This window comes from Epinephelus lanceolatus, chromosome 11 (genome assembly GCF_041903045.1).
Source record: "Epinephelus lanceolatus isolate andai-2023 chromosome 11, ASM4190304v1, whole genome shotgun sequence".
In the NCBI taxonomy this organism is placed as follows: domain Eukaryota; kingdom Metazoa; phylum Chordata; class Actinopteri; order Perciformes; family Serranidae; genus Epinephelus; species Epinephelus lanceolatus.
Window position 1 is genome coordinate 23,515,345 of NC_135744.1, and position 250,027 is coordinate 23,765,371.

The 250,027-nt window shown below is 42.0% G+C and overlaps 6 protein-coding genes across 11 annotated transcripts in view; 2 read left to right on the forward strand and 4 right to left on the reverse strand.

The window, feature by feature from the left end:
- The window catches only part of ca4a (carbonic anhydrase IV a), a 10,882-nt gene extending 10,292 nt beyond the window's left edge, over positions 1–590 (reverse strand). The window contains exon 1 of the mRNA XM_033611452.2: positions 248–590. Coding sequence (XP_033467343.1) covers positions 248–314 — 67 coding nt within the window. The 5' untranslated portion in view covers positions 315–590. The remainder of the gene's footprint in view (positions 1–247) is intronic.
- Positions 591–10,496: 9,906 nt separating this feature from the next.
- mtmr4 (myotubularin related protein 4) lies at positions 10,497–78,246 on the reverse strand. 5 transcript variants are annotated; one of them, XM_078172378.1, is made up of 20 exons: positions 78,169–78,246; positions 68,491–68,591; positions 42,893–42,982; positions 35,086–35,202; positions 33,539–33,568; positions 31,707–31,789; positions 28,974–29,140; positions 28,031–28,127; positions 25,215–25,328; positions 24,905–25,104; positions 23,436–23,564; positions 21,251–21,362; positions 19,245–19,440; positions 18,740–18,925; positions 17,990–18,160; positions 17,323–17,477; positions 15,639–17,112; positions 15,367–15,477; positions 15,118–15,206; positions 10,497–12,269 (listed from the first exon to the last, which is right to left on the reverse strand). In XM_078172378.1, the coding sequence occupies exons 2-20, from the start codon at positions 68,491–68,493 to the stop codon at positions 12,092–12,094; spliced, it is 3,702 nt and encodes a 1,233-aa protein (XP_078028504.1). In that variant the 5' UTR covers positions 68,494–68,591; positions 78,169–78,246; the 3' UTR covers positions 10,497–12,091. The 5 variants fall into 5 exon arrangements, with proteins under 5 accessions (XP_078028504.1, XP_078028502.1, XP_078028505.1 ...); XM_078172376.1 differs by lacking the exon at positions 78,169–78,246 and adding an exon at positions 69,587–69,725; XM_078172379.1 differs by lacking the exons at positions 33,539–33,568; positions 78,169–78,246 and adding an exon at positions 69,587–69,725.
- A 5,959-nt stretch (positions 78,247–84,205) lies between these two features.
- Positions 84,206–98,842, forward strand: hpda (4-hydroxyphenylpyruvate dioxygenase a). Its single transcript, XM_033610026.2, has 14 exons — positions 84,206–84,329; positions 84,485–84,511; positions 86,333–86,395; positions 88,832–88,936; positions 89,024–89,066; positions 89,168–89,250; positions 92,193–92,282; positions 92,367–92,473; positions 92,581–92,658; positions 92,920–93,082; positions 97,348–97,419; positions 97,543–97,665; positions 97,761–97,877; positions 98,538–98,842. The coding sequence occupies exons 1-14, from the start codon at positions 84,327–84,329 to the stop codon at positions 98,649–98,651; spliced, it is 1,188 nt and encodes a 395-aa protein (XP_033465917.1). The 5' UTR covers positions 84,206–84,326; the 3' UTR covers positions 98,652–98,842.
- A 4,910-nt stretch (positions 98,843–103,752) lies between these two features.
- rnf43 (ring finger protein 43) lies at positions 103,753–218,572 on the reverse strand. Its single transcript, XM_033636541.2, has 9 exons — positions 217,101–218,572; positions 146,224–146,337; positions 112,536–112,610; positions 112,275–112,409; positions 111,425–111,526; positions 111,139–111,309; positions 110,948–111,050; positions 109,176–110,687; positions 103,753–108,621 (listed from the first exon to the last, which is right to left on the reverse strand). The coding sequence occupies exons 1-9, from the start codon at positions 217,320–217,322 to the stop codon at positions 108,596–108,598; spliced, it is 2,460 nt and encodes an 819-aa protein (XP_033492432.1). The 5' UTR covers positions 217,323–218,572; the 3' UTR covers positions 103,753–108,595.
- A 323-nt stretch (positions 218,573–218,895) lies between these two features.
- hsf5 (heat shock transcription factor family member 5) lies at positions 218,896–226,601 on the reverse strand. Of its 2 annotated transcripts, XM_033610456.2 has the most exons (7): positions 226,486–226,601; positions 225,484–225,972; positions 223,160–223,474; positions 222,860–222,951; positions 222,147–222,521; positions 219,778–219,885; positions 218,921–219,644 (listed from the first exon to the last, which is right to left on the reverse strand). In XM_033610456.2, the coding sequence occupies exons 2-6, from the start codon at positions 225,962–225,964 to the stop codon at positions 219,778–219,780; spliced, it is 1,371 nt and encodes a 456-aa protein (XP_033466347.1). In that variant the 5' UTR covers positions 225,965–225,972; positions 226,486–226,601; the 3' UTR covers positions 218,921–219,644. The 2 variants fall into 2 exon arrangements, with proteins under 2 accessions (XP_033466338.1, XP_033466347.1); XM_033610447.2 differs by lacking the exon at positions 226,486–226,601 and having other exon boundaries at positions 218,896–219,644; positions 225,484–226,222.
- A 2,832-nt stretch (positions 226,602–229,433) lies between these two features.
- On the forward strand, positions 229,434–232,882 carry supt4h1 (SPT4 homolog, DSIF elongation factor subunit). Its single transcript, XM_033638841.2, has 5 exons — positions 229,434–229,610; positions 229,969–230,075; positions 230,169–230,224; positions 232,257–232,310; positions 232,577–232,882. The coding sequence occupies exons 1-5, from the start codon at positions 229,542–229,544 to the stop codon at positions 232,642–232,644; spliced, it is 354 nt and encodes a 117-aa protein (XP_033494732.1). The 5' UTR covers positions 229,434–229,541; the 3' UTR covers positions 232,645–232,882.
- Positions 232,883–250,027: the final 17,145 nt, after the last annotated feature.

Sequence of the window (250,027 nt, forward strand, 5' to 3'; positions counted from 1 at the left end):
TAATGTTCAGTGTTTCTATCAATTAAATTGCTTACATTAAGTCAGATATTTATAATCTAAGATGCTCTGGTGTAAAATAACCTCACATTTTGATCAGATATATACAAAAATACACTTTAAAAGACTGAAATTCAGCAGAATAAAAAAAAAACCTACGATTCACTCAATTAACCAACCCCCTGGCAGTATCTGTATACATATAAGCAGTACAGTGTCAAGATAAATCTAAATCATAATTTCCACTCACCTCCGGCTCCTGTGCAGATTGTCCAGGATGATGCCAGGAGAGCGAACAGGATGAGCTGCTGCTGCATGTTGGAGCTGAGTCGAGCGACAGAAGGCAACACAATGACTTGTTTTCCAATGTGATCGCATTCTTGCAGGGGGTCTTATACTTATCTATCACCATACCCCGACAGGAAAGAAAGAGTGGCCCCTCCCCCTTCGGGCATCGCCTCTAATAAAGAGGTAGTGATAAGAGGGGGGCCCCCGTCAATGGGCTCCCGGTGCGCAGGAGCCAGATCCAATGCAATCATTGCTGGTAGAGACACTTCCGGCCGGTTTGATTGGGAATCAGAGGGAGTTAATCATCAATGTGGGGCGGCTCTCAGAGGAGTCACTGTGGAGAGAGAGAAGAATATTCTTGTTATTATTCAGCTCTCATGTTCCTTTGCACTAAAGGTTAGAGAGCTCATTGGATTTCACACAGTCAGCACCACATATGCTCTGTATCAGCAGCTTACTGTATTGAAACTATATCATTCACACTATGAAAAATACTCCATTACATTTAAAATTCAAAATACTACTCAGTAAATATACAAGTATTAGCACCAAAATACCAAAAATAAAAGCACTCATGATGCAGAATGGCCCCTGTCTGTGATATATTATTATTTTATTGCATCATTATTATTGATTTTGAAATTTTTGAGGTACGTTACTCGAGTATTTACTTTGAGTATCTACATCTCACTTTTTACAGCACTACATTTATTTGAACTTTAGTTACTTCACAGGTTCTGATTATTTATTCAAAATATAATCAGTTAATAATGTTTTTTTAATGTGATATTACAGATTAAACTACCCAAAAGTATATAAAGTGATTAATATGAGCTCCAGCTTTACCAGCTGCAACACTAAGGAGATGACAGGATTAATTAAGGATTAAGAGTTTGAATGCAGGACGTCTACTTATAACAACATTTTTTACACTAAAGAGATGGGACCAAGTCGTTGCTTTGCAAGTCCCAAGTCATAAACTTTGAGTATTGAGTCCTAAACAAGTCACAATGTGATCTTCAATAAATGCAACGGCATTTTAAGAACAGAGTAATAATATATTAAATTTACAAAAATCTTTGCTTTTTAAAATCTGTTTATTTGTTAAAACAAGTTTGTTTGAAGTTGTTGCATCTTTGTCTGTAATTTTTGGCCCACATGTTTTACATATTGCAATTTTCATTTATTAAATTATATATTTGACCACTGCATAGTTTACTAAATGATCTTTGGTATAATTTTTTCAAACTGGCGCTCAGTAATGTAACTTTAGTTCCTCATGGTTCTCTCCTGACACTCAAGTACCATGCTTAAGTACGAATTGGAGCTACTTGTACTTTACTTGAGTATTTCCATTTTCTCTTTTTGATCGAATAAGTAAATTTTAGTGCAAAAATGACTAAATGAATAAATAAAGGTTCCACCATCTCAAATGTTAAGATTTTCTTCTTCTAATAATTTAAATATTTTTTAATTTTTTTTTAAGGTTTTCTTTTTCTTTAGATTTTTCTGCAGAGTTATTTTAAATACTAGATTTTTCTGATTATACATTTACCTAAAGAACATTGTCAATGCAGGACTTTAACTTGTAGCAGAGTATTTTTACCATGTGATGTATTTTTACTTAAGTAAAAGGATCTGAACACTTCCTCCACCACTGCTGATATGTATTGGTGAGTCAGGCTAATTATAACTAGTTTGTAATAATGCATCATATTTTATAAAATGGTCATATATTTTCATCCAAAAAGTAACGAAAGATGTCAGATAAATGTAGCTGAGTAAACTGTACAATTTCTACTGCTGAAATGTTACGGAGTAGAAGTGTTAAGTAGAAGTACTCACGTACAAGCACCCCAAATTATACTGAAGTACAGTGCTTCAGTAAAAGTACTTTCTACCTCTTAAAAGATCAATGCTAGAATTTAAATTAAAGTTCTGTGGTTTTAAACGTGATTGTAACGACTGTGAGGATTAAAGAGTTAAACACTGAGTGATACACACACACACACACAGAGGGACACACACTCACCTGAGATATGCACATCTAAAAGATGATATCAGGTGAACTCTTTAAAAAGGTTTATTTTCTGGCTCAGTTCACCCCGTCAGGAAAACTTGTCCAGTCAGTGCAACGCTGTGCAAAAAAACCTTGACATCTCTCGTCAACTTTTCCACAGAAAAGTTAAAGCTGTCACCTTTATTTTCTTTCACTGAGTGGAAACCTAGAATACCCTCACAATGAATTATTGATCATGCTGAGTGAGGACAGTGAGGGACACCGGCACAAGTTCCCCCCCCAAAAAATAACAGGAATTAGCTGGCGTTGCTTTTCTTCAAGACTTTTGCCAGCAATGGGAATGGACGGATGTGTGTGTGTGTGTGTGTGTGTGTGTGTGTGTGTGTTTTACTTTGATGTCCTCATTCTGCCCTTTATTAACTTCACTTTCAACACTTGTTCACAGGAAAGGAAACGACTGCTGATTCATACGAGGAAGAACTTTATAGAGAAAAGTGATAAATCAATCATCCACACTTGTGTGAAATTACACAAAGATCTCTTGATGATGATTTGCTGAAAGTAGTGCTGGAATGTAACTAAATACATATACTCAAGTACTTTACTCAGGTACAAATCTGAGATACATGTACTTGTGTATTTCCATTTCATGCAGCTTCTCTCAACTCCACTACAAAGAACTAAATATAGTACATTTTACACTGACGGGGAAGATTTCACTGCACAATACATACTTTTCAAACTTTAAGTATATCTTGTGCTTTTAAATACTTTTACTTCAGTAAGGTTTTGAATGCAGGACTCTTACTAGTGGAGTATTTTCACAGTGTGGTATTAGTACTTATACTTCAGTGAAGGAGCTGAGGACTTCTTCCACCACTGTCTGAGAGTGCTGGGTTTTGTTGCAACACCACAACCTTGTGTTACTCCTGATAGAAAAGCTCCATCTGGTGGACAGTTGGAAGCAAAACATTGTCATTAATGTGTTTTTACAGTGCTGGAGGGAGTTTTAAAACTATTTCTGTGCCACTTTTCACATAAAAAACATTTAACTATTCATGGATTCTTTAACAAGGGAGACAGGGAAACTTTTTCTGTATTTCAAAGTAGAGCGTTTTTTAAATATCTTCTGATGTCTAGTGTAAAAACAGTAAACAGTGTAAAAATATCACTAGTAAAAAGTATAAGAAGTAAAGATACTTATGATGCAGAATGTCCACTGTTATTGTAATATAACTGTGTCACAGTATTATTGTTACCAGTGCATTTCCAATGAATGAAAACAGCAGTTTAAAGTGGAAATCAGTTTGACTTTATTGATCCCTGAGAGGAAGTTGTGATTTATTACAGATGCTCTGATGTAAAAAATAGATAATTATAATTATTAAGAGTAAGAGTATGAAATAGAAGGATGAAAATATAAAGCAATTAAATTAGATAAGATAAAATAAAATAAGATACAACAAATTAAAATAAAATAAAATCAGATAAGATAAAATAAAATAAATTAAAAAGATACGATAAAAAGATAGAAATGAAAATGTACATTAAACTTACAAAAAATTAGTATATGCATTATGCTGTGTTTAACACTAGTACTTAAGATATAAAAATATTAAAGAACAAAGTATATATAGTCATTGTGCTGAGGCTGTAAGTGTGAAATTTCACCACAGTATACATCAAAATAATAAACATGAATCATCATGCAGTAAATGTTGATAGCACAATGTAATGGCTGTAGAATAACGACCCCATCAGCGTTTAGATTGGTTTGTTATAGGCTGCGCTTTGATGATACAATACTAGTCTGCCACCAGGTACGATCTCTTGGGAAAATGAAGGCTCCATTTACAACACAAAGGAAGTGCGTCAACTACTGTGCAACCAAAACAGGAAGAGGACAGTAGAGCTGAGTAGCATTCAATAAATTACAATACCAGTACCTTTGAAGTGATACTGATACCAACAGAGTACTTCATCTGATACATGTGAAGTTGATGGAGTGGTGTGTAGTACTTTCCAATGTCTAGATGGCACCTTCACACGCTGAACTGACAACTCACATGTGGCATTAAATGGAAGAAAGCTTGATAATCAAGTGGTTGGGAAACTGAGGGCTTAATTTACAACACAAAGGAAGTGCGTCAACTGCTGTGCAACCTGGTCGCCATCAGTAGCTCCCCAGTAGCTGAAGAGTATCAATAGCCTTGTGTCCTTTCTACTTTCAAGCACGTTTTAAACATGCATATTGGAGGTGCTTTCAGTCGCTGGTTTGAAGCAAATAAATTTGGCTCTGCAAAGCATAGTTTTGGCAGAAGTTGGTGGTGTAGGCTACACTTTACACATGGCTGTAACCTGCCAGTAAACAGAGAAGAAGATGTAGAGGTTGCGAACTTGACACAAATTAAGTTGCCTTGGCTGTCGAACCATCTACGAGAGAAAAACGGAGAGAGGATTCATTCATTCATTTTCTGTCACTGCTTATCCTGTTAGGGGTTGTGGGGAGAGTGGAGCCTATCCCAGCTGACATCGAGCGAGATTCTAATGCATAGATAGACATGGACAGAGGAAGCAGATGATCAGTCATGCGAGTTAAATGTTTGCTACATTGGGATTGGACGGTGAAGGTGTTTCCATATCCTATTAGCGCATCAACTCTTTGTCACCAAAGGCAAAAAATGTCACCTCAAGTGAGCATAAAAACTTTTTTCTTGCAATTGAGTTTTGCTGTTTCCATACAGCTTTTTGACTGCAATACTTCTATCTTGTGGATAAAAACATTTCTGGAAACATGTCTAATGTAAATTCTTTGCGGTTATGACCCCCAGTTGTGTAAATGGTGGACGGGGGAACAACTGAAGTAACTGTGGAAAACAAAACGCAGTGTACGCTGTGTTGTTGATAGTTAAAGCTCTGACAAAAAGCAATACGGTTTTCTTTACGCAAACAATAACACCACTTGGAAATGCTTAGGGGGGAATGTGAAAAAGTTCTTTGCTTCCACATTTATGTTGTATCTGGTTTACTCCAGGTACTCCAGCTTCCTCCCACAGTCCAAAGACACGCAGGTTAATCACTGACTTTAAATTGCCTGTAGGTGTGAACGACTGTTTTTGATACTCTTTGGTAACTGGGGATGGTTACTGATGGCTACTCGGGAAAACAAAAGCGCTGTCCTCTAGAGCTGGGTATCAGTACTCACTACCTAAGGTATCAACTGAAATAACTCAGGTAACATCGTCACCAGTCAGACAATACCTGCATTTGATCCTTTTGTGTCCAGATCTGGAAAAAACAGACTATTTGTATGGTTTTGCTCACAGCCAATCACCACAAGCTTTCTTTGATTTAATGCCACAGCTGATTGCCCCACTACTGCAGCAGCGACAGCCCATTTAGTCCTGAATGAGGTACAGTCGAGCGTATTGCAGCGTATTTGATGGAGTCAGCGTGCTGAAATGTTAGAAAGTACAACATGCCACTCCGTTCACATTATGGGTATTGAATGATGTACTCTCTTGAGATTGTATCACTTTAGTGGAACTTGTATTATAATTTCATAAAACAATATCCAGTTGGACTACTTCCTGTTTACTTCCTGTTTTGGTTCACAATGGTTGACGCGCTTCCTTTGTGCTGTAAATGGAGCCTTCAATTTCCTGTTTCCACCATTTATTTCTTCTTTAATTACACTGCTTAAATAATTAAGGGAACACTTAATGGTCACAGTATAACACCAAGTCAGTTAAACTTTAGGGATATCAATCTGTCCATTTAGGAAGTACAAGTGATTGTGAATCAGTTTCAGCTGCTTTTGGTGCAAATCAAAGCGACAACAGGTGCAATGGAGAGACAAAAACAAGACAACCCCCAAAAAGGGAATGGTTTCACATGTGGTGGCCACAGACAGTTGCTCTCTCCTTATCCTGCCTGACTGATTCTTCTCTAGTTTTGTCTTCTGCTAGTGTCTTTGTCTCTACTGGTAGCTCGAGGTGGTACCTGCAGCCCACAGTCTCAAAAGCAGGGAGGAGATAACAAGAGACCAGCTGTTACATGAGGAGAGCTGGAAAGGGCCGTAGAAGGGCATCAACCCAGCAGGCGGACCAGTATCTTCTCCTTTGTGTGGAGGAACAGGAGGAGCACTGCCAGAGCCCTACAACATGACCTCCAGCAGGCTGCTGGTGTGCATGTTTCTGACCACACCATCAGAAACAGGCTCAATGAGGGTGGCATGAGGGCCCAGTATCCTCTCCTGGAACCTGTGCTCACAGCCCAGCACCGTGCAGCTCGATTGGCATTCGCCACAGAACACCAGAATTGGCAGGGCCGCCACTGGTGCCCTGTTCTTTCACAGATGAGAGCAGGTTCACACTGAGCACATCTGACAGGCGTGAAAGAGTCTGGAGGTGCCGTGGTGAATGTTATGCTGCCTGTAACATCATCCAGCATGACCGGTTTGGTGGTGGATCAGTGATGGTCTGAGGAGGCACTTCCTTGAAGGGTCACACAGACCTCCATGTCAGAACCAACAGTACCCTGACTGCTGTTAGGTACCAGGAATAAATGAGTGATTGTCAGACCCTTATGCTGGTGCAGTGGACCCTGGGTTCCTCCTGGTGCATGACAATGTCCAGCCTCATGTGGCCAGAGTGTGTCAACAGTTCCTGGATAACGTAGGCATTGATACCACTGACTGGCCCTCTCGTTCCCCTGACCTAAATCCAACTGAGCACCTATGGGACATTATGTACTGGTGCATACGACACCACCGAGCACCACCACAGACTGTCCAGCAGCTCACTGATGACCTGATCCAGGTCTGGGAGGAGATCCCCCAGGACGGATAGTGATGCCCAGGCGTTGTCGGGAGGTCATACAGGCAGGCGGGGGCCGTACACACTACTGAGTCACATTATGAGTTGGATCAGCCTGTGATTTCAATTTTTTACTCTGATTTTCGGTGTGATTTTGAATCCAGCCCTCAGTGGGTTGATGATTTTGATTTCCACTGACCGTTGTTACGTCATTTTATTCATACAACATACATCAGCAAAGATCTTCAACTTAAATAATGGGTTCATCAACATCTGATGTGTGATCTAAGTGTTCCCTGAAGTGTTTTGAGCAGTGTATTTCCACTATTTCCATTTTAACTGATACAGCAAACTGTATTCTACCAGAGTGAAAGAAACGTGAAACCGTATAAAACGTCACAGTATAATAGCGATCTGATGTGGGTGTAAACACTCCCATTGCCCCCCATGACTCTAAAGGATAAGCGCTTACAGATAATGGATGGATAGACACGTTCTGTTAGATCATTTAATTTACTCCAAATCAGTGTTTTATATGCTCATTAAAATCTTATTTTAAAAACCTATAATGAATGGGAGAAGAAGAAGAGTGACAGCATAAAATAGCATACAAAGGAAATACAACAGTAAAGGACAAGTGCCTCAGAATTTGATTCAGTAAAGTGTTTGGTGCTTTCCATGTCTAATTTTAGAAACCTCAGCAAACTGATTTACAGACATTCAGTTTTGGACAGCATTGATTTGGCTTCATATGAAGTGCTGAATTTCAGTGTTAATTTGAGTGCGTTTACATGCTTATCAAATTAATAGACTCTTTTTAATTTTTCACACAGTTTCACCTTTCTGTCTCTCTGGTTATGAACAGGTTGTTCCACCAGTTTAGTTTGATCCATGTCATCTCTGTTTGTTGTCTCAATCTGTTGTGAATCATTACCAGACATTTACAGTGTGTTCCAGCCTCTTCGCCATGTATTAGTTGATTTCATCACATGTGTGTCTACGATTGATTCATTCTGTAGCCCTTCTCCATACACAAGTGCTGGCCTGACCTGACGTGACGCATCAGATCAGTGCAGCAGGGATTTACAGCTACCTCATGGATGTATAAAGAGAACTGGATACAGGGACAGAGCAGGGCTTTGTAGCTAATTTGACAAAGTGGCCAAACTTTTAGGTCTGTCATGTGACACCACTGGACCTGAAGACTTTTTCCCATAGACGTTCATTGTGAAAGAGATTTGTAAGCAAGCTCATCGATTTTTGAGACACATCAACTCCAAGTGCAAACACTAAAATAGCCCTTATTTAAATCATTCTGTCCAAAAAGGTGTAAAATTTAGGAGGTTAGGAGGTGGGGTTAAAGGATGTGGAAGATCCAGGTAATTTTATACCTGGAGATCAAACTGTTTAGACTTCATGCGTCACCAAGCAACTTTCATAGGAATGAGTATGGCCCTGCCTCCAACGCTGTATCCAGTTCTCTCTATACATCAGTGGTAGGGATGTCAGTGGTTAACCGTTAATCAGTTAGTCATAAGAATATTTTTGACAGGTAATGAGCTTCGGTCTATAAATTAATTTTGCTACTCTTCAGGTTACTTCACTGCACACCACCTGGATCTGCTGGGACCTAGCTAGCGGCCCACCCATACAGTGATGACCACCAGTGTTGCTGCAGAAACAACATGCCCACTCTGCGGTCTCCAAGGTGAGCAAGCGGCTTAGTTTTGAACCTTAACTCCCCTCTAGCATCGTGAACTAAGTTACGCTGTTACTGCTAGCACTGTTAGCGCCATTAGCAGTGTCAGCACAGCTATTGGTGCTACCATAGTTAACAATGCTACAGGGGTTTTGGGGCTCAACTCCATAGATGGTCCATTTCGCTGTGACTTGACGTGTTTACACTGCTAATGGAAATGCAAATCAACATGATATGGTTTGACTCAACCCAGCCAAAAGTGCCAAATGGAAAAATGCGATGCGTTAGCCTCATGATCATCTGATCCAAAACCATATATCTAATAGACCCAAGCCCTTCAGAACAGTGCCAGGCTTTGAAGCCAGTTTGACATAGTGGCAAAATGTGGAATTACAACTTCCAGGTCCATCACATGATGCCATTAGGCCTAAAAATACTTTTTCCTATTGACTTACATTGTGGAAGAGATGTCTGTAAATTGGTAGATACATTTTTTGAGCATCACAACACCCACGAAATGACTCGTTCCAATATCAGATTTTGATCCATTCGGTCAGACAATATTTCTCAAGTCTAGAAGAGCTGAACGATTAACTCATTTTCTTCTCCATTTAAGTTAGCAGAGTGCTAAACTGGAACTTAGCCATTCAATCCACAAAGTCTCTAGTGCGCCTGCTCTAAAGGGCCCAACGGTGCAGGATATCCAGGTAATTTCATACCGCGGCTATTGAGCAACTGTCATAAAAAATATTCAGACGGTCTACTCATATTTTTTTAAACATATATATATTTACAGCGATCAGCCAAAACATTTAAACCACTGACAGGTGAAGTAAATAACTTTGATTATTTTGTTCCAATGCATTGTTCTGCTGGGAAACCTTTGGTTCTGGCATTCATGTGGATACCACCTGACATGCTCCACCCACTCAAACACCATTGCAGACCAAGTACCTCCCCCCCCGCCCCCCCCATGGCAACAGTACTCCCCAATGGCAGTGGCCCCCCAGCAGGATAATGCACCATACCACACTACAAAAACTGTTTACAAATGGCCTGTGGAGCGTGACAAAAAGCTCAAGGTGTCGACTTGGCTTCTAAATTCCCCAGGTCCCAATCTGCTCAAGGATTCTTGATATCCCAGATGTACCCCTAATCCAAGGTGGGGCCTCCTTGGATCGAACTTGGCTCTGACCTGTCGAGGCATGGACACAGGATCTCTGGGAGTGTCCTGTGGTGTCTGGCACCAGTGCATTGGCGGCAGATCCATTTAGTCCAGTGGGTTGTGAAGTGGAGTCACGGCATGTGCCACAGATGCTCATTTAGATTGGGATCTTGGGAATTTGGAGGCCATGTTGACACTTTGAGGTCTTTGTCGCATTCCTTGGGTCATTCCTGAGAGATGTTTGCAGTGTGGCATGGCATGGTGGGGGTACTTGGTCTGCAACAGTGCTTGAGTGGGTGGAACATGTCAGATGGTATTCACATGAATGCCAGAACCAAAGGTCTCCCAGCAGAACAATGCACTGGAACAAAATAATATTCACTTCACCTGTCAGTGGTTTTAATGTTTTGGCTGATCGGTGTAAATATATATGTATAAAAAATATGAGTAGACCTTCTGAATATTTTTTTCCCTGAGCAACATGCAAATAAGGAACCTTGATAACAGATCCATGATATAATCTTTTATTTTAACCCATGGGATTTAACTTTTACAGTGCATTTCTTTACAACAATTATTCATTAAGTGACAGGTTTTAGCCACCACTACGGATCAGATAACTATGTATGTTACATGTCTGAGTTCCTCTCAAAGATTTTGACTTCATGAACACCGTGTGAAAAAATCCCAAATATTAGACCACGGATAACCACACAGGTTAACTAATTCAGTGACATCCGATCATCCGTTGAAACGGTTAGCCTCGTTATTGAACCGAGCCATCTGTTAATCTTTAGTTGTCTCAATGTTATTAAGCAGCTAACTATCTGTACCAGTTAAACATACAGAGAGGTGGCCAATTAGAAACCTGCTGCCATCCAGAAGAAAGAAAAAGGCTTTAAAAATAGACAAAAACAAAATATGGCACTATTGTCTCAAGGAACAACCAGTAGACACAAACATAGATTTTTTTTTTAAGGGGGGCTGTGGCCAAACTCCCCTGAACAGAACGAGAAACTCCAAGCACTTTGTTCAGTCTTTACTGCCTGTTAACAATCCGAGGAGGACGCATCAGTCAGATGGACATTCATTCTCAAATATCTCAGCAGAAAAACCTTGCCTCTGCGACGTCACTAAATACCCACAGTACCTTCAAATGACATTGTCTCGCATCAGAAGTAGACATTACAGAAAACTGTTGTCTCCACACGTTACTGTGTTCTCTTCCTCTTGACACATCGAGCACACATTCCACAAAACAAACAGCATGGCATCGATCCGTCCACACACACGTCCCCCAGAACGTATAATGTTGCAACATGGCTATACTGGAGAAAAGCATTGATAAAGACAGAACCACATTGACTGTGCATATACATAATTTTTGAAAACACATTGCAGCAATGAACACATATATACGACCCACCGAATGCACGTGAACATAAACTCGATCCAGTTATCCATTACATATTACATTCAGGCTCCAAGAAAAAAAGATGCAATGACAAAGTAAACAGCAGATTTCTCCCTTTTGCTCAAGTTTGGTCTCAAATTCCCTCATATACACAACAGCTAGTAGTGCACAAAATAAGAATACAAAATTAGACTTTTAAATACTGTAGCAGCAATTCTTTTCTTTTAAAGTTGAAAGCCTCCAGTAGTACAGGCAAAGGCTTTGGAGTCCCCGACACATGGAAGGGTGAGCGATTGTCCTCTGAAGTGCGAGACAGTGTCTGTAAGGAGGGTGCAGGTGTTTGGTACTAAAGGTGGGTGGACAGGTTGGAGAAGTGACTCGGACAGGGCACTGCGTGGAGGCAGCCGGACGCTGCAGTGCTCCAGGCTGAAAATGTCTTTGAACAGAAGGGGGTTTGTTCTGCAGGAAAACCTCCCCTGCTGACACACCTCCATCTCAGACGTTCCTCTTCTCCGCCTCTCAGACAGTCTCACAGTGCATCTCCACTCTGAAACCGAGCCTCCCAAAGAGTAACAATTCCTCCTCATCTTCCCAAAACCGCAGCAGGTTGGGGTCACAACGGGGCGCTCGGCTCATCAGTCCAAAACGAGCAGGACAGAGCCGAGGCGGGCCATGCTACACGACGCTTCTCTCAGCTGGAGGCTGTGGCGATGGCCTTCTTGAGCTGCTGGCTGCGGATCTCGCGGGTGCGGGACTCCAGGAGCAGGTCGTGGCAGGTGTTGCAGACCAACACTGGGTCATACAGCTGCTGGTCTGGGATGGGCAGCTTCAGATGACAACAGTCTTTACAGAACACGTTGCCACAGTTCCTGAAGATGGAGACCACACAGAGAGTTAGGAGGGAGCACACAGCAAAGGCTTCGCTCAGACTGCAGAGTGATCAGATTTGTTTCTCAAATCAGATCTTTGCAAGTGATCAGATCGTGTGTGTTCAGACAACACTGACCTATCTGTGTGGGTCGCTGTGGTAATGTGTGTCGGCAACTACGTTCCTAAGCTGTTGATGAAGCTTTTCAGCTCGGAAGCATGAGAAATGGAGGTCCATCATTTCGTCCTCCAAACAAGTCGCGGTGCAGAACTCCTCCATCGCACCAACTGAACTCCTCCATAGAGCTCTGCTAGTAGCAGCATGGATTCTGTTCAGCACTTCCGTCACTTTGGATTTGATGCTGTCATGTCGTGTTGCGAGTGTGGCAAAAGAGACTTTTGAAATACGATTTGAGCGTCCAGAGTGTCTGGACTGACGTGCATCTGAAGAAATCCGATTACCGTCACATTTTAAACCAAATCCAACTGTGGTTTGGATCCAATTTGCAAAAATCACATCTGATGTGGTTTTTGCGGTCCAGACTTTCTACAGGTATCAGAAACTTTAATTTAATTCTTTTAAATTTTTCTTTGAAGGTTAAGTATTCCTTTAACTTCCATGACTTTATAGGATGAACATGTTTAAATAGTGACATATGCAGAATGTATCTGATAGTCAGCTACTTCTACTGCAGCAAACAATTTGTCCATCCTCTGTATTTTCAGAGTAGTGCTCTGTTCGTTATAAATTTCTCTCAGTTTGGGACGACTGTCTCAGTGGAGCATATAAATAATTCTCTGGCTAACTGAGAGCCTTTCATTCTGAAACCATGGGCTGAAACTAAAGCTTGGTTTATTGCTTTGAAAATACAAAGCAAAGTCTGTGTTTGAATCGCAGGCTGCTGCTTTGGCAGAACTGTGCTGCAGCGACATAGTGCCAGGAGATATGTGTATATAAAAAACTCCAAAAAAGCTCTGCTGAACAAATGTTTATTATATCTGATGCTTTGAATGAGTGAATACACAAATCAGGAGGCTGTTAAACCTGATCCTAAAGCAGCTACTGTTAGAGACAAGGCCTAGAAGTTAAGTGAAGGAATAGTTTGATGAAGGAATAGTTTGATGAAAGTTAAAACTGACTCTCATGTCTGTACATTAAATATGAAGCTAGAGGCAGCAGCCATTAGTTTAGCTTAGCACAAAGACTGGAAGCATGGAGAAACAGCTGACTTCCAGCACCTCTGAAGCTGACTGCACCCCAGTTAACCCAGTACACACCTCCCTCGTAACAACATGATGTTTTTACAGTGCAACCAGCTCACCAGGCCGGCCACATCATCCTGTTTCCACTCTTTCTAGCTTTCTAAAGTCAAGCTAACCTGCTGTTGGCTGTAGCTTCATATTTATGTACAGACATGAGAGTGATATCAGTGTTTTTATTTGACTCTCAAGAAAGCAAAAAGCGAGAGATCTTCGTAATGAACGAGAACAACTTTAGCTGATCGGTCAATGAAGAGAATTTTTTTTATAGACAATTCTGATGATTGACAGGATTCATTAGAAACCGTGCCGATTACAGATTCTTGAATGTTTCTTGCTTTTCTGTATTTAAGTCATTAAATGAATAGGTTTCTGAAATTTCACTTCATACTGAGATAGTGGTAACTGGGGGCTGGGTAACTGGACAAATATAGCTATAGCTATCAGTTATCTGCGATTGATTGAGTTGTTTTTCTGGGTGATTCTTGTCATTTTATTTTGGTAATTTTGATGGTCTGCCTCAGAACAATGATTGAGAGCTGCTGCTGCTCAGACACAGTGGTAAAAATCAGTGTGTAGCTGAGCAGGTTTTCACATCTAACTCTGGTTTGGTTGAAATAAACCCTTAATTCACAGAGTTGGTGATTATTGGAACACTAGAACCACGAACCAAGATATGAGTGGACGAGTTTTATTTTGTTTCTGTTGAGTTTAAATGAAGTGTGTTTGACGATAAGTTACAGTTCACAGTACACACTAACAAGAATCAAGCTGATTTTGTGCCAGATTCCCCTCTTCTGACAATCATCAGCAAAGCACTGCTTTGTTTGATGTTGTCGATGTATGTTAAGTGTGATTTTTACATTCCCCATCTGCCCAGAAGTCTGTTCTGCTCGAACTGATTTCAAATCGCAAGTATTAAACATGTTCAGTATTAGATACGATCCACTGTCCTATTGTGAAGGGCTCAGGCTTTAACACGTACAGTACATGTTCACGCCGTCTCCACAACTTAATCCATGTTTTTAAATGTTTTCTTAGTAATTTTTCTGTCAAACGTAGTGCAAAAACTAAGGGCTACATCCTCCTGCTTGTCATCCGCCATGTATGTTTTCTCTAAAGTCATGTTTGATCACGAGAGATTTGCGAGATTTGAGAGTCAGGACTTTGGTTGTTCGTGAATGGAATCTGTTAGTGTGCGGTGTGACGTTAAGGCCAAATCGTTGCTCTCCATGAACTATAGGAACAAGACTTTTAAATTTATCTTTACATGTTGTGATGTGTAGGGTCTGTTTTCAACATTTTCAACATCGGCTAAGATTTGAAAAATCTTTTAGTGGGGGCTGTTCTCAAGCTAGCTCAGTAAAAGAGCGATACCACGACACAATCTAAATTTCATTAAGTATTTATTGATAAATAGAAAAACTTTTTTTTGACGGTTATTGATAGTGAAAGTGTCTGTTCAATGGGCTTTTATATACAGTATACGTTTATACTTAACACCCATGATTTTTTCTCTTCTACCTTTACATGTGACTAAATGTGATATTTTTGTGTTCTTGTATTTATTTAGGTAAGAAGGACACCCACCTGCAGTGGTGACGTCTCTTGGCTATCCAGAACTCACAGTCACAGTTGAAACAATGGGAGGCCATGTGGTCGGGCACCCACCTCGTGACCTACACACACACACACACACACACACACACACACACACAGACATCTCTATCAGAACAGTGTGCTGTTATCAGAGGTGCTCCTCGTCACACAGGTGAGGGGGAGGAAGGAAGGTGATGAAGCGGAGTTATTTTAGACAATGAAGCAGTGAAAGATGCTGACCTCTGTGTCCTTGGGCTCCACTCGGTCCCAGCTACCCTCAGACAGACGGTCCTCGCTGTGGGTTGACAGAGAGTCCTCCTCATTACTGTTGTCTGACTCCCGCAGACACGTCTGAAAACAGAGAGAAAAGGGCAAGATCAGAAAACAGATGGGACTGACAGAGGAGAGAACACTTCCTGGGGATTATTAAAAGTAAACATTTACGAACACTGCTGACAGAAATAAGCTTCTAGCACTGGGCATTAACGTCATCACTGGTAAAAGCTACTCACGATGTCATCCTCGTAGTCGATGTCTGGCTCCGAGGGAGGGGTGCCATACTGTTTACTCTCCAGCCTCATCTGCAGCTGTCGCACCTGCTGCCTCAGCACCTCCACCTCCTGCTTGTAGCCCGCCTCGATCTGCCGCAGTCTCTGCTGCACGGCGTCCATGGGCACCGGCAGCCCGTCGTCATCCAGGTAAGCTGGGGCCTGGGGTGGGGGAGGGGAGCTGGAAGCGGAGGGCGAGGAGTATGACACTGGCAGGAGCTGATGGCCAGCCAGGGAGTAGCTGTTGAGGGTGGCGGCAGCAGCAGGCCCACACATACCAGCATAGCCTGAACTCCTGGCAGCAGACAGCCACCCAGCCTGCACAGGGCTGCTGGGACAACATAGAGCCTCTCTGCGGCAGCACTGGGACCCATTGGCGATGGCAAAGCCCTGGGAGCGGAGCAGCTTACTGGCAAGTCGACGACTCTGGTAAGTGTTGTGCTGCAAGGCCCGGCTGACGCCAGAGTGGCTGCCACTGCTGCAGGCAGACTGCACCAGACCCTGGACGCTCTCCCAGTGGGCGCCGAGCAGGGACAGGTCTGCGATCTGGCTCTGGGAGATCAGATGGCGAGCTGCTACCTGGGTGCAGTCTGCAGGAGCTGCTGCAGCTGTGAACACATGCTCTCTTCCTTTCACTATGTCTGTACTCATGTCCTCTCTCTCCTTCTGGGGTTGGGGTGACTCAGGCTCATCATTCAAATTATTCTGGGTCAGATGCTGGGTCACAGTGGGAGGCAGGGCGGGGGGAAGCTCTCCCTCATCTGTGAGAGTCTCTGTGGAGTCCTCCATGGGAAGGAGTGGTGTGAGCTGCTTCAGAGCCAGCAGCTCTGCAGATGCTGGGAGGCCATTTGTCTGGCTGTCACTGTGGCCGTTCAGCAGCAAGGTGGGTGTGGCAGCTGCAGGCTGAGTGCCGTTGCAGGGGAGAGGTAAGCACGGCTCTGATTTATGAGTGGGTGACGTGGTGCTCTCAGCAGTCCTACAGGGGCTCTCAGCCTCCAGCGGAGGTGGAGGTGGAGGGAGTGGAGGGTTAGTGATCTGAGGCAGAGCCTGTTGAAGGACAGGAGTGGGGAAGGGAGTGTGAGTGAGTGTGACGTCCTTACTGAGAGGGACAGGGGGAAGGGGCAGAGAGGGTAGGGGCTGTGTGGTGAGACAGGGCTCCTCCTCTGTGTCTTCACAGCTCTCTGAAACTGGGACACCCTCTGGGGTCTTGGCAGGACTCTGGTGTAGAGGTTCCCCCTCACTGCTGTCCAGTCCAGTGTCGGGCGTGACCTCATCAGAGACGTCTGCAGAGGTTTCCTCCGTGCTTGGCGAGGGCTCCAGGGCAGAGCGATCCTCCTGGCAGTGCTTATTGAGATTTGGGTCGCTGGATGTACGTGTCAAGGGCACCCCGTTCTCAAAAGCTGACAGCAGGTTGTCCATGGAGCGAGTCTTGGGAAGTCTGGAAATCAGAAATACATAAAAAGGTTTATTTTTTCCCCACAGGTGCCGAAATGGCAATGATGCAATTCTCTGTTTGGGACTCTAGAGGGCAGTGTTGCTCTCTAACATAAGGGAATTTTGAATCAATGTCTATCTCTGTACATGGACAGCTACAAACATTAAGCACAGATACTGAGTAGCTGATCAGATTTGCATCAAACAAACACACCTGTCCAGGGAACGGGAGGTGAGTTCGTCTCCGGTGACATTCGGGGGGAGGTAGAGCTCCATAGAGTCGTCCACAGCGGTGCAGGGGGAGGAGGTGGGCAGGTACACAGCCGTCCACAGCTGTAATGCTCGTGTGTGGCAGACTGGCTGCAGCACCTGGCAGACAAACAAGACACGAGGATCCCAGACGATCAATATACAGTAATGGTGGTGCCTGTCGGTGCTGTTCTACCACTGCTGTGGAGGGTTTACTATGACCTTTTTCATACTTGTCTTAGAGGTCAAACACAGACTATCAGGGTTTAATCTTCAAGTTAGAGTCATGCTTTAAATCTCTGATAGAAAAAACAGTTTGGGGATGCAAGTTAAAGTTAAGTCATATTAATGATTGATAAAGCAGCTTACTTAGAGTCTGGGAGGTTGAGTCTAAGAGAAATAAAACTAGCAATCTGCTGAGTCACTGTTCTTTTAAAGGGACAGCTCATCCCAAAATTAAAAATACATATTATACATATACAAGTCAGTCTTCTCAATGACTAAAAGGCTCGGTGGCTAAAAGTAGGAGGCAACCCCCCGTTATTTCTGTATTTAACTTGTGGCGGTTAATAACAGTATAATAGTAATAGCATTATAACAATGTAAGTTACAGTGTCAAAAGAGGTGGGTACCATATCATGACTGGGGATGTAGAGGAAGTTCTGGAAGTTCTTGTTTCCATTGCGAAGCAGGGACCACACAGAGCAGGTGCGCTTGTAGATGTTCCTCGTCTCCCTCTCGCGAGCGTTGTTGCACAGGAAGGTGCCATAAAGACACGAGTACGTATGCTGCACCAGCTTGACCTGGACACACGAGGGAGATGGAAGATGAAGTCAGGCAATGATTCAGATTCTTTATGGTTTGATAGTGCTCTGCTAATTCGGTGTAACAGCTCAATGATGTCAAACACCACCTGACAACAAGATTAGTTGTGGTTGTAAAATGACAGTGTATATCAGGTCAATTATAAATGAAAGTTTTGAAAGAATATGGGGTGCAGTAGGATCATCTTGCTCGGAGCAAAATCTCAAAAAATGATGAGATGGATGAAATGCACGGCAGCATGTACAAAGAAACATTTTTTCTGTCTTTCAACACTTACAGACAGTATCCCATCAATATTTCTCTGAAATACTGCACAAACAACCCAGGGGACTGATTTCATAATTAAAGGTTAATGTGAATGATAATTTTTGCATTTTGTTACGCAGAGCTTTGATATTATAATGAGGGAATAAAGTCAGTAAATTCGAGGGGGGGTAATTTCTAAATCTCGTAAGATCCCCTGGTAATATTAGTCCCAGGTGAATATAGTGACAAAAAACGTATATAATATTATTAAAAGAACAGAGAGAAGTAAAGAGTGCTGTACGACCACCCACCAGGAAGGCCTCGTTGAACTCAAACAGGCAGGGGAACTGTTTGAGCAGCTGGTGAACACAGTCCAGCCACTGCAGGAAGACGGGACACTGCTCGCTCACATCGTCAGCGTTCTCCTGGTGGCCGCAGCGGTCCCCAAACTTATGACCGTAGTCCAGCCACTCAGTCTCTACAAGCACCTGGAAACCCTGTGGACCACAAGGTAGTCAGTTATGGAAGTGCTAATATGACAGTGCAGCAAAAACTGATTCAGCATTACAGTCTGATAACATTGTCACCATTGACAGTAGAATAATTCAGCAGAGCAAGAGATATCGTCTACTTTATTCCACTAGTTATTCTTCCTTGTAAAAACTTGGCACCTATGTACCCACAATGCAACTCAACTGCTGACAATTCAGTTTCCTGTAAACAGACTTTAATGTGTGAAATTATTTCAGTTATAACAAGTGTATCTAAAATCCAACTGTATGCAACATTCTGTGGTCCAACTGTGCAGACTCTCACCTCTAGTGTCCTGTAGTAGGGGTCCAGCAGGACCTTGGAGAGGGCTACAATCTGGGGGGTGCGGTCCCACCCGTCCGAACAGTGCACCAGGACAGGACGGCCCTCCCTCTCCACCGCCGAACACACCAGAGTGGCTGCCTTCAGCATGACGGACAAGTGCTGCAGCCAACGGGTGCTCTCAAGTGCCGAAAGCCAGCTGGAAAAACCAGAGGTGACTGATCAGATACGGATAAATCAACACAGAGCCTGTCCCGACTGATGATGTGGTCTGGAGCCTAGATTTGGGGTGCTTCTCAAAGTCAAGGAAGGATCCTTGGTATTTCCAAGTTGGGTACTACAAAGGCTTGGCAAGACTCCTGCCAAGCATTTGAAGGTCACATAATGGAACAGTCTAAAGTGGGTTCGGGTGTGCGTCACTGACACTGTCCCGTCTTAACTTCCAGTTTTTGAAACAGCAAAAGAAATGTGCTTTACACATTCATGGTGATAACACATTTACAAGGACACTGAAGATACTTGCATTCAAATGCATTTTGCACTGTCATCTCTTCGCTCTTGTCCTGTGCCATTTTTTAAAGACAAGCACAGTCAAGAACTGGCGATGCATTAGTGCCCTCGCCTTACGAAAGTCAGAATAAACTTTAAATTAGGCCTTGTATATCAAGTTCAAGTGAAGATACAGTGACAGGATTTCATGCCTTTTTTCCCAGGAGATTAGATTACAAAATAGTCTGTTCACAGGGCTCTCAAAAAAGCTTTTTGGCAACTACAACTTATTCAGACATACGACCACATAACACCAATTCTAAAATACCTACACTGGCTACCAGTCACTCTGAGAATTTACTTCAAAGTCTTGCTGCTCGTCTACAAATCACTTTGTGGCTCTGGGCCCACATACATCTCTGATATGTTTGTGCAATATGAAACTCCCAAGAACCCTAAGGACCTCTGGGGCAGGCCTACTGCTTGTTAGAGTTAGAACAAAATACGATGAAGCAGCATTTTGTTATTGTGCAACGCAGACCTTAAACAACCTCCCTGAGACATTACACAAACCTGACTCTGACCACTTTAAGGTCAGACCTAAAAGCTTTCCTGTTTTACACTGCATACTCTACCTTTTAATTTATTTCACTTGACTTAAAGTGCTCAAACTTCTTTCTAAAATGTTGTACCTCTTGTATCACTGGCTTGTACTTTGTAAATGAATCCTTTACATTTGTTGTATCTTTATTACTCTGTAAAGCACGTTGAATTGCCCTAGTGTATGAAATGTGCTGTGCAAATAAAGTTGTCTTGGCATTTCTTGCCTCAAATTTGATCATAACCAGATTTTGGTAAAAGTGACTGAAAGTTCACTTGCATCTTCTTTAGAAATCGCCGGACAGGAATGATGCATCGTGTGCATAGGATTGAAAATCCTTGAAAATTCTCTGAACAAATTATCCTAGACATTGACATAATCCTTCGGCGGGATTTCAATGACACAGCATGCAGCCATTTCAGGATCCCTCCTTGACTTTGCGAAGCACCCGTTGCAACATCAACAACCTCTGGTCACTCTGGGTTATCTTAGGTTGACGGGGTTGAGAGGAGGAAGCCTCTGACCTATACCTATGGAGGCCTCCCTGTGTCAGTACACACCTCCATCAGAGTAACAACAAGCGTCAAAAATAACACGGTGTGATGTCATAGCTGGGTTAACCTATGCACTGTACATACAATCGCACATGTAATACATATACACAGATGTAAACACACTCGTAAAGCATACACAGCTGGTAAAAACACACAGAACAAACGGAAACACACGTCTCTGCTGTCGCTGTGTACAGACAGATAGCTGGCCGGCCCAGCACGAACAGGAGTGGACTGTGACAGCGTTCCCATCTCTGTGTGGTGTTGCTTACTGTGGCCATTAAAACAGGGGGGAGGGAAAGGGAGAGGGCGGCACTGATGAAGGCAGAGCTGCACGGAGAGAAAGGTCAAACAGATCGACTTACTTTCCCGGATCGGGAATCTGACTGCAGACGGTCCTCAGGGCCTGAAAGCTGTTCCGGATGGCGTGGATGTTAGCCATTCCCATGAACATCACCTCACAGTTAGGGTAGTACTCTGAAAACAAACAGACATAAACAACACTGATCAAGGTCATCAGACATAAACAACACCTAGCCCGTGTGATACAGTAGCATCATATGTTCAGATGTTGGTGTTTGCTTTTATTATCTCAGACAAACAGAACATTCATGGTTTTGAGCAGTGAGACCATCACTGGTGGCATGTATCATTTGCTTACTGAATATCATATGTCAAAGTGGACACTGACATTAGATTTGACCTCTGCAGAGTGAGGCCCCCGAGACTGCACGCAGAGCAGCACCTTCTTAAATACATGTGTGGAAAAGCAGAACTGACCCACTTAATACTAGAGATGCAACGACTGCAATTTACTTGGCTGTTTCCGATTTCAGATTTTGGCCGATTCTGGTTTCCAATTTTTTTAAAAGTCTGACCTGCCAATTCTGATTTTCCTTCTCTCTAAGACAGCATACACAAACATTTTTGTAACTTTTCTTCAATGGGAAATTCAACTGTATGTTCATAATAAAACACTGACTATTGAATAACTTTTACAGTTCCTCACAAACTGCCCCAGGTGTTCATCAAATCAGCGAATCATTCAATGCTCATAATCTTGCAGCTTTGGACTCTTAAAAGCAGAGATGGGAGGAGGAATTTGGAGAGCAGATATTGGAGGAGGTGTGGCATAAAGCTATTCAAAATATTTATTCATCCTCTATTTGTCTGAGACACACTGTTTAAGATTGTACACTGACTCCACTGGTCCAGAGCAGTGATACTGATCCAGTCTTCAGCCACTTTATGTCACATGTTCTGGTCATGTCCCAAACTATTTCATTTCTGGGATTTAGTATTTAAAAATTTTTCAACAATGTTTGGACGGCTGGTGGCCCCATCTATGTCCATGGCAATATTTGGAGTAACTCGCTCCAGTAACTTGGAGTGCTCACTTCTGGCCTGAAGGCTCATCCTGTGTAATTGGACAGACTATTCACCTCCAACATACGGACATTGGATTAAGGATGTTATGTATCATTTACAGTTGGAGAATATCTGTTGTTTTATTTAAGGATCCACGTGGCAACCATTTTTAACTTTTGTGGCAAATATGGTAGCTGAAAAATTGTAATGAAACACACTATACTCCCCTTCTTATGTCACACAGGTTAACTGATTTGTCGTTGTTTCCCCCTTTTATTTTTCCTTTCTTTCTTCTGTATTGGATTTTACTTGGACTGGTCTGTTTGTTCCTGTGCTGATGGGTGGATGGGGTGGTCTTTTTGTCCTTACTGGCTCTGTGTTTGTTTATTAATACTCTGTATATCTTTATTTAAGTGCCAATAAAAATACTTTGTTTTAAAAAAAACAAAAAACTGCAGCAGGTTCTAGGACCTTATCTCACTCTTGTCTTTGTTCAGCCATAGTAACCATTAACTCACAACTCTAAGAGAGACCGGGAATAAAACAGTACGCCGTTTCACACACAAGGGAGTTGAAGAGCAAGTTTGGTGTGTGTAGCTTTGCCTACCCTCTTTGGTGGACCCGCCACTACTGGGTGATGGAAAACACATCGCTTACTGTGCAATGCTTGTTTTTTTTTCCCCTGGAACACCCAGTTCATAATACAGCAAATATAAGGGCTTTCATCACCATTGTGTTACCTTGTTCTAATACCTCGTTAACATATTTACATTTTATGCACATATTATATTAGACTGTTCTGAATACTCTGTTTCTAGCTGTTTATTTCTAGTTTGGCTACAACCTGACAGATTTCTTTACACTTCTATATGTAGCTACATGCTAACATCAGGGAAACATGAAATCCTTCCAAATTTTTCATATGGAAGACCCACAAACACTGAACAATCAGAGCAGACTGGGCTTTTTCGGGAGGGGGGCTTGAAAAGACAGATGCTAAAATGGAGCGTCTCAGACAGAAGGTGAATACAGGTGTTCCAGCACAGACAGTGTGAGGAAAATAAAGTGTTTATGTTACAGCCTGTCGACGTGTTCTGGTAGGCACTTAAAATACATGTATGAATCTCAAAATGAAAACATTAGGTCCCCTTTAAGACTTCTCAAATGTTTGGTCGCACTAACCTTCACACTCACAGCCTCCGCCCTTGGCTCGGTTGGCCACTGCAGCGGTGTATGAGCGAGCATCCAGAATCAGCAGCTTCTGTGGCACGGTGTTGTCATTGCAGCCAGAGCCGCCCGTCAGAGAGGAGTCTGGAGAGACAGGCAAGAGGACAGAGAGATGATATTTTACTGTTGTGAGTGGACAGTGCTATGTGAATCAAAATGGCGCAGAGAGGAAGAGAGAGAAAGTGTGAAAGCAGAAGGAGGCAATCAGAGAAGCGCCACAGACATGATAAACAGAAACTGACTCGATTTGTAACCTACTGAGAATCAATATCTCCTCCTGATGACACTGCCACAGTGTTGCTACGAGTAACGGTCACAAGTCAAGAGACCTGCTTTCAACCGTGTGGAGACAGACGAGTAATTACTGATGAAATAGTACATAATCTGGGCACAAAGTAAGGCGCAAGTGGCAAAGGGGCTGTATTTAGTCCCTTAATCAATCATAGGTGTGTTGTGGGCATAACAAGAATTAAATTGATCATTAGGTCATCTCCTATTTAATTTAAAAGCACCTGACACACCGCTTTTTACATGGCGGATTCGGCAAATTAGAGAAGCAAGCGGTTTTCTGCTGAGAGAAATGTAGCAGCAGTGGAGCAGTAATGTCTCTGCGGCAGATATCATGGGACTTTTAGGCAGCAGAACTAAAACCTGTAGTTATAAACTTGACAGAGGAAACAGAGCTAAAAGCTTAGCTTCTGATATAATGAAGTTACACTGCTCTTCATGAGTAAATATGCTCAGAGTCGCTTTTAATGGGGAGTCACACAGCAGCTCTTTAGCTCTGCTCTCTGCTACATTCACATTTTACATAATGTAAAATAGCAATAAGCCAACAATTCTACTGACAACACCTCACTTTAAGACCTACACATCCTTGGGTGCACAGATTGGCACAAGGACATTTGCTACTTTCACAATGTGGTGCTGGCCGTGAAAATGAAAATGTCTGAAACTAACAATTACCACCCAGCATCGTGTGTAAGATAGGGCTCAGAGTTGTTTTTCTCCGTAAGTTACACTGGCAGGTATCCCACTTAAAGATTTATATAACTAAGCCTGATTAAAATGCATATTAGATACTGCATGCACTTGATTTTAATTTTTGGAGCATGTAACCAGTCAGAAAGAGGCGCATAAATGTAATTTATTGCTAGGGTGTTAATTAATTTTAAATTGTTGACAGTGTATTTGCTGATGAAGCTCAATGTATGCAGGCATAATTGAAAATAGTGTATCACTTGGCACTTATGTTAATCATCATTATTTGTTGGTTGTCCACTTTGGAAGTAAGAAAATTAATGAGACATATAAATAATGGAAATTCATGTCAAATTATCAGCCTGAATTCAAATGTATTCTCGAGAGCTACATTGCTCCAACAGTGTACGCAAAACGTAAATCAATAAAAAGGAATGCTTTACCAAAATCACTGTCGGAGGAGTCGGGAGCTTCCCCGCGTTGTCGGCAGGCTGGTGCTCCACAGGTACCCTTGGCTCCCGAGTCCATCTGACAAGCCTTAGCGATGGACGTCACCAAGTACTCATCGTCCGTGTTTCTCCAGCCCCACCAGCTAATCTCCGGCTGGCTGCAACGGGAGATCACCGCCCCGTTCTTCTGGTGCCTGGAATTCAAGGTCACAGAGTCAGTAATCCCAAGTGCAGATCTTAGTATCAGAAAGGAAATCCTGTTGTGCATGTTGGTGAAACGTGTGATAGTGTGTATGTGATCCACCTGTAGACCACCACGGGGATCCTCTTCCAGGACCTGAAGGAAGCCACACTCTCCAGCTCCTTGTCTGTGATCCAGATTGGAACCAGAAGCTTCTGTGGGTAGCTGGAGCAAAGCCTGTGGACAGGAAGGACAAAACACATTACTTTTATAGAGGAAGGTTAAATGCAGTTTATATTGCTGGAAACATTAGACGGCCATTAAGGTTTATTCCAGGGAAACGGAAGTCCTTGGAATACACATTCAAATTACTTCCCATTTCCCAAGAAATACAATAACGGGAAGACGGGAAAAACTAGTGACATTCTGGCCATAAACTAAATAGATGGATATGTACAAAATGCATATCACTACAGAATACACAAAATCTTTACATCTTCCCATGTGGATGCAAATCTTGGAGCTGGCAGGGATGCAAAACTCAACAGCACAATGGTAACTTCCTTTTGGCCTACCAAATTGAGGGCTCTGCCATCTAAGTTCTGCTGGCCCTACACCAAACAAAGTTTTAGTCCTTTGAAAGTCTTTTCTAAGTCTTCCAGTGTATGGTAGGCATCAGGCTAATACAACCCGATGTCTGCCTCCAGCTTTGTGTGGAAAGTCTTCAGATGATTCAACAGTGACGAACAGAAAATAGAATCCATCTCAGCTTAATAGAATGACTTTGAATACACCAAATAACTTGGTTTAACAAATTGCATATGTACTGACAATAAAACACTGTCAGTTACTTCCATGTTCTCAGCAGCCAGCTAACTGATAAAATAAATGGTGTTCTTTTGCCTTAACAATTATTAATACCACCAAATAATACAAAAATGAAGTCAGGTTAGGAACCCATACATTTAAACATGTTTCTCTGTGTTGCATTTAGTGTTGCTAGAAGTATGGCCGATGCGTTCTAACTGTAGCTGAAGATATGCCTTAAAAAGAAAGAGCCAATTTCCCAGGATTTCTGGGATAGCGCGTTCCTGCTCCCAGGACAGAAAATGTCTAATTTTGAGAGGGGGGGGAAACCCATTTACATTTCATTAAGGCTTGAGTGACAGGATGTATGTGGATAGTGTCTTCAGCTTCTCAGTCAGAGCCACTACTTGCTAATCCACTGTGCCAGCCTCTCAGCCTACCTCTCTAGCTCCAAATAAAGACAGCGACAACCAAAAGGCTGAACTTGAGGCTTCAAAACTGGAGTCCACAAACCAGTGGATGACGTCATGGTAGCTACATCCATTATGTTTACAGTCTATATGTGTTCCCAGCCAGTGCACTCGGACTGACTTAACACAGAGTCTATCAGTGAAAAAAAAATACAAGACCCAAACAAAATAATACTCTGAGCTGCAGCAACATTCTTAGACAACACAAATGTTCTGGTTTTCAGGGTCACACTACTTCATCAAGAACGCTCAGCTCTGAGAGAGAACAAATAACACAGTGCTACAGCCCGACTCCATCTGCTCTCCTCCTCTCTCATGATACTTCCCTCAATGTCTGTTCACCTGCTGACTGTCTGAGGAGTGAAGGGGAGATGGAGACAGTGTGCCTGTGTGTGTGTGTGTGTGTGAGCGAAATACTGTGCTGAGTCATGGGCCTCAGCAGGCTGCGGCGCGTTTAATTAGCCAGTTGTCCTGTGTGTCTTTCTCCCTCAGCAGGATGTGCTCTCTTGGGCCCTCCGAGCAGACTGACCTTTTTTTTTTTTTTGGAGTATTTATTTGTCCAGACAGCAAAGGAGACAAAAGAGTCGGACACACAGGTACACACACACACACACACACGGTATACCGCATTATTTCTGCTTGAGTGAGTGCTACAGTGTTGTTTATTTGTCCATGTGTTAAAGGTTAACTTCAGTATTTTACAACCCAGACCCTATTTTCCCATGTTTTCGTGTCCAAGGGACTAATTGGTTTTTGAAATTGGTCCAATATTGAGTAAATCGCTGGCCAAACAGCCCACAATGCAAACACTCGGGGCATGTTGCAATGTCAATGTACTTCCACTAAAAGTGCTTGTTTTTGCCACTGGCAGGCTTAGATTGTTATTTTAAGTGTCTGACAACATTATGGAAAGGATCCCTACAGAGATAGACCTTTTTGTTAATGAATAAGATAAGTTTTATTTAACCAGAGACAGCCCCAAAAATGCCAGTTCCTTTTTGCAGTGGATTACTTTGAATAAAACTTAACATGTAATAATTCTTAGGTAGGTTATGGCAGGTTTTATTCCTATGATTTCTAAATGGATTTACTGGTGTTTTTTTTGTGATGGACATCCGAGACTATGATTCCCCTTAAAGTGCAAGTCACACTGAATCTAAAACTGATTACATAAGGACCATATGTGTAATGTCTGTGTATTCAGTGTACTCTTGCAGTTTAATCCAGCCTGACAACTATTCCCCCCAAATGCAACCGTCATTTAAGACAAATTCAAAACTCCCATTTCCTGGCAGAGTTCTTATTTAAGATTATTTTCTTGGCCTTTTTAATGAGAGGACAGCCAGGGGCGTAAAGGGGGAAAGAGAGGGGACGACATGCAGGAAAGGGCTGTGGGCTGGAGTCGAACCTGTAGCCACTGCAGCAAGGACATTGCCTCTGTATATGGGGTGCCTGCGCCACCCACTGATCGACACTGTGGTTAGGGTGTCCCTACTCCGGCCTGATTCAAGCCCTACTGTCTGTCACAGCTCTCACAAAAGTTGTTCTAACTTCGTCACTCACTATTCACTCTCTTATCGACCATCATGACTAGTACAGTAGTACAGCTATCTGCAGAGACAGAGGTGTCATGCTATTTATGGTAATTTATCTCCGACATACTTGAAGTTGCAGTTTATGTCCGACACTCTCCAGACGTTCTGTGTGTCAAAGCTCATCCTCTTCACCTCCATCTCCATTCTCTGACGCACGTGATCACCTGCACACACACAGAGCACACAGGGAGGAAATTAGTATTAACATTTTAACAAAATATGAAAGCTGTTGTGTAAAGGGGACCTTTATGCTTATTTTCAGGTTCATACTTGCATTTTGGAAATCTACTAATAATATGATTACATGCTTTAATGTTCAAAAAACTTTATTTTCCTCATACTGTGTGCTGGAACACCTGTATTCACCCTCTCTCTGTATCAGTAAGCCCCCTAGTCTGCTCTGATTGGTCAGTGTTTCCAGGTCTTCCTTATTTTGTATCCGCAAACTTTCTGTTGCTGCCATTACACAGAACAGCCAGTTCAACATCTGCCTGGTTAGCACAAGTTACCACAGCAGCCGTAGCTAACATCCGACACCGCTGCTGTTAAACACTCCCAACAAACTCACACCAACATCACAAAGGCTCGACTGCTGTTAAATCCCTTACATTAGCCTTGGGATGCTAAAAGTTAGCACTGTCACTGTGTGTGTGCGGGGCAGGCGGACTCTAAACGTCCCTGGGGCAGATCTCACACTCCTGCAGCAGTCGTCTCATGATAAACAAAAAGAGAGCAGGCCGAGGAGGTGCTTAGCAAAGCAACATGCTATATGCAGGTCCACAATAAAATAACTTAAACAATGTCCAAACTTAATGATTAACAGTTATTGATCGATTACTGAGTGTCAGCTATTGGTCACAAAAAATTAGCATCCCTAAAACAGAGTAACCAGAACGTTATGAAGTCTGAAGTTTAATTTTGTCAATGTTTACTTCATTATTTGAAACTTAAGTCGAGAGTAATATGACATCCGAAATTGTAACAGTACTGATTTTTGTGTGTGCGCGGACCTGGGCGACAGAGATGAACGTGCTGGTCTTCATCATCAGCGCTGCCTCCCAGACACCAGGCATGATAGGCCAGGGCGAACAGGTCCTCCAGTCGGGACGGGTGAGCGATGGCCCGGTTCAGACGCTTGACCCACTCCTGGCATTGCTTGAACGTTGCAAAGTGGCATCTGTGGAGAACCCAACGCGAAGATTAGAAAGATGAGCGAGATCCAACAACAAAACATCACGTTACAGCTTCATGCACTGGGGACTGGAAGGAAGACACAACAAGGAAAACTCATTCTTCAGATGCTCTGTGATTCTCCAGCCTTGAAGCAGGAGTAATAATGTAGCTGCTTAATGATGAGGAACCGAGACGCCGCTGGCACATCTGCTGCTGAGAATCTGAAGGCTCCGCTGGTTCTGAACTTTACAGATGTCCATGAACACATGAGGGTATCTGTCTGCTGTGAAATTAAAGCAGGCCTCAGTCTTTTTTTACTTGAAACTGTTTCTAAGCAAGTGTCCGCATGCTAAGTGCTAATTCACCAGCTGTTTGATCTTATTAACAATGAAGCAATCACAAATTAAATGAAATCACCAGGTACAACAGTTCTGAATGCGACAGAGCAGCACACTCTGATCACTTTAAAATACAATACAACAATAAATGTGCTCATAATTTAATTAGCTTTTCAGAACAATTTACAAAACAGCAACTGATTCATAATCTAGAATCTTTCACTTTGAGATATTCTGCAAAAATGCCTGCTACTAAAAAACAACTTAACATGTTTGACACTAAAAAAACATCATTATGTAGATTCTGTTGCATTTGTTGTTCTATTGTTCATATGCTGCAAGTTTGTGGACCAATATCCAAAACTGGCTGAGGCCACTCAACATTTATTTCAAAGGGTGGCTCTATTATTCATTATTTATTTTTTTGAGGTTTTCATATCCTTTTCATATCCTCTAAAAACATTTTCAGCGTTACCCGACATAGGTGTCAGCATGATGTCATTGCTACACATAAACCCACATACTGCTGTGGATGCCATGTTTGTTCAGTACTGAAAATCACACATGATTGAGTTGGCGGTAGATCAACAACTCCTGTGTACTATGAGGTAAAATTACTCTTTCTGTCAAAGGAGTCTGGTGGCTTTGAAGAGAGCAATATACCTATTTCAGTTCCCTGTTGGAAAGGGCTGTCTGAAGACAAGGTAAAGTGGTAAAATAATTTAAATATGGACACTCAAAGTGATATTGATTTGTTTTTTTAAGGGGGGCTTTTCTTAGCCGGCTGAAATAGATTTTGTTGGAGCGCCCATCCACAGCCACCAGACTCCTCTGACAGAAACAGTTGTTTTACCTTGCAGACCATAAGAAGTTGCTGTTCAAATGCTGCCTTGATTGGTTAGTTTGTTTGTGTTATTGTGGCAATCACAGCAGTACACTGCTTAGCTTCTGTGGCGGTACTCCGGCCTGCTTCTCCGAATTGGGGGGCGTGCCAATCACCATCTACTGTAGGTAATACACTGATTATGAATCTCAAGGTGTCTTCACTTGGTTAAATAAAGGTGTAATAATGATAAAACAGCGCCGTCTTCTACCTCCAAGCTCAAATCTTTCAAGCTAACACTGTCCTCACTCTCCATGCTTACACCATCAGCAAATGGTGTTTGGGGCGGGGGTGAGGTAGGGGGGCATCAGTGCTGTACCCAGCATCACTACTTTTGGCAAACGGCTGAGAAGGAGTTAACACAGAGCAGAGCGCATGTGAGAGCCACTTAGGCACAAAGTAATATTTGATAAAGTGTTTCTGTTGTCCAGTATATGCAATATGTTCTGCCTATATTTAAGTTCATGCAACAGTTAAACAACAGTATATGGACAGGTTATGTGTATTTTAAGATATATAAGTTAAAGGTTTGCAATTTTTGTGTTCTGATGCTAAATGCAGTAAAGTATACTGTTTTGTTGCTTTACAACAGTTAATTGGGCTTTAGGGCAACTTGCCGCACGTGCGCAGTGAGGACAACCATGCAGCTAGGATGTAGAGGAATCTGCATAAGCGTGAATTGAAATAAGTTTTTGACCATGTATAACATGCATAACGTGTGTAGTAGCGTGTGCAGTAAGCAGGTGACAACGTGTACAGTTTGGGACTGCTTTATACTGGTACTGGACCAGGTTTTTTTTGTGCGTCTTCAAATAAAGCGACATCAACATTTTCCCTGCCTCCTGTGGACTACTTGTGAGTAACACTGGGTTTCTCAAGAAGAGTGGATTACTTAATTGAACACGGGTCAGAACTAAAACAACTTACTGCAGATTAAGTGGCCTACAGTAGCAACTTGGACCTTAGTAAAAAAGGCCACTACAGCGCACATGGACCGGCCCTTAAACTGTGAGGACACAAGACATGATCTCCAACATCAGTGATGTCAGTAATTCAGTAGGAGAGGAAAGGATGGAGGAGCTAGAATGGCACTAGAATTAAATGAATATCATTTTATTACTGCTGTAAGAGTTGCAACCTTTTACACCTGGGAATACTGATTAGCAGTTGAGTGTGGTCGTGTGTGTAGAGTGTATAAATTGTCTCCTCACAGCCAGCCAAACTATTATATTATTCAACACGTACCAGACCACTGCACTGTATATACTCTTGTTAATAACTGCATCAATCTGCCTGTAGGGTTAATATGACGGGTTTAGTGTGTGAGTGAGCTGCCCTGATTACTGTACCTGACAACTTTGGAGTCTTTGCAGATGATGTGCAGCTGGAACATATCTCTGCTCTCCACACTCTCTATGAGCCTCAGAGGCACCTGTAGGGGGAGACAGAGCGCATGTGTGATCAGTCTGATGGCCCGCTGTCAAAGCAGGCGGCACATCTGCAAAGAGGTTACCACCCTCTGGTCTAGTACATACTGATCCCAGGCTAGATACACACAGTACAGCTTTTAACCCACTGCAGAGGAGAAGAAGGCCTGTGCGGTATTTTAACTTTGTCTGTTAACATCTGTTATGATACCAAACAGCAGCTACAAACATGGCTCTTTCCACAGAATTGTCCCCTCTGCTTTCTAAGCTTTCAAGTTATCCTGTTGACTAAGGTGTTAACGATGCTGCTGCTAAGATTTACAAAATCACCCACACAACTTCACCTCTGGTCAAACATTTGTGCAACAGCACTTTGTGCACCCTGTATGAATAAGAAAATATGATTTCATTTCACTACCTCTTCTCTACTGATGGTAACAGCACATGTGGTTTAATACTACAGGTCACAAAGTTCGGTTGTCATTTTAATAACAAAGTCAGGCAATGATTGGCATTTTTCCATCATTCTGAGAACAACTGTGATCTGATTTTACGCTGCATGCAGCATGAGTCTGCAGACAGCAGTGAAAGAAGTTGGTTACCTCACTAAGTTGGAGGTGTGCAGCCTGCCGCCTGCAGCTCTTAGAGCGCACCATGGCTGCTCCGTCTTATTGCAGCAGTAGTTTGGCTTTTATAAGCAGTAACTTAAAGGCAAAGTTCACTATTTTCCAAACTGGACCCTATTTTACCAGGTTTTTGAGATTTGTTCAGTATTGAGCGAGAGGGCTGCAGACAGCATCAGCAAAACAGACTGCAATGAAACCACTGAGGGCATGTCCACACCGTCGATTGACATCCACTAAAAGTGCTTGTTTTTGCCACTGATAGGTTCAGACTGTTATTCTAAGTGTCCGACAATTTATGGAAAGGATCCCTACAGAGATAGACCTTTTTGTGTAATTACAATAAGCCCCGAAAGAGACATCGAAACCAAACCAAACCAAACCAAACCAGGGTTGGTGATAACTGGAGCAGTAAAAAGATGAACGAAGATGATTGTTTAAGTTTTATTTTGTTTCTGTGGACTGTAAAGTTTTACAATAATAAAATTACTGTTTATTTAAATGGAGTCTGGTTGGTTTGATGATAGTGATCATCGGACTGTTCCTTGTTAAACAAAAAGGATCTTACTATTGAACAAAAAGATTTATCTCTGTAGGGATCATTTCCATACAGTGGTCAGGCACTCAGAATAACAATCTGAGTCCATCAGTGGCAAAAATCACAATCACTTTTAGTGGACATACATTGACAACGCAAACATTGACCCATTTTCCATCACTGTCACGGGACAATGACAACATGGGAAAATTGGGTTCAGGCTGTAAAATAGCAAACTTAACTTTTAATACAGCATCATTTTTGCAAATGTCGCCCTAGACATCTAGTTTATCATACTGCAAATATATAACTATTCCGACATTTTAATCAATGGGCCATAGGCTTAATCACCATTAACAGTGACTAAACAGACATGTATTTAAATTATAATCTTTGAGATTATTACTTTAAGTCTGGAGGTCAGCCAACACTGCACCACAATTATTTTGCCCCAGACAATCCCATTAAATCAAGTGTTACCACTAAGTTGAATGTTTGTCTTCAGTGCACTGTAATCGTTTAACATGAAGAGGAGATGGATGACTTAAGCTGTCTAGACTGTGGCAGAGGGTGGTGTTTTATCATATACTCACAGATATCTCATTGTCCACACCTGGGTAGGTCTAAAACACAGTGACACCATGGAGCGCACACACAGAGAGAGACAGGGAGAGAGGGAGGGAGGGAAGACACAAGACAGGAGGAAATGGAAAAACTATTAAACCAAAATAATTCAAGAGACAAAAGGAAATGAAGAGTTAAAAAAGGAAAGAAAACATCAAAGAGGTTGAAAGATGAAAGATAACTGAGTGGATCACAGAGTGCGCTACTTGCAGGATCACATGACCATGCCAAATGGAAATCATGGAGAGAAAGACAAACATGGACAGGAGCAAAGGACAAGAAAACAGCTTAGAAGTAGGGGATGAGTTGTGAAGGGGGGTGTGGGGGGGAAGGTTGCTTGTTGGCATTCATACAGAGTTCATCTGTGCTGCTGAGGTCAAGGCAGGACTCTGGCAAGTGGTTCGATAGCGACTCTCACCTGGTGAACTCTGCTTTCATCTGACTGTCCTCTGCCAAAGTAAGTCAAGGTGAAGCAGCACCCTAAACATCCTCTGCACTCACCTCGTCCTGCTTTTTCAAATCACAGTCATCTTCCAGAATTCTTCTGGAAAAGATGACTGAGATTTGGAAAGGAGGAGGAAATTCGCTGCCAGTGAATGCAAACAATTGGCCCGTTTGTGTTTGAGCAAGGTTTGACGTCAACAGGAGCGAGCTGGTGGACATCAGTGCCAGTGGGGGCTGGGCCTCCGGAGCCTAGATGTCACATTAAACCTCCGCTGCCTGGAGATCAGAGGGACCGCCACTCCTGTGGTAACAACCCTGGTACACACAACTTCACGCCAGCTACGCTGGGATATGACGAGCATTGCTTTACGGGTACCCCATGTTTAACACTTGTAGGTTTATTTGCCTGATTAGCACAATTACGTGCTAATAAAATTTATATGGGGAAAGGGGGAAAAGCCTATGTGCGTCCAAACTACACATTATAGTCTCCTCTCTCCTGTTATTTGCTTCTGGGATGACATTGTTGCAGCAGTAGAGATCACAAAGATACTTTGGACTCAAGTGGTTCTGCATAGGCATGTCACGATACCAGTAATTTAGGAGATGACACCAAAACCAGTGAAATTCCATGATTCTCGCTACCCAGTTTAATAACACAGTAAAAAACAAAAGCAAAAGTTTCTATTTCCTTAAACCAATCACAATCGTCTTGGGCGGCGTTAAGCCCAGGGTCTAGCGATGGTGCTCTTGCAAAATAATGTTGGGAAGAAACTTGTTTTGGTGGAAAATTTGCACGCATGGAGTCAAGATTTGGCATTAAAATGGCTAAGTCCCTACAAAAGAAAACGGCACACTAAACACTAAAAGACGTCTAAGCATGTGGGTTGGTAGCTCGAAGGTTGATGTTGTTTCATGCACAGCACTAAAACAAAGATAGATAGCGGAACGGGAGGAGAATTCCATCTAAAATAGATGGCAGACTCATACACATAGTCTACATCCTGTGAGTCAGACTTGGGACTATTTTTGTGGTTCTTTTGTGTGTTTATTGTGTGTGACATGAACTCACGTTGATGACAGAGTCCTTGAACTTGATGTGGAGCCTGTAGTTAGAAATGGCAATGATGGCTTCATCTGCGCAGCCAAGATATTCCACCCCTTCCCCCTGAAGAACTGCGAATGGCACCTGTAGAGACACAAAACAACCAGATTGTTGAAGTTTAAGCAGCAAAGACATGACACCACCACATGTTTACAGTCAGACTTTATTATATCTACTGGGAGTAAAATCACAGCATCCAAATTTCAGTTTTTAAAGCTGTACTTTTAGTGCTCTCAAAGCCTAGGAGTCTACAGTCATGCTAGCTGCTCAGTGAGGACGTATTTAGCTAACACTAATGCTAATAAATTGATGTTTAGCAGGTATAATACAAGTTAAAGGAATACCACCCAAAATATCATTTGTATATCATTTACTCAACCTGTGTTATGTTGACTTCATGAAGAAAACACTGTCCTTTATACACGGTGGTTCCATGGTAAACGAAGAATCCAAAAATGGAGAAAATTCTGGATGAATTGAAGTCATAGGGGACCATGTTTACCAACAGTAAAACTATAGCATCTGTTTACAAACTCTCACACATTTAATGCAATATAATCCAAGTCTCATTTATCCAGTCCTATGCCTAGTAATTCCCAAACAGACATCCCTTTCTGACAGGAAACTAAATTGAAAATGGAAGATGGAACATCTATCCTCTCTTCAAAACCAGACTCCATTAACAAAAACACCAATTTTACCTTGCTGAACATGGGAGCTGCTGGCGTACCGCTTCCTCGATCAGTTAGTTTGTGTGTGTTATTGTGCGAGTTTGGTGAATCCAAACTAACCCGTTAAACCCCAAAGTCACACAATAATACAAACAAACTACCTGATCAAGGCAGTGGTAGATAAGCAGCTCCCATGTTCAGCAAGGTAAAATTACTGTTTCTGTCAATGGAGTCTGGCTTTGAAGTGAGCATACATAAGTTTCACTTTCACTATCACCTGAGTATTTAAAGCAAGGTTTTAGCAAAACTGCATGTGTTTGGAAGTACTGAGTATACGAATTAATAAATGAGACGAGTTTGAAAACACTGACCCCGATGACTTCAATTTATCAAGAATATCTGTTTTTGGATTCTTCGTTCACAATGGAGGAGAAGTTTCAGCATAACATGGGGTGAGTAACTGATAAACAAGTGGTAGGTGACACTTTGTAGGTGAAGTATTCTTAGCATGCTACCATTTTCTAATTAGCAATGCATTAGCATAATTGTGCTAATTTAAGACTACATTTTATTCAGGCAAAGATCTTGCAGATCTACTCTGTATAAAGACAAAATAGTTTAAATCATGAATTTTATATTATTTCTATCCTTCAAGTTTATTTTATTTGGTTGACCTCTAACATACCATTGTTTTATTAGGGTCCGGGCAGCTAAGCTGCCAGGACACTATTGTAATACTAGGTTTGGGGCGGCAGTAGCCAGACCATAGGGACTTGGGTTGGGAACCGGAGGGTCGCCTGCTCGAGTCCCCGTCCGGACCAAACATGGAGTGTGGACTGGTGGCTGGAGAGGTGCCAGTTCACCTCCTGGGCACTGCCGAAGTCCCCTTGAGCAAGGCACCGAACCCCCCAACCGCTCGGGGCACCTGACCAAGGGTGTTGTAGAATAACCTTTAGATTCCTAAAAGGGAAGTACTGAATTTTTTTGAACAACCACCAGCCAGAGTTCGTGCTGCTCACTAGAAGCTGACTGTGGACAGAGTGACATTACAGATATGACAAAAAGGGGGACACAGTGTGCATGTGTAGCTGTCCAATTAGCACATAGTAGTTTCACAGAAGGACCTTTGTGAGCACAGAGGGCTTGTCGGTGAGCCTGAATGAGCAGGCAGACAAAAGGGCAAGACTGGGAGGGAGACTGTCTGCACCAGCCCTGATGGTACAGTGACAGACCCCAAACTGTCCATTAACGTTCTTACTTCTACCCATTTTATCACAGCCAGGCCAAGCCTGGGCTCTGGCCAGCATGTAGCTACATGTAGCAGTGTATGTAATATAAACACATAGGGATGTCAACAATTAGTTGTTACTTTGTAAGGCATTTTAATCTATAGGTTAATTTTGTTACTCTTCAGTTAACTACACTACATACTACCTAGGTCGGGTGGCGAGCTAGCTTGCGGTATGGCTCGCTGTCCCGACTCAGAGTGGCGGGACAGTGGTGCTGTGAAAATATGGCGGCTGCACTCCAGGCTTCCCTCAGGTCATCCTGGTGATTAAGTGGCATAATTATTAGCCACAAAACCCCTTAAGCATTGTTAACTATGTTATCACTTTTAGCTCTGTTAGCTCCATTAACAGTGTCAGTATGGCTAGTGGTGCTAACTTAGTTGACAATGCTAAATGGGTACAAAATGAAGCAGCTTACTCACCAGAGCTACCTGGGGGGAGACCAGAGGGTGGCCACCATTTTTCCGCAGCAAAGCCATCTTGCTACCATGGGTCAGGACATTACAGCAGTAACTGCCATAAGAGTGACACTGTATGCTAGCTCCTATCTGACCAAGGTGGTGCGCAGTGCAGAGCTGCAGCTAGGTAACCAGTGGAGACCGGAGGGTGGGCACCATGTTTCTGCGTGCTAATGTGGCTATTCAGCTGTCTCTCAGCAAAGCCAAACAGAAAATAAAATAAAAGGCAAAACATTTGCATCACAAAACATTAAAATTTCACCACCTCTAAACTGATAGCACTTTTAAATGCAGCGCTAAAGCTCACTGACTCAATGGAGTGCTGGATTAAAGGGAAAGCACCACCTGGATTTCACGTCATTTTTTACTGGTTAATGGGTGTCGGGCCGTGAAAAGCAAAATTTACCACAACTGACATCTCTAGTTAAGTGCCTGGAGCAGAAGACCGTATGAAGAAAACCGTCACAAGCTGATGTCAGCTTGCCTCAAAGGTAGGAAAAAACCTTGGAAACAGAGTTTTCATTTACCTCATGATTTGAAAATTTGGCCCAGTTAATATGAGCATCCGACATTGTAACAGAAAATGTGGAAAAGCATCACAGGTTCCCTTTGAATCATTTTCAATCACCTTTTAGAAAACATTCCATCTGGCTGATGTAAAACAGTTACTGCTGGGATGGATCATTCTCTCCCATCTGACAAATTAAGGATTGTCTTACGTCCATTCATGACTCATTTCCATAAACCTCTTCACACAAGTTTCTTAGTCATCGCTTCTGTGTGACGATCAGCTGCATGTACCGATGTTGGTTCTGACTGCTTCAACATAATCATGGTCATTGGGGACCACAAATTGTGACCCAGGTCTCGATGTTTAGTTGTTGGTAGTGAGGACAACAGTGTTGCTTGGAGACAGCATTACCTCATCCTGCATTAGCATGCATTGCTGAGTCACGCAGGGGAGGACCCACTGGTGCATGTAAAAAGAGGACATGTAGCAGTGCAGATGGAGGATTATGGTAAGATGTCAGAAAATCTGGCTTACTTGAAATAACATTAGCCAGCAAGGTTAAAAGCACAGCCTTAGTTAGTGCTGGATGTGAAGGACAGAACCATAAACACAAGTCAACATCAACTCAGTCTGCTTATGTTTCAACACTCATGACAAAAAAGAAACAATATGTATGATAAACCTAAAATAAAACAACTGGTTTTGTCCTTTTAAAAGACTGACTGTCGATTGGCAAAGGATCAGCGCTGTCTCTGCATCAGATTGTTGATTACTGTTGGTCCACGGAGCTTACGTCCAAAAAACAAACAACAACAAAAAAATCAAACCCCTGACATTAATCACTGCACCTGCTGTTGCTTATCTCTAACTGAAAATATGTGCATGAGCCAGGACAGAAAGCATGATGAGGGAAAGAGCACAGCTTAACCTGGGAAATGGAGCACGTAGTACTCTGCACGCAGACACCAACTGAGCCAAATATAGGCAGCACGTCCCCCGACACTCTGCACTGGGACTTCTAAAAAATGGAATATCTAAAATCCGACATTAAAATTTTTCATGCATTTAGAAATGCTTAACTCTGTAGCACAACTGACTTTAAAGTGACAGGCGCAAAAACACAGCTGGCAGCCAAACAAAGCTGAACTCTCTAAAGTTGTTTACTGTGACAGAAAAATGCTACAGATACAGTTTTACTATACACAAAGGAGAGAAAAGAGAATCTAAAGCAGTTTTGCATTCCTCATGAGTCAGGGGATGCAGCAAATTTGCATTAAATATTGCCTCAACAGCAGCAGAAAGGGCTGAAATGAGAACGTGCAGCTACAGGGCTGCTCCGCTGTGGAAGAGACCGAACATGCCCTGCTGAGAGTGTCATAGTTAACATGCTGTACGGGCCAGGAGCTGCATTAAACAAGCTGTGCTCCAAAAGTAGGTGCATGAGTCACCAGCAGCCAGCAAGTGCAGCAGAAGATACTGTGTCACGTTTCCTCTACGAGCCTTCAGCTGCAGAAATATTGAGGAGAGAGAGGGAGAGGGAGAGAGCTGAAAGACCCGTGAATAACACTCTCTGACTTGTGAGTCGTGACTTCCGGTTTAAGCAGCCTGCCTGTGAGAACATGCACGTGTGCATACACAACTGCAAGCATGCAGCACGGCTTGCACACACACAGGAGGAAAGGCAGCAGGGTATTGAATATAGTGGGGTAGGGAATGCCTATAATTTGCCTGCGGGAGGGCTGTGGTTAGAGAGGTTACATCAGCTGTCAGAGAAACTCTCATGGGATCGCCTGCATAGAGAAGAAAAAAACATCAAAGCTATCACAATGAGGAACTGCATGTGTGAACGCGGGGGGGGGGGGCAAAGTGTAAGAGTGTAGAAACAGAAAACGGGAACAGTATTTATTACGGAAACATCTATTATTTCTGGCTCCTTGCAGGCTTCTCGCATTGCTTAGCAGGAATTAAAAAATGATAATGACGTTAATAATCAAAAAACAACACCTTTGAAAAGGTTGATACTCCCTCCCTGCAGTCCACTTGCAACCCAAGTGGGAACAATCCTCAGTTAAAACCATAAAAACAAAAACCACAGGTAGTAACCCGAGGCTTAGCAAACTTCTCCACCTTCACTTTGCCCAGCTCTCTAGACACATGATGCTCGGCTCCATTGAGCACCAGACAGCCAGAGAGCACAAACTCAACACCATGGAAGGCACAGCACAAGTTATCCATCACAATTTTGCTACTGGCACCCTCACCGTGGAATAGACTTACAAATCCCTCTCACTTCAGTGACCTGAATGTTTTTTAGCTGCCCGTCTCTGTCCTCTGCAGTGACTTTACTCTTCTGGGGAGCAGTAGAGGACACAGCAGTATAATAGAGACAGACCAGTTGAAGACAAATCTTAAGGGGGATTTATACTTGTGCGGAAGGCCCTATGCCGTAGCTTTTGCACGTGGCCTATGCTATTGTGAGCATTTATACTTGTGCAGTTACACCTCCAAAACACTAGTCAGTGGTGGGATTTCTGTGAAGTGCTGTAAAGTTTAATTGATTGAAAACACACCCAAAACACATTAAACATGTCTAAATAGAGACAATTCCAAACACAAATAAACAAATCAGCTTCACTGTTACTCACTGCACTCACAGACAAAGCACTTGTCTTTATCTAGACACATTTTCCCCACCAATACAACATGCTAATATTTTAAGTACAAGCCTATGGCATTTTTCCTTGTATAAATTAGCCTAGCAGCTAGCGGACTCCTCTCTACTCATATGAAGCCAGGGACAACAGCAACATTTAACAAAGTTAACGTTAAACATTTCGGCTCTATTACAACTCACAAGAGTCAAAGACAAAACAACTGTCTTATACTAAACACGTTTTCCAAACAAATATAACATGCTAACGTTATTAGCACAACCTTATGGCACTTATTGTATAAATTAGCCTAGCGACTAGCAGAGGTTTCCTCTGCTCATATGAAGCCAGGATAAATCACACACAAGACCTAAAATGCTATTTTGTGGAGGCTTTATTTTCTTCACAATTTATTGTTTCTTATCTGTGAAATTAAAGTAAATAAAAGCTTCATTTCCACTTAAGGAAATGGTTTCAGCTTACAAAAATAGACAGGAGGTCTGCGTTGCCATGTGTATCTACATGTCTGGGGAGGTGCACCTCAGGCTATGGCGTAGGGTGGGGCGTTGATTTGACGCAGACGTATAAATTCCACCTTAGTTGAACGTAAATGTTTTATTCAACATGAGGGTTATTTTTGAGGTACCTAACATGAAATAATGACATTTATTTTCATAAAACAAAAACTGGAAAAAAAAAACTAGTTTCCAATTGACACTGAGCCAATAATAGTGTTGTATGAACTGTAATGGTTATGGTCAGTTAATGCAATTTGAATGAAGGACATGAGATTTATTGGTATTACAGTCACATTATGCAAGAATCGGTATTTTTGTGATCTGGCGCTCCTGCAGTTTCAGAGTGGTACACTATGTAGAAACAAATTGTGCCAACAGGTTGTGTATTATTTATAAAAGATTGTGACGTAGGCTGTAACTATATCAGCGTCATCCCTGTCTCACAGCGCCTCACAGCTATACACATGCATTTGTTGACAAGCTGAAGGATTTGAGAGAAGCCAAAGAGCCATGTTGACTGACAGGTAGAGAACCAAACGAGGCGTGACATCTAACACAACAGCGTCTGCTTCTAGTGTGACATAAAACATGCTTCTGCAGCACTTCATAAACAATAACAATGGCATTAACGCGGCAATGGCGATCATTTACCATCTCTGTTACATGGCGGTCGATCTCTCCCTCTGATAAGAGGGTAAGGAGCTTCTGAATCTCATTGTTTTCCCAATTTGTGGACATTTCCAGCCACTGTTCTTCTTTGAGTTAGCCACTAATGGGTAACAGCTACTTTTTAAATCTCCTGCAGCAGGCTGCATGCATAACATGTCATCAAAACATCATACCCATCCTGCCAGCTGTTGTATTAATACAGACTCCATATCGGTACCGTTACTACCTCCCATGACTACTTTAAGGCAAGATCACACTGTCCTCCCATTACGCAATCATACTTTGTATAAAGCATGGTGAGGTGGCATTACAGCACAATATTACCACCTTGAACAGGCAGTGTAAAAGGGGTTTCTGGTTACGACCACCACTACTACTACAGGAAGGCGTGAATCACAGCTACTTCAGTCCTTTTATACTGTAGACACAAAAACTTGTCAAGATTTTTAACTTCAAATCTTTCCTTCTGTTCTTGTTAAAGCCTTGTATAAATATATTCCTAATCTCGACACAGAGGAGTAATTCAAAATGTCTTTTCTAAATAAATACTGGAGAAAATTTGTGTCTTTTATTAGTATGACTCCTTATCTATAGTGAGCGTGAGCAGCGCCTGCATTCACATGCAAATACTTTGTTATCCTCCAAGTTGCCTAATTAACTTTTTCCCGTGTTGATAAAGGACAGCAAAGTAATGACAAAAAGAACTGCTCTTCTAGACCAGAGTCATCATCTCTCCTCCAGTGTCTGGCCTCAAGCCTGCTGAGTTGTGACTCCTGCAGTAATATCTTGGCAATCACACTCTCACACAGTGGCGACCCAAGCTTCATCAGGGTGTTTCGGAGGAACACTCTGGTGACACGCCAGGAGCCGGGGCTGAAGATGAGATCATAATCTAAAAAGTGCCACACTTCAGCAGCTCCTGGTGGTCTACTACACAGACAGCTGTCAGCTGGCTGTCAGAGCAGACGGGACTGTGTTCTGGAGCGGTAGACAACTGTTCAGCTCACCTGAAGGCTTTCATCCTCCTTCACCAGCTCCTTCTGGGGGAACAGGTCCTTGGCCTTGATATACTCCAGACTGGGAGGCCCCTCTTCACCCTGTGAGACACAAACACAATGCAGGGGTGGTCAGACAAATACTTCTGTCATCATTCAGGTCAACCCAGCAGGGTGGGACACCACATAGAGATACATATCTTAAAAAAGGAACACAGAACCCCCCCGGCCCAATGCAGTTTAATAATAGCACTGTCAAACTACAAGAAAGAACACTGGAAGACCTACTGCAAAAAACTCTCTAACGTTACGCCCAAATTTAATGTGAAACTTAGGTTTTTTTAACCTAGAGCCTATTTTCCCATGTGTCTCTATGTTTATATGACTAACGGAGGCATCTATTTTTGAAATTGTCCACTATTGAGCGAGAGCACTGCAGGCACAAAACAGGCTGCACTGGAACCACTCGAAGCATGTTCGCACCATCAATGTGCGTCCACTAAAAGTGCTTATTTTTGTCACTGACAGGCTCAGATTGCTATTTTAAGTGACTGATGAAATTATGTAAAGGATCCCAACAGAGAAATAATATAAGAAGTGCTGTTCTGGAGTCTTGTGAAGGTCGATCAGGCAAAAGGTGAATAGTTTTCTTTTTCTCTAGGGATCCTTTCCTTAACTTTGTCAGACACATAATAACAATCCGAGCCTGTCAGTGGCAAAGACAAGCACTCCTAGTGAACACTTGCCCCGAAGGATGAGGTTCAATCAATGTATTTGTCACATGAAATCATATCAGTACAACTTCAGTGAAATGTAATTTGTCAGTTCCTTCAATTTGTACATTTAAAACAGTGTAATAATAATAAATGTATGTTTATGGGGGGGCTTTGGGCGGTATCCTCATTTAGGATCCTTATGGCCTGAGGGTAGAAGCTCTTCCTGAGCCTATCAGTGCTGGCCTGGTGTAACTGGAACCTTCCTCATAACCTCAGTAGGGAGAAAAGGCAGTTATCCAGGTGGTTTGGATCTTTAATGATTCTCCTGGCCTTATTTTCGCAACACCTCATGTAAACATCATTTAGGTAGGGTAGCGCAGCCCGTTTCACAGCTGCTGGCTGCAGCGCTCTTGCCAAATTTGAAAAACTGTTGTCTAAATTCGTCACTTAGAAACAAAAAAATGTGAAAATAGGGTCCAGGTTGAAAAAAACTGAAGATACCCCTTAATATTCTCAGTGTTCTTGTATTCAACATTTGTCAGGGCGGATAGCCTTTGATGTTAGATCCATGCCAGGTGAAATTTCACAATGCAAACCAGCTCACAGTCATGAGTCACGTAGGAGATTAAATATTGACTACGGGAGCTACAAAACTGCTTCTGAATGGGGCCACATGACTTTTTTTAAGGTCAGTGAGGAAAGCTATTTTAAAATGCTTACCACTCGATTCTAAAAACATCTTCCTGATTGATTGATTTATAATAATGCTGAAGGATGAATGCACCTTTTATACATTTATATTGTGTTTGCTCTGGCACTGTGCAGGCAGTTACTGCATGTGCAAATGACAGACAGGACTGGATCTTGTGACAGTCGTGTGCAAACAAACATAGTTGAACTTTGTGAGGTATTTCACACACTTGACTAGTTTTTCATGAGTCATACACTTATTACAGAGTTTATACAGTGTTTTGCTCAGGGAACTTTTGATACCAAGTAATCAAATGTGTCTATGACTGTGTAAAAGACCATGTAAACTAATTCAGTGTTGCATCACTGAGGCTGCTGCTTATAAAGGACACATCCTGGTGTTGTCTTATCAAGTGCACACCTGTTATAGTCGGCTAAAATTAGACTGCAACACCTCAAGAAGCAGAAGAGATGAGAACAAGAGGGGAACAATGAGAGCAGTCAACCCTGTCTTTGCAGCTCAGAGTGCCAGTGCCCCGTTCAGACTGTCAGGTCATACTTCAATCATTTGAGAGAAAGGGGTAAAAAATAACCAAAATTATGAAACTGAAAAAAATATGAAAATCCCCTGTAAAGGTTATGCCCTCTAAAATTCTCACTTAATGACTAAATATACACATGAAGTGCATTTAAATGTATGTTAGGGTGGAAATCTCCAGGCACCTTATGATTCAGTTCCCATTTCGAGGGCTAAAGATAAAAAAGTGCATCTCAATGCATCAAAATGTTTGATTTCAATACATGATTCATATAAACAAATGAATTTACGTCCATTATCTTTTATTAATACAATATAAGAAACAAAAAGAAGATATGTGTACACTAGAACGTTACATTTGCCAACATGTTTCCAACATAGTCACTTGTTCAATTGCAAACATGCAGGTCAAAAATTGTAGATGAAGACGCAACAACTTCAAACTTTGTTCGACATCAGAAGTCGCACAAAGTACAGTAAGTCAAAGCTAATATTAACGTATAGCAAGCCAGTGTGGGTGCTATGTATGAGGTATTTGTGGTACTGGTTAATAGTGCTATATGCTATGAAAGTGCAATGTCAGCACTGCAGTTTTTAAGAATAAGTTATTCTTTATTTGGATCCCCAGTTAAACAAATAAGTAAAAAATTTAAAAAGCAATCATGGCTTTTTAAAATGTAATATATTATTACTCTGTTGTGGCATATCATTTGGGGCAGACTTGTTTATGACACAAAACTCAAAGTTTAAGACTTGGGACTTGTGTGCAAGGACTTCAGACTCCCCACCTCTGCTAGTATCCTGATTTTGAGCCTTATCCTGGATCATATTTGTGATGTGATGTTTACATGTATATAGGACTCTAACATTATCCAGGTTTATACTGTCTGCTATGATGTGCATCCAGCTGCTCTGTCATTTCTGCAGCGACTCAGTTACCTCAGTGTTTGTGGGTGATCCCAGTCTGGTTTCTGGCTGCCTGAACACTGCTGCCTTTACTACTCTGCTGGACTTGGCTTCTCCTTCTGAGTACAACCTTATGTTGATGCTATTCCTTAATGAAAACAGCAATGGAGTCCTGGAGGGGGGACCAGAGGGAGGCAGAATGTACCGTAGTAGTACTGGCTCAGGTTGGTCTCTTGCTGTATAATATCACAGGAAAAATGCCATACATTACAGCAGGAAAGCGCTCGATGTCCCCCCATCCAGACCTCCTGCCATGTTTACAATCATTTCATCTGTAATCCAAAGGTTCAAGTCAGTGATTAAATCACATGATAAGCATACCACCCATCAGGCCTTCTGGTAACAGATGGAGTTAGAGCTCCTACAGTGACAACCCCACCTCTACAAGTCACCAACTTGTCACCATCTGATTTCAGAATGCAAAGAGACATTGAGAATGAGCCTCTGTGATATGACAGCTATGTTGACAGAGGACAAACAGTCTATAGGCTGCCTACAGATTGAGTCTATAGACAATCTATAGGCTCGGCATTAAGGAAATATTTTATTGCTGACGTGACGTACACACCTTTGAATGTGCTTTTCAAAAAAGTGTCAGGAACTAGCCTTCTGATAAAAATGTGTTGAAAATGTACCAATTTCAAATCATACAATATTGACAAACAAATGGGTTCAGATCACTTAGAAACATTCTTATTGCAATCAAGTCAAATAATTCAATCTGTTTAAACCCAACTAAAGAAGTCAAGAAAGAATGTAAGCTGAGCTGAAATGATTCATCGATATGGGAAAATATGACTAACTATAATCAATTACTTGTTTCAGCCAGTTCAAGCACAAAATTGATTTTTAATTTGTGAGGATCTGATGCTTTTTAAAAATGTAATATCTTTGGATTTTGGAATGTTGGTCCAACAAAACAAGGAATCTGAAGATGCCACCTTGGGCTCTGGAAAATTATAAAAGACATTTCAGTCAGGACCACTTTAGTCAAAGAAAACTTTATTTCCATTTGCAGTATGGCTCTGTTTTGGGGCCTCTCTGCTTTTCCTTGGGCCTACGCAGAAAGCTTCTTCCAAGCGCCTACATGGAAAGCCTAAGGTGGAGAAAGCACACCTCTACGCCCTTCCATGCACTTATGTGGAAAGCCTTAAGGCAGAGAGAGCAAACCTCCCTGCCCTTCCATGCGCCTACATGCAAAGCCTAAGGCAGGAAGAGCAGCAGCAAAGACCCCCTGGGAACAGAACAGAGCAGCATCAATAATAAACAGAAATGACACTGATGAGTCAGACACAGCATGAAAAAGAGGAGCTGGGGTGGAGGCAGGCAAATGGCTTGCAGAGGAAGCAGCAACAGAAGGCAGGCCAGAGCAGTGGTACCCTGTACAGTATGAGATTTGGCAGTTGGTTGTATAGAAAGGAATCATGTGATCTATCAGCTGACTCCCTTCCATCAATCAGCTGCTCCATCAGTTGATTGGGCTGTTTGAGATCAGCTGATGTAGCTGGGATGTGAGCTGAGCTTGACATCGTGTCATGCCTGAACTAACGCTATGCTCAATTTTTAAGTTCTCTGACATTTTAAAGGCAAAACCAATAATCAACATAATCAATCAAAAATAATGTGTAGTTCCAGCCCTAAATCTCATGCTGCATTTCTACTGAATGGTTCACCTCGACTTGACTCAACTCGCTTTTGGTACCAGGTCCTTTTTTTCCTAATTCGTTTACACTGTAGATAGTACCCATTCTGTGTAGGTGGGATTCTCAGCTGATCAGACATACCACAACATCATCTTCAATGCGACACTTGCTGAATCCTTTTGTTGGCAACCAAGAACAGAGAAACATCTGCACTTTGTTAATTGTACCGTTAATTGTATTTGTATTGTTATTGTTTTGCTAGCTGCCATTTTTTTAAAAAAAAAAGTCTGGGTCAAGTGAATAAAACTGTCGTTACTATTGATGGTAGCCTGGCTATTTAAAAAGGCAGGTTTGTATGGGATATATCATGTCAAACAAGTGACAGTTCTCTCTGACTAATCAGTGGTCTGCAGTGTTGCAGCTCCACCTTCCTGTATTGGCTCAGCTTGCTTGTAACCTTAACAAAGGTGGTGCCAAAAAAGTACCAGGTACTCTCCACAACTTTTGCTAATGGAAAATCAAAAAGGAGTGAGTCGAGTTTAGTAGAGCCGTGCCGTTCTATGCAGTGGAAATGTGCCGTAAATCCAGCTTGGACACAAAGTGCAGGTCTCAGGTGGAGAATCCTTTGCTACAGGTGAGTCTGTATTGAAGGCTTACTATGGGTGTGGGGAGTCTCTGTGAAGGAGAGATTAAAGGGATAGCTTCTAATTGTACACCATAAATTGTAATAAATGGCGGCGCTGATGGCAGCCATAGAGGTGGCTGTCAAGGCTGTGCCAACTGAGAAAAAGATGCTCCAGTGTTAAGTGCTGTCTGAGTATGACACAGTATTACTGTGGGCTCCATTTCCTGCAAATGATGTCTTTATGTTCATGCTAATGCTGTGATTCCATCACCATGTGAGAGACACTCAAGGTAAAGAGGAGTAAGGATAGACCGATACATCGGCCGGCCGATATATCGGGCCGATATTTGAGTTTTTTACTTGTATCGGCATCGGCCGATACGCGCGTGGGTTTGCGGATTTATTTTTCCCTGGCACTTTTTTTCATTTGAAAGTATGTGGTTAAGTTGAACAAAGCTGTTGAATCCTACTGTGTACAGTAGTTGTTGTTTTATTTATGCTTCAGCTTAAATATTTGTTTATTTTATAAAGACATTACTGGAAGATTTAAGAGCACTGAACTCTTTTTTTTTATTTGAATGTATAATAATAATAATATTCTACCTGTTCTACCTCAACTTTCCATCTTTTTTTAGTATTTTTTACTGTTCAATAAATGTTTCTTATTTTAAACTTGAGACCTGTAATATTTGTTATCATTGTGTCATTTTTTTGATGTAAATTGAGGGAGCAAAAGCAGTATCGGCCCCAAATATCGGCTCAAGAAAATTGACAGTCCATAATCGGTCATCGGCTAAGGGTGATGGAAAAAAATCGGTATCGGCATCAGCCCTAAAAAATCCATACCGGTCTATCCCTAAAGAGGAGGTGGACATTTCTTTCTAGCTTAATGCTTCATTAACACAATATTACCAAAATGAGAAGAAAACTTCCCATCATCCCTACTTGGGAGTACTCACAGAATAGCAGACAGCTCTGCCTCGATTTGTTGAAACGAAAAGCATTTTTTTTCCTAAAACCTTCAAATTTTAAAAATTCTTTGCAATGGGAGCACCACGCATTTACAAACTGCTACAAACACCAGCAATGTGATGAGGGCCTGAGCGTCTATTCAGCGCTGAGTGCTGAATAGTTGGCATTTTCTTCTGGTCACTGACAGCTGAAAAATGTTTAACTTTTGGTAAAACACTGTGCTCATCACTGTTACTTTTTACCCTGCTGTCCAATCACAGTGGGACAAATAGCTTACCACAAGGTCCAACTATCACATCTTACATGTACAAGAGCTGAACAACAACAGCAATGGAGGAGAAATATGTTAATATACTGTAGGCTTTGTATTAATATATGTTTCCCCGCCCACAAAATCTCATGAACCCACATAGACTGTCTGGTCTATAGTTTAAAAAGGAGTGTATAGGTGAGTACATGGGATTTATTGTTTTGTTTTTGTTGTTTACTGTAGTATCAAACTGGTTATCTAGAATCATGGAATGTCACCGGTATTGGTATCGACTACTAAATTTCCAGTATCGTGAAAATTGCATGTTAACCTCAAACTGTGGTGTCTCTCTGAGAAAAAACATACTCCAGTCGACACTCAGAGCCTCACTTTCAGACTGATAAACTTGTCAGAACTCATCCAAATCCCTTTGCTATGCAACCCCACTAATCTCTTGACCTTTGAACTGAGTCAGCCTTCGGCATCAGACTGATGAGGCAGCTGTGCATCATCAATTTTACTTATTTTCACCTGAGAATAGCTGAACCATGGCAGTGGCCATCAGTCAGAGGTATCCTTCGAGGGTCATGTCATTACAGGTTGGTCTCACACACTGTTGCTGGGCAGTCTGAACCACCAGCTTGCCATCCAGGCACAGACTGCTCTGCTTTTTTTTAAACATCCAGTGTGTATACTGGCATCAATGGAATGTAATATGATAAGTATGTTATCTTTAGTGTATAATCACTTGAAAATAAGAAGTGCTGCATTTTTGTTACCTTAGAATGAGCTGTTTATATCTAGACTGGGAGCCAGTCTTCGTCTATGGAGATTGCCATGTTTCACTGTCATGTTTCTACAGTAGCCCGGAATGGACAAACCAAAAACTGGCTCCAAATAGGGCCATTCGGGTTTTTGCGTCAGCCACTGTAGTTAGCAGACCCTCCTCAAAGAGAGCATCAGAAAACACTGATTTCTTTTCTTTTTTGAGAAACTGCTTTCTTCAGTGTCTTTACCACTTTAAATCACTGCTTCCATTTGTTTTGCAAAGGCAAGGGGACCGTTGCGGATAATTTGGCTCCCCGTAAAAACACTTAAATGTCTGGATTAGAAATAAGGTGAGCACATGTTTTAATTGGTTTTAATCACTGTGTCTGTTTGTTTTGGAGAGGAAGAGACCTCTGCTGATAATTTGGCTCCCGGTAAAAACCTCCTGAACAATGAACTCTGAAGGAAATCTAACCAGGAGAAGTTTCAGCTAGTTGCAATCTGCAATCCTCACCCCTAAATCTTACACACCGTTCCTTTAAGGAAATAAAATTTACAGTGGCATGCCGGACAGCCAACACAAATTACTGGGGAAGCTATTTCCACAGAACTTTTACCGCATTAGGAAATTCAATGCAAATTAGTTAAGAGGAACATGCATTCAATCTTTACACACACCCTACGTCAATAATCTATCCACTCCCTTGGATGCAATATGTCTTGTGCTGCACTACCTGGTAGATACTTGGCACCATTTACTTAATTCTCTCATGGAGCAGCCCTGACATCGCACTCCTCTGAGAGGCCTGCGAGAACACAGTGTACTTTAAAAGGCAAAAAAATCTGCTGACATAAAGTTTAGATGTGGTATTGCTCCATAAATCCATGGCTATATAAACAGACCGGCTTATACTGATGTATTGGTGCTAAACACACCGTATAAACATTAGAATGAAGGAACTACACTTCAGATTGTTTGCCTGACAAGTTATTATGGCAGTTAAAAGAACAGAAAGTGTCAAGGTGAGTAAAATATAGACTGAGCTGCATTAGAGCACAGACACCAGTGTAGCAGTGTTTGGAGGAATACTTGAAGCAACCCTGCAGATAACCTTGGAATCTCAGCTTCATAAGTCCCTTCACGTGGCAGACAGAGCTTCAAACTCTGTCATTACATTTACATACAAACACAAAAAGTGAGGCACGTCTATTTTCTCATTTTTGGTCCATCGCATTGTGACCACGACCAGACAATCAGCTTAGGGAAGATTAAAAGCAAAAGAGAGAGAGGCTCTCACTTCCATCTGACTCGCAAAGATGGAGAACAGCTTGTCCTGTGCCCGACACGTTTTTGCTTCGTCACTGCTGTGAGCCTGCGCACCCTCCCCCACCTTTGTCCACCCAGCAATCAAAAAGCTGGAGCTGACAGGCATGCGCGCATACACACATACGCCTCCATGCATTTCTCAAATATTAATGTCAGAGTGTACAACACATGTAATGTCTCGATGACATGTATTGCCATAACAGTGATAGTATCAGCAAGCAGCTGGCTAGACAGCCCTGATGTAGCAGGTTAACAGTGTGTACGTGGAGGTAAGAGCGTGCAGGCCTAATTTCTTATGCACTAAAATAAGGTTTTAATCATCTGGGGAGAGTATGACTAAAAAACTGCCTTCCAGAGATTTCTGCAAGTGAATGAATGAAAAAGTAGAATAGGTAGAGAAAAATACACAGGCACACTCTTCATGAATAAGTGTCTGGTTGCCATGGATACAACAACCTCTTTTTAGAGTCCCCTTCTCTCTAAAGCTTTTGGAAACAATTTGCTGTCTTCACTCACCAGATTATTTATTTAATCTGACCAGAGCTTTGTCCTAGAGATGTGCAGATTAGAGATCCACTACATGATGCAGAGGTGACCTCCCGGAGATGTGCAAAACATGTGTCTGCTTTGAAGTGTCCAGTTACTTGCTGTTTTGGACGTATCAAATGAGGCAAAACACAGTTTGGCACAGTGTCTGAAATGTGAAGAATGTCACGTAGTAAGAAAAGGATGAGGGAGGGTGAAAACAGAGACAGTAATGATGGGGCAGAATGAAAAGCAGCAAATATGTAATGAAAAACAATCAAGTTGTGTTAGGCAGTGCAGTCTCAGTAATGGGTCAAGGTCAAAGATGGCAGAGTGTGACAAATCTTTTCAAATGCACTTCCTTTCTCCCTGTCCTCTCTCTCTCAGACTATGTTAATATTTCATAGACCACCATGTTCTAAATGATCACTCCCATTTTAGTCTTGGGCTGTACTCGAGGAGCTGAGGAATCTAGGCGAGGGGCGCGTTTTTGACAAGTATTCAAAATTCATCAAAACCTACAGTCTGTAGCATACAGAGACGTGAACAGATATCTCTTTATAGGCATGTTTAAGATATCGATTCCTCTTAAAGGAATGTTTCACCTGCCAAATGATCATTTGTATATGAATTATTCACCCAGTGTTACTTTGAATTCATGAAGAAAAACTTTGTTTTTCTCGCATGCCTCCACAGTGAACGCAGAATCCAAAAACAGCCAACAGCCAAACTATATCAAAACAATTGTTTACAAACTGTTGGTGCAGGATAATTCAAGCCTCATTTATCCAGGTGTATGCTCTGAACCTCCCAAACAGGCAACTCTTTCTGACGGGGAAATTAACTGAAGGTGGAACTTAATATATGTTCTCTTCAAAGCCAGACTCCACTGACAAAAATAGTAATTTCACCTCACAGAACATGGGAGTTGCTGGTCTACCACTGCCTCGATTAGTTGGGTTGTTTGTGTTATTGTGTGACTTTGGTGAACCCTTTAAAACACCAAAGTCACACAATAACACAAACTAACTAATCAAGGCAAAGTTAAATTGCTGTTTTAATCAGTGGACTTTGGCTTTGAAGAGAGCATAGATAAGCTTCACTTTCAGTTCAGTTTCCCATCATAAGGACTGTCTGTTTGGGAAGTACTGAGCATACAACTGGATAAATGAGACTTTGATTATACTGCACGAGTTGTGGGGGAATTTGTTTTCAAACAGATGTTTTAAATAGCTTAGCTGTTGTTAAACGTGGGTGCCTATGACACAGATTAATCAAGAATTTTCTCCGTTTTGGATTGTTCATTTACCGAAGGCATGCAAGAAAAACAATGTCTTTTCACATATTTTATGTGTCACAGGATGAGTAACTGATATACAAATGATCATTTGAAGGGTGAAGTATTCCTTTTAAGCAAACACACCTCAGGGAACATTTAGCAAATGTAATGATGGGTGAAAATGTAGGCCTTCTCAAAACAGTAGCTTGAGCAACAAAACTCACAAACAAGCAAGGCAATTGTTTCACACAGAAAACAGCTTAAACTGGAGTATGATTCAAAGGCAACATATCTTCAAACAAGAAAATCTTGATCTGTGTGCAGGTACGTACAGACAAAGATTTTGGAGCACAAAAAATGCCAGCTATCCTTTTGTTTAAATGCCAAAATACAACGTGTTCTGTCTAATAGTGTTGCATTTTGTCCTCTATCAGGACGCTGTGGTCATGAGATCTCCCTCAGTGTCATAACATACTAACTGTGTCACTTCCTGTGAAGTTTTCAGGGCGTTACTGCCTTGATGTCAGGCAGACCCCCATCACATGTACCGAAGAGGGTGCAAGAAGTTATATAGCCTAAAGCATATCCCAAAAGCTTTTGGCTGTACTTACACTCTTTATTCATTTAGCTAGTGGGTGTAATAGAATCCGAGTCATGGAAAAATCTTAACCAATTCAATTAGGCTTTTTATAGTTCCATTTGGTGCAGACAACATATCACAGAGGGAGATAAACATGATATATTGGAGATAAAAGGAACAGTAACTGAAGATGTCTTTTCCAATCACAACAATAGCCACAATGATGGGAACGTAGCACAACACTGCATCCTTCTACCACAGAAGAAGACTGACAGCGCTGTGATCCACAGAAATAACAGAGGGTACTAAATTATAGAGACACTGACGCAGAAGAGGAACTGCCGACTCAGCTGCACCACAGACATATTAAAAGCGAGATCATAAATAGTGTAAAGCCTGACCATGTATGGTCTCTAAGGACCAGAAGAGGAACTAGCAGCTGTGCTCTTACTGATCTACCTGATAAGTTCTTTCTCTGGAAGAAACAGTGATGGAAATTAAAGTAGGGGTAGGGTTTTCCCAATATCAACGTCAATTGTGGTTGAAAATGCTGTGATGTTAGCATTACACTGTGCACTGCTAAAATGCTTTATTGTTGGTCTGTTGGTTGGTCGGTCCACCTTTTGGGTCCAGACTAAAATATCTCCACAACTACTGAATAGATAACGATGATTATTCTAGACTTTAGTTGCCAGATGATGAATCGTAAAGACTTTGGTGATCACTTGACTTTTCCTCCAGTGTCACACAGAGAATTAGATTAATAATACTGAGTGAAATGTCTCAAGAACTAGTGGATAGATTGCTGTAATACTTGGTATTACCATTTATGTTCTTCTCAGGATGAACTGTAATGACTTTGGTGATCCCTTAACTTTACATCTAGCTCATTCATCAGGCTAAAATCTTGTCAAATACTTTGGTTTAAGACCAAATACCTGCTAAACTAATAACATTCCCATCAGCCTCAGCTTTTTGTTTAGTGCTAATTAGAAAATATTAGCAGGGTTTCCCTCATATTTATTTATTTCTGGCAGCCCACCACAATTGAAACATCTGCTGCCATGTTTTGGTTTCCTATTTTTGAAGGCGGACTGTTCATTAGGTGCACTGTTGGAATATACATACCCTCCAGTTATTCATTGTACCAACCCTCGCAGTGCAGAGCATAGTCTGGGCAAAGGTGGAGCAGCAGAACGTCAGGCACAGTGAAACTGAAACTAAACAGTTCATTGTTTATGTTTAACTCACAAATAGCTTCTCCTCTTATCACTCAATCAGATCTGATCAGCTCTGATCGGATTCAAAACTCCACAAACTGCAGCTGAGGTAAAAAAGAACTCAATAAGAGTTTCGACTGTGCTACGCTCATGGACCCTCAAATTTGTTTTGAGAGGGGATACAGACTGATACACAAGGACACACCGCACACCAACATGCTAAACTAGATGGTGAACATGGTGAACATTATACCTGCTAAACATCAGCATGTTAGCATTGCCATTGTAGGGATGTTAGCATGCTGATGTTAGCATTCACCACAAAGCACCGCTGTGCTCGGGTACAGACTCTTAAGGCCTTTACACACCAGGGGCGTGATGAGTAAACGACATGAAAGTTCAAAATACTCACCTGCTGATATTCCACATCCAAACTATTCCTATTAGCGATATGAATTTGTAAGAGTTGCAACACTTGTTCAATAAAGGTTTTTGATGCAAATAGATTTGTCAGCTGTGATGCTAACTAATATTGCCAGGATGTTATTGACCCACAGCAGCACCTGTCTGGGGTTAGCTTTTGCATTGTCTACATTGCTGTTAGCTATTTTATTAAGTTTCCTCTTCGTGAACTGCTCTGAATGAATTTAAGTTTCCTCTGGTAAAGACTTACAAAATGTATATGTCTAGGGCTTTTATTGTGAAAGGTAAGAATGGAAAGAGTGGATCTGGTATGCCCTGCCTTGGTCAAGATTGAAAGGTGAAACAAGTTTGCGTTTTCGGTGCAGACTACAGAGCCTCTATGTTGTTTATTAATCTTCAAAAGTAAACATGCAACGTAATTAGTTAATGCTTTTATTTATGGTGCTAAACCTCAGAAAAATCAACCTTGTTCCAAAGAAAAATTATGCCTCTTTTTCGCAGCATAATATTTACATTTTGCGCAAAAGTACTCATACTCAAAAATTTCATTGATGTGCAAATTCATTGCACGAAAAAACTTTAAAAGTCCAAAATAATATTCAGAGCATCAATAATATGGGAAAGCTGGTAGGTGAATGTGAAAGAATTAGTATTTACTTGAAAAAAGAGGCTTGGCCAAAGTTAATAAATAGCCTATTAATCAGGCAATTAAAAAGCTCAGACAGTGGACTGTGGACATCACTCATAGGTCGGAAGCTAACTTGTGCATCATCAGCTAATTTAGGCTCAGGGACAGGAGGCAAAGGCCACTCTGTTGTTCCTAAACCGCCAACCTTTTGACGTCTCTGTCTCAAGATGTAAACTTAGAGAAACACCTGTTCTACATCAGTCATCGGCCCCTGTACATCCCAGTACCACAAAATCCTCAATGCAGGTTCTCCACTGCAGTGAACATACTTCACCGCTCTAAGGCAGCATTGAGGAGCGCACAGTGTGCTCCTCACAGCAGAACGTGCATCTTACACATCTTACTCCTCTCCTCTCTGCCAATCAACACACCGGCAGCTCAAGGCCTTCAATACAACAGAGCTGAGTGATGAGAGTAATAAAGTAGCTTTTCATTGTCACACGCATGAGAAGACCCAGAGGTAATTCAATTATTTGTATGTGGAGTGTGGAGAGAGTGTGGGCTTCTCACTAATAACTGCAGCGCTCACGTGTGTCGACCAACACGCCCACCCCCCCATCCCCCACAGATTGTCCAGCAGGCACACACATGCAGGCGAGTTAGCTAAGGCAGGGTTTTAATACACACCCATCACAAACAAAACACCCAAATAAAAGCCTGTGGACTTACAAAGCAGTTGAGCATGGAGCAGGACACCCTTCCTGCGAGGCTCATGTCGAGGTGAGGCAGGGCTGTGCCTGGATGACACGCAGCCTACAGAGCAGCAGCACAACCAGAGCACGAGGAGCCGGCATAACCATTCTTCTCCCAGCCGGAGCCCGTCCACCCCTCGTCCGCTCCAAACCCCTCTGCCTGCCGCCCCTCTCCCCCCCCCCCCCACACCTTTTCCCCCTTCTCAAGAGGTGCTGTGGTCTGACACGCCGGTCCCGACTCTCATTTAGGAACCCACCCCACCCCCCCCACCGCTCCCAGAGTGGGGAGAGAGAGCACGCTGGTGTTTGAACACAGCCCCTGTTGCACTGCTGAGAGAGGGAGGATAGTCCATAAACACAAAGAAGAGCGGCGGTCCACACGATCAGCTGAGTCACAACTGAGGAGAACACAAAAGTGATAAAATCACTGCAGATGTGCAATCTCAAATGTAGCAAACGGATAGGGGGGAAACTGCTAGAAGAGAGAGCAGGAGAGAAAGGAAGACAGAGGGAACTGCCTGATGCTAAGCTCCACCCTCTGCATGCGCATCTACCTCTCTCTCTCACATTCACGTGCCCACATTTCTCCCCTTGTCTCCCTCTCATCTTTTACTCCTCCCCCACTCCCTCCTTGTTCACCCTTCACCGATATCTCCTCATTAATTCGCTTCTCCCTCAGCAACAAGGCGGTAAAGCTCAGAGGATGCCGCCGGCAACCAGAAGATGCTCCGACTGCCATGCATGCACCATATGATCAGCCGCAGTATTCTGTATGCTGGCAGCTGTGTGCACACAAAATACTACTTGAAGCAAACTCATACACACAGATGGAGCGCGAAGAGACACCCCATCCAGTGGTACGACACTATCCCATCACAAAACCGTTGCATTGGCAGCGACTGATGTAGTGCAGGAGGCAAGGACAGAGGAGGGAGGGTGTGTGTATGCGGAGATCTCCAGTGACACAGCATTCTACAGACACAAATTCTCCCTCACCTGTCTCTCAGTGTCTTTTTGGCACTGTCCTACACAAGTGCGGTGCATCTTTGCAGTAACGTAGCTGCAGCACATTCCTGTACTAATAAGAGAAGGTCAGTGGATGTACATAGTGTACACATACAGTCTCCAGCATACTACAGGGGGGACACGCAGCCCTTCCCCCTCTTACCCGAGCCTCCTCCCTGGCAGAGTCGTGACAGCCACTTGTCTTCAACTGTATGACCCCACATTATGTAACATGTATAGCGTAGTATAGCCTGGATGCACAACGCAGCACTATTGAAATAGGATTTATATTACTGAGGAGGTGCTGTAATGTCATTTTGACATGGTAGAGCCTCATTTCAACAGGATGAATTTCCACCGGCGGTGTGGTTATTGTAATGATTTATTGTGGTAATGTATAATCCATGTAAAGAAACTATTCAACCCAAGTATATGTTTCCACTTCACCCCAGAATCAGGTTTTAGGGGTCTTACAATTCAATTCTCACTCGAAAAGACACGGAATCTGCTGCCGTTCATACGTCTCCATTAGCCCTTTTCCATGCACACGTGCTGGCTTGGTTTGACTTTGTGCGTCAGCCAAGCGCTGCAGGGATCTCCATCTCTATACAACAGGGGTACCTGCTTGAAGGTGTGTCTTGAACCGATGACGCGCTTGTGACCCAACAAAACGTTCTTCTGTTTTCCTGTCTGCCCCATCGGTGTAACCCCATGTCTAGACTGCCAGCATATTTTCACTCGCCCAAACAGATAGCCTAGGCTCTTGTTTTTTAGAGGTGATTTGAGATGAGCTTTCCTGCTCTCTCTTATTGTTAGTGTTTACCACAGTCCTTCTGCTATTCTCTGCTACTTACCAAGACAGAAAAGTCATCGCTGTCATGTTATAGCCTGTTTCTATTTATCCTTTAATACAACATTTAAACTTTATACCCTCAATGTCAAATATTTTATTGTGTTATTGAAAATGGTATAGAAAAATGATAGTTCTTAAAGTATTCTAGTTTGAAATTCCAGTATTGTGACAAACCTCTGGCCTGACCCTAGAGATGGTCCATCTCAGGCAAAACTCGCACGTTTAAACTGATAGTGGAAACACAAATCAACGCAGCATAGTTTGACTTGGCGCAACTAAAAGTGCCAAAGAAAAAGTCTTGCAAGTAACCACTCAAAGCACTTTACAACACAAACCAGCATTCACCCTTTCACACACACACATTTAGTCACTGGTGGCAGAGGCTACCGTGCAAAGTGCCACCTGCTCATCAGAAGTGATAACCAGACACAGATGGCACAGCCATCAGGAGCATTCGGGGTTCAGTATCTTGCCCAAGGACACCTCAACAACTAAACTGCAGGGGATCGAACCACGACTGCTCTACCTCCTGAGCCACAGTCGCCCAGTGAAGACAGAAATTAAAGTCCATTGGCGAGTATTGTACATGGAAGCTGACTCTATCTGTAAGTGCTTCAGTTTCTGATTTGAATATTATTTGGCTGTTTGGTTTTCTCATTTGAGACACACTCATTTTTCCCCAAGATACACTGCAAAACATTCTTTGCTCATCTTCAATTCTGCGTCAATTTTAGATATCATGGGTCCAGCTGCAAGCAGAACATCCAGTGGGAAAATTAGCTTATTCTATAACATCTATCAACATGTTGGACTCAGAAGAATTACGTTATATTAGGTTATTATATTCTATTTAGCACATCCAAATTAAATTTAAAAACAATACCCATTGCATGACAGCTTGGTGAGACGCCTGCCAAGCTGCAGACCACTGTTCAAGACAGAACCACATTTTTAATTTCTTTTTAAGTGAGTCATCGCTGTTTCCATGGCTTTTTATGCACCAAACATGGGTGTTTCTTTAGGGACCAGTGACTGTGCTTCAAGCAGCTTTTTAGGCATGAAAAGCAGTTGTTTTTTCAGAGACATCATTGGCATTTCTAGCAGGGATTGTGTCTCCCAAACTGCATATTTTAGAGCAAAAAGTCAACCACAGCACTAAAGTTTCAACGAATCTGCTACATAATAACAAGCAAATGTGATATATCCTTGGTTTGGAGAAATGTACAATGCCAACCCTTTTCTGGCGATTCGGTTGCATCATTTCTTACTGCCTAGTCAAATCATCTTTAAATCTATCATACTTTAGTATGGCAATATATTAGAAGGGAGAGCCTCATTGCTGCAGGAGGCATGACGCATTGTACTTGTGTGCAGTATGACTTCAATCTCATCAGGTAAATGGATTCTGAACTATTAAACGCACTTCCACAAATCAAGCAGAACCTTGCCAAGAATCACTTTCATGTCACGTGGAAAACCTGTGACCCGTTACATTTATTATGCTCAAGCGGAATGGAGAAGTGAAATAAAGTATTATGCATTGCACTTAAGCTCGAACGCGCCAGCTTTACGAGAAAGAAAAATGCACTCTGTAGAAGCCATGCCAGCTCCTCTGTCTTGTGATGTGTGACAGAGAAATCGCTCAGCAACTAACTTAGTGTGATGTGTTTATTTCTTTGGCAAAATCCCAGTGATTGAGACTTCATATCCTGGACAAGTGCAGCCTCATCAGGCTTGGAAGTGAGAGAGGCTCTCTCTTGATGAGATTACCGAGACTATAAAACAAGATTCTTGAAGTCTTTATTCAGACTGTTAGTATAAACTCAGCAGGCATGTCATTCAACTATGCTAAGATGAAAGAGTGTTGTTGTTTTATGTTTTTAACACTAAATCTTTGAAAGTGTACAGCTTTCAAATCATTTCCCAGTGTATCCACATTCATCCAGGAAAAAAAAGCTGGATAGATGGACACTTTAGTCATGACAAGTGGGCCCACAGTCCGAACACTGGGCTTCAAATACCCCCCTCTCTCTGTCCGCCCAGCTCCACCCAAGCTGCCTGCAAAAGTGAGCGCCAGATTTGGCCTCTTGTGTCTCAGGTTTTATTTTAGGAAAGGAGGGCAGCGAGTCACGAACACAGAGTGTCAGCCCACATGTTGACACACTGCTATTGAAGTAGGATATGAATAATACATGAGGCATTAGGCGTCTATATGGAGCTATTCAAACTCCAGAAAATATTTGCACATTTGTGTTTTAGGTGTCTTTAAATGCAGTTATTTTTTGGACTTTAACAAAGCCATATAAGCAATAACCTGTAACTATTCAGCAAACTGCAGTCTACAACACGTGTTTTCAAACCAATTCCAGTCTTTTTGTGGGTAAAATGATTGCAATTTTCTGTGTTGTGTCCTCTATGTAAGAAGTGTTTTGTTGCAGTTAGCTGTGACAACTCTGGCCTTTTATCCTAAAGCAGGATTAAGCTTAAAGGGATAGTTCGGATTTTTCAAATTGGAGTTGAATGAGTAGATGGCGGTCGGCACGCCACCAGTTTGGAGAAGCATGCAGAAGCGTCGACACAGGGCCTAAGCAATGTACTGCTGTGGACATGGGCAGCAATGAAACATATTTTATCTACCTTAACAAAAAAAAAAAAAAATCAATATCAGATTAAGTGTAAGTGTGCTTTATTGAGAGTGTTTTCACCGCTTTACCTTGCCATCAGACACCCTGTTCCAATGGGAAATCTGTGAAAGGCTTAGTTCCCCATCTATGCTCTCATCAAAGCCAGACTCCGTTGAGAAAAACAGTAATTTTGGCTCGCTGAACAGAGGAGCTGCTGGTCTACTCCTGCCTCAATCATTTAGCTAGTGTGATCATGTGACTTTGGTGAATCTGAACTAACTCTTTTCACTGCCAAAGTCACACAAAAACACACAAGAAATAACTGATTGAGGGTGCAGTAGACCAGAAGCTCCTGTGTAAAACAATGTTAAAATCACTGTTTTTCTCAATGGAGTCTGGCTTTAAAGAGAGCTACATCACAGTTTTATTTCCCCGTTGGAAATCATTGTCTGACAGCAAGGTGAAGCGATGAAAATATTCCAAATAAAGCATATGCTGAAAGTGATATTGATTATTTTTAGGTGACTAAAATCAGTTTTGCTGCTCCCCCCTCCACAGCTATACATTACCTAGTTTCTATGACGCACTCCAGCCTGCTGCTTCAAACTGGGGTTGTGTCGACTGACATCCACTGCAGGTAATTCATTGACTATAGATAAGTACTTCATACAACTCCACTTCAAAATATCCAAACTATCCCTTCAATATGATGCATTACAAGCAAACACAGGGTGTCCAATATGCAGACCACAAGTGTCACCACCCAAAACTGTGTATCAGAACACTCCTAACATACAGTTCTGGGTAACAGGCTGTATTAAAAAAAAACACATTCAGCACTGAACAAAACATTAAAGTTACTACGATTTGAATTGAATGAAAAGAAAGAAAAGGAAACCAAACACTGACAGCCAGACGTCAGGAACCAGAGCAGGGTCAAACGGTGCTAGAAGCCAAAGTCCCTCAAGGAGCACGGCAGTCAAATCATTAACAACAACAACCTGGAATGAACCCTCTGACTCCAACTACAACCCTCGCTGCAAGCTACTGGTGTCCAGTCAGTGCGTTTAAAAACAAGCACACACACAGGTGATGTAATCCTTATGTAAGCAGGTAACATCATATGGGGCAGTGACACAGGAACACCCATCTTTGCATGGTGTTCCCCACAACCCCACCAAGGTAGCATTACAATGCATCCTGGGTACTGAGGACAGGGTAAAACAACCCCATTGTCCTCGTTTCCATGCTTGCATTATCCGGCGAACAATACCGCAGCGTGAGTGGACAACAGTATGAACTCAATACTTCCCGTTTTGTTTCAGTGAAAAAGCCGGAGGCTGGGAAGCAATTAAACGCGGCTTCACAAGAAGGATTAAAGGGCTCATATTACCTGTGGAACAAACTGCTGGAACAAATGTCTCACATCCCACCTGAGAAAACAACCCTTAGATCAACAACAACTGAGGACAGACGGAAATATCATTAGCTGTGGCCACACAGCAACTTACAAATGACCTACTATTATAGTTTTACACCATACTCCTAAAAATAACAACTGCTTATTCATGTTGTACAAATATTACGAATGTCTGTGTATCTGCCCATCATAGAGTAACTTAAAGGAACACTTCACCCCCAAATCACCATTTGTATATCAATAACTCACCCTGTGTTAAGACTCCACATTGAACGAAGAATCCAAAAATGGAGAAAAGTAATGCAGAATTTAAGTCAAGTCAAAGAGGACCTGATTTAACATCAGCAAAACTATATCAAAACATCTGTTGACAAACTCACACACAACTTGTGCAGCATAATCCAAGTCTCATTTATCTAGTCGCATGCTCAGCACTTCCCAAAAAGGCAGCCCTTTCTGATAGGGAGATGAGAAACTGAAAATAAAACTTACCTATGCTCTCTTCAAAGCCAGACTCCACTGACAAAAATGGCAATTTTACCTTGCTGGATACGGGAGCTGCTGGTCTACCACTTCCTCGATCAGCTAGTTTATTTGAGTTATTGTGTTTCTTTGGAGTTTTAAAGGGTTAGTTTGGATTCATCAAAGTCAAACAAAAACAAACACTAACTAACTGATCGAGGCAGCAGTAGACCAGCACCTCCCATGTTCAGTGAGGTAAAATTACTGTTTTTGTCAATGGAGTCTGGCTTTGAAAGGAGCATAGAAATTTCAGCTTCAATTCTGTTTCCCATCTGATAGCACTGTCTGTTTGGGAGATATACAACTGAATAAATGAGACTTAGATTATACTGCACGAGTTGTGGGAGTTTGTAAACTGATGTTTTGGTATAGTTTTGCTGTTGTAAAACATGGTCCCCTATGACTGCAGTACATGAAGAACTTTTTCAGTTTTTGGACGCTTCATTCATCGTGGAGACGTGGGAAAAACAAAGTTTGCTTCACAAAGTCAACGTAAAGTGGGATGAATAACTGATATACAAATGGTTCTTTCGGGGGTGAAATATTCTTCTAACTTCAAATATGGGTTTTGCTGATCTCCAGTGATTGAACTGTTGCAGTGATGTAGAAGAGTACTCTAAGATGTCTTAAAACGTGGGTCTAGGACAGCACCTTAGATATATGTTGGTCTCGAGACTCTGTGAGCTCCAATCTCATGTCAGTTTCTTCCGTTAGTTACCTCTTCAGTACTTAGGCAGTTGTGCTGTCATCATCACGCAGCAACAAGTGCCATCTCTTCACAGTGATGACCATGGGCAGCATGACATCGACAAGTCTCAGCTCCTGGATGGAGTTTGAGGTTTGGTAAGACTCATTGGTTTGGTCAACTATTAGGAGTAGCCCCAGGTCAATGAAAAGATGCCTTTCAGAATTGTATGAAACTGAACTTTAACACAGGACTAGCCCAGGACTAACAGGGGTCTGCATCCTCATTTTACGCGCCTTGGTGGGCACATTATTTGTTCATCAGCCCCGCCATCAATTAAGCCCAGAGCTCGACTGTGTGTCCCATAAAAAGGCTGAGAGCTGGGCAGCTGGCCACGGTGGCATTCTGTGGACCCAGTTGACCAGAACCTCGGGACACACATCCTCCTGTTACACTTCCTATTTCTGTCCCATAAAAGCTGCGCCCATTAGTTTCAAGAGGACTTTGTCACTCATGTGGTCACTGCTTACCCTCTCTTAAAGCACTGTCCATCCCGGCTGAGGGACAATTACTCTGCATTCACTGAGAAACAGCAAAGTGACAGGTCCTAATGTGCAATTAAAAAGTATAATGGTGCTATTAATTCTAAAAAAGTATATTATAACATACATTATTTACCATATTCTATGCTAAAATTGCTGATGAGACATATAATATCCACAGTACAATGATTAGACCTATATGTTCATGCAATTATTTTAAAGGGACAGTTCACTCCCAAATTAAAATATACATGTTTTTCCTCTGACCTATGGTGTTATTTATAAATCTAGATTGTTTTGGTGTGAGTTGTTGGAGATATTGGCCGTAGGGATGTCTGCCTTCTCTCCAATATAATGGAACTAGACGGCACTCGGCTCGTGGTGCTCAAAGAGTCAAAAAAATACATTTGAGAAACTCAACAGCAATGTCTCTTTCCAGAAATAATGATCCAGTTACTTGAGAAAATCCACAGACCTTGTTGTGAGCAGTTTGATCCAGGAACTATTTTCTTTCTACCGAACTACACCCACCAATTGTATCACTGCACAGAAGGAAGAGTGCATCTACTGCTAGCTCACCTAGCACCACTGAGCTAGTTCAAGCCGCATTTCCACCACACACTCTTGATATAGTACCCTCAGAACAGTACGTAACCCATGACACATACCTAAGCCATAGATCTGTTTTGAGTTTCCATCACACAGTACTCTTTTACGTAGTTGCAGACTTGCAGTTGATACCAGACACCAATAATGCAGAGAAATGTCTGCACCTTGCTGGTCATCTACAGAATAGGGTTGTGTGAGATTTTCAGAGCATAAAAGAACAGGTTGGAGTGTTCAGAGCAGAGACAGGGTGTGTTGATTGATTCGTGACATCAACTCATGAATTGAATAAAATGAAGAACATATTCAACCCTTAAAGTTGCAAGTAGCTGCTGTCGGTACACTTTAAGGGGCACAGTCAATTAAGTTATTTTTTTTAAGTCTGTAGCTGTTGACTGTTGACTGCTAAAGATGGAAAGGCAGCAAAACATCCTTTCATGTTATGGTTATTGTTGACTAATGTGTGTAAAGTTACCACTATATGAACAGTAGTTACAGACCACTGTAGGGTGTTGATTCTCTATTGACCAATAAACAGACTACAGTGTTTCTAGCTCCACCTTTGGTATCGGATTAGTGAGCTAGGTACTGTACCTCAACTGAGGTATGGAAAAATGGAACAGAATTAAACGGTTCTACTAGTAGGTACTGGTCTGTGGATTATCTTGAGTAACCTGGTCACGATCTCTGTAAAGAGACATTGCTGTTGAGTTTTTCAAATGTATATTTCTGGTGTTTTGAGCACCACAAGTCGAGTGCCATCTAGTTTCACTATACAGGAGAGAAGGCAGACATCTCCGTGGCTGATAATTCCAACACTTGGCAACTTACACCAAAACAATCTAGATTAATGACCAGCGCCACAGGTAAGTTGAGAAATATTTGTTTTGGGGTGACTGTCCCTTTAAGCTCTGAGAAATGGAGTGCTTCAGTCAAATAAACTGGAAACACTGGTTAAGTCATCGCAGCACATACACTTCATAATTAGCTAAAAATAAAGTGCACAGCTTGCATTGCTCTTCTAAAATGTAAGTAGAGTTGTGACCTATAAATAGTCTTGCATCGTGCACGTCCTATTTGCTACGCTAGCTTTAGTGTAATTACAACCTTACGGACCCCGACTTCAGCATGATTAGACAAACAACTGCTTGTCTCATGTAGAGAAAAACCTGAGACTCAGCATTCCAAAAGAAACACTCTGAATCAGACACAAGTGCATGAAACAACTTGAAGCAGCACAATTACTCCTCCATCTACCTGCAGCAATTACTTTCATGACAATGTTACATAATACAAAAAACATTTAGTCTTAGTTTTGCGTCAGAGCTGAACAGACAGCAGCATCCACTAGAGGGCGAGATCCAAATTTAGTACTTACTCTAACAGAGGGATACCTTGGTCATCTTGAGGTGGACAGCTTCGCCACTCAACCACAGCCCAAACATTTTATTTCACATTTTGGCGATTAAGCCAAGGTTCACATTCAGTACAAATGTCACTGAATATGCATGTTGCAGTTCAGTGCGGTGCTTTAGGACATGCACATTCAATACTTTGAAATGTCACATATGAGCTTCTCCGTGCGATCTTAAGGTCAAAAGGTTGTGGATGTGCTCCAAAACAGAGAACTAAACATGAGACACGTGGCAGGCAGTTACATCAAAGACTGGTAACATCTGCAACACTTTAACTGATGCAGGGGCACGTTCCTGAATGAAACAAACAATGCAATAAAGTCGTAACCCTGCTGAGGAAACTGCTACTGCGGAGAAGAGGGATGCTGCCTGAGGACAGTCTACTTTCATTTACTCAAATTGCTGTTCCAAAAATCCTTGTTGAGTGCTGACTATGGCTGAATTGTTATTATTTATTTGCATACTTGTTGATTCATCTGTGCAGGGACCATGAAGAACCAGCAGGAGTCAGAGTAAGGCCCCGATCAGAGAGAGTGCCTTCAAGCAGCCTGGGTAGGCTTTTTAAAAATTATTTATTTTTTGGCTTTTTGACCTGTATTTGACAGGACAGGTAGTATGAAAGGGGGGGAGAGAGGAGGACATGCAGCAAAGGGCTGCACTCGTACTCGACCCTGGACCTCTGCTAAGGACTCTGCCTATATGGGGTGCAGGCTCTACCAGGTGAGCTACCAGGGCATCCCGTGCAATTGTTCTCAAAAAAAGCATCTTGATCGCTGCTTTTGTCTTGCTAAGCACCTCACTTTTTTGCCAGAGCGCTTTGAACATCTAGAGCTTAAAAAAACTTCCACTCAGAGTGAAATGAAGTGCCCAGTGTTATTGCCCTTTTCCCTCCATTGTCCAATCAGATGAAATGAGAAGCGGGCCTTCTTTAGTGGCAATGACAACACATGGTAGCATAACTAACGTTAGCCCCCTTTCTCTGAGGACCTAGGCAAGCTGCAAGACACACTAAACAAATTATAGCCTTTTTTTGGCTTTTAGCCTTCATTTTGACAGGATTGGGTTGGATTTGAAACCCGCTGCCATTACGGCAAAGATGTAGCCTTAGTGCATGGGGCGCCCACTCTATCAGGTAAGCTACAGGGCGGCCCATCCTCAACTACTTTCTAACATTTTACCATCTGTAGTTAGGCCCGACAGTTGACAGCAGATTGTCAAACTCGTCCAAAAATACGCCTTCAACCGACCATCATCCAGGCAAAGCTCCTGGACAGCTCCTGGACCAGCTGGTGGTACTCCCTGTGATTTCTCCTCTGACTGAGAGTCTCATGTACACACACAGATCTCCATTCTCCAAGTTCCCTCCACCTGTCTATTTTTAAACAGATTTTAAGGTACAGATCTGTGAGTTTAGTTCACAGCAAAATCGCGGTTAAGACAAAGATGGGTGCACAAAATGCGCTCTGTCTGATTGGGGTCTAAGGCAGCTACGATAATATGATCCCTCACAGGCTCCCCACTCCAAAACGTTGCCTTGAGGAGCCTTACCCGATGTCTGTGATGCTACATTTGTCCTTTTTTTAAAGCAATGCTAATCAGTATTTGTCTATTATATCATGATCTCATAAACACTTTTTTTTATTGCACATACATTTTATAAACAAGAGCAGACTACCTTACTTCATTACTGAAGTCGAAGTTTCTGATTTCTGATGGGCCAATATTATAAAGTATCATATATGGTAACTGCTGTGTGACAACAAAAAATTGCGCAATCATTTGTACAGCCCTAAGGCACATCTGGCAAGTTTATAAAGTGGCAAAAGTTTGAGCTGCGCATTTTGTCATTAAACATGTTGCGCCACATTGTGCTCTATTCAGGCCTGAAGGTGTTAGGTGCCATTTCCTGTGTCAAGGAGAAAAAGTCTTGCTATTTTACCTTCAGAAAGCATGTTGGGAGTTAAGAGCAGCACTCGTTTAAGAGTAGGTCAGGACTCTACAGCAGATATAAACAGTATACAGTGTGATTGGCTCACCATGCTGTCAGCCAGTGCTGTAGACAGTCGGTCTGGGCACTCCTCTTCAGATCCCTCCCTCTCCTCCTGTCTACTGGGCTCTGCCGTGCCAGTGATGGTTCCTGCCAACATAAAACACACTACCTTCAGACACTGGGTGTGTGTGGGCGGTTGCGGAGTGTGTGTGATTGCGTAAACGGCTGAATTCCAAAAACCAAAGCTTCCTTGGTTTAAAGTACAACAAGCAGAATGAAAGCTAAAATCAAAACATCTTATTTTTGAAAAGCCTGGATTTACTTTACATTTTTATCATTCACCACAAAATCCACCACAAAATCCCCACAATGCAACACCTCTCGCAAGACTGTGTTGCACAAAGAGCAATGGTTAACTTGGGACAAGGAGTACTCTCTATAAATCAGATCAAATGAATGCAAACACACTGCTGCAGACAGGCGTGCAAGCACACGTGAGAAGTCTGGAAACCTTGGAGCAGATTGACCCGACCTGACCTGTGGGAGAGACTCTGATTTACAGGAAATGCAAACTCAACATTCCTCATCAGATTGTGAGCAGCCAAACAGATAACTGGAGGTGTGGATGGCAAATTAGGACAAACTTCACAACTCTACCACACACACCTAACACACAGCAAGGTGCTCCAGAAGGGGCACACTGAGGTGGACCTCTGAAACTGAAATTAACTCTAACACTGGATATCTGAACCATGGCTGCACACAATAAAGCAAGACAATGAAGTGAAACATTGTGCAAACACTTAAATGACTGTCATGAAAAGTAACACTCTGATATTGCACTGCCTGCTCTTCCTGTGTATATACAAGCAGAGTCAGGAAGCTCGGTTTAATAAGAGAGTAACACACACAGGCAGCAAGACAAAACAGGCACATAGTGTTCACTTCCTTCTGTTTAGACTTAAACACAGTGGACACAAGGACACAACTTTAAACTGGATCAAAGTTCTTGCTGTTCGGTGCTCACTTCCCTACACTTCTTTTTTTTCCAGACACACCCCCTTTTGCACACAGCCCCACAAAAAGAAAAAATTACTACTCTCAACTCACAAAACACTGTTCCCAAAGTTGACTTCTCTTACCTGTACAAAGTGCTGAATCTGTTCACCACAAACTTTCCCTTGAAACTACTTTGAAAGGTTGAGTTAAAGCTCAATACCCAACAGAGTAGCAGTAGTCTTCGTCTCCCAAACACACACTGGTTGTAATCCAGTGCATGACATACCTTCCTCCCTCCCTCCCTCGCTCTGTCTCTATTGCTTACTCTCTTTCCCTCCCACTCTCTTAGTGCCAGGCTTCTCAAAGTGAAAGAAGCCGTACTACAGAGGACGGACTGTCCACATTTCACTCGACTCCACTTGTGACTCATTGTATCAAAAGTGATGGCTTTCATCGCTAATTGGACGTGAATGCTGAAACCACCACACGTAGGCAACCCGTCATAATTGCTTTCAATAAAGCACAATACCACACTCTGAGCAACATGAGTCACCTACTGACTCAACAAAAAGTATAGTGTCAGATAATTCAACTACAGAAAAAGAACTGACAAAGTAAATGTAACGAGGTGCAAGTTAACAAACACACTAATTAAGCAGAGAAACGATCAAGTAAAGGACGTCGAGAGATCAAACTAATAAAGCTGCGTTAACTGATGATTTGGCCACTTGGTGGCAGAAGAACTTCAGCGCAACCTGCTATATCATTGTCTTATATTGTGATGGCTAACATGTTCACTTGCAATTGACTGTGGTTGTGTTTCTTGCCATCCGATGAATGTAGGTCCAATATTGACTTTACTCGTTTGCCGGATTTGGACTCAACCAACCCCTGAGAAACCGATCTGGGGCCATACTCACAAAGCTTGCTACTACTAAGAGTTGCTCCTAGTGACAAAATTCTACGAACATTCTTAAAATTGAGACGCTGTCTTAGAATTTCACCTTAAAGTTAAAGGCGCTGTATGTAAGAATGTGGCCAAAACGGTTACTGCACTCAAATTCAAAATACTGCCGCGAGTCGTGTCCGACCCCCTCCCCTACAGATTCGAGGTTGCTGGACAGCAGCACGCTGGAGACTGATTTGTTTGCCCACGGGCGGCTGCCGTGGCAGGGCCGCGTCGCCGCGTCCTTGATCTTCGGTTTTCCAGCGGACCATTCGAGCAAGTCCAGCTTCTCTGCTGCAAACGCTGCTGCCGGGATACAGCTGAGGAGGAGCCGGCTGCCAATGCTATGTACCGGGACACTGCTAATACTGCTTGCCGTGCTGCTGTAGCTCAGTCGTAACTGGAACTGATGCTGAGACTCTACTGACTGTGTGACTGGTAGACAGCGGTGGGTGGCGCAACAGGCCAAAACACAAATTCAAAACATAAACATGATTTGCGGACTGTAAAAATGTTTTTTAAATGCAAATATTCTGGCTGTACTATTGTTGTCGGTGAGATCAGTATGTTATATGAACATTATTCCTTAGTCTCTGTGACATATTAGGATGATTTTACGACTATTTGCTTTAGATTTCTTACATATAGCTCCTTTAAGACTAGGTCCCTGTAAAGACATAGTTATTCACCAAGTAGCTTTGGTAGCTCTAACTGCCTCTCTGTGCACCGTGCTCACGTGTGCGCACTTGCGCGTGAGACCAGCGAAAGCACGTGAACACACACGAACGTGGTGCCCATGTCTCATGGTGTCGTGCAAGCACGCACACGTGAATGTGGTGCACAGAGAGGCAGTTAGAGCTACAGGCTACAATGAGGCTAAAAACAGAGTTCAAATGACGTTTTTCCAAACAACTTTTTATGTCGGGGCTTCAGGACACTTGGATCACTACGGACGAGCAGTATGGAGATATTTTGTGGTTTCAATTATGTGTTTTTGGACGTTTGAATCTGGGGCGCCGTAAGCCTCCATTAGGTGGAGTTGTGCTGCTACCCCCTCTCCCCTTGGATCTCTGCAAGTGTTGCGAGGACTCTAAAACTTCACCTGAGCCTCCCTCGGGATATGGGTGAGTAGATAATGGCTGAATTTTCATTTTTGGGTGCACTACCCCTTTAAAAGAGCTCCTAAGGTGAAAAACTGTTTGGAGCAGAGAGGAGAACTTTTAAGAGGTTAAAGAGTTTCTTAAGCGGAGGAGAAAATGGTGGAAACACAAAGAGGTAAGAGAAGTATTCTTCAAACGCTGGATGACAGTGAGTTAATGAAATGCTATGTATTCGATTGTGCAAGGATAATATTTGTGGTCGATCTCATTAGGGATACGCACACATTTCCCACCCAACGCAATAATGCTAAAACGCCAGAAATAAAATGATCACAACACTAAGATATTTTTTAAAAACTGGAAAAATGCAACAGTGCAGCAGTGATGACTTTGGTCTGTCTCAACCTTCTATCAGCAGAGTGATCACAGTAACAATGACAGCACGTTCACAGTCAGCAGTTCATTTTATTTCCACTGGGTGTCCACATCTTGCAGGCTCACAAAAGGGTGTGGCTGTGGCAACCAATCACACCTGTTAAGTAAGTACATCATACCTAGCCTCACATAAAGTGAAGAGCCTGGTTTCCATTCACTCTGAATTTTGTCTCGATTCTGGTTCCGGTCTAGAGAGTGGATCCGGAATTCACCAAATTCACCAAAGTAAAAGTGTTCACCAAAGTAAAACTTTAAATTCTGGTGCACCATCGATTTACAATAAAAGAAAAAGCTTAACTTAATGGCTTGGGGCTTTTCTTGTAAATTATATTCTTTAAATTAAAAAGTTTCACCGCATTTTTATTAGCTTGGTGCTTTTATTTTGACGGAAAGGCGCATCCATCGAATTCCGGATCCTGTCTCTCTCGCCCTGGTTCCGGTTCCTTACCAAAACGGCCACTAAACAGCCCCAGACTACATCATACCTAGCAACAGGGTCAACCACACCTCCTCGCTAAGGTAAAAGTTTCTGTCCCTTCCTTACTCGGAGTTGCACTGAGAACATTCCTAAATCACTCCTAGGCTAGGACTCCTTACTAAAAATGTTTAGGCTAAGTTAGGCGCTCTGTGAATATGGCTCCTGGATCTTAAGCTAAGATGTTCACATGCTAGTTGCTCACTTTGTATGCAGGTTGGTTCTGGGCAGGTAGTGTAAAACAGGTGCCTGATGCTATCTGAACCAGGGCTGTAGCAATCAAGTCTGGTTTGGTCTGGCGTCCAGTCTCAAGACCCCTTTTTCGGGTGTCTTGCACTTGTTTTGGTCTCATGCCTTGTTGGACTCTGAATTGTCTTGGTCTCAGGTTGCTCTGTTTGCAGTCTCTCAACCAACACTGCTGTGTTTTACACAAGCACAGCATGCTAGCTTGGCTAATAGCAAATACAAATGCATATTGCAGCAACGGGCTGAAGCACTGTACTGCAGCCTCTATGTATAAGTCTAGGGTTTAACTGTTTAGCTTAGTTTTAGGGATGCACCGAATATTCGGTAACTGAATATATTCGGCCAAATATTGCAAAAAAAACACACATTCGATATTCGGTGGAATAACTGAAAAGCAAGGCCGAATAATAGCGGTGTGTTTTGATAACGCAATCAAACAGTGTGCGGTGACGGACGGAGTAAAATGTCGTCAGTGTGCCGATGTTTTACTCCGTCCATCACTGCACTCGCATTTGCGACTAAAAATAGTTTTGTGCGAGCAAAATAAATCATTCAGCTGTGTGAGTACAGATTTCAACCAGCAGCAGAAATGAAAGGCGAATCTCGCCGGTTGTGGGTTGAACGGGAGTCACAGACACAGACAGGAATGTATTCCTGTCAAATTCGGCGGCCATAGTACTTCGCGGCGCAAGATAAGGCTTACCAGCGACGGAGAGGTCCGGCTCCAATAATGTCCTCTTCTTGGCGTCATGACTGCCCAAAAGTACCTGGACAGCCGAGCCGTGGCAGTGCACAGGTATGTGGTGTGTCAGAGGAGAAACGAGCCGTTCACATTTCTCTCTCTGTGGCAGGTAACGGTCCACAAACCTCTTTACTTCTTTACTTATGGAGGGACTGCTCTTTACTTGTCAGAGGAGGAGGGTGGCTGGTTGATTTTTATTTTATTTATTTATTTTATTTTGACCCCCCCTATGTTAATCACTTATTGATGCTGTTTTTGAAGTATGAATAAGTCAACAAGTAATTTATTCCACTGAACTATCATTGATGTATTATAGAAAAGTGATTTATCTTTTTATAAATGACAAAAGGCACATCTGCCTCATTTTCGCTGTGGTATCGTGATACTACTCAGAACCATGATATTTTCACTGGTATCGTACCGTGGGTCCCAATTTTGGTACCATGACAACACTAATCTGGAGGGGGTTCATCTGCAAAAACTAATGAAAAACTAAACAACGGTATTCGGTATTCCGCCAAGTGTTTAATTTTATTCGGCTTCGGCCACAAATATTCATTTCGGTGCATCCCTACTTAGTTTGCCATGTATTATGAAATTTGTCTAATTCTTGTTAACTCAACTACCTTTGGACTTGGTCTTGAGTTGCACTCCAGACCTGAGGGGTGTGCCACAAAGTCATATTAGTGGGTTAGTGAGGTAAACTGAGTCTAAAACCAGAGTTTTCAATCCTACAAAGTTGGCTGTCTTAACCTTGCTCGATCGCCATGGCAAATCATGCTGCGGATCTAACCTGGTCGGGGCCTCACCGCTCCTTCAAGTAATGTCACGATAGTGAACATTTAGCATATGAGCGATACAATGTGAAATGTACCTTATTTTACTTGTTAAGCAGTAACGTTACATGCAACCTAACAAAGCCATGCAATTACAGTAGTGCATACTATGTATCACGTTGCTTTTTTTTTTCTTTTCTTTTTAAACACCAGAACCTACAGTACACCAGTGCAGCAGAAAATCTGAGTAAGAATACTGATTTATTTTCTTTGCAAGATTGTCGTTGCTTTCAGTGAACTACTGAATGTGTCTATAGTGTTCTCTGGATCATCTGCCCACACTGGCTCTAAAATAAGCTTTGAATAAAACCACAGAAAGCATACATCACTAGTTCACTAGTATTAATTAAGATGACATTTACTTGCATACGACATGTGGTAAAAAAACACCATAACATTACCTTACAATGGATTATGCTTTTATATTTGGTCCTGATTTGGTGAAGTCCGTTTTATACTGCTGGTATATTTCAACTAATAGAACACCAATTAGAAAACCTATTAGCCTATTGGTACTTATCACAGTTACAGCTGCCACAGTTTTTTGATCTTCAGGTGGTGTTGCTCTTCCGTCCTCTTGTATGCTCTCCCCATGTGCTACAACAGCTACTACAGCATTTTGTTTTGATACGTTGGCATAATGTTTTATTTTCCCGGTTTTAACAATAGCCAGATTGGAAGAACTTCCTGTGATTGGTCCATTTTACACTAGAAACAACCTGACCCATGGCTCAGTTTGACTTGGACTGAGACCACCCCTTTTTGTCTGACCAAAGTTTGGCTGTTTGGTCCAGGGGAGGTTTCACATCTGTAATTTTGGTTTGGCTTAAACTGAAAAGTCCGAAAGTCCAGACCAAACAAGTTACGCATGACAAGGCCCTTAAAGCTGAGCAGCTCTAGAGAGGTATCAACGCGCAGCGCTGCATGTTAGCCATGCAATTAGTGCTTTTGAATAATATTCATCTGTATTTTTACAATATGTGCAAACTTTTATTTCTCAAATAACTCCCCTGGAACTGTTAATCACTGTGGTTATCAAGGTGTGTGAGCAAAATTGCTATTTTCTCCATCATGGCACATTTGGTGGATGAACTCATGGAAGAGGGTACATTGTCTAATATATAATCCAAAATTCTTTCATCTTGTTTAGTCTCTCTCCCCAGAAACAAAACAGTAATGAGACAGACACACACACACACACACACACACACAGTCTGTCAGTCTGTTTTGCCAAAGTTTTAGGGACTTTTTATCAGCTGAAAAAAACAGGTTGTAATTCAAAACACTAATCACATTGTGCTATGACTTCTCCCTTATCAATCTAACACCAGTTATAGGAATTTCCTGTGAAAATAAATAACACACTGGAGGCTGCAGCCTGGGCGGTGACACTATTACTTTTTTTTTTTTTTTTAAAACACAATTAAATGTCTTGTCAAGGAAACAACGCTCAGATTCCAAACACACAGTAGACAGGAGGGTGTGTACCTCTATATAAAAGGTGAAGTGTTACTATTAATTCCAGGTGCCACACCTTCCTCAGCATTAGGCATACTTATGCATGTCAAATCCTGCCTTCAGATACGCTGCCAGTGCTGCTGCTGCTGTGCACTGTACATATCACTCATTCATTAAACTAACAATACATACCTGACCATTTTAATTACAGCTGCTCAGAGTGCCTTCAATTCATATCAGCTATAGAACTGAGTATTGCGTGAAACATTTCTATGCTATTATTGATACCTGGGTTTCTGTAGCATTATGATAATTGTTTTGATAAATCACTTTGAGGCGTATAAAATTGTTACTGTGCAAAAACATTTCTCCTTTTTACATTTAACAAAACCACCACAATCATCTCAAAAGTTACGCTTTTCTTAAGACAAACTTCAGAATACTTTGTCTAAATAAAATACAGTTTAAATTTGACTTTTTTTTAATACAATGAAGAAATAAGCAAAAAGAATGGGAATCTGTGGAAGCATCCAGTGTCAGCTTGGGTTACTCTGAATATTCAACACTATGGACACAGCTATGGGCTTTGACATAAAGATAAAGTTTAGGCATCTGAGGAAAGGGGTGATGGAAGCTTGTTCGGGTGTAGGTGATGATTGCCTGTGAAGCCTTTGGTATTTTTCAACGGGGGCTGTATTTTCAAATGTTGCTGTATCTGAGTGATTAATGGGAACACATTTTTTTCAAATTGGTTCAGTGCTGAGTGAGAGCACTGCAGCTGGCAGCTACTAAACAGGCTGCAACGTAACATTAATGGGCAATTGTGCACCGTCAATGTACGTCCACTAAAAGTGGTTGTTTTTGCCACTGACAGGCTCAGATTATTATTCTGACAACATTATGGAAAAGATCCCTACTGAGATAGACCTCTATGTTAAAGAGTAAGATCCTTTTGTTTAATCAGAAGCCCTGAAATCGCCATCGCCAAACCCACCAGACTCTACCTTGATAATCAGTAATTTTATCATCATAAAACACACTAATTTCAAAGTCAACAGAAACAAAATTAAACTCACAAAAAACATCTTGGTTCATCTTTCCACTGTTTCAGCAATCACTAACTCTCTCAGTCTGGTAATTATGGCGATAGTGGTTTCGGGGTTAATCAAAAAGTTTTTACTCTTTAACGAAAAAGGTCTGTTACAGTAGGGATCCTGTCCATAATGTTGCCGGACACTTATTATAACACTTGAGCCTGTCAGTGACAAAAACAAACACATTTAGCTGATCATCCCTCCAGCGTGTTCTGGGTCTGCCCCAGGGCTTCCTACCAGTGGGACATGCCTGGGAAGTCTCTATCAGGAGACGCCAAAGGGGCATTCTGATCAGACACCTGAACCGCCTCAACTGACCCCTTTCGACGCGAAAGAACATCGGAGTAGAGCCGCTTGGGGCCTTGGCAACACCTTGGGCTTCCCAAAGAGTGGCTGGAAAGCGTTGCTGGGGAAAGGGAGGTCTTGAGTGCTTTGATTAGCCTGCTATCCCCACGACCCGTCCCCGGATAAGCGGATGAAAATGGATGGATTGATGGATCGATGGATACACTGATCGTGCCCAAGTGGTTACACTGCAACCAGCTGCACCACTCTCGCTCAATACTGGACCAATTTCAAGTAGCTCCAATTAGTTAGGTAGGGCGTATACATGGGAAAATAAGGTCCAGGCTGAAAAATACTGCCCGCTGCATGACTCCTTTAAGCTTTTCATCCTGTTTGGCTGTTCATGTTTTGCTTACTCTTGTTCTTATTTTATATGTTGTGTTTTTTTTAATGGTCAACTGAACACCAGGCTGAGAGACAACTGTTGTAACCTAGCCTTTTAGCTAACTCTGGTACATTGACACTGATGTTGATCAACGTGCATTGTCCCTGAGGTTAGGATGACATTTCCAGCACCAGTTTCTCTTCCTCATAAGTATAAAATACATTCCTAGTTCAGTGGGGGAATTCTCTGGTTCTTTCCACTTAAAAACCAGTCCATCAAACTGGAATTTCCCAGCCTTGCCGGTGAGACTGTTAGCCTCACTAGAGCAGTGAATAACAGGTGCTGTTTGCCTCGTGAACACAACAGGTGTGAACATATGATAACAGGGATGAAGTTACCACACATGTAAGGTGAAAGTGAAAGCAGACGACAGCCTCACTACATGCTGGCACTGAACCCGGAGGCGACTAGTTGACAAACCGAAAGTGTGCGTGTGAGTGTACGTGTGTGTGTGCGGTGTTTGCAAACGTTAGCATCATGCTAGCTGCCGGATAGCAACATTACTACAGGCTCGCCTGTCAAAGTCCCTCATTTGCCAACAGAAAACGACACAGCGGCTCAAGGTTCACACGTAAAACACAAGTCTGACAGCGTGAGAACATGTCACACACGATACATTATTCAGAAGTTACTTCGTTTTAAAATATAAATCGAGTTACTCACTCAGAAAGAATCAGCTGACACAACGGTGACTCAGTAGACTACTAGACTTCCGCATTCTTGCGTGATGACAACAGCGCCGGCCAATAGTGAGGAAGAAAACTGAACATTCTCGACCAATAACTTACGGAACTCGTACCAGCCAATTAGGATGGACAACAGTCAAACAAGTGAATAGCACACACCCACAGCAGAGCCAATCAGATGCCACGTAGCTCCTAAAGCGCACCAATAGAAAATCACAGCGCGGCACGCTGGATACACACATACACAGTGCAGTACGTGCGTTCAGTCACTGCCCGGCAGCGCTTGTGACATATTCTGAACAATAAATAAATACACAATAGAGTCCAAAAGTCTGAGACCACACTGAAAATCTGTGATATTTTCACGTAAACCTGAAAACAAGCAGAACATTTGAGGATCAGGAAACTTTTAAGAGGTTATGACATGTAAAATGAAGAAGAAATGTTTAAGATCCTGCATCAAATTTGTGGCACTGAGAGCTCAACTGCTTTGTACAAAAGGTCAGATTTCCCTTACCTGTGTCCAGTGGCATAGTGGTAGTTCATGAGGTGGGTGTGCTACTAGGTGGATGGGTAGGTTACCAAGTATTCTCTCCTATATCATCCTGAGACTTGAACTTTTGTTTGGTATCAATTTTTAATTTGTCCCTTTGGAATCGGTAGGATCTGATAAGTCTAAAAAACGAAATATTGTCAATGACAATAAAGTCCCAGTATCCTCAAATGAAACAGTCCCAATGTCCTCAGACAAGATGATAAAGTCCCAATGTCTTCAAAAGAGTACTTACTAATCAAACTACAAACACTAATAATCATAAATAAACAAGTTTCTGCCATAAAATGTGATCAGGTTTTGGCTACAGGCTGAGTTGGTAGAGATGGCTGCCATCTTGTTTTTACCTGGATTAGTGTATTGTGCTCTTACTACCACTAGATGGCACAAAAAGGTGTCCACGAACGAGGACAACAGGAGTGAAGTTTAAGGTCAAGTAAACCCAAAATGCGATGTTCTTATTTGAGGAGGACACAAGGTCTCAGGAGGATATATTCCAATTACGTTTTGGTTGATTGGAGGGTATACTGTAAAAGGCCAGAAGAGGTGGGTATACCCAGTGGTGTAGTGGAGGGTAGACGCTGGTATACCCACTCCTTTTTCTGGCTGTCTACAGTATACCCACCTATCAGCCCAAAAGTCATTGGATTATGTAGGAGAGTATATCCACTTCCTCCTGGGTAACCTACCCATCTGCCTCATAGTACATCCACCTCATCAACTACTACTACACCCCTGGGTGTAACCGGTATACCTGCGTATACTCTCCACTATACCATTGGTCGTATCCCTTCCATTGAAGCATGTGTTCAGATGAGCTCATCTGAGGTTCATTCAAGTAACTTAACTCACAGCCAGAGTTCACCTGGTCTAAATACGGCTGTGCCTCAAGTTTCCAGTAAATCATGAGTAGCATTGTGATAGTAAAAAACGTGGCATCAGAACTAAGCGAAAGTGGCAGAAGTCAAATTGTTAGTCTCAGCAAAGAGGGGTTCTCTCAGTGTCAAATTATCGCTAGACTAAATGTTTCTTACGGGGGCAGTAAATGGAAACGCTTTGCAAGAGCTACTTGACTGGTTGTGGCTCAGGAGGCAGAGAGGGTAATGGTGTGATTCCCAGGCTGCAAGTTGCCTGATCTCAGCCTCACTGAACATTTATGGGGGCACTTGAAGACTGAGGAACATTCTGTGACATCGCAAGAAGCCCTTTGAAACATTGTCAAATCTTGCTGGGATAACATGGGTCATGGGGTTGTGCCCAACTTTGTGGAGTCCATGCCAGCTCAAGAGCATGCTGTCATAAAAGCATAAGGGGAACAAATACAAGGTATTCTGAAATTAATATTCACTTTTCAAAGACTTGTCTTTTTGCTCAAATTGACAGCCTGATATCATCATTTATTATGAGAAACAACTGCAAAATAGAAGCATCTTGGTCGGTGGTCTCAGACTTTTGAACCTTACTGGACATAAAAAATGTTGGGGGTCACGGGGGGGGGCTGGAGTCTATCCCAGCTGACATTGGGCGAGAGGCAGGGTACACCCTGGACAGGTCACCAGACTATCACAGGGCTGACAAATAGAGACACACAACCATTCACACTCACATTCACACCTACGGACAATTTAGAGTCACCAGTTAACCTGCATGTCTTTGGACTGTGGGAGGAAGCTGGAGTACCTGGAGAAAACCAAGGAGACACAAGGAGAACATGCAAACTCCACACAGAAGGGCTCCCCACCAGGAACCCTCTCGCTGTGAGGTGACAGTGCTAACCACTACACCACAGTGCCACCCACATGCATATTAATATGTATTAATATATATTAATATGCACATAAGGTGTGAATGCACCAGACTGAAACAAGTGTGAAAGCAGTGGTAATACTCCCTTGTATAGATAGGTGGTGGGCATTTCTGGCTATTTTCTGACATTTGACACACAATTAATCAATGAATACAAAAAAATGATTTATGGATGAATCTTAAATGAAAACAAAAGTAACTTGCAGAGACAGTCTGACCACTTCTGGTTCAGAATTTTCATTTGAAGCACATAACTTAAAAGTGACAGAACTTCTGCAAACTTATCCCAGCCAACATTTGTATGTGGGGCCCATGTGGGTACTAAATGGGCTGGAAAATGGGCCCTATATGGGATTGTCCATGAGCTCCATATTGACCCCATGCCAATTGCTCACATTGGTGGATTTACCTAAGTGGACTCCATATGGGTTATGCGAGGGCTACCTGTGTAGCAACTGTGTATGGGCCTAAAATGGGCACCTTATCTGGGGATCACTTAGGTAAACCCACCTTGTGGGCGATTGGCATGGGGCCATTATGGAACCCATTAACAATCCCATATAAGGCCTATATTTCAGCCCATTTACTACCCACATGGGCCCCACATACCACTGCTGGCTGGGATGGAACAAGTAACCACATGAGCCTTATCTTATGGCGCTCCCTGACTTAGACATTAGTATGTGGGTATACATACATCTGTTTACAGCACTGTAGCTGGGGACAGACACTATTTTTGTTCATCTACCTTGTCTATAACTGCCTGGACCTGACCTGACCTCACACGCTCTCCGATACCAGTCAGCAGGCACACAACACCTCACTCCTGTGTTTGTTACAATCTGCTGACGTTTTTCCCTTCACACGTTGACTGATTGATATTATCTGATGATTAAAAACACATACAACACTGCAAAACAACAAAACAACACATCAACAATTGCAGACAATAGAGTCAACATAGCAGGTGGCAGGTTGTTCTTGTTTTGTTGGTCATAAAAAGTTAAAAATTAAAATTGAATATCCTACATGGTGCTTTATCACCATTTCTTTAAGGTCACTGTAAATGTGCTCTGTGAAGCTACCACGTGTAAAGTTGCTACAACTGTCTCTTAGTAGTGAAATCAAGTACTTTGGTACCATGTTTTTGATATCAAAATATCAAATATATCCACAGTAGGGACAAATGGGAGAAAGAAAGCAAAATACAATTACCAAAAGAGGACTGGTTTAACATGCAACATACAGCAAACAACCACCAGCTTCAGATGTGGAAAGAATTTTGTTGGAAGAACATACTCTAATTTTTCATCACTCCTAAGACAAAAAGTAAATCTACATCGGTACAACAGGCATGCAGACAAAGTACCCCCCATCATGGCAACAGTACTCCCCAATGGCAGTGGCCCCCCAGCAGAAAAATGCACCATGCCACACTACAAAAACTGTTTACAAATGGCCTGTGGAGCGTGACAAAAAGCTCAGGTACAACCCAGGTCCCAGTCTGCTCAAGGATTCTTGTGATGTGCCGGTACCCCAGATGTACCCCTAATCCAAGGTGGGGCCTCCTTGGATGGGACTTGGCTCTGACCCGTCGAGGCATAGACACAGGATCTCTGGGAGTGTTTCCCGGCAGAACAATGCATTGGAACAAAATAATCAGTTATTCACGTCACCTGTCAGACACTATCTAAATCTCTTGATGGTCATGGAAAACATGTGTTTCAGGTGACTGCTAGGATGCGTACTGGGATGCCCTCAGTGACACTCCAGTTCTGTTTTGTTTTTGTTTGTTTATTCGGTGAAAATGTACTCTAATAAAGCAATAACATTCAAGTTAAAAAAAAAAAAAATCTTTTATGATCTCTTAATTACAGGCTGTTTTTTGTCATTACTTCAATGTGAGAGCCCTAATAACACAAGGAATTATTAACATTAATTTATATGTTGGAAAGTTCTGGATTTACTTAGTGATCTCACAGCACATGAACCCTTGTCTGATTGTTTCATTAAGGCAGCATTACTCCCTCTGGTGGTGGAAATCAGCAAAGCAGAGGAGGGTTTCAGAGGAACTGTTGTGGACAAGATTATCTATCAATACCACAACCAACCTAGGCTGTACCTGTGGAGTCAACACTTGGGGGACCAAATGTGTTTGGGGTCCACTGCCACCCAGTTTGAAAAATAATTTCCCATTACATAAGTTATCACAAGGAAGTACACAGTATACAGTATATTATAGAAATAAGCAATAAAAGCTTGTTCTGTCACACATAAACTACACATGCAGTTCAACATAAATGACTGACATTTCATGTGAGCTGTTTGATAAATATAAATATAACATAATAAAGAAATTACTATCTATTATTATTGTAACCTATTCTTGTCCTACTTCCAACATAGTTATGTGTGTACATTAAAAAATTGAAAATGGCTATGCTCTCCGTTCTCAGAACATGTTCTTACTGCTCCTTATATGTGGAATCTTCTGCAGAAGAACTTAAAGTTGCACTTTGGTTCCTCTCGGACATTTCAAAGCACCATTGCAGGATTTGTCTACACAATCTTCTATATGCCAATGTGTAGTTGCTGTTTTTTGCGTTTTTATGGTTAATTTCTAGCATATATTAACATACTTTTTGGCTTTTCCTTGTAGTAACCTTTTGTGTTTTATATTGCTTGTTTTAGAGCTGTACATTTTTATTCAGTACTTTTGTCCTGTGTTGTCTGTCTGTCACTTATGTTGCTGCCTGCCTTTTAATCTCAAGAGGTTTTTCTGGTTGAATAAAAGTTAAATAAATAAACAAAAAATTAATGTTGGTTGAAAATGCCTGTGAACCATTGTTGGTCACTAGGTGAATGTATGACTAATTAACTACAAGGAACTTCATTGTGACAGCTCAGCTCAGTCTCTCAGAAATGCTTGTAATGGACACAAAGTCTTGAGAGCCTTGAAGCCTTGGGTTCGGCATTCGGGGTTCGCAATCTTGGTTTCTTGGAGCCAGACAGTATTTGGGTGAGAGGCCGGATCTGACTTAGAAGCTGAGGACCCTATTGGCACACAACCTGTCACTCAAAGCGGCCTGCCGTTATTTAAACTTAACTTTAAGCCTTAATAAAATGTAAACAGGTGAGTTATAAAAAATGTTAACCCCCTGTACCATTGTCATGACCAGCTGTAGAGACCAAAACTGTTTTCTGTAGCTGGGATTGACTCGCTTCTGGAGCCAGCCTCAAGTGGCCGTTCCAAGAACTGCAGCTTTTGGCACTTCGGTGTTGGCTTCAGTTTTCAGCCCAGGACGTTGCTGTTTGATCAGCACTCGCAAAACGACCTGTTTTTACGACAAATTCTCGTTTACACTTCATGCATACTTTTTGGCAAATTTATTTATATTTATTATAAATATATGGAGGGCATTTTAAACATATTTGAATACTGGGGAGGGGGGTGGGGGATGTATATAATATAAATACTGCCTTGACCTTGAGACCACTGCTGTATGTTTTATATAGTTATGTGCTCCCAGTTCAGGTATTCACATCTGTTAATATGTCTGTGTCTCCGTGATGACTGATTAGACTCAGGAGGATGGCCAGACTTCTGCTGTTGAACCTTTTAGGTAAAGTGCAGCAGGAAGTGAGGAGGTGGACCGGTGGGTGTAGGTCCTAAAGGACCAATCACAGCTGGTCATCCGGCCAGTACTTATCTGCACCCTGACACCCTGATTTTGATCTTCCTTTCCTCTGAACTGTGAAACATCGACAATCACAGCATGGTAAGGGAGTCCGTTATGATGAGCAGGTGCAGGTATTTTTTCACAGCTGAGTCACTGAGGAGATAATTTTTATCTTCAGAGAACAACTGACTGTAGGTCAGTCTGAGCACTTGTGGATGAAGTTATAATGATCTCTATCTTTTCTTTCTTTTTAGACGAGCTACACAGATAAAGGAGAGAAGGTAAGATTAAAACTGCCTCTGAAGAGTCTGAGATGTTTGATGTGCTGTATTTGTCTGCAGAAGACCTGAATCAGAACCAAGCGGCTGAATGTTGGTGGAAAAAATGAATAATACTTTGGCTAATATGAAATATTTTTATAAGTGTTGAAACTAATCGTATAGTTATGGTTTTATGTTTCTCACCTGTAGGAGTCTTTAAACTGTTGGATATTTTAATTTTTTTACTATGAACCAATGTAATTAGGGTCCAGGCAGCTAAGCTGCCAGGACACTATTGTAATCTTAGTTCTTCTTCTTCTTCTTCTTCTTCTTCTTCTTCTTCTTCTTCTTCTTCTTCCGAGGAAATCATACTTCCCATGGGTGAAAACTCACCAAACTTTGCACAAAGGTCCAGTCTCATGCCAGATATCCTCAGCTGTAAACTCAAGCCAATAGTCCTGATGGTGGCGCTACAGCAAGCGTCTAAAGTTCAAAACTTTGAAAATTCATAACAAATCAACCATACGTGCTACAACTTTCATCAAACTGTAGCCCCAATACTGAAGAAACTTTTGTACATTTAAACCTATTAAAAATTATGAAGTTCATCACTCTGTTTTTTTCAAAAACTGTAAAACTTCTTAAACCTATCTCCTCCCACAATTTTTGCTCAATTGACACCAAACTTGCTACAGAGCATCTTCAGACTGTCCTACAAAAACTATGTTTCTCAGATTTTTGTTTTATCAAAAATTGAGCCTACAGTGCATCAAAATGTGTGACTGTAAACGGTACTGTAAACATATACATGCAAATTCTTGCTAAATAAATCTTCAATGTTCATGAAAAAAATGACAAAATTCTAGAGTCATGGTAGATGATGTGTGGCAAATTTCAGAATTTTATCTCAAAAACTGAATTTTTGACAGCATTTTGAATTTTGCTCTAATGTGAACAATTGGAATCAATGTTAAAATGGCAATGGCAATTTTAAACATCAGTTTTTCACTTATGGAGCAAATCAATCATTGTTACAAACAAATTACCAACATCTCCATGCTGTCTAGATGCAATATGTGTATTTTCATATTTTTGTCTTAATAACTGAATTTTTTACAGTGGTTTCAAATCTGCCTTTCCATGCACGGATGGCTGCTTTCCTACACAACAGTGAAAGGCTTACTCAATTTGTGAAGCCACTGTTGAGTTGCTACTTGCCAATTAGCTCAGAGTGGTAGATGACCGTCTTAGGTTCCAGAGGTTGTGGATTCAAGCTTCACCTAGTGCAGAATCCACATTGTAATGTAAACATCTTCTTGTGCTCCAGCTTATTGCTTAAAATTGCCTGAGTGTGACTGTTCACTGTGCAGCATCTACGAGCCTTTTTTCTGCTAGAAAATCTGCCTTCTCATGCTTGAAAATAAACCAAACTTTGCACAAAGATCCAGTGTCAATACTTCAGTGTGAAACCATCTGAGGCTTCTCACTTTGCACATAGCTCAACTAGTTAAACATCAGTTTTTCACTTATGAAGCAAATCAATCATTGTTAAAATAAATTCCATGCATGGACGGCTGCTAAACCTGCACGTCTGGCTTAGTCAATTTGTGAAGCTACACATAAATTGTCACTGACTAATTAGCTCAGTGAGATAAAAATTGATTCTTAGTCTCAGAGGTTGTGAGTTCAAGCCTCAACTGATGCAAAAGGCAGACTGTGTTGCTAAATTCCTAAATGTCTTCCAATTCTTCTGCTCGTTGGTCAGAATTGCCTAAAAATGCCCGGACCCGACCCATCGCTGCGCAGCAGCTATAATTCTTTTATTGTACTTCTGTCTTTTAGCATGCGAAGGGACGGTTCATCAATTTCCATCATCTCACCTTCTGGGTTGGCAATGCCAAACAGGTCAGTGTCCGAACGCTAACAAAACAAGTCACCTTTTCTTTCATCTGTCATTTTAATGATTTAAGCACCAGTCGAATCACTTCTAATTTTTCTCTACATACTTTTCCAGACGTATTGGTTTTGAACATTCGTTGTCTTCATCGTTGTTCATCATTCTGGGCAAAAATAAGTATCTGTGTTTCAGTTTGTAAAGAAACATCTGCAGGTTTAGGTTTAAATGTCGCCATTACATCGGAACTATACGTTTGTTCTTCACACAGACTTAAAATGAGTTGCAGCTTTCCCTAGGCCATACCATTCATTCAAAAACTCACAAAATTCACAGGTTGGACAGTTATATGTCAGAGAAACAGGTAAACATAGGCTACATAGGTTGATACCAGGGAACAATTAGTAAATAAAATGTCAAATCACGCCTAATTCTTCTCTAATAATTTATGTTTGGACCAAGATTTTTCCAGACAAATTAGGTTTGAACATTTATTGTCTTCAGTGTGCTTCATAATACCTATTTCTGGGCAAATACAAGTATCTGTGTTTCAGATTTTCGAGAAACATCTGCAGGTTTAGGTTTAAATGTCGCCATTACATCATAACTGTACATTTGTTCTTCCCATAGAGTTAAAATAACTGTGAGTTGCTTCATCTGTGGCCTCCAAAACTTCCAGCCTCTATCCATTTTGTTCAGTTCAATTTAGTCAACTTTACTGGTTCCCAAAAAGGCAACTTATTCATTCAAAAACTCACAAAACTCACAGGTGAGGCAGTTTTATGTCTGAGGCTACACTGGTTGATATCAGGGAACAATGAGTTAATAAAGTGAACTATTTATTATACTTCATATAAATAAGTAAGTTTAAAAAGTGGGGAAAAAATGACTGTTGATGCACATATACATATAAATATAATATCAATGTATAAGTGGACTTATCTTGTCCATAACAATTCAAAAACTAGACATTAATTTCTGAATAACAGATACAGTCGATCAATTTGTAAGTTGAAGGACATAAAATTAATTAGTTTTGATAATCTACTGAATATTTCAGTCATTTATCAAAGTGAAAATGAAGGGAGGATAAAAATGGGGGGATTTTCTTGTCATATATGAAAATAGATTTCATATCTTTGGGGTTTGGACAAAAAAGCTATGTGAATACTTTGGCTCTAGTAAAATATAAGTAGCTTTTTTTTTCAATTATCACACATATTGTAGACAAAACGATTTATTGATTAGTAGAGACAATGCTCAGCAGATACATTGATAATTTCTAAACCATAAGTGTTGGAGAATGCAGATCATTTACTTTAATAAAAGTGCTAATGCCACTGTGTACACGTCTTATCTATATTTGTATATTTTGCCAGATATCTAATACTCCATTGTTTTATTTTATTTAACCCATATTTAACCAGGTAAGCCCCGCTGAAATCAACAATCTCTTTTACAAGGGAGACCTTTGTAACAAAAAGTTACAGCCAAACACACAATAAAAAACACAGACAATACAAAGTAACATGTAAGAATATTAGAACATCAATGCACAATGACAAGACCCAACCGACTCATTCATTCATGTACTTATGAGAGCTTTAAAGCCAGGTAGAGAGACCTGCTCATGCAGTTTCAAATCTTTTTCAAGGTTATTGTGAGTAGGAGGAACAGAGCGCATAAAGGCTTTCTTTCCCAGCTCAGTCTGTGCACTAGGAACAGACAGCAAAACTAAGTCTTGAGATTTCAAAACCTTACTTAAGTAAAAGTGTGTAATCGACAAATGTACTTAAAGTACTTAAAGTAAAAGACAGTAAAAGGTTGTGCTCATTTGAACTCCTTTATACATTGTGGGGTAGTTTAATCTACAGCGATGCATCACATTCTATAAGATCATTATATGTTTGTAGCGTGGCTGTCCTGTGAGAACAATGTGTCTCTAAAAGGTTTTCATAGTGTCTGAAATACAGCCCTGTTTTCAGCTTTGTGGCGATGCATTTCCCAGCTGATCTAAGAGGGTTTTTAAAGAATTTATTTAGTTTTAGGTGCAGGAGAATTTTCTCAACACATAGGAAAACGTCAGCCTTCAGTGTATCACAAACATTCACCATCAACCAAAGCTGTCAGATGAATGTAGTGCAGTGAAAAGTACAATATATCCTCTGAGATGTGGTGGAGGAAAGTTGCATAAGTACAAATACCTCAAAACTGTACTTAAGTAAATGTACTCTGTAGAAAACACCATAAATCTGACTTGTATAAAAACCAAACCTGTTATACAGACTTACTCAGTTCATTCGATCACTGGGGGTTCAGACTACACACAGCCAGGATTGAGAAATCCACCATTTTTTGGCAGACATGAACTCTTTCAACTGTCAGTCACTCTGTCAAAGTCCATCATGAATTGCCTCCGCACTAACAACAGTGTGATCACTCTACAGGCAGCCGCGTACTACTGTGATAAGATGGGCTTCGAGCCTTTGGCCTATAAGGGTTTGGAGACCGGCAGCCGAGAGGTGGTGTCTCATGTCATCAGACAGGATAAGGTATGCACACAGACATCCTGTGCTGATTGAACACTCACTACAGTACATCCATGATCAATGAACCCACCTCTCCCCTCTACCTCACAGATAATATTCGCCTTTGAATCTGCACTAAATCCTGGAAATGAAGGCGAGTGTTCGCATCACTCTATGAGACAGTATGAAAGATTGAATGCTGTGAACATGACATAAAGTATGTCCGTACTTCAACGTGGTTTTATCTTCCCTCAGAGATGGGAGAGCACATGATAAAGCATGGAGACGGAGTCAAAGACATTGCCTTTCATGTGGAGGACTGTGACTTCATAATCAAGGTAACAGTGCACACTGATGTGCTGCTGATGGATTTAGTCACAGTTTTGGATTGGATTGGCCACGCCCTGCGCCAGGAACATGGACTGAAATTTAATTGCAAGAGGCAGAAATGAAAGAGTTTCATATTAACTGAGCAGTGATCAGTTACAGACAGTTACTCTTATTCATGTAATGTTAGTAAATCTGTAAGTAGACTTGCACATAAAAAAACAAAACCTTGGTATTTAGAACTTACACCGGATTCATGAACGTTGTGGAAAACTCAGATTTGATTGTAGATGTGTTACATTTCTAATCTTTTGACATGTTTAACTTACGTGTTTCGAAGGCATCTGAGTATTTTGAACATAACAGAGCAAAATATGAATTAAAATAGTAATTTCTAATAATGACAAGCAGAATTTATGTGTATTCCTCAGTTAGCAGGTGTAGATTTTGTTAATACCTACGAAAAGATCGGAGCTACGTACATTTTGATGAACGCCAAAATACACGGAAATTTCCTTGTGCCAGCAGTTAACACACAAATTCGTTCTTCTCACGTTTCATGAATGAGACCCTGTACTATTTTTTTGTTTTGGAAAGTGTACTATTATACAAAGCTATATATTTATATACAGTGGTGGATGATGGAAGAAATGCCACAGTATAGAAATACTCTGTTACAAATAAAAGTCCTGCATTCAAAATGTAACTTAAAGGGATACTTTGCTGATTTTCAATGTGGGTAGTCTGTGTAAATGAACCATGTTAAACTTCCCTCCATCTTACCAGTGTCTGGATGCTCATTTGCCAGTGAAAATCTGTCGCACTACAGACTGTAACTCCTCATTTTTGTATGCCCATCACTACGACCACAAAGAGCATATAAGCGGATCGAGAGAGAACCGTCTGAGAACCAAACTAAGACAAAATGGCAAAACTAGGCAGCACTGATCAAATATGAATCAAAATTTCAAATTTTCAGAAACATATTTCAGTGCACTGTTTGGCTGTAATACAAGAGTTTGTGAATAGGAAGTGGCCGCCATGTTGTTTTCTGTACTGTGGAAATGCAGGCTACATATACTGAGATTAAAAGGTAAAACAAAGCAGTTGAAATTATATTATATAGCGATGTCTCCACAGGTATTTAACCAAGAAAAATAAGCCCTTATGAAGAAAAATAAGTCCTTATGACAGTTTCCATCACATAACTAATTCAGTTCAGCTGAACACACACTCGTCCAACAGAGATTTAAGCCTAAATATCGAGATTATGATTAACTGGAGACAAAACTTTCTTCTCTACTACACATAGATCATAAACTCATTAATATAAAAACAACTCTGTTAAGAAACATGAACGTTATAGTGCTTTTATCCAGACAAAACACAGCTCCCTCGCATTGTTTACTTGCAGTCTAGGTCTCTCCAATATGGCAGCCATGGTGATATACTATATCTGCATTGGGCTGACACAGTCAATTTGGCGTAAACGTATATATGCCTATAATAATGTCACCAACCAATGTTTATTGGTCTAGTGTGACACAGTGCATTCTGGTAATTGTAGGTTCTCTACTTCTTGAGCAAAGAGCAAATGCCATAGTCCCTTTTCTCTGTTTTCTCTGGTCATGTCGCACCACTTTCAAAAGTATTTACATTTTTCCACTGCATAAACAGCCCAGTTTTATTAAAGAAAAAGAAGACCATCTTTCCAGCAGAGAAACATTTTGTTAGGTAAAAGTGCGAAAGATTCAGCATCAAAATATATTTAAAATACAAGAAGTAACAATACTCATTATGCAGGATAGCCCATTCAAGAATACTCTATATTACTGGACTATGGGCTTTTTTTGATAGTACAGTTGTAGCTTGAAGGCGGGATGGCATGCAGCAGAGGGCTGCAGGTCGAAATCAAGTCTGTGACCGCTGCGGGAGGGACGTAGCCTTTGTACTTGGGGCACCTGCTCTACCAGGTGAGCTACTCGGCGCCCCTGGACTATGATTATCAATGCATTAATGTCACTTTGATGTTGCAGCTGGTAAGAATTTTACTTCATGTACTGCTAAGTTGCTTGTGACCATCTTATCGATACCTACAGTAATGCATCACAATGTTTTTGTTCATTATATTTTGCATTATTAATCTGAAGTAACATAAGTTTTCAAGTAAATGTAGTAGAGTGAAATGTACAATATTCTGTGGTGCAGTAGATGAGCCAAGTCAAGTCAAAAGTCAAGTCAAAAATTACTGAATACAAATTATTATTAGCATTATTCTTAAAAAGGGGATATAATAATAATAATAATAATAATACTAATTCATAAAACAAATAAAAATACATTTAAAAATGGAACTAAAAGCTTACAAAGAGACTTCCAGAGAGTACCATAATGACTAAAAGCACCATGAGCTGATTGAGACTTGATTTTAGGTACAATGAGTAGACCTGAGTAACATTAAAGTCAAGTACAAGTACCTCAGAATTGTATTTAGGTTTAGTACTGGAGTAAATGTACTGTCGTTATTTTCCACCACTGATGATACAGAGAATGTACAAAATTTAAAGAAATCAGCCCAACCTGATTTGTGTTATCACCCTGCACCTACTCCGATTGGGTCAAACGTGTGTGGCTAACTCAGTGTGTGTTGAAATAGGGACAAACATGCTGGTGGTGTGACAGTGCAGTTTTGATGTTTTGTGGCTCATTTGAACTCTCTACTTCAGTCAAGGTCAGACTGCAGGTCTGGATGAACCGTTACAAAGATACAGAATAATCACCACTGACTCTCACAGAGATCAACAGTGGCATTAAAAAGCACTGTATCACAGCATGTTTAAGAGGATGTTCTGTCTTTAGCCACTTGAGGGCTTCCAGGAGCCGTCTTCAGACGAATAAACTGATGTTAGACTCCTGTGTTTCCAAACTGATCCCAACACCTCTCCACTGACAGACAGCTAAAGAGCGAGGAGCTGTCATCGTCAAGGAGCCCTGGGTGGAGCAGGACAGCCACGGGAAGGTCAAGTATGCTGTGATTCAAACGGTACGTAAAGAGTGATACACATTTGAAAACCTCATGTGGATACACACATGAAAGTGGAATAATAAGGTTGTGTTTTGTCCTCAGTATGGAGATACAACACACACACTCATCGAGTACCTCAGTCCCTACAAAGGCCTTTTCCTGCCGGGCTACAAACAGCCTTTGTTTAAGGATCCTCTGTTAGCCAAACTGTGAGTCTGTGTCCTTTCCTCATGCTACAGAATTCAACAAAATTTATGCAACATTTTTTCTTGCATCACATTCATGGAAAAGTACCCATGCAATGTTTTCTTTACAGTCCACCAGGAGGTTTGAGCTTCATCGATCACATTGTGGGAAACCAGCCAGATGACCAAATGCTGCCAGTTACAGACTGGTAAGAATCCTGTTTGAGCGCACGTACACACCAACACTGAGGGTACAGCAGACACACGGGGCAAAAGGACAAGCAAATACTCTGCAAACGCCCACCTCTGTCTCAGTGTGAAATGTTAGTGCAGATAATCAAAAGCTGGCTCCAGTCCAGTGCGACATTACTGGTTTTGTTTCAATGAAAAAGGAATATTCAAACAATTCCAAATAAGGCATGGCTTGTCCATCTCGTCACATTTCTTCTGTTTGTGTTCTCCAATTCCAGGTATCAGAAGTGTTTGCTGTTCCATCGGTTCTGGTCGATAGACGACAAGCAGATCCACACGCAGTACAGTTCACTGAGGTCCATAGTGGTGACCAACTATGAAGAGACCATCAAGATGCCGATCAATGAGCCTGCAGCAGGGAAGAAGATTTCACAAATCCAGGTGTGATTTTATCAAATGCTTTGATAGGCTACTACAGCTCTCTCTGTCTCTTTTTTTTTGGGACTTTATGTTCATCATAGTGTGTCATTCAAAAAGATGAGAGGAACAGCACTCCAAGTTTATCAAATTTTATTTTGCCACACAGACGTTTCGGGTCTGGCCCTTCTTCAGTGTGCTCTGGCAAACAATACAACAGCACGGCACAGGTGCGCTTAATTATAAATCAACCCGACTGACGCAGCTTGTAAATCACAGCAGTGGGAATCAATTGGTGACTAAGTCACGTGACCATGCAAAAGAAAAGAATTAACAACAAAGAAATTAACCACAAAAATAAACCTAATGAGGATTACACACGATTCATAAAAAAAATGCAAATGATATTTCCTCATTTAAACCCATAGGGATAAGTGGGTCCCCAGCAGTTTGAGGAACAGATGTGCAAGTTGTAAAGTAAGTAAATAAGTAAAATGGCCAAACGTGGAAGTACAAGATCCGGGTCTGTCATGTGATTCTATGGGGCCAAAAAAACATTTTTTCCCATACACTTACATGGTGACAGAGTCCCCTGTAAATCAATGGTTAAAGAGTGCCTCAGTTTCACTAGCAGGATTTGATCTATGAGGTCTGATAACATTTGGAAAATCTAGAAGAAGTGCACAATTGAATCATTGGACAGGTAAAATCAAGCAATCGGATTGGTTGTTAGCCCTCATATAATAACCATATAATGGCAATGGCAATTGATTCCTTCACACAACTGACCCTTCGCTAAGTCCTGCCCCCCAGACGCTGCTTGGCCAATCATAACGTAGCATCGGGCCGGCTCAGACCAGGGTCTGACTGACTCCAATGCAGTCATTTCAGATTTCCTTCATTTTCAGGCTGCTTTTGTGGATTTGGAGCTAAATGTTGTGCCTGGGGCACGTCGTGTATTAATGATACTCGTTACCTGGAGAGGTTGGAAAAAGATATATGTTTCTTCCCTGTTCCAAAACCAAAATCAGACCCTGAAAAGTGTAGGGTTAGCTAGCTAGCTACTGAAGATATAGTGAAACAAAGACCGACCCTGCTGTACAGGAACCAGTGAAGGGAAGCAGGGAAACTTTGCTGATATTGAACCAGCTGTGTGTCATCGCAGTGTATGCAGATGAACTTTGTTTGACTTCCCCCGGAGATCCCTGCCTGTCTGGGGGTGGAGGTCCGGGTGCTGGCAGCACACCTTGCCGTTCATCAGCACACACTGCGATGCCACACAGCTGGTTCAATATCAGCAAAGTTTCCCTTTATATTCATTGTCTTGTGTGGCGATCAGCAGTGATGTGGTGGTTCACTTTTACACTGTGATCTGTAGCCTATAGTTCGGCTTTAGCTTCTAACTATCTTTGTCTTTTTAAGCTGTTGTTGCTGCTGAGTCAGTTTGACATCCTGGATATATCCTTCAAACACAGACTGTAGACCCCTCTGTCTGCTTCTCTCTGGAATCACTCTTTCAATTTCAATTTTTCAATTTTATTTATAAAGCCCAATATCACAAATCACAATTTGCCTCACAGGGCTTTACAGCATACGACATCCCTCTGTCCTTAAGACCCTCACAGCGGATAAGGAAAAACTCCCCCAAAAAAAACCCCTTTAACAGGGGAAAAAAAAAACGGTAGAAACCTCAGGAAGAGCAACTGAGGAGGGATCCCTCTTCCAGGACGGACAGACGTGCAATAGATGTCGTACAGAACAGATCAGCATAATAAATTAACAGTAATCCATATGACACAATGAGACAGAGAGAGAGAGAGAGAGAGAGAGAGAGAGAGAGAGAGAGAGAGATGCAGGTAATGACAGTAGCTTACAACAACATTAATGAAAGTAATAATATTATAGTTATAGTTCTGGCTACTGTGGTACAATATGTTGAAAGTATGTATTAATATCAGACAGCATACTTGTGTGACAATAGTCATATGTGTATAATAACAGTAGAAGTATGACTAATGACTAATGATGGCAGCAGCAGCAGGAGGCATCTGGCAGGACCACGGCAGCAGCACAACCACACACGTCACACTGTCCAGGCACCGCTGCGGTATGAGTTATTCTGAGAGACAGTGGAGCACAAAGGCTCCGGAGAAGAAGCCGAGTTAGTGACATCCAGAATGGCCGAGTTAGCAAGATGCAGTAATAGGATGAGAGTGAGAGAGAGAGAGAGAGAGAGAGAGAGAGAGAGAGAGAGAGAGAGAGAGAGAGAGAGAGAGAGGGAGAGAGAGGGAGCCCGGTGTATTATAGGGGGTCCTCCGGCAGACTAGGCCTAAGTCAGCCTAACTAGGGGCTGGTACAGGGCAAGCCTGAGCCAGCCCTAACTATAAGCTTTATCAAAGAGGAAAGTCTTAAGTCTAGTCTTAAATGTGGAGACGGGGTCTGCCTCCCGGACCGTAACAGGAAGATGATTCCACAGGAGAGGAGCCTGATAGCTGAAGGCTCTGGCTCCTGATCTGCTTTTGGAGACTTTAGGGACCACGAGTAACCCTGCGTTCTCAGAGCGCAGTGTTCTGGTGGGATAATATGGCACTATGAGCTCTCTAAGATATGACGGAGCTTGACCATTTAGAGCTTTATAAGTTAACAGTAGGATTTTAAATTCAATTCTGGATTTTACAGGGAGCCAGTGCAGAGAAGCTAAAACAGGAGAAATATGATCTCGTTTCTTAGTTCCTGTTAGTACACGAGCTGCTGCATTCTGAATTAGCTGGAGAGTTTTTAAGGACTTACTAGAGCTACCTGATAATAGAGAGTTACAGTAATCCAGCCTTGAGGTAACAAAAGCGTGGACCAATTTTTCTGCATCTTTTCGGGTCAGGATAGGCCTAATTTTCGCAATATTACGCAGATGAAAAAATGCAGTCCGTGAGGTTTGCTTTAAATGAGAATTAAAAGACAAATCTTGATCAAATATTACTCCGAGGTTTCTTACGGTAGTGCTAGAGGCCAGAGCAATGCCATCTGGAGAAACTATGTCATCAGATAAAGAGTCTCTGAGTTGTTTGGGGCCAAGAACAATAACTTCAGTTTTGTCTGAATTTAACATCAGGAAATTGGTGCTCATCCAATTTTTTATGTCTTTAAGGCAGTTATGGAGTTTAGTTAATTGATTACTTTCTTCTGGCTTCATCGATAAATACAACTGTGTATCATCCGCATAACAATGGAAATTTATAGAGTGATTTCTAATGATGTTACCTAAAGGAAGCATATATAGAGTAAATAGGATTGGTCCGAGCACAGAACCTTGCGGAACTCCAAAACAAACTTTGGTACGTAAGGATGATTCATTACGAACGTCAACAAATTGAAAACGATCAGATAAATAAGATTTAAACCAGCTTAGTGCTGAACCTTTTAGGCCAATTAAGTGATCCAGTCTCTGCAGTAGAATTTGATGGTCAATTGTGTCAAACGCCGCACTAAGATCTAATAAAACAAGAACAGAGACGAGTCCTTTGTCTGAAGCAATCAGAAGGTCATTTGTAATTTTAACTAGAGCTGTCTCAGTGCTATGATGCACTCTAAATCCTGACTGGAATTCCTCAAATAAATTATTATCCTGGAGAAAATCACACAGCTGGTCTGCGACTACTTTCTCAAGGATCTTTGACATAAAGGGAAGATTAGATATTGGTCTATAGTTGGCTAACACCTCTGGATCCAGGGTGGGCTTTTTTAGTAGAGGTTTAATTACAGCTACCTTAAAAGACTGTGGTACATAGCCTGTTAATAGGGATATATTGATCATATCTAATATATGAGTGTTAACTAAAGGAAAGACCTCCTTAAGTAGCCTAGTTGGGATGGGGTCTAAGAGACACGTTGATGATTGATGATCTTTCATTTTCCCAAAAATATGATAATATTTCTTCAGGGAGTGCAGTTAGTTACAGTGTGGACTCTGACGGCTTAGCGGACCATCACAAAGGGGTGGGGCTTAGCGTATCAATTCCGTATCACTCCACATATACTCATAATCACAGAAACTGGTTAACAAACTAACCTGGTAGCTGACAAACTCCTACAATATGGATACATTTAAGGTCGACTCCAACCACTGTGGTGGCCTGAGCTAACTATGGAGGAGTGAATTGAGGAGTGCATTTTTCTGGAGGAAAATCTGCTGAACCTAAAATAGGATATGCAAAGATATGTAAATTTGAGGTCAGTCCCAGTTAACAGCCTGGCCTCAGTGCATTTCATCTCCTGAATCTCCCTCTTCACAGGAATATGTGGACTACAACGGGGGACCAGGTGTTCAGCATATCGCCCTCAACACGTCAAACATCATCCAATCCGTGAGTCTCCTGCATTTGATTAGAACCCATTAAAATTTCATGATAATCCACAGACTCCAGCCTCCTCAAATCTGCAAGTAAAGGCAAGTTTGAGATCCTGCTTTTTTTTTGGTCTTAAATCAGGTTGTGAACCTGCGTGCCCGGGGGATGGAGTTCCTCGCAGCACCTGACATGTACTACAAAAACCTGCGGAGGAATCTCAAAACCGCCAAGATCAAGGTGAAGGAGGACCTCGACCGTTTACAGGTGAGGAAACGTATCATTTCAGCAAGCCTGAAATTATTTACAGCCTCTTTACTTCTGTTATAAAATATAAACTATCTGGGTGTTTTTATTTTCAGGAGCTGAAAATCTTAGTGGATTTTGATGACAAGGGCTACCTCCTTCAGATCTTCACCAAACCAGTGCAGGACAGACCGACCCTTTTCTTGGAGATCATTCAGCGGCATAACCACTCTGTAAGTGCCACAGACCTGCCGATATATCTGAGGGTCATGTTTTAGCCTTTATGTCTTTATGAGACAGGATCTACAGGCCTGTGGTCCTGTTTCTTACCCTCACTTTCTTTAAGACGCCAAGATGGAGCCGGCTGAACACCTGTTTGCAGCTCCCACCCAGTGCGAGCAGTATAACAGCAGCCCACTTGTAAAAGCTCAGTAAATCTATCACAGATACAGATTAAAAGGCTCACTGCTTCACAGCGAGGGGGATCTTTGGATTGGGTTGCACCCTGTGGCACTTCATTTCGAACACCTAGCACCCATTCTGCTTGTCAGGACAGGCACGTCTTGTCACTTTCCAGCGTTTCACTACAGATGTGGATACAATGCATGAAAGTGAGAAATCTGAACCGCACCAACGAATCTCTCACAGCAACCACCAACACTTGATCTTTTGATTATCTATGAAAATATTTACATGATTAATCTGCGAGCCCCCGGTGAGCATAGCTCCCTGTCAGAGCGGAGAACCCTGCGAGGATATTTATCTGCCTGTGATCCAACATCAAAGTGTTTAACACCCTGAACGGTGTCTGAGAGAAGCCATAACAAATGACACAGAAGACGGCAGATCTTTTGGGGTAATTAGCCATCTGTGTGTGCTTGTTCTCTCTCCAGGGCTTTGGGGCAGGAAACTTCAAGTCTCTCTTTGAGGCCATTGAGAAGGACCAAGATGCCAGGGGCAACCTCACAGCGCTGACACCCGAAGGGGAGGCCAAAGCCTTCTACTGATCCTCCCACTGCTGCTGCCAAACCACACTTAGACTGTTATATATGGCTGTACATCTCAGAGGCAATCAACAACACAGTATATCAAACACATGTACATAGTGTTGAATATCTTCATGTGACACCAGATATGCTTTAAGTTGTCAGTAGACTGCATGCGCTATGACTAAATAAAGAACTCATGTTCATGTGGATTGGCGTGTGTTCAGGTGCACATTTTAATAGAATAGCTTGGGAAATATGATTATTTGAGTTCTTGCTGAGAGTTACGTGAGAAAATCAATACAGGCTTGTACATATGAAGGGATCATTCCTTTGTACCCTGGTTCCTAGTGTAGGTTTGTGTTGACATTGGAGCATGTGTGTCTTTTTATATAAACTAACATTGTAAGAGATTGGTAAGGGGATTCTCTCAGTTCAAATAGCAAAAAAATAAAGTGAGACTGACGTTTCAATTGCAGTTTGAAGGGTAAAAGTCCATTCAGTCACTATGGAGAGATCAATGTCTATGATCAAGAAAACTGCTTTGCCCACAAGTTTAAGGGCAGAGATTTTAAACACAGTTTTTATATCAGTATTAGCATATATAAGAGGGTTTTTAACTGCGGGAAAACAATTTTGTAAAATTTAGTGGCAGTCTGTCTTCGCATTGTGCCAGAAAGGGGTCAAAAATTAGCATGTCCACCAGATGTCGAATTTCAATCTCCGATCTAAACTGGTCAGAGCTGATGCAGATAAATACGAATAAATCAATGAATATATTTTTTTATAATTGTGTCATGCATACAGTTATGCCCAGCCTGCATGGGCTTACAAGCCACCATAAAATCAAAATAAGTCAGGATCAGTGTCCAGTGTACATATTTTCAGACAACAATAACCCTTTGGGGTCAAGGGTATAATTGACCATTTTTGACTTTTGATTTTACCTTTAAATTTCACCTTAGAAACTGTTTACCTTGCCTTATTTGGTGTCATTGTTTTCAGCACAACCTCACCTGTGTGACTTTACAGTTATTTTTTCATTTTGACAGACTGTATTAACACATTGGACCTAAAATCACACAAAAAACACCACCAGTAGGAAAGGGGGTGTCATGTTTTGGTTTTTTTTTTTGCTTGCAGTTTCCTTTGAATAGCCTGTTTCTACCGTTTTTTCCTGCACCAAACCTGACGATAATATTCAGGAAAAAGCACGGTGTACATTACTTATCATAAGTCTGCTTTTACTTGGCCTATCAACACAATTTAAAACTGGTATATAGTTTGAAGTTTGCATGTCATGTCATTATGTGATTTGGACAAACAGGCACATCCTGGGACTCCAGAGGGTTAAAAGAATAGAAAATTGTGCAAAGCAACAAAAGCCTCCTCTATAATCAGATCGTTGTTGTGTGAGATCCAGTTCATGGATCACTCACAAAGGCATTTATTGTGTAGCACTGGGAAAAAAAATATCCATAAAAAGTACTAATTAAACACACTTTAAAGCCTTTCCTTCCAGGCTTTTCCGACAAAATTGGCAATCTTTAACACAGTAAATTTGAACAGCTATTCTTGCTTTTGATCATCTGAGCATCAGAAAATGTCAGGGTTTGGACGACTCTGAGATTTCATGGAACATGAACCCTCTTATGTCATCATCGTTTATAATGCTTACACTTGCTTGTAAAAGTGAATGGGAAACACATACCTTCAGCAGAGTCACTTGTCCTGGGAAATGATGCCGACTGTAACCTTTCCCACTAAACTCAAAAGCCAGATGTTGGTGGGTGTAATTAGGTTTTTTGTCCAGTGGAAAAGGGGCTAAAGAATATAACAATATATACCTTTGAAAGGTCTCCTTAGTGAGTCATATCGAAAGCATATTGAGCTGGGAAACATAACTACGCTCCCAAATGAAGCTAGCACACCAGCACAGCAGACAGTTAGCTTAGTTTAGCACAGATACTGGAAGCAGAGTGGAATAGCTAGCTTGGCTCTGCCCAAAGGTAACAAATTTGTATATTACCATTTACTACAACAACCCCTGACAACTGACTGCACCAGTCTAAGAAATAATTTGAGACATAATGTGTTAAGTTGTGAGTTTCAGATGTGCTGGTAGACGGACTGTGTTCCCTTGGCCCGAGCTAAGCTAGCTGTTTCCCCATGTGCTACACTAAGCTAAAGATGTGCTGGCTGTGGCTTCATATTTACAATTTAAGAGTGGTATCAATCATCTGATCTAACTTCAGGCAAGAAAATGAATCAATGTATTTCCAAAACTGTCCAACTATTCTTTCACCGTGACATAATTTTAGCTAACTAACCTTCTACACGTAAGCAAAACTTTCATAACTTGATCGAATGTTTTACATTTTTGTGGTCGGACCAAGTTTCGTTGTCATGTAGTCTAACACGGTGGAATTTTAACAGATTAGCATCATGAAACACGGCACAAACGACATGAGTGAAAGTTTATGCTCACCTTTCTTTACTCCTTTCAGTTCCCTCCAAAAATGATGTCACTTCCTGAAAATTCTCAGTGGAATTGTAGTCTTTTTATGGGAAGGTGAGAAAGTACCAAATAACAGGGTGGAAAATGACTTAAGGGACACACAGTAGATTCTGAAAATAGTAAAATAACTATATATTTCGAGTATAAACATAATAGCCTATATAACCGGATAGAGTTCAACATGGCCTATAAAGTAACTATAGAATATTTTGAATATTTTATAATTTCATGGCTTATAGTTTTCATAGAATTTGATTACTTTGCACTGTGGACATGGTAAAATTGAGTACATCCATCAAAAAAGTGTCTTATTGTGCATCATTCTGTGTTCTGTGTTCATGTGATAAAGAAGACCTTTATTTATAATTAAAGCTTTTTTTCCCCTAATATTTAACATGTTTTAAAGAATATATGAGGCTGTAATTCATGGAGATAGAAATTTTGCCGCATAAAAGTCATGGCCGTGTCACGAAAGCTGCAATTCACTCACAAATGAGAGAAATCATAAACATCATAAACACACAGCATATTTTTCCTTCGTTCCATAGGACTTCCTCAAAGAGTTATATTGTGATTTATGCTCTAAGTACTCTAAAGGTATCTAATTCTAACCCTTAGGGACAGACTATAGACCAATTTTTATCTTTTTTTGGGGGGCAGGCAATCTTAGGGGCAGATAGCAGGTCAAACTTATGTGCCACATAGAAATGTACATCATCTAAAAGCTGGGAACCTAAAGATTAATATGAGATGCAGCTCAGTATTGTTTTGTTTTGGCGCCCATCAACCGTTGAAAATTTAGAGTGGCTTAGAACATTATGATGGAAGTATACGATGGCTGCTCCCATGCTCAATTATGTATCGATTGGTTGATACTATTTGTGACACAAATTTGGTGCAGAATTTAAGCATTTTTGACCACTTGAAAATGGATAAAAATGGGCAAAAATCCCTTAAAATTCCACATTAAAACACCAGGACCTTGAGGAACATCATTAAAAAATCCAAGGTGTGATATGGTATCAAAAACAATTGGATGCAGCGTACTTCTGTTCTAGAAACTGCTAAAAAACCCTTATTGTCAATATACTTACGAAAGCCACCCACGGTCTCTAGTTTGTGGCTGTAAAGTTTCATGGGGCTGTAATTACCCCAGACGTCATTAATACGTAATTGATACAGTGATGTATGTTTCAGTTGCGTTGTTTAGCTTCGTTCTCGACAAGCTAGCATGACATGATTGGTACCAATGGATCCCTTAGGTTGGGGGATCTAGAGGTGAGGATTGCATGATTACATGATGACTGAAACCAGCTGAAACGTCTCCCAGTTAGAGAAAACACAAACGTTTGTAATGTTTCACACTGACTGATAACTTGAGATCAAGACATTCAAGAGGTTTTCACTGGGAGTTAAATTATACGCAGAGGTCTCTTCCTCTTCAGAGCAAACAGACATGGTGATCTGACTGTGTGGTGTGCAGACAACAACCTGTCTCTTAACATCAAGAAGACAAAGGAGCTAATTACAGACTTCAGACGACATCAAGAAGAGCTGCGGCCAGTGACAATAGGGGGAGAGGAGGTGGAGGTGGCTCTGTTTTCAGCACTTACATTTTATACTTTTTAGGCTACTATACACTGTTTCTTTTAATGTGTGTGCATGCATGCGTGAAAGAATACACTTCTTAATCAGGGATGACAAATTTTGCTGTATGCTACATGCAATTAAAGAACAATGCTGTGTCTCAAATCACATACTTCCGTCAGTACACTTGCATGTAGTATACATAAACACGGCCGTTGGGCACTCAGTGGAAATGACGACCGCAAATTAGCTAGTTAGCAAACTAGCATTAGCATTTGCGTTATTGTTCGCGGTACCAAACCATTACAGACTGCTAAATTAACCCAATAAACATACTGATGGCTTATATCTGACAACAGTATAGAGGCGCTTAGTGCAAAAAACACATGTATTTGTACAATGCAGCGACGTTCACAGTCGCACAGTCCTCGGCCGCCATTTCCAGTTTGAAAAGTGGTCCCTCCCCTTCGGCTACGTAGCCAAGATGGCGACCATTGAAGGCGAGAAGTGTCCATATTCCACACTCAACTTCTTGACTGTTTTGAGTGCACCATCCCAGTACTCATAGTGCACTGCATTTTTCCAAACTTCTCAGTGTGAATGCACTTATGCACTCAAAATAATAAGTGTAAGTACAGAAGTACGCGATTTGAGACACAGCAAAAGGGTTTTTCAATGCTCTTGGCCCAAAGGGGCTGCCAACTATGGTGACTGACGCGAAAACGCAAATAGTCCTTTCTAGAGCCAGTGTTTGCTTTGTCTGTTCTGGGCTACTGTAGAAACACGGCAGTGAACATGGCGATGTCCTTGATGAGGACCCACTCATTGTGTAGACATAAACGGCTCATTCTAAGGTAACAAAAAACAAAAAAACAGTGATTCTTATTTTCAGGTGATTACACCCTAAAGTAAACATACTTACTATATTTTATTTTGTTTCCCCATTTGTCCCCCTAAATCACACAAAAAAACAACATGAACTGGACTCTCCTGCAGAAAGAAAGTATTCGGCACAGGTTTTATTTCAAAATAATTTATTTGCATATAATTGGAATGAAGGCAGGTTGATACATCTGTGATGGCACTGGTCAGTTTCCATATAGAAACATTCAGTCTATACAGAAACCACTCTTTCAAACCTGGACAAAATGGATAAATATATTAGTAAATAAATATATTAGTGACATGTCACTATATTGAAATGTTCTATTATATATAAAATACAACACTATTTCATTTCTGTTTTTTTTTTTTTCGGTTTTGTTTTTTTGTTCTCTTTTTGTACACAAAATATCCAAAATATACTGACATATCCCTTGAAGTTCTGGAGGGATTTTTTTTTTTTTACTCATAGAAAAGGCAGTTTCAGCTCATTATTCTTGCAAAAACAAAACAAACACATAAACAACACAAAGAGAAAGATCTTGAACAGGATGTAATCACATCAGATATTCTGCAGCATCGCTAAATGCTATTTTTCATGTGCTGATGGTTTTGGGTTTTTGTTTTTTTTTCAATTAATACTATGGATTTTTTGTTGTTTTTTTTTTAAATATAAAATCTGCTCAAGCCAAAGTGCTGCCTGTAATTCAGTCATTTCCACCTCAGTCTCTGAGACTGTTTGGGGCACGAACAGACGAGGAAACCCTGACACTTTAGCTGATGGACGCCGCGGTGACACATTCAAAGTGAGGTATTGGCACAAAGGAAGGGACTGCGGCTGAACATTTCTGCATGATTGTCCAAAAAATATTGACTCCAAAATTTTTTCCACTTCAATTCTCTCTGTTCTCTCTCTTGTTATTGAAAGCGCATTTCATTCTGAGATTTGAGAAAAGATTTGAAGCAGGAAAAAGGGCACAACACATCTTATGTTATAAGTCCACTGTGTTCAAGATTTTTACCTCTTTGGTTCGACAGGTAAGAGCTTAGTGTGTTGGGACATTCCTGATTTAGGATGATGAACAGTTTGAATGAATAAGGCACATATGAGGCTTTAGTAAGTGCTACTGGTTACATTGCAATACCCACAAGCTCTTTGTCTGCTGTTAAACTGTATCTGAAGTCTGTCCTTTCACATTTTCACTGAGCCTTTAAGGGAAAGTCAACGCTCTAACAGAATTCCTGTACCTCCAATCTCTGATTATTTAGACAAGTATGGAAATAAGAGAGCCATCTTTGACTTTTATCTACACAGTCTGAAGAGTTCAGAGTTTTGCTGGGATATAGAGACATTTTCTGTCCATCAGTCTGCCAGAGTGGCTACTTGGGAGGAGAGGAAATAAAAAATCTTGATTCTGTTGTTTGTAGTTTTGGGAGTTGGTTATAATTTTTTACTTTTATCTGAATTAAAAAATGTTTTTGATCCCCCCCTTACCTATTTTCCTCTTACCTGTAGTGCTATTTATCAATCTAGGTTGTTGTGGTGTGAGTTGCCCAGTGTTGGAGGTATTGGTCTGCCTTCTCTCCAATATAATCAAACTACATGGCGCTCAGCTTGTGAAAAATACATTTGAAATACTCAACAGCAATGTCTCTTTCCAGAAATCATGACCTGGTTACTCAAGATAATCCACAGACCTTGTTGTGAAATGTTTTGTGGAGGAAGTAATTTCTTTCTACACCTGCTAGGTGTATGGACACGCAGAAGAAAGCATGCATCTACTGCTAGCTCACCTAGCACCACCAAGCTAGCTAATGTCACAGACCTCAAAAATAGGGAGGATTTTGAAAGAGGAATTTTTTTGTTTCATAAACTTTGCTTCATGCGTTCTGGTGACTTTTAAAGAATAAAAACAAGTTTAAAAAAGTAGACTGCATCAGAATTTTTATGTTGAATACATTAAATTTTGTTTAGTTTTTGGATTATTACCCCCGTACTCCAGCAGAGTACCTGGAGGAGGGAGGGAGGGAGGGTGGCCAGGCTGTAGGCTTGGCCCATGCAAGGGTCCTCATCCGGCTATCCTCCATGGCCCACACACCCCTGAGTCTCTACAAGACAGCTGGGTACCCCCAACCCCCAAGGCACTCCTCAAATCCAGATGGAGCGTCCTGTCGTTTTACGCACGCTTCGGCACAGAGACGACGTCTTCACCAGCAGCTGTGCCCTACTCATGCTGGGCTGGAGGGTTGGAACAGGATGGAGAAAGAGAGGGAAGCACCAACAGGTAGGAAACAGTCTACTTTTAAAGTCATTGGGTTTATACATGTTGTGCAGTGCCAGAATTGTGACCCCAGGAGAAAAGTGGGAGAGGGCGATGAAAAATAAGTATCCCAGGTAAAACAGAAGGTTTGGCAAGTATGACCGAGGACGATCCCTTTAATGTGTTTAAACATCTGGTGCTGTCACCAGCATGAGCCTCTCGACCATGAGGAGATGCACGCTATCTGTTCCGTAGAAAGAAAGTAGTTCCTACATGAAACTGCTCACAACAAGGTCTGTGGATTATCTTGAGTAACAAGGTCATGATTTCTGGAAAGAGACAGTGCTGTTTTTTTTTTTTTTTTTTTTTTTGTGCTTTGAGCACCACAAGCTGAGTGCCATCTCTTTGGCCGGTGTCTCCAACACTCAGCAACTCACACCCAAACAATCTAGACTGATAAACAGCACTACAGGTAAGAAGAAACATATGTATTTTTGATTTTGGGTTGAACTGTCCCTTTACGGTGGATCCTTTCTTTAAAGCAGGGATTGACAGTGCTCATTTACCACGACAAAGGATCATTTACCAACTCAGGTAGCATTACTGTAACTAAGGTAAATGAATTCTTCCCATTTTTCCAGTGTTTGATTGTTCCTGAGACATTTCTCAGGCTCCGCCCATTACAGTTTGAAATCATGGGAACAGCACACCGAGCTTTCATTGAACTGGTGCTACGGCAACAGACTGAGCTGATGCTTGGGACTGTAAGGTCTACCTAGCATGGCTTTACTCCAGTTATATAATTAAATAGTCACTATCTCTTTTCTATGGCTGCAATGTAGAATATTCCTCTAGAGCTTTAGTCGCTGGAAGCCAACAGGAAGGTATATCCTTTTTAGGGGATAATACAAAATTGTGATGAACTAAGCTTTAAAAGGAATACCTCACCCCTCAAATAACTGTTTGTATATCAATTACTCACCAGGTGTCACATTCAAATTTGTGAAGGTAACAGCAACAGCAAAACTTCAAAACATCCGCTCTCTTCAAAGCCAGACTCCATTGATGACAACAGTGATTTTACCTTGCTGAATACAGCAGCTGCTGGTCTACCACTGCCTCCATCAGTTATTTAGTTTGTGTTTTAAGGGGTTAGATTTGATTCACCACAGTCACACAATAACACAAACTAACTGATCGAGGCAGTGGTAGACCAGTAGCTCATGTTTTCAGCGAGGTAAAATTACTGTTTTTTTCAATGGAGTCTGGATTGAAGAGAGCATAGATAAGTTTTAGTTTCAGTTCAGTTTCCCATCTGAAAGGGGCTGCCTGTTTGGGAAGTGCTGATTGTACGACTCCATAAATGAGACTTGGATTATACCGCACAAGTTGTGTGAGAGTTTGTACACAAATGTTTTGATATAGTTTTGCTGTTATTAAACGTGGACCCCATGACTTCAATTCATCGAGAATTTCCTCAGTTTTTGGATTCTTTGTTCACCGTGGAGGAATGCGAGAAAAACAACGCTTTCCTCACGAATATAACGTAATACGGCGTGAGTAATTGATATACAAATGGTCATCTGTGGAGTGAGGTATTCTTTAAAAGGAGCAGAGCATATGGTGTCATCCCTCTGATGAGGCTGTTCACTATGCACTGATTAGGGGGTTTAACAGCATTGAGGTCAAATACATGAAGTAACCACTGGCAAGAGAAATGACAAGAACAAGTCAATAGCTTGTATGACGACAACATAATTCAGTCAAACTGGTTCATTTTGAAAAGTTAAAAAAAAAATAAAATTACAGACTACCAAAAAAAAAAAAAAAAAAACAAGAAAAGAAAATGATCCAAAATACAAACATGTTGAAAACAGCTGCCATTATTGAAATAGTGAAAACAAGGCCCATGCAAGGCTCAGCAACCTCAGTGAATGCTCGTTGTTTGAGGGGCTGAGCATCAACCTTTCTCTCCGTTTGGACAGGTCAGACTGCCAAGAGGAAAATGTTTGAGTTGTTGAGTTTATGGGAGCTACATGGTTGTGACCAAAAAAAACAAAACAAAACAAAAAAAAACAAAACAAAACAAAAAAAAAATCACTACAGCAGTACCTTTAAAGACCCCCTGTGTGAGGCATGTTAAGAAATCTGAGCTGAGGTAGGCTGGAGAGAAAAGCTTCTCTGAGCTGAGACTGGACTCAGCCAAGGAAGGCCAAGATCATGCAGAGTAAAGTACCTCCAAGATAAATCAAGTTATTCTGCAACAGAGTGAGCGACGCAAAGACAGAGTCTCACTTCATGAGGGCTCAACACCCTAAGCAAGGATCATTCGTTAGTTGTCACTAAGGAGCATGGGAACTTGTGATATCATGTCGGTGATGAATATTCTTCCTATAACTGACGAGGAAAACACAGAAAAACACTTTCCCCCCTTTGTGGCGTATGAGTCGTTTCCCCAGCAACTCCCAAACATTTAAATCATTCATCATAAATTCAATAAAAAGTTTAGCTTTATATAATCAAGGTAAATTCAATCACACTCAGCTGAGAGAGCATATCAGCGTGTGAGCTGTAACTCGTGGGGGAAGCTGGGGAATCGTCTGCACGAAAGGCATTGCTGGTGGAATTATGCGGAAGACATGAGAGCGATAGCCAATGAGAGGCTTGTCCATTCTGGCTCCTGTGTAGCAGCGTGATAATGGGGATGCAACAAGTTCTCACACACCAGACTCCTCTTCTGATCCTGCGGACACAAAAACAGCTCAAGTTACCTTCAAAGTACGATAAGGAAAAAATGTGAGTAATTGATATGTTGGTGAAGGATCTCAGTTATCCAGGTCATGGTCATCCTAAGTGCTACATCGTTAGCAACTAGACTTGCTTGAGTTTCTTGAAGATGTTTCGCCTCTCACCCAAGATGCTTCTTCAGTTCTGTTCTTCTGTTCCTCTTCAGAACTGAAGAAGCGTCTTGGGTGAGAGGCGAAACGTCTTTAAGAAACCACAATATAGCACTTAGGTGAGTAATGTCCAAAGAAAGCAATTGTAGCAATTGTAGAAAATGTAGCTAAACCATTGGCTTGTTTCCTTTACAGATCATCTGACTGCTTGTTTCTTGCCCAGTCTGACTTTGCTGTAGTGATGTCGCCGTGTTCCAACAGCTTACCAGTATTTTGGTGAGTAATCATTATCACAACTAATAGAAATGATGCCCAAAACTATGAAAATAATAACCCAAAGTTGTACTTTAAGGCCAATGACCTGGCCATGTTATTAAAGGTAAACAAAGGAGGCACCCACCCTGATTGTGATGTAATGTTTGGCAGTACAAACAAATGTCTGTGTTGCGGTCAGCAGCAGGGCCGTGGTGGAACCTGCAGGGTGGCCTGTCCATAGATGTCCCCGGCCCCAAGAGCTGAGGCTCTGAGCGGGCCTGCTGCACCCGCTTTTGCCACACAACGTGGGCCCCGGCATAGCAAGGCCAGTCCTCCATACCTCCAGAGTCCAGAATGAGGGGCACGGGGAGCAAGGCAGGGTGCAGCTCAGGAGGAGAGCAGCAGAAGCCCGGGCCCTGACCATAGTGGATGTGGATGCTTCGGTCATCCTGCAGATCTAAGCTCTGATGGAAGCGAACAGCGGGGCCATCAAGCACACAGCCACCCACTCGCCCAAGAGTAGTAGGAGGATGTGCGTGTCCCTGGTGGCAGCAGTGGGATTGAAGCTGTAAAGGGATTGGGGATACCAGGACAGGAGGTCCTGTAGGGCTGTTGGGGTCGTGGTCCTGACACTCTGCCCCCGGACTGGGCCGATCTGTGGGGTCTGGCTTTGTGCACTGGCAGAGGGTGTGCTTCGGAGGGCAGGCAGGTGAGTCTTTGTCCAGGACGAGAGCAGCAGGTGCAGCTGCAGCAGCAGCAGTGGCTCCCTGCTCCTCGTCTGAGCCTCTGCTCGGGCCCTGGCTGTGCTCCCCCTCCTCATAGTGGTGGTGTCTGTGGCGGTGGTAGTGGATGTGGCTGAACACAGTCTGCGGCTGCTCTTCAGCACAGCCTGCTTTATTTACCACAGAATCCAAAGACCTGGGCCGGGCCTGGGCGCCTGCCTCTAAGCTGTTCCTGCGAGGGGCACGCCCAGGACCTGGCCCATAACAACCAAACGGATCGTAGTCACTGCTCAGAGAGCTACGGAAGGTGGACCAGCTGCCATAAACCCCCTGCAAGGACACATCAGTACAGTTGAGAACTGAGTCGCTGGAGGAGCCATGACATGGCCCTGAGCTGGAGTCGCTCGCTGGCCCGTCTGCCAAGTATCCGCTGCGCTCTGTGTGGTAGCTGCCACCCGAGCAGCTGCCATCGTCTTGCCGGCTATGAGCCGGCGCTCCACGGTTCTGTGGTGTGGCAGAGGCAGTGTGGTGCAGTCTTGAGCTGGATGCACTGCGCTGGGCCGGACAGGACGAGCGATAGTTGTGGCAGGACCGACGAGGTGTGTAGTGGTGCGTGGAAGTCCTGCAGTTACCTCCAATCCTGTGGGGCCTCCCAGGACCCTCTGCAGGAAGATGGTATCCACAACCGGACGTAAGGGGCCTGCTGGTGAGGAAACGTAGAGTTTGGGCGTCCATGGGAGAAGAGCCAGTGTAGTGGCCCAGAGAGGGATAGGGTCCTGAGGGTCCACGAGGATAATGGGGCCTCATAGAGAAGGGGATGGCATGCTGGGGGAAGGGGTGGTTGCGTGGGCTGCTGTAAGGCTGAGGGTGCAGGAAACTCTGGCTTTGCTCCGGACTCTGCTGGAGTCTGTTCCTCTGAGGCTGCCGCTCTGTCCCTGTGGGCCACAACAGCAGTCAGAACACACACGACATTGCAGGGTAACAGTAACGTCTATCACAGCAGATTCAAGAAGGGGTTAAAAAATCGATGTGAATTTAAATTCAAGATCTAAAATTTCAAATTGACGAAAAGTCCTCTATTGACAGCATTGCAGATATCAGTCAAAGCATGGAAAAGAGAGTCTAAACTAAACTTCATATCCATTTTAAGATTCCTTCTTTACCAAAACTCAACTGGAAATATGCCTTTACTCACCCATGATGTTGTGCATGCAGAGGGGACAGGTGCGATGTTGTAGTAGCCAGGGGTCAACGCAGTCTTTGTGGAACTCATGAGCACAGGAGATGATCCTCAGATGCTGGTATAAAAGTGAGACAGAGGTAGATTTGAGACGAGGACAGTTACATCTACAGATACACTGTGTTCCTCACTCTTTCTCCTCTTACTTGTCCGTCCTGGAAATCCTCCAGGCAGATAGCACAGACGGGGCTCGAGTTGGAGCTACTCGCTGACCCCCAGGCTGCACGGTGGCGCTGAGAGCCCGAGCAGCCTTGGGAGCTGTAGGTTTTGGTCTCCAATCGACTGATGGCCCGCATGGTCTGCTGATGGACAGAGTCCTGCATGCACAAGAAGCGAGGGTTAGAAAAACCTTTGAAAGATCTCCAGCTGAGCTGTGGATCCAAAAAGAAGACAATGCACTGACACCCATGTCGCTGTAAGGTTAACACTCACCCAGGTCCTGTTGGACTTGCACTTGTAGCGGAAAGCGAAGATTAGGACGATGGTTAGAATAACTAAGACAATGGTGAGCAGGATACCCACATCATAATGTGGCTGAAAAGGGAACAGAAGATGGAAAGAGAGCAAAATAATGTTTGTATTAAATCAGAGACCACTCCAAGATATCTTAAGGGGTGACTTCAGTAATTTTCATCATAGACCCTTTTTTCTCCCATGTTTATGTGTGTGTAAGAAACAAATGGAAACAACCACTTTTGAAAATGGTCCAGTATTTGGTGAGATTGCTGCAGTTGGTAGCCGTTCACGCTGTCAGTGTACGGCCACACTCAGATCGTAGTGTGATTTAAGTGTCTGACAACATTAAAGAGAGGATCCCTACAGAAATAGACCTTTTTGTTTCACCAGAAAAAGCCCCAAAATCTTCATCGCCAAACCCACCAGACTCCATTCAAATAAACATTAATTTTATCATCGTAAAACACAATTCATTCAAAGTTGACAAAACGTACATAAAACTCACAAAAATCTTATCCATTCATCTTTCAATTGTTTCAACAATCACCAGCTCTGGCTTGGCTAAAATAAACCCTTAATTCACTCAGTTAGATGTGACAATATGCTGACTCTATACATGCTAAAATTACAGTTTATTTAAATGGAGTCTGGTGGGTTTGGTGATAGCAATTTTGGGGCTGTTTTTAGTAAAACAAAAAGATCTAATGCTTTAACGAAAAGCTCTATCTCTGTAGGGATCCTTTCCGTAATGTTGTGAGACACACTTTCACACAACCTCTAGCCAATGATAGGAAAGTCACAGGTGTGTGTATGTTTCAGTGCTTACCCATTTAGGCTGCTCCACCATGATCTCAATGCGAACTTTGGCCTCCTCGTTCTTGTTGACCAAACCCATCAACTCCTCAGCATCCTCCGCCTCCACCAGCACGACCGGTCGGGGAAGGGAGTCTGTTTCTCTCAGCTGTGTGTGTTTTGCACACGGGGTGGTAATCACAGAATTATGAGTGTGACATTTCTGTGTGCTTTTCTGTCTTTCATATTTTATGAATAAATATAGCTGTAAATGTAGCTGTGTCTGCACTCTCACCTCAGCAGCAGCATTGGCATCATCACTGACATCAAAGATAACAGCCTGTGCTCCTTTGTCCAACGCCATGCGAGCCTGCAGGAGACGACACAGGAGGGACAACAGTTAGAAATAAAATATACAGACAGCAAGGACAGTTTTTATGATATTCTTATACTGCGTGTGATCTCAGTAAAGGACAAAACGGCGTTCAGCAACAGAGAACATCACTCGTGGTTATAGAAAACCATACTTCTTCATTTAGTGTCTCAACCCATCACTAGGTGGCAGTGACGCACTGAGCCTCAGACCAAAGTACACCTCCCCACCTCCTCCTGTCACTTCTCCACCTGACTTCTGAAGCCACACACTGCCTAAAAAGTGTGTTAGAAGGAAGCTGAAGGCTGCAGCACTGGTAATCTAAACCTTTATCTTACGTTGGAGGATGTAACCAGTGAAACAGCGGAGGATTGTTTAATTAAGTGAAAAGAGAAGGTGAAACACTGAATGAAGGGAGACGGGTGTTGCATCAGCTCAACATGCAAATAAGGACGTTTTGTATTCAAACCAGGCTCTGAGAGTGTGCTGCGTTCAATCACTGTCATTTTACAGTGAAGTGTAAAGCTGAAAGAATACTTTAGAGACAAGTAGTCATGTGGTAAGTTGCTGATGTAACATTATAAACAATAGGTAGCCACAAGTGACAGCAAATGTTGAAACATAGTGAAACTATAAAACAAGTAGAGAAGCGTCATGTAGTCATTGGCTCGGTGGTTAGTGTACTAACTCAATAATAGCTCAGAAACTTCTCATAGTTCTACGAACCATCCTTTTTGTTCTGTCCACACTGTAAGAACTAGGAACCATTGTAGTCCTTAGAACTCCATTTTGAGGGACTTTCTTAGTTCGTACTTCGGAGTGGGTCCTCTCCCAGCACAAGAGGAACCGTAAGTGATGTAAGTGTGCCTTCATTGATCAAATACACGAGCCAAAGCTGCACCAGCAGCCGCAATATTTGAAAAACAGTTAGCCGTGTAAACAATAGACAACACGAAACACAAACAACGGCTCATAACGAAATGAAGTCGTATTTATGTGATGGTGGAAATGCAATTTTGACTTGTCAAAACAAAAGTGATGTTGATATACCAACCCAGCAGTGCGTCACTTCAGTGTTCCTATTGGGGATGCCAATTCAAACTGAAAAAAGCACTTGAGTGTACGTAGTTCTCGGAAGAGCTTTCTGGTAAGCAGTTCCTCTCAGGGAGTCCCCAGAACTGTTCGGCCTGAAAATGCCTACTGTCAGTGACGTAAGTCCTTTTGTGACGGCAGGAACCTTTTGAGGAACTCATCGCATTTTGACAGCATGGACCAGAGTCTGAATTAAGCTCTGGGGACATTATTATATCCCCCGAAAAGTCATTGATTGTAAGGTAATTCTTTGGGATTGGGGCTTGCAGCACTGAAAATTCCTTATTGGTTTAGTGCTCACAGCAAAGATTCACGAGACAGCATCAACCAACATTTTACAAAGTCTACTGCTGTAAACCAGTTTTTTGTTCTGTTTGCTTCCACGTTAACACATAAGCATGGAGTTACAGATGGACAGACGAAAAAGTTCAGGCCTTATTGAGCATACTGAGGACAAAGTTCAGTGGGAACTGGAAATGGTGAGCTGGACCCAAAATGATGAAGGGTATGCAAAAATCTCCTGCAAGGAAATGGGAAACAGTACTGGGAGAAGCTTCAAAAGCTAAAACAGAATTACAAGGACCACAATAAGTGTGACAGTGATGAAGTGAAGTGTGAATAGTGATATCTAGACTTTGCTGACATTAGCTACCATAAGCTACGAGTGTATTGAAATGATCGACTGTGAATTTTATGCCCGTAAGTTTAATATTCGTTAGTAATTAAAGTGTCACTAAAGTAAAAAATGCTGTGGAGACACCACAGACATACAAGAGCTCTTACTTGTTGAGTGGGACAGCCAGTTATGTCTATGTCTGACATGCAAAGACCTCAGTGCTTGATCAGATTCCATCAGAGAAACATCATGCCATCATCTTTAAGACTATGTGCTTCGGTTTGTGTCTGTGACCTGACCTGACCTGACCTGACCTGATCTTGTCTTGTGTTTCTCTGAATGTTAATTTTGTTATCAGAGCGCCCTAAGAAAAAAAGAAATGCTTAATCGAGCATCACCACAAGACGGCGAGAAAACAAACAGTGTAGCAGCCATCAATATCTCATCACATGCTCTCAAGCGTCTGGCATCTGCCAACGCCTAATGAGGAGGAGACAGAAGTTTAAACACCTAATCACCTGGGTCAAACACAACACTAAACAGTGATTTCTTAGTGATTTGCATGCAGGGAACCATCAGGAATGTGTTTTTGGCGTGGAAATATACGACCAAGCCAAATGAGCTCTACAAGATGATTTTTAAGTAATCCAAAGTATTTAGAATATAAACTACATTTCCAGGGCGTGTATTCAGTAATCTGTAGTGGAATATGTTTTATAAGTAACCCTCCCAGCGCTGCAGATAAAAGCACCGCGTGCACTAATTGCCCATGTGTGAGCGTGCATACAGCATGTGCGTATGTTTTCCAACATAATGTGGCGTGCAGTTCAGAGTTAACAACATTGTCCCACAGAACCGCCGGTGGCCATAGTATTGACGGTCAGAGAGAGGTCAAATAAAAAAATTTACATATCCCCTTTGATCTGGCTTCCAGCTCTGTGTGCAGCAGCCTGTTTCATCAGAGCAGTAATTGTAGTACGTGCATGGGCCTAAATGGGGTGCGGTCACATAAGAGGAAAAAAACTAGATCTCTGACATGTGGGAATTTGCTTTACCTGGGGTTCAAAAGTTCCTGACTGAGCCCACACGTCCTCTGATCGTGGTAATAAACGCAGGGAAGCCAAACACACACAGTCGCCTACACTTTAAGAAGATATATCATAATGTATTCATTGAATGACTGCTGCTGTGGTGTTCTTATATGCCAGTATTAGCAGTGTGTTCGACTAGACTGAGCCACAAACCAAGAAGAAGCCTGAGAGATGTCATTATGATTATTAGCAGATATATTTATCCTTTAATGGTGCCGTGAAAAGATCTGACGCTAACAAGACGAGTTAAAAAGACTGCCAGCGCGAGGGTTTCAACATCTCCAGATTCTGTTATGGTCGGAACTGAAACAGACATGGCTGTGGTGAGGTAAACACCCATCCTTGTGAGGTGACACATGGGATTCATCACTATTTGGCACTTGAGTAAACATTAACAATTGCAGCACTGGAGCTGACTGCGGTTTAAAGAGGTAAACAGACGACGTCATCACTGAAAAACTAACAAACAATGCACAGACCACAACAGTCTGCTTTTAACACTGGTTGGGTTTTTGTCTCGGGGGGGGGGGGGGGGGGGGGTGTTTTTGTGAAACAGAGCCGGCGAGGAGGTGCAGCAGGTAGTGGCGGCTGTCACAAACATAAACACACCTGAGGGCACGGAGCCAGAGAGGGACACTGTGAGGTCACACAGGTACACCAGCAGGTATGCATTCAACACAGACAGCCTGTTGCTACGAGTGGAAAAAATAATTATTCACGTAAGTACTGCAATTTTTTTAACTGATTCTTTGAATGTAGGAATTGATTTATTTTAAATTCAACTGCTTTATTTTAGCCTACGTGGAGCTGTAAAGGAGTTACTGCTTTTATTGTTGTCATCTATGATCCAAGTTCCACGGAGGTACGACCTACACCACCACATTTTAAATCCACTATTTTCTTTTTCCTGAACTACACCTGCCAATCGTATCACCACGCAGAAGGAAACGTGCATCCTCATGGTGAACTGTCCCTTTAAAGTCACTGTGTGTAGATTTTAAACATTTCCAACTTTGGCGACCCCAGTTTATCAAAAGAAATCCTTCAGCTTTGTCTCAAGTCTGTACAATATCAATTTTATACATATAATATAATAATTGTTACAGAATATTGTTGAGACATTAACACAGTCTATTATTTTGTACAAAAAGGAAATAAATGCCACTGATGTCGATCAAACTGAATCTGGAGTGCCTTTGAAATTTAAATTTAGCAAAAAGGATGCAAAAATCTTTTCCAAAGCATTCAGTTGTGTTTTTTGATTTGTTATCCAAGACTTCTGAAGGTGTGTCACCCCCAATCGTAGTCTCTGACTTCTGTAAGCAGCTTCTCCTTTATCTATCACACTGAGGGACAACAATGTACATCAACAGCAAAAAAGGTATAGGAAAAAAAGTATACTAACTTACAACCCTAATTCCAAAAAAGTCAGGATGCTGGTAAACGTGTCATCGGCATAAAGTTTAGAATGAGTGTATTTACAGGTCGAAAAGATTTCCAACTTCAACTTGATTTGTACTTCATTTTGTGACTTTTCTGGTCCAGTTATGTTGAGTTTATTTATATGTCAACCGGTCACCCCCAGCTGGGTCCCACAGTCCAAAGACATGCAGGTTAATTGGTGACTCTAAATTGTCCGTAGGTGTGAATGTGAGCGTGAATGGTTGTCTGTCTCTATGTGTCAGCCCTGTGATAGTCTGGCCCAGGGTGTACCCTGCCTCTCGCCCAATGTCAGCTGGGATAGACTCCAGCCCCCCCACGACCCTCAAGAGGGTAAGCGGTTACGAAATAGATGGAGGTATAGATTCAGCCCTTCTCAAAATACTCAAAACCTAAGTACAGGAGTGCTACCAAGTAAGCAGACCTGATGAGACTTTTTTGTCTAACTGCTCACAATCAGTCCCATCACCACCACAAAGGAGGACATGGACGACACCACACAGTCTACACCGACATTATATGAAAGCTGCTATAATCTCATAAAAATTCAAAGGGCAGTGTCTTTAAATTGTAACACCTCCTGATGCTGACAGGAGCAAATGATTTACACAAACAAACCAATCCAGAATGTGTGTTCCACCTTACTACGAGCAGCACTTGGCTCACGGCAGCATTAACCACAGCTCATCTTGCATAAACACCAGATCGAGCCAGCGAGCTGCCCTCTCCAGCATTGGGTGGCCCGCTCGGGGCCAGCCAGCACTGTTTGTTTACATCCCTGGCGAAGTGCGGTCTGTGAGCCAGGCCTGGCATCACAGTGTGTTCTCAGCAGGGCAGAAACAAACTACGCTGCTGCTCTGATGTCTTTATTTCACATAAGGGACGTGCCAAGGTTTTTCCGTCGCCTGACAAGATCGCTTTGCCTGTTAACGTCTCAGTGTTTGTCATGGGTTTAATGTGGTGCGGATGGCACAGCAGCACCAATTCAGTCCAGCGGCTGATTCTCCTTCATCTGCAGCCATGTTCCGACGTAACGGAGAGGAAAAGGAGAGGGCAATAATGAGAATATTACACACAGACACACGTTCAGTCTTGCCATGGAGAAACATCTGCTATATTAGTTGAACATCTATGATTACAGAACTCCATTTAGAGTCCAAGTGTGACCCAGTAGCTTCATAACCTTTGACTTCTGACAGCAGATTTGATTTAAATCTGAGCATTAAAGGGGCAGTGAATAAGATCTTTGAAGTCACTTATCTGCAGCTTTGAGTGCACAGAAACAACAGTCGTCTATTCTCATATTGAGACTTCTTAACCAGAGATAATCTGCTAATGAAGTGAGATAATCTGACTTGTTCCAGATGTTGCCAGCATTTCCATTGTTTTAGGAATTTTCTAGGGAATTCGTTTCAGCTTTAAACAGACATAACAAGGCAAAGAGAGAACTAGCAACAAGGAGAGAAACCATGAACAAAGTTAACTTCTCTCAGTTTTACCCAAAAAACAAGGAAATGTTTTACTCTTTCATAATGTTTTTATTTTTGAAGGAAAATGTTATTTCTCGCATGCTTTCATGCTTGCTGGCATGGTGAATGAAGAATCCAAAAACAGAGACTTATGTAAAGTCATAGGGGTCCACGTTTAACAACAGCAAAACTGTATCAAAATATCTGTTTACAAACTCCCACACAACTCGTGCAGTATAATCCAAGTTTCATTTATCCAGTTGGATGCTCGATACTTCTAAAACAGACAGCCCTTTCTGTCGGGGAACTGAAAGTGAAACTTCAAAGCCAGACTCCATTGACCAAAACAGTAATTTTACCTTGCTGAACACAGGAGCTGCTGGTCTACCGCTGCCTGGATCAGCTAGTTTGTGTCTTCGTGTGACTTTGGTGTTTTAAAGCAGTGGTTCCCAACCTTTGTCGTTTTGGTACCCCTGACTAGGTCACATATTTTTTGGATATTTCATATTATATTCAAAGCATAACAGAACAACTGAAACTTTTTTGCACTTTTATGGTTCACTTATAGCATATATTAACATACTTTTTAGCTTTTCTTTGTAGCAATCTCATTTTGTGTTTCATATTGCTTATTTTAGAGCTGTGTATTTTTTATTTTGTGTTTATGTTCCATGTTTGTCTGTAACTGATGTTGCTGCCTGTCTTGGCCAGGAAACCCTTGAAAAAGCAAGAGGTTTTTTCTGGTTCACTAAAGGTCAAATAAAACTAAATAAAGGTTGGGAACCAGCATTTTAAGGGGTGAGATTGGATTTACCAAAGTCACAGAAGAAGACAAACAAACTTACTGATTGAGGCTATGTTAAATCAGCAGCTCCAGTGTTCAGCGAGGTAAAATTACAGTTTCTATCGATGGAGTCCGTTTTTGGATTCTCCTTTCACTGCGGAGACATGCAAAAAAAAAAAAAAAAAAAAAAAAAAAAAAGTTTTCTTCATGAACTCAATGTGACACGAGTTGAGTAATTGATATACAAATGGTCATTTGGAAGGTGAAGTAATCCTTTAACTAAATCACCATGTTAAGTCAGACATTTTTTATCAGCGCAACCAGCAAGTAAGACATTTCAGTCTCAACCTAAACTAATTAGTGAGCACGGTTGTCCTTACAGTGAAAATCTTTATTACCGTTAATTACACACCACCACACACTCTGCCATAAACCTGTTGATGTTGCACTTCCTCAGTCTCCCCTCCCGCCTCCTTGAAAACATGCCACTAGACTCTATTTAACTTCTCTTTTCCCAGCGTGAGGATCCACATCATTCAGTGCACGAGTAAATTATACCATGGAATAATATGTGTGGGAATGAGGAGTGAGAGTGAACGAGGTACAGAAAAAAAAAAAAAAAAGAAGAGAAGGATGGAGTGAGGCGAGCAGGCTGTGGTGCTGCTGCATTAAAGTGTCTAATGACAGAGTGCAGAGCTCCGGGCCTACAGGTCTGAGGCCGACTCTCTGCTCTGTCATTTCTCCTGACTGGCCCGGCACACTGGAACCATTACTGAGGCACTGGGACACGCCGCATGGCTAAATGAGGAGCAGACGGGGGCGAGGGCTGGTGGTGATAATAGGAGGGGGTTTAAGTGGCACTGAAAACAGGTGCAGTCTGAGCTGGTGTTATGGACATTGTGTTTAAAGGGGGCTTATTATGCTCATTTTCAGGTTCATACTTGTATTCTGGGTTTCCACTACAACATGTTTACATTCTTAAGTCATCAAAAAACTCTTTATTTTCTTCATACTGTCTGCCCTGGAACACCTGTGTTCACCCCCAGTCTACAACACTCCTGTCTCTTTGAGCCCCCCTCCCAAAAGAGCCTGGAGTGGTCAGCATTTCCAGGTCTTCTTTATATTGGTGTCTCTGTACATCTATTGCAGCCGACTGTAACGAGGTATAGCGGCACTTTCTACTGTTCAAAATCAACAATAAAAGCTTCTGAACACAACCTGACATAATTTAGTAGGAATATGATCCGAAACCAGTGAGAAATTACCAACACCTGCAACCAAGATTACATCTCCCCTTGACGTTAGCATGTAGCTACATGTAGCAGTGTATGTAATGTAAACTTGCAGTAGAATGCTTTGAGCAGATGACCAAAGAAATCCGTCATGAGCTGGAAACAGTATTCAGAACGATATAAAGTTTTTACTCACAGGGATTACTTTTACATCAACACATTCTCACTCCAACCTCGTCACATATTGGTGTTTGGGCATGGACTTTCCACGTCCAGATACAACGTGCAAGGTACCCTGGGTGCGTTCGTTGTTCTGGGACGCCATGTCAAGTTCTGCCTGTTACATGCATTGTTTTCTTTCAAAATACATTTTCATTTTCACAGGAAATTCACAGTTTACATACAGTCTCTTTCAAAATAAAACCACTACGTCGATACAACATCGCGAATTGACAATTTCTTCCTCCAACAACTAACGCATGTGGGTGGGTTTAGGAAAAAAAGAACAGGGTTTGGCTTTATAATCTTACAGGGTGCAAACGCTGCTCTCTCACGTTGTTGGACCAATACACCACCTCTCCCGCCCGCCCTATTCGGACTTTCGCTGCCTTAACTTTCGTTCTTGTCGTGCTATGTTTCCCCCTGACGCCCCTGAGTGCTGTTAAACTATCATGGCGACTGGCTGCGCATCATGCCGACATTAAAGGACGGCTTTTTTCCTCAGTGCCTGACACCGCAAATCACTGCCCAAGCACTGGATTCCGACAACTTTGAAGTAAGACTGGGTTGTTTACATAACTCATTATTTGAAACTCTGACAAAACACGACACAAAACATACAGGAATCTGAGGCTAAAAGAATCATGTCAAATAACAGCCCTTGTTATTCTCATAGTGTGAAAACTGAATCTGAAGTACTTTTGATCAAAGATTTGAAGTTAAGTCTGCCTTGCAGCTCATTCCAATCTTATAGGGCGTGAAAGCAAAAGGCAGATTGGCTCAGCTCTGTTCAGGTTGGTTGGACCATGAGGAGAATTTTCTGTGATGATGTAGTGTAATAGATACTGGATTAATGTGACATTCATGGTCACAGACCGGACACGGTCCTGCAGACTCCTTTGGCAAGGGCTTGAATGTAATGGACGTTCATATATAAAATCCCAAACTCCAGCTTTAAACATCATTACACCTGATCTGTCCAAAGGCCACAGTAGATCCAAACCTAACCCTAATATATGTGTCAAAATTTGGAAAATAATGACAAATAATTATCACTTATACACTTAAAGTAATGTTGAAATAAATGATATAAAAAATAACCAGAACTACATGGCTTTGCTTTAAATATTGTTTAGCCAACTTTGAAGCTGTATATTTAAGTCTAACTGAGTGTGAATAATGGCTGTATGTGTGAGTGTGTGTTGCTGTGATTGCCGGGTGTTCGCCACCGGCTCAGCGGCAGTTGAGTTGTTCGGAGGAGGGAAGGGTGTGGCCCTGCTGGGTATCCATTACTCACAGGGGCACTTTGATGTGGGGCCGCTGGAGGGGGGGCGAGTAATGTATGAAGAGGAGGAGGAGGAGGAGGAGGGGGGGCGGTGGGGGTGGGGGGGCCAAGCGGGCATGTCAGGGCAGGTGAGCAGATTCTACGCTCTCAGGAAAAGTATTGAGCCTGAGGGGGTGGGCCTGAATCACACACACACACACACACACACACACACACACACACACTCCTCCTCCTACTTATAACTTCCATTCATCCTGGAACACACACACACACACTGAAACACTAAATCCAGAACCTGGGCTTGGCCATCCTTCTCGTGCAGAGAGACACTGGAAAAAGTTATGAACCTGATCTGCCTGTCTGGAGGTAGCAGAGGTCATTTAGAGAACTCACTCCCTCTCTCTTTCTCTCCGCACTTCCCTTGTCCCTCGCCGCCCCCCTCTCGTTAGCACGCCCTGGCTACACCGTGCATGACACACATTTGAAATGCAAAGCACAGGGTGACAGAGAGAAAGACCAAAGTCATCTGATACACTATCGCTCGCTAAACACATCCTCGAAACATCAAAGAGGCGAGCGCCTGCAGCCGGCGGGCCACATCAGTCTCATCTGCCAGTGACAGATGATGATGGAGCCCTGACTTCATCGCACACACGCCACCATGTGACCTCCAATTTCACTTTTTTCACTTTTTCACTCATGTCAAGAAGACTGGAATCACTGCCTCGTGGCTGTGCGCCTCCACCGACCAGTCAGGTTGCAGTTACAGTTTACAACCCCGTCTGTCTGGACTGATATGTAGTAGGGGTGTAATGATCCATTGATCTGGATTGATATATCAATTTAATGATCGGCGATCCACTGTCATTGATGCAAAGTGAAAACATGAAAATGAAAATAAAAAGATTTCTCTCAGAAAGCCCTGAGAGACTTTATTTGTGTCAGTGGAGTCAGTTTAAAATGAACTTATTATTTATGTGTTGTTTTTGTCTTCAATGTCCAAAAGAAAAAAAGAAAGGGGTGGCAGCGTCTTCTGTAACAGACTGTATTAAATGGGCATTTAATATCACCTAATATCGATCACAGACCCCTGAATCATACTGAATTGAAACCGTACTATGTTTTAAAAATGAGTATTTTGATTAGCATTAAGAGAATTCTCAACTCCGTCAGATCATACCTGACGTCTATCATGTATGCTAAAAAAAGGCTGGTCCATTACAAGGTTTAATAGTCAAGACTTTAATCTTTTAAATATCTCTCCTGAGCCTAATTTAAGAGTCACAATCAAAAGTTTCCACTGAGGGAAATGGTTTCCACTTTGGAAAAATAAACAGGAGGTCTGCATTGCTGCAACATGTAGTTACATTTCTGGGGAGGTGCACATCAGGCTACGCCATAGGTACGCATCTACACAGTCTACGCTGTAGATACAGCATTGATTCCATGTATGAATCCCGCTTATCGTTTTTTTTTTATCTAACTAGAGCCATTAAACGGTTAGCTTAGCTTAGCATGAAGACTGAAAACAGGGGGAATCAGGTAGCTGTGGAGAGGTAAAAGAAAAAACATGTTGACCAGCACCTCTACAGCTACACTGTACAATCTATTTGAACAACTAAAGCTATGTAAGCACATGACACACTTCTTAAATTAATCACAGTTGTAACTATCCCGATATACTTTCATCAAAGCAGCACTTGACTGTAATAAGTATAATTAAATAAACCACCTGGGTTGCATGGCAGGAAAGAGATGTAAAGAGTCAGATCTGTCGGGGAACACAAACATGCCAAACCCTCCTCTGACGCTTTCTTCTCACTTCTCCAAACATTTTTTAAAAACCTCAGCTGTGAAAGTCACCACATGAGAAGCTGTCCGATCCTACAGAGGAGCCACTATCTCTTTATTGTTTGTATTGCACTCAATCAAGAGATTCAGGTGGGAATAATCCTCCCTTGAGTGGGAAAAGGCGGCCTTTTTGTAGGCTCTGTATCGGTATGTTGATACATTCCTACAGCAGGGATGAGAGTATAACTGGACGAGGGAGAGAAAGCGTCCTGCATAATTTCTCTCCGTTTGTGGCCGAGGCATGGCAGAGGATTTTTTCTCTCACCACCGACGGGCGGCAACACAGAGACTCGGGGGAAGCCAATTAGAGGGCCTTTCCCGGCCTTTTAAGAGGCAGATAATGTTCTTGTTTTCATAAAGCATCCTGTTATTTAATCAGGCCTGTAAGTGAGAGCCTGACAACCCTCCTACAGTGGAGAGCAGCCTCCCTCCTCTCCTCCCCTCCCATCATTCCTGCCCTGAGCCCTCCATCTCATTCAACAGCTCTTGTAAGCCTCCAGGAATTCATTCTTGGAACAGGCCATGCAGTAAGCCGTGTCTTTCTGCAGAGCAAACACACACACACACATGCACACAGCCAGCACAGCGACAAATGCACGCGCACACACACACACACACACACACACACACACACATACACGCTGTCTGTAAATGAGACATAAATAAAATTAAAATGTCAAAAATACTCTGCTTTACAGTCTGACTGACTGTAGATCAATGCAAATCACATCTCAGCTAAGTCTATTTGATTATGAAAATAAGACATACCACATCTTTAACACTTATTGTAGAGATTTACAGGCAGTGGAAAAATGATTTTATACCTGCAGGTTCACACCTCAATGCTTCTACATCCCCAGTTAATATTAAAGGGATACAGATTTAGCTTTTGATTTCTTAGTTCAAACGATTCCTGCAACAACAGGAGAGCATGTCTTTCATTTATAGGCAGTGGTGAAAGAGTTATTCAGAGCCTTTAAGTAAAATTAACTTTACCACACTAGTTTATTTGAGGTCGCTGGTTTGAGTATTTCACCAGTTTTATATAGCGTTGGCTGGGGCTGTCCCTTGAAAGTGGGAGATTCAAACTGTCAGTCAGACACCATTCAGTCGACTGGGATCGCAGCGCTCTTGACTTTCACACTAGTCTTTGGTCCAGGCTGCAGCAGACAGGACAAATGCTCCATTTTCACTGCATAGTTCTACTCATTTCGTTTTTTTTTTTTTGATTTTCATTCGTAAAAGTTGTGGATAGTGCCCAGAACTTTTTTGGTACCGCCTCAGTTGAGGTTCAGAGCGAGCTGAGTTGATAGAAGGTGGAGTTAAAACACTGCAGACTACTGATCTGTCAGAGAGAATCGCCACTTGCATGACATAGGACATCCTGCACAAATATGCAGATTTAAAAAACAAAAAAAGGGCCTCCAAAACACCACTGTACAGCTGACAAAATGCAGACGTTCCTCTGTTTGGCTGCTGATGAAAGGATTTAGCAAGTGTTGCTTTGAAGGTGTTGAATCAGCTGAAAATCCTGTCTATACCGAGGGGGTTCGAGGGGGAAAACCAAACAGAGATATGCGGTATAAAAGTCTGAGGCCATACTAGCATCTCTGTGAAGATTAACTACTGCGGTGCTTTTAAATGATACATTCAAAGTTTGACCAGATGATGCCACAAGAAGAAAGTTCGGGAATCAAGTGAAGTGATTACAATTCATCCTTAAGGTAGTGATGTCACAAGAACTGATACTTTAGTACCAAGTTGACGTGACGGTACTCATTTTTCTCCAGTATTGTAGGGAACGGGGATGCACTTGTTCCAGACCTGATGGGGAAGCATATACACCTACAAGTATTGTAGTCTGCCCTTAAATGCCAAAAGAAGAAGAAGAACGTCTAGCAGCACGGAAGAACAACAACAACATGTGTAAGACAGGGACAACTCGACTTTCATAAAAAGAAAAGCATTTTTTTGCTGAGGTCAGTGTAGTTTGTTAATTCTATGCACTTAGAGCATCGCATATTTACACTCTGCTACAAATGCCAGCAGAGTGACGAGGCGCTGAGTGCCTCACATTCGGTGTTTTTTTTTTTCTGGTCAGTGATACGCCGCAAATACGGAACCAGTTCTGTTCTGGTTCCTGCACCTAATTTGAGCCATTCAGAGTATTTCAACCCAAAATAAATTGGTTAAGAACTGCTGGAACCAAAAAATAGCCGGTTTTCCTTGACCTGAAGTGCGAACTGTGATGACATCAGTGGGCATATCATATTCTACAGGTTGGAAAGCGAGGAAGAGGTAGCAGTGGAGAAGTCAAGTGAGAAATGGTTAAAGAGTGTGCAGTGGTCTCATTTATTGTTGGTTCGTGCTTGTTTTCTGGATAAAAATAAATATCTGTAGTAACAGAATTAAAATTCCCAGGTAATCGATGCAATCTGCGATTCTACTAGTCTAGTTTACTTCGGTTGTGCATTGTTTAACGCCCTCTGTTGATGACACATTTGTGAATAAAATAGTTCCACTCAAATCCAGTGGAAACACGGGCTGGTTCATGAGATAGTTATCAAGGTTCCAGGAATCATGAACGAGACCAGTTTAAGAACCAGGGGTGATCAGGTGGAGAAGGGGTACTAGAGCTGAAAAATGTTTAACTTTGGGTAAAACACTGCACTTGTCACTGTCACTTTTTACCCAGCTGTCCAATTGCAGTGGAGGAGGGGTGGCACAAATGGGGTAGGATGAGTGTCTGCACCAAATTTCATGGCCATCCATTTAATAGTTGCTGAAATATTTCAGTCTGGACCAAACAGCCTGATAGCTACAGTGCTAGCATGGTTAAAAATGTGTTCCTGCTGGCTTTACAACAGACAGGTTAAATATTGTAGGCCTACTGGACTCATTAGGTCATAGGCATACTCATATTCAGGACATTAGGATTTAATGTCAGATATTTACTCACCACCTTAAAGAGGTAATTGGGTAAGTCAGTCTGACTTTAATGATTTTATCTGGACTCTGAAACATTTTCCCACAAAATGTGGGTCAATCAAAAAAAAAAAAAAAAAAAATCAAAGAGCTTGATAGCTGTGAGGCATCTACCCCATGCAAATCAGAGTCTAAATAGTCTCATTGTATCCCAGTGAATTACATACTGCAGAGCCTCACTGTTTGCCCAGTGAATCTGTTTTGTCAAACCCCTGTTAAAAGCCAAAGCCGGGTGGTGGGGGGCCACTTGGCACTAAGCTACCTGAGTCAGAGTTAAACAGGTTCATACTGCAGAGGAGAAATGAGAACTCCCTCCCTTCGCCTGCAGTGTCGGACTCACAGGACCTGTTTGCTCTAAACTCTGGGAGATGCTCAGTGCTCGCTTGCTTGCCTGGGGAAGTAGTTATAGGTAACACAAACCTGTCTACTTTCCACTTCACTTTCAGCTGCAGCGTGCCCTTGCCCAAGCCTAAGGCGAGCCAGACAAAAAAAAAAAGAGGAGAAAGTAAAAGAGGCAAGACAGAAAGAAAGGGAAGGAGAAAGTGAGACAGCGGAGGGACACAGGGAGATGTCTTTTTTTTTTATGGGAATGTTTCACTTAATCTCATAAAGGCAGCGTGAAAACCTCCATCTGTTTGCTGAGCAGTTCAAAAGAGACTCCACATGCCTCCGCTTGCTGCTATATAAAAACAACATTCTAATGCAGATCTTAAAGAGGGCCAGCGGCTCAGCCTGCACAATGAGAACTGGGATGTGCCAGACGCAGCAATGGAGGATGGGAGGGTGGAGGTAGGCAAACAGAGGGGGGGGGGGGGGGGGTGTGAGCAGCAGAGAGAGGACCGGCTGGCGACAACAACAAGAAAGGAGAAAGACGTGAAGGAGTCAAATCAAAGCAACAAATTTTTCCTGTCAACAGTCCTGTTTGTGACCTGGTAAACCTGACCTTGAAGCACTGGTGTGGGTCGCCCTCTGGCCTCGCCTGCCACTCCTCTGAGTCAACCCATTCACCTCTCTGACTCTCTCCTGCTCTCTGTTCCCTTCTCCTCTCCCTCTTCATGTTTCACCACGGGGCTTACCAGTCGCCTTTGTCATTAATAGAGGAATGTCCTGGCTGAGAACGACATCTCGTGTTTTATCGTGGCTCTTGAACGGAGATTCAAGGGCAGCACCTTCACATTCAGGCCCCCATTTTTCATGCAGACAAAACGGGGCTTCCTCTTTCTCAATTAAACCCACAGTAAACAGAGAAAGTCTTGGCATTGTACGTTACTGCAAACAAAGTATACGTTACATTTGCACATGGATATGTAGCAAATACCACACCTTAAGGCTTGAAACTTAAAGCTGTAACAAAAAAAGTAAAGTTTTATGTGTGGTTAGGTTTAGGCACAGAAACCACTGTTAAGGTTAGGAAAAGATCATGTTTTGTCTTAAAATGCCCGGTTGTGGTGGCAAAATACCTACTGGAAAAGCAGCAATATCTCGGTAAAAAACAACCACTTTCTCTTGTACTATTCCCGCTGGAAAATCAGCAACAGGTTGCTAAAACATCAGCCACATCTGGGGCTAAAAAGCTGCTGAAAACACAGCAATAGCCCCTTTTACACTGCCAGATTTTCGGCGAATGTTGGGCCGTTTTGCCGGCAAGCTGCGAGTGTTTAGACACACAGAACTGGATTGGCGAGTTGATCTGAGGTGCCCAATTTTCCGCCTCGTAGGGTAGTCATATTGGTGGAACCTTTTTAGACCGAAGCGGCCTTCCACAACGGGAGGGGCTGTTGATGACTTGTGGGAGGAGCTGTTGATGACGCCGCATGTGTGACCCACTGGCGGTGGATGAACAGGAAACAGCTGATAGCAGGAATGAGCAGCTAGTAGCAAGAGGGAAATGCAAACCTGACAGACACTGTAAAGATGAGCAACTGGGGAGACAAGGAATTGTGCGCCCTCCTTGTCCTCGCAAACAAAGAGGCCATTAACCATCAGATGACGGGGACGGTGACGAACGGGCAGACTTACGAGAGAATCGCCGAAGGACTGACCAGCCGCAGCTTCCCTCCAACGTCACTGTTTACGTCACACGCTGAGCTACATGTTTTGTTACTTGCCCACGCCCCCCATTGCTCTGAAAAAGGCGCATTCTGTATAAACAAAATTAGGTAGGTGGCATTTTTTCGCACTCCCATATTTTGTTTTTATACTGCCAATGCTGAAAAAAAGACGGATTGGGCTTGCCACTATCTAAAAAGGAGATAGCGGCTTGCTGCTATCTAAAAAGGGCTAATGATTACTGTTTGTATGTACACCTACGAAAAAGTAATGCACCAGAATTTGTATATAACCCACACAATCATGAGCCAGCAATTTGTGTATAACAAATGTAATTGGGAATCAGGTGACCAGTGCATTGACGGGAGTACAAAAGGAAGTAGTATAAAAAGTAAAAGTCCTGTGTAACAAGGCAGGTTGAGGTGTTGGATGGGCCAAACAATAACAGGACTTTTACCCAGGAGACCGGTGATCATGTCCCATGTGAAACCAAGTGAACTTTGAGTTATCTTGAGGTACTACATCACCATGTTCTTTTTTTCCCCTAAACCTAACCTACATAACTTTGTGTTAAGTGGTAACATGATGCCACCATTTGTGAGGAACTAATTTGTTTGGTTTCTTACAAACTGTATGAACTGTGCAAATGTATCGTATTGGTGGTTTGTCAAAACCTACGAAACCAACATTTTCGTCTGGTGACTGGGCTGAAGCACAAGACTCTCCTTGCCAAAATGCCCCAGCTTAGCTACAAATGTAAGATCACAGATGATTTCTTTGGTCCGTGAGACTGCAGTGTGATGCCTCTATAGTCAGGTTTTCCTCTGTACACCTCCAGGCCTCCTCTTCTCATAGCCGGGGCAAGACCAGGCCCGATCCCATCTGCAAAGCTATTTTGACAAGCCACCCCCCTAAAAAACTCCAGGGTTCAAACTCCTGGAAGATCAAAGGACTAATACTGCAGTAATAATAAGTTACTGCCCTATGAACGCCTCATTCATCGGGGAGAGGCAGTGATACAGTACAGTTGTAACTGGAGGGCCATTAAGCACTCATCATATGATCCTATTTGCCATCCATGTGTGGAAAAACATCTTCAGCTCTGCAGGCAGGGTAAGAACATAGAATGAACTCCGAGCAGTAATGCCAAAAATCTGAGCTGCAACGGAAGTGCGCAAACATCCCACTCTATGTGACGACATCTCCAGATCTGTCCCAACTCTTTGTGATTCCCTCCCCACCTCATCAAGGCTGCAGCCACACACACACACCATCACCCCCCCCCCACACCCAGCTGAAGGTGTCTCCCAACCGGTTGGGATGGAGGCATTTTAATAACAGCCATTTGGCACAGAATGGTATCATCTGGGCTCTGTCTGTCTTTATGAGCATGACACGGCGTTCTATTTTTAGGCTGGCATTTTTTTCTGTGATCGTCTGCACCGACGACAGCCTGATGAAACGCTGACCCCGACGCGCTCCCTTTGAAGTGACAAGTGAGAGATGTGCCGCCCTAATATGAACACCTTGAGACGCAAACACTTTGCGTTATCCGGGAGCAGCCCTGCAAGAGTGTGGCGTGCTCGCCCTCAGGGAGCAGATAAGCAGCCTAGTGTGCATAGACGCTAACATAGTACATGTGCAGTGTTTTATGCATGTTTATATGTGTGTGTATGCACAATTATAAAAACGCAGCTGCTTGTGAAAGAAAATTATCTGTCTTTCTCTTGCAGGAAATACATTATCTAGCTGCAGCCTGCAAATCATTATTGCCTTTAAACAAGTGTTTCCCACAGCTGAGACGATCCTAACCCTAACCCCATGTTTCCTGTGTAAATTAGCTCATTTCAAGGGTCATCCAAGGGCCAGATTTTTTTATTTTTTTATTTACATGTAACAAATAAAATTGAAATATTAGAAATAAAGTCAAACTTTCAGTTTTAGTGTCAGGGTCGTAATGTTGAGAATAAAGTCAAAATTGAAATTTGGTCAATCAAATTTTGTCTTGTGATACAAAACCTTCTCTCTGCATTGCACGCAGGTGTAACCATGGATACCTGTGCATTTGTCCATTATTATCTACACCTGAACAAAAATGTAAACACTTTTGTTTTTGATCTCATTTTTCACAGGTTTAAGTTTAAGATCTCAGACTTTTTTATGCACTCAAAAAGGGAAGCGCTCACTTACAGGGTTTTCTTAACAAATTTGCGACCACAATTAGAGAGAAATTTACCTACTGAGTGCATATAAAGTCTCAGAACTTTAAATTAAACCGGTGAAATTAATACAATGTACATGTATGTTAAACTGATGATTAAAGATTAGTTGATTCCACTAAATTCCTGGTTGATGCTTTACTAGTTTTCTTTGTTTTAAAATGTTAATTCAAACTGCTTCAGGAACAACGAGGCTCTCTCAGCTATTAACAAAAAAGAAATTCTACTCTGGACAAAATACTAGCCGGAACTTTTTTAAGAGGGACATGTTTTGCGATCCACACATATACACATGCAGGTGATATTCCAACAGCGTCTATTTTGGAGAGGCACTTCCCACCGAGCGGCACTGTAGACATCTCACTGTTTGTGTATAAAAGTTTTGCGGTGATGCTCAAATCACAGTTCTCCCAGCATGCCTACAGTAACTACGCAGAGCCAGAACACAGCCCGTGTGTCGTCGCAGCGAGGGGAGAGAAAAAGGAAAATCAGAAAAGTGAGAAAGGGGGAGCAACAAGCTGCTAATCTGCAGCCGCTGGGAAGAGAGAGCCAGCATCTGAAAACACCACCTCTCAGAGCAAACAACACATCTTCCAGACTTTATGTACGTGTTGGGAGGAGGACAGTTTGCTGTGCCATCAGCTCAATGTTTAGCTTAGCAACGCTGGCGAGAAACGCCACAGAGGACAAGACATGTGGATGAGAGCTGCAGCCACAGCTGGGGTGTGTTACGCTGAAAATATCCCGACAGATGCCGCAGGAGGAATGCACGCACCTTTAGGCCAGAGAATTTTCCACTTATTTAAGGTGACAGGATGAGTGGAGAGAGTGCAGCAGGGAGAGCAGACCCTCTACAAATTACTCACGCCTCGTTGGGTGGAGTGATGACAGCACTGCACTGAGCTGAACGACAATAATGCTGCAGGTCAAGGTGACATCTGTTAAGATGTGACCTGCAGGCCTGTCTAACCTCTGAGTCTCACTGTAAACTTGAGGACCTGCAGTTCAAATGCTCCTGGTCACCAGTAGGTGGGACTGTGTGTGATTGATTATTAATAACTAATAGATATGCTGGCTCGCCTACAGCTGTGATTTGCAACAGCCTCGGGCCAGTAGGTGTTGTTCTGTAACTGCAGGTCAACTGTCAGTGGTAAAATATGGCATGTGATGGATGGATGTGTGTCAATAACCTCCCACTGGCATTAGGCTGATTTAACCTTTAATTCCTCCTCCACATATCTTTGTGTTAGACTCACCTTGTTGCACCAAAGGTCAAAAATATCTCACCAAGCAGCCCAACCCTCTTTTCCTACCCCTCCCCTGAGATTTCTGTAACCACACAGCTCAGTCGGAGGAAGAAAATATTGGCATTTGCATGTTGGGCACAGAAGGTAGAGCAGGTCGTCCACTACTCCGAATATCAGCAGTTCGATCCTCGGCTCCACCACTCTGCATGTCAAAGCATCCTCAAGCAAGATGCTGAACCCCAACTTGCTCCCAATGGCTGTTCCATTGGTGTGAGAGAGTGCTTAAAACTGAGTAGCAGGTCGCATCTTGTATGGTAGCCTCGGCCACCAGTGTATGACTGTGTGTGAATGGGTTAATGTGACTGTGACAGGTGAATTGAGTGGTCAGAAGACTCGAAAGGTGCTATACAAGTGCAGGTCGATTTACCATTGTACATTTCTGCACCCTGAACATGCTACATTTCTGCAATTTATACAAACTATAACGTTTCTAAAGTGACGTGGTATATGAGTTGACTTTGTCATCGGGAGGTGGAGGGGATGGTGGATGGCACATCAACTAGGCGAGAAGCCCACCAAGCTGCAGACCACTGTTTGAGACCAGCAAATGACAAAACTGTGGCTTTTTAGCCACCAAATGTGGGTGTTTTTCAGGGTCGCTGCATTTCCTGGTGTGATTGTGCCATGAAAGCACTTGTTTTTTACCAGGATATTGCTGCATTTCCTGCCAAGGTGTCATGAAAAGCAGCAGTTTTTTTTTAACGAGACATAACTGTGTTTCCTGTTAGTAAATGAAACGAAAAAAGAGGTTGTATTTTACAGACACATTGCTGAGTTTCCGGCAGTATCAAAAAGAAAGCATGTAACGAAAAGCAGTTGTATTTCCCAAGACGTTGCTGTTTTTCTTTTAGCAAGGCATAGATGGCTTGTACAGTGATGACTGTGCCACCAAAACTGGATTTTAAGCTCACACATAATCTTTTTCTAACCATAACCAAGTGACTTTGTACCGAAGTTTCAAAGTATCCACTACATAATAATGTACAAATGTAATGCATCCATATTTGAGCCACCCCGTTCTTTTCTATTCCACCCACTCACCTGAACAGACAAATTCAACTATATGCTTGTTTTACAAAAATCACCAAAACCACTGTTCCAAAAGCCACACATGACTGCGAAATGCAAAACACCCCACTTGTTTTTGAAGTGTTGACAAAAAGAGGAATGCGCTCTCTCATTGAGGAGGGAAACCTGAAGTATTTTTCTCATTGTTGAGCCACTCACAAAGCCAAGCCCTCCCTGAAAGGTCTCCCTCAGCGATAAATACTTGTTCCTACGCTTGCTAATCCCCCTCGATTGCACAGAGCTTGTGTTAAAAGTACACCGCCGTACAGTACCGCCCCGCCCCCTGTCCACAGATTCCATCGTGTCTGTGAATTCGCGCCACAGCCAGCTGGTGACCTCAGGTTTCCCTCTGATAACTAGGCACTCAGGTGGTAAAGAGAGACACCGACGACACAGAACAGTATGAATACAGCAACTATCTGTGCCTAATGAGCAGAAAATCTTCCTGAACTTGTGTACAAGCCCTCCCAGACAAGCCGAGGTCAACAAGCAGCAGCCCGAGGTTCATTTTAGCGGCTGAATGACATTCCTGTTGCTCAGGGCTCTTCCCTGTCCAAAATACTCTTTGTCTGAGTCCCATGGAAATGTGCTCTCCTGTTTGTGTGACGACAGCAGAGGACTTATCACCTGTTTTTCTGTCGTTGGACTTCTGACGCAGCAGATGCTTCATGAACATCCATGACAACCGACAGCTCATTTTCACTCTCAGACTTTGTTCCAGGTTGAGATGACCCTGTTGGCCAACACTTTGGATTACAATATTTCACTCTGTCTGAGGACAACTCAGCAGTTCACCTGAACATTTTTTGATGAATTCTAAGCAGTTGTGCAAAAACCAAAATGTTTCTGAGCTGGAAAAGTCTGAGTGAAAATAGCTTTACCCTCTAAAATGTAGTGGTTCACCACTATAGAGGTGGAAAGTGACCAAATATATTTTTGATTTCATTTATGATCCAACAACTCCTTCCTCACCCTGTAACACATGCATTCATTTTTACAGACCTTTTTAAGACCTGCTAGTGGCTCTAGATCAGTGGTTACCAACTGGTGGGTCGCAGTCCAAAAGAGGGCCGCAGGTCTATTCTGAATGGACCACAATGACTCACGAATGTGTCAAGTTTGTGAAAAAATACTATTTATTTTTAAGTACAGTGAATTTCTGGCACAGAGCTTTTATTTTGAAGTGCCATTACTTGACAGAGATGGCAAAGTAGCGCAAGGACATGGCCAAACACAAGGATTCACTTCCCACCCTGCCCCAGTTAACCACAGTGTGCCGCAAGGCTCCGTCCTTGGTCCCCTCCTTTTCACCATCTACATGCTCCCCCTTGGTTCAATCATCCGCCCCCATGGCCTACAATTCCACTGTTATGCCGAGGACGACACTTTCAAGTCTGCGCTGACAAGCTGACAAGACACTTCACACAGGCCTTTGGCAGCTAGTCTGTTTATCTTGCTCTGTTTTGTTTTTTTTTTTTTTATATTTTTCTGTAAAGCGTCCTTGGGTCTCTTTAAAGGTGCTATATAAATGAAAGCTATTATTATTATCATTATTATTATTATTATTATTAAGTATGATGCTGAATATATTAAACTGTGTGGACCTTAAACCAATGGCTTAGGGGAAATCTGGACCCCGCAGATGGACCAGTTGGAAATGACTGCTCTAGATCATAGTTACTCAATGTGTAGTCTCTATATACAGACTCTACATTCAGTGAATGAACCCCGGAGATCTTGCCTCCGGAAGAAGAGTGGAAGAGCCCTGGTTTCCGGTTGTAGGCTGTTTGTAGTCCACGTGATATTGACCAATCACGTTTGAGCCGGCTGTAGTTGTTGCCAGGTTAAACGGTCTGTGCGGTGAACTAACGAGGCAGAACATAACTGCCGTCACTGCAAACTCTGAATCCATCGCAATGGTTCAGCATATTTACTTATATATAAACAGAAGTCGGAAACGGAAATTTGCCTCCTCTGCCCAAATTAAACCGGAATGCCAAAAAATCGGGGGTCTGTCCCCAAAGGCTGTATCGCCGTCTGCCGGAAGTCAGACGCCAAATACAGCCGATGAGTTCCGAGACTGCTCAATGTGTGACCCAAGGGCCAGTGGTGGCCCTTGATTTTTTTTTTTTTTTTTTTTTAAGAGATTTAGATTTAACTATTTTTAGGCATTTTCATCTTTATTTGACAGACATCAGAGTAGACCACAAAAGTGACCTCATTCTGGTGCCTCTGGAAACCATGAACAAAAATTCATGGACTGACAAGCCAACAGACAAACACTGCCGCTCTGCACATAGAACCATATAAGCTGGCACTGAAAGACAGGACTTAAGTGTCTACAAACATCCCGATAGTGAAATAAAAGAGGATAAAACCTGACTAACGGCAAATATTACACCTGTTGTTTCAAACTAAATCTCACTGAAATTACCCCAAAACACAGATCACGTTATCTTTAGTATTTGGCAGGAAGTTTTTATTTGTGTCAGGTCTTTCATCACAGAATCAGAAGCTACAATGTGACATCTGCATGTGCTACTGCATGTGTTCTATAAAACACTATGTAGATTTAACAGAGACTTTTATTTTGATGTACAAGTTAAAACTTGAGGAGTTACAGCTTCGTTGAACAGCGCCAAAAGAGAGTTTGAGCACCATCTCCAGTTAAGACATCAGCTTTGTAAGTTAAAGAAACACTTTATTATGATAGCCTATATAGCCTACATATAGTTTATAGAGTATTTGTAACTTTTCAACAGCTTATTAATGGAGATTTAACAACACAATTGCTTAATTGTCAGACTTGATAGTTCAACTGTCTGAAGGCGGACAACCTACATGAACTGTTACCAAATTTGTCTAATTCACTTGGTTCTTGTGGTGACTATAGGCCATTATTTATCACAATTTATATTTATAGAATATTGCAAAATGTTTAAAATTGCAATAATATGTTATAGTGACTTTAGTATCATAATAACATCGTTCCGTTGGACCTCCTAAATATAGACTAATTATACACACCAGGTTTAGTCTGGTATTTGTTGGTCATTTACTGCGTGCGTGCACACATGTACAAACTAAAACACAGCACTATTAACCTGCACCAACTCCCAACACCACAGGAAGAGAGGAGGCTGCAGCTGATGTTAACACTGTATGCTGGAGGGGGTTTATGATTCTGCACGGCCTCACAAAGGTGCCCATTGTTCAGCTTTATTAAAACCCTATGAGTGTGGCTTCCCTTTTAATATCTGCATCATCATGAAAGGAACAACAGACAGACGACGCTGGACTGGGAAAACACCTCCACTGTCACAATGTCATCTATTTTCAAAATAAAAGTCTGAATAAATAAGGGAGGCTAATCAGGCTACAAGTTACATCACTGGTACCATCAGAGTCGTAATGAGCGCACTGACTGAGAAGAAGATTGTCATTAGGCTGCTGGACTCTAAGCTAAGTACTTCCTACTGAGTTATCTTCACATTGATAAGCCAAGGCAGCGGCTAACTTTAGCAACAGAGGAAATGGGAGGGAAAAGACTGTGTCGTCAGGGTCAAACAGGCACAAACAGTAGATAGTTGCTGTTTCTTAACAGAGGAGGAGTGACATGTACATTGCCAAAGGGAACAAGTATCCAAAAAGAAACAAGAGTCACTGAACAGTTAAAAGCAGTAGAAATATTTAGAGCAACCACGCTGCTGCCAGACAGAGAGGCGAAAGACAGAGCGTTTTAGCAGCTAGAGGCGGCTTTTTGTAAGTTTTAAATGAGAGTAAAGCTTTTTGCTCGCGGTCCATGTTGAGAGGGGGGCCTTCTGTGGTGGTCACAACAACAAGTTTACTGTGGGTAAACAATGCAGGAGAAACTGGTGGTAGCAGTTGCTGAATACCCAGAGCTATACGGCCTGACGATAGACAGCAGGTTGTCAAACTGCCCCTGAGTCATCTTTAAATATGCCTGGAAACAGCCATCATGGAGGAGAAGCTCCTGGACCAACTGGTGGTACTCCCTGTGATCCACCCTCTTTTTTAGGGTCTCATGTACCCACACAGATCTACGTTTCCCTGTGAGCAACAAACTACTTGCTGACAGCCTCTCACCCTCAACCAGAGCTACAGCAGGTACCCTCTGCCTCAACATTTTACTAACAAGCTACTACATACTGTCACAGTCATTCATCTTCTCTGTCAGCCTATGATCTCACTGCTCTGCATTTTAAATATGGTTCCTTTTCTGCTTGCAGTCCTTTCATGCTGCAGCTGTGCATGCCCTCCACCTCCCCGTCACCGCCTACTCTTCCCTGATGCAGCCTCATTTTGCCTCATCAGTCATCAACCAAAGTCATCAGCCACCACCACCACCACCACCTCCACCAGTGTCTAGACCAGGGGTGTCAAACAATGGGCCTGAGGGCCAGAACCGGCCTGCCAAAGGGTCCAATCCGGCCCACTAGATGACTTTGCACACCTAATACTGAAGCATTTGTGACGGCTAAGAGATGCAGCTTTCAGGAGCAAGTTAATTGAGTAGCCTACTTCATCTGTTAATCTGTATGCTTATATTCCGCATTAAACTTCATCTTTATTTTATTCTTCTGTCTCTCCTGATTGAACAACAGACATTCAGGTTGAAGCCTCAAATGTTCTCCGACCCTAAAATGCCTCTAAGCTTATTAGCCTGTTAACAAGTAGGTTACTCTGGTGTGAAATAGTGTTGCCAATGAAAAAGAATGAACCCCGGTTGGCTAGTTAGTTCCTTTGTCAGGCAACAGAAACAAATGACAACTGTTTGAGAATTGAAATAAACAAATATGTTAGTAAGATGTGCTACTGTATGAACTTTATATTTCATAAATAATTACGAGAGGGGTGCCTTTTTTGTCACATGAGCACCTGCCCTTCAAAATATCTTTGCACAGCCCTGCATCACTTTCACAGCTTTTGAGTTCAATATGAACTGATCACAGCAGCGTGAACCTGACAAGGCAGAGAAGGAATATGGCACTCAGGATAACACAAAGAAAGGGCTCATACCTTTTGCTCAGAGGACTGAAAAACTGATTCTGAAATGTCCCCATAAGGGTTTCCAAAGTTTTTATGCAGCGATTTAAAGTTTCTTTCATACTGGAAATAGCAAGAATGCTATGATGTGTGTGTTTTCTACTTCAAAAGGTTAAACAGAATAATCGAAGGTGCGTGCAGTGGTTTCAGATGTGCACAGTCCTTGCCGGTCTATTAGCAAAGAGTCCAGCTTTGACTAACAGAGAGTCATAGTTTATCCCTTTGAAGAAGACCGTGCAACTGTCTGGCACTGACAAGCAAATAATGAATTTTCTTGGGAGCGAAATCAAAGCGAAACCCAGAAGTCTGCTAACACTGATGCATTTCATACTCGCCAAAATGTCCATTGTGTACCTGCTGCTTTTTGCATTTACTCTGAAAAGCTGAAATATCCCCCTTTTTCCAGATGTTCCCCTGTGTTCCTCCTGCTCCACTCGTCTCTGATGAACTGGAGACGTTGGACTCAGATACTGCAGGAAAAGAAGCCAAAGGCAGCTGCCATTACATTTCCAGGACCTCTGTCTTTTCTAAAAAACAGCAGGCAGGAATAGCCTGAGGTCAGTGTCACCCCCTACAGACAATCAGACACAAGGAGACAAAAACGTTGTCATGAGGGTCGTGATTTATTCCTCCCTCAACGGGCTTCCCTTGTTTTCTAACACTTCCTGTCACTGGGACTGCTCTTCCTGGCCTCCAAGTTCAGGCCACACTTGAAGTCGAGCCTGATGTTGCCTCACACAGAATGATCCCTGTCACATCCACACTACAGCTGCAACAGTTATTCTGTTAATCGATTAGTTCCCACCTCTTTAAGTAATTAAAAGAAAAAAAGTTACAATTCTCTGAACGTAAATGGAACATTTTTGGGTTGTGGTCAAAACAAGACATCTGAGGACGTCATCTTGGGCTTTGGGAAACACTGATTAACATTTAGTCGCCATTAATGGCATTTTAAAGACCAAAACACTAATTGATTAATCCAGAAAATAAATAACTGTTAGTCGCAGCTCACAGTGAGGCACACAGCTTTTTAATTTAACACTGGTACCAGATCAGTACTTGGTATCAACTGATACACACAGGGCCAGTTTCTGGTGTTGGGACAGAAAAAGGAACATTGGTGCAGCTCCAAATTATACTAAGATTACCTTTAATTAAATATAATCAAAAATTGACAATCACAGACTGTAATAACATTACAAATACTTGACATGCATGTTTGGATCTCCAACTCTGCCTCCTTACAAAGAGGTCACCTTTCTACAAGAGAAATTTGGGTAGGCACACTTGAAGTAATGTGATCCAATAACACACACACACACACACACACACACACACACACACACGAGTAAAAGAAAACAGGATTACTGCACAATCAGGCCAGAAGCCTTTTCATCTAAGAGGAGCAGAATCAATAAGCGAGGCTTTCTATGAGAGTCAACAAGTTCAGACACAGGCCAAAGACTCGATCACAGTATGAGCTGTTTTCATTAAACCACGGATTCTTACACAGACCTGCAGTGGGAGAAAGTCAGCGCTCTAAATAAAAAAAAAAAAAAAACCCACAGATTACAGCATTTATTCAGAGCACCGTGAGCCCCGTGTGGAGTTGTAGATGAGCCCTCCTGGCACCGCCGCCATGCCTTTTCTCGTCGAGTCATGTGTTGCTATGTGACTTAGCTTGAGAACCTTTCCAGGGCTTTAGTGTAAACAGAAAAGCCGGGCTGGCTAGTGGAAAGCAGACAGATCACTTCTAGCACAACATGCTGGCAGAGAGCGAACGTGGCCTCTGCTTGTGTTGTGTAATGATGCAAAACCACTGCAGCAGTGGAGGGTTTTGATTCATAGAGGGAGAGGAAGGGAGCTGCGTCTGACACACACAGAGCGGCAGGAAATAACTGCACAAAGAGCATGTCTGGATATTTTGTGGATACTTCTGATTTTTCTTATTAACTCTTTTTTAAGGTGACTTTATGAAAAGGTGTGAGAGCAACCCAGCACCATCACTCTCATGTCCCGTAAGAAAATATAAAACAGAGAAAAATATAAATATAATGAGAGAAATCAAGAAGTCTTTTGTCTACAGAATTATAATAATATCCTCCTAAAATCTACAGCATTACATGATTATTTAAGTTGCTGAGGCAGCAGGACATTGCTCATTTCATACACATAAGTGAATATGTATGAGAGGTGTCCAGTAGTGCAGACTGTACCAGGAGAGGGCGATGCTTAAATGCACAACTTTTTATTGAGGATGTCTGCAGAAACAGTTTGACATTTTCCTTTTTATTTGACGATTAGATGTTTACAGAGATGTCATAATCTGTTATCTGTTCAACCAACAACATTATCTGTCTCTGTATTCGGATAGAGGACTGGAAGTGGTTTATACATGAAGTCAGGGCATAATTTGGCAAATGTTGTATTTTCTAACCTAATACTCATTGGCGATGAAACTGTTTTGCCTTCAGAGCATCAAATTGATTAAATAATGACATATAAATAATCATGAAATATATTTATACATCCTCACACTGTACTTTTCATCTCTGTCGCTATTATTTTTTTTTATTTTTGTACTAAACTAAGTTTGATGAACTGTCAATATGACTATGAAATGAATCCTGAAATAAATAAACGAGGAAATAAATATAGAAATTAGTGTAAATATTAATATACATTAAAGGGATAGTGCACCCAAAAATGAAAATTCAGCCATTATCTACTCACCCATATGCTGATGGAGGCCCTGGTGAAGTTTTAGAGTCCTCACATCCCTTGCGGAGATCGGCGGGGGGAGCGGCTAGCACACCTAATGGCAGACGGCGCCCCAGACTAACGTCCGGGAACACAAAATTGAATCCACAAAGTATCTCCATACTGCTCATCTGTAGTGATCCAAGTGTGCTGCAGCCCCGACATAAAAAGTTGTTTCGAAAAACGTCATATGAACTCTGTTTTTAGCCTCACTGTAGCCTGTAGCTCTGACTGCTTCTCTGTGCTCCGCGCTCACGTGTGCGCGTTCAGGGTGATCGGTGATGCACGGTCTCTGAAGAGCAGCAGTCTCATCAGTACTGATGTCCAGATTCTCAAGTGCAGGCATCGCCAATTCCCAGTCTGAGCAGCAAAGACTTTCCTCATCCGTTGGCATTGCTTTGCATTTGAAACAACTACACCACCAGGTTTCCAGTGCTCGACTCCGGTATTCTGTGGCTGGCTGAGGGTTAGGCTCATGAGCTGCGGTGGCTGCTTCGTCCAGTAGCCTGAGTTCCGTCCGTATACTCGGGCTCAAACAAATACGGCTCAACAAAGAAATGCTGTTCCTCCTCAATTTCAAAGTCTTCAGACATGTTGGGCTGTCCTTTGCTGAAAGACCGTAGTGCAAATTATCTTTTAGCTACTGTGGTTACGTTGTCTCTCCCTGCGGTGCACGTGTCACTTGATGTAAACACGGGTGAGCAAAGCTCATGCTTTCCCTGGTCTCGCGCAGGCGCGCACACGTGAACGTGGAGCACAGAGAAGCAGTTAGAGCTACAGGCTACAGTGAGGTTAAAAACAGAGTTCATATGACGTTTTTCGAAACAACTTTTTATGACGCGGCTGCAGCACACTTGGATCACTACGGATGAGCAGTATGGAGATACTTTGTGGATTCAATTTTGTGTTCTTGGACGTTAGTCTGGGGCGCCGTCTGCCATTAGGTGTGCTAGCCGCTGCCCACACCGATCTCCGCAAGGGATGTGAGGACTCTAAAACTTCACCAGGGCCTCCCTCGGCATATGGGTGAGTAGATAATGGTTGAATTTTCATTTTTGGGTGCACTATTCCTTTAATTGCCAGGTCCCCCTCATTACAAAGAACGTTGATTTCAATGGGACTTACCTGGTTAAATATAGATTAAAAAAAATAATTAACAAATGACTCAAAATGGTTCAATAAATAGGTCTTTGTTTTAGTTTTTAACAGGACTTTAATTTCATCGGTTTAAAGTGTAGAATTTAAAGGGCTATACTGGCAGAAATTTAATTTACTATAGTAAGTATGTTTTCTTTAGTTTATCATCACCTGAAAATAAGAATCGTTGTGTTTTCGTTACCTAGAATGAATGAGCTGTTTCGTCTACATATGGAGCAGGGCCTCATATATGCTGTTTGGTTATTCAGAGCACCACACTCTCGGAGCACAGAGCATACATTGGGCACAGATGGAGCAGCAGAATGCCAGGCGCAGTGAAACTTAATTGATTAATTCATGCAGAAATGCAACACTCTACTTCCTAGAACAACAGTGCTTTCATTTTAGTGTTTTCTATCTTTTCCCAAACTACTCTAGATGAAAGTGGCTGCGTTCCTGTGGAAACTACACACCCCACTGTCCAGTGCTGAGTCTGAAGTTTGCTTTCACTCGCCTCTATAGCAGCTGCTCCTCCAACCCAACCAACTGATCAGATCAGCTCTGATCGATCCAGCCTCAATCTGACTGATCAATTCTCCACCCTGCTATTTAAAGTCAGTAAAGCACTGCTGAGAAGCAGAGCTACCATCGTCAGCTACCACCACACATAGATGCTATTCCTGTGGGAAACGGTGATGTTGTTTTAACAGAAACCCAGATGAGACAAACCAAACACTGGCTCTGATAGGACCACCTGTGTTTTCACTTCGACCACCATTTATCTCCTACATGCTTGGCACATGGGGGAAGTTTCAGTTCTGCAACCACACCGATATACGCCACTAAATCCTACACATCAGATCAGTGATACTCCACATACAGCCGTGGGCCAAACAAAAATCTGGCCTGTGATAGGGTGTCAGGAGGCTCCCAATTATTTTCTAATTCACACTGGCATTTTTTTGTACTTTGACTGTAAATAAGCTTCTAGAGTGCATTAAAAAGCATAAAAATAGAGCTTGATTATCAAAAAAATGCCAGTGGAGGAGCCCCTGGACAACCCAACAGAGATCCAGGCTATGCCCCCAATGTCCTAAAATCCTCCTAACGCTCCTGAGTACACCAGGAAACCAGGAAATTAACACATACTGCTGAAAACAACAGGTTCAAAGCTTCATTTTCATGTATAACTTGCTGGGGTTTGAAAGAATCCTTCCACCACACCAGGCTTTTGTCTCGCTACTCCAGCACCTGATGCCGCCTCCTCCTCCTCCTCCTCCTCCTCCTCCTCCTTCTAATACACCCTCAGCCTGCTCTGCCCTGACTCAGGGATGGTCAGAATATCAAAATCACTTTTTCATAATGAAACTTCTAGTTCGTGAAATCAGAGTCCTATGTTGCAAACAGGTTATTTTTATCTTGTGGTCATCCACATTGACAGAAATCAATTTAATGATGCACAAACGTCATTCTTTCCCTGAATGCTAACAAGCAACTTCAGGTAGAATAAATATCTGTTTCCATCACAGTATTTGTGCTTAGATTTGGCTACATCCCTGTTGAAGATGTCCTGCTGTAGCACAGACATCCCAAAAGATAAACTTTAACTTTCCAAGCTGCTCAGAGATACTATATAAAACAAGGAGCATTAGAGAGACGACACAGATCGTTGTGAATCAGCAGAGGAATCTCCCTCTGAGGATAGGAACCTCTGAAAAACCAAAATAAAAACAAAGGACAACAATGAAACTTTATCCTTCAAGGTTTTGAGCTTCACTTTGTTTGGTTTACAGTCTATTCTGAGTGTGCGCGGTGCAACACGAACCCTCTGTGGCCGTCGGAGTATCTATAGATCAGCGGGGCGGGTTACAGTCAGACTAAACTGTAAACAAGTCCCATCCAGAGACCACGGCTGACCCGGCACCGCACATCCCAAACCATCTGATTCATCCTCCTCAAAAGGCCGAGCTCCTCAACAGCTGCACAATGAATCCCCAATAAATCCACCACGACCAAAAGCTTTGAATCTGGCCGAGGAAGCGAGGATGCAGGTGGCTGGAGTGGAGTTTATTGCAACACATACTTTCCAGACGACCAAAACAACAAGAAAGACCCCCCTTCCCCTCCCTCCTTCACTTCTCCTGATTTCAAAGGCGATCTGCGGGGAGGGAGAAAGCACTCGGAAGCAACAGTCTTTTGTTGAAGGATACTTCTGCATGAGGGGGAGACCGTGTTTTGTTTATGGGACAACATAGTGATGCCATTACGGCTTTAATCAAAACTGTTTTCTGGAGTCAGCCTTGAGTGACACCCCTCTTCCCCCCTTATGGCCGGCTTGGTTTGGTTCCCACTGAAGGAGCAACAGGAGGAGGAAGAAAGGAGCAGGGAAGTGTGGGAATGTCTCTACATCGTCGCCACGGCGGGCAGCTCCTAAACATGGCTTTAAATTAGGGGAAAAGAAAACACAGGCTAAAAAAAGGCAGTCGCCTAACTATACTCCTGCCTGCTAATTTGTCACCACTTGAAAAACGAGGAAAAAATAGCAACAGTTTTAAATCACACTACTTTAAAGTTAGGATATGCCAGCCAGTGTGTATGGTAGAATACTTAAACACAAGGGAGATTTAGGTCAACTCTGTTGCAGTCGCACATACATCTAAACCAGTGTGGGTGGAATCTATGGAGCTCTGGCTGCGTTCATATTAGAGGGAAGCAGAAATGGAGAATGCCGAGTGTCTGGTTCTGGCTGGCCGGCCGGCCGGCTGGCTGGGATCGGACCAGTGACAGCTGGGGCTTGAAAGCCTTACATCCAAAGCCAGGGCTCACTGCCACTTGCTACATAGCAGCGCTGAGCTAAGCCCACCCCCTCCTGTCCAAGCCCTCACTCTGAAAGATCACCGTCCTGAACAAAACATTAAGCTCCTGCCAAATAATTCCCTCTAAAACCATCTTCTCTTTAATGTCTGAATCCAAGAGCGGAAGGGGTACTGGAGAGGAGACAAGATGGCAAGATGGTTTATCTGTCTGCTGCCGTGTCTGAGAGGGGAAGGGGTCACAGAGAGGGGAGTTTCTCAGAGCGTTCAATGACGAAAATGCACGAGGCATTTTCTGTGGCATGTATGTGTGTGTGTGCAGCTCAATCGCCTAAAGAAAATGTTGGCATTTTACGTTCTGCAAAGCATGAACAAGTTACTTTTACACGTTTCATACATATATCAACGTTTCTGAAGTGACGTAGTATATGAGCTGACTTTGTCAGACGAGACGCCTGCCCAAGCTGCAGGCCACTTTTCAAGACCAACAACTCAACAAAACTGGTTGTGATTTAGCGTGTCATGTTTTCAGCAGCTTTTAGGGCACAAAATGTGGTTGCTCCGTAGCTCTTGTTTTCAAGCAGGGATAGTGCCAAAAAAAAGGTTGTTTTTTACAGAGACACTGTTGCGTTTTTGGCCGGAATAGTGGCACATGAAGTGGTTGTTTTGTACCAAGACATTGCAGCGTTTCTTGTCGGTATAGAGGCAAAAAAAGTGGTTGTTTTTATTGCATTTCGTGTTGGAGTAGTGCCTTGAACAGCAGTTGATTTTTTACCAAGACATCACAGTGTTTCCTGCTGTGATAGAGCTACTAGTAACTGTTGTTTTTTACCGAGACATTGCTGTGTTTCCTGGCGGTATAGTGGCATGAAAAGCGGTTGTTTTTGATGGGTCATCGATGAGATATGACTGCCACCAAAAGTGGGTATTTTAAGTCCGGACATGATCTTTTTCTGACCATAACCAAGAGGTTTTTGTGCCCAAACCTAACCACACATTAATCACAGCACTGTTGAGACAGTTTTAAAAGTATATCCTACATAATAGTGTAGAAATGTATCTGTGGTTAACAGAAACGTACAATGCAACATTTCCTCCAGCAGTCGGGTTTGTGTGTGATCTGTACCTTATCGAGCAGCGGCAGACAGCGGGGTACCCTGTGCTCCAGTTTGACAATAGTGATGAAGTCACTCTCTTGTCGTTCATCCTCACTCGTGTTGCACAGAGACAGAGGGTGATACTGCAAAACAAAAGAGAGAAAGAGGTTATGATCTCATACCAGAAGAGGAAAATAAAATTTTTAAACAATGCAGATGTCTCTATTGGGATCATTTGTTCAGTTCAAAGGGAGTGCATTTTTTTCAGTGCTCACTGCACTGGAGTTTTGGGTGTGCAGCTGTCATGAGAAGTGCAAGAAGAATGAATGCCCAGGTACGCAAACAGCAACAGAGTCTTTCCACCTAATCACACCGATGTATCTCTTTGTTCTTTCTCTTCTTTTCTGCATTATTACCAAAGCATGACATTAAAGGGATAGTTTGGACTTTTTAAGTGGGGTTGTATGTACACATTGAGTGTATTACCTACAGTAGATGGCAGTCAGTATGATCCCAGTTTGGAGACAGACAGAAGTACTGACACAGCAGCTAAGTAGTGTACTGCTGTGGATGGCCAGCAGCAAAACCTATTTTAGCCACCTGAAATGTTCATATCAGTTTAAGTGGATACTATTTTTATAATATCTTGACCTTGCTGTCAGACAGTGATTTCCGATGAGGAACTGAAGCTCTTGTATGCTCTCTTCAAGCCAAATTCCATTGAAAAAAATAGTAATTTTACCTTGCAGAACACGGGAGCTGCTGGTCTACTGCGACCTCAGTCAGTTAGTTTGTTTGCGTTATTGTGTGACTATGGTGATTTTAAGGATTAATTCGGGCTCACCAAAGTCACAAAATAACACAAAGCAACCAACCAAGTGAGGCAGTGGTAGTCCAGCAACTCCCGTGTTCTGCATGGTAAAATTACCGTTTTTGTCAATGGAGTCTGGCTTTGAAGAAAGGACTGTCTGACAGCAAGGTAAAGCTGCGAGAATATTCTAAATATAGTGTAGACTTGATCTGATATTGATTTTTTTCGGTGGCTAAAATACATTGCTACATTTTTGTACATTGTTTGGCTTCCTTGGCAGTACTCCTACTTGGTTCTCCAAACTGAGGGCGTGCAAACTGCCATCTACAGTACATAATACACCATCTATGGAAAAGTACCTCATACAACCCTACTTCAGAAAATCCAAACTTTTCCTTTAATTCTTAGTTTTATGACTAAAGTTAAAAAAGGAAAATAAGAGGCAGATAAAACTGACCCATGTCCAGTTCAATGCTGTGTATATACTGCAGTATATCCCACATATTCATCCATTCATACCAAAAACACGCAGCTACAGCATGTGACCCAAAGGATGTCAAAGACTGGACTAAAACCAACAGTGAAAAATAAATTATCTAGACAGTTGTACTTGTCAGAAGCTTTTATGTGTTAAATGAAGGCGTTTCCTTTCTAAATTGTTCACAGTTGATATCAAGAGGAAAAACTTTGGCACCCAACAAAATCAATTACATGGATGGATGTAAGGATGTTCACTCCCACTCAAAGCCTTGAGCACTGAAAGACCGAGAGATAGTCTTTGGTAGGAACATTTGATCCCCTCTGAAAGGGAGGAAATTCGTAGCTGCTGAAAGGCTGCATTTAAGAGCTCAAGGGATCGCAGCGGTGTTTGCAAGTCACAGACATGCTGTCACGGGTATGAGAGATCGCACGGCAGTCCAAAGGGGAGCAAACCGCTCCTAAAACACCCTAGCGCAGCGCTCATTTCCTCACATGACATCAACGAGTGCACCAGTGCTCCTTGATCAGATACAGCTCACAGATCACCCTGCAGTGCCCAGTCCCTGCGCTCACCCACACCCCAGCAGAGCGGCCCCACCCTGCCCTGCCCTGTACAGGCCCTGTCCCGACCTGATTCAGCCCTGGTGGGCCTCTTCATGTGGCTGTGGGCTGAGGTCATGGGGCTCCCCCTCATCTCACCCAGCGGAAATCCCTAAATTAAAAAGACCCAAGGGTGACATCAACAGCTGGCACCCCGGTCCAGGGGAATTGACGTAATGTACAGGGCTGGTGCATGTCTGTCACAAGGAGAGACGGAGAGAGAAAGAGAGGAGAGAGAGGAGAAAGAAAACAGACTTTGGGGACCAGGGTGGGGCACGGAGATAGAAGAAGGTAGGAGGAAACACCTTGTGTATAGTGACTGGACAGTGCCATGGATTTACATGCTGTACCACAAATAATTAAGATGGTATCAACTATGCGTGTTAGCATAAGTAACAACAACACTAATGATGCAACCAGCCAGACAAATACCATGCAAGCAATGCATTATTGACGGGGCATTATCGGGGGTTGTCTGCAGCTACTGGGGGACATGAAAAGGTCATTGAATGTCTCATCTTATAAATCCTGATTCCAGTAAAAGAAACATATCCACACATCTGTGTTTAGGAGAAAAATAAAAGTGTGAATTGAATCACAAATTGTTATTATTGTGATCTTCAGTAAATTCAGTGTCACACAAAAATCACTGAGTCAGCTGGAGTCAGTTGTAACACCTTAAAATAATGCGCATGATCACAGACTGTAAAAGTAATGGATGTAGCCTAAGTGACGTCACCCATTGGATTGTGGACTCGAGTTCGGCATCTTGGCCGTCGCCATCTTGGTTGTTGGAACCAGATGTGACCAGACTTGGTCATAGGGCTGGTGCTGTGGAGGAGCGAGGGGTGGAACTGACTGAGAAGCTGGGGACACCATCGACAAACTGTCACTCAAAGTGGCCCCGCCATTAATTATGCATAACTTTAAGCCTTAATAACATTTAAACAGGTGAGTTATATAAAAATTCACCCTTGCACGTTTGTCATGAAAGGAGGAAATTAGCTATAGAGACCAAAAGCGTTTTTGTATCAGGCTGTAAACATGTTTATTTCCGCTGTTAAGTTGGGCATTTTAACATGGGGGTCTATGGGGATTGACTCACTTCTGGAGCCAGCCTCAAGTGGCCATTAGAGGAACTGCAGTTTTGGGCACTTCTGTGTTGGCTTCATTTTTCACCCCTGGAGGTTGCTGCTTGGTTCTGATTGAGAGTGTAAGTATGAATGCAAACTTGACAAACCTAACCTTAACACTGCCAATTCAATGTATGAAAAAAGAAGTGCTACAAACAGGGCTGTAACGGAATTACAATTTTTATTTTGAATCAGATTTAGCTGTTACAAACATCCGAATACTCGTTCCTTTCTTTTGCATGAACTGCATCTACAACAGGGTGTGTTCGTTAATCCAACCTGACACTACACTAAAACGAGAGCACTGTTACTGCAAGAAACAGAGCGTTTTGTTTCTAAATGAATTAGCAAACAGTTAAATCAACCACACATTCAATTTGCTACTCCATCCCCCGAGACAGAGTGCCCACTATACGCTCTGCTGCTCCAAATATGGTGTTCTGAATATCTGAACAGTAAGCTCCAGTGCTAAGAATTTAAACTCTAAGTGAGTATTTCCAAACGCACTCCCGTCATCTCTTTTAGGGACCATGTACTGAGTCAGCTTCTTAAATTCTGCACCTTCAATACTCCGTCTCTGGAGCTACTGTCCGCTCTTCTCCTGAAGTAGTCTCCAAGTGGCAGGGAGTGAGGTGGAGGGACTGTGGGGTGGGCTTGTTAGCTAGCCAATCTCATTTAGCTTGAGGCAGTTGTGATCTGATAGACGGAGAAAGCGAGAGCAGGGCAAAGAGGGGCTGGGCGAATCAACGCGCTGCATGCAGCTCTACAATTAAATAATGTTTTACCCATTTTAAATAGAGAAAAACATGTCAATATGGAGCGGTTAATGCTGATATTGTGGTGGGCTGCAGAACATGAATCAGTGTATGGGAAACACTGTAATGTAACGCACACTGACTGACAAAAACAAACAAACAAAAAAAACAATGACAGCTTGACTTGAAGAATTTCAAGTAGAATAAGGAGACACTGACGGATGATTTTAGTTTCTGGTGACAGCCTTGGTTACTTAACATACACTTTTAAAACTACTGAAATGCATTTAAACCATGAAAGACCATGTCAGTGAACTCATCTGATATGGATGTGAGGGTACATCAGAGCCACTGATTTAGAGTATTCAAGACAAGGTACAAGTACTCAAAGTCACATAAACATCCAAGAAACTAATCCACAACACCTTTCTCTAGTTAGAGTCGAGGGTGAAATGGGAAATTAACAATGCTGATTGAAGATTCTGCCTTGCATGATGTCTTCAGACCTTCACATGTTGCCTGAATGGAAGCTCCTGTTCAGGAAGCCAGGCAGCCCGACAGCAGGAACCTCTGGCCTGGCCTGCACGCTGCGCTGCCAGCTGCCTCTACCAGTCCACATTTACTACGCCCAAATTAAAGGCTTAAAGTTGAACTTGGCCCTTAACAAAGAAAAAGGAAGAAATAAAAAAAAAAAAATCCTTTAATGACACTACTTCACTGATGCCATGACCTCTTGCTATAGGTTTGTGGGAAATGTTGAAAAAGGAGCTACATCCAGGAAGAGGAATGCTTGTTTTGAATCTTTAGGCTAAGTTGGTCATGTCTGAATACTGTTGTGATGTTAAACATGTCGATGCACGGGTCTGTGCAATCATACCGAATAACACAGATAATAATCCCAAAGCTGAGCCAAACAGGCTCAGAAGGAGCGGCTGCTTTTCGTTTCCTCTGGCTCTCTGAGGCTCTGAGGACAACCACCTCCACGGTCACAGCGTCTATGTTTTGCATCGTTGACAAGACTGAGCATTATCTTCTATTTTAGAGATGCCCACACCACTTACAATCAGATGGCTGTGAACACTCTCCATGTGCCACCATTGGTGCCATCTACCACTTAGAAACACACTGCCACTGGACTATAAATGGCAACCAGGACGGACTGAAACGTCTTCATTTGTTTTTTTGTATGGCCCTGAGAAACAGGGGCCTGGGAAACCAAATCACTGCGTCTCCATTTCACAGGGACTAGAAACCACAGTGCACGCAAACAGTTCCCCACAGACTGTTAACAATGCTCACTCCTCCGTTCCTCCTCCTCCTCATCTGTCTAGATCTGTTGCAAAACTGACGGGGACATGTCCCTCGGTTCCTTTGTAGCCACGATTAAAGGCATTCCTTTCCAGCTCAATCAAAGACTACCCCAAAAATATTCTGAGGCAAGAATCTAACAGCCTCAAAAACAAATACACGGACAGAAAAAAAGGGGAGAATAAATAGTAGCTGTGGTGAGAAGTCAATAATATTTTTTTCCCCTCACTTAGCCCTGCGGATCTTCTTTTTTCATCTGCCAATAATCAGCAAGAGAGCTTTCTAGTTCATCTGCTGCCAGCAGGGAACCAGGCCCAGGCAGTTATGTCAGTGTGTGTTAGAGGGGAGCAAAAAGAGCTCGCACCTCTCATCGAGCTCAACAAATCAATTACCAGCTGCTCAGGTCATAGTGGGCTTCACAAGAACTACTGGATGAAACGCTGTGTGCAAAATGATCAAATGAATGAATGAAGCAGATTGGTTGAGTAGGAGATGATAGAAATCCATCAGTGTGATTATGTTATAGAAATCAAGACGAGGAGTGAGGAAGAGAAAAGGCTTCATCGATAGAGAGGTCTGCCCCGAGGCCTGAAGAGCCTGCCAGGTTTGAGCATATCAGGGAAGAATTCAATCAACTCTGCCACATGCAAACACACACTCACGCACACACACACCTAAAAGCACATACTACAATATCTACTGCTTTTTGACTGATCCACATTCTCAGCTGCGTTTACATGGACCCTAATGTTCCAGTAATAATCAGAATAAAGAAGCCTCATGTGACCACCTTAATCAGAACAGACTGGTCCGATCAGAGGGAATTTCCAATTGGGATGAGAGGGCTAATGTATACTGCCAATAATCTGTTCAATTGGAAAACATTAGCAACTAATAACCATGTAAAAACTTCATATGAAGTCATAATTCCTGTCAACCTCTTAACAGACGTCTCTTATAATGGTGGTCTTAGGGGAAAAAAAAATGGGCATTTTTTTTCATTGCAAGTGGCCACTGGGGAAAATTTGGTAGCAAGGCCGAGCTGCGATCCTGGAGGCCTAGACTGGAATAAATATATTCTTTCAGCACATGTTTGCCCCACATAGGGGTAAAATTAGGTGACATAACTGGTGCATAGCCTGCATATGTCACATTTCGGGAACATTGGTTAATTGTAACGTTTACCAACAGTTTGCATATGAGGTGTTTAGGGGATGTCAGTAACTTGTAGGTGCAGGAAATAACCTGGGTTAGATTTTAAAGGGACACTTGATTATTGCTCACTCACGGGCTGCTGACTGAACTATAAATTGTACTTTCTAGTATTCATATGCACACCAACGTGGACACAGAGAGTACAGAGAGAGACCCCCTCACACATGCAGACCAAACTCAGATCAAATGGTAAAACTAGGCAGTGTTGATCAATATAAACCAAGGTTCTGTTACTGCGTTGCCTATTTCTCATATTTTAGAGCATATTTTAGAGATATTTTGCCACCATTTGTTTTCAAATGAGCAGCCCACATTATGTCACCCACCAGCATGAGCGTTCATTGGTGCGGCACTGTGCATTTGGGTGGTTGTAGGTTTTCTACCTCTGGAGCAAAAGTGAATACCGCAGCTCTCTTCCTCTGTTTCCTCTGGTCATGTGGCACCAATTTCCAAAGTATTTGTGTCTCACTACTGCATAGACGGCCCAGTTTTATGAAAAGACCAGCGTTCCAGCAGTGAATGCTTCTTTAAGTTTCATACTACTAAATTGTATTAACATGCAGAACCACCTCTTTTCCTCCTACCTATACTCTACGGATTGAATGTATTGAATTTTCTTAATAAAATTGGATAAAGGAAGATAATCGCACATCCAACTGTCTCAGATGCAGGTGTGCTGGAAAGTTTCACTTGAGTCTTGAAAAAAGATCCCACACAGTGCTCTCTCTGCTAATGTTTCGGTCCCTCTGGACCTTCGTCGAGAGTATTTTAGCATTGCAAATACTCTCGACAAAGGTCCAGAGAGAACATTAGTGAAGTTGAGGAAAAGCAGTGTGAGGGATCTGCTTTTCAAGACTTAATAAAATTATTGCTTTGGAACTTTGAATAAGTCCAAAAAGTTATGTTCTGACTTAATTCTGTGGGGTACGTAAACAAACATCTCATTGGATCACTTTATTTGGCGTCCATGAAAACAGTTTCAGAATGATTTCAGTCAGGTTAAAGAATTATTGTCCATGCAACCACAACTGTGACTCAGCCTCCCACGTCTGGGCTCTATATCTAATGAAATCTCTTCGTCTCTCTTGGAACTCCCAACATTAAACACACACCTGCTCTGCGCACACACACACTCAAATACAGGATCATGTCTTCCATGCGGGCTGTTAAAGTGAGACAGGAGTCAGAGACAGTGTGCTGCAGCGGGCCTACTGTGGCAGTGAGCTAAAATTGAGACCAGGCCTCAGATTTTGGTGCCAAAGTTAACAGAATGACATTCAGCATTTTATTTGAATAATAACTGTCCCATGTTATTAGACTCCTTTCTTTTGTGATGTAACAGTTAATTTCTGTTTTGACTGAAGTGATCTGGCCTCACTGACAGCACAACATAAATTAATGATTCTATATCTGTCTCTGAGGGTGTAAATCAAAGCCTTCTCTTATTCAACTTGGCAGAGGATTCTGTAACGAGGGTGAATGTTTGTTTTAAGCGCAGGAAAAGTGGTTGCCAAAAGTAGCAACGAAACCGCATGTAATAGTTGAAAGAGATCTGAATCTGGTTGCCTGGGTAACTGGGCAAAACTCACTGTGTGTCCCCGCTAAGATTTGGCCCGGGGTGAGTGTTTGTTAAAGGGAGAGGGAGCCTGAGGTGACAGGACGGGCTGAGACACTGACCCCTTTCCTGCCACCTCACTGAAAATCACAGTGTGGGAGTTTGTGTAAGAGCATGAGTTGATGAATGAGAGCACAGCTATGTATTGTTGCTAGAGGCACCTGAGCATGTGCTTGCATGTGAACATATGTGTGCATGAGCGTGTGTCTACTGATCCACTGGTGCAAAAAGTCCCTCTGTGGTCCTGCAGGGGAGTGATTCACTCGGCGCTGGGTGCAGGAGTGTGTGTCTCAAGTCCCACACACACCAAACTGACATCAAAGAACTAGCGGCAATGAAGGCCAACTGTTGTCGCCTCACGTGGCCTGTGTCTCATTCAAAAAGTTATAGTGTGCACAGTGCAAAGACTACAGCCAACGGCCAACTAGCACAAATAACTCTCCATACCAGCAGGTGGCGGTAGACTGTATTCATCATTCAGAAAGGGAAACCAGAAGCCCGACAGCATGAATTCAAGATGCTAGTTAGCCAGTTAGCACATTAACAACACAACCCGATGTAGCATATTACTGTGTGTTAGCGAACAGTGACACAAACACTTACAAATCTCAGCTCAATGGCTGAAAATATTATCTTACCTACTATAACAAGTCTGATTTGATCTCACAGCCTCTTGATTTTGTTTGTTTACTTTCCTCACTTCCATTTCTTTCCTTAAGTGATTTCTCTTACCGCCGTCTCCAAGGCTGATTAAAAATGCTGAATCACCACAAAAACTAGGGCGACAGACGCTGACCGACAGCCGACCATTTGCCTTGTGTGTCAGGGCCAGTGTTAGGCGGTAAACGAGTAGTGTTACTTATCAGTAATAAACTTTCGGTGATAATATTACAGTTATCCAAAAAGAAATAACTCGTTACATCCTTACTTTTGTTGTCACATCACATCAGTCACATGCCTGGATTCAGTTTTGTAACCGGCAAACTGCACACGCATCGTCACAAAGCAGCAAGCTACTTTGGAAGCACTTATCATACATTGAGTAGATGGAAATATTCCCATTTGTTATGATAGCTTCACTGGTAGTTTAATGAATTCCTTGTGGGTGTGGCTTAGGCAGGCGGTAGGAGTAAGGGTCAGCACTGACATCACACTTGGTGGTTGGTGGTATTGGCTCATTAGCCGCTAATTAGCTGCACCTGGAGGGGGCCTTTGAGCTGAACAGGCACGCCATGAGGGAGACGCCGGAGACAAGACATTCTGAAGACAAGAGAGACTGAGATAGCCTTTGACCACCACCACGGACTATCCATGTAAATACACATTTACTCTGAACAACCACGAAGAGGAGCGAGCTGGCCGACTGATCTGATGGAACAGCGGAGTCGTCTGGTTCAAGTGAGCTGGTCAGCCACACACACCCCCCAGAAAGGAAAGGTCACACTCACCAAGGGAAGTCCAGGCACATTTCTCATGTCTAATGCAACACGTAAGGAGACGCAGTAAGTTACGGGCTTGCTGGCCTTAGTTGATGAGTTTCATGAGCCAGGTTTAGCATAGCAGCGTAGCACCATTACTTTGATCTTGTAGATAATCAGGTAATAGTGTAGACTGTTTAAACTGCAGAAAAACACTACCTCAAACCTCCTGTAACACCAAATACAACCAACAGTACAACAACGTAAAGCTTCAGGAAATATACCCCACAGTTGAGCCCTCAGCAGCCAGCGGCACGGATGGCTGCAGCCCTACCTTGACTAAACAACCAAAACTGGATTTTAATTGTGGACAGCTGCAGGCTACAAGTGGCAAAAAAGTTGAATGAAATTAGCCTGACTCAGTGGATGTAGACTGTGGCTATAAACCTGTCATAGGGGTGCTGATTTTGGCGAGCATTAACCCTTCCTTCTGCTATCTGTATGTTACTGTTTCCAAATTCTCTTTTCTATGGGAAAACAACAACAACCACCAAATTAACAACTTACATATTGAAAATGTCAAGTTTTGACAAAGATTTGGGTCGTTCAATGAAGCATGCCTGCAGTGGTCTTTTGGTGAGTTGTTGTTACGCTCTACAACAAATAAAACAACTTGTGAATGCACCTCGGAAAAGCCCATATTCCATCTCTCAGGACTCTCGTGCCACTAGTGTTGATCCAATTTCTGACACGTCCAGTCAGAGTTAATCTGCCGCATCCTTTTACTCTGGCAGTGACAGTGACACTGACTTCACAAATGTGCCGATCCGTTCCACTTCACAGAAGCTCCTGTGATATTGTCACAATAATGTTCTGCTGGAGTCACATACAGCCAGCAAATTACCTGTGGTTTTCATGGGTCCAGTGAGCTCCTCCAGAGTTAAAGTACAGTCATGCTTCACCGCTAGAGCACCAATTATCAAATCATGTTTGTCTTAATATCACTAAAAGTTGAATCACACAGTGACATGCGTCTGTTAATGTTTTTTGTGGCACGCTCACCTCCCCACGTCCAAATGTTCCACCAAAACAAGATCACCCCCGACACTATTTTGCAAGGGCCCCATTGCTGCATCCTGGGCTTAGTGCCGCCCAAGATGACTGCGATTGGTTTAAAGAAACAAAAACAAGTCAGAGCATTTTCGGCCCTCTTATAGCAAAAAGATAATCAATGATTCCACACTTTTCTCTAGCACTGAAGAAAGGTCTGGCTACACAAGACTTCTCCCTGATTGACTCCCCATCCTTCAGACAGATCCTTGGGAAATACTAGTCACAGGCAACAGAAGACCCCCAGGCTATCCAGCCTTAGCTGTGCTTACCGGAGATTACCCTGAAAGTCACACAGAGAGGCACACGAATTCTGAGTTTCGGGAGAAAGGACACAATTACCAATTTTGTGGGGTGTGAGTGAAAAGTAATATAACAAGTAATGTAACACATTATCGTTGGCAGGGAGAAGTAAGCAGTATTAATATCACTTTTGGAAAGAGTGACAAGTAATGAGTAATAAATTACATTTTTTTGAGTAAGGAGCCAAACACTGGTCAGGACCCTGAGTCTCAGCAGTTACTTCAGGGGGGCGCTGAAAGGTGAGGCACTGAGCCTTTTCTCAAATATCATATCCGTCCTTGGACCAATAATCACGCAGCGCTGGCTTAAACACACACACTGTGGTCCAGGTCTCGGTGCCATAGATGACACAGATACACACTCCTCATACCACACTCCTCAATCAAACAGCCTTGTATCTCATGACCTTACAGTAAGTAGATTCACATGAAAGGCTGATATGAGAGTGACCCGGTGCCAGGCGAGTGGAATGGAGGGTCTTTCTCTGTCACAGCATCTGGAAAAGTGGCTCCGAGGCCCTCGCCTCTCCTCTCTTTGCAAATGCAAACGAACAGGACGCATTACTGCTTTTGGTCCTGTCAAAACAAAAGGCGTGTCATCTTTCCCCTGCTTTATTGACAGTGTCAGCCCCATATCCAGTAACGGTTACCACAGAGAATGACTCGGGGAAACGTGATCCCATAATGAGGCCCAAATAATTACCACCAGCCCCAAATTTGCCCGGGCGCTTTCTTTAAGTAGGAGTGCTTCCCCCCAACTCCAGGCCCGTCAGACTGTCTCTCTGTTCTATAAAAGGGATTAGACAACAGAGAAGAAAGAAGCTGGAGAGGGAAAAGGAGAGAGGAGTCTTAAAGAAAGGAAGCTGAGGAGTGAGCCTGAATCTTGTCCTTAAACAAAGTTGCTGAGTACTTCTACTGGTGGAGCGCCAGATGAGGGGATAAATGTTTGGTTTTCCTGATGCTGCAACATACCTAAAAAGATTGTGTTATGATACACTGACACTCACGCTTACATAAATCCATCATCCTCAGTAGCTGCTTCCCTCCTCTGGAGTAGATGTGGAGGGGTTTCATCATAGCATGCACCTGTGCTTCGATCAGTGCAGCAGAAGATTTTCATTTAGAAAATAGTCAGTGAAAATACTTTTAGAGCTCCGTGGGGGAGTTATAATGTCCTACATGAAGAATATAGCCTTAAAGTTATTTCAACCCAAGCTGCAGAGATAGTTAAACAGGACCTGGTTTCAAAGTCAAAGAATGAATGGACAGTCAAAGGGTTATTCTACTTTTGAGTCGCCCTGACGTCACCTTGTGAAAGATTTCTTTATATGGTCATCTTCTCCAGGCCTGCTACTTAAAGTGTTTACATTACATACACTGCTACATGTAGCTACATGCTAACGTCAGCAAAACATGTAATCCTGGCTGCTGGATCTCCTGTGTTTCTCCCCGATTTCAGATCATCTTAGATTTTGGTTTAGACGCTTTTATTGCTTCCATTTTTTTGCCAGTGGGTACTCACGATCACCTGCAGCCCAAAAAGCATTTCCCCTATGGACCACTATTGTAAAAGAAAGTCTCCTGCACAATGGTGGCAATCCTAGACTCTGGGGTGCCCCGGGCAACGACGCCCATCGAGGCCCATCAAGGTCATTCAGTAGTCAGAAAGGGGCCCTACTTAGGGGTTTTTGGGACAGTGAAGGTGCATCCATCTGCCCGCTGGACTACCTAGGGGTTCTAGAACCTTCAGCCGTTCTGCCCCCCACCTCTGGAACCCTCTCCCCCATGACATTCGCAATATTGACTCCCTTTCCACTTTAAAATCCCGTCTGAAAACACACATTTTCAAGCTGATATATTCAGTCTGATTTAATGGTGACACACATATGGTAACCTGCGCAGATGATAACTTTATGATGATGATTTCATACCCAATATTTCTAATTATGTTTTTTGTCTTGTCCTTATATGAACTTTTATTGTGTTCTACGGAATTTGATTTTATGATCTATGGATACATAACTACTTCTTTTGTGTTTTTTTAAAACTGTGTCTTTCAAGGTGTCCTGAAGTGCTTTGAATGACGCCTATAAATCTTTTGTCTTCCTAGCTGCTAAAGTAAATCATAGCAGAATGACCCTCTATCTCTCTGTGTCTGGTGACAAGCTACTTAGAGACACTCAACAGGCAGTGTGTTGGTCGCACTGGTATCACCATGGAAACCACTTAAAGATGGAGCCCTGTGTCCTCTACACACTTCCTGTGAAGGTTCTGTGGTGCTACAGAAACACACACCGAAACATACACACCACCCACAATAACGGGGGACACTCCATCAGCCTCAGGCCAGCGCTCCGCTATACATTTCAAAGCTCTGAGTTAAACATAAACACAGCACTTCCCTGTCATAACAAGTCAGTGGCTCTGTAACCCAGCAGTTTGTTAGTATTGCAGTGATCCTTCTTCCCTGTAGACACATCCACACATCCTCCAGGCTTCCTCCAGCCCGTCTCTGGCCTGCAGGACCACTCTCTAACTCTCTCAGGTTCCACGACATCAGTCACAGAGAAAACCCACACTTGTCAACGTGTCAGTCACTTACGACTGGGAAATTAAGGTCAGCTTTGTGGAAGCAGATTAGCCCGAAGAATGAGGAAGGGTGTTCACAGATGGGAACTCCAAATTATAGGAGGAGGAGAGACACAAAGAAACAGACAAAGGGAAACATGAGGAGGACGAGTTGTCTGTTAAAAGCTAAAACGAATCCTAATTACTGCAATTGATGAGCTTCTAATTGATTTTTTTACTGAGCAATTACACTCGAGTGTTTTCAGGGTCGATTGTTAGATTGCATCCATGTCAGAGTTCACATTTTATAGACTATAAATGAGCTTTACATTAGTAATTCAATGCTTAATTAACTCAGCAGAGTTGGCATTAGCCAAAGGTTGTCCATCCACCTACTGTGTGTGACAGCAAGCTAACATTTGCTCATTAGAAGTATAGGTGAGGCTGATGGGAAGGTCATTGGCTTTGCAGGTATTGGATCAGAAACTCAAGTATTGGACAAATTAAAGTCAATTTATCCTGAGAAATCCGTCTCAAATTCCATGCCGTTTCCACTGATCAGTACGGTACAGTTCAGTTCGGTACGTATTTTTTCCATTTCCACTGTGAAAAGTTGTGGATGGTACCAGTTCAACACGGCAGCCTGTTGATTGGTCAATAGAGGACGGTCACTCTGCTCAGGGCTGAGTTGTGGCTGGTTTTGAGGCTCACGTAACCACTGTTCATACTGTGGAGAGTTTCATTAGTAAACTGTAACTATAAAAATAAAGGATGTTTTGCTGCCTCTCGCCCATTGCTTTAGTTTTTATATGACATACACTTTAGTAATGATCTGCAAATGTTTATATATATTAATTTTGACCGGGTTATGCGAAAGGCATATATCCCAATCCTTTCTTTGGTCGTGGAGCGTTGTTCCTGTGGGCTTCGGCAACACTAAACCCTCGAGCTTGTCTGAGAAGGACTAAATGCACAAACCTGCTATTTTCAAATATCCCATGGAGAGAGACTCTCACTGCAGCCTGTTCTATTTTGTTCTGAAAATGTCAGCGTGGAGTCTCGTTCTGTGGACAATAAACGAGGTGCAGACTTCCCTCTGTGTCACCGGTAATGAGAAAATACAGTGAGAGCTGGATGGAGCAGTGAGTGACAACAACCCTGCCCACATTTAAGGGTAACTTTGCAGTGGAAATGCTAGGGTCTAGGTACCATGTCTGAAGGGTTACTTTTGGTTCCAAAGGTACCATACTGAAAGTGTTTGGTGGAAACGGGGCTTGTCATGTTAGCAAACTGACTCTACGAACATTTGACACTGATTGCATGATTAGAAATGTTAACTCAAGGCTTTATATAAAATTTTAAATATACAACAGATGGCACGTTGCACACTGTTATGAGGCAAAGATGCATTAAACTAAGTTCAAACTGTCTCAGAGAGGGGACTGTTTTAACATAAAGCTACTGCATAAAACAGAAAAAGTCACGCTGTGCAGACAGTGGAGACGAGGACACCAGAGGAGGGCCGCCGTGTGTTTCTCTTTAACGAGAGACAGGTGCCCTTTTTTACGCATCTGCACATAAAATAAAAAACAGTAAGCTGCTGGGGGTGTTTTAACATCCCTCTTTCATTTGGAAATGCAATCCCATGTTCTCCCCTGAACCCACCCACCACTGTTTCTCTTACACTGTTCTTAAAGAGAGGTCAGACTTTATTATGGCGTATGGGAGGGAGCCATTTTTCTCTCTTCCTCTTGCTGTTCTTCAAGTTAAACCTCATACAGCTTCAAACCCTAAACGCAGCTTGTGGGCTGAAAATGAGGGCCACTGTACGGCCTCACGTGAGCTTTGCTTTGTTATATTTTCTGCTGACAATGCTTATCCATCAAAACAAGTTAAATATATACTGTTATTTTAAAATTCAAAGAGCTGCTTTAAAGTGATTTATTTGTCGGCATCGTTTAAATGCTGTCTCCTGATTTTGAAATATATGTTTCTGTGTAATGCAGTTTCTTTTTTCTACCAACTGGCAGCAGGTGTGAATCACCTGTTGGCTGCTGAAAACAATTAAAACGTGTATTAACTTTAAGCTGTTGCAGAGAGATGTAAAGTTATTTGGGGGTTAGGGCTTAAACTGTAAATCATTTTCCTGAAACACCCTCCGAGGCGTCCCCATCCTCCCATCTGCTCCAAACAAACGACAGACAAAAATGACTTAACCCACTGACTTCCTCTCCCCTCGCAGTTGATTCCTTTAACATCTGTCCTCGAGTATGTACACTTATCATACACTGCAAAACCTTTCCATACCAACAAATCATGTGAGTTACACGTTCAGCACTAAATTTTATTTTCCTAGAAAGAGGAAATCAAAACAACTGAGAAAATAACTTCTTACAAAGGTCTCTCCAGTGCATCTTTTTCAGATTAAATCTCCATAAAAGCAGCACTCTTTCAGATGAGTATTTTTACTGTGCAGTTGTCATTACCTACTACCCTGTCATGGAAGATCTCTAATTTAATCCAGGGGAGGATCCCGTGGAAAGAGAAAAAAAGAAAAAGAGACATATTTCTCCACAGATGTCACCGTCTGCCACCATCCCTCCACTCCACCCCGCAGGGAATCCCATAATCACCTGTGGCCGATGCCGGAGAAACGCCGTCATAAAGGCAAAGAGCGAGTAAACACAACAACTAAATAAAGGGCTTTTCTGTTATTTTTACTCTCCTGCAAATGTTTATGTGACCATATTGCCTGGGCACATGCTGCATCCTTAGCAACCCTGCAGTAAATAGTCACAAAAACATCAGCAGAGAGCGTCTCTGATGTGGCCGCCGACTGCTTGCAGCACACCTTGTAATTGGCAGCATAATTATTTTCTTTTTCACTGCTATATTTCACTTTGGCTCTGAGGCAGGCGTTGAAGCGGCCTGATTTATGGTCAGGGAATGTGCTGAGAGCTTTTCAAGACAAACTAGCGCAGATGTTTCTGTCCGATGGCGGTGGGACGCGGACTGACATTTGTGTGTCTGGATATCCACCTGAATCGGTTTGCGGAGGAGGAGGGGGAGAGGAGGAACAAGGGAGCAGAAGAAAGCCCTGGATCTCCTGCCCTCCTGCAGTGCTACAGTACATGTGAGCTGCTACTGCTGGGTGCTGTGTGCTCCGGTCCCAGCTGGGTTCTGTCTTGTTTTAATGTCCAAATGGAGCGTACACAGTTGTGTGAAAAGTATGTATGCACTATATGGGTAGGGGTGGAGGAGGAGGGGGGGTGGGGGTGTGTGTTGGCGTAAACGTTGCTGTGGCGTGGGCACGCAGCCAGGAGCTGGGAGCTCCTCGTGGAATGCCATGGAAAAATGAGACAGAGGAATGCAGACTCCACTGAGCAGTGTAAACAGGCCGGGCTGAGAGAATGCTGCCACGCTGCTTTGAAGTTGCTTCATCTCCCTATCTCACACACACACACACACACTCACACACACACACACACACACGCACGCACGCACACATGGCTGTGACCTACTCCTGTGTGAAGAAAGCATGATCTAAACTACTGTCCAGTGCATAGGCGTACATTTGGGAGGGAAGCAGGGGACATGTACCCCCAATATTTAGGACATGTGCATTTGTCCCCCCCAATAGTAACGTGACAGTAGCAGAGGACTTTTATTTTGACGAACTGTCAGAATGTGACTCATAGATGCAACAATAGCCCTCTTTACACAGAGATCCCACGATAGGTCCGCAGCGAGGACCCTTCATTACGCTAGCTTTGCTTTTTTATACAGGACCAAACAACTCTGGCATAATGCCGCCCTGTGTCTGATTTAAGATGGCATGCCAGTGTGATGAAGGCAGAAGAGGCATGACACGTAACACCAAAGTGTCAGCCTCAAGTGTGACGTATAACAACAATGGCATAACATGGCAATAACAATCATTTGCTGTCTCTGTTATATGGCAGCTGATCTTTTCCTCTGCTTGGAGGGTAAAAAGCTCCCAGACTACACTGTCTCCCCAGTTTGCGGACATTTTCAGCTGCTGGTCTTCTCCTTCGAGTTAGCTGCTAACTGCTGCTAGCTGCTTAAAGGAACAGTGTATAAGATTTAGGGGACTTTAGTGGCAGCTGGCAGTGAGGATTGCAGACTATAACTAGCTTTAACTTATTGTCAAGTCAGTTTAAAGTAAACTTTACTGCACATAACCATTACAATATTTGACAATTATTTCACAGTATGTATTGTTTTGATCTTTTACAGCCTAGAACGAAAACAAATGATTGTGTTAAATGAGCATGTGATTACTTCTCATATCGATTGTATTGTACCATGACATTTTCCCCATAAACTGAAGAAGAAATTCATGCAGCAAATGAAGTGTTGTGTCACCCTAAATGTTGAAATGTTATTTTAAAAAAAGACCTGCGCCCTTGGAGCAGTGAGTTCTGCTTTGTTTGAGCGGTGACATGAATGTAGCCTCAAACACACAGCGTGTACGGTATGTATGCATTTTCAGACCGGCTCAATGTCCGCCAGACCGGAACACACACTCTATTTATTACCCCTCAAACACAGATGCACTCACTTCAACACATGAGCACACACATGCACCCACGCACATGCCTGCGCAGTCACACACACACACACACACACAAACATATACAGAAACTCACACCTGCTCTCCCCTCTGCATGCCCGACACTTCATGGCTTCCGGCTCCGCTGACGAAGTTTTATGAGCCAAGTCCATCTATCTCCTCAGACTCCCTCCCTCCCTTTTTTCTGCTCCCTCTCCCCTCCACTCCTCCACTCCTCCACCCCTCCACTCCTCGTCCTGCTTCAATATGGCCTTTCAACATCTTTGTTGAGCGTGCGGCAGTGATATCAGGCAAAGAATGTCTCCGGTGTAGACAGTAGACACGCAGGCACCGGAGCCTCCACCTCAGCGTCTGAGCTAGCCGGCTGAGGAATCCACTCAAGTGGGCAGGTAAACACTGCTGCCCTTTGGATCACCACTCTCTCTTACGACCAGTGTGTGAGTGTGTGTGTGTGTGTGTGTGTGTGTGTGTGTGTGTGTGTGTGAGCAAGAGAGAGAAACTTTGAAATGAACAAGTGTTAGATCAAAGCCACTCTCAACTTGTATGTAATGATTGAGGTTCAATGCATTTTGTATCTTTGGCGTCTGCCACAGGAAAAACTAAAAATAACATATACTTCTATTTATTATAAAAAAAAACACAAACACTACTACTTTCTACTATTTAATATATACAAATGAATAAACGTGCACTTTCAGCATATACGTCTACTGAGTACTATCATATATGTACAGCCACAGGTGGTGCCCTCATAGATCCATTCCTATGTTTGTAGGGCTACAACCACTAGTCAATGGACACAAAATTACCTGGCAACAATTTGATCACTGAATAATATTTTTTTTGTAATTTCTTCAGGTTTCTTGCTTCCCTTTAATGTGAGAATTTGATTGTTTTCTTTCTCATACATGATAATAACCGGAATAGTTTGGGATGTTTAGAGTGTTGGTTGGATAAAACATACCATTTGAAGACATCACCTTGGGCTCTGGACATGCATGTTTCACTATTTTCTGATATTTCACTGATACAGTTATTATTTGATTTATGGAGAACATAATGGGCAGACTAATAGATAATGAAAATAATAATTATTTGCAGTGCTACTCTGTACAGCAGGAGAAACAAAGACATTACATTTCATTACATGCCGTTACTTCAAGGTCCACACAGTTAAACACATTCAGCGTCACACTTGCATTTGGTCATATCGTCGAGCTAGTTTGCTGTCTCTTTCAGGTAGCTGTCCGTTAGTCACTAAATCTACAGCAGGAAATGGCACTTCAACATAAAAGCTATGTGCCGAAAATTCACTATTGGGGTAGTAGCTCATGCCAAGTCCCCATCCTGACCAAATATGCAGCGTGGACTACTAGCTGCTAACCCCTAACCCTAACCCTGCGGCAACAGCCTTGTACATGGGGCGCCTGCTCTACCACTAAGCCACCAGCGCTCCAATAAGTTAGAACATTTGATGCCATTTGTGTTTGTCCTATTCATCTTTAATGTTGTTAAGAGTGTCAAAGTTGTGATGTCACTTCCTGGCCAGTGTCTTATCCTCTAGATTTTGCAGTCTTTTATCAGGGATTTCTTCCATCTGTTTTTCTGAGAAAGTGAAACATGTTCTTGGGGTTTACTTTCCATATTCTAAACAAACGAGGGTCTACCGCAGCACTTTCAATTGGAATTTGTGATTTTAACAAAACTTATGATAGCTAATTTGTAACTCTAGGCAGCAGCAGCCAATGGTGGCCTAAAAATTTAAGGATTACTGCACATTTACAGGTGTATCCTGTATCCTGTCCTGCATCACGGTGCAGCAGGTCACTACACAACTGAAGCTGATGTTGCTTGTTGCCGTGGGAAAAAATGTTTGCTAAAGGCCATTAAAAAACAAGAAAATAATACTGCTTATTGCAGTATTGCTTTGAAGGGAGTGAACTGAATTACACCACACACTGCTGAGCAAGGCTGGATCGTTAGTAATCTGCACTTTGAATAACTTTCATTTTTCTGGAATGAGGAAGTTACCCTTTGACTTCTGCTCTCACTAATTAACTCCACTGTTGTGTTGGCAATAAAGGTGATTCTAGTTGAACAGGCTGGGCTTACTGACTAATGAATCATGATTAGCTAACAGTCACTAACTGACACACTACCAAACAGATCTTCTGAATTTACTGTACACTTCTTAGTTTAGCTGTATCAGACTCTGTTTAATAAAATAGGGTTCTTCAGAACCAAACCGAACGTCAATGGGTTACGCCAATACACTGGACTAATTTGAAAAGTCGGACACATCTAAAGACAATGTGAGTTTTTAGGCACACCCTCTAAGATTTTGCAAAGACAAAGACACTTTTGCAGTGTCACTGTTTACAGAATACAACTACATTCCTTCTGAGATTTTTTTCCCATCCTGCTCCTGGTGGTTAAAATTACACCAAAATTCCTTACATGACCGCAAAAACACATAACTCTAGAAACACAAGATAAAAGGCATCATGTGACGACAGCATTCTTGTCAATTCTGCATCAATATAATCCATAAAGATCGCGTGTATTTATGTACAAGCTTTACATTCTGGATCTTGTTGCCTCAGCTTGCTACCAGCCCCCGTTGGCTTTCTTAACACTGCTCAAGACCAACAAAGCGCTTCGTTCCCTGCCGGGATTTTGCCTCGAAAAGCAGTTGTGTTTACCGAGACATCGCTTCGTTTCCTGCTGGGATTTTGCCTCGAAAAGCAGTTGTGTTTACCAAGACATCGCTTCATTTCCAGCCGGGATTGTGCCTCGAAAAGCGGTTGTTTTTACCGAGACATCGCTTCGTTTCCTGCTGGGATTTTGCCTCGAAAAGCGGTTGTTTTTACTGAGACATCGCTTCGTTTCCAGCTGGGATTGCGCCTCGAAAAGCAGTTGTGTTTACCAAGACATCGCTTCGTTTCCAGCTGGGATTTTGCCTCGAAAAGCGGTTGTTTTTACCAAGACATAGCTTCGTTTCCAGCCGGGATTGTGCCTCGAAAAGCGGTTGTTTTTACCGAGACATCGCTTCGTTCCCTGCTGGGACTGTGCCTTGAAAAGCGGTTGTTTTTACTGAGACATCACTTCGTTTCCAGCCGGGATTGTGCTTCGAAAAGCGGTTATTTTTACCGAGACATCGCCACACTTCCTGCCGGGATAGTGCCACGAAAAATGTTTATTTTTTATAGACACATCTCTAACTTTCCTGCCAGGAAAGTGCCACATAAAGCAGTTGTTTTTTTACTGAGACATCACTACGTTTCCTGCCGAGATTGTGCCATGAAGAGCAGCTGTTTTTTTATGGAGACATCCTTGCGTTTCCTGCTGGGACAGTGCCACAGAAAGCGGTTGTGTTTTTACCAAGACATCACAACAATTCCTGCCGGGACAGTGCCACCAAAAGCGGTTGTTTTTTATAGAGATTCTTGTGTTTCCTGACAAATGCCACGAGATACCCTAACAGTTACAGCCTTACACTTCATGCAAATTTTATTCTAACTGAAGGCAGGATTTGAGGATCCTCGAGCAGTAAACACAAACAGTCCTTATCTTCAGTGCCGGAAGTCTTAAATACTGGACACAGAAAGTTGTATGATAATATCTGCCTGCTCCAACAGCAGCACACCACCAAACACTTCCATATATACACTCATAAAAGTCTCTATAGTGTATATACACATAAATCACTTGTCCTACTTGGTAACAGTGTGTATACAGTACACACACAGACACTAACAAAGTAAAGTTGAGCCATGGCTGCTGCTGCTGTCTGAGGGCTTTCATTTTCACAGAACTGTGTCATCTCGGTAGGAAGAGCGTCTTTTGGACATCAGTCCCAAGTCCGATGAATGAACTCTGCAGCGTTCACCTACTGTAGTTCTGTCTTGGCGCCAGTGGAGGAAAAAAGATTTAGATAGAGCGGCATCCAAATTATACACCAAAGGCTCGAGAGAACTTTGCACCAATGACATTTATTTAGACATCATTCCTCATTAAAATATATTTGGCGCATAATTACAGCAGGGGAAGAGTGTGTATCGAACCAGGCTCCATCTGCCTCCGACAACAAAACACAAGGCGTCCTTCTACCGCCGCGGCAATATTGTGGTTCCTACTTTAAAGGCCTTTCAGCAGTCTTCCGCTCTCCCTCTGTATTCTGCGGGATGAAAGGTAGGGGAGCCCGGAACAGAGCGCGGCCTGTCATCACCACTTCGCTGTCATATCATAGGGAAGCTTTTAAATTGGTACTTGTGCTGCCTGGCAGGGGCAGGTCTGCTGGTGTATTCTGGTAGCCGCTAGATAAATCTCTTCAGCAGGGACAGTCTGTCTGTGATTTAGGGGCCAGCCGATACCACAAGTGGGCACAGCTCCACCACCGGCCCCCTGTGAGACGGAGCTTGGTCAGGAGGGTAAGGTACATAAAAACCTAAGCAGCATTCATCTACCTCAGCCACTCTGCTCCTCCTAACGTGGAGCTCTCAGATAAAACTGTTTCTCTGTGGATTCTTGGCAGCAACAGAGAATTCAATCACAGGCAGGCTGCACTTGAGTTTGTATGTATTTTTCTTTTTACTATCACTGGCAAGGATTCATCGTAAACAGATTCTAAATCCTCTGTAGAATAGAGATGATACGTCCCTGACAGAAAGTGTGCCTTCCTTTCTTTGCTACTGTCTTTTAGCCTTTGGCAAATGACTAAACCAGTCTGGGGTCAGTTCCAGGGAGCTCCTTAAGTCATTTCCTGGTGGAATATTTATTTCAATCTCAGCTTTTCATGGGGTCACTCTCTTCACTCCTGAGTCCTTTCTTCTGAGCCCCATCAAAACATCCCCCCTCCTGTCCTGGCCTAGTCTTTAGGGGTAGATTTATGGCTGGCATCACTCTGTTTTCTAATATGGTGGCTGACCCAGCGGCTCTGGACACAAGCCTGTAGGCCATTACTGACGGACACAGAGAGAGTTGGCAATCCTCAAGGGCAAAGTATCCCTTTCCTACAATTTCACAGGCCTGACCAGCGAGCCTTGAGCACGTAAACACCAGCGCGCTGCCACCAGGAGGGCTGGACGCACATGGTTATTCATAACAGAGATCCTGCAGATGGCAGACACAGTGCTGTGACACAGAGGACAGTCACATGGCCACACATCATGGAGAATTCATCCTTTTTCTGGTTCCTCTATGTCAGTTAGACAACTTCTTCACTTCACTTAAGCATGACAGTGGGCAACATCACAGCTGTGACCTTCAGTACGACTCAGCATTCACATGCATTCCTAAACAATAGTCTCAACCAGCCCTCTGGGATGCTGCAATTGAAGCAATAACCACAAATTCTACCAATCCCCTTGAATCCTGCAAATTTTACCAACCCTGCATGACATCACCAAACTCACTTCCTTGTTTCTGATTGTGAAGATGCACATGTGCAACACAAACGCCTCACATTTACCGACAAAACTGCAAAGCCGACCATGACCATGAGATTGTTGCATCCAGATCTATTACAAGTGTATTAAAGTGAATTAGATTAAATGTGAAGGTTAGTAGTGACGTTAGTGTATCAATCACAAACTCAGAACACTGCAGTTTTATTCTCACTGGAGCAAAAAAACTGCCACATTTGTTTTTGAAATTTTCACCTGCTGCCATGATTTTATTGCAAAAAACAACTATAAACACTGCAACATGCATCTTTTTTTTTTTTTTTTTTTTTTTTAGAAAATCTGTCAAGAAATCAGGCGTATCAGACTGAAACCATCCCCCCCAAAAAAGTCAGCAAAATCCTGGGGGGACTGTCAAACCAAGTCTTAACTAAAGGTCCCATGAAATAAAAAGTAAAAAAACTCTTCTTGTTCCCTTGGATGTCAGAGTGTAGTGTTTTGCTGTCTGTCATTAAACGCCATATACAGTATGCGTCAAAGTTGTCCCTTCTATTTCACACTTTGGGCGTGTATAAAAGAATTCCATTCACAAAACTTAATGTTTGACCTCAGCAACCTCTCTTCAATTAAATCTCAAAAAGCAACCCATTCATCGCAGTTCATGACTGAAATTGTGTTCGACCATGAAAGAAGATCACAGTATAATGAATCACTGGGTGCAGTATCTTTGACCCGAGTCAAAAATTCATGAATGGCATTCCTCTGTATAACAAAGGAATTCAAATTTCCACTGCAGCATTCTGCGGTTTGGCCTGCGGGCAGGTCCAGGGGTCGACGACACAAACAGGACCCTGCTGACGGAGACGAGGCCCATTCACAGAGACAGATCAACTCATCTTCACAATACAGACCTGGCTGGCCCCGCAACCTGATCTGCTCTCTTTCCAGAGTCACTCAGCAGTCTCACATTAGACCTTTACACTTCCTCTGCTGGGTCTCCTTCCTCTGGCCCTCAGGGGTGTGAGGACCTGGGTATCTGTGTGACGGTTTGTGCAGTGGACATGAAAGAAGGTGACCTCATATGACACGAAAGGCGACTCCTGTCTCAAACTGGAGTCAACTGGAGGGTCCACAATGCTGACGGTCCTGCAGTTGCCTATTATTCGTCACCTGAGTCAAGTTCATCTGCTGAACCGCCCACGGCACAAAGACGAAGGCTGTATCAGGTTTTTCCTTCCCTCTGTCCAACTGATCAAATCATTAAAGTTTATTGCTAATTGAAGACTACTGGATAGGAATGTTGTACTTAGCAGCGGGCAGGTGACAACAACAATGTGGCAATAACTTTTCATCACCTCTTCCTGTAGCTGTGGGCGGGTTGGGGGTTTGGTTTGGAGAATTTACTGCCATGTGAGGGGGAGGGACGCAGTATAAAAAGGAACCAGAATTTCCTGATCCATTTTTATGTCGGAGCCTTTGTAGACAAGCCAACACATCTCCTCGCTCGAGTGCACACACACCTGCAGCCGGCGGAAAGGAGGAGGAGAGGAGAAGAAAAGCATTGGAGCTCCACTGTAGAGCGCAGTAAATAACCGCATAAAATTAAACTCCTGGCAGGGAAATGATAAAGAGTGAGGGAAAGCACAGTGTTCCCTTAGTTAGGTCCATTCACGCTGTACAGCGATGTGGGTGGGCCGCAAATCAGAACCAGCTCTTACAGGCAGGTCCCCTCAGAGGAATCAGCGCAGTGTGGCAGAGGCCAGCTGCCACTCTGCCAAATTGCATCCAGCTCCAGCACTCCTGGGTTAACCACATCACAGCCAAACCAACAGTGACCCTGACCTCTAAGAGCACTCATCACCCCCCGACTGTCACAACCCTCCCATTCCCATTCACACCTGCTTATCACTGCAGGATAATGGTACAATAACAGAGCTGTGGATAGGGGGGGGGGGGGCATCAACATTCAATGGTTTAGTTAAACTGCTCAAAACAAGCTCCAGTGGGTGTTATGCTCATGTTAAACATCTGTCTGAGTGCTGAAAGGTAACAATAAAAGAAAGGAACACTCACTTTTTTCAGGCCTGCAAACTCGAGATAAGAAGGTGACAGTTCTGGGAATAGAGGTGAACTTCGCTTTGAGATGCACTGCTTTCAGTGAGGTGCTGTTGAGACAAACTAAGTAACTGGAAAGTAACAACATGTTACACTTAAATGGCTGACAACGGAAAACAAGTGCAATCTGAAATTCATTTACTGAACAACAACCCCTCAATTAGCCTACTGAACCATAAATTCAAAATTAACACAAGAAAACTCATTCCACAGGTGAGATACAGCAATGAAGGGTCGTCTCTGGAATCCAGACCGCTCTCTTACCGGTCAGTGCAATGTCTGCCCAGTTAACATGAGCTAACACAGCAGCAGCGGCTAACATCCGATTCCAAGCCATTTAATACTCCCAACAAACTCAAACCAAACTGACACCGAAGCAGCTCGACTCAGACGTCAAACCTGTTACTAACTGTCAAGTAATGGTAGCCATGTGATACTTACAATTAGCCCTGTCATTGTGGTTGTGGGCAGACTCTCACCAACTGTTCAGAGTGTGGAGCTCACACTCCCGCAGCAGTGGTTCATGATAAACAAAGAGCGAAAAGCCCCTTTTACACTGCCTGTTCAAGGCAGGAATATCAAGTTGTTATGCTGCCTGCCCTTCTGTATATAAGTATGACTGATTGGGGGACGGAGTTGTCTCACCTTTAAGCCGCCATAGGAGGTCGCAACAGTGCCAAAATGACCGTCTGTATAAACAGGGCAGCCGGTACAATGGGTGTGACAATTTGACGATGTGTTATGCATGCAGCTCCCCTGGGAGATTTAAAAAGCAGCTTGTAGCAGTTAGTGGCTACTTCAAAGAGGAAGAAGAACAGCTGCAAATGTCAGAAAATTGGGAAAACAATGAAATTCAGGAGCTCCTTACCTTCTGAGCAGAGGACAAGATCAGCCACCATATAACAGAGACGGCAAATGATTGTTTTAGAAAGCACTGCCGATGCTTATGTTTTATGACACACTCGAGGACGATGATGTCATGTGACATGTCATGCCTGTCACACCTCTTTTGATGTGGCAATGTCTGCATGCTGTCTCTAATCACACACTGGAGCAGAACGATGCCGCCATTGTTTGGTTCTGTGTAAAAATGGGACTTCGTAGCGGCCCGTTACCGCGATCTCATCGTAAAAGGGCCTTAAGACAGTGGGGCCTATCCGTACTTGGCATTGTTTTCCAAAAAAATTCATATTGCATTTCAAAACCTGACAGTGTGAGATGTAAACATTAATGGTGTCGTCCTTAGCTGAGCTGTAATGTTAGCTAGCTCAGTGGTGCTAGGTGAGTTAGCAGTAGATGCACATGTCCTTCTGCACAATGGGTGTGGTAAAAAAGAAAGAAAATAGTTCCTTTGTGAAACTTCTCACAGCAAGGTCTGTGGATTATCTTGAGTCGCTGTGTCATGATTTCTGGGAAGATACATTGCTGTTGAGTTTTACAGATAATGAGAGAAGGCAGACATCTCTACGGCTGATACCTCCAACACTCTGCAACTCACACCAAAACAATCTATCATATCGCCCAACCCCATACAGCCAGATGTTTTTCATAGAAGCTGCAGTTTTTCCTCCTTCTGTGGTTGTATTCACTGTGCTGATTTGTACTACACATAAAAAAAAGCACTCTTGCTTTTGAGCACAGAATTCCTCCTATGTGACAAGTGATCACAATCTGAACACCCTAATCCACCGTTTGTTTCCTGCATTAGCCTCTATTTAATTTAATTGACTTCATCTGTCTATGTGAAGGTGTGACTCATGGGATTCAGCGCGGTAATTGCGGAGGAATTAATTCTGTCTAAACTCATAAAGCATTAGGTAAGCTGTAGGTGTGTCCCTCCGTGTGTTTCAGTATTCAGACCCGTCCTGTAGCCTAGAATGACCTGTTAAATCAATACCAGCAGACATGTGTGATTCAGGCAAATGTTTAGTCATCCTGACACTCTGCCAGCCTATTATCACTGCCACATGAAAGCGCCTGACGTGAGTCATCCTGATAGCACAGGCTGTTGTACTCTTCAAGTGTAGGCAGCATTACTATGACTTAAGTGGTTATCTCCACTCTCTCTGTGATTCTTGGCACACAAACACGCTTTAGACATGCTTTTCACCGAGGTGCCAGCTGAACACGTCACTCAGGTTAACAAAACAGTGAAATATCATTAGTCCTACTGTCCTATGCCTAATGCCCTGACACATGCAGAGACAATACCAAACATACAGTATCTTCAGGACTTTAAATGTTGACCCTGGGCATGAAAAAACATGCTTAAACTCAACTTTAGTAGGTTTTATCTTTTCAAAAAAATCCTGTTTAAATGCAAAAACAGTTTTAGAGCATTAATACAGACACTAAAATGAAGTGTGGTGAAAAAAAAAAAATGCATCAAGACTTGCTTGACGAAGACCAGACCTCTAAAAGAGGCTCTCTTGTTGTGTTACTTAGTGCTACTTCGCCCAAGGGCGTCTTTCATGTGATTTCACTGGGAGTTCATTCCTCAAAGCGTGGACACTCAAAAGTGACGAGGCACTGGATTTATGTTGCTAGAGGGAGGTCTTAACACAGTCTTTCGTTAAGGCTTTTAATCATTAATTCATTATCAATAAACTGATTTTGTTTTCTCACAGTTCGGGTATTCTTCAGGCAGAACATCAGCCCAACCCTCTCGACCTACCACGCAGGAAAACATTTATCATTGTGCCTGAAGGTTTACCACTAAAACCCCGGCTGCTTTAACTAAATACAGTAGCTCATAAATTAGGTGTTGGTAGTTGTCGGCTACAACTAAGCAATTTTCTACTCTCTCTCAAGAAACAAAAATTCAACTTACAAGTGTGCTTCTGCCGAGTGCACTTTTCTTAAAGGAACAGTTCAACATTTTGCAGTATATGAGGTGTGGAGGAGGCATTCAGATCATTTATCTAAAAAGAAAAGTATGAAAACCACACTGTAAATAATAAATACACTGTAAGAAGTAAAAGTCCTGCATCGAAAATATTGCTGATGAAGAAGTATTTTGGTATTATCAGGAAATTACTTGTTTCACGATCAGGATTTGATCCATTTGGTCTGGTAACATTCAAAAAGATTAAATAATTTTATCCCCATTCAAGTTAGCGGAGCACTAAACTGGAAGTTAGACACTCGGCCACACTTAAGCGCAGTAAATCTCTAGTGTGCCTGCTGTATGGGCCGCACGGTGATGAAGTAGTGCCAATAATCCCTGAGTACTTTTATACACAGCATTTGAATCATTTTGGCTTCATGCACCACTGATCAACTTTCATAGCAATCAATAAAGCCCCATGTTCAATGCTTTATCCAGTTCTCCTAATACATCCATGGCTCAAACTCTGAATCCTATGCTCCAAATGTCACATAATGCTATAATCCAGTCATATATATGATCCCGAAATGAGCCAATCTGCATCATGAGTACTTTTACTTTTGGTACTTTCAGTATATTTTTGTACTTTTACACTAGTAAGAGTTTGAAAGCAGGACTTTAACCTGTAGCTGAGGATTTCTGCACTGTAGTATGACTACTTTTGCATAAGCAAAAGATGTAAATACCACTTCCATCACTGGAAACAAATGGAGAACCAAAGATGTATCAACCACAGATGAATCATTGTAATGTAATACTTGGAAGGGTCTTAAATATGCTATATGTGGCTTTGTGTAACGGGTGTGATGCAGTCAGGACCATCCACTGTCATTGGTCCAAACTGAGATACAAGCAAACATGTGTGTCTACAGGTGGTGGTTTACTTGAGACATTCCTCTGACATAAATGAACATACACACTACACACACATTTACACACACAGGAGCATGAGAAAGTCTGTGTTATTTTGGAGCGGTAAAGCGATGTTGGCGGTGTTTCACAGCGAGTGTGTGTTTGTCTCATTATGTGGACCCCACGGGCCAGACAGTTCTAGTAAAGAGACGGGACTGTCGCCTCAGGAGAGATGGATGGGCTGGGAGATCAGTGTGAGGGGTGTGAAGGGAAGGCGGTAAGGGAAGGAGGGGAGGAGGGAGGGAGGGGTGTGTCTCGACATGCAGCCCCTCTGGGCAGACGGGCAATGACATCCAAAGCACTTCCTCCCTCGTACTCCCTCCAAAGGAACATGTTGTTAAGGTAGAGAGACACCGAGACGTTCATCCCAAGGAAACGCCAGAGGAAAATACACCCCACATGTCACGCCCCACCTAATTGGTCAGTCACTTGTTGATGCATCATTCTATCACTTTCCAGTTTTACCACAAGCGCAAATTAATTTCTTTTAATTCGCTTCCTTGAACTATGACTTTGGGCTTGTTTTGCAGAGTGTATTCAGAAGCAAACCACAAAAAAAAGAAACAATCTGATGGAATGCCAAGCTGTGTTTGTGGCTGATTTGATTCAGAAAAGAGCAAAACAAAATGTAATCCCCGTGTCCGTCTTTGAGCCTTTGAAAGAAAACAACAGCGATGGGGAAATATTTAACATAGCTAAGGTTGAATTCAGTGGAATAAACTACAAATCTTGAGGGGATTATAAAAACCCACTGGCATGTGAAACCCCTATCGTCTGAGGAGGAAGTGGAGCCGGCCCAGGGTGTTTTCCACATTACATGCAGCCCTAATATCAAAGGAGATAACAATTCCAGCTGCGTCGCTGTTGCTGCTACACACAGGATCATCTGGTGGAGTCATCCCCCACCAGTGGCTGCAGCCCTCCAATCCACCACCACCACCAAACACGATGCAAAAGCACACCCACATACATCTTCATGCACAAATGTAACAAGACATCTTTAAGTCTATGAACCAGAGCTACTCAGAGGTTAAAACAGGGCCTTAACTGAAGGCACCTTTCATTTACTTTCCTGCCTTTGTAGCAGCGAGGGCGTGGAGTACGAAGGAGGCAAAAAATCTCTATTCTCAATAAAAGCTGTCGCTCCCTTCAGAAGCTTAATTAGAGGCTGAAGTGGTTGCACGCGATGGATCTGGCCCGGGGCACAGACCTGCGACAGCTGAGCTGCTACCGCTCGGAAGCACGGCGTCTATTAGGCCCTTCAGGCCAATCAGGCAGAGGAGCAGGCAGGTAGATCAGGTATGAATCAAAAACACGCCTGTCAAGCTGTGAGACCCCCAAGGAGAGCAAGATTCATGTCGAAGCATCCTCTGTTCTCCTCACGCATTTGTGGTTTAGCGTTTAGTGAATGGCATGGCATCAAGGAGTGGTTCTCCGATTTGAAAAATACTCTTAATTTGTTTTTTTGTAAAGAGTGAAATGAGAAGATTAATGCCACTTTCATGTCTGAACGCTAAATATGAAGCTGAAGCCAGGAGCGGATTAGCAAAGCTTTGCATAAAGACTGAAAGCAACGGTAAACAGTGAGCCTGGCTCCATCCATAGGTAACAAAATCACAGTGCAGTCGCTAGAAGAAAATGTTGGCATTGTATGTTTCTGCAAACAACAAATATGTTAGGTTTGTGCGTTATATACATATCATAACTGTTTTAAAGCGATGTAGTGCATCAGCTGCCTTTGTCACCAGGAGGTGAAGGGGACCGCGTGACACCTAGCAGTACCTGCCAAGCTGCAGACCACTATTAAAGACCAACAAACAACAAAACGTGACAAAACATGTACTTATAAAGGATTTTTAACTACAGAGTGCCTCAAATGCACTTTTGGACTGCCTTTTTGTCTTTAAACAACAAAATTTGTTTGTTTTTTTAACATTTAATAGGACAGTGTGAATGAGGGAAAGAGAGGGGATGATATACAGCAGACGGCAACCTGCTGCTGCTGCTGCTGCTGCTGCGACATTGCCTTTATATATGGGACACCTGCTCTGCCCGCTAAGCCACCAGGTGCCCCAAAACTTTTTTAGCAGCCGCATTTAGACCGAACATGATCTTTACCTAACCATAACCAAGTGGTTTTTGCACCTAAACCCGATTACATATTAACCACAGTGTTGCTGAAAAGTTTCAACGTATTTGCTACATAATAACATACAAATGCGACATATCTGAAACGTTCAGCGCTGACATTTTATCTGGTGACTGGGTTGTACAATCTACCTACCAGCACCTCTAAACCTCATTCTCTAACCGGGTGCAGTGACTGAGTCCTGTTGTCACCATGAGGCTGCCGACCATGCTCCACATGATGTTTTCCAACACTGCCTCCTCCACCTGACAGATAATCTCATGCCATAAAATATTTGTACAAAGACAACAAACCCAGCCGTGCAAACAGTTTGCCTGACGCTATTCTACAACAACGCAGACACAAAATTGATGGATCAATAAACTAGTTCGTAACAGTGTGTTGATTTGACACTGTAATGCAGAGAAGGTTGTCTGTGTGTAAACATGGACACCAGCTGGTCTGCAGAGAGAGGGCACCAGAGATCCCTCACACTGCTGCAGCCAAACCAGTGCAGAGTACAGGTGGATTTTAGACTCAGTGCACTGCTAACTGAGTCCATCTGAGGGGAGACAAACAGTGTGCTTCATTGAGTGAAATACACGAAGGTGAAACTGTGACATCTTGATAAGAAACACTATGATGTCCGCACACAAGTCATATAATTCACACCACATTAGTGTCTTTCAAAGATTTTTTTAGCTAACTCCTGAGACATATAAACCTTTTCCATTTGCAGAGCTACTCCTATAAACACACTGATCTGTAAAATCAACAGACACCCCCTTTCATGCTCCTATTCAGAACAAAAAGATACATTAAAAAATCACTAATCTTACAGCATTTCTTTCAGAATGATCACAAGTCCAGCAATGTTTTGCCTCAAGTGCAGCCTCATTGGAACTTCACCAATTCTACACATCAAAGTCTGTTTACAGGTCTTGGAGAGGTCAGCTGCACAGTATGTGAAACACGTTAGATAAATAAATTGATATCTCTGGTTGTGCTGCATCAATTTTGATCCTAGATTTTCAGTCCGACAGTGTTAAAGGAGTGCAATGCTAAATCGGTGGAGTAGTTTGTTCATACATGGAGAGAAAGAGAAGCTCCAACTGAGACTAGTCGCTCTCCTGATATTTAGCGAAATACTACAGGATAATATACAAAAAAAAAGCTGGGACTCAGATTGTTTTTTTCTCCAACTCAATCTCCAGAATAAATGTTGGCTTTGTCTGCAAACAATGGATATGTTACATTTTTATGTTTCACATGGAGCAGCTATGTTGAAACTTTCCACTATTTAATGTGTCAGTTTTCAATTTTATGTTGCAACAACACTGTGGTTGATGTGTGGTTAGGGTTAGGCACAAAAAACAGTCATGTTCTGACTCAAAATACACAGTTTACTCGCCTAAAACATGGCTAGAAATGTCTAGAACTAGGGGTGAACGATATGGCCCTAAAATAAATCACAATATTTCAGGGGATTTTTACGATAACAATGCAAATTAGTAATCATCACACTGCAACCTGTGGCAGGCTGTTATGCTACCAGAACTATTACACATTCACATATATGGAGTTTTTTGTCGAGCAGCAAGTGTCACGTAGGTTTACATTACCAAAGGTTTATGACAAAATCACCTGACCGCGGGAAAGGAGAGGGAGAGATGCTGTGCTGCTGCCAGAGGAGCTGCTGACTGAGTTCCCTCTGAGCCATAAGTCGCTAAAAGAGTCTGAGAAGTCCGGGGCTGTTCACAAAACATTCAGGACGCCACAGTCTATTCCACACTACTGACGTTGTTCCTCTTTTTGCAACCACCGCGGAGTCACTAATAATTTCGCTGTCAATCATGCTTGTTGTTGCTGTGGGTAACAGTATGACGTCAATATGTCAACAAGTTGAAATATTGTGTGTATCAGGACATGAATTTTTCATATCATATTTAAAGTTATACCGCTATCCTCGTGAACGAGATAATGTCGCACACCCATATCTGGAACTCTTTCTAAATATATCAGCTTTTATCGCTACAAACATGGCAGGAAATGTCCCATGTAACGTGGTGTGACATAACAATGCCACATTTTATTCTGGCGGCTGGGCTGATTTTATGCCTGTTAAAAAGACACGAGGCAAAGGAAGTAATATACATGAGATCTAACCCACAAGGCCTATATTGTTTGAGGTATCTGCAATAAGCTTAAGATTCACATGTTACTGGAGAACACAGAATATTCCCTTACAGTCATCATATAAAAATAACATCTATCTATACCTCTCTGTTCCGCCCTCACCAGGGCCCTCCCGTTTTAAACCGTCTGGTCTCTCAGTGAGGAGACAAACATCACCGGCCTTGGAGCAGGACCTTCCTATGAAGGACTTCATTATGAGCAACAGTGGAAAAATAAAAGCATGCCGGCAACAGACAAGAGGAAAAAAAGAGAAAAGACTCGCACATAAAAGGGAACTGATAAGGAAGGTAGATTGGCGATAAGAGACAAAGACTGTGCATGCAGAAACGCGCCAAGACCAGGGAGATGAGGGCCTGCGATAAAACACACTGAGCTGAAGGTGGCAAAACACAAGCGGAGACACAGGAAGAGAAAAGACTGAGGCACAGAAAGGCAAAGATCGAGGGTGAAGATGGAAGTCACAGTTGCACCTGTGAGTAATCTTGGGCCCGTCAGTGTGCTTCGACAGGCATCTCTGTAGGCTTCGCTTCCTCTAAATGGGCCAGATGAATACGTAATCTGCCTCCTTTCATCCTGATCCTTTATTTCCACCCCGGCCACTTACAGCAGCCCGCTCTGGTGCTGATCACAGCGGCATGAAAACTGCACAAACACGACATACTGTACACAAAAGACAGGTTGCTGGGTCAAATCTCCCGCAGCAGCCAAACCACTGAGCATGACGGCAAGACTTACTGGACTGTGTGATACCCATCTTATCCCTTAATGTATGAAACAGTAAAGGAGAAATGCAAAAAATAAATCACGTCAAAGTATTTAAGGGGCTTAAGTTTTTGTTTTTTTTGCCGCAGCACACAAAACGACACAACAATATGAATGCTGATGAATACCAATGACTCAACAATTACTTCCCCAGGTGTTCGGATTATTTGGCTTTCTGTCCAGCCCGTACTCTGTTTTCGAACAAATATAAAACTCCCCAGCTGTTGGAATTTCAAGACTCCCAACACACATGTACACACACACCAATCCCCCTCCTGCTCCACATGTATTTATGTTAGAGGACAGTGAAAACAAGACATTTCAGATACAAATTTAGAACTTTGCATCCACATAGCACAAGGTTCGCAGTCACACTTGACAGACTTGTTGCCATGTTTTAATCCATTTCAGCGACAGTGATAACAGCACTGTGTAACAACACACCTATCACACATTTAAGTCATGAAAAGGAATGATTCGACATGCTGAATAACGACCTCCTTCAAGCTAAGGCTCAATGATTAAAATCTCTCTCTCTGCATATAGAACGGCAAAGTCCCTCCCCTTCTGGCGGACCACCATGGGACCTTATTTTGGGAAAAATATGTGCAGTAGTTAACAACAAGAGATAAATAATTGTTTTTTTTATCCTGTTTACGTTGTGCCATGAATTACAACTTCTATGTTTGTCAATTTGAAAGATAATTTTGCAAGTCAGGAAAGTTTATCGTAAAACTGCTCAAGTATAAGACTGTGAAAATGTGTATTTGAAAGGACTACACACCCAAAAGTCACATGATGCTTTAGCTTTCTCTCTCGCTGAAGCTACAATGTCCCCAATCACACGAGCACATTTTTTTATTGTTCCCAGTGAGAAGAGAGCATACTTCTTTCAGATCACTCCAGCTTGTTTGTGCGGACAATCGCTTCTAGTTCAAAATCTCTGAACTTTTCAGCAAGGCACTGATGTCACTGTCGCTCCTCTATCTAGACTACTGTCGCTGCAAAGACAGAAAAACCCATTTGCGGGAGCAGATCGGCCGGCGGACACTGAGTGTTGCTGGTGGGAGTTGTGCTTTTATCACTGTACCGTCTTAAGCTTGTTGTTAACCGTGTAGTCAACCTGCTACCTAGCCAACATTACTGTCAAGATATGGTTGTCATAGAAACAAAACCCATTTTAAAAAAGCCCTGGAGGTCCTTTTAATGAACTGCTGGGATGAACCACTCCCCAGCGCCCTGCTACTGTTTTTCTGCCAAAGAATAAACGCCATGTGGACACAGGTCCTCGCTCGTTCTTTGGCTTCCTTTCTACATGGCCAGACTCGAAGTGACTTTCACCTCTTTTAATACTTTTCCTGCTGGAAGGTGAATTTGTGAATCCTGGAAGGAATGGCCCACCTTACTCTGCCTTTGACTGGCTTACCCTGACTGTCTTACCCTATAACCTTAACCAATCCCACTCCACTTGCCTAAACCTAATAATCCAACGAACGGAGACAACGAGTGCTAGCCAATCACAGGGAAAGTGGGGCGGGTCACTCCTTCGCCATCCTAGGATTCCCAAATATGCTTCTAGAAGGATAAAGTGAAATGTGCCAATGTGATGGTCATGTTTGTGTAGGTGACGTAAATTGCACAAGATGAGAGGATGTAGCTCAGTGAACCGTTTCAAATGTAACTACGACAAAGTGTAACTTACTTGACTTGCAAAATTACCTTTTAAATTGACAAACACCAGGGAACGACCACTCTGTATCATTTTGATGTTTGGAGAAAAAAGGGCAGTGGCAAGTCCTTCTCTAGGTGACGATCAAGGTGATCACCTCCAGTAAGTTGACAGGCAGCTTGCAGACAGCTGCTGGACGAAGAGTTATTGGATTATCCGGATCAAACTTTCCTCTTTCTTTTCATGAAGTTATCATAGCTAAGGTTCAGAGACAAGACTATGCTTTAATCACCTGCACAGATCTACATGGGTGAGTCTAACCCTTTCTCTCTCATTTGTCTCAGTTCTCATGATCCCTCTCAGTAAGGAGCTACAGTGGAAAGGTCCGAGATTTGAACCTCGACTGTCCCAAGCTCATCGAGACATGCCCCCACCCTGAGTCTTGACCCACGGGTTCCTAGACGCTTCAGTCACACCATGACTCTGTTCAGTCCCCGTTCTTTCCTCTCCTCCACCCCCCATTATCCTACCAAACACAAGCCTCAACCAATCCCTCCTGAATCCTCTAGCCATATCACACTTTTATACTGTACAAATAGCTTGGTTCTAATTAGTGAATTTAATCTTATTTCAATGTACAGCATAGTGAAAATGTCACTTTGTTGTTTTAACCTCCAGACAAAGGTCAGCCAGTAGGGGTGATGTCTCTCACAGCACTGCTTAAAGAGCTCAACTGAGCTCAACAAAAGACTCTGTAGATGACTTCACACATTACGTATTATCTGATCTGGGTGATGTGTAATATGGGAGGTACATCACTTCATCCGGCTGAAAGATGAGGACTTAGCTGATGTCAGAGATGATTTATAAAGTTCAATATTCACTAGAAAGCTCAAAGTAACCCCACTGGGCAAAATCAAAGTAATGCAGCAGGAAGGATAAAACGATAATCTTTGTGTTTTGACTGTTGACAGCACGCGATGGGACGTGATACTGACTGTTGGGAGAGTGGAGCCCACAGGTTAAGGTAGAGTTTACACTACAGTTTGATGTTGCAAGCAGATTATGAAGAAGCAAAACATCAGAGACCAAATGTGGAAGAGCAACTAATGTCAGCTGAATTGTGAAAAACAGACATGTACTTTCACCTCAAGTGCTGCTAAAAACCCTCCCATCTACTGTAAACCCCCATCCTCCAGCAGAACTTGGTTTCCATGGACTCCTGTCCACGTAGATTAGAAAGCACTCTTGTTTTCCTGCAGACATGGCAAGCTGTCTGCTGTCCATCAGTCCACATCAAGCACATCCAATGTGCTGGCCTCCACCTCCTCCTCCTCCTCCTCCTCCTCCTGTTAGAAACTGAGGCCGAAGATGGGCGCCATGCCAAATACACCAGATAGTTTCATCCACAGCTGCAAGCAGGCGGCCGCCCCAACTAACAATGGAGTCCACTCATTAAAGCTAACCCAACTGACAAAGAGAAACGCGAGGAACGGGTAGGGAAAACATATCAAAAAATGAAAAGAAAAAGCTCCTTAAACTCGCACTTAACAAAGTTCGACCAGGAAATATTCTTTGATAGTTTAAAAAACAGGATTCAAACAGAGGAATAGCTTCTGGCGGGAGGAAAGACAGTGACGCAGCCGTTGATGGACGAGACTCAAGAAGTGATATGAGCTGATATCAGATGCAGAAGATATCTGGTTTTGTATCCTCAGGCTATGCAGAGCATGCCTCCCACGTGCAGAAATGAAACCAATCTCTGCACTCTGTCAAAAACACCACCACAACTGTCTGTCTGCAACAACAGCGTGCTATCAGTCTGCAAGACGCTATTTTGTTGACATGCATGATGTTATTAAAACAAACATATATTCTGCAAAACAGTATTAACTATGCTATCCTACACAGGGAATCAGCATTCAAACAAGTTGCGATCAAACACACTCAGAACTGTTTCCCAAAGCTGGAAACCATTAACACAAGGGTGTAATCACATTATCATCAAGAGACTGAATATTTCATGCCCTTGCTTTTACATTGAACTGTATGTGTATATTGAAACTGTATGTGCTTGTAATAAGCATATTATTTGTGGTGGTTGTTTGTTACTATGGATTTACTCATAACTGTTCTGTATTATTTTTTATCTTTACATTCCATTTTAACATTCTGTATTCATTTATTATGTTATGAATGTTATTATTATTATATAATTAATTTTATTTTTTTCTCATCTTTTTCTAATTCATGCTGAGTGGTGTGCCCCATGAGCTTGGTGATGTACAGTTGTGTTTTGTATTATCTAAATAAAGAAGTGATCACCAAAATATAAAAATAAAATAAAATAAAAATTAAAGTTGAAATAAAAATAAAAATAAACAAAAGTAAAAATTATGAAACAGATATTACAAAACTGTGCATGGAAACCTGAGCCATTAATATAAATTAGAAAATTATTTTATTTCTACAATATGTCTGTATTTTAAACTTCAGAGAGCGTGACATTTCGAGGTATTAATGATTTCTTTGGATAACACCACTGCCAATAATAAGGATAATAGGGCGTTGAATAAACAACCAAGTATAATTATACATTATCTTATACATTTCTTATTTCTATAAATAAAAAATTCTAGTTGATTTAAAAGCTAGAACTTATAATAATGTGTGATAATCTGTTTTTTTTATATTTTATTTTACATTTTAGTTTAACATATTAGCACACCAACAGCTGCTAATCGCACAAAACACAATGAAATATTCACAGCAATATTTAAATCATTATGTGAAACGCATTACGTGAAACCTGGGCTAGTTCTGATAATGATAAGTAACAGTAATAATAACAGGTGAAAAAGTGAACTGTTTATTTCCAAAAATAATAAAAGCTTTAAGTACAGCTGAGGCTGATGGGAATGTTATTAGTGTTGCATGTTTTTAGCCACGCTGCTAGCTTAGCTAAAAATAAAAATAAAATACTAGTCCCAAACGTCTGGCTGTTGCTTCAGTATGCTTGTGGTTGAAGTTGTGAATGACTGAAAATGAGAGTGAATACATGGTTAACATCAGCTGTAATTATATTTCATTTTCTATAGGCTGTTATTGGCAGTGACATTCCTCCTCACTGTGTTTGATTAGCCGCAGCCTCTCTTACAGTAACATACGAGCTGACCACACGAGCCTGCGTCTCTTTCACGGGGTCCCAGCAGCAGCAGCCTGTGTTTTCTTGAGGAGACTCTAACATTAAAGACTGCTGCCTTCTATTTCTGTCGTATGGTTAACTTTTACAGAATTGTGCTCCGACAACCAGGGGCCTCGAGGTCTGCTTGTGTGTGTGTGAAAGAGACAGAGCAGAGCCACAGTGCCATGCTGGGAGCGCAGTTAGCATGTAGCATATAAGTTTCTCACCACATCCTTCGTTAGGACATAGCTTGGTGCTGTGCCCACGTAACCTGACGCCTGCCGGTAATGGCATTTCATGCTTTCACACGAGCCTGGGCCGTCTATGTGTGTGTTTGTGAGAGAGTGTGTGAGTTAGGAGGGGGTCGAACATTGAGGCGAGCATCTAACGGGCAGGCCGGCAGAGGGCGGGGAACAGCTGGCCTTTCATTGACAGGCTTTGAGTGCTGGCAGTTAAGATTTCACTCTAAAGAGGGGGGTGTGGTGGGTGGGGGGTTGGGGGGGCTTTGACATTGTTCCAACAGGAGCCAACTGTGCTTGGAAAAATATAAATATATGCTAAGGAATAGTTGGAGGACTGTTGGGGGTACTGTATTGTCAGGCAGAGCCTCCTCAAACAACAGTTACTGGGAGAGCTGAAGCATTTCCCACAATGACGGTGCATGCTATTTCTAGAGAAAAGCAAAGGCTAATCATTATTTGTAAGCAATGCTAACTGTGCCAAAGCTACATTTTGCAGAACCAAGACTCTAATCTGTGATGTTTTGCCAACATAGCACCGCCCAAACCACAATAAAAGACTGACTGTGTGGACAAAAGTCATGTTAGCAGAGCTAAAAAAAAAAAAAAAGAAAAAAGAATTTGCCAGCTGGGTCACATCCGGGTAAAGCACAGGACAAACTACTCAAAACAAGAGATGTTAGTAAATGTTTACTGTTGCAGAAAACATATAAAGAAGAATTATATTGGTAACATCACTGAGGCTGTGTTTGTTCTCACATGAGAGATGTGGGAAAATCAGTCGTTTGTTTGCTGAATGGTGAGAGTGCACGATTAAAAGATATTATATGTAACATTTCTGCATCAAAATGACTAAAAACGACCAGACCTGGTTTATATTCTGTTGAGCTGTGTACTTTTATCATCCCAAACATTTCCAACTGTCCCAGAGAAATCTATGATGTTATTCAAGATAACAGTGCTTTCAATTTCAGTGGCGTCGTCATATCCCCTTTAACCCCTCTAGTTGCTCTAACTTCCAGGAAAACATCAGGTGATACGTCACTGTAAATCATACAATGTCAAAGAATCTTACTCAGTTACAGTAATACAGCATTTTTTCTTCTCATTGACTGCATGTGATTTTGCAACACAGTCATCCAGTAGTGACCTAATCTATTGATATATTTCAATATCGATCCAGGTTACTGTGCTACCACAACCCAATCACTGCAAAAAATTTGGCATTGTATGTTACTGCAAACCAGTTACATTTGCACATTAACAACACTGTGGTTAACATGTGGTTTGGTTAAGGCACAAAAAACACTTGGTTATGGTTTGGAAAAGATCATGTTTTGGCTTGAAATACCCAGTTTTTAGGGCACAGTCCCTACTGGAAGAGCTGCCATGTCTAAGGGTGCTTTCTCACCTGCCCTGTTTGGTTCAGTTCAATTCAACTCTACTCTATACCTAAATCCAATCCAACTGCAGTCACATTACATGTTGTTTTGGTTAAACATGTGCATGTTACAGTCCTGGAGGATTATTAATGTGCACCTCCTCCTGTACTGCCTTAATATGCACATTCAGCACATCCAATGCATCAAAACATTGTTTTCTAGTTGGAGCCGCGCCTCGTTTTCAAACTGTATGGTTTGACTAAAATGAACAATGACAGCAATATAGACCACGATGAGCAGCGCTAAAATCAACCTGCGTAGTTGTCCCTCCACTGGGACACTAGAGAGTTTTTCTCGTGCAAGGCATTTTATCTGTTCCGCTTGTAAATGCTGCCGTGAGAACATGAACCTACTCTAGGCAATTATACAACTAAGTAACAAAATTAGTCCCCCAATTCGGACCAAAGCAAGACAACTCTAGGTCTGAAAGCACCCTCAGTGAAAAACAACTGCTTTTCATGTTGTAGCACAAAGCAACAGACTCCTTTGATGAAAACAGTTACGTCACAACACAGCAGTTGTTGGTCTACTGCTGCCTCAATCAGTTAGTTTGTTTGTGCTACTGTGTAACTTGTTTTGGCCACGGTTAACAGTGCCAGGCTACCCCCATGATTGAATTTGGCACATAACATTTGGCATTTAACATTAGCTACATTAGCTGTCGACTCATCTAATGTTAAGGCTAAGCAAGCATTAACTTAGTTTCACTGGAATGAAATGACTTAACACGAGTAATATGAAGGAAATAAAACTTGAATTTGTGAATACAATTTCTACCTGAGTCACATCAGATAGATTTTAACTGACAATGGTGGTTGTTTTACAAAGAAGACAACAACTCCCATGATCGTTCACTACTTCAGGACACCATCAAAGTCAAAAGCCTGTCTTTTGGTACTGTTTTGATTGCTTTACCTGCATGCAACCAGAGCTTGTTCAAACGTGAATTGTGAAAACGTGAAGTAATTGTTAGTATTATTTTGTGATAAAACAAAAATAAATAAATAAAACATTATTTGAGGAACCATAACTAAATTGAACCTCATGGTACTACCGCCCTTTATGCCATTCAGTAAGAAAACCCAGTGCTTCTCCAACAATCTCAAAACACATGCACAACAAGCCTTCAGTCCATTCATCTGCTGCGTGTTGTTGGATTCGGTATCAAGTGGAGTACATATTTTGACACCTCATGGAATGATTCCATCTTGTTATTTTTAGAAGCGAGCACAGCTCATCCATCATGCAGCAGGATGGTGCTGCGTGTCCCTGTCCAGAGCTCCCACAGCGCCCTGAGAGCCGGCGACCTGCTCCGTCCTGCAGCCCCCATACAATGAGGCCACCCAGTGAAGACATCACCGTGCTGATTGTTGGGCTCCAGAACATTTACCTCATCTTTTACCCCCACCCCCATCCTCTGTGCACCGACCGGTTGGTTCCCACACTCCCCTTCTGTAGCAGGCATCACTGCTCCCCAACCTTACCCCCACAAAAGGGCCAATGAGCAATGACCTCACCATGTAGAGGCTCAGTGCTCATGCACAACTCCACACGCACGTTCTGTCACAAACATCTACAGTTTTGCACACATAAACACAATCCTGAGCACACACCTACTCCATCAGTGCCACCATCCCCCTATCTCACAATGCCATGCTGTCATTTACACCAGCTGATGCGCTCTCCAACCAAAACTACTTTAATTGAGTCATGATGGCACGTAAACCACACAAGTAAACATGTCATCACCCACAAATGTTGCAGGCAGTAAGAAGATGGTTCAACTGTTTCAAGTTCCACCAAAAGCCAAACATCAAAATGTGGATTGTCTGTCAAACATGGCAGTAACAAAACACTGCTGTGTCCCTAAGCTAAAAGAAAATAGAAAGGATGCAATGAAGAACATTTTGTTTGTATTTACAGAACTTAGCCAGCTCCGACCATGGTTGCCAGTTATGCCAAGATCAGACCACATGATATTTGTGCCTGTCACGATGATCACTGTGTAACATGAGTCATAAATTCTCATCATGACTTGGTTGAGAGACATGACAAACTATGTGATGGACCCCGACCAATCACAGCTCACCATCTTTTCCAACTTGCATGACACAGAGACTGTATGAATAAAATTAATGGAAGTAGTCACTGTGATGTCACCCACTGGATGTGGATAATCGTTTAAAATGAACCCCCAGGAAAAGCAACAGGCTTTGGAGCCAATTTGACATAGTGTCCGAACATGGAATTACAACTTCTGAGTCCTTCACATGATGCCATTAGACCCAAAAAGCTTACATCGTAAAAGACACCTCTGTGAAGCAGTGGATACATTATTCTAAGCTTCATTTAACCCCCATGAACTGACTCATTTCATTAGGAGAATTTGGTCCATTTGGTCCGGTAACATTTTGAAAGTCTAGACGGGCCGCATGATTAAATCCTTTTATTCCCATTCAAATTAGTGAAGTTAGCCTCTTTTTTCTAGTGCGTCCACTCTATGGTCCCAAAGATGTATGAGATCTGGTTGATCTGAAAGTAAAATTTGTTGGCCTCCAACGCTGCATCCAGTTTGCGTCATACATTCCTGGTTTTGAGGCCAGGAGTTTGGAATTTTGGCCGCCATCTTGGGTTTTTGGAGCCAGAAGTGACCATATTTGGATGGAGGGTGGAACTGGGAAGGAGCGATGGATGGGTGTGACTGAGAACCCTTGGAGACTATGCCCCCCACCTATACCAGCAACCTGACTGCACTTGGCTCCTAGCTACGCCGTGCAAAGTCGCTGCTAACAAACTGAGCTATTTTATACAGTCTATGGTTCTAAGATGAAAACAAGGACAGCACCTAAAAACAAGTTCAGTCATTTGAATGTACGCAGTGCCAAGGATGCGCGTTGTGACATGACCATCCTGTTTTTTATTTCTCCGAAACATCAGCTTTTACTTATCCTTCAACTAAAACAAATTCAGAAGTAACACTGCAACCTATGTAATAATAAATAAAAATGTATTAAGAAGGATCTCAAGTTAAAAAGCAAACATTATATGTACATTCTTTGGCTGCAGAAGCCTGTTGGAAGTCAGTGGTAGCAACATGTAGGCCGAGACACTGGCTGAACAAAGGACTCATCCCACTGATGAGGTATTATCGTCAAAAAGCTCCGTCCACTTCAACAAAAAAACAGAAAGATATCTTAAAAGGCAAAGCCGAATTGACAGAATATTTACCTCATGCAATTACATATTAGTTACACCTCTATCCTGACTGACAGGTCACAGTTATAGCAACTTGTCAATCCCCTGCTTTATCGTCTATCGTCTAAACGGGACCATCACTAATAAATAAATCAGGTGAAAAGTAGGGTCTTTATCTCAGACGTCTATACAGTCGCACTTCTGTTTGCAACCAGTGGAGTCACCCCCTGCTGGCCAGTAGAAAGAATGCTGGTTTAAGGAACTTTTCCAACCCCGAGGCTACATCCACTTCTCTTATAGTCTATGGCATGACTTAGATAAGTGTAAGGGGCTGAGTGTGTGGGTGCACAGCATGTACTGTAAACAGTGTGCAGAAGTTGGCGTCAAGTCTGCATTAAAAATAATGGAAGGGACTGATATCGTGTCGTCTGAAAACAGCATTAAAGCTACTTCCAGGTCAATTCAGTCAAAAGCTCAGAAACTAAGCCAGGAGTTTTCAGCTCTGCTCCTCTCTCCTCACATTCAGGGAAGAGTCGTGGCACAGCACTGCTCTTCTGGCTGCTTCATTGTCGTTCCAGCCCCCCTCCTGGCTTCTCAAGCTTCTTGGCAGAATAAAAGGCCTCTCTGATCAAAGCACCCAGAGACAGGTTCCAACTGAAAAACCTGCGGCTATCAAAACGTTTTGTTTATTCTGCATTGCCATGACAATATCAGATAAGAGATCTAAAAATATAGGGGCTAAAGAAGCAGGCAGACGATGACAGAGTAAAGCATGCAGGTTACAGTGACTGAATCTGTATGGTGGAGGAAACACAGAGAGATAAAATGGGGAAATGCCTGTTTCCATTGCTACTGGATACAAACACTGGCAACAACAACACAGGCCAGGGGTCAGCCGGTAACTTTGCTATGGAATTAAAGCCTGTGTGAACTGATGGGTACGTACTGTAAAAAACCATCAGTACTACCTGAATGCCATTTTTTTATGAAAGTAATCCATGTTTCTTTAAAGATGGAGGCACAGCTGACTATTTCCACTGCTGGAAAAACAAACTTTGATTGTGGTTTTTTGAAATAGCTGACTGATATAAAGAATCTATTTACATTAGATAAGCCATCTGAATATCAGTAAAACAACGAACAATGCAACGTTTCCAAACCATATCTCAAGTATAGTTAACAAAGAGCTGTGAGACTCGCAAGAATATAAATTAATACAACTGATTTTGGTGTCAACAGCCTTTATTTCAAACACGCCACTGCTGAAATCCTTCACTATTGTCTTTCCAGAGTTCACTGTTTCCCAGCATCCAATATTTTTCAACCTGGGCTCTATTCAGACATGTTTTTGTTCTAAGTGATTAAAGGAGACAACATTTAAAGTTGAAATTTTTAAGTCAACTATCAAGGCTGCAATGTAACCACTCGGGGCATGTTCGCACCTTGAATGTACGTCCACTAAAAGTGTTTGTTTTTGCCACTGACAGGCTCAGACTGTTATTATAAGTGTCTGAAAACATTATGGAAAGGATCCCTACATAGATACACTTGCTTGTTAAAGAGAAGACAGCCCCGAAATGGCCATAGCCACACCCACCAGACTCCATTGAAATAAATGATGATTTTATCATTGTAACACACTTCATTCAGTCAATAGAAACAAATAAAACTAAAAAAAAAAAAAGAAGTCCCGATTCATCTTTCCACTGTTCGAACAATCAATTAACTCTGGTTTGCTTGAAATGAACCCTTAATTCACCCAGTTAGATGTGATAATACGCTGCCTCTATACACATTAAAATTACTGTTTATTTAAATGGAGTCTGGTGGGTTTGGCGATGGCAATTTGAGGGCTGTTTCAGGGTAAACAAAAAGAGCTTACTCTTTAACAGAAGTGTCTGACAAGTTATGGATCCTTTTTGTTTAACCAGAAACAGCTCTGAAGTTGCTGTCACCATACCCACCAGACTCCATTTAAATAAACAGTAATTTTAGCGTGTGTAGAATCAGCATGTTTTCACATCTGTGTAAATTAAGAGTTTATTTCAACCAAATCAGAGTTGATTGACTGAACGGTGGAAAGACAAACCAAGACAGCTTTTGTGAATTTTATTTTGTTTCTATCGACTGAATGAAGCGTGTTTCACAATGATAATATTACTGTTTATTTAAATGGAGTCTGGTGGGTTTGGCGATAGCAATTTGAGGGCTGTTTCAGGGTAAACAAAAAAATGTTACTCTTAAACAAAAAATGTTTATCTCTGTTGGGATCCTTTCTATAATATTGTCAGACACTTACAATAACAATCTGAGCCTGTCATTGGCAAAACCAAGCACTTTTAGGGGACATACATTAACGTTGCGCAAATGCCCCCAATGATTACATTGCAGCTGTTTTGCAGCTGCCAGCTGCAGCACTCTCATTCAATATGTGACCAGTTAAAAAAAATGTCGTTCCCATCAGTCACTTAGACATAAAAAGACGGCAAAATAGGGTTGAGGTTGAAAAATACCAAAGTCACCCTTTAAATGTTTGTGTTATGGCCTTACCAGGGTGGCAGGTATAAAAGCACAAAAGTGGGTCACTGTTTTTCCACCATACCAGCGCACACAGTGTCCAAGAGTTAACCCTAAGCAATGGGTGGGGCTGAGAGGGAGAGCTCGTAGTGGGCCGTCTGGTGGAACACACCCCTGCCCCGGGTAGCCAATGATCTTCAAGGAAAATGTCACCCTGAAAAATGATTGACAGGCCACAGCTTTGACTGTTAGTGAATGCTAAGGAGGGAACAAGCACTGCATACCCGTGTAGCTCTGGAAACATAACTCACAGCTAGGGTTGCCTCCCATGTCTCCAATGCCTTCCATTCAGACCACAGCCATGCAATACTATACCTGCTAACAAGGCAGCCTGACATTCTGCCTCCACTATTTACTTTCCACTGTATTTATGATCTCTTGTCTATTCTGGAGCCAACCCTCCTTATATTCCCTTTTGATTTCGCCTTACTGTGTCAATGATTGTCGGGCTCTGCGTCTGAACTTTGAACCGACCAGGCGAAGCCGCTCTCTCTCTTTGTCGGGAGGCGAGGCCTGGGGAGAGGACTCTAGGTTGGGGGTTAACTCGTTTACGATTCGCACCATAAAGCTTCCTGAAAGGTTGGTGGGGCTGAATAAGCAAGGATATGTTAACCTGTCACCTTCCCACGCACCGACAGCACAGGGTCACAGGAAAAATGGCTACATGAGGGTGTGTTTGAAAATTGTGTTTGTGTGACACATGTGAAAAGGCAACTAGACGTGTCTTTCTCCGTTCCTAAAAGCAGGTGTTTGTGCAAGCTGTCCCAGGAGAGGCACCCTGGCTACAGTGCTGTGAGATCGCTCCCACCTGTGAAGATCAAATATGAGACATTTATTATACAGGGGGGACTTATCTAGCGCTCCCTATCTGATGGGCTATGTAATGGAGAGGCCCTGGACAGATCCACTTTCACTGCCCTAAAAGGCTGGAGAGGTGACCCAAAAGGAAAACATTATGCGAGAAAACAAAGGCGTCGTGGGCGTGGAGGAGAAACCCTCTGAAGGGTACTGCCCTCTCTCCTCCCTGCCCGCCATGCAGACTGGAACCACTTGGTCGCTGCAGGGCGTATTATGTCTGTGTGTGTATCGTAAGAGTGTGGGCGGTGTGTTTGAGATCTCACCAATTTTCAAGTTGTGCCTAATTAGACTGTTTAAAGCAGTAACTCTGTGTTCAGGAGGTGCTGAGTAACTGTATGTTTTACACATAATTATGTGCTGGCAGCTACAGACATTTAAACTGGAGAGTTGTAATTTTACCATATTGTGGCCTATGCATCATTGTGCACATTGTATTGTGAAGTCTTTAGCAATACCCAGCTGTAAATTGCTGCTACTGTTTGTCTTTTGGGCACCAACCAGACACCAGTTAAATGATGTCGGCCTTCTCCCAGTCAAAGCCAACTGTCGCCTTACCAGCCTTTCAGCAAAAGTCTCAGGAACCAACACTTACTACAGGGCTGACTGCAGACTGTTCAAAAACAAACTGCAAAGAGCTCTGCAACGCGGCCAGACTGAAATCAAACAGGATTACTGCTGATAGGCACAGAGCTTAAAACAGGTAATTAAACTGTAGTCAACGCCTGTAAAATCTGTACCTGTTTTGTAACTTTCAGCGTTCACACAGTGTATGACACAGCAGGCTGACGTGTGTATTCATACACATTTTAAAGTCATACAAAGAGCTGAGATCCTGTTAATTGCCACGAGGGTGAGAGTCAACAAGTTCGTTTTGCACTCATGTCCCAAGTGAAGACAGCCAAGTCCCAAGTCCTAAACTCTGAGTTTTATGTCCTGAACAAGTCATGATGCTCTCTTCAATAAATGTAATGCCATTTTCACAACAGAGTAACATATTCAATTTACAAAATATTATGAATGTTTATTACACACAGTGGGCTGGACAGCCACAAAAAGGCCCACAGGCTACAATCAATGCAAAAAATAGTCAATTTATTTAGGACATTCATGCACAAAAAGACAAGTACAAAATTAATATAAAAGTAAACAAAAACAGCAGCAAACATTTCAGTCCTTGACTCTCATCAGTGCTAAAAAAATCAATTGTGATGTGGACAAAGTAACTGACTGATAAATTTACTATTTTTTGCATTGATCTCAGCCTGTGAACCTTTTTGTGGCTGTCCAGCCCAGCTGCATTGGTGTGCGGGTATCTCCTCTACTGTTCTTTTTTGTTTGCCTATTGTACCGACGCACCCAAAACAAACTTTTTTGCTGCCTTTATTAGGCGTAGTTTCACAGCAGCCCTAAGATTTATTAAATACGATGCCTCACATTTTCATGGACAAAATTTACAAACTTTTCCATCACTTTTAAGGTACCCATAATAAAATTTCTATGACCATTTACAACATAAAACACGGACAAAACTGTACGGTATCCTTTTCTCTAAATGTTACTTATGTTACTAAAGGTGGTCTGCAGACACAGAGTGGAGGAGGTGATGGCCGACATTGGTTAATTTGTTTTTAAACAAAAAAATGCACATTGCACATTTGCACTCTGAGTGACAATTAAATGTCATCAGCGATTAAGAGTAGCAGTTGGCATAGGTGTGAAAACTGGGATTCATGACCCTACATGTTAAATCACACTGTCACAACATTGTTATTTTTGCCCCACTTGTCTGGCGTAAATCGAACATATCAGATTCAAACTCTATTCAAACTTAATTCCAACTTGCTGGCAGACATGGAGGAAGAGATAGAACACGGGGAGAAGATGAAGAAGCGTACGTGACAGTAAACAGAACATCACGCTTCGGCTTATTAGAGCTACAATACGTCCACAGCTACAGAACATGAATTTGTCATTATGCTACATGACGTGGATGCTTATTTCAAAGATTACTTAAACATTTTCATTATTAACAACAGGGTTTCATGAGTTTTCCAAGACTTTCAAGGACTCTACCGATTCCATGACCTTTCCAGCCTGGAAAATGAGACTGTGGAATTCAGTGACTTCAAGGTTTAAAATTTTGCACCGAAATTTATGCTTATTACCTGATTTAAATATGTGCAAATAGGTCAGGAGCACCAAGAAGCAATTTTGCTTGGCAGCGTAGTGAAGGGTGCATTTCACCCACTGTGGGTGCATTTGACAATTCCTTGTTTTTTGTTTTGTTTTCTTTGTGCAGGTTTAGCAGCTGCAAAAGCCGCGCAATCCTTTTCTGAATCGCCCCCGAGAGTAAACACCTCAGAGTTAATTAAAAGCCGCAGAGATAAGGCTGAAATAGGAAACTACTGTCTCCACTGCTTTGTCGGGGTCTAAAAAGGCCAGGACTTCCTGCTGCGGAGAGGAAGTGAGCTTGGGAAGAGGTGGGGAGGGGGGGGGGGGGGGGAATTATCTCTCCACATTAACAGGCTTCACTGAACCAACAGAGAAGCGTATGGCCCGAGGATACCTGACATCACACTTTCAGATACAGTCCATGCCACACACACACTTCAAAGCACTTGGTGTTTACATGTCAATTATAAAGAATCAGATTCCAAGTTTAATACACACACACAACTGTCCACACTTCAAAGCGTGTTTACATGCCATCAAGAGTGGCCTGTGTACAGACAGATTCGGCCTAATATGGGGGAGCACCTGGTCCGAGTGGTGATGAGGCTGCCACCTGATCAAATAAAACCAACATAATACACCGTGATACAAATTCAGATGGGCCTCCTCTAACCTGGATTTCTTTTAAAATGTACAACAAATCCTCATAATTAACACAAAACAATGTGCAGAAGAAATCCAGGAAGTGGTACATTATTCAAAACTATATTTCTTAAGACAGGAAAGATGATAACGTCGGTGCACTGCCACACACACACAATCTCAACACAATCTCTTTAGATGAACAATATGGCAGCCACATATCAGTATGAACAGGCTGCAAAACACATGCTGCAATGTAACCACTCACAGCATGTGTGCAATATACGTCCAATAAAAGCTCTTGTTTTTGACACGGACAGGCTCAGATTGTTATTCTAAGTGTCTGACAACATTATGGAAGAGCTGGATCTTTTTGTTGAGGACTAAGAGCCTTTCTGTTAAACTAGAAACAGCCCTGAAACCACTAGTGCCAAACCCACCAGATTCCATTTAAATAAACAGTAATTTTATCATCGTAAAACGCACTTCATTCAAAGAGGACAGCAACAAAATACCACTCACAGACATCATCTTGGTTCATCTTTCCACTGTTCCAACAATTACCAACTCTGGTTTGGTTGAAATAAACCCGTAATCCACCCGGTTAGATCTGAGAGTATGTTGGATCTATACACGCTAAAGTGACTGTTTATTTCAATGGAGTCTGGTGGGTTTGGCAATAGCAAAACTATTGAACAAAAAGGATCTTACTCTTCAACAAAAGAGGTCTGTCTCCATAGAGATCCTCTCTAAATGTTGTCAGACAACTGTAATAACAATCTGAGCCTGTCAGAGGCAAAAACAAATGTAACAAACATAGTGGACGTACCTTGACAGTGCGAACATGCCTCAAGCGGTTATATAGCAGCCTGTTTCGTGGCTCTCAGCTGCAGCGCTTTCACCTAATACTGGACCAAATTCATAAACTGTTGTTCCCATCAGTCACTTAATATCAAAAACATTGGAAAATAGGGTCCAGGTTTAAAAATATCTAACGTATCCTTTAATACAGTGCACACTACGACAGTAAGACTCATGCATACTACATGATATGAAAACTGAAACATCAGGAAACATCTGATACAGGTCACAGCTCTTAATGCCTCCAAACTGTGAAAGACTACAACCTCAGATCATTATTTTATTACTATTACATAGCTATGGAAAATGAAATTTGCTGTGATTTTTCATCCATTTGTATTACAAATACAACTTAAAGCCCATCTCCTTATCTTAAAACAACTAAATGGGATTTACTGGTCCTCAAAGGCTTCCTTAATGAGACAATTACAAACTTATCTCCATATAAAACTGTTTTCTTGTGATCTTGACCGAGATATCTCGTTATATTTAGAAGGCAGATTCAAGGCTTTGCCAATGTCCAGTTGGACTGATGTAATTAAAGATTCCATCCAGGTCAGCTTGTCGTTCTTTGGTTATTTGACTTTGAAGTCACTAACTGACTGGAATCTGACGTTATGCTTTCTTCTGTCTGCGCATACTTCCTCATGAACACTGTCATAATCAGTTGGGCAATCAGGCTGGATCTCAGCTCAACCATGAGATATTGAGATAATAAAGTCATGATCATTAGATATGAATGTTTGATTATCACAAAACAGCAATAAAATTGGATTATTATTTCAGAGTTACATGCTGGCAAAACAGGCTCAATATGCAGAAAACTGTTATTTGTTATCAGGAATAATGAAATAATAACGCTGTGATAATAATTTGGCAGTGATAGCAGGGTCCGGCTCTGTCTTTTGGTTTTAGGGAGTTGGGCTGTTTACATTTGGATCACAGATGCTGCCTTTATGATGTGATATATGAGATAATAAAATTTATGAGCAGCAACAGTACATCCGCTGTCAGCGAAGGTCCACAGCAGCGGTCTTAACAAATGCACTATTTTGCTGCTTTTTTCGGTTATGGAGTTGAAAAGGCCAAAACTTTTTGTTTGTTGGACACACAAAAAACTGCTGCTACATTCATACAAGATACTGTGATAAATCAGTCACTAGCAACTACAGTACATCTGCTCTTATAACCTTTGTATACAGCAGCAATCTCAACCATATCATTATTGCTTCCGCCAAGGAGGTTATGTTTTCAGTTCGGGTCTCCGTTTGTTGGCAGGTCCACTGGCATAACTTCCTGAAACTTTGTAGAAAGGTATAAAATGGGCTGAGGAAGAACCGACTACATTTTGGAGCAGAACCAAATTACGGAGCGGATACACAAATTATTTTATACCTTCCTTAACATGACGAGATGGAGCATTTGGCTTTGGTGGAGGTCTGTGCTCACTGAGCGCACTTCTAGTTTTGCTACTTTTTTAGTTATGAAGTTGAAAAGGCAAGACCTTTTTGCTCGTTTGACACACGCTCACAATTCATATTAATATCACTCAAGATAGCGAGATCAAATGTTCATATACTGACACAGAAATTTTGCTACTAATGCTGAAACAATTAATTGTTTGACTGAAAATGAATTAATTTGGTCAATCATTTCTGTCACTTATCGAGCACATCGCCAACAATGTGATGGTTCTCTAATAGAGCTGCAACAATTAGTCAATTAGTGATTGGTCAGTCAATAGAAAACTAATTGTCAACTATTCCCATTATCAAATAATCATTTAAGTAATTTTTTTTTCAATCAAAAAAGCTTGATTTGCTGGTTTCATGCTTCTCATATGTGACAATTTGATGCTTTTCTTTGTTGTACATGATAGTAAACTTAACACCTTTGGATTTTTGAAAGGTTGGTCAAATAAAACATAAATTGAAGACGTCACCATGGCTCTGTTTCACTATTTTCTGACATTTTACTGATGAAACGATTAAGCTAAAAAATAATGGGGGGATTAAAAAGATTATATAAATCTTGAATTGCAGCCAGATTCTCAAATGGGAAGATGTGCTGTTTTTTTATGATAATAAACTGTGAAGATAAGCAATTACAGAAAGCAAACTTCTGCCGCGTTTCTGATATTTTACAGACCTGACAACTGGTCGACTAATCGAGTAAATAAGTGGAAGATGGATCAACACTGAAAATAGTTGTGTTTCCAGTCTGGCATAAGAAGATGAAAACCTCATGACTCACTTGTTGCTGTTCTAAGTAAACTTTGGCAGCACAGCTGCAGACATTTAAGGCAGTTTTAATAACACAACACATAAACAGATCATTTAAACCCTAAAAAAAGTAATTCCATGGGTTGAGGTGAAGCTCTCGTGTTTTTACTCTTTCAGTGTTTTTGTCCTATGACCACACCAAAGACTGACTGCAAACATAAAAGGGATTATAAAAAGAAGTGTGAGTGGGTGAGGTACCTGCTGCCAAGGACAGTTTAACCAACATGTGCATGTTCAAGCAAGGGGATTAGGAGAAAGAGAGAATGGGAGGAGGAGGTGGAGGGACAGCGATGGGGAGACAAAACAGGAGGGAGTGCTCAGATAGTACTGCAGTGCTGCTGGGATAGGTCCTGAGGCAGAAACTGTGGCCTTTTTGGAAGGACTCCAGGGCTTGTAGTGCAGGTCTCCTTTGATAATGGGCCACAGTATGTGTAAGAGTGTTGGGCTGCAGCCAAGGTACACAGCCTTTTGGTAATAGTTAACAGAGTGGGCAAACAGTGGAAGTCAGCGGCATGGAGGTAGGTCAGAGAACTGCAGTCGACACACTGCTGCCCCCCCCCCCCCCCCCACCCCCACCCCCCAGATAGATCTAGCATGCACTGGGACACTTGGCTCAGCTCCTGGCTCTTTGGTTTGAACTGGAGCTTCATGAACATGCTGGTGACTCATATAGGACAGAGTGTTGTAACGAGCACTCGACAGGATTTTCTCCATAAAACGCTGAGGGATGTAAACAGTCCTCGAACAGGATCACAGTATCCAACTGCCCTGTGTTCCTGCTTCCAGAGTCGGAGAAAATCAGATATCACAAATGACCAAATATGTCCATGTCGATATAACGACAGTATTGTAGGGTTGACCAATGGTGCTTTCACAAAATATTTACAAAATGAGATTTTGAATGAATAATCATCATTAACATGGACATTTAGCCCAGCTGCCAGAAGAAAATCGTGCATCAAGTTTCTAAAGTGACGTAGTAATTAAGCCGAGTGGATGGTGGAAGGTGTGACACTTAGGCGGGACGCCTGCCAAGTGTCATGACCAATGTTCAACAACAAACAAACAAACAAAACTGGTTGTTTATAGTGAGTACTCACAGCATTTCCAGTAGCTTTTTAGCCACCAAACATTGGTATTTTTTAGTGTCCCATTGTGTTTTTGCATTAGGGATAGTGCCATTAAAAGTGGTTGTTTCATACTGAAAAATCGCCGCGTTTCCTGGTGAGACAGTGACACAAAACTCGGTTGTTTCTATCAAGACGTGGCTGTGCTTCCTGCAGGGATAACATCACAAAAAGCAGTTGTGTTTTACCGACACATTGCTGCTTTTCTTGCCAGGATGCTGCCACAAAGACAGGTTTTTTAAAAACAAAACGCTATCTTTCCCTGACAATAACCAAGTAGTTTTTGTGCCGAAAACAAACCACACATTAACCACAGTGTTGCTGAGATATGAAATGTTACGTTTCAATGTCAAGAGTTTGCAGAAACATACAATGGTGCAAACGTGCAATAATTGAAATGACTTATATGTGTACAGGGTCGCTTGTAATGATGAACCCACACATAATTATCTCCTGATTGTAGCTCCCCTCATCTTTGTATCACAAATTTACCACAGGCCCAAAACAAGACTTGAATTTCAAAATAAAAGCCTCCAGGTGGTAACAAAAGTTAACTGGGGGCCGTTAAACAAGGTCATATTTTCAAAATCAAAGCTCCTAGATGGTTACATTTGTTGACCAGGGGCCCAGACAAAGCTACATTTTCAAAATAAAAGGCCCTAGATGGTAATATAATCATATTTAAAGCTTCTTCTAATTTTCTAATTTTAAAAAATTGCAGTGAATTCATATAAATCTTTAAGCCTTCAATCTACGCCACTTTAAAATTCTGCTACTCTTCACACCTTTACCTACAGACTTTATTTAAGCTTCACAGGTTCTAAAGTAATTATACCTCTCCCTTAGATTTTTTTTTCATCAACAAAGTCCTGCCATTTCGCCCCCTTTTATTGGTTGTAAATGAAACTTAATGAGAACGTTCAGGACTTACAGCAGGATGTCCCCACTGAGTTTTGTCAGGATTTCTCTAACACAACTTAACTTATATTTCCTGCATAGCCCCACTGTTTTTAAAGACTTTTTGATTGACTGTGGCCATGTTTCTTGACCAGTTTTTCTTATGTGTTATGGAATTGTGTACTTCCATCCTGCAATTCTGTATACCAAATATGGTGTTTATAGTCAAAATCCAAAAAGATAATGTCACATTACCATTTTTCATGTTATGAAAAGTAATTTTAAAAGTGGGCTCAAGATGTTCGAAGTTTTCACTTTTTCTGATGATTGGATTGGGATATAATGACTGAGTGAGGCAAATAATAGAAAAGGCGGCGTCTGGTAAGTTCAGAAAATGACATCACTTGACTGTATTGCAGCCTCTAATCGAAAGCCTGTCTTTTTCCAATTAGATGTGATGTAAATACAACTCTGTAATTCAGGAAATGTTGCGATTTTTGAGAGTGATGGATCAGATTAGTAATGATATCGATCAAAACGCGTTTGTTTCCAGTGTCAAACGCTGTGAATTATGCAAAACACTAAATCCTTGCCAGAGAACATTCTAAACATGTACAAACACACGTGAGTAAAATGGAAAGAATGCACAAAAGGACACATTGAACACTGATGTTAATGGAGCGTAAAAGCCTGAAGATCAAAGCATCGGACTACGATTCAAGTTCCTCCGTTATAATTCTCTCTACACAACTTTCAGCGCAGTCACAATGATGTTACAGTTTTATGATCACTTCTTCTCATGTTCTACTGCCTCGTTTTCATATTTATTATTATTGTTCACAGTCATAAAGACTTAATGTCCTGGAAAATAAGATTTTGACTCAGTGACACGAGTGGAACATTATGTGTCATCTGAGTCCACGACTATTAGTGGCTGACCAAGTCACATCTCACTGGGCAGAGATTATAAATGTTATGTTGTTTCTGTTACCACAACTGTCTTGGTGACTCTTCATGGTCAAATGTACCCTGGTAGAAGAGGACGCTCCTGTGTGTAGGTGTGTGTGCGTGCACATCTTGCTTTCAAGTATCCCCGCAGTCCCAGACAGTCCAAGGACTCGAGAGCGGTAGACATGTCATTACCCAATCCTCTGCCAACCTGCTGCTCTAATCTCAGAGTGAGCAGACCAAACACCAAACCACACACAGCTCTGCTTTAGTCTTCAGAGCTGGCTTTCAGGGCTGCTGTGGTGTAATGCTGTGCTAACGCTAACCTAGGGCCCAGAACAAAGAGCAACGCCATGCTCCACTCCACTCCCGCACAGCAATCTGGGGGTTTAAATAGCAGGCTGTGAGGGAGTGGGGCTTGGCAGCTTGAGTCACAAACAGACCGTCACAAAGTAAAAAAGGACTCCACACGGGCCTACAAACACACCTTGTTAGCTGTCAAGTGCTACTTTTTTGGCTGCTTTGGAGCGGCTCCCACAGAGGAGGTTATCAGGTGAATGGCCCTGATGAGACATCATGGCCCTGTTCTCTCAAATACAGACTGCCTTTTGATCCGCCCCCCCGATTCCAGTGAACCGCTGCACTCCAAGGGCAGTTGACATTGAAACAGCGAGGATCTGTTTTTTTTAGGCTGCAGGAAGCCTAAAGTTGGAGTAAATGTAAATACACGCGTTATGTAACCCAGATGTAGATGATATTCCTCCCGCTCTATCACTTCCCTACAAAGTCCCAGTCTGTGGTCAAGGCCATCTGAAGAGAGTAATCTGAACACATTCCACATGGAAAACCAACACAGCATGCTGGCATGAAAAAGCCAAGATAGTAATGCATATTTTGAGTGAGTTCAACAATGAAGTCATTTGTGTTTCCGTTGCTGAAGAGTTGTTAGTGTTGGCTGCGCTGCGCTCCAGAGGGTTAAACATTAGGGGAGTCAGCGACCGTCCAAGCCTCTCTCAGAGCACCCTAAACAGCAGTCTGTCAGCATTCCTGCTGGGTGCCAAGGTATTTACTTTGGACAAGAGAGGGAGGCACTGTGAGGGACTGCTTCTAATTAGGAGCAGCCAGTCAGGAGGTCATGGCCAATTGGAACGGGTCTCCTAGATACGCAGTCCTCTCCTGAGGGCTGTCGGACAGTCCACCGGGCACAGTCAAGTTTTGGTTTGTTTTTGGAGCGTGCAACAAGGTCACTGCATGGCTGTGCTGAATCAGTTATTCCACCTGGGGTGAGACTAATAAACGGCTGGTGGCAGCATTGTTGTCACACACTTCAAGAGAGCGCCCAACTGTTTGCAGAGTATAGATCTCTAATGGCCTTTCAGTAGCTGCAGGGGCTCTGAAAACATTGTTATTAAAGGGCATGTTTGGTTTTTTTTAAACCTGAACCCTATTTTCCCATGATTTTGGGTCTAAGTGACAAAGGGAACAGCAAACAGGCTGCAATGGAACCACTCCAGGTATGTTTGTACAGTTTATGTCAATTAAAATCCACTGTATGTGGACATGTTTGTTTTTGCCACTGACAGGCTCAGGTTCTTTTTGAAAGTGTCTGACAGTATTATTGGAAGGATCCCAACAGAGATAGACCTTTTTTTCAACAGTAAGATCCTTTTTGTTTAAAAAGAAACAGCTCTGAACTTGCTATCGCCAAGCCCCCTAGACCTAATTGAAATAAATAGTAATTTTTATCATGTATAGAGTCAGCATATTTTCACAGCTTACTGGGTACATTAAGGGTTTATTCTGACCAAACCAGAGTTGGCGTTTGTTGGAACAGCAGAAAAACAAATGAAGACAAAACAAGTGTTTTATTTTGTTTCTGTCAACTTTTAATGAAGTGTGTTTTACAATTAAAAAATTGCTGTTTTTTTTTGTTTGTCTATTTTGTTTTACATGGAGTCTGGAGGATTTGGCGAGAGCAATTTCAGGGCTGTTTCTGGTTAAACAAAAAGATCTTACTCTTTACAAAGAGTTCTATCTCTGTAGGGATCCTTTTAATAATGTTGTTAGACACAAAAAGAATCTGATCCTGTCAGAGGCAAAACACAAACACTTTTAGTGGACATAAATTGACAGTTGCTGAGAATGGTTACATGGCAGCATGTTTCCCTGCAGCACTCTCAATCATTACTGGACCAATTTCAAAAATTGTTGTTCCCATTAGTCACTAAGGGTGCTTTCAGACCTAGAGTTGGCTTGCTTTGGTCCGAATCAGGGACTAATTTTGTTGCAAAGTTTCATAATCGCCTAGAGTCGGTTCATGTTCTCACGGCAGCCTTTAGAAGCAGACCAGATAAAATGCCTGCGTGAGAAAGCTGCTCTTGATTGGTCAGAATTTCCATGCGGGAAAAATCCAGGAAGTAAACAAAACATTGAAGAAGAGTACACTTGCAAGATAAATGCTTAAATATATTTAAACCAATCCACATCTTTGCCCCCCACAGTGGAAGGATGAGGAGAAGAAACACAATGAGACTGGTAGGGATTCAGTTAGTCCTTTCTTGCTCACAGACACTTCAGCAGGGTGAATGTGCGCCGACATCGGGGTCCGAATGCTTGTATTTCATGGCATGGTGCAGAATGAGTACCAAAAAAAGATCACCACTGTTAGCCAGTGAGCTAATAAGCCTCTGAGGTGAATGGGTGTTTGGCAGAGAAAAACTTATTTAGTCATATTTTCCCCAAGCCAACTGAGAGCGATAGATTTTTCTAACCAATTTAATATTGGAGAATAAAATTCCCAAAAAATAACAATCAATTAAAATCTTGAACAACTCTATTGGCTTTGATAAAAAACTGTTTATTATATTGGATTTGTGTGACTTGGACTGGGCCATTGTGTGTTAGTGTGACATGGGCGCAAATGGATAAGTAGAAGCAGGCTGACAAATGGTACTGATGGCAGTACAAGGATTTGTGTGAAATGTATTTGTGAGCGCATGCGTGTGTACATGTAGCACCCAAGCAAGACCATGTGACACCAGTTCAAATTCTCTCAAGGAGTCACATGGGACTCTGTCTCTGCAGGCCTGAGTGTGCATTTAACACAAACTCCCTGGAGGGGAAGAAGAAGACTCTCCCTGCAGGTGAGCGCAGACGAACACATCAGTTAAACTCACTTGTCTGGCAGACATACTAACCTTTTGTCTGATTCAGAAGCATGCACTTTTCATTTAGTCCGACTGAGAGAACAGCCATCTATCACGCTGGCAGGCATGTGACTGGAAGTATGATGGCGGAGAACAATCATTCACCTCCTGCTCTCACAGCAGTCATTAGGATCAGGCAAGCTGCTACAAAGGGCAAAAACACAGCCCTATTTCAAACCAGAAAGGTAAAGGTATTAGTATTATTATGTATTAGTAAGTATGTTTCCATTTGCAGAGCTTTATATTGTGATACAGCACCTGCTCCCCAGAGAACGATCCATCATTCTCTAAAAAACACAGTGACGAGTCTTTCACAGACAAAAATCTATGATGCTTCCTCACTGGATGTTTCTGTTTAATTAACTCTTTCAAAATGTCATGGCTCATTTTTTGTTACAATTACCAGCAAGACAAGAAAAGGTGACAGTGTGGACTGACATATTAGCACTGTACTGTATGGGGTTGGGTACCGTTCATAATTGAACCGATACGGTACCGGTATCGGTATCTGGAATTCGGTACCAGTACCAACAGAAAAATGCTTAAAAATGGCTAAAATGCGACCGATCGCTGTGGCTCCCCCTGTGGCTGAATGTTTTTGTGGTTTTTTTTCTAATTTTTGGTATGACTAAGTCATGGTATGGTATGCTTTACTGAATGGGTATGGACTAGTATATATGACAGAAAAGAAGCAAAAGCATAACAGGTCCCCTTTAAACACATTCAACTGGAGAAACACAGGAACATTATGTATTTGCCACCAAGGTTGGCACAGCATGCTTGTCATATTGAGTTTGTTTGGCTGCACTGTAAACTCTTGTGCTGTATTTCTAAAAAAAAAAAAAAAAGTAGCTGTTCAGCGAGCGTTTTCGGCCCCAACAATTCTGGGGTCCACAGGTGTTGACGAATCAACCAGGACTGAAATCTTATAATACAAAAGCAGGCTTTACAAGACTACAGTGACAGCATCTGTTAGCAGAATCATTGCACAATTCATCTAACGCTAAAAGCATCGAATGAATTGTGGAATTTTGATGTGAAATTTCATCTACTGGACTCAAATGAGCAGAACGGCACATCAATCAGAATTTCTTAAAGTGCCCAGTTTTGAGTAGGTTGTTAGGTTTTTCACTTCATATCCAATGACTAAGCACCAGCTAACACCACGAAGGGCGGCATGTGGCCTTCATGACACTGAATCGGACTTTGTCATACAGTAACATTTGCACTCAGCTTTTTTAATTCAATAAATCAAACTCTGCACGAAGCAGGAGGGCCATTGATGAAACTAACACTGAGGCCTTTCTGAGAAGAAGGCCAAAAAAAAAGGGGTCAAAAACAGGACAGGACATGCTGTTAGTTGTTTAGAAGTGACCATGTGACTTTTGCAGACATAAAGCATTTTTTGTCAGCAGCGTTATCTCCCTGGATCTGGGGTTACAATATGGCTTTTGTAGTCATGCAGCACTGAAAGATCTAAGTCACTTTGATCCCGCTTAATAGAGTTTGGTAAATGATCTCAGTATGGGAGCTCCGCACACACACACACACACACACACACACACACACACAGTGGACACACTCACACAGATTCACTCATGCTTGTACACACACACACACACACACACACACACACACACACATAAAGAGTCAGACCGTCACACAGGTGAAAGCTCCTCTTCTTGCGGATCGTTGAGCCAAGCGTTCAAGCAGAAAGGTAGAAAATGTGCTTCCACTCAGAAGACTGCTTCATGCATATTCTGCTTTTTTAACAATATCACTCTGCAGCTCTGACGCACATGCAATAAACATGTAGTACAAATAGTTTTATAGTCACACAGTAACCAGACAACTTTATATGAAATGACATTGCTGGGAGGTGTTATTGCTGTTTCTGCCAAAGCGGCAAGCACAAAGCCGTACAAAAAAATGTCTGAGAGAGTGAGTGAAGGAGCCACAGGGAGCCAGAGAGAGGGAGGGAGTTTGTCAGAGAGCATTTATCTGTGGTATGGTGATGACTCTTTTCCTCCAACCTCTCAGCAAACTAAGCGCTTCCTGCCTTTTGAGTGCATGTAGCCATTTTTATCCTTGAAACTAAAGCGCATGCAATGAATTACAACCGTTTTAAAGAGCTGTCAAGAAACAAGAGAGGGCTGGTTAGAGCAGGAGGTGAGGAGGAGGAATTTGAAGCTGTGCTGTGGGAGAAAGAGGAGCGAGACAAACAGAGAAATGAAAAAACTGCAGCGAAGCGTCTCAGCCTTTGATGTTGGCGGGAGCAGAAAATGCAGCTCTCGCCACGACAGGCAGAAGGATCAGTGTGACGATAAAGTCTGTGCTTGCATTATCGATGAAAACATTCGGCTGAAATCCACAGATTAGGGTCTTAAATGATCACTAACAGTTGGGAATTAAGCTCACACCACATTGCAATTTACAACATGACAAAGAGAAGCCAAATCAAGCTTCAGTGAACTGTTGAACAACTGTACAATCTCTAAATAGTCTGATATGAATTCTATCTACAGAAAGAGGAAAAATGGTTTGTAAAAACAAAATTAAGGACATGGAATATCTCCGTAGTAAACAAAAGTTTGATCCTATGTTAATCTTCCTTATCTAGAAGCCAAAGACCTTTAGTTGCACAGTTGATAAGTAAACTATTCAGGAGGAAAACAGACTGTGTACGCTGTGCGATTTGGGTAAAGTGGGAAGTGATTCCCATTTTCTTCTTTCTTCTTTTAAATTGTGAGCCGCAGCCGCCTTGTTGTTCAAGACAAATTTCCTCTCTGAGGACAATAAAGTTATTCTGATTCTGATTCTGATTCTTCTGTAGTGTATGTTTGATTTTCTATGAAACAGCTAGAAAAACACACACACACACACACACACACACACACAGTATTGTTTGATACTGTATACACTGCATTTTTCCCGTCACCTGTGGGAGTCAACTTTCCCATCAGTAGCATATGAATTCTACTGCCATATGGTGCAATTGTCATCTGTTGCAACATGGTTCTCTGTAAATCTCTATAAATGTGGCCTTGATCCCCAGGGAAGGGACAGCTTGGCCTCCACACCCGCCATGGATCAGCAGGCTTTCCTCTGTACTCCCAGTGGATCAGTTTCAACTGGAAGGTTGGTGGACAGGTGCTTCACTTGACCCGCACTATTGGGACAAATTCAGAAAGGTCGCACCAGATACCCATCTCTCTGGGAATGCAAAAATGCAGAGGTATTCTCAACTGTTTAACCCCACATAATTGAATTCCACTGACCCTGAAAGCTCCCTGGCCCTGCCTGGCCCTATGTCAGGTACGACGCCATCAAAGGAAAATGAATGCATGTGTGTGAATTGTGTGCATGTGCTCTTTTATAGTCAGTGGTGACTCACTCCTCTCCATTGTGATGGATGCATGGCTGCATGATGGCACAGCTTTAAAGAGCTGCAAACATTTGCTACTCCTTCAGCGCCCTGGTGGTTTCTTCACAGAGGCACAGACAATAAAAGTGCTCAAAAAGAAGAGCGAGACAAAAGCCTGCATCATTAACATTTCATTTGAGTGTGCGTGTGTTTATGAGTGTGTATGCGCCATTTCAACATTTTCCACCACTGTGCTTGAGATCAATAAAGCGTGTGAATGTGAAAGCACACACACAGACACAAACATAGTTCTATAGCCCTCATTTTAAAGGGATAGTTTGGATTTTTTGAAGTGGGGTTTTATGAGGTACTTATCCATAGTCAGTGAATTACATACAGTAGATTGTGGTCAACACGCCCTTCGTTTATAGAAGCAGGCAAAAGTACTGCCACTGAAGCTAAGCAATGTACTGCTGTGGATGAGGGTAGCAGCAAAACGCATTTTAGCCACCTGAAAAAATAAGAATCAGAATATTTTCACCCCATTATCTTGCTTTCAGACAGTTATTTCCGACATGAAATGAAGCTGTTATATCGCTCTTCAAAGACACCAGACTCCTTCGACAAAAACTGTAATTTCCCCTCGCAGAACACAGGAGTTGCTGGTCTACCACTGCCTCCATTACTTAGTCTGTTTGTGTTATTAGCCTTTTTTATACAGAGATCAGTAATATTGCCACAGTGAAGACCCTTCATGATGCCAGCTTTGCTTTTTTACACAGAACCAAACAATGTCAACATAAAGCCATTCAACTGTGCCATTTTAGATAGATAAAGTAGTTGTCAGGCAGTGCTTTGTAAACTATAACAATAGCATAACATGGCAAAAACAATCATTTACCGTCTTCACAATTTGTGGACATTTTTTGTTGCTGTTCTCCTTTGAGTTAGCTGCTAACTGCTTCGAGCTGCTTTTTAAATCCCCCAGTTTTGGGGTGCACAGATAATCCATCGCCAGCAATGGGGTGTTGAATCCATTAGCTATGCTCTCTTAAAGTCACCAGACTTCATTAACAAAAACAGTAATTTTACCTCACAGAACACGAGTTGCCGCCTCTAGAGCTGCATTGTTTGTTTGTGTGTGACTTCGGTAAATCTGAACTAACTCTTTAAAACGCCAAAGTCACGCAATAACATGAGGAAATTAACAGATCGAGGCAGCAGTAGACCAAGGATTCCTGTGTACAGCAAAAATTAAAATGACTGTTTTTGTCAATGGAGTCTGGTGGCTTTTATGAGGGTGATATGGCAGCCTTAGTTTCCCATCGGAAACGGCTGTCTGACGGCAAGGTGAAGCAGTAAAATATTCTAAATGTAGGATACACTTAAACTCGGTGGCTAAAATATGTTTTTCTATGTATAAGTACCTCATACAACCAAATTTAAAAAAACCCAAACTCCCCCTTTAATGTGAGATTTGGTATAGCTGTTTGTTTCAGCCCTGATGTTCCCTTTCTCCTCTCCAACTCGCCCTGTCTGTGGGCTGGTTCAAGGATAAGTCCAGTGGTAATGCCTTTACCATACTGCATTGTGAGTGTGCACTCAGCATGTGTGTGTGTTTGCATGCTCTGCATAGGTGTGCTACAAATAACGTGGAATTAAGCATCTTTTCAGTGACTGTATGAGTGAAACACTGACAGTGGCAGAGTGTATACTGCAGTAACAGATACTTTCTCTTGTCATTTGCACAAGGAGAGCTAAGAAAAGCGGAAAAGAATGTGTTGTATAACATTCATGAATTCCAGAACCTGGTCTAATGACTTAAAAAGACGGGGGCCGGCAGGATTAAGAGATTTGCCATGCTTCCCCTACCTGCCTCTCCCTTCTTCCCAGTGCCCTGAGAAACATCTCAACAGCCATCTCTTGTGGAAGAGGGTGAACGGGACGGCACTAGCCCCTGCTTCCTGTGCTGCAGGCTGCAGCTTTGTCAGATCCCTGCTCAGGAGAAACCATTAGTCCAGAGCTTGTCTGATAGGTTGGACACACATGGGGGTCTGTTCAAGGCGAGAGCCAGAGGCAAGATGGAATCGTAGTCTCAGATCACTGGAGGAAGGAGACGACAGAAAAGCAATAGCAGGCAGGCTGAACTGATGACCATATGGAAATACAAAAGACAAACATGTCTTGACAGCAGATCTGTGTGAGCTGGCCACATAAAGGAATGCGAATAATCTCTGTATCAACAGCGCTGAGCATGTTTCTTATGTTATAAGTTGATGTTTGTCCCTGAATAGCCTTCCTTTTTACACAAACAGCAGTTAATCACAGAAAAGTCAGCCTTCTTTTTAACAGGTGCTGAGGCAAAGCAGGGGGAAATTGAGAGCTTATAGTGATTTCATTCATACCTTTATATATCTGCCAGTGCTGCCGAGGGGCAGATGGACTGATGGGGATGTGATTCTACTGCTGTTTATGTTGGGGTCTCATATGGTGTCCATACCAGTGGACATCGCAGAGCTCTGCATGCCAGACGTGCATGCCATGAATGCAAACCGAGGCTTGCAGCAAAATTCAGAGCAGGCCTTTTCCACCCTACTGCTGCTCGCACTGTTAATGCATCTCAGAAAGACTTCAGAGGGTGATTGTGTTCGTCATCCACACTGATCCTACGTTCGGCCATTTTACTGTTGAGATATTTCTTTTAATGTTGCAATTCATCCACATCCTTGTTCCTATGTATATGAAGTCTTGAGTAAAAACCCATTCTCAAAGAGCATAAAGTAACCCCAAGGCAGAGATTTCTCCAGGATTTTGCAGGTTTTTTTTGGGATTGTTGCGGTCTAAATCTCCTGATTTCACAGCAGCTTTTCTAGAAAATTGTGATGCATGTTGGGATGTTTTTAGGATTTTTTTGCAATAAAAAAGCTACATTTTTTGTAGAGTCCATTGAAATTCGAAGGCAACTTTCTCTAGTGAAAATAAAACCGCACTGTTCTGAGTTTGGGATTTCTACACTAATGTTACCACTAACCTGCATATTTACTCAGATGTGGATGCAAAAGCCATAGTCATGGTGATATGTCTGTTGTCGACATGTTTCAGTCATTCTGCCGGTCTGTTTTGCAATAGAAAAGTGTTTGTCAATCGATGTAGTTTGTGTTGGTTATGTTCACGAGTGAGGGTAGAATGACGCATGAGATGGATCAGCAGTTTGGTGCGGCTTCCCCCGCTTTTGTGTAGAACATTAGTTAACTGCCTTGCACAATCTTTAGCCATAAATTTTGTTGGTGAATGTGACACATTTGCATCACACATGTCTGCATCCTCACAATCAGAAACAAGAAAGTGAATTTGGGGACTGCTATGATTCAGGAAACTCAAAGGAAACTATGATGATTGGTCAAATTTACAGAGAAGTTGCAGTGAATGGACAAATTTAAGGTCGTGCAAAATTCACAGGGATTGAATTAATTTGTGTTCATTGATGCAATTACAACATCCTGGAGGGGCAGATATTTGAGTTTTCATCCAATCAAAGTGGAGGAGTTCAGAGGGTTAATATTAAACAAAAAGCTCCAGGCAACTGGACGCAGTTCTGGAAACCTTTCAAAGACTTGATATATTTATGTTATGCCACATATTAAAAAGCAAAACAATCTGCTGCAGCAGCACCTCCAACAATGTAAAGCAGCGAGGAGCCCTGAGGAGTCCTGGACAGGCTGTTATCTCATCCAGGGAGATAGGAAGTATGGACAGGAAATCTAGGGGGAGGGGGAGGAGAAGCCCCATATGGGAAGTGCAGTGTAAACAGTCTCGGCTTTTAATCATCCCAGCTCACGTTCGGAACTGGACACACTTTGATGTTCTCCCTCAGCGCCGCCTCCACCCTCCCATCCCTCGTTCCCTAACGGCCGTGCTGAGGGCCGGCGAGGGGAACATGCAGATAGTGGCCTCAGTTGGTCGAGGAGGCATTCAGTACCTTATGGGATAGCGAGAAGGGAGACGAAAGAATGTGAAGTGGTGCAGACTTAACTGGTGTTCAGTCAATTGCCTGCCCTGACTTAATTATAGCTGACGTATTTAAGGGAGCTCTCAAAGGTCAATTCAACATTTCAAAGTACAAAGACCCAAAAATACAGTGAGAGGAAGAAAAGAAAGTCAAGATGTCTTTGAGCAAAAATAGGTGGAGCTCTTAATTGGGCACATTGCCCATTGGAGGATAAACTCTTTCTCTAAACAGAGGCCAGAGGACAGTTGACAATCCTCTCAAGTTCAAAGTTATCCCCGGAGCTTTTGCACTGCTCCTCTGGTCATAATGCAAGCTTCACTCTGGAAATGGGGAGAGAGTCAAAATTCCTCAGCACTTGTATTTGTCCAAATAGTGCTGGCCAGACCCCAGCCAGTGTTCCAATGAACGTGTTCATTCAGAGGACAGGGCATACTTCCAGGGAGATCACAGTTTAACAGATCAGACGGAGATGCGTACCAAAGCAAAGTCTTATGACTTGAATACACTGAGGGAAACCGGGGATTTCTTCTACCCTCAAACGCTCTGAGTGTGGTCCTCACGTGTGTTACCAAACATCATCAAAACAGGATCTGATGATTTATCAGAGAAGTAACTTCAGTTCAACAAAACTTCGCCAAAAGTATGTGAATCTGTACTGTTTTACATAACAGCACAAAGTTTCAACAATGTATGACTCATACAAAGCCAAAATTATGTTTAACTTCTAATGTCTGATGTTGCTTTCCTTGACATTAACTTCAAAAATTAGACAGTTCTAATAAAACAGCGAGACAATCCAAGGCTCAGAGGAGTGACATGTTGCCAAAGATCAACATGTGGTCCAGAGTAAAATCTGGGATAGCGTCTGAGACTCCGAAAGTGCACTCACTGAAGTCACAGACAGGAATTAAGCTAGAAGACAATTTGGCTTTGCAGTCATGATAATACATTACATCTGGACCATTTTAAAGGGACAGTTCACCCCCAAATCAAAAATACATATTTTTCCTTACCTATAGTGCTCTTTATCAATCTAGACTGTTTTATTGACTATCTTGAGCGAGTGACATTTCTGTTTTCTCAGCACTTTGAGCACTACAAGCTAAGTGCCATCTAGTTCCATTATACTGAAGAGAAGGCAGACATCTCTATAGCCAATATCTCCAACACTCAGCAACTTACACCAAAATCATCTAGATTGATAAACAGCATTACAGGTAAGACGAAAAATATGTATTTTTGATTTGGAGCTAAACTGGCCCTTTAACACAGAGGAGAGAGAGCACAATCTGAGATAGAAAAAGGACAAAGACAGACCTATCTATGGACTCAACCTCCTTTCCAGCCTTCATCCCCCCCGTCCACTGGAAGACAAGAACATAAAGCGGGACCGTAAAGCAGCCTGCAGAGGCAGTGAGGACCTGTCGGAACAGGCCTGAGCTGCAACAAAGAGCATCCTGCAGCATAACACCACCTCTGTGCACTGTGGGAACAGCCTGGGAAGAGAGAGTCTGACAAAACTATACCTTCCAAACCTCAGACAGAACCACAATCAATGGTCTGAGTTAGGGAAACAAGGAAACAGAAGAGCGGACAAAACCAACTGTACGGACTTTGTAGCCAGCAGAAAGTAAGAAAAAACAGGGATGTTATCATTCAGACTATGGCTGAGATAAAAATATTAGTTTGAATGTGGCTGGTGCACCTTTCTTCACACCTTTAGGAAAATCTGGGCAGATATCACTTCTACAATCTTGATTGAGCTCAGTCACCCATCTGTTACCATAATATGCAGCTGTAGCTCTTCACTGAGACCTGGTGACAGGGGGTTAATATCTTTTCATTTCCTCTACAGCACATGTGGCCCCATGGAACACTACAAAACACTGTGCAAGGTTTTATGAGAATTAAAATAAAGAAAGCTGGAAATCCCAGAAAGCTGGAAGTGTCTTTGATCTCACCTGCATGGTAATATGCATCCATAACATGTTGTCAACATCCCACACAGACACATTAAAGCCGAATAACTGGAGAGGAAAACAGCAATGGCTTTTCACGGTGCCTTATACTGGGGCTTTCTCCGTGGAGAAGCCATGTAAATCCTTATCAATTATGGCTAACTGCAGCATCTGGCTTGCCATTCACAAAGCCTCCCACGCCTGGTGAGTGACAAGAGACAAGATCCTACAGTGCCTCATGTCTGTCGTCCCGTTTCTCTGGAGACGGTAAACAAATTGACACAGCCGAGCTTTAAGGCCCAGGAGCCTTAATCCACTCCTGAATCCTAAATATGCACACTGAATAGAGTGCATACTTTACATCTGCAGGGTATCGGCATGTTTTTTTTTTCCTAAATGGTAAATGGTGAAAAAAACAAACAAACAAACAAAAAAAAAACACTTTTGCAGTCCTCGACCACACCTTGATATTAAAAATGTTGGAAGAGCATTAGATGCCATAAATAGTTTCTGCAAAACAAAGCTATCACCTTTGAACAGATACACATAAAAGAGCTTGGCAACCACAGCCAAACCAATGTTCTTTTTTTTCCAGGGATAAGTAGAAATAGCCTGAAAACAAATTAACCTCAATAACACCTGTATGTCATCGTTATTGTTCAAGGAATTTAGATTTTCTGTCACCACACGCTGAGTGGGAACTGTGGTATTGTGAGCAGCTCTCGGAAAGACACAGTGTACAGTAACCCCCGGTCACTGCACTATTTTGAGGGCGTATAGCAACAAGTACAGGTGTTAAATAATTTAGTTTATCAGACAGTGGATGCTGGGTAAACTGTTCGGATAGATGCACTGATGACTAATTATCAAATCAATGCTTTTACATGGACCACTTCTGATCTATGGACTGTCAGTGATGAATTATTGCTCCCCAGTCCAACAGTGATGGTAGTAGAGATTAGTCTAGTCCAGGCGAGTCAAACATACGGCGTATTGACAATACACTTGATTTGTTAACTTTAACTGCCTCCTCAACAGCATTTAGCACTTAAGTTTGGTGTGGTGATGTCAGCTTTACTACACAGGGGAGAAAATATATGGAGAAATGCACGTGCAAAGACAGACATGGCTGACCATTATGTTTTGTAAATGGATGAACATCTTCAGGATTCTTTACACTAACAGACAGGGAAACATTTAGAGGTGTTGTTCTTTATAGGTTATCATGCAGTGGTCCGGCCCACTTGAGATCAAACTGGGCTGTATGTGGCCCAAAATTACACCCCAGGTCCTAAAGTATGATACCATTTACTTTGATCAATATACTTTCAGCACTGTACAACGGGAGAACATTCAAGTTTAATAATCCTCTACTACAATGAAACTGTCAGTGGGAGGGTCCCCTGGGACAAAATGGTAATCAGAGCAACTGGCTGATGTAAGTGTATATCTATGCACAGACGATGCCAACAATACATAGGTTGAAGACATGGATGGATTACTGAGCGTGCCTGCCAGGCGCAGGCCCAGGAGCCCAACGTGTCAGGGGCCCCCTGGCCTTCACTTGCAAAATGTCAAATGTCAAGTTAGCATGTACCAACTGGGAACACACTCAAAATGACCACAAGAAACAAACCCATGAAAAGATGCATTGCGACTACAAAGAGATGCAAAACCACCACAAAGTCTGTGTGTCTGTGCAACTGTGCAGTAGAGGTGGGGGGCCTTATGAATGTCTGTGCCCTGGGACCCATATTCTCATAATCCGCCCATGATTGAGGACCAATTATTCCCACCCATCTACATTTATTAATTGTATTTGAGCAAGGCATTAGAGCCCATACAAACTCTGGCAACAGGTGCCCACACGCACTCCTCAGTGAGTTCACCTTTATAGGTTTGGAGGTAAATGATAAGTGAGAATAACATACAACATCATGTAAATGCTCTTTAATGACTCCTTACCTGCATTAGTTTTCCCTCTGCGTAGCCGGCGCTTCCTCCCACGAACACCCCTTCCAGAGTGATGGGCTTCCCCGTCGGCTCGTGGTTCAGCAGTGCCACCTTGATGACCGCTCGCAAGGCCGGCCGCTCCGACTCCAAGCCCGGCTGGCCCAGCACCACCTGCAGGGCCGCCATGAGCAGCCACGGCCAGAGCCCGGCCAGGCGCCGCTGGGGGACGGTCATGGCCTCGGCTGTAGCGGCGGTGCCCGGCCGCACATGGTGGACTTCAAAGCAGGCAAGCACCGCGGATAGACAAACGGAGGAAATATTGATATGTGTAATGTATACGTCCCACTTCTTCTTTCAGCCTCGACGACTATACTGCTTAAACTTTTAAAGCTGGAGCACTGCCATCATAACTCATGCGTGAATGTCCCAAAACTTCCATTCAGCACCAGAGTTAATATTCAAACTGTACAGAAACGCGAATCACTCAGTGCCCACATGGGACAAAGCGCTGCAGAGAGCTGATATCTCCCGACACACAGCAGTGAGCTTAAATGAACTTTTATCCAGTGTCATTAATGTGTGTGGCATGGCACCGTGAAGACACTCTGTGTTGTGTTAGTGTGCACAACAAATGTCCTCATTTGTAATGTGTCGGCGTTACAGTCGAGCTGCTGTATCCTCTCCAACACGGGCACGTCCTGACAACAGTGTATCAATCTTCATCCGTATCCAAACTACTATTAATATCACAGTGTGCACCAGTCACTGGAGCTTACAATCACATTTTGCGAGCAAACAAACAAGCGTCAGAAGAAAGCACATCCTGCGGGCGCCACATTTTCTGGATAAATCCACAAAAAACGCACGAGCGACGACTTGAACTTCAAAGGCTGGGTTACAGGTTGCCGCCGGAAACTTATAAGGCATGTTGACTGATAGAGCAGTGCCAAAAAAAGAAGTTGGGTAATATTTTTACAACCAATGTTGCGAAAAATAATCCTCGAAGAAGTTAAATACAGCACGCCGCTCTATCTAATTATTAACCAAAGCAAATGGACCGTTGCCTTACTTCACTTATAACGTGGTAATTATACTGAGTCCGAAACCACAGCGACTTCTGTAACAGACCCATCAACCTATTCTCTACAGTCGGTCTTCATTTAAACCAACTGGTTGTACAAAAAAAAAAACAAAAAAAAAACACAGACACACTCTCACACACACACAATCACACACAGGCATTCCCCTGAGTTCAGTGGCTCCGCTGCACTGTAAGAAATTAGATACGATCCTCCTGAGAACACCGAGGGAAATGATCAAACTCATCAGCGGTCACGGAGCAGAAACACCACAAAAAGTACGACATAAAAGTGGTCCAAACTCCTCGTGGGCTCCATTGAAAGTTAATAAAGAGGAGAGACGCCGTGTACAGTCATGACACCGTCCCAAAAGTCTACCTCCCGGACTGTCTCTCGCTCCCCTGGGATCTCATTGACACTCTCTACCTGCTCACTGTCCTGCTGCGTTCACGTCCTGTCAGAGATTACACTTTTTATAGAAACGACGCACATGAACGACCAGATATCTTTGGAGAAAGGTGGCTTTTTGTCACCTGCCTTGTTAAGCCTGAGAAGAAACAGTGTTACCAAACTTTATAGGTCCTTTATTTATTATGGTGACGCTACAAAAATAGTTAAAGCTGTAACATCGCAGGAGCTTCCGAGGAGCACCCCAAGGCCACATTGGAGGCTGAGGGCGGAGCAGCAGTGCTGATCACAAACGAGTAAGTGGCTCCCTCTACTGTTCAAAAGCCTACAGACACCTTCAGCACACAGCTGCAGTGATCATGAAATCCACATGCACAACAACCCATTCAGCTGAATCATCATAAATATTTCTCACTTTAATTATTAATTTAATACAGGTCCCTTTAAAAACATCTCAGTTACAAGTTTAAAACTGCTGCACCTTTGAAGTAAAAAATAAAAAGGTGGGGAAATGCACCCACCACTTGGTCACCATCACAATGCAAACAGTCACTCGTGGATTAAATGAATTTATATATTTTCATACATCTGTTCAATATTTTCAGCTCATTACAGCAGTTTGTTACAACTTGCTATGACGGATGCTACCAGCTATGCTATTAAAAACAGACTGCAGGTGAAAAATGGGGAGAAGCTGAGTCAGCCCTACTGCAGCAAATCTACATAAACCACACTTAAAATTACAATTCCTTAAAAACATCACAAAGTGGTCAAATTTTTTAAATACTACTGTGTTAAAAATGTAGAGATAAAACCTTGCTTTACATTTTAAAAATGTACCATGGTACAAGTAATTCTACTGGAAATACACAAAGATACACAACATATACCTACTTTTGCAACAACAAAATATACTTAAGATTAAAATTAGATCACATCAACAAACTTTTACACAACAAAGAATCAGTAACGTGGAGAATAACATCTGGCTGCAGTGAGAAATTAAGATCACATCCTGACGTGAATCACGAATCCCTGTCACACGTCAATCAAATCAACAAGCTGAGATCTACAACGAGAAATATAATCAACTGTCAGTGAACTTGTTTCAGTGATGACTTGCAAACATACATTCAAAATTTAAATGCCTTTCCTGTGACTAGTTTCTAAATGTGCCCCCTGAATTTTCACTAATGTCTTACCTAAAGACTTGGTGTACTTCCTGTGCATCTGGACTGACTGGTATCCCTCAGAGTGTCGCAAACCTCGACACATACATCCTCAGTGTGCGTTGCATCATCGCTGGTAGCCTTGCCAGGGCACAGAGAACACCACAGCAAATAATGTGCTGTTCTGCTACACTGTGACACATTCTCTAGTAAATATACCAAAATATCTAGGAATCAATTATAATATATATATATATATATATATACAGTACAGGCCAAAAGTTTGGACACACCTTCTCATTCAATGCGTTTTCTTTATTTTCATGACTATTTACATTGTAGATTCTCACTGAAGGCATCAAAACTATGAATGAACACATGTGGAGTTATGTACTTAACAAAAAAAGGTGAAATAACTGAAAACATGTTTTATATTCTAGTTTCTTCAAAATAGCCACCCTTTGCTCTGATTACTGCTTTGCACACTCTTGGCATTCTCTCCATGAGCTTCAAGAGGTAGTCACCTGAAATGGTTTTCCAACAGTCTTGAAGGAGTTCCCAGAGGTGTTTAGCACTTGTTGGCCCCTTTGCCTTCACTCTGCGGTCCAGCTCACCCCAAACCATCTCGATTGTGTTCAGGTCCGGTGACTGTGGAGGCCAGGTCATCTGCCGCAGCACTCCATCACTCTCCTTCTTGGTCAAATAGCTCTTACACAGCCTGGAGGTGTGTTTGGGGTCATTGTCCTGTTGAAAAATAAATGATCGTCCAACTAAACGCAAACCGGATGGGATGGCATGTCGCTGCAGGATGCTGTGGTAGCCATGCTGGTTCAGTGTGCCTTCAATTTTGAATAAATCCCCAACAGTGTCACCAGCAAAACACCCCCACAACATCACACCTCCTCCTCCATGCTTCACAGTGGGAAGCAGGCATGTGGAATCCATCCGTTCACCTTTTCTGCGTCTCACAAAGACACGGCGGTTGGAACCAAAGATCTCAAATTTGGACTCATCAGACCAAAGCACAGATTTCCACTGGTCTAATGTCCATTCCTTGTGTTTCTTGGCCCAAACAAATCTCTTCTGCTTGTTGCCTCTCCTTAGCAGTGGTGTCCTAGCAGCTATTTGACCATGAAGGCCTGATTCGCGCAGTCTCCTCTTAACAGTTGTTCTAGAGATGGGTCTGCTGCTAGAACTCTGTGTGGCATTCATCTGGTCTCTGATCTGAGCTGCTGTTAACTTGCCATTTCTGAGGCTGGTGACTCGGATGAACTTATCCTCAGAAGCAGAGGTGACTCTTGGTCTTCCTTTCCTGGGTCGGTCCTCATGTGTGCCAGTTTCGTTGTAGCGCTTGATGGTTTTTGCGACTCCACTTGAGGACACATTTAAAGTTTTTGCAATTTTCCGGACTGACTGACCTTCATTTCTTAAAGTAATGATGGCCACTCGTTTTTCTTTAGTTAGCTGATTGGTTCTTGCCATAATATGAATTTTAACAGTTGTCCAATAGGGCTGTCAGCTGTGTATTAACCTGACTTCTGCACAACACAAATGATGGTCCCAACCCCATTGATAAAGCAAGAAATTCCACTAATTAACCCTGATAAGGCACACCTGTGAAGTGGAAACCATTTCAGGTGACTACCTCTTGAAGCTCATGGAGAGAATGCCAAGAGTGTGCAAAGCAGTAATCAGAGCAAAGGGTGGCTATTTTGAAGAAACTAGAATATAAAACATGTTTTCAGTTATTTCACCTTTTTTTGTTAAGTACATAACTCCACATGTGTTCATTCATAGTTTGATGCCTTCAGTGAGAATCTACAATGTAAATAGTCATGAAAATAAAGAAAACGCATTGAATGAGAAGGTGTGTCCAAACTTTTGGCCTGTACTGTATATATATATATATCATAACACATTCATTCATTACTGCTTATCCTATTAGGAGTCGTGTGCGGGCTGGAGCCTATTCCAGCTGACACTGGGCCAGAGGCACAGTACACCCTAGACAGGTCACCATACTATCACACGGCTAACACATAGAGACATACAACCACCCACATTCACACCTATGGCCAGTTTAGAGTCACCAATTAACCTGCATGTCTTTGGACTGTGGGAGGAAGCCGGAGTACCTGGAGAAAACCCACACTGACACAGGGAGAACATGCAAACTTGGCACAGAAGGGCTCCCCCACCCTGGGGTTCAAACCAGGTACCCTCTTGCTGTGAGGCGACAATGCTAACCACTGTACCACCGTGCCTATTATAAAATATATTGATGAAAAATATAGAGAAAAGAATGTCTATGCTACAACAGGGAACAACACACCACTCAGACCTCACTCTTCAGAAAAAATAAAGCTAAATGCCTTCAGAAGATCTGCAATGTAGAGGCTTACCTCATTTATCGCATCTTCAGGCATCTGCTCTGGTACTGAAACCACAGACTCCTCCTCCTGTTTGTATGTCATCAAATCAACATTGCCCGCCACAGCTGTTATGATGGGCCAAGGACTTAAAGGTTCAACTTTCACAGTGCTGGCAGAGCTGTCACGCAGCATGGTGCTAGAGGTGTTGGAGGACGGCACTATTGCAGCGCCTGGCTTCACGGGGGTCACAGCTCCAACCACGCTGTTACTGGGCAGGGTTTGCATCACCTCATCTGCAATCTGGAAAACTGCGTCCAAGTTAATGTCACATTTTTTCTCATCCTGGTGTTGCTTTGAGTCCTGGTTGTTGTCCCCATGACACATCACATTGCAAGGATAGCTAGCCTAAAACAGTGAAATAAAAAGATATGCTTTAGACAAAGTCCCTGTTTAAAACACTCATCTTTAGAGCTGCAATGATTAATATTTTAATTGGTTCGTTTTCAACTATTAAATCAACAAATGTGATAATCGATTAATTAGTTTGCGTAATTTTCTATTAAAAAAACAACAACTTTAAAATCTGATCTGACATTTTAAAGACCAAACAACTAATCAATTAATTAAAAAACTAAGCTACAGTGAAAATAATTATTAGTTGCAGCCCTCCTCTTTTTTCTTGACCAATCACAGATTCATCATTGATTATGTAACACAAAGTCATCACATTCCTATTTACTTACCTGGTAATAACTGTGGGGAGAGAACAGCCCTGTCTGAAGCCCACTTCCTGCCATGGGTGATGCCAAAAGGCTCGGATGGTAAGACTGGCAAACTTCCAAAAGGGCAAAAGAAAATATTTTAGATTATGAAATGCACGGTTCGGAGTTGAAACCTACATTCTTTCATTGAGAATTAATAAAGAATATTTATTCAACACAGATTAGTACATTTTGGTATATTACAAGTACATTATAGCTAAAGTGTTTTTACTACTCATGCACAATGTAGATAAAATTATGTATGTCGACTGTCATACTCACATGGGGAACAGAAGCCAGGCTGATGACCAGTATAAGTGGTGAAATTTGGATTTGCATGGTATGGACGGGCCAGTAAACTCTGCTGAAAGTGCACAGCACTGGGGCTTGAGGGTTCTGCAGTGGAGCGGTGGCTTAAAGACGCTAGCATCCCTTTGTCTGTCGCAAAGACAGAAGGCCCAAAAGCTGCACCAAGACCCCTTGTCGGGAACTGTGGTGGGATTGGGGTTCCATTGTACGCTGTCATGACCTGAGCTTTATTTGGATGGTAACGAGGAGTTGACTCCTGATGTTTGGGGCTAAGCAGTGAAGAACTGCCTGCGGAAACAGAGAAAAAGCAGACCATGACAACAACCTGTTAGACAGCTGTTATTGAAATGTAAAGAACTGGATTGTGGAAATAAAATTGCAATTAGAAGTTTGGTTCAGATGAAAAGGGGCAAAGCATTTAGGATTCATAATGACCTTTACAGGTTTGTGGACTCTTTATGGTCCTTGAAAAGTTTAAAGAGGGAGTGCATCTACATTCCCATGGTCCTATGTTCCTCAGCTTCACACACTTTTAAAGGTCCAGTGTGTAAGATGTAGGTGAGGACTGCAGATAGCACCATCTGAAACTCCTCCAGGTTAGAATTCCTCCAGCATTCACTGCTCAGGAGGTTTTTACTGGGAGCTGAGTTATCTGCAGACATTTCCTAGTCCCCAAAACAAACGGGCCAGGTGGCTCACACCATTTTGAAAAACAGAAATTATCCCTTTTCCCTAGCCAAAATCTATTGTAAATTTGAAGTGTTATTTAGCCCTCTTTCTGACAAGATAGCTTAACATGGTTGGTACCAGTGGGTGCATTAGGTCCTCTAGTTTAATATGATACCCGTGTCTTCACTATAGTTTTAAAACTGAGAATGCCACAGCAGATGTCATTAGCTAAAAATTAGTCTCTCACTTCTCACCATCAGCTTCGCCCATCATACCTGGGGATTCCTCACGTTTTGTTGCCAGATATTTGGCCATCGCCTCTCTGTTCCTTTCATTTTCTTGTTCTCTCTGTACCCTGGCTTTTAGTTGTCCCTGATATTTACTGAGGCAATCTGACTTAAGTCAGGCTGCAGTCCGCCTCACATTTACATCACCAGCACTTGTGAGTTCTGCGCATCACTCATCCGGCCACCTCTGTCAGATGGACCGCACCATTTCACAATAGCTGTGGGAGGTAGGAGTATCAGATGGCACGCTGACTTGTGTTTTAATGTTGAAAGTACATTTCCGTATAATGTAAATACATACTTGTGTTGTCATTGATATAAGTCAGTGAGTAAATTGTACTTAATCCCATTTAAGGGTCAACCATAGACCTTTACATGGGCCATTGGGGTCATCTGTACCCTTTTACCTCCTGATGAAGGGCCTGCTCACTTTTCATGTATGAGAACTTCAGATCGAGATGTTCAGGAGATTTTAGTGAGGAGCCAAATTATCCGCAGAGGTCTCTCCCTCTCCAAAATAGACAGACCAGGTGATTTAAACCGCTAAAAACACTTTCACGTTAAAAATCAGTGTTTCTCTGACACTCGTCACAGAAGGGCTGCCAACTACAGTGGCCAACGTGAACATGTGAATGGCCCTATCTGGAGCCAGCGTCTGGTTTGTCCATTCTGGGCTACTGTAGAAACATGCCATTTCAGGGACCTGCTCCCTATGTAAATATAAATGACTCATTCTAAGGTAAAGAAAACACAATGATTCTTATTTTCAGATGATTTTCCCCCTCAAGAAAACATACTTATTATATTATATTCCATCTCTGCTAATATATCCCCCTAAATCCTACACACTGGACCTTTAATATGACACATTAACAAGACCCTCCAATTGGTTTTATGCTCTCAGTAATGTATATTTCCCTGGGTCAACATGTTGAAACCCCCACCTGCATCTTATAGCCTACTGCTGTTATAATCCTTGAAACCTATGCCCTTACATTTGAGGGCAGGACAGTTTTCTTTTGTTTCTTTAGACAGTGATACCTTCACAGTGGCTGAATGGATATTTGACATTCAAACTGCATTGGAAACGTCCATCTCTCTTAATTAATTTGCAATTTGATGTACAAAGATAGCCTGTACTGATCTCTTAGTTTATATCAAGAGACATGGGACCCTGTAAACATTGCGATGACCCTTTCTAACCTTTTAAAGGTTTAAGAACTAGTTTTATTTTACAGTATTATTCACTAATAGCACTATAGGGAAACTTGTGTGAACAATACAGTGGGTTTCTGCTATCCACAGCTACCTCCCCACTCAAAGTCATGCAGTGACACTTACCTCGTTTCCTCTTTTGATCTTGCCCTTCATCACCGGAGCTGTATCGCGGGGGTCGGCTCGCCGGCTGCCTTGGCACGACCACACCCGCTTGCACCTTGGCCTTGTAGTCGGCAGTGAGTCTCCTCAGACTTGCAACAAGTTCAGGGCGGTCTCGCTTGAAGTTTGGGTTGTAAAAATGATGAAACAGTGAATGGCCCCCGGCGCCTGTATCAGCTGCTTCCGCTTTCCTGAAGCCGTACAGATTGAGCTGGCGGACAAAGCTGGAGAAGTTGGTCGTCTTGAAAGCGTCGGCGCTGTCCGAGGAGACGGTGGACGGACACAGGACCTGTCTCTCGAAGAGATCCTGGTCAATGACGACCAATTGTCCGTATTTGTCCCAGAAGATGGCTTCATTCAGCGGGTTGTTCACCAAACGCCAGAGTTTGGCAGGGAAGTTACTGGGGTTGACGCAACTAGGGAGTAAACTTCCACCAATATCCATGTTTTTATCTGTAAAGTTAGAAGTAAAAACTGAGGTAAAGCTGGTGAACACAGCGCGCCCCCTCATCTTAATATCACACCAACCGTCATCAGTTAGTAAGCTAATGCTAATCCACCTTTAGCACCAGTTAGAACTAAGATAGACTGCACTTATACCAATAAGTAGGAGCAACTTAGTTACAAAATATAACAAATTGAAAACTCATACGAAGTTAACCCAATATAACGTAAGGATAGTGTTAACTTCCAAAAAATAAATACTGTAAATTGTTAGTTGTGCCCAAGACACAAAAGCTGAAAATGCTAACGCTAACTTCTAACGTTACGGTTAGCTAGCATTAGCTTGTTAGGCTAACGTTGACATTAGCTCACCAGTTAGCTGCTGTATTTGAAGCTATTTTGAGTTAAGTAAAGTAGTCTGCGCTAAGTAAAGTTGCATAAAATTATTTAGATATAATGCTAGCTTTGCATATTTTTTGAGTCATTCTACACGCGGAAGAAAGAAGATATCTTAAGTCTTACCTGGATCATCAAAGATGTCTCTGCTGTTCTCAGAACCGTTGGAGCTGTTGGAGTTTCTAAACGTTTCATCTGATACCAACTGTCAGGATTCTGTAACGGCCTTCTGCTAGAGAGGACACTTTATGACCTTCTGCAGCAGGTTTGTGTGTCTTTATTTTATTCTATTTTTTGTTTAATTTTTAACGGCAAGGAATTGCTTTCCAAATATTACTGTAATAACTCTCAATGACTTGTGTGTCTCTTAGGACAAATCTGTGGTGGGAAAACTATTCAAGTCCACTGCTACAATTTTTAGCCATTTCAGTGTTTTTATTTGTCTTTAGGCATGGAAAAAATGTTTATTTAAACATGCAGTTTGGAAGAAGTTTTTCACATTTCCACTCAGATGGACAGCATCCATGTAAATTTTGACTGAAAAATATAAACCAATGAGAAAATTGATATATATCATGTGAGACTACAAAAATATATTTTAAATGCTGTAAACCCTTTGAAACCTGAGCAAGTTGGCTTGGTGTCTTTCAAAAATATGGGAAGAAGTTAATGAACAACAAAAGAAGAAATAACCCCCCAAAAACCCAACAAGAAATAAGTAAAAAGAGAACATTTTAAACGAGAATATTATTTAAAAAACAAAAAAACAAACAAGGAAATGACCTGCTGGAAAAGTGAAAAAAAATCTAATAATTCTGTAACAAAATTTTAATATAAAATAATGATAATTATAAATATATTTATTCCCTAGCCTTTTAAAAATAATTTTCTAAATCTAGTTATTTTTTGCAATTTGTGGAACATTTCTTACCAAGTTGCTCACTGCCTTTTTTTACCCATGTTTTTGAAAGAAATTGCACCAATTTGCTCAGGGTTAAAGGCTTTAATACTGAGGCATCCGAAAGCAGCATAAGAAAAGCAATGTTGCTCCAGGCCTCAAAAGGTTAAACTAGCGTGTTCACATATTTTAAAGGAGCGATATGTAAGAAATCTAAAGCAAACAGTCGTAAAATCCTCCCTAATATGTCACAGAGACTAAGGAATAATGTTCATATAACATACTGATCTCACCGACAACAACAGTACAGCCAGAATATGTGCATCTAAAAAAATGTTTTGCAGTCTGCAAATCGTGTTTACATTTTGAATTTGTGTTTTGGCCTGTTGCGCCACCCACCGCTGTCTACCAGTCACACAGTCAGTAGAGTCTCAGCATCAGTTACAGTTATGACTGAGCTACAGCAGCACGGCAAGCAGCATTAGCAGCGTCCCGGTACATAACATTGCCACAGCAGCCGCGCGTGGGCAAACAAATCAGTCTCCAGCTTGCCCTTCTGTAGGGGAGGGGGGCGGACACGACTCACGGCAGTATTTTGAATTTGAGTGCAGTAACCATTTTGGCCACATTCTTACATACAGCGCATTTAAGATAATCTAATACTGTGTAATGCAATGCAAAAACGTTTAAACTTGTGTCTGACTCCTCAGCTTCTCCACTCTCTTTTTTTTACTCCTCCCTCCTGCGCCTCCCTTCCACATCCAGCTCATTCCTAAAGGCTATATAACTTTTGAGCATGAACATTTTCTAAAAAAATATATATATTATACAAATATTGTTCCTGTTACAAAAACTGTAAAATACATTCTAGTATCAGAAATCAATTGATTTACAACCAAAAAAGTCTTTTAATTTCTCCAAGCCATTTGGGATCAGTAGGACCCAATAAGTATAAAAAACTAACCATTATCAATGATAATTAACTCCTAATGTCCTAAAACGCAACAATAATTAAGTCCCAAAGTCCTCAAACAGGACAACAATAATGTCCCAATGTGTAGTGTAACAACTTGTTACTTTTGCTAAAATTGGTTAAATTCGTTGCCATATTAAAATCACAGACATTATTAATCATAAATAAACAAGTTCTGCACGTTGTCCACTTTTGTGTCAGCTGCAGGCCAATACAGCAGAGATTTCTGCCATCTTGTTTTTACAGGGATTAGTGTATTGTGCTCTTACTACCGCTAGATGGAATAATATGTGTCCACGAGTGAGGACAACAGGTCTGAGTTATGTAGAATTAAGTCTAAGGTCAAGTAAACCCAGAAAGTGATGTCCTTATATGAGTACAAAGGGTCTCAGGAGGGTATAGTTTTATTTGTAGTTGAAATACACCCGTGATGCATGATGTACAGATGAATAATTGGCCAATATAATTGGAAATTTTAACAACTGCTCCTTAGGTGTTACTCTGTGTTACCAAATGTAATTTACCCAAAGGGTCTCCTATGATAAAAGGAATGGCAAGATATTCTTGAGCTGCACATTTCTTGCACACCATCGGCTGTCTTGGTTTTGAGAGATTTGTATTGCACTAACAACACCTGGCCAGTGGGTGGCAATGTATGGCATAACGCACGTGGGTCCAATGTAGTGTCATAAATGCAACTACAGCATCAAAACCTATGTATAACACAAATAATGTAACATAGCCCAAGAAAAAAATGTTTTGATGTACATGCATGACCATATCAGGATCAGGAGTGTACACATGTAAGGAATTTATTTGTTTGTTTTTCATTGCTCTCATGTACATACATAGAAATAGACATACCAAGGACAACAAAACTGAACGTATAAAGGTAAGGAATGACACAAGCTTATGCCTTTAAATAAATACATATTTATATAAATAAATAATTAAAAAAGAACCAATGACTATTAGTACGTGTAAAATATAACGTCTGTGTACTAGTCATAAAATAACAATCATGGTTTACTCAAGACAAGTTTCTTGACAAAGTGAAATAGATATACAATTTTTATATATACAAAGTGAATAAATAAATCTAAGTATAATCCCTATGACTGAAATAATTGTTTTATATGACGGAGATATGAACATTTTTGTTCAGGCGTATAACAAGGACCCCTGTGCGCTGGTCCTTTCACTGGGTCTTCACAGCCAGAGACGTCATTCTCCAGCGACTGGAACATTCAAAATATTTAGCAGCTTGGTATTTCAGTATTAACATTGGTATTTTTGTAGGAGTTTAACACAATGGCGTTGGAAACGGTCCCTAAAGACCTCCGCCATCTTCGGGCCTGTCTTCTTTGTTCTCTTGTGAAGGTAAACTGCGACACAGGGAGGAAGAAACGCTCAGTTAGCTTCTATGCTAACATTTAGCATCGTTACTGCGCTGTGTTTCTTATGTTGTGTCTTAAAAAAGCTTAAAAACGTTTAAGTAACGCTTCCATACCGGTGCTTATTTACCGAATAACACTTAAAGACCGAGTGAACCCCGCTGTACTTGTTTATAATGAGGCATTTGATCCGTTTGGTCGTCTTCTAACAAGCCCCGTTTGTTTGGTTAAACTCAAAATGCTAACACACATTTGACGAGCTAACCCTTGTTAGAAAGGTTAAAAGTGGCTTACTTTACATTTCCGTATTCATTCTTCTTCACTCTTCGTCTCCTCTCTTTCAGACCATTGACCAGTTTGAATACGACGGATGTGACAACTGTGAGTCGTACCTTCAGATGAAGGGAAACCGAGAGATGGTTTATGAATGCACAAGTTCCTCATTTGACGGGTAAGCATGGATTATTTTAAAAATCTGTCACAGGTAACTTTCATATCTGTTGAACTGCCTTCTTAATGTTTACCAATATCTGTGTGTCCACAGAGTGATAGCTATGATGAGCCCTGAGGACAGCTGGGTGGCTAAATGGCAGAGGATAGGTAAGTTTCAATGTATGTCTGTGTTAAAGGAACAGTGTGTAAGATTTTGGGAGATCTAGTGGCAGGCACGGCAGGCTTCTAGCAGTGAGGACTGCATATTGAAATCAGCTGAAACTTGTCTTGTTTAGAGTTCTTTCAGTGTACATTGTTCAGGAGTTTTTTTTTACTGGGAGCTGGATTATCCGCAGAGGTCTCTTCCTCTCCAGAACAAATGGATAAGGTGATTAAAAGTGATTAAAACACAGAATGAAGCAGTTCCATTTGAAGAAAATCAGTGTCTCTGGCGCTGTTTGGTTTGTTGCAGATGGCCCGTGGGCCTAGCACCATGTGTGCTCATGTTTCAACCCTGATAACTTAAACTCTAGGGGTCTCATTTATAGACATTGCGTATGCTCAAAACAACCCACTCTCCACTCACTCTAGGCGAGTATTAGGGTTGGGTACCATTCATAATTGAACCGATACAGTACCGGCACCGATATCTGGAATTCGGTACCAGTACCAAACGGTACCTTATTTCGGTACTCTTTAAAGTCTAAACTTCTCAGTTTCAACATTTTATTGAGACCATTTAGGAACAGTGTTGCACGTTAACTTTTGTCTGCACAGTTTTTTTTGTCGCCATTGTGGCTGAGTCTGAGGTGCGAGTCATGCGCTCTTGCTCCGCCTCCACCTCAGTTACCGAAATTTGGCACCGATTCATTTTAAGTGAATTGGTACATGGAAGTACCGACGTGAATCGGTACCAAGTACAAAAAGTACCGAGTTTCGGTACCCAACCCTAGCGAGTATGACATTGAGTACGTTGAGAACTTCACGTACTTTGGCAATAACATCTTGAGTAAAGGAGACGTGGAGAAAGACGAACAAGATTTGGCAAAGGTGCAGGAGTGGACATGTACTCCGACTGCCAAGAGAGAGACCAGCGAGTGTGGCAATAGACTGGGTGCTTGAGGGCGGCAAGAGGAAGAGAGGGAGGCCAAAGAAGACTTGGAGACAGACGCTCAAGGAAGACCTAAGCGAGATGGGTGTCAGCTGGCATGATGCAAGGAGGGTCGCCAGGGACCGGAGCAAGTTGAAGGGACTCGTTGCCCAATGTTCCAATAGGAACGGGAGGATCTAAGTCTAAGTATGCTCAAAACAAGGCCTAAAAGAGGTGTACGCCACTTCCCACGTAAAAGTTGTCATCTAAAAAAAAAACAACCAGACCTGATGGGAGAAACTTTGACACATGCTTACAAACATTTTTGGGAAATTTGCGATGCAGATTGGTGAGGTAGAAGCCTGAGTGTCCTCCATACATTTTTAGTACGTACGCTACGAGCTGTTTTCCAAACGAGACCCCTCATGTCCAGGAGGTTTTTACTGGGAGCTGAACTATCCTCAGAGGTCTCCTCTTCTTCAGAACAAATAAAGTAGATGGGGTAAAAACACTGAATGAAGCCGTTTCATGTTAAACAAAAAAAAATTGTTTCTCTGACGCTGCATGCGTGGAGGGGCTGTTTACTATGGTGGCCAGTGATTGGTTTATCTGCTCAGTGCTACTGTAGAAACATCGCGATGCAACATGGTGATCTCAGTGGACGAGGACCTGCTCCCTATGTAGATATAAACGGCTCATTCTAAGCTAATAAAAACACAAAAATTCTCATTTTTAAGTTATTATACACTAAAGGAAACATACTTATTATATTATACTCCATTTCTGCTGATGTATCCCCCTAAATCCTAAACACTGGAACTTTAAAAGCTACATTAATGTATTTTTGAGCATGAGGGAGCAGTGGAGGTTTAAACAAGCTAAGAGACAGACAGGGACCCCGCGGATAACTCTCTGTGGATTTATTACTCAGTATGATGTCAATAAGGAGCCGATGTACTTTACACGTAGTAATTAGTCAACATAAATGCTCTTGACAACAATCTTTATCACATCCTTGTGCAAACACTTTTTAAAATACTGGTTCATGTCATTTTCAGTTTGAATAACTTTGTGAATAATAACATTTGTGTATATTTTCTTGTCCTTCAGGCAACTTCAAGCCCGGTGTATACGCAGTGTCAGTGACCGGCAGATTACCTCCAGGTACCACTTTTCTAACTGCACTGCTTCAATATGTCGCAAATCACACGCACTTAAAAACCTTATGTTTGGCTTTGTCTAGTCTGGGATTCCTTTCTTATTAGTTAATTTTTTTTATTTTTTTTTAAAAAGGGACAGTAAAAATGATTAAATACACATGGTAAAAAAAAAAAAAGCTAGAATTAGCCAAGTGGCTATTTTTCATCTGTAGTTTTGCATCAAGTCTCTCCTGCTGTTTGTTACTAACCATTTTCTGTTTTTCTCTGAAGGTGTGGTGAGAGAGCTGAAAAGCAGAGGAGTGATCTACAAATCCAGAGACACAGCAGTGAAGACATGAGTCTGACTGCTTCCAGCGGTCTGATTCACCACTGCAGAGCAGTGAACTCCAGGAACAAGAAACACCAGTGGGACTAAATTTGATCGTGTCTGTGATGTTTTATGGAGCTGTCCTTCAACTGTTAGTTTCTGTTTGTTGTCATGATTAGAGATATCAGCATGAGTGCTTATAGGGAAGAGGAACTGTGGGTATTTTTTATTTCTTTGAATGATTGAGAAAATAAAGGTCTGTTTTTATAGGAAGTCTCATCCAGTCTTCTTTTTCTAAGCAAGCACTCGCAGAGTCTCAAAGCAGTGCTAAAGATGATACAGTTGGTATCAGAAAATGACCCTTAAAGTAGCTCCCTCTATTCCCAGAAAGAACTAACAAACAAAACAAGCCTGTCGAGGGTCCACAGTGTACAAATCACGTGCACATTAATCAAACTAATTTCCACAGTACAACAGATTGGTGTATGGAGCGAGGTCAGTCCGCTCTTGGAAAAGAAGCACAGTGAGACAAATCATCTTTTTCTGTTATAAGTGTTACAGGTAAGTATAAAGGTTAGTATACAAGGTCCAGTGCAGAGGTAGGCTTTATGTAGGAATATGGTTATTAGAGTGAGTCAGGTTAATCTATATTTTACCAACAGGTATGTGCAAGTATAAAGTTAAAAGATTTGTAACATCAGAAACACGGACTTTCACACAGAAGAGCCTGACTCATTTTGACATAAAGAAATAAAATGTTTGCGGCAATTAAATCTTCACAATTTCAAAATTAAGATGAATGACTCTCAAGGCTTAATATTTATATTATTGATTATAAGACATTTTAAGAGTTTTAAGGGACCTGCAGACACCCTGTGCTACTTAGCGAAAGCTAGCAACTCTATAGCACTTTTCATACAAACATGCAGCCCAAAGTTCTTCACATAAAAACAAAAAATAAAAGGAATAAAAAATAAAATTTTGCAAGAAATAAAAATTACAAAAAAACATGTTAAAAATAAATAAAAGTCAAATGAATAAAATAAACATCAGGGATAATAATAATAATGCAAAAATCTCATGATTAAAACTTAAAACATGCAACCCAAAGTTTTTCACATAGAAACAAAAAATAAAAAGAATTTGAAAAAAAAATTGCAAAAAATAAAACAATAAAATGTAAAAAGTCAAACAAATAAAATGTAAAAAAAAAGTCAAACGAATAAAACAAACATCAGAAATAAAATGTAATGTAAAAATCTTGTGATTACATGCAACCCAAAGTTCTTCACACTGAAACAAAAAATAAAAACAATAAAAAAAAATTGCAAGAATAAAAATGACAAAAAATAAAACAATAAAATGCAAAAAAAGGTCAAGTAAATAAAATAAAATGAACACCAGTGATAAAAAATAATGTAAAATTCTCATGATTAAAATTTAAAACCTACAACCCAAAGTTCTTCATATTGAAACAAAAAATAGAAATTAAAAAATTAATTTTTTTTTGCAAAAATAAAAATGACAAAATCTAAAACAATAAAATGTTAAAAAAAAGTCAAATGAATAAAATTAAATAAACACCAGGGATAAAAATAATGTAGAAATCTCATGATTAAAACTTAAAACCTACAACCCAAAGTTCTTCATATTGAAACAAAAAATAGAAATTAAAAAATGAACATTTTTTGCAAAAATAAAAATGACAAAAACTAAAACAATAATTTTTTAAAAAAAAAAAGTCAAATGAATAAAATTAAATAAACACCAGGGATAAAAAATAATGTAGAAACCCACTATTAAAACATAAAACTAAGGCTACAATGTTATTTAAAGCAAGACTGTGACTATGGTCAACATTTCCTGCTAAACATCAGCATGATCATTATGAGCAATGACATGTTAGCATGCTGACACTAACATTCAGCGCAAAGCCCTGCTGTACTGCTTTACTGAGCCTCCAGCACAACTGAAGAGTGTTATATTCTATTCATGTTCATATCATTGACTCATCAGTATTCATCATATTCACAGAGAAATCACAGCAGTCTGTTTCTAGCAGCTGATCTGAAACACCAGAGAGGAGGAACTGAACAGTTCTTTCATTTCACTTTAATGAAACATCCCTGCACTTTTTTATTTGGGTCACAAGATGGTGCTTTCCACTGAAGGCTGGATTTACACACAGTACCAAACATTACCAGCAGGGGGAACTATCAGTCAAACCATTAGTCGTGTAGCTGCAATCTCTGTCTTAAACAGTTTCTCCAGTAAAGTGTTTTCCAGTTTGTGTCACTGCTGCTGCCGCAGCTGCTTCACTGTGCAATAATGTGACACTTGAGCTTTGTAGGTTGTCGTCCTGCTCTGCTGTGTGTATCAGGTACTCTGTTCAGCTGGAGCTGATGTTACTGTTTATTGCCGGAGGGTCTGGGCATTGTCTGGTGTCACTGTAACCTGATGGATTGAGGTCACAAACAGAGAGGATGCTTTTATTCTGTGGCAGTGAGCACAATTAACTCTTACTGTGGACTTATTAGATGAGGGCGTCGTTGCACAGGCACCTGGTGCTGATATTTAGTTACAGAGGCACAGCTAGTGAGACAAATAATAATACTGAGGTTAATTGTTTAGTACTCAGGGTCCATATTATTTTAAAATACATACTAGCTAAATATTGTCCAAGATATGGAGCACAGATGCACAAGAAAGCTCTGCCTTGTGCCTTAACACCAAAAAAACAAGCACATATATATTCACAGTGGGGCATTTAAATACAGTAAAATAACATGAAGTGAAAACAGCATATATCTGTAATGTGACATACAGGAAAGTTGTTCCAGTTTCATGTGTGCAGGGACATTTCTCACTTTCTTCTGCACACTATTACAATGGTTCTTGGAGGGAGAGATACGAGAAAGACGTGAAATGATGTGCAACATCTGCCGTGACCTAAAATCGACTTATTTTTTACTATAATAAGCAAGATAAGTAAGTAAATAAATGTTAATATATCAGGGTGTTTTTCAACCTAGACTATATTTTCCCATGGATTTGTGTCTAAGTGACTAATGGGAACAACAATTTTTTAACTGTTCCACATGGCAGCGATGACACAGGCTGCAGGCTTCATTTTACGTCCACTGAAAGTGCTTGTTTTTGCCACTGACAGGCTTATATTGCTATTTTAATTGTCTGACAACGTTATGAAAAGGATCCCTACAGAGACAGACCTTTTTGTTGAAGAGTAAGATCTTTTTGTTCAACTTCAAACAGCCCAGAAGACGCCACCAGACTCCAAACATCTTGGTGTGTCTTTCCACTGTCCCAACAATCACCAACTCTGGTTTGGTTGAAATAAACCCTTAATTCACCCAGTTAGATGTGAAAATATGCTGATTCTATACATGCTTAAATTATTGTTTATTTAAATGGAGTCTGGTGGGTTTGGCGATGGCAATTATGGGGCTGTTTCTGGTTGAACATAAAGGATCTTACTCTTCAACAAAGGGGTCTATCTCTGTAGGGATCCTTCCCATAATGTTGTCAGACATTTATAATAATCTGAGCCTGTCAGGTGCAAAAATACGCAATTTTAGTAGACATAAAATGATGGAGTGCTCTTGGGCCTGTTCTGCCGCTGCCAGCTGCAGCACTCTGGCTAATTACTGGACCAGTTTTAAAAACTCTTGTTCCCATTAGTCACTTAGACACAAAAACATGAAGAAATGTTCCAGGCTGGAAAATACCTACCTCACCCTTTAATGCATCTATTTTTAATGATGATGTAATCAGTACTTCTTATATAAGTTATCTCTGCGATGAAACATTCAAATATACTGCGGCTAAGTGACATGCTGAATAATTCTGCCTCCTCCTACAACAGCACTGACTTCATGAGGTGTCTCATACTGCAGGATGTGTAGAAGTGGAACATGTATATTTGTCACATGGTCCCTTTGAAGGCCGAAACTACGTTTCCTCTCGAAGCAGATTGTTCACAGTGTGTCAGGACTCTTCAGTGGAAACACTCCTTTTAAGTTTTCAGCAGTTATCTGCATGAACAGATCAGAGGCTCAGTCACTGTAAACAGTGATGCTTCACTGCAAATAAAATTCTGACAAAGATCAGATTGATGAGTTTTTAGGAAACTACAATAAACAAAAATTTAAATGCAACACTTTCATTTTTGCCGCCAGTTTTCACAGGTTAAATTTGTTGCAGGTTGATTCAAACTCGTGTCACATATACTCCAGAGAATCAGCCAGTATCTGGTGTGATACCATTTGCCTCACGCAGTGTGACACATCTCTTTCACAGAGTCGTTGAGGCCTGTGGAGTGTCGGCCCTCTCCTCTTCACAGCTGTGTGAAGATGCTAGATATTGGCAGGAATTGGAACACACTGTCGTACATGCTGATCCAGAGCATCCCGAACGTGCTCAGTGGGTGACATGTCTGGCGCAGGCCATGCAAGAACAGGGATGTTTTCAGCTTCCGGGAGTTGTGTACAGATCCTTGCAACATGGGGCGACATGAGGTCATGACAATGGGCCTCAGGGTCGTGTCACAGTATCTCTGCGTTCAACCTGCCATCAGTAAAATATTTGTCCATAGTTTACGATAGTCCAGCCCATAACCAAAACTGCTCACCTGCTTGACGCCATACACGCCGTCTGCCATTTGCCCAGTACAGTGTAAACCAAGATTCATCTGTAAAGATATAACTTCTCCAAACTGCCAGATGCCATCAAGGGTGAGCAGCTGCCTACTCAAATCGGTTACGATGACAAACTGCTGTCAGACCTCGGAGGTCCTGGTTGTGGAGGTCCTGAGCTGGTGTAGTTACATGTGGTCTGCGGTTGTGTGGCTGGTTGGATGTAGTGCCAAATGAATGGAAACAACATTGGAGACAGCTTATGGTGGTGAAATGAAAATTCAGCTCACAGGCAACAGCTCTGGTGGATATTCCTGCAGTCAGCATGCCAATGGCACGCTCCCTCAAAACTTTTTTTATAGTGGCCTTTTACTGTGACCATCCTGAAGCACACCTGTGTAGTAATGATGCTGTTTAATGAGCACCTTGATGTGCCACTTGGAAAAGGAGAGGCGCTCACTAACACGTGTGAACACGTAAATTTATCTACTGAGTACAAGTCTTGGCTCTGTATCTTAAACCTGTGTTGCATTTAAATTTTGTTCATTGTAGCTCTCATACAGGATTCTAAGCCCTGAGAAACAATTTTTAATTTAACAGTTAAAAATGGATAATTTTTAAGATATTGCGTGCACTAGAACGGGACGGCTAGACGGATGCTGTCACCGGCATGGAAGCATAAAAAAGACGAGTTAAAGTTTACGTTTATCCTACTTTACTGCTTTGAGTTTCCCTCCAAAAAATTGTCACTTCCTCATGGTCCCTATGGAGTTGTAGTCTTTTGTTTTTTGTTAGAAGGTGAGAAACTACAATCTAACAGGGTGGAAAATTATTTCAGGGACACAATAAAAAATGATGAGATTGAGCACATGTGCCAAAAAGCTCAGCAAAGTTAAAATAAAAATACATTCTATGTGCATTTTTCTGTGTTTATGTGATCACATTTTAAAGAAAACCCGAGGAAGTAATTCATGGGGACAGAGATGTTGGTGCATTAACAGGAATGACCCTGTTGTTCAAATATGCAGAACATTTCTCATTCTTTCCTTCACAAGCGGAACAGAGACTCTCTGCACCGAGAATCTACCTTCAGTGGTTGAAGACGGTTTATAATCAAATGAGAAGCAAACCACAAAGTCAGTCTGAACGCCTCCATGTGGGTTTAAACGCAACGCAGAACTGAGTGCATGTGTAAGACAACTGCAACGTCACTTTATTGTTCAGTTTGCCTCCTTTTCTACTATTTAAAACAAAAAATCCACAGTAAAGTGCTGCTTTTATCACTTTTTTAAAACTGATTTTCTCTTTAGACATGTGGGTGAAGTCATTTCACAGGAGCAGCAAACTAAAAACAAAACCAAGAACTGGTCTCATTGCTGCAAGACTTCCACCACCACCACCACCACCGCAGCGGGCAGAGTTTCAGCTCCACCCATGCGCTCTCCTCTGCACAGCGAGTGCTGTACCGTCTCTGAGCGAAGAAGCGAAAAAGAAGCACGCCCTTCGCTTTCACACTCACAGGCCCATCTGCCACGGCCTCATTGGTGCTCGCAACCGTGGCTTTTGACCTTATTTGGATATGTGAAGGCTTTAAGCTGAAGGGAAGGTATTAGATCAGAAAATGAGGTGTTGACTGGAGGTTTACGGCGCCTTAATGACCTCTGATAAAGATGGGGGAGAAGAAAGTGGAGGTTTCTTCAGCTCAGTGTTGCATTGTGCTCTGCCTGACAGGAATAAAGTGGAGATAGGGAAGTAAAGGGGATGTGTTGTACATGGGGGGATGGACATTATCAACAGAAGGCCACATGCACTCAAACTACTGTGTGTGTGTGTGTGTGTGTGCGTGTGTGTGTTTCATAAGGCTGACAAAACTTCCTGTCTCTTGCAGACTAGAGAGCAGCTACCGAGCAGAAAGCAGCATGACATGTTTAAGGATGTGGTATATTAAGATACACACATCCACTATTAACAAGCTGCTTATTAGCATGTATGCTAGTAGCACATTGGCGCTTAAGTAGTCATTATAAAGCACTTATTTAATGCCTTATTCTGCAGGACCACAAAGACTTCTCCATCAGTTACCTCCTAATTAATAACAATCTTAATAATAATATTAACCATCTTAATATGAGTCGTTCTCCCTTAATAACACTTAATAAAAAAGGGTCTATTTATGTTACAAAACACAAAACTTCAAGTGTTAATAGTGTCCTATTAACTCGAAATTAAAGGCCCAGTGTGTAGGATTCAGGAGCATCTACTGGCAGAAATGATAATGATATAATAAGTCTGTTTTCTTTGGTGTATAATCACCTGAAATAAGAACCACTGTGTTTTCGTTACCTTAGAATGAGCCGTTTATATCTACACAGGGAGCAGGTCCTCGTCTACGGAGATCACCATGTTGCACCGCTATGTTCTACAGTAGCCCAGAATGGACAAACAGTACACTGGCTCTAAACAGGGACATTTGTGTTTTTGCGTGCCCACCAGAAGAGACCTCTGCAGATAATTCGGCTCCTGATAAAAACCTCCTGAACAATGAACACTGAAGGAAATCTTGTCGGAAATTCACACTCAACACGTGGAAGACATTTTAGCCGTTCACCGTTAGATGCCATTAAATCTTTCACACTGTTCCTTTAACTACTTCCAAAACTCCAAATAACGCCACATAAAATCCTTCTTATTTACAATGAGGTTACGTTTCACTTATAACTAATTCACTAGACTCTTATCCACCTTATTCCTAGCCCCCATGATACCTTACGTGAATTATGGGTGCAACTTCCAGCGTTGAACCAAAACCGGTGATTTCCAGTGGTAACAGCTTGTTTACAGTGCTCTATTCTTCTTTACAAGAGCAACTGGTAAATAAAACGTGGAACACACCACCTGTTCTAGCTCAAACAGGATTAGTTTTATAGGTTTTTTTTTTCCCTTTTTAACCGAGCACGCTAGCAATTAGCTTGCCTTGCTCCGTTAAAATATTGTTAACTTTATCATTGGCCCAAGCTAGCTTAAGGTAAACATCTGCTCCTTCTAAAGATGATTTCTGATTTCTGATGACCTATTAAGAGATACTAACACATTCGGCAGACATTTAACATAATTCAGTATTAACTGTAGCTCCATGTAAAGTGAATAAATGTGATGTTTCCCAGCTAATCCTCCGCTTGTCTCCATTAACGACGCAGTTTACACGTTTTTTAACTTCTGATTTATTAAAAACTGTTCTGAGTGAAACATGAAGCTGAATTTAGCAGCAGACTTCAGTAATAGTCATATGAAATAGTAAAAGAAATAACGTTTGGCATTCATTTTTTTATATGATATAAAGGAACTATAGTAAATCAGTAGCACATTCTCAACCCTAATCATTAAATACATATTTCAAGGTTTGTTGCTGAGTTTATTTTCTACTGTAGGTTGAGAATGAAGTCAGACAGGTAAAGACAGGGATATTATGTACTGACGTTGAGTGACGGACCTGTCAGACTATGTGTCATTCTCTTCTGCAGATTCTGATTTAATACTTTTTCGCTGTATCTCGTGAAACTCTTGTGGTTTTATTTCTCATATCAATAGTAACCATGGCAACAGGAACAATCCCTTTTTGTTCTGGTCAAATGTTCAACACACAGTTGCTGAAGACACAAATTCAGCTTAGACTGGTTGTTAGTCGTTACAGACACGGACAGTGCAACAGCTACCAGAGCTCTGCAAAGACATTTTAGAAAATGCTAAGTTAATATTAGTTAAATATTTGTTAAGAAATAAATCAGTATTTGCTAAACTGAAGGCAAATTACTTTGGAAAAGAACCAGCATAGGCCGGTAGCCACCAAGAGTAGCCACTGGGACTAACCACAGACAGTCTGTGGGACTAACTAGCTTACTGCTACTTCCACCATCTCACTGTAAGCTGCGCCCATAATCGTTTCTACAGTAGTGCCCTCAGGAATAAGGTGGATTCACTCACAGATTGACTCCTCTTCACACTTTGTTAATCCATTATAGGGCACAACTACTGCCATTAACAGACCCTATACTGATGGATGATGGGTTACACCTTTCTGCTGTGTTTATGTGTATAATATTAATTTACTCATTTTCTGCAACTTATCATAACAGCTTATCCTGTTGGGGATCACGTCAACCTATCCCAGCTGACATTGGGCGAGAGGCAAGGTACACCCTGGACAGGTCACCAGACTATCACAGGGCTGACACATAGAGACAGACAACCATTCACACTCACATTCACACCTACGGACTGTGGGAGGAAGCTGGAGTACCCAAAGTAAACTGACAAATTGATGACACAGACTTATGACTGAATTTATGCTGAAAAAAGGAGACCGTGAGTGTGGGGTATGGACAGTTTGACAAAAATGAATGCATAGGAAAGTCACAAAAAACGAGCCTGGACTCCATTAAATGACATCATGGAAGAAGCCCCAACTACACACTGTTTTAACTTTTTTAATGCTAAATCTTAATCTGAAAAGTACCTACAGCCGTCAAATAAATAAATAAAATGGATAAACTTAAGTAAAGTTTGACCTAAGTACAGATCGCGGGTAAATCTACTTTCCCCTGGTGCTCTGCAGAAGCCGGTTTAGCACAGCTCAGGCCTCTGTGGAGCTCTCGGGTCTGGGAGGGAAATAAGCTTCTGGGTGGCTCAGCGGTGTCGACACCCGGCCGTGGCCCAGGAGGAGCTCGGGAGTGCGCATACAGGCGGGGAGGGGAAATGGCTGCTGGCCCAGATAAGGTCTATCAGGGGCCCAGCTTTAGTGTATTCTTCACACGGGGAGTTAGGATCACTTCCCTACACTGGCACATGCACAGACGCTAGTGGTCGTCTGCCAGATGAAGCGGCAGCACTTGAGTGGCGGCCGGTGACTCAGTGAGTTGCAGAGGGCAGGGATTAGTAAAAAGCAGGGCAGGGGTCAGGAGATTTGGAGGGTTGGAGGCTAAAAAAAATGTGTGGCTTTTACAGACACCATATGCTGGATATTTTCAACAATGTGACTGACGTGTTTCATTTGTAACCGAAGCATCAGGAGTGATTGAATATGAACAAACAGATGAATACCCAGAATCCTCACACAGTAGGCTTCTGTTTAAGACTCATACATTCAGTATGACACACAGGTGTTTATCTGGTGCACCCGCTGACGTCATCTTCCTCATCTTTTATGAATATATCTATAATAAGCGTATCATCTTTTCTATGACGCCTTTGTTGTGGAGTGGACAAAACACATTTACATTCTGTATGTTGAAGGATTTGTTTTCCTCATCCTGCGCTCTCAAAGGTGTTGATGTCAGAACGTCTTTTTCTATCAGCCATTAACCTACAAACAGGAACAGATGTCATGAGAATAAAGGTAAAGAAAACTGGACCATGTCACATCTTTCTATGGCTCTGATCCTCAATGGGAAACTGTGTGAGAGTGAATCTGAACCCAGCACATACTGAGCTTTAAGGGGAACGTCAGTATTTTTCAACGTGGACCCTTTTCCTGTTTCTGGTGAAAGGTCGCTGCAGGTGACATGTACGTCCACTGAAAGTGCTTGTTCAGATTGTTAATCTAAGAGTGTGTTAACATTATGGAAAGGATCCCGACAGAGATAAATCTTTTTGTTAAAGAGTAAGATCCTTTTTGTTTAACCAGAAACAGCCCTGAAATCGCCATCACCAAACCCACCAGACTCCATTCAAATAAACAGTAATTTAAGCGTGTATAGAGTCAGCATATTTTCACATCTGACTGACAGAATTGAGGGTTTATTTCAACCAAACCAGAGTTGGTGATTTTTGGAACAGTGGGAGGATGAACCAAAATGGCTTCTGTGAGTTTTATTTTGTTTCCGTCAACTCTGAATAAGGTGAGTTTTACAATGATAAAATTACCGTTTAATTGAATGGAGTCTGGTGGGTTTGCTGATGTCGGGGCTGTTTTTGGTTTTACAAAAACGGATCTTGCTCTTTAACAAAAAGGTTGATCTTTAGGTTATGTTCCTATAATGTCAGACACTTAGAAACAATCTGAGCCTGTCAGTAGCAAAAACAGCACGTACACTGGTGGTGCGAACATGCCAAGAGTGGTTACATTGCAGCCGTCTGCTGCGCTTATGCTCAACAACTGTTGTTCCCATAAGGGTCCATGTTCTAAAATACCAAAGTTACCCTTTAAATCCAGCGGTGGAAAATATTATCCAATTTCGAGGTACCTGTACTTTGAGTATTTCCATTCTAAGCCACTTTACACTTGTATTCCACCACTGACAATTCAGAGGAAATTATTGCACTTTTCATTTGATTTCATTTATTTGACAGCAAGTTACTTTTCACATTAAGGTTTTACATTATATAAAACATGTTAGCTTATGAAATACTATAAGACAATGTCTTTTTTGCTCACATGACCTCCTCCAAAACAGTTTCTGATGTCTGTGAGTTGTTAGAGGTTCCACCAAATTGTGAAATGCCCTCTGAACTTCTCACAAAAGTCCAAAAAAATGATTATATTTTGTATAGCTGGTCTTTTATTTTAATCTTCTGACCCTTTGGACTGAGCCCTTGGTTGGGAACCACAGGACTAAACTACTTAGTTACATATACAGGAGTTAAAACGAGCTCCACTGCATCCAGCTTCAGCAGTAACTACTTATACATTTATACAACAGCACAAGCAATATGTCATATATCAATACTTATACTTAAATAGTTATATTTAAAGGGATACTTCAGACCTTTTGAAGTGGGGTTGTATGAGGTACTTACCCATACACAGTGTGTTACCTACAGCAGATGTCAGTCGACACGCCCGAGGTCTACACCATTTAGCTTCTGTGGCGGTACTCCTGTCTGCTTCTCCAAACTGGTTGTGTGCTGACTGACATCTACTGTAGGTAATACACTACGATGGAGAAGGACCTCATACAACCCCACTTCATAAGAATCCAAACTATCTTTCTGTAAAGGATCCGATTACTTCCCTCACCATGGCTTACATCCATGTTACAACTACACATGATGGATCCCACACACCTTTCGGTTAAAGGTCACATTACTAGACTGACACAAGGTTTATTAGATCCAATTTCAAAAGCTGATAAAGGGACGAATACGAGAAATGAGAGGCACTAAAAGTAATAGAAAGGATTAAAAATGTGTCCTAAACTTTTTTTCATTTTGCTTTAAGTTAATATAAACAGCCTCTCTGCAGCACTAAGAGGTATTCGGAGATCAAAGAACAAACCAAACCGAGCTTTAACCAGCACATGAAGCCAGTTCTCAGTCACAGTGCACAAAGGCCGGCCAGTGCATTACTGCTGCTCCTTCAGAGAGATTCTTATCTTTCTTTGGTGACCTAGATTGGACTGTAAACTACCAGAGGACTGCAAAATGAACTTGCCTCAAGAAAGAAACGTTGGTTTTCTACAGAACTTATTAAGTTTTATGGCTATAAAAATCAGCATCAGTGCGTTACATACAGTGTAGTACAGTTGAATAAACCCCCGCCCCAGGTAGCGTTATGAGAAGGGTTACAGTTGGACATTTACATTTACAAGGAACTGAAACCTGCTGCGGCCTTTCACTTTTAAAAAAACCAACAGAGAGATAATCATAGTGACAGAAATGTCGCTCCATATGCAAACGAGTCGTCTTTTGAACAAGAAATTCAAAATTTAAAAAAACACTGCAGCTGACTTTTACATTAAAGGGCGGGGTCAGTGGTGGAAAGTAACTGAGTACATTTACTCAAAGTCGAGGTATTTGTACTTTCTATTCATGATACTTCTCCTCCACCACACCTCAGAGGTACATAGTGTACTTTATACTGCGCTACATTTGTCCCACAGCTTTTCAGAAGATAGTTTTTCATCCCCTTCCTAAATAAGTATTCATCACATCAAGTTTTGTTTTAATTAAACATATTTCCAATGCAGTTATTCGCCTGAAATGAAGTCGTACATTGGTACTAACTCAGTAAAACTACACTGACTAAGACATTTCAATCCATACTTAACACATTAAGTCAAATTTATTCAACACTGTTTGCAATGCAGCTTCATGATGCTTCCTGTATAAAGAAACTAATGTGAACACAGTGTTCAGACACACACACAGTCTTTATATCTTGAGGATTTTGGGGGGCCCGATAATGAATCTTGAGAAGGAGTTTTTACTTTTACAACTTAAATAATGAGTGTCCTCAGTTCCCACAGCTTACTGAGTGTCAAATTTAAAATGATTGTACATGTACAAAAACAATAAAGTTTATCAGTTTGAAGAGTACATATTTTGTCTTTGTAAAGGTTTAAAAGGATTTGCAAATTATTGCACTTTGTGCAATTTATTTAAGGTTTAGACTGTTACGCACCTTTTTTTGGAATTAGGGTTGTATATGATAGGGAAACACTGACAGGGAACATTTTACTGCACAATCAATACTTTAAGTGCTTTTAGTACATTTTGCTAATGCATACTTTTACCTCAGTAAGGTTTTGAACCCAGGACTTTTATTTGTAGTGGAGTTTAGACAGTGTACCTCTTTCACCACTGCATATTAGACTGTGAGTAGGAAGAAAATTTTGAACTTATCCTTTAATCTCAAAGTCAACTAATTAATGATTTATTTTGCAACTGACTTCAGCTCAGATGGCTTCATTCTGATCAAACTAAAATCAAAAACGCTTTTTTTTTTTTTAAAGTCCATATTGCTGTTGCTCATCCTGTAGTTTCTATTGTTTTTACATCATCTGAACTTCAGTCAAATATACGTAATCCATCACGGTGAACTCCTCTGACAGAAACATACCCAGAACACGCTGGTTATTTCTAGCTAAAGGAAAGTCAGATTATCTTTGAAACCATCAACTCACAGGAACTGTTTTGCTCATTCAAACCTTCCTGCACCTCTCTGTCATCTGAGCAGGAAGTCATGCACAAACCTAAAGAGCCATGCTGGTGTATTATACGTATATTAAATTGCGTACGACACACACGAGTCAAGCTGTTAAAAAAAAATACAGTTAAAGTGAAGTATAAGTGTAAAATCCAGTGTAAATGGGTCATGTTCACCCACAGATATGCTCAGTGTGTTGTAATCTATCTCCACTTCATTACAGGCTTATTACCCAACTTCACACTGCAACGTGATGTGGACGAAAAGCTACAGAGCGCCTACATGAGTGTAAATGACATCATTGCTCACCGGTACGAACAGACGTGGTCAAGATGGAAAAACTTAAGCCTTATAATGATTTTATTTGAAGTTGATAAAACAATAAAATTATTTCAAAAAATGTTATCCAAGTGTTTGTACTTTAAAGACTCTCAAATGTTGAGTGTTTTAGTTTGTGTCACTGTGATCGTGTGTCTTCAGCGTTTTAAAAATGCGCCTCCAGAAGGCAGAGAGTCAAGACGGAAGAGGAGAGAAGAAGAGAGCGGCTGTGACTGTTAGACCTCTTCCTGTGGTTACATCACGTGGTTGTGGAGGGTTCAAAAGGAGACAACTTCTTCTTCTTCTTCTTCATCCAGCACTCGGACAGACAGAAGACACCTGTGAGGCTGCCGGACGACTGCCGCTTGAAAGAAGAGAAAAGAAATGCAGGTTGAGGTGAAGTATTGATGGACGACATGGTGTGTATTTAAGGCAATAATTATTTGATTTAAAATGTTTTTAATGTGTCGGATAATGAAAGTGTTTCAGCCTTTACTTCATTAACTTTTCTTTTCACTTCTGGCACGACTGACCTCGACTCAGACGTCCATTTGGAGCTTGGATTAAAAAAACTTTTTACTTTTTTTTAGTATAATATTATTGATTTTGTTTATAAAAATTTTGTTTGTATCTATCAGATGGTTTATATTTCAGTTTATTTCTACACTTATTTTACAAGACTTTTTGAATGTGATCTGTTGCTCAGACAGAAAAGCTTACTCATGCCTGCCAAAATGGCTTCCTCAAGATAGCGCTTCCTTTTGGCAAGTTCTGACTTTTGCCTCAAACACTGCACCAAGGGGCGTTTGGAGGCACACGGGTGGGGCCCTTTGGATACCAACAGGCTTCACATAGATTTGAAGAAACTGTCTGTAAAACTGTGCATGCAAATGTTTCAAGGCAAATCAGGAAGTGTGCATTTTCAGGTTCGCCATTAAAGCGAGGGCTGTTTGAGCTGAGGTTTCAGTTTGGTGTAAAAATGTGTGTGTCTGGGCGGGGTTTGTTCGGTGTGTGCAGCTGCAGAGGCAAGCGCAGGTGCAGAAGAACGGAGAAGTGAGAGAAGACGAGCAGAGGATGTACAGTGCAGTCATCCATAAAGTAGAAAGCACTACTAAACTCCTCGCCACAGTGTAGTGTTTCCTACTTTATGGATGAGTGTACTGTTGGCTTCAGGGAGCATGGAGGCCGACGGCGCGCGCAGCCTGCGCAGGAAGTCAGAAGAAAGAGGAAGCAGCTTTGTCTCACAAGGCCACGCATTACCCAGAGTGTTGCCCCAGTCAGTTCACATGGGTGGTGTGTGGCGCAGAGCAAAGCTCGCGACTCTTTCTTCCATTTTAGAAACTCATCTGCTTTAACTGTCCTGCAAAAAAAAAGATAATCATGTTTATATGATGTATTATCTGTGTGAGATTCAATAAAAATTAAAATCAAACCTACCTTGTGTTAATGTCTGTTTTCAAGGGGCACCACAAACATTACAGACTCAGTGTTTTCTGTGAAAATATACATACTTTATTCCTGTAAAAAGATCCATATTGAAAGATCACAATTTCAAGTCCTCTGTGTACTACATCCTCAGTTACAGTTCCTCCATCCACAATGCCTGCGCATGCAAAAAAAATCTGAAAAACAATATTAACAAAAATATTTACAGATGCCAAAAGGGTAATAAAAACATTAATATATAAAAAGGTAAATCTTCCACTTTCAAACAATGAATGCAGGTCAGGAAAGACAAAAAAAAAAAAAAAAAAATTCCTGCGCTGTATGAAAATATGCCACAACACTGTTCATTATATACACACACACCTCTCCTACAGCTTCCTGTCCACTGCATTGACAATCTACAATATTGTAGACGAGTCTGCCTAGAAAAACATAAATATGACAGTAACATAAATAAGGCCGAACATGGGTATAACATTGGTATGCATGCAGTCGATAAACATCCTGTAAACAACATATTAAGACTAAACAAGGTCTTCTTGTAAGGCTAAATATGGATCAACTGAGCTAAAACACTACCTACATGGGTCTATTCAGTCAACAGCGGAGCCGCCTACTCACTACACAGCAGGTCGAGGAATACTTGTGCATTAAAGGCCGTCAAAAACAAGATCAGTACAAATATTCGCTGTACATTTCGGCAACTTTTGAGCATCCAACCCCCTTTTTAAAAAAACAGACAAACAAAAAAATAAAAAACATAAATAAAACATACAGTACAGCCTCAGTCTTGCCTCTATCCCGGCTATTTTACATCTAAAGTGTCTATTTTTTCTTGGCATCATCATGCTCCCTTTATGTAACACTGAAGAAACATTCACATCATTGAGGGGACAGTTCGGATTTTTATAAGTGGGGTCATATGAGGTGCTGATCCATAGTCAGTGTATTACCTACAGTAGATGGCAGCTGGCACGCCCCCAGTTTGGAGAAGCAGACAGGAATACTGACACAGAAGCTGAGCAGTGTACTGCTGTGGATGAGGGCAGCAGCAAAATGTATTTTAGACACCTTAAAATATCACTATCTGTTTAAGTGTGCGCTATATTTACAGTGTTTTCACCTCTTTACCTTGATGTCATACAGCCCTTTCAGACGGGGACCTGAAGCCGTTATATCGCTCGTTATATTATAAAAGTGTTCTGTGAGGTAAAATTACGATTTCTGTCAAAAGAGTCTGGTGGCTTTGAAGAGATTGTCATAACAGCTTCAGCTCCCTGTCAGAAAAGGCTGTCTGACAGAAAGGTAAAGCGGAGCGAATATTCTAAATTTAGCATCCACCACCTAAACTGATATTGATGTCTTTAGGTGCTGCTGCTCTCGTCCACAGAAGTAGACTGCAGAGCGTCCAAGGCGGTTCCCCCTGCCTGCTTTTCCAAAGTGAGGACACGCTGACCGCCATCTACTGTAGGAAATACACTGATGATGGATAACTACCTCAAACAACCCCACTTTAAAAAAAATCTAAACAATCCCTTTAACGTAAAAAAAAAAAGAGAATTGCCTCCGACTTGTGTCATCAGGTGTGACTTCATCAGGTCAGCTCTGATGTTTAAAACAAACCCACACCAGCCCACTGAATGTCCCCACGCTGCTGCTGCTGCTGCTGGATGCTTGGTCTCTCGTCGCTATGGTTACAGGCAAAGCACCTAAGATTTTGGCATATTCTGCAGTTTTTGACAGCCAGAGTCAACGGGTGGCAAGAAACTACAAGTAGAAACCTGAGAAGTTTACCTAACAGCCCCGTGTCGCACAGAGAACAGATCCAATCAGAATGTGTTGTTACTGACTAACAAGCTCAATCCTAAGGCCTGGTCCACACACTCACACCGTAACTGAACACTACATGTTGATGCAGCGCCACAAACCATGAGACGAGACAGAGGGGTTGTGTTTTTCTTCTAGTATTGCAGTACACAATATTGCTAAAGTTGTATTATTCAGCTTTAAACAGTCTACGTTTTGATGATGCAAATGTGTGGACACAAAAAACTAATCGATAGACACTATTTAGCCTG

Excerpts from the sequence above, each read along its gene's own strand:
- mtmr4 (XM_078172374.1), bottom strand. The coding sequence starts at position 56,804 with ATGAGCCTCGCAGGAAGGGTGTCCTGCTCCATGCTCAACTGCTTT. Across the intron at positions 31,790-33,538 it reads GTGTGGACAATGAGATATCT|GTGCCTCTGAGGCTCATAGA; the intron begins GTGAGTATATGA and ends CTCCCCCTACAG. Across the intron at positions 17,113-17,322 it reads ACCTCCCGTTCCCTGGACAG|ACTTCCCAAGACTCGCTCCA; the intron begins GTGTGTTTGTTT and ends TCTGATTTCCAG.
- hpda (XM_033610026.2), top strand. Across the intron at positions 92,474-92,580 it reads GATCCTCTGTTAGCCAAACT|TCCACCAGGAGGTTTGAGCT; the intron begins GTGAGTCTGTGT and ends TTTTCTTTACAG. Across the intron at positions 97,420-97,542 it reads CGTCAAACATCATCCAATCC|GTTGTGAACCTGCGTGCCCG; the intron begins GTGAGTCTCCTG and ends GTCTTAAATCAG.
- rnf43 (XM_033636541.2), bottom strand. The coding sequence starts at position 217,322 with ATGACCGTCCCCCAGCGGCGCCTGGCCGGGCTCTGGCCGTGGCTGCTC. Across the intron at positions 111,310-111,424 it reads GCAAGTCCAACAGGACCTGG|GACTCTGTCCATCAGCAGAC; the intron begins GTGAGTGTTAAC and ends TTGTGCATGCAG. Across the intron at positions 111,051-111,138 it reads AGGATTTCCAGGACGGACAA|CATCTGAGGATCATCTCCTG; the intron begins GTAAGAGGAGAA and ends CTTTTATACCAG.
- hsf5 (XM_033610447.2), bottom strand. The coding sequence starts at position 226,030 with ATGAGGGGGCGCGCTGTGTTCACCAGCTTTACCTCAGTTTTTACTTCT. Across the intron at positions 223,475-225,483 it reads AGATCAAAAGAGGAAACGAG|GCAGTTCTTCACTGCTTAGC; the intron begins GTAAGTGTCACT and ends CTGTTTCCGCAG. Across the intron at positions 222,952-223,159 it reads GCCTGGCTTCTGTTCCCCAT|TTTGCCAGTCTTACCATCCG; the intron begins GTGAGTATGACA and ends CCCTTTTGGAAG.
- supt4h1 (XM_033638841.2), top strand. The coding sequence starts at position 229,542 with ATGGCGTTGGAAACGGTCCCTAAAGACCTCCGCCATCTTCGGGCCTGT. Across the intron at positions 230,076-230,168 it reads ACAAGTTCCTCATTTGACGG|AGTGATAGCTATGATGAGCC; the intron begins GTAAGCATGGAT and ends GTGTGTCCACAG. Across the intron at positions 232,311-232,576 it reads GACCGGCAGATTACCTCCAG|GTGTGGTGAGAGAGCTGAAA; the intron begins GTACCACTTTTC and ends TTTTCTCTGAAG.